The sequence below is a fragment of the Castor canadensis genome, chromosome 5 (assembly GCF_047511655.1).
Source record: "Castor canadensis chromosome 5, mCasCan1.hap1v2, whole genome shotgun sequence".
In the NCBI taxonomy this organism is placed as follows: domain Eukaryota; kingdom Metazoa; phylum Chordata; class Mammalia; order Rodentia; family Castoridae; genus Castor; species Castor canadensis.
Genome location: NC_133390.1, coordinates 25,483,987 through 25,772,344, shown reverse-complemented (window position 1 = coordinate 25,772,344; position 288,358 = coordinate 25,483,987). Strand labels below are relative to the sequence as shown.

At 36.7% G+C, this 288,358-nt stretch overlaps 1 protein-coding gene, 2 long non-coding RNA genes and 1 pseudogene across 5 annotated transcripts; 3 read left to right on the top strand and 1 right to left on the bottom strand.

Moving 5' to 3' along the window:
* Nucleotides 1-16,542: 16,542 nt before the first annotated feature.
* On the bottom strand, nucleotides 16,543-43,992 carry C5H21orf91 (chromosome 5 C21orf91 homolog). 3 transcript variants are annotated; one of them, XM_020182767.2, is made up of 5 exons: nucleotides 43,913-43,992; nucleotides 42,671-42,804; nucleotides 24,589-25,125; nucleotides 23,554-23,616; nucleotides 16,543-21,589 (listed from the first exon to the last, which is right to left on the bottom strand). In XM_020182767.2, the coding sequence occupies exons 1-5, from the start codon at nucleotides 43,927-43,929 to the stop codon at nucleotides 21,423-21,425; spliced, it is 918 nt and encodes a 305-aa protein (XP_020038356.1). In that variant the 5' UTR covers nucleotides 43,930-43,992; the 3' UTR covers nucleotides 16,543-21,422. The 3 variants fall into 3 exon arrangements, with proteins under 3 accessions (XP_020038356.1, XP_020038357.1, XP_020038358.1); XM_020182768.2 differs by lacking the exon at nucleotides 43,913-43,992 and adding an exon at nucleotides 43,644-43,762; XM_020182769.2 differs by lacking the exon at nucleotides 43,913-43,992 and adding an exon at nucleotides 43,471-43,637.
* Nucleotides 43,993-44,374: 382 nt separating this feature from the next.
* Nucleotides 44,375-63,067, top strand: LOC141423041 (uncharacterized). Its single transcript, XR_012447704.1, has 3 exons — nucleotides 44,375-44,676; nucleotides 47,972-48,041; nucleotides 62,959-63,067. It is a non-coding gene; the product is annotated as an uncharacterized lncRNA (long non-coding RNA).
* Nucleotides 63,068-77,634: 14,567 nt separating this feature from the next.
* LOC141423040 (uncharacterized) lies at nucleotides 77,635-216,170 on the top strand. Its single transcript, XR_012447703.1, has 3 exons — nucleotides 77,635-77,756; nucleotides 211,301-211,770; nucleotides 213,797-216,170. It is a non-coding gene; the product is annotated as an uncharacterized lncRNA (long non-coding RNA).
* Nucleotides 216,171-276,114: 59,944 nt separating this feature from the next.
* Nucleotides 276,115-277,036, top strand: LOC109674177 (aminoacyl tRNA synthase complex-interacting multifunctional protein 1 pseudogene; annotated as a pseudogene).
* The last annotated feature ends 11,322 nt before the right edge of the window (nucleotides 277,037-288,358 follow it).

Here is a 288,358-nt window from a genome sequence, read left to right as displayed (position 1 = left end):
GGGGAAGAGAATAATAGAGAGTGAATAACATCAAAATACATTGCCTCTGTGTAGAAAGATGGTATAACAAAGCACACTGAAAACTGTTGAATAATCAGAGTAGAGGGGATAGAGTAAGGGAGAATAACAGAGGGAGTTAATCTGATTAAAATACAATATAGTCACAGGTGAAATAACATGGTAAAACCCCTTTGAACAAGGACAGGAAGGTAACACAAGTCCTATTAAGGAGTGGCTATAAGTGGGAGGGTGAGGAAGAATGGAGAGGATGAAGGAGGGTAAATATGGTCAATGTACTTTATATACTTGTATGAAAATAGGGCAATGAAACTTGTTGAAATTGTTTTAAGTAAGGGGGAGGGGGAGGAGGGAGAATGATGGAAGGGATAAATCTAACCAAGGAACATTGTAAGCATATACAGAAATGTTGCAATGTGCATCTAATATAAACTAATAAAAATGTTTAAAAATTTTCTAGATGGCAATAAGAGAGCATTAAACTAGGTGTGGGCCCTTCTAAAAGGAGGACCTATTTGTCTGCCCAGGTTGCAAGTCCATGAAGTTGTTCTGATCTTGTTCGTGAAAGTGATTCCAGCCATTTCTGGAAGAAAAAGTAGATGCCAGGGAAAGTGCCTGGGTGTGCCTGGAGCAGCTGTTGTGATGCTTGTGTCGATGGTAGTGCAGGAATCTGGTGTTAGTGGTGGCTTTCCTAGCTCCTTTCCACATTATTTGAATATTGCTTTTTTGCAGGGAGGGTATTTCAAAATCTGGTGCCTGAATCTTCAGCATCACCATTACCTGGAAATTTGGGAGTTTTCTGGAACACAGAAGGCAGTGAAGTTTTGGTGTGCTCCTCAGGATACATGTGGGCTATGATAGCTGAAAGTGAGGACTATGGGTGTGGCTGAAATGGTAGAACACCTACCTAGTGAGCACAAGGTCCAAATTAGGAAGGAAGTGTTATGTACCAGTGTCGAGGGTCCTTGCCTTCAAGGCCAGGTGATTGATGAGCCAAAGCCAGTATGTAAAGTAGGATTTATTAGAGAGAAAGGAAAGGCCACATGCAGCTAAAGTAGTGCAGTGGAGCCCAGAAACGGGTAGCTGCTGCTCAGGTAAAGGCTGGGGCTTTTATGGACGTTTTAACTCTGGGTTAGGTGGGTTTTTCTCATTGGCCATGGATTCGTGGGCTTTCTCAGGGAACTGGTTTGGTTTTCACCTTTACTGGGGGAGGGGAAACAATCTTGAGAGCATTTTGCTCATCAGCCCTGTGGCAGAGCTACTGGACCCGTATCTTTCTTTAAGATGCAGAAATGCAGTTTACAGGTCCCTCTCAGGGTGCGGGAATGCAGGCCTCTAACTCCTCAGGATGCAGGAATGATACTGCTTTCCAGGGGGATGGGCTACTCACTCATCTGCCTTAGGTCTCCAGACCCAACAGAAGGAAAGAAGGAAAGGAGGGAGGGGGGAGGGGAAGGAAGGAAGAAAAGGAGGGAGGGGGAGGGGAGGAAGGAAAGGAAAGGAGGGGGGAGAGGAAGGAAAGGAAACGAGGAGGGAGGGGAAGGAAGGAAAGAAAAAGGAAGGAAAAGGAAGGAAGGGAGGGAGGGAGGAAGGAAGGAAGGAAGGAAGGAAGGAAGGAAGGAAGGAAGGAAGGAAGGAAGGAAGGAAGGAAGGAAGGAAGGAAGGAAGGAAGGAAGGAACCTTCAACATCTCCCAAGAAGCATCAAAAAGCCCTAGGCCAGCAAGACCACCCTGGGGAAGGTTCCAGAACTGAGGGTCACTGCCATTCTCCTCCTTTACAGCATCTTTTTTTTTAATTTTAACTTTTTAAAACTTCACACAGTATTTTTCTGTGGGAAGCCATTCTCTAAGAAAAAATGTATCTCTTTTTTTTTTTAAAGCAGAGCAAAGCTGGGATTCATTGCCATCTGTGTGACAAGCCCCATTGAGAGCCAGGGTCCACCTTATTTGTGTGCCAGCACAGTGCAAGGAATGCAGACAAGGTGCACATTTGTCAAAAAGAGAATGGAATTGTTTTTGGCAATCGCTCTGAAGCATTCAGTTCTCTCCATAGTGTCTAGCACAGTGTTATTTTTTAACTATTAAAAATAAAAAAGCTAATTTGAAGCACACATTTGTGTTATAACTAAGTTTTTGCCAGCTTTATTATGGATTTTTTCTCATTACAATAAAATCTTCTGCCGGACTATGTATCTAAAACTTTCAAACGTGTTTGGGGAGATTTTCTTTAACACAAAGGAACTGTGTGATCTGGATACATCAGTTAACCAATCTGGGTCTCGTTTTCCTCTATTTATCTTTCAATTGAGTCAATTAAATCAAACTACCACAGACTGGGTGGCTTAAAAGCAACAAAAATTTATTTCTCACAGTTCTGGAGGCTAGAAGCTGAGACTAGGGTGGTTGCATGGTTGGGTTCTGGCAAGTGTCCTCTTCCAGGCTGCAGACTGCCCATTTCTCCTTGTGTGGCAGAAAGAAAGCTGTAAAGTTCTCTGAGATCCCCCTTTTAAGGGCACTAATCCCATTCCTGAGGCTGCAGCCTCATCACCTAACCATTTCCCAAAGGCCCCCTTCCCAATCCCACCATGTTGGAGGTTAGGATTTATCTGAGTTTGAGGGTGAGGATACAAACATTCAGTCCATTGCAATATATAAATATCTAGTTCTTACCTTCTTATCAATTGGTGCTCATGCACATGTAAAGACATGATAATATGATTGTGACATGTGCCAAAGTAGTGGTTAGAAGAGGGACTCTATGAACATATAGGCAAAGACCCTCTGCCTGGAGATTGAGACAGTCCACAAAAGGCTGCACCTGACTAGCATCTCCTGATGAGGTAGAAAAACTCCCTGGAAATGGCCTTAAATTTCTCCTTCTGGGTGTGTCAGTCAGTCACACTGGAAGAATCTCTAACATTCCTTAAGAGGTTATATATGAAAATATTGGTATTTAAGGGATGGTCTAGGAAATGTCCAACTGTAGCAGCATGTGTTTCTAGTTCCCCTATTTTTTTATTCCTCTCAGACATTCCACTATCTCCCATCACAAGACATAACTGTTTTGACTAATGGTTCTATTTTTTGTAGAGAACAGACTACTTTTAATATTTTTATTAAGTAATACAATTTCTGTGCTTACCACCCCCATGTGCTGTTTTTTTAATATCCACTATCTTTTTTATTTCTAAACATCCTTCAGAAAGCCTGGTTTTACAGAACTCTCTTGAATAAGAGTTAATTTTCTCAGCAAAATGAAAGACAAACCATGGTTGAAACTCATGCACCTTCATGCACCCCTGATTTCTTGAGTTTGAAGTTAGATTCCCTTGTCTTCTGATGAAAATATTTGCTGATAATCGTTTGTAATACAAACGGTTTCCCTTACTATTTCTTGGAAAGTAATCTGTTTCTAAAAAACCATGTAACACTGAAAACCTCCATAATGATTTTAATTTTAGGAAATATTTTAATTTGTAGCATTTTTCTCCTGCCAGTTCTTCAGAATCTGAGAACTTGTTAGAGCAGGAGACTCCCTAAGGTCTAGAATTTCTGCAACCGGTGGCCTTAACCTTGAACTAAGGCTTTAACTTTTGTGTCTTGAAAAACATAACTTCTTAGAACCCTTGGTTTTCTACCAAATTGAAAAATTAATTCCCATTTCATTATTCCCTTAATATTAGAGGTGGGCGATGGAGGTGGCTAACATCACAGGATGGGTGCTTCCTTTTGTAGTGTGACATGTGTCTATTTAATAAGGATCACTTGTGTCTTTATTGTAGAAAGCAGGGAAGCTACCACATTTTTCCCCCCTATCTGGTACAAAGATGGTTTTATGTTTATCTGACAAATTCTGCTACAGCTTTGGGGACAAGAGTGGGTTGGGAAAAATGATAGCTTTGATGGGAGGCAAACACTCAGCCTCCCAAGGAACTTCCACTGGTCTTCCCACAGTCCCTCACTATTTAAGCAATGACTAATTTTTGTCTGTTTTATGGCATTGCTCTCGTTCATCACCTTTTTCTGAAATATCTGAACCGTTACTTCTAACAAGATGCTGCTGGTACAGAGCAGTTTCAGGAATGCTGAGAAGATTGAAATATTTGAGTTTTATCCAGTCCGCTGTATGTTTGTGCTTGAATTAAAAAACAATTCTAAAAATTACTGAAACGGCTTATGTGTAACTTATTTATAACTGCTAGTGCACCACTGTTCTTCCAAGTTACCTTTCCCATGTGGAAACTGTTTCTTTCAAGGATTGCTTTAGTTGCTAAACTAAATGCAAAATAAAGATGAATTATGATGATAAGTTCCTAAGAGATGTTCCACTATTTGCCCATTCAGAATAAGGTACAGTCATTCACTTAAAAAAATCACCTGCTCAGCAGAATTGACATCTGTTATCCTATCATTTACTGCCTTGTTATAGTTTAATAACACAACATGCTCTAGTTTGCTTTCCCCATAAAACCTGCAGGCAGGGAAACAGCTACAGTCAGATACATTCCTGTTCTGGGTTAAGAAATGATATCTTGAAGTTGGCTCTTGGTGGAAGTGGAGCTATGAAATTATAAGGAAATTGAGTTTACTGAGCATTTTTGCTGAGATCAGGTCCTAGAGACTCAACCTGCAAACCTCCTGGAGGCTTAGCTCATCAGTGCACTCAAGTGCTCTCATTCAGCTTAATGTCTGAACATTTATTTGTGTTGAACATTAGCGTCAAGTGATACAATATTGGAAGAATTATGATTGAATTGAAAGTGGCTCTTAGTTCTTGAGTAGAACTTTCTCCAATAAGACAGAATGGTCTCGAATAGGTGAAATCCACAGTGATTTCAACAGTTTTTGCTTTCTGTTTTTCAAGACAAGCATTTTTCACTTTGTTGGTACTAAAAAAGGGGAGTGCAGGATCAATGAATTGTGGAAAAATTGTAGTTTTTATTACTCAGGTATCAGTTTTTGAATAGGCATTTGAATGACAGCTGAGAAAATAGCACTTTTAATAATCTTCTACCTTGTAAACTGAAAAATCATCTATGACCTGGCCCATTAACGTATTTCACATAACTATCGGAATGTACAATTTTTTCTTTCATTTAGATACTCTTTAGTTAACAAGAAGGTTGTTTGTAAGGCAAATCTGCTGATGTTTGCAAACTTAAACAAATTGAACAAGTAAGTATGTTCAAATTGAACAAGAATAGTATGTTACAGATAAATAGATACTATTGCTGAATGTTGGAGTTACTGATTAAGAGTCCAGAGCCTGGGCTAGGGATGTAGCTCAGTGGTGGAGCACTTGACTAGCACGCATCCTGACTTACATCCTCAAAACTGAAAACAAAAAGTAGATCCTGTTATCTACAATGCTGCGTCTCATACTCTAGATGTACCATTTGTTACTTTATAATGTAGTCAGTTAAGTCTTGTGTCCAGTTTCCCATCTATAAAGTATTGTACCTACCTCTTAGGGGTGTTAACAGGATAGACTCACTTAATACATATAAGGCAAAAGAATAACTAATGGTACATGGTGATTATTGTATAGCTTTATTATTATTTATTATTATCATTTATTACAAAGTCCTCTGGATTTTTATTCCAGTGATCTTTCTTTTATAGTACTGCTACCCAGGAAAGAAGTAAAAGAACCTAATCTGTACGTTCCAATATATAATTCTGGTAAAAATTTGTGTGTTGTTGAGGAGGGGTTTGGTATCTCTAAATGGCACATCAGAGCACTTTAAAGAAATGCTTGTCTCCCCTCAGTGAGGAAGGCAACTTAGACTATTGCAGGTGCCTATGAAATAGGCTCTTCTTAGCCACCACTCTCCCCACCCTGTCCCAGAGTGGCCTTGCATACAAACATTGGAGCTTCTTTTAATCATGGAATTTTTAAGGTCACCAGTGAAACCTTCTCAAATAAATGTCTCAGAAGGATAGTTTATCACAGACTCTCTTTATATAAATCATCTGTAGGGGACTTTAAATCTGACAATGCATTAATAGTAATACTAGTCATATAACAGTATCAGCCTTAATAACAGGAACATACCTTCACCTTCAGAAGCTGTCCATTTTTGTAAGTGATACCAGGTTTCAATTGACATGGAATTTATTGTTTTAGTTTTCAAAACTCTTGCTTGGTTCTGAAAGCCAAAAAGTGCCTTTTGTGGCCAAAATCTAAATGTGTGACATGTAATTTTCCCCTAGGCAAGTGACTCACTGAAGATGCAATGACAAGCTATCTTTCAGTTTGATATTTGATCAGTGAACTGGATATGGAAGTACAGCAAATCTGCAATGTTAGGAAGTAAGATAAGGAAGATTATCTCTAAAATAAAACTCTATTTTTAAAAATGATATATGGCTCTAGCCAAAGTTAATAGTAATAAAAATTTGGAAAGAGTGTATTCATCAATTCATTCTGTTAACATTAATCTAATGACGTCTAGTTAATAGAGGCGTACAAGGGATGAGGATATGAAGACAAAGATATTGTCTTCTGAAATGCATTAGGGTATTTTTTTTTTCATTAGGGTATTTTCAGTCTGGCTGAGTGACCCTAAACAAATACTTTTCCAAAATAGATTTATAAGGAAAGTATCATAGGAGCACAGAAACTTGGGAAAAATCTTTTCAGCAAATTAGACACTTAAATGAGTTTTATAAGGAGAGCAAAAGAGGAAACAGGGCATTCCAGAAACATCCTGATTTTATATAGAGGTAGAGAGAAGTGGCTGTATAAGATGCAGCTATGGTTTGAATATGGTCTCCAAAGGGTCATGGACTGGAAACTAAAATCTCCAAATTCATATATTAATGGTCTTTGAAGGTGGGGACTTTGGGAAGTAATTAGGACCAGATGAGGCCATGAGGGCAGGGTCCTCATGATGGCTTTATTGTCTTTATAACAAGAGGAAAAGTGCCACAAACTAGAACACAGGCTCTGTCATGTTATTTGAAGGACTTCACATATGCCAGTGCCAGGCTTTTGGACTTCTCAGCCTCTAGAATTATGAGTTAAATTAACCTTGATTCTTTACAAATTACCTGGAGTAACAGGTAACAGAACACTGACCAAAACAGATGCTTGGGGAAATAGGCTGGAAGGAGCATTTCATAGAAAAGTGTGGTCAGAATTGGACCCTGTGGTACAGGGCTTTAAATACCTCTTAGAATGCATGAATTACTTTCTCAGTCAACAAAATACTATCACCTTTTGTTTTGATAGTGTTGGGAATTTAACTAAGGGCCTCACACATGCTAACTACACTCTCTACTACTGAGCAATATCCCCAAATTCCCAACGTGAATTTCTGAGTAGGAATGTGATGGATAAATAGATGAATCCATACTTGAGAGTTTACTTGCTTGGAAAGTGGGGTGGTATAGGGAAGATCTGGACACCGGGAGAAGAAATAATAGGGTCCTTAAGAGCAAAAGCATTAAATGGCAGGTTCAGAAGGAAGAGGACGTTAGGTGACAGAAATGGGTTACAAAGATGTTTTGGGAGACAACATTAATAAATCTTAGATGACTGGTTAAGTGAAGGAGGAATAGAACTAAGGGCTACAACTGTCAGTGTAATTATTTTACATCACAGTCACAAGGGTTAAACTACCCGGGTTTACTATGTTACCTGCACCTCAGTTTCCTCATCTGTGGAATGCGGATAAATAGTAATTGTATCTACCTCATAGAGAAATTGTGAAAAGAAAATGTGATAATGCATATGAAACACTAAGAAAAAGAGTTGCCTTCAGTAAAAGCCTACAAATGCTAGATAGTATTTTATTATGTATAATCAATAATGATAGTATGATTTTAGCAATTTAGAATTGCTTCTTTCACACTGCTAATATCTGAAACTAAGGATCAAGGATTTGTGTTGGGAGTTATAATGTGTTTTTTTCTTCTTAGCAAAAGCCCTTTCATTTATTTTTTGTTTTAAACACAATTATTACTTAATAATATTAATTTGTTTTTTCTTGGTTACAGTGAATAAGACATAACAAGGATTTTTATTCATTTTTTTCCATTTTAATATTTCTATCACAGTTATATACTAACATAATTTTTTAAAGCCAAAATTGTATTTTCATACAGAAAATGGAAGTCCTATGCCTCTTTCCAGCCCATCTTTATCCTCTCTCCCTGGCATTAACTTTGACAATTTGATTGAGGTAGTGTGTACAAGTCTTCCCCACTATGAAGTTATTTTCTCCTTTTAAAATAAATTTTTCGGGAAATATTTTGAGATTATATAAATAGCCCGTTCTTTCTGGAATAACTCACTCACTTTTTAAACATCATTTTTGGGTCAGGCACTGTTGGCTCATGCTTGTAATCCTAGCTATTCAGGAGGCAGAGATCAAGAAGCCACCCAGGCAAACAGTTCCCCGAGACCCTACCTCAAAAAAGCCCTTCACAAAAAAGGGCTAGAGGAGTTGCTCAAGGTAGGCCTTGAGTTCAAATCCCAGTACTGCAAAAAAAAATCATTTGGACATACTTTCCAATTTTATTCAATGGATCCATTAATTCTTTTGATGCCTAAATTGCCTCTGCGTTGGCCAGTAGGAGCCCTTTCAACAATGGATCTGTGCCCTTTTGACATGTCTCTATTTTTTTGATCACTTCTGTATTTTCTGAAACAAAACATTATTCCTGACTCATCTTATATGTTTCCTGTACCAATTTAAAAAATCAGTCATTTGCAAGAGGCTCTGATTCAGTGGAGAACACTTTTTAGATACCAAGCTTTGTGTTCTAGGTGTTACTTATTGCTTTTGTTGGGGGTCACCATCACAGCCCTCTCTCGGTGAATAAGCACACATAGGTGTGTACACATCTGGGTGGGGTTAGATTCATATTTCCATCCATATTGACACTCATAGTTTTTTCTGTTATCTTTGATGCCAATCAGACTTACAGGGTTCATTCTAGTTTTCTCTCTATCCTTACTTGTAAATCCCTGAGGAATTAGAAACCAGGCTTCTGCTATATTTAATATGCTTGCTAATTTGATCAGCCTTCTTGTATGTAACCAATCATCCATTGGCATCACTATCCCTTTCCTCTGCACATACCCACTGAGACTCTGACATCCCCTACTAAAGCTCTCATCTCTCCCAGCTGCCCCCATGGGTTCCCTCCCCATATCACTCGGGGTCTGATAGCTGGCATGAGGCTACCCTGACCACCCCCAGGTAAGGCCTATTGGTCTGCTTTCTGCTCTCACACGTCTTCTGGCAGCCCCACCCCTCTACAACCGTGAGACACCTTCCTTGCTTGTGGTACCCAATGGCTCTAGGACTAAGTTGTTCTGGAAGGAAAGGGAAGAAGCAGCACAAACTTTTGGGGTTTTCTTAGGGCATTTTGCTGGTGCTATTTCTGGCATCTCCAGTAATGACAATTTACCTAGGTTGACTGATCAGCTCAGCACACCCAGCTACGTGGCCAAATAGTGGGCTTGCTTAGCAGCAGCCTATTTCTCTGCCTATTCATCAGCACAACAGGAAACCAAGCAGAGGGTAAGTCCTTTTACTTCTAATGAGCATTGAGTTAGTGGTGATGACTAAAATGAAGGCTGCTTACCTTAGTTTTAGATCTCGGTCCAAGTATTTAACTGGGCTTCCATTTCAAATTCATTCATGTGTGAGATAGGAATTTGGCTTCTTAATGAGCTTCATTGTTGCTCCAGGTATTTTAGCCTTTTCAGTTGTTTCAGAGTGCAATACAGAAATATGTCATATTTGCACAAGAGATGCTTATTTAATAAGGGACATTTGGGGCTTTTGTACATGTCATTGCAATTTTCTTCTGCTAGCATAGGAAATCTCAACCACACCATACACAACCTTTAAACATGACTACAATGATATTTGACTGTGGCTCCTATGCTTTGAAGAACAAGTCAGGAACAGGAAGGTTTTTGTTGTTGTTTAGTTTTTTTTTTTTTTCTCTAGGTAGCAGCAATGGATACTCCTAAGCTTGGAAATTTCCTAAGAATGAATTTTCCTGGAACTGACCTTTTGATGTAAGGAAGGCATTGCTGTATTCAGATTCTAAAGGTATGAATGGTTCCCATAGTCTATTCTGGTTATCTTGCAGAATAAAGACATCTAAGATAATTCTAGGTTCTTATAAAACTTGTCTAGCTTATTCTTTTCTGACTACATCGCTCTTTTCTGGCTGTTTCTGTTGTCCATCAAGAATGGAGAAACAACCGATAATTCCATCAGACAGAAGATTTTCATGACAAAAGTAAAAAGTAGTAGGCAGTTGGCAATGGCACCATGTCAGGGAGCTCTGAAAACAGAATCCAGAGATTTGGGGTCTGGTCCTTTTCTTGAGTGACAATGTGAAGAATGTTTGAAAGCTTCCTGAAGTGGGGCATGATGGTACACAACTAATCCCAGCAATTTGGGAGGTGCAGATAGGATGATTGCAGTTGGAGGCCGGCCCAGGCAGTTAGTGAGACCCTATGTGCAAAACAAATTAAAAACTCAAAAACGAACTTTTGTGGCTCGAGTTGTATAGCATGTGTGAGGCTCTGAGTTCGATGTCCAGTATTGAAAAAAAAAAGTTTCTCAAGCAACTTAAACTACCTAAATGTATGAAACAAGATAATCAGTTTCTAAATGGTGTTTTATAGGTCCCTTGGGCCCTGCAAGTCTCTCAGACCTGCCTCAGTGGATCATAGTGGCAGGTTTCAGGATCTGGGAGGATAGTCACTGAGAGGGATATGAAGGGAGCTTTGCCCCAGCAATCTCCATTGTCTTTAAAGTAAAGCAGCAATAGCTCTATGCTCTCCCCTCCCTCCCGATCTATATATATGCACACACATATATATGCTGTCCTTGGTTTTTTTTAAAAGGCCTCTGTTAAAATAAAACAAAATCAATTTAGAGCTATGAGACTCTCGAAGGTCCCTCTAGTCTCTAGTTCTACATATTGAGTGTATCCTATATTTATATATCCCACAATACTGTTTACTTTGTCCCGTGAGATGAGACCAATGTGTCAATCTGGGACACACTGCTTCCATGCTTTGACGAAATGCAGTATAGCCCTGAGTGTGTGTGTGTGTGTGTTAGAATCTACTGCCCCAAATTTTGTTCATACCAGGATGAAGATGAATGAGAAGAGACTGAAGCAGTGCAAGAGCTGTGGCTTTGCATGTCACCAGCTCAGCTCCCTGAACTTTTCTGTCAAGTGAAGGAAGCAGCAGCAGCACAAGAGGCCTCCACATTTTTCTGTTGCTTTTGTGTGAAGAAATACGGCAGCAATGGAGGAGAGAAACTTAGCAGGAGGCCCAGATGCTGCCTCTTCAAGTTCAGAGCTATCAACTCAGGACTCAGACGAATGAAAACATGCACAAAACAAGATAGCAAGAAATGTTGCTACTTACCTAGTCAGTCTTGGGGAGCTTTAGAGTTCTTTTAACACCCAAGACTATGCAAATTTGTTTCAAGGAATGTGCGCTTAGGTTGAGGGCTGATGTGTTAAATGATACCCTTCGCTGACATAAGATATTGTCTGATAGATGTTTGTGGGGTGGAAGTAAGAGGGGGTGAGAATAAGAGATAAATATCCAAATATTCAGTATTCTAACTAGCTTCAATAATTTATCTTAAATTATTGGGTATTGGATCTACTTAGGGCTGTATATATCATTTACTTTTGTATAAATCTCAGACTTCAAATATTTAAGATTGAACACAGATTAAAGGGAAAAAAAGGACAATGAAACAACTGTTCATTTTATAACACAAAGAATGATTTAAAAATACTAAAAATTCCTCTTACAACACACAGAATTCAGGATAGTATGAATGTCTTGAATACATTTCCTTCCTTGGAGATGGTGAAGTTCTGAGTGGAGGGTATAGGATAGTGCTCCTTGATCAGCTGCTTAGATGAAGTAGTACTAGATCCATGGTTTACACACTTGTCAAATTCATGATGTAGTAAAATAAAATGAGGCCAACTGTGATGGTTAATTTTATGGTCAACTGGGCTGGGCTATGGTGCCCATCTGTTTGATCAAATACCAGTAAACATGTATTTTTTAAAAGACGTGAGTAAGATTTAAATCAATAGATTTTGATAAATCAGATATCCCTTTATAATATGAATGGGCTTAGTCCAGTTAACGACCTTGAGAGAAAATACAGAGGTCCCCTGAGTAGGAAGAATTCTGCCTCCAGATAGTTTTTGGATTCATAATTGCAGCATAAACTCTTACCTGAAATTCAATCCTTTGTGTCCTGTCAGCTAAGGGCTGCTGTTCAAGCAGGAGCTGGGGTGAATTTTCCATTGCAGGTTTCTTAACATTTATTATATTTGAAGAATGTTAGAGCTGGAAGTTCCTCTAGGGATTATCAAGTTCACGTCCAGCTTTTATAGATGATAAAATAGAAACTTAGGAGAGGCGCTCAGTAGTGACAGCGGAGGATTAGAACGTGAACTTCCTCAATGTCGGTTAGCAATTTCCTTGCTCATTAGCACTTCCTCTCCTGCCTTCATCACTGTCCAGTTCAGTTGCTTCTTTCCTCTAGAATAGCCTTTCTGCTTTTACCTTGCCTGTTTGAAGTTACAGATCTGGATCTCTGTGGTTGGCTATGTCTTGGCTTTATTCCATATTCTGTATGCTGATCTGCCCTCTTATAAAAACCTCCTTTCATCTAGTTCAGAGATTTGCCAAATTCCTCCTGATGAAGTTTGATAACCAACTGACCCAAAAGGGGTTAGCTTTCAAAAACAGTCTTAGCTCACCCTCACCGGTAGAACCAATCATCACTAAGAGGACAAAAATTACAGCTTAAAAAAAGTTAAAGTTACAGAATTCTGGTTTCCCCCACATCATTTGAAGTAGCTTTTCAAATTTATCTGACACTTGAAATTTCGTCAATTGGATAGAGTTTTTGTGAATTTTTTTCTTGAGCTACAAATTTATGATTTTAGAATCTTTTCAGTTTACTCCAGTTTTAAAACTTCTCCCTCTCTGTATTTGTATCAACAAAATCTGAATGCAAATCAGAGAAATCAGCAAACCATGATTCATAGACCCCACTTTCTACTTTTTTTTCATCTGGCAACCATTCCTGTTGTAGTCAGGACCCTCTCACTTTCAGGAAGCAGCTGTTTAGCACTTCAGCACTTCACTGAGTCTTTGACCCCAGCAGCTCTTTTCTGTAACAGAAAATGAAGGCAGCCAGGTAAGGATTTTCTCCTTACACACCAATAAATCTCTTTCACATGTATTCATCCAGTTTCTCTTTCTGGTGTCAAAGCCCAAGGTGATCCTAAACCTCTTCAAAGACAAGTCATTCTCTTGTTCCATCTCTTTCACTTTGCTCCTTTGAGTCTTGTGGCCTCTTGCTCGCTCCCACTCTTTCACTGGATCTCTTCTTTGTATTTATTCTTGTTCAACTTCCCAACTTTCAAAAAGTAACCTTGGACCAGCATCTTGACTGCCCCAACTTTACTTCATAGTTTAACTTCTTTAAAAGTCACTCCAAATCTTACTTGCACTCACACTTCAATATATTGTGATCTACTTTTGCTTCCACAGGTCTATTAAAACTGTTTGAAATAAATCCAATGGTATTTTTTCAATCCTGATCTAAAAAAAAATCTGACAGAATCGTTTTTTTGTTGTCCATCGTAGTCTTCATGACATCCATACCTTTTGGATTCAAAACTTCAAAACTCTTTAGGGGCCTTAGTAGAGTTCCTGTCACATAACTTTTTCTGTGTGTGTGGTGCTGGGGATTGAACCCAAGGCCTTATGCATGCTAGGCAAGTGCTCGACCACTGAGCTACATCCCCAGCCACTCTGGCACATAATTCTTTGAAGAAAGAATTGAAATGGAAAATACATATATGCCAAATGGAGGCTTTAACTGCAGAGCTCTGGGGATTGATTTTCATTCTGTAGGCAATGATAATCTTTTCTGATGGATCTTTGAGCAGAGAACAGGATTCTCACATTCTTCTGGAAAGTAAACTCTGAGGCAGTGGATGGTTTCAAGCAGTGGTTTGCAAAGTGTTGTGGAGTCTAGCAACATCAGCATCACCTGGGAATTTGTTACATGAAAGATCTTTGAGTCCTACCCATGAACTACTGATTAAGTAACTCTGGAGGTAAGACCCAGTTTGATGAAACTCAAAATGTAGATAATCACTGATTTGTAGGAGAAATGAAGGCAAAGCAAGTGGGAGTTATCAAAGGCCTGAAATAGTCATGAAGATGGATTGCAGAGAATGTGTAGTAATCAGTCCCTGAACAAGGGTCTCAGGCATTTTGGTGGGTAGCTACTGACTTAACTTTCAGAGGACATGCAATCCTGGTGCTGCCTCTGATGTCAGTTGTGCACTCATTCACTCAACAGAAGGGCCGGAAGTCAATCCAGTACTACCAAGGAGAACACAGGCCAACCTCTTTATGGCCATCACTGGTTCTATTAGACCACTGGTTCCAAGAGCCTAGCAGATGGATGGAGCACTTTCAGTTGTTAGTGGCAGTGAGAAGTTCTCTAAATTCACCCTACCTGGGAACAAGGAACATTTTTAATGGTCAACTTACACCTGCATCACCAAGAGGTTTAATTTCTTTAGAATCTTCCTGTCAGTTTCAGCTGACACAACAGGTGGGATAGTATAGGTAATATTCAGTGGCTCTCAGTAGTTCACTTTTAGAAAACAATTTTGTAAGATCTCAGAGAAGAGAAAGCACCAGACACAGACTGAACCAGAGGTGGTGCAGCAGAACTCTGGGTTGCAAGCTAGTGAAAGCCAACTAGTTGATTTAGATCGAGAGGAATTTAATCAATGTGCAAAGACCATCCAGAAGGCTGGGAGCCAGGCAAGTACAGAGGCTATTAATCAGTTACTAGGTCTACAGAGCAAGGGCTACTCAGTACCAGACGCCAGGAGCTTGCCTTTTACTCACTGGAGCCTTAGACATGTAGGAGCAGTAAAACACAAACTAGAACTCACTGACATAAACTTTAAATTTTCAGGATTAATGGGACCTAATACACTATTTAGGTCAGAATCCAAAAGGAAAGCCTTTTAAAAAACTTTATATATATTTAGGATATCAATATATAAATTACATTAAAAAAAGGGTTTGTTCTGCTCTCAGTTCCCCCTATTTTATCCAACACATTTACACCTACTTTGTATCTTCTAGGGCAATGCAAAGAATTCTTAAGTCCTGAAAAAAATGAGGACAAAACCACTTTACAAATAATTTGAAAATTCTCAATGCTGGAAAAGTGAGTATGAATGAAACTTAGTGAATCCAGGCATAAAAAAAGACAAGGTGAATCCTTAATGTCACAAAGTAAAGCTAAACAGAACTTTATTTATGGGCACTTGCTCTTTCCAAACAAAACACAGTTGATCTCCATTTCTTCTCTTGACAAAGTACTTACTTAGACTGTTAGATTTTGAAGAGACCTTTAAGGACGATTAAGATTCTTCTATTACATTGTTAACTACTTCAAATCTCAAACATTCATTATTTTATGTCTGATATATGAACAATTGTTTTGTTTTAAATTACCATGAAAACATCAGAAAAATTTAAAAATCATTCATGAAAAAGGGAAATTTACTAAATATTCATAATACTAAAGTGATCTTGAATATTTTGATATTATTTATTTTTAATGTTCTTTGAAAAGACAATTTAAATATGTCCGTAAATTTTATTAGCTCAAACTGGAAGAAACTCAAATGTCCATGAACAGGTGACAGGATAAACAGATTATAGTCACACAAAAGTACAACAGTCAGCATTAAAAAAAGAATGAACTACTGATCATTGAACTACCATAAATGAATTTTAAAAGCATCCAGTTAGTGGAAAAAGCCAAAGGCAAATGGTTACAAACTGTATGAGTACATGTGCATAAAGCTCTAAAGCAGATACATACAAATTATGGGGGTACAGATGAGAACAGTGGTGAAAGGGAGATGGGAATTAAGAAAATGGGAAGGGAGCAAGGGGAGTGATGACTGTGTTTCTAGATAGCTGTTAAAACTCGTGTACTTAAAAGTCTGTATTTACTGTATATAAATTTCATCTCTATTTAGTGAGTAGTACTGGGGATTGAACCCAAGGTCTCATGCATGTTAGGTAAGTAAGTGCTCTACCACTGACCCACACGCCCAAGGCCTACACTCCAATATAAAAAACTGCATATACATCCAGTAAGTCCCAGCAATCTGATTTTGTGCTCTTAAACTCTTGGAACAGGGAGAATATTAAGTATCAAAGATAACTTAAGATTCACACAAGCAATTAAGATAAGAAACCATCAGATTTTTTTTCCTTCTTTTCTTTTTGATGCTGGGGCTTTGTGTATGCCAGGAAAACACTCTCCCATTGAGCTACATTCCCATCAAGACACTGAGTTAAACTTCCTAAACCTGCAAAACAAAACTCTTAATATAGGTTAACCACTTAAAAGAACAGAACTCTTCAAAACATCCACTGAGGCTAGCAGATAACAAAATATTTATTTTATTGTTGTAAAATTAAAAATAGTAGACAAGCTTATATAGTTACAGTTCCAAAGCAGAATACAAATATATAAATTATTGCAGTTTTGAAAGAAAATGTAAGCAAACAAGGTCTAAATAAACTTTCTGAAACAAACCTACTTTTTATCACAACAGTTTGATTTTCTTTTCCAAATGCCTTAGCACATTTTGTAAAATAAACTTCTAACACCAAAAAAAATTAAAGTTCAATGACCATAGCATATGCTACTCAGATTTAAAGCAAAGTACATGTGTGTGTGTGTGCACACACTCTTATAAAAGTAGGAACGTCATTCAACAGGAGTCACTACTGAACACTTTTAAACTGCCTCTTTTGGAAGAGGTAACATAAAAAACTACTACTCTAGACATGCATAAAGGAAGGAATGAAAAAAGTGGGCTAAGTTTAAGTAACACTGTTTTGGAGGAAGATATATACTCATTTCCATGATTTTGTTTCATTTTGGTAAGCTTAAAATTGTAAGATAATTAAAAATTGCTAAAATGCATTACTAATGTGGGCTCTTTTAAACTGAAAATAATAGTGAAGTACATGTTACAAACCAGATGTTAAAGAAAACCCTTCATGCTACAGACTTGCTCTAATAGGGTTTCACATCAAGGTAAACATAGCCTAAAATTACTTAATGGGTTAGACTGCCTCCTATCAAGGGCAGATGCGAAAGGAAGTCTTAAGATTAAAACACTGCAAGGCAAGCCTAGCTGTGACACCCCAAACCCAGTTTATCAGGAGTCACAACTCTGTAACTCTATACTGGTAAATACACTGTCTTCTGCCCTCCCCTCCCCCACCGCCCCTAAAAAATAATGTAATTCAAGAGTAACTTGTTGAGGAATTTTTTTTCTTGCTGGGTTTTCCAACAAATTTCCTCCAGTACTCATTTCTACTGACTTAAAAATGCAAGGACTGAAATGAAACCAATTATCTTTGCTTTTAAGTCGCATCTGAACTGAAGGAATTTAAAATGCTTAGAGTATTAAACTTCTCAGTGAGTACTTAAAAAGAGTCAGATATCTTACTTTAGCATAACAGTATCATCTGTCAGTAAATGAGCTGGCAAAAGTCAGAAAAAATACCACTAAAAGAACTTTACACTGTACCATTAAGTTTTCATGTATACCTACTTTTATGACTACTAACCCAGACCTAACAAGCTATACAAATAATTTAATCTTTACAAATTCCCACTGACCTTTAGAGCATATACTTTTTGTGGTACATTTCACAGTGCTAATAATGAAAGATTTCCTCTAAAATGAAAAATAAAACCCAAGCCAGTAAACATTAGTACAAATAAATTAAAAAAACTTAAAAAATCAGCAAACATTGAGTAACAAGCCTCAACAATGTAAACACCAAGGTAAATAATACATAAACAAAAGAAAGCACTTTAAACCATTTTCAATGTGATAAAACATAAAACTGAGAAATCTCAAGATGTCTATCGACATGACAATCAAATCGAACACATTCTAAGTGTATTTCTGAAATCACCTTCCAACATGAACTTTGTATTTTGAAAATAATCTTTACATGTTTATTAAAATGGGCACTTTATGGTGAAATGAACACATTTTGAAAAGCTAAGGACATCTCTTTTCTCCAACACTGTGCATAAAAACTACTCAATGGGACAAATGCTCAGCTGCTTACATCATCTATTATTGGCATCTCAAGTGCACATCTTTTTCAAGGGAGTAATGTATTTACTTTTGGCAGTACTGGAGTTTGAGCTGAGGGCTTTGCATTTGCTAGGCTAATGCTCTACCACTTGAGCCATGCCTCAAGTGGTTTAGTTATTTTTGCTTTAGTTATTTTTCCCGTAGGGTCTGGTGCTTTTTGCCCAGGCTGTCCTAGGACTATGATCCTCCTACCTGTGCCTCCCACTCAACTGGGATTACAGAAATGTACCACCATGCTAGGCTCATTTGTTGAGATGGGGAATCTCACTGACTTTCTGTGATCCTTCTACGCACCTGGGATTATAGGCATGAGCCACCTTGCCCAGCTTAAAGGACTAACTTAGATATTAATATTAAGATCAAAGGATAAGATCTCATTTTCAAACTAAAAAGTAGGTCGGACAACTAAAACTCTGTTGTGCAAATAGGAATAAAACCCAGGGCCTTGAGTATGCTAGGAACATGAGAACCTTAATCTTTAAGAACAATCTTATGGTTTAAAATCACTTTGACTTCTGATTTTTCAAATATTTAACTTACCTAATTATAAAATGTGAAAAAAATTTTATTTCATTTCTTTTATACATATTAGCTCTGAGAATGTTAGTAATGGCTGACTAGCAACTTGTCTTTAATCATTTTTGAAGCTGAAACCACACAGGAGATAAGTCTTCTAAATTCCTCAAAACGTACGAATGACTATACAGAAGGACAGCCAGGTTGGAAAGCAGTATCTGTGATAGTTCATGCTCTCCCAAGTTAGCATCAACTCTGTCCCTGATCCTTACTTCTGCATATACCACAACTGCATATTCAATCAAAAAACATAGGAGTATTTTTACCAAGTATTTGGATAAACTGCTGTGCAAAATATTTCAGCAAATAATTTTTTTCCTAGCAATTCATTTAAACAAGTACTAGTGTGACTCCCAGCACCAGAATTTTAGGGAGTACTTTTCCTTTGAAAAGCTTTAGCAGAAACACCTAACTAGAACAAATCAGATATCCCAGTTAAGACCTTAGTACATGCACAATCCCCACCCAGTTATTCCAAACTCATTAGTAAAGCTACACATTTGCCAGAACACTCTTTTTTAAGAGAGAAGCAAACATTTTCTTTGGATAACACTGTTGTATTTAGGACTGCACCATATGGCTCATATTCTAGAAATATGCTACTACTGCTATCAAATGCAACACATCCCAAACTTTTATGACTGTCCCTAAGTCATCTAAACAGAAGCCTGAATGTGTGCAACCACACTGAGTGGTAACACTCTTAATGAATTATGCCAAAAGAGTAAAATCAAATTTGAAAATGTAACCATAACAACACAGCACTAAAATACTTATTGGCATAATCAGGACATGACTTTATCCAACTTGTAAATTTGGATATTTTCATATTGCACACATTCAATTTAAAGCTTATCAAGACTAAGGCAATACATCCACCCCACTCCCTGGACTTTAAGTTCATTTGGGATAAAAAAAGCTGAGAACCTGCAAGCAGGTTTTCAAAAGCTTCTTCCAAAAAGCTTGAAAATTAAGTCTTATTTCAAAGAAAAGCAAAACAAAAATGAACGGCATATTAATACCTTCAGGATAATTTAATACATCTTAGCATTACAAAAAGTTGCTTTCAACTAGATTGAAGCATTTTTTTGGATTAGTCAAATACTGTTTGTGTTCAAGAATTGGATGCCAAATTCAAGTTAGATGTTGTTTATATCTTTATGTATGAAGCTGCTAAGTTAGTGGATTTTTCTATAGGTTCTTTCAAGTCTAGGATCTACCTCAGAAATATATTCTAAGTACCAGAAAAACAGAATTTAGGGCCCATGGCTATAGCTTTCACTGTAACACATTATTAGAACTTATCTAGTTGCTTCAGATAATCTATTAGGTAAGAACTCTTTAGAAACATCATAGGCAACTGATATGGAGCATCTTTTTAAACAAAGGCTTATTTTATTGAATCAGGAGTTTCGTTTTTCTTGGTCAAAGAATCTTCTCTTTCCCTTTAGATTCTAGTTTAGAAAAATACCTCATAATGCTTTCTTTGGGCACTAATTTCAGTGATGTTGACAGCAGAATTTGGACAGTTTAAAAGTTCCTGAAACTTTATCTAAAATGACCCACAGAATAAATTTAAGTTTTCTCAAAAATAGGACAATTTCAATTTGAAGACAAGTATTACATTTAACTTGAAAGTGAGGCTTGACTTACTCTGTCCAAATTCTAATACATTTCATTCAATGTCATTAGAATGAAAGTAATAATGAATGAAGCAGAGCTTTCACTTTTTATGAGGAAAAATTTGCATACAAAAGTTAGATAAGTATTTTATTCCTAAACTGACTCAGAATTGCTTTTCTAGAAAACAATAAAATGTATTCTATTTACTTGGATACTTGCTTTAAAAAGTTATTAATTTCTCTTTCATAAGCTATTAGAAGTTAAAACAACTCAACTAAATAGATTTCTACTCCAAAATACATGTATCTTTGGAAAGCAAGATAACAGTTGTAAGAAAACACTATATTAAGAGAATAAAATGCAGTAATCTGAAATATGGGTAAGCATATTCACATATGAAAGTGTAAATATACAGAGTCATTCAAATACACATTTATAAAGAGAATGAAAAGGTACTTAAAATAGCAATTTATATATAAAAATTTTATATTAAAAATATTGCTCATAATAAATCAGTGATATTATGAATTCCATTTCCCTTTTAAAAGTTATCTTTTATAGTTCAGACTAATAAGGAATTTATCTTCTATTGTTTTGACAGGTGAATTATATTAAAATAGGTTTAATAAAATCACACACTGTAACAATTAATTTAAATTGTTAAATTAATTAAATTAAATTGTTAAGTCACATGTGGTAAAAATTAGGGACAGGCATTTAGTAATTGTAAGAAAAAGACTCCCAAAGTAAAGCTACATGATAAACCCTAGAAGACTAGAGTATATGTGATCTGCTTTATTAGACAAAGATGTGAAGTACTGTCTTATATTTTTATATTTTGCAAATTTCATGACCATAAAAAATGGACCATTAAGTTTCATCAAACTTTGAAGAAGTTTGCATGCTTGGCAAACCAATAGCATATGAAATGTGAGTTTAGTTCAGTTGTTTATGGGTAGGTGTGATTTCATTCCTGTTCTTCCTACTTGCAGGCATGGTAACTTGGAACAGTTCTTGAGAAGCTGTTCAATGGCAACATGACGGACATGGAGCTCTGAGACCAAAGAATCTTTTTCTTGAAGTTGGTGTGCTAACTCTTCGAAAACTTCTGTAAAGATTTAAAAAGCAGTTTCATTTTCAGTGCACAGCTAATCCTATGATTTGTATTTTAAATAAATAAGTACTATTACTAAAATAAAACCACTGGACAAATTTTAGCAATCTAATCAATTTAACATCAAGGAAACTGTCTTCTGCTCCAAGCCTATCAGTTTACTCACCCTGGAAGTCTATATACTTTATATAGTCATCAAGTGTATAGCAGAAACTGTGAATGCCACTACAACTGAGTCATTTCTCAATTATAACGTATAAGTATGTTCAACAGTATTTAATATGACTTAGATAAGAAGTGTCCATTAGTATTCAAGTGTGGAAAACTCCTCTAAAAGCCTTTTGAGTCAGATTACCTGAATTTACAAATTTTTGCTCCTACTATTATGTGTCTCGGGCAAGCAACTTCAACCTTGTTTCAACTTCCTTTTATGTGTAAGATCAATACTGACAGTGAATACCTCAGGGGTTCATAGGTAAGAATTAAAGGTGACCACATTTGTAAGGTATACAGAATAAGTACTTGATAAATATAAATTGTGACTGATTATTACTGTTACTATTTTTATTATTCTTAGAGGCTGTGTGGTCAAGAAAGATGACTGGCTTTGCAGTTAAAAAGACAGCATCTTTGATCTGCTACTGACTGAATGCACAATCTGTATAAGCAACCTAAAAGTCTCCAAAGTGTAATTTCCTTACCTAATGGGAATACACTGTAATGAAAAGGATATAATTGGGGAATGTGAACACTGAAACTATTCGTGTTATCGTATTTCATGATGCTAAGGAATTATTCTAAAAGATGTGACAATGAAGTTGTGATTTGATAAAAGTTATGTTTTAGAAAAAATCTTGAGGTTTTTATGGCAAAGCAGTAAGCTGTCTGGGAATTATTTCAAAATAATCCGTGTGAGGGTTTTGGGCAGGGTAGGGGGAATAGAAACAAGTAGAGATTGAAAAAATTAGCTATGCTTAATCGAAGCTGGCCAAGATGTGCCAAGGGGTTCTACTATGCTGGTCTCACTACTTTTCTGTGTTTAGAACTATTCATAATTAAAAACAAAATAATGCAGAAAGAACAAAACAAGAACACAGGGGCCATACTACTTGCTTTAAAGAACTGTCAGGGATCACAACCTTACAGGGTTTGGTACAGTAGTACATGATGAATGCTGGTAAGAGGTAACTGTTGTCTCCATTTTCACTTAGAAAAGAAATGTCATTTCTTCTGCTGATTATAAAGAAGTTGTTCTCTGCAAATCAAAACTACACTGAAATCCCCCCTTACCTCCTGTCAGATTGGCTATCAATAAGAAAACATGAAACAAATGCTGATGATGGGGGGGTGGCTCTTATTCACTGATGAATGTAAAATAGTCTAGCCACTATGGAAATCGGTATGGAGATGCCTCAAAAATTAAAAATAGAACTCCCAAATGATCCAGTCATTCCACTTCTGGGTGTATACCTAGAAGCATCAAAGTCACCTTACTGTAGAGACACTGGTATACTCATGTTTATAGCTAAGTCATAGGATCAACCAAGGTGCCCATCAAGGGATGAATGGATAAAGAAAATGTGGTACATGTGCACAATGGAGTTATACCACCCATTAAAAAGAATATGTTGTTTCCTGGAAAATGATGGAAGGGAAGGAAAAAGGGGAAGGAGTAATATGAAAGAGTAATAGAGTTGGCGATATGATCAAAGTACATTATATGTATGGTGTCATGATGAAACCCCTTACTATGTATAACTTAATATACAATTAAAAAAAGAAAAGAGGAAGAAAAAGAAGTTGTTCTCGTATTATTCTTTTAGCGCTAGAAACTCTGAACAGGTGAAACACCTAATTTACAAATTTAAATGCATCTGAAATTAATGATGTCTGCTGTAGGGGATTTTCTGTATCAGTATTTTTCATGTGTAAAAAAAGCATTAAAACTGATTCTTTACCCTGGATTTGCTGTTGGAGCTTTACATTCAGTTGCTTTACTTCATCAAGGGTCATTGAATTCACTGAAACATGAAAATATATTCATAGTTACATCATAACAACCTGTGAAAATAAGCCACCAAATACAAGATCCTTTTTAAAAATTACAGTTATCTACCAACACAACATTCAGCAGTGTTTTCCAAATTCTGACCACAGCCCTCAATAAGAAATATATTTTACATCACTACCAGTAACACCTCCAACCTCCACAGGAAACTAAAAAATCACCAAGAAATATTTAGTAACAGGTTTGCTGGATTCTGGATATCTGTTCTACTCAGTTTTCACAAAGTGCTAGTCACTACCATCAAGCTGATTTTGATTAAGCATCACAAAGTTTGTGACCTGCTGTTTAAGAACGCTAAAACACTGTGAAAAGAGTTTGAAAATCAACTTGTCCATCTAGGTAAACAACTTTAGATAATTTATAGATAGAATCAAGTAGTTGTCAAAAGATATTGAAGGTCCCTTCTGGCTCTAAAATAATTTGATTTAAATTAAAATTACCTCAGTTTTGCAGACAAATTTTTTTTTTTCAAATTTTAAAATTAATACACTTTTACCTTTTAGCCTTTGATAAAATGTCAGCTATGTGGTCTTAAATGCTACAGTCAATTGGCCTTGCAGGTATTAGCAACATGACAATGTATATCAGCCAACAGTTGAGACTGTACTTCTATAAACTATTTGAATCCTGAACTTTCCAGTTCATAGTTTGCTAATTCCATTCTGTTTAATCATTCAAAATGGTAAAATAAATGACAGAACTGCTAGGTTTCAATGTGCAGGGCATACTCAGTACTCAGAGAATAATTTTATGACATCTCATTTTTGCTAAGGTGAATCTGTCATTGAAATACAATTTAAACAAATCTATAACTCTACATCAAAATATATAAAAATGTAGAAAACAAAGAAGAAAAAAACAAAAACCTACCAAAACCACCCCCAAATCAAGGCACCAAACTTTGATCTTTCACCCTGTCACTTACGTTCCTCCTTGCTGTAATGCAGGTTCTGGGTCTGGATATTTGCTTCTGGACTACAGACTCTCTCTCCTTTTCTCTGGGCCTGACTGTGACCATGAGGCCACAATACACTGTCATGGCACAAAGGAGCACCCGAATCTTGTAACACAGCAAGCCCAAAGTCTGTATTTTCCCTCTGCTCCAAAATTCTTTGTGTACAGTTTGAGATGCCACCTTTACTTCCATCTATCCAATTTGCAGAATATTTTGGCACTTGAGAGTCAAATTGTGGGAGTAATTTCTTATCTGGTTTATGCCTGAGATTAAAAAGGTGATGCTGGGGGTTTTTAGAACATTCAGAATCAGAGTCCATATCTTTATTCTGTGCATACTGTACAATCCAGTTTATCTTCTTACTCAAAATGGTTTTAACTCCTTCATAAGTACTTTTGGACAGCTTAGATCGAGGACAATCCTGGTTAGCAATTAAATGGTACTTTTCAAAGCAGTCTTTATGGCCTCTTAATGATCTGGTGTGCAAAAGATTAGCTTTTGGTACTCCTAAAGAAAAAAAAAAGACAGAATGAACAATCAAGACAATATTACATTTCTGTATAAACTGCATTAAGAATATGTAAATCTTGGTAAAATAAGAGTTCTTGACAGTTTGGACATTAGAAGAAAATGCTAAAGAATATTGATAGTAGTAATGTAAAATGCAGCCTAACTACAGCCGTACTATTCTTATGAATAAGAACTTAATTGGTTCAATTTGAATCTTAGTCCAGAGACATGTTATTGTATACAATATATTCAAAAAAATCCTCCTGAACCCGGCATTCTACCCTCAGACTCTAGGCCTTTATGTTATAGCCATTTCTTTACTAATCCTCCCTAAGTACACAGTGGCAAAATTTTCTTTTAAAGGTTTAATAAGAGAAATTTTCAACTTTCTCCAACAAAACTACAGGCAAATCATATTATTAAATTGCTACTTATGCTTTTATTGGAGAGAGAAACCTGAACAGAAAATACACATTAATGAAAGACTTGAAAAGTCAATGAAATGTTTAGATAGATTTTTTAAGGAAATGAAAGTGTTTTTAGTATTCCCATTTTATTCTTAATAAAGCTTATCAAGATAATTTTTATCTTCTAGAAGAGATGAATTATGCAATTATTATTCATACAATGGTAAATTAATCTGCTAAAATAGAGTAACCAGTGTAATTCTTCAATTCACAAATATTTATACATACCAAAAATAATTAAGATATCTATATCTATATCTATATCTGAATTAGAGCATAAGGAGATAAGGGTAGTTGTCAGAAATTATAAACCAAATAAGGGTAGTTGTCAGAAATTATAAACCAAATAAGAAATTGTTCAACTTTACTATTTGCTTCAGACACTTATTTTTCTTGGAAACACAGGTACCCAGACCAAACTTGATTTTTCCTTTCCCCTTCCTCTTTTTCTTCCCTTTCCCCTCCCTCCCTTCCTTCTAATTTTTTTTTAAACACAAATCAAACTTGAAATTTACTTTTCTAACCTTAGAAAATCTATTAAAGAGCTTCATTTTCCTCTGCAAACTTCAGGGTTTTGCTGCCAACAGAGGGCTAGCTAATGCCTTGAAATAGTAATGTCTCCACTCTCAGTATACCGACACAGCCTAACGTGTGTGTGCCAATGATTAAGTTGAACCTAAATATAGTAAGTTTTAAGTTTCTCCTTCAGTCTATATGAAAGCGAATTCATTAGCACATTAAAGGTTCTAAACTAGGCTACAGAAAATATTTTACTGTTAAATTTTGTGGAAATTTTGGTACTTATATAGAAAATCAGAAATTGTATTTTAAAAAGACAACCATAATTATATAAAGCAATAAACTTCCTGATGCACCTCAGCACTTTGCTTCAACAAGAGGTTAACAAAATAATGTGGACTTTTAAAGCTAAGATTTTTTTTTTATCCAATGGTGCTTCTTAATGATTCATAGAATATAACTTTTTTCTCCATGATTTTTCTTAACCTTTTTATCTCCACATCAGTAACAGGAACCAAGAGAATCACATGACTATATGCAGCTACATAATCTGCTGAGAGAAACAGCAGATCATAGAATTCCAAGTTAATTTACAGTGAACGTATGTAAACTACAAAATAAATTTCAAATTCCTCCAGACATTCAGGAGCAAAATTCCCTATTATAAAAGACATTTTAGGAAAGCGTCACAGGAAAGAAAGCATTCTGAATACACATTTTGTGTAGCCTTCTCCTGTATATTCCCACTTAATGTCCCTATAGGCTCCCAAGCTCATTCTGTCTAAATGAAACTCCTCTGCCTCCACTCTCCCTACTCAAACCCTGACCTCTTACCTGAGCGCTCCCTACCCAACTCAGGTGTTTTGCTATCCATCTTAATAGCTGCTTCCCATGTTGTAGCAACTATAACACTTAAATTCTGCTTCACTCTATTATGACTCTCAAAGCAAATCTGAGTTATCATTACTTCCTATGTAAGTTTCACTTCCTCTAAGGAGCCTTCTCTTAGTATTACACTTGGATTAGTTTATCATACGAGATTTTATAAATGCCTCTTTACTGGACTTTTTATCTTGATAGATGGTTAAGTTCTGTGGAAAAAAAAAGGCATAGTATCTATCTTACATGCATCTTCAGTATCATGGTGTCTGACACACAGTAGGCACTCAAGAAAGAGTAGTTACATAAAGGAAAATCAAAACTGTATTTAAAAAAACTCCAAATGAAATTTATTATCAATTATCATTTACAGTTTACTGTAGTGCAGTTTCGCTCATCCCAGTAAGGGAACCAGGACATGCGGTTCTATTAGGCTACTCAGAGAATACCTAAAGGCATCTTTTTAGTGAAGTCATTCTTATATTCATAATGGGCATCAGTTTGAGGAAATGATGAGTGGTACTAACATAGAAATCTCATTTCTGTGGCCTCAATCTCCCAAGAAAATCATGAAGTTCAACTCAATTATGTATTTTCAGATAGAAATTTATGTAAGGTAAATATACAAAGAGGGCTGTTTTATGTAAACTGGTGCTCATTCAGTGAGATCTGCTGCATCTCTAACTTTACTGAAGTCAATTACACTAAAATTTTAAAAAGCTTGACTGAACTCTTAAAGTTCAATTTAAAAATATTTGTTTTATATACTTTAAAATGTTCCATTGAGTAGAAAACAAAAAATATAATACATTGACTACATCATATAATTGAACAAATTTTTAAAAAGAAAGTGAGCAGCGGACTTATAGCAATATATATCATTTTATAAACTCTTCAAGCGATTTGTTTTTACCAACTCATCATTTTAAACTAGTATTTGAGAAACAGCCATTGCTATTATAAGAGATTCTAGTGAGTTTACCAATTGACTCTTTAATTTTAATTACACTGATATGTGTAACTAGCTTTGTTCACTGATTTGTTTCCTAAGCAGGTTTTGAAAGGGAATGAATTTAAATGCAACAGAGTCAACACTTGAGGAGATGAGTCATAAGGAATTTCCAAACCAGTGCAAAGATTGCAGTAGTTTCCTTGCTATTTAAAGTTCTGAAGGCCAATTATGAAAACTTCTTTAAACTATGCCTCTAAGATGTCCATGTCACTTTTTTTTTTTTTTTTTTTTGGTCAGAGGTCATTATTATTATTAAAGAACCAACATCTTAATTGTTAACAATAACTGTTAATCTTATTTTTTTTTAACATACCAGTTTCTTCTGGATAATGTTTAGAAATTCCAGTATTTCTGTCTGCACAGGGTTTTAAAAAGTTAAGCTATCCTAAACAGTTTTCCTTTTATCTTTTCCATGTTTATCCAAGGAATTTTACATACACTATTCTTTCATACTTTGAAAACTCTCTTGCTAACCCATCTGGCATGCTATCCCACACTTCTATTCTTAGACTCTCTTTAAAATAAATTGTTTTATCATTCTGAGTGAGGTTAGCCTGGCTCAAAAGACCAAAAATCGTATGTTCTCCCTCATATGTGGACATTAGATCAAGGGCAAACACAACAAGGGGATTGGACTATGAGCATATGATAAAAGCGAGAGCACACAAGGGAGGGGTGAGGATAGGTAAGACACCTAAAAAACTAGCTAGCATTTGTTGCCCTTAACGCAGAGAAACTAAAGCAGATACCTTAAAGCAACTGAGGCCAATAGGAAAAGGGGACCAGGAACTAGAGAAAAGGTTAGATCAAAAAGAATTAACCTAGAAGGTAACACCCACACACAGGAAATCAATGTGAGTCAATGCCCTGTATAGCTATCCTTATCTCAACCAGCAAAACCCCTTGTTCCTTCCTATTATTGCTTATACTCTCTCTACAACAAAATTAGAGATAAGGGCAAAATAGTTTCTGCTGGGTATTGAGGGGGGGAGCGGGAGGGGGCGGAGTGGGTGGTAAGGGAGGGGGTGGGGGCAGGGGGGAGAAATGAACCAAGCCTTGTATGCACATATGAATAATAAAAGAAAAATGAAAAAAAAAATAATAAAATAAAAAAATAAAAAAAAAATAAAAATCTGTACAATGAAAAAAAAAATAAAAATAAAATAAATTGTTTTATGAAAGCTTGGTTAAACTCATAGAAAAGCAAAAACTATTCAAAGATGGATATTTAGCTAACAATGCTCCCCCTTTAAAATTAAGGGTATTCCCATGCTTATCTGCTGATTGTAATAAAACAACATTTTCCTACAAAGATAATATTCCGAATAGCACTAAAAACAAAACAAAAAAGCTGCAAATACTAAAACCCTTAAAAAAGTCCCACCACATACCCTATTATCTTCTGCTTGAAGATGGCTTTACTTATGATTTTGTGGTAATGAAGTAAGCAATCTTTTCCTGATGGTTCACCAGCTGGTCCTGTCAAACAGCACTGTCTCTATATTGATGCCACAAAGCTTTATACTTCACACCTTCTTAAATCACATCATCTCACTACTTTATGCATGTTTAGCTATTTTCAACTGGACTTTATTTTGGATTTGATTACATATTCTATTTTCCTATCAAAAGTAGCTTTATATACTGATGCTCCACAGGTAAAGCAAATATAATACAACCAGCAATTAGATATAAAGTTGTAATACATATGTAATCCTATCTGTGAAACACTGGTAAGTATTAGGAGAGCAAGCTCTTCCATTTTTTACTTCAAACTTTGAGCAGAATTAAAGAATTAGAAATATGGGTTCTCCAAATGCTGGGTTTGATGTTTTTCTTAATATTTTAAATAAGACAAGAAAATTTAGTTGTGATTTAAGTTCCAGGACGTTAACATGCTGCAAAAAAATTTTAAGCATATTGCCTTCAAATATGACAAGCATTTGTATAACAATTCATGAGTATTGCTTCAAAACCTTTTTTTTAAATGGAGGCTCACATTTTGCCCAACTCAAATAATTTTCCAAGATTTAATGTTTCTCTTTTTGTGTTGGTCTAATTTTGGTTACTAAGAAAGACAGTACAAGCACCTGTGTGTGTGTGTGTGTTGCCTATACTGAGGAGTAATACTGTGCTTCTATAAACAAGTTGTCAATTCTAAAAACTGGAGGACAGCCAAACAGCTGCACTAGGAAAGAGTAACAGGAATAACAGGTCACTTCTACGTTTTTTGAGGAGATAACCATTTCTGAATACAGAAAATAGGGAACAGAGGAAAAACCCTCTAAGTAAAGGTGGCACACCCACAGTCAGAAGGTGGATGTATACTGCACAAGTGTTATTTGGCCTCCAAATGTCTTAGACAGAGAGAGAGAGAGAGAGAGAGAGAGAGAGAGAGAGAGAGAGAGAGAGAGAGAGAACCAAAAACCTCATTAGATCCACACCCATTCCTTAATTTCTTGATTTCTCCTAAAAACAAAATCAGAAGATCTGGCAGCAACTGGCCTGTACTGAGGAGCAACTACCATATGAAAATGGGGCATGTGTTCTTCAATTCAGAACAGTTCTTATCACTCCCTTAATGAATGTACAAGCACCTGATACTCCTCAAAGATTTGGAAGCCACGTCAGATCACCTCCACTATACTGTACTGTACATTGCTATGGGTCGGGATTGCTGCAGTGGAATTGCTTGTTCAAGTGATGCTTTGACACCCAATTCTACAAAACTACTACACAGTTGATGAGCAAGCTGATAGCCAAGCCATTATTCAAGCAAAGTTATTACCATTTTATCTAACGCCAACCACTGCCAGTTAGTGAGAGGATACGCAGATTGTCTATTCTGTCATGGAACTAAAGGTGGGGGACTACACCCAAGGTGGGAAGGCAAGCATGGAGAGTTGGAATATGAACTTCCTAAATCCACAACAGGATAGGTTTCTCCTTGGAAAGAACTTTGAAGTTCTTCTATGTGCCTTAGAGAGTACTGAAATAAAGTGCCAAATTCTTATTCCCTTATGCCTTCAGCTAACTCAGGAATAACTTAAGTAACTAAATAGTGTCGGTCACGTTCAAGTATCCAACAAACTGTCTGAAAGTAAGTGGTAGGGTTAAGGTGCGGTTCAAGTGGTAAGAGTACCTGAGTGCAAATTCGAGACCTGAGTTCAACCTCAGTTCTGCTCCCCAACCTCTCTGGTAAAACGTAAAAGGTAATTGCTTATCTCTGTACTGGCTGCACACAGAATTACTGGCAAGCACATTAAGCCAATACACAGATGGGTTTAGCAACTTGCTTTTCTCCACATTTGAGACTACTGCCTTAAAGAAAGATAAGCCAACAGGTGGTCTCTAGACAGCAGATTTCAGAGTAGGGATGATTACATCATGTTAAAGTTTTTATGTGTGCTAAGAGAAGGATTAAGCAGTTAATCAAATCAGCTTAATCCAATGCAAAGAATTATAAAGGGTAACTTCAGTGAGCTGAGTTCAGAGAGATAATGTTCAAAGACAAGCCTCAACTCAAATAACCAAGAAAGCCAAAGTGCAGGTGGGTTTTTGTATTGATAGTATGCATAAATTGCAAATGACTTGTCAAAAAACCATTTTTTACCTCTCAGCGAGTTCTACTTTTTCATTCTAATAGTTGGAAAGATGGGGAAACACACCTACATAACAACTGTGTGTCACTAAAAGGTACCAAAAAATAGCAATTCACACTCAATTCTACTCCTTAACTTAGTTAACTGCTTTTTTAACCAACACTGTCCAATAGAACTTTCTGTGATGATGGACACGTTTTACATCCGAGCCAACCAATATAGCAGCCACCAGCCTTAATGGCTACTATTTGAAATGTAGCTATTGTGACCCAAGAACTAGTTTTAATTTTGTTTAGCTTCAATTCATTTAAATTTAGGCTACTGAACTGGACAGGGCAGCTTGTCTACAGGTAATTGATTAAGTAAAAGGGCACTGGAAAGAGAACACTGATGGACGCTATCACCATTTCTTTTCAAGTCTTACTAAGCTCATAGCGGCACAGAATATTAAAAGTTAGATTTGTTTTCCTGGTACATTAAAATATATAAAACTTAGATCACAATTTTAAGTGGCACAACTGAATAAAAATGGACCCTTTATGTAACAGATTCTAATTCAATGAATTAATATTTATTCTAAAACAATTTTTTGTGTATTAAGCTGTTACTACATAATCCTGAAAAGCTACTCAAATTAACTCTATGACAAGACAGATTTTTTTATTTTTAACTATCCATTTACATGTAGCATAAAGAAACACTAACTTGCAGGAAAACCAGCAAGACTAAAAAAGATTATTGTTACTTAAATAAAAGGTAGCCTAAAAAAAAGGCCTTCCTTATAATAATCAGATGAAGGGGGGACCATCATGACAAGGTAAATTTACGGATTGAAGCCCAAGCGGTGATAAGTATAAGAACTCTTTGCATTCATACCCTGAGCTGCTAACTGTCAAGTGAGGTTTTGACTACAAAACTATTTTTTCTCACAGATAAGACAAACAAAATGATCCAAAGCTATTTATAAAAAGAGAGTGCAAGTATGCTATATATGTACAGAAACTAGTTACAAATTTTACTGATATAAAGCATGTATAGTACACAAATCACAAAATTTTGTAAAAACTGTTTATATATATTGGAATCACTGATTCTGAAATTCTATTTAAGTGTTCTTTAAATGTTTTCTAATAGCATTAAACAGATATATTAGCTAGTATATTTGAGGCATGTGTAATTCAATTAGTACTACAGAAAAGATAATTAATAACATTCAAGGCTGATTTTAAGACCATCATTACCACTCATCAACCACCTGATAAGAAAACTAAAGCTAAAAAAAAAAGAAAAGGCCAATAAACTGATGAATCATACAGCAAAAAAGCAAAAATAGAAATACTGCAGTTCAGGCCAATGCAAACTACATAAATGTAGTACTTTAGTAGCATACACTTTAGCCGATCTGTACTTTAATCCCAGTCTCATAAACATTTCTTTTTACAATGCTACTACATAGCAACAAGGACAGGAAGCTATTTTAGGGCAATAACATACTGACTTATACCTAGGAGCTTGAATTCTAACTTAAATTTGGATTAATATAATTAAATACTGTGACTATTTGTCATAACTAATCACAGTAATTCTAAAGCAAAAAGAACTTTGATCTCAACAAACAGATTAGAAAAATATGGTAAATAAAGTTTTTCCATAATGAAATCCTCTTTTAAGTGACAGATTACCTGGTATCAATTTAGTAGTAATAGAAGACGTTGAAACAAATGATAAATTTGTAAACTGGGACATGCCTTTGGCCTGTAAGTCTTCCTCTGGGAATATAGCTATGACCAATAGAAATTTAATCAGACAAGCAAAAGAGATATGTAAGAATGTTTTCATTCTGGTAAATTGGATGCAAAGCTAACTTAGGTCACTAGATAAACTTCGGTAAAATAAATATGATGTAACCTTTAAAAAGCTAGATAGTGAAATTTTACCTAACATGAAAAAGATGTTACAATACTTTAAATTAAAAGAGCTTGATATTAAATAATCTACTTAATTCAAATTTTATAATACAGTTTACTCCCTTTTCTCCACATGCCCTACTGCAGACACTTTACAAGTACAGCACACCAAAAATACTGAGATTATTAGTAATTATGCAGCACTATCAATCTGTTTATTTATTTATTTACTTATTTTTGCTTCCTGTATTTTGTCTTGTAATAGGTGTATTTGCTTTTTCAACAAAGAAAAGGAAACTTCTGGGAAAAACAAAAACTTTATCATTTTAAATAATGCAAATTTAAACTACTACCAAATTGCCTATGAAGAAATATATTTTGGTTTGGAAAAAAAGCACTAATGTTCTTTAGTTCAAGACAAATTAGGCTTTACGTACCATACTATTATTCCAATGGAGTAGGTAAAACAAAAGATTAAGCTATTGAAACAGTAGAAGACATGCATTCTTAAAACATCCTAAAAATTTTAATATTTATTTGATTTAACCCTCAAATGACAGCAGTCCCCTTCCCTAAAGTCAAGTCACATCTACAGTAGTTCTTAAAGACCCAAAGACTGCCAGGAGAGAGGGAGATGTCAAATGAATAAAATCCACACCACTGAATTAAAAAAAAGAGTACACACAACAAAAAACTGCAGTGAAAGCACTTGCCGGGCAGCTGCTACAGGAAGAAAATGATTGATGGTAGAATAGACAATCTATTGAAAATTGTGTAACAGAAAGGCCAACTCACCAGCATTTCAAACTTTTTCAATGTCTGTAAGACATTATTTTGTTTATGGAGAAGCTGTTCAACATATAAACCAGTAACATCAAACCTTCAATAGTATTTCATCTTTTCTGATAAAATGAAATATAAAATTTCTATATATTTCAATTTAAATTAATTCTATAGGTACCTGTAGTCACCATTTTTTCTCATTTTTTTCCTTTTTCTTTTATTATTCATATGTGCATACAAGGCTTGGGTCATTTCTCCCCCCTGTCCCCACCCCCTCCCTTACCACCCACTCCGCCCCCTCTCTCTCCTCCCCGCTCAATACCCAGCAGAAATTATTTTGCCCTTATTTCTAATTTTGTTGTAGAGAGAGTATAAGCAATAACAGGAAGGGACAAGGTTTTTTGCTGGTTGAGATAGTGATAGCTATACAGGGCATTGACTCTCATTGATTTCCTGTGCATGTGTGTTGGCCTCAGTTGCTTTTAAGGTATCTGCTTTAGTTTCTCTGCGTTAAGGGCAACAAATGATAGCTAGTTTTTAAGTGTCTTACCTATGCCCTGTGACAAAGGCAATGCTCTTATTTATCATCCTTTCTTACTTAATATACATATTCATAAAGTTAAGCAGTTGTGTATGAGGGGGAAGCAGAAGTAAACAGTGTTGGGACAGAGGGAACTAAGGCATAGAAGGAGCAGAAGGAAAGGGAAGGAAGAAGGGGGACATGAATGACTTGTAGAGTTCCTTTAGAGGGGTAATAAAAGATAAAGATGGCAAATTAAGAAGGTCACAAAATGTCTTATATGCCACATTAGGGAGTTAATAGCTTAACTTGAAGAAAATGGCAAGGAATCACTGAAGAGTTCTTAGAAAATAAATGGTACTAAGGAAGGAGGTAAAGGTGTAGGGCTCGGGATGGGAGAGAGGGGATGAAAGCAATTAAGTTGAGGTAATACAGGTAAGGAATGATGCTTAGACTAAGGAACAGCAGAAGGAATAATAAGTAGGGAACAAGTGCGGGTGATAGGGCTGCTGCAAGCCCGAAGCCTAATCTACCTTTGCGAATTGGAAAAACATCCCCTGCCAGAATATATAGCTTAACCAGCTGAGCTTCAGCTAGATTTCAGCCCAGACTTGTCACTTCATCTATACAACTACACACTAAGTCCTAAGGAACCTTATCCACAGATCACCTGCCTAAGAGTCAGCTGAGATTGTTAAAATGCAAATTCCTAAAATCAACTCTAGACTCAGTGAGTCGAAATCTCTGGGAGATGGAGACTGGAGTTCCACATGAACTAATAAAAAAGGAAAGATAAAATGTAAGTATAATCAGAAGGAGATAAATTTGGCTCAAGAAGCTTAAATTGAAGATATATAAAATACTACACAGAGCATCTAGCAGGAGGTTGTATATAAAGGTCAGGTGATTAGAAGAAAGATTTGGCCTGGCAATACAAGTTTTAGGTTCCAGATTGCAGAGCTATAGTTGAAGCTATAGCCATAAAAGAAATTATGACTGCAGGATGAGGAGACAGAGGGACAGATTCAGAGGGAACTACAATATGCAGTGAACTTAGCAAGACCACGGAACAGTGAGAAGTAAAAAAGGCCAGAGATACTTTATAACAGAACTCAGGGAGTTGAATTATTTCAAAAAAGAGAGAAATGTTAAATGTCAGACTTTATAAAGAACAATACCATGAAAAATGTTACTGTGTTGATAGATAGGAGGTCAATGGTTAAACAAAAGGGTTGATAAATTATAGAGGACAGAAAAAAATGTTGGGAGAAGAGAATAGACTTTGAGTGAACATTACTCTTTCAAAAATTATGGTTTAAGGGAATACAAGGAGGAGTTTTTCTTTTAACCTTAATTTTTTTTTAAATATAAGAGACATGAACATTTTTGCTACTTTAATCATCTTTTTGGCTAATCTGTTAGGTTACACAGAAGATTTTGGCAGATTAGTTTACTTAGGTTATAATCTAAATGGAAATTGTGTCATCCTACTCTTTTGGTCATAAGAAAGAAATATTTTTGAATATTCCACAGAACATGTATTAGTTAAATAATATCACGAGTAGAAATTATTTAGAAAATCAAGCATCTCTTAGAATCCACATTTAGTTCCTTGCTTGAATACTCGTATTTGTGCAACTAATTTCCAATCTTGCCTTTAAAAAGTTACTTATTACCAGCTAGATTCCTAGGGATCCATTAAATTTCTTTGGAAAAAGAAATGATTTAAGCATGTAGGCTTTTTGAAGACACTGGATCTCAACTTCTAAACTGCACATTTGGATCAGTTGCTCAGACTCTACTCACTTTCCTTATTCACTGAATTGTATTAACATGAGCACTTGTCTTATTTAGTTGTATTAAAAATGAAACGGGGACTGGGAATGGTGGTACACATCTATAATCTCAGCTACTCAGGAGGCAGGGGAAGACTAAAGTTTGAGGCCAGCCTGGGGAAGTTAGTGCAAACCCTAAATGAAAATGTAAAAGCACAAAGACCTGGTGGCTTGGCTCAAGTAGTAGAAAGGCTGTGAGTTCAAACTCGAGTACTGAAGGGAAAGAGCTCATAAAGTGCACTATACCAGGCGAACAACTCTCAACTACGATTTGGATACAATGCTTATTTAAAATATTTATTGAGCAACAGTTGGACTTGCTTCTCCCCAATAGTAAATGGTATTTTGCTTCCTTTAGAGATAAGCCTGTCTTTTGTCTTCTTTCTGCACAGGTCATTATTATCTGCATATAAATTACCCTTTATTTCTGGGTAATTTCTCTTCAACTCCCCAGAAATGATTACTATAAATTTTTTCAATCATGAAAACTGTACCTTTTATCAGGATGAACTCTGTCCTTAGAATTAAAGATTTTTAATCTAGGTTTAATCTGTTTTCAGGTATCATAAAACATTTTCCATTTTTTGTCAGAATACCAGAATGACTCAACTATGATTTTGAACCAGGTCATTTTTATATATTCAAATAAACCTTTTTATTTATAATTATTAATATGGTAATCTGGGTTTTATATTCTACTTGCTTGTTTTCAACTTTAAATCAATGATTTAAAGAGAATGTAGCCCCACCCAGCACAACAATAAAAAAAATAATTTAAAGAACACATCTTTAGCACAGATTTAAAAGGTACTCAGAACCATGCAATGCCCAGGTCATTATGAGCATATCAGTCTCTGCAGTGGTGTCCAGCAATAGAGTTACATTGTGGCAAATTAATCTAGAAACTGACTCTAAAGACAGTCTTGTGATATTTATTTGCTCTGGGTTGGGGGGGGCAACTTTTTTAATCCTCCCGATTAAGTAACATAACCAGATATAACTGTTAGTGTTACTGGATATATTTTTCTTCTGAATATGAGATCAACCTTTTTTTTTATTAATAAGATTCATAAACATTTAGTAGATTTGAGAAAGATCTCATGAAACTCAGTGAATGGACAGAATTTTCCTTGTGGGCAAATTTAAAGGAAAAAACTCAATGAAAGGTAATTCTTTAAAGTCTCTTTTACATTACATTAATTCATCAAATACTCATTCATTACTCCTTGCTAGTCCTTGTGCTAGGTTGATTATATACTAGAAAACAGACTAATGCATGTCCTTATGGAATTACAAACAGGAGTGAGGGAGGGAGGATGGGGGTGTACTAAATAAATACATAAGCAAATTATTATAGTAATAAATTATAAGAAGTCCTGTGAAGAAAAGGATGCTATGAAGAAAAGAATATTAGGGTGGGCAGTAGTGGTGGAGGGAGCAGCAAAGAGGAGGAAGGCTGCTTACTTTGACAAGGAACCTTTTAAAGAATTACGACAGGCATTTTTTTCCCTGTGGAGCCAACTTGCATGTATTTCAGTGAGGAATGTAAGTCTTTACCTTCTCCATACATTTCCAACCTCACTATTTTTGGTTGTAGAGATACGATTGGAGGGATTCACTTATTTTATCTATTCCTTCCAAAACAACATAGCGGGTGGGGAAAATTTAGCTTTAGGCATATAGTTTGAGGAACTCATGGCCTACACAAGTGAGTATGTCTTAAAACGAGTTGCATATATAGATGTATAGCTTGAGGGGAGGGAGGGAAATGGATGGTGATCTGACAGCATATATAAGGTCATGAAAGACGAAGAGTGAGGCTAGAAGGGTTAGGACAGAACATGACTATTATTTTAAGAACAAAAAGGAAACTACAAAGCAGGCTGTCAGGACTAATCAGAGGCACTGGGAAAACGGATCAGTGAGTGCCACCATAGTACAGGGACTGGTCTACAATTTGAACAGCTGCAGTTTGGGAGAGGCAACCTTTTCCCACAGTGGTTACATTTACAATAGCTCTGTCATTAGAGACCCGAATTTGCACCCTTTCTGTGACTCTTACTCTCTTTTGTGACTTTAGGGCAAATTTACTTATCTCGGTTTCTTAATTTTGCCAAATGTAAAGGGGGGGATAAAATTGTTCCTATTTTCTTCTTAATCCTGATGGAAGACATCTATATATGTTAGCTACAATAAATGTATAACGAAGATCACCCCAAGTTCAGAAGCCATAATAGGTTTTAATGTTTAAAAATGCTACCTTAGACGGGAAACAAGAGGCTAATGCCAGACTGATTTTGCTATTTACATACAGTTTCCCTGTCACAAGTGGTGGGTCCATTTATTTAAGTGCAGAGATACTGGTACATCAGAAGCAGATCAGAAAGGAAGAATGACAGATCTCAAACAGCAAATAACCAGTTCCAACTTTTGAACTAAATCAAGGACTTAACACTAAGATTCAAACTGGTCCTTGATTACTGAAAATATCTACAGATTTTTTTTTTTCTCTTTTGGTGGTACTGGGGTTTGAACTCAGGTCCTTGCACTTGGCTAGGCAGGCACTCTACCACTTGAGCACCATCCCCAGCCCTTATTAGAAAGATTATTAAAGGACCAGAATTTGCTTCTACTTCTTGAAAAGAATAACAAATAAGGGGAGAAAGAGATGGACTACAGAAAGCAGCTACATATGTACTTACTCATCAACTAGCAAAGTCAACTTACACTGAAAACGTTGGTATAAGAGAAATTGGTCCAGTCTTCTAAAAAGTTTTTCTTTATAGAAAAGAAAGCAAGTGAATTATCAGAGGAAAGTAGATGTGATCTTAAGAACTAGCTGCACATTTTCTTGGCACACAGTGAAAACAAAAAGTTACCAGAATGGGAGTTCTGGATCATTTCCCCTCTCTAGTCTCATTTCTGACTTTGTTACATTGAGTTGAGTCTCATTACTGGTTCCTAACAACTCTGGGCTGCCTTCTTCTCTACCTCAGCTTAGGGAATGACAGTGATTTGGTTATTAAATGGCTTTAAATTTTATCACAGTGAACTAGATGCATATTAGAATATTGGGTCACTAACATGTATGAAAAAGTTCATAGTGTCTTAGTGTCAAAGTTAGGAAATAGGTATTAGGAAGTTTATGCCTGTCTACTAATCTTGTAAGTAGACAGATTATTGTAATGGAGAATTACAGGTTTTTGTTTTTGCAAAAGCAAAACTTGTGAACATTTAAAGATCTGAGTCTTCAAAGTGCATTTCTTATTTTCTTAAAGTACATCAGCCATGACTTATAACTATATGAAAGCGAGGAACCTCTTTAAGTGTTGAAAAGTCACAGGAAAAAAAGACAAGCCAGAGCCATGCCCAGAATATGAAATCTCTCCAACAAGATCCAACTGTCTTGTTATTTCTCTTTCTCCCTTTGTCTTTGTTTTATAAACATAGACATGCACACAGCTCTTAAACAAGAGGCCAGCTGACTAGAAGACCAAGGTTGATTTGATATAAACAACTCAAAGTGAATAAAATATTATTTTTATTTAATACAAATGTGTGAACCAAAAACTACCCTGTTATTATTCTTTAATAGGATTTATTTTTACTAAGCCTCTTTGCAGAAAAAAAGAGAACTGTTTAGAACAAATTTAGCAATTTACTTACGTAAGCTAAGAAAGCAAGCATCAGCAATATCACCATTATACAAAGAAAAATATACCAAATTAGTACTTAACTATCTTTTTAAAAAGTCCCTTTTACATTCTATTGATTGGCATTGTGCTAGGAACTTGGTTGTAGAAAGAAAATTCAATAACAGTTAAAAAGACTAACAAAGATAAAGAACATAATCTACAATTTTTCCAGTATGTGATTATGTGGCTTTTTTTCTACTGATTTTTGAAACCTGCATACAAATACAAAAATGAAATTTTGTGGAATACAGGGTACCCATTTCCCTCCTTTTTTACTCACAATAATCTTTTGATATTAAACAAAATGGTTATAATGAACTAGTTTATAATTGTAGTAAAAAAAAGAAAATGTTTGAGATGAGAGCTGACACTAGATAAACTGAGAATACTAATTTTTCTCACCAAAGTTGACATTTTAATATATATAAAATCTAGAATATATGTAGAATATTAAATGAGATAGTTTCATCAAATTAAGAATTGTTTTTGCCTCAAATTGAGAGACAACTATAATTTCAGTACTATGTCATGTTCACATTTAAAAAGCGTGAAATGTTGACAGATAAGGAATATTATATTCCTGAGGAATGTTTATGTATGATTGAGAACCAGTTAAAAGGTCTATTTAAAAAGGCTTGAAAAGAAATTATGAAAATTTAGTTCTGCAAAAACATCCCATTATAGCATGATCCTCAGTAAAGATGACTTAGCAAGAAGCACTGATTAGGAAAAGCTGGCTGAATGAACAGCAAGGATAAACAATTAGGATTCAGGAGGACAGGTTTCTGTCACCAGCCGTACAACAAAACGAACTACTGACAGTAGTTCCATGGAACGAACTAAGATCACACAGACAGAACCAGGTGTCCAAGCTTCAAAGCCCAAGATTGTCAATTATTAGCTTGTAACTTCAAAGTGCATTTCTTAGGTTTCTGAGGTTCAGTTCTAACACATTTAAAATGAATAGTAACAGTAGTCATCCCAAAGCTATTTTGAATTAAATAAGATAATCCAAGTAAGGTGCTTAGTACAATCTCTGGAACAGAAATGCTCACAGCAAATGCCTGGCACATAATGGCTTGCCATCACCACTACTACAATCTGGAGCCTTCTATGTACCTGGCTCTCAGTTTTCTTACAAGTGAAATACAAGGACTGCAATGGATAATTTCTAATGTCTTATCCACCTAAATATTACAAGATTATCAGAATATACATGACATCTGTATCTAAAAAATGTAAATTTAGATCTTTCACTCTAGCACAATTAAGAGCATGGTAATTCAAATGCTATAGAAGAATCATATTTTGAAGCCATCCTTTTGAAATTAGTTATAATTACATTTATAAAGCCAAGGTTATCCATCACACACTTTTTGGTGACTACAACATTTCTGAATAACAAGTCTTAACAGAAATTTCAAACTAGGTAATCATTGTGTGTGTTTAACTAGAAGAATATTTCATATCTCTTAAAAAACAGAAAAAATGAAGTTTATGAAAATTTTCAAATAGTCAAGGAAAAAAAGATGCCATCTTGAAACTATCCCAAATCTAAAGGTCTAATGAAGTCTTTCTACTGACATGCTACAACCCTAAATTCTAATTACAGGCAAACTTTTATTTTTGAAGGACAATTAAGATTTTTGGTGTGATTCATAAATATGTAAAAATGAATCAGTTTGGCAATGTCAAGATTAAGGTAACCTCCCACGTTTCCTAGAAGCAAACTGCTGATATGCATAGACACACTGCCTGTGCACCAACTCAAATCCTTCAACAGGAGATCAATTTTAATTTCTGGAGAAAATCTTTTTCATTTACTACTTTCAAGAAATTTTAGGACACCGTTTTAGTTTTTACAAACTACTAAAGGTGTCTGTAACCACTAAAAAGAAGTTATCTAAAATTTTAGAAATGTTTTTCCAGATGATTGGAGCAGTAGGTAGGAAAGAATTTAGGCTCACTTCACTCAGGTACTAGTATGGTAGGCCTAAAAGAACAAAATTACGTCTGCCCATCAATATAAATGGTTACTTTAGTTCTTAATATGGAACACATAATGACTATTAAAACCTGACAACCTAATGAGCTCTCACCAAAAAACTCTTACCAGGCAACAGCTCATTTTCATATTAGCAAAACCTGAGTTGGTACTCTGGCGTTGGAAAAACAAATTTGCGACTGTGTTAGCTTGTTTCATTTCCAGAAACCTTATCTTTAACAGATCTTCACAGCAAAATTTCCATTCAAGAAATTCGTCAAGTTATAAGTAGTTGTTTAAAGTTCATGCCGTGAAATTAAAACTATACTGTAGTCTTACCCTCAATATTCAGTTCAAAACAAATGTGGCAGAAGGAGAGTGTTTCTTTGTCTGTTCCCAGTTTACAAACACTGCAAATGTTGTCATCATTCAAGTCAATGTTGACAAACTGCTCCTCTTCGTTCATAGTGCCCCTGTTAAGAAACAAAAAGGCAGGGTTACAAAAGTTCGAGAACTTGCTATTAGGGCATGCAAAACTGAGAACTTCTAGGAACCCGAGAAAAGTGCGGCTTGCAACAGCCTCATCAAACAAGCATCGCCATACTTGGAGCTCAGCATTACACTTTTATTTATTATGCAAAAACAAAAAGCCTGACCTCAGACGACACTATGTCCAAGTACGCTCCCCCTCCAGCCTCCCCGTACTTCACTGAGTTAAGAGGATCTAAAGGAACGGGGACTACGGGTACTGCAGTCTGGCCCCGAACCCCGCTGGCCAGGTCCTGCCAACCCATTTAGTGCTATGCGCGCAAAGGGCCCCGGCTTCGCTAACTTCATGGCTTGTCGCTAACTCGGCGTTCCCAGGCTTCCCACCCGAGGTCCGCGGCAGGGAAATGCACGTGAGAACGCCAACATGGGGGAAGGCGTCCGGTCCCGTCCAGGGCTCCCGCACCGAAGGCCGGCCGGCCTGAGACCCCGCGATCCGGTCCGGCACCGACGAGGGGCCCAAGAGGGGTCCCGGAGCCGGCCGGTGGGAGCGCCGCGTCCCCTCGCCCCGGGCTTCCTCCCACCCAGGAAGCAGGCGTCGCAAGACCGCGGCGACCGCTCAGTCCACTCGGCGTCTAAAAAAGCCAGATTACCGTCGGCCACGGGTTTGGGGGCGCCAGCCCGCCCGTCCCCCTCGCCTGCCGTGGACTTGAGTCTGTCTCGTCAATCCGTCAGCCCGTCGGGGAACCGGGCGCGCAGTAGCGCAAAGACGGACAACCGGGGCCCGGACGCCGGCAGGTTGGAGCAGGGGTCGAGGGGTCTTTACCGTCCGGCTCCGTGCGCCACAGCAGCCGTTCAGCGCGGCTCCGACTCCTCCACTATTGTTTCCGGCCGCAGCAAAGGCTCCGCCGCGCGCCCAGCCCCGCCCCCTTCCCGCCCGCGCCATCCTGTGTAGGCTGCAGGGAGAACCGTGCGGCCGAATGCCCGTGGGGCGCTCGTCGGCAGCTCCCGGCCAACCGGTGCGCTGCTGCGCCGACGCCCACGCTGGACTTGAGTTTTACTGTGATGACTTGTCTCCGGGCCCGGGATTTTTACCGTTCTCTGGAATGCATTCCTCACACACACCCCTTCCACGAGGCACGTAGATAGACGAGTCCGTTATCACTCCCCACCCCCTTAGTGTAGTGGAAACTACTGCCCCGGGGCGGAAGCCGCAGGGGAGGGGGGCAGGAAAGTGGCGGGTGGGTGGGAGAAAGCGAGCGAGGTGCGTTTGTAGTGGGGCTGTTTGAAATGAGGAAACTCAAGCAAAACTATCGTTGAACTTCCGGTTAGATGCCAGTTGACTTACATGATGAGAGAAAAGTTCATATTTCTCGTGTTCTGGTTTGGGCATAATTTTAAATGCAGACTTTTCCCCCCTTACAGATGGGTTTCTTAATGGTACTCCCCTCCTCCATAATATGGTACATTCCTAGCGCACCCTCTGGGGATAATCTCCAAGCCCGGCCTGTCATTTTAGGCCCCGCCCCTTTCTTACACTGCTTGATAGAGTAAGACTTTGTTTCTTTCTGCTTATAGTTCATGCTATGCTTTCACTTGCATTTTCTGTTGTAATCTTCGCAAAAGCCTAGGAAGGAGAAACTGTATTCCGGTTCTACAGCCTACTAGTGACTAACCCTTTATCACAGTTGGTTTACAGCCTACTAGTGACTAACCCTTTATCACAGTTGGTTAGAAAAAGAGCTGGGATTTGAACTCAAGGTTACTTACATGACAGTACAGTTATTTCCCGCAGTCTCATCAGCGTCTTCACGTTTCACATTCACATATAGAAAGAGTGCTGGGTTGTCCTTCTACATGTAAGTACTCTTGAACTGATGGGAGGAATGGATTCCTTAGATCTTGGAAACTTATGGACCAAACTGACATTTGAAGTAAGTCATCAGTGCCTCAGAAAAGTGGTCTCTGCCATGCTACTTAAAAGTGCAGTCCATGAATCCACAACATGGACCTCAACTGAGAGTCTTTTATAAATACAGAATCTCTGGTCCTAATCAAAATTTCCTACATCAGAATCTATAAAGTTTGAGATGCACCAAGTGAAATAGAGAAGTCCGTACTTTTTCTACTTGAATTTCTCATTGTAGGTAAATATGACTAAAATGTCTTGCATTCTGGAGTCCATTAATCTTTTCAATAAAAGTATTTTTTTTTAAAAAGTGATTCCATTAAAGTTTTCTAAAATCACCAATAATTGCCATATATTGGAAAATGTTATTTTCAATTCTAATTATCTTTTTTCCATTTTATACTGTTTACTTGCTTTCCTTCAAACATTCTCTTCCTTTTAAAATCAAGATATGTTTTACAGAAATAAAAATTTCCCACTTTGAAAGAGTTTTATGACTTTTGACAAAAGTATACACTTTTGTAACTACTACCCCAATAAAAATAGAGAACATTTCCACAACCCCAGTATTACTTTCTGCTCCTTCACAGTCAAGTTTCCCCAGCATGCTATCTAATTTAAATTACTAAAGTTTAGTTTTATCTGTTCTAGAACTCCATACACATGAAACTATACTGTATGTGTTTTTCTGTAATTGTCTACTTTCATTCAGTGTGGTTTTGTGATTCATAATGATTTTTTGCAACAGTGCTTCCTTTTAATTGCCAAACGATATTCTACAATTTGTTTGTCCATTTACTTGTTGATGAAAAATTGAGTGTTTATCATAAAGCTTAGATTCTAGCTTTGTTGAGCATTCATGTACAGGCCTTTATGTGTACTTACATGCTTTTTTTCCCTTGAGTAAATTACTAAGAATGAAAGTGCTGGGTCATGGAAAACATGTTTATGTATTTATTGTGATGGTGGGGCTCAAACCCAGACCCTTGTGTATGCTAAACAAGCACTCTACCACTGAAGCACATTCCCAACTTAGTGTATGTTTAGCTTTAAAGAAACTGTCAAATTAATTTGCAAAGTGGTTTTACCAATTTATGCATTGAGGATTGTCAATATCTTCACAATGAATTGACCCTTTGTCACTAAAAAATATTTGGTAATATTCTGTCTGCTGAGATCTACTTCTATTGGTTGTAAATATAGACAGTCCTGTGTTCTTATGATCAGTGTTTGCATATGTATGTTTCACTTTCATTTTTTTGTATTACTCCCAATGTGTCTTTATATTAAGATATATATTTTCTTTTGAAAACATAGTTGTGTGCAGCTTTTTAAATCCAGCCTGACAATCTGTCTTTTAACTGATTTGATTAATCCACTTGCATTTAGTCTAACTATTAAAATGGCTCAGTTTAAGTCTACCATCTAACTATTTGTTTTCCAAATACTCTATATATTATTGTTCCTTCCTCTTTTTTAATGCCTTCTTTAGATTCATTAAGGGTTATTTTCTTTTTATTGTTTTGTCTCCTCATTATACCTATTGTATTTATTTTATATATGTAGTTACATATATATGTATGTATTTGCTTATTTTTGGATTGTCCTAGGGTTTTTAGGTCTACTTTTAACTTAAAATAGTCTACCTGCAATACTATTATACCACGTCATGTAAAGTTCAAGAAACTTTTAATAATACTTTATTTTCTGCCCTCTGTCCACTTATTACTGTCAAATGTTTTAATTTCTATATGTCAGACTCCAAATATATTATTTTCCCTTTACTATGTTTCAAATAAATTTAAAAAGAGAATAGAATTTCCTGTCTATTTATTCACATATTACTACTTCTAGTGTTCTTTATTCCTTTGTGTATATTCAGATGGACCTGGCATCATTTTGCTTTACCGAAGAGCTTCCTTTATCATTTCTTGTCACGTAGTTCTGCTAGTAATAATTTCTTTCATCTTCTGCTTGTCTGAAAATGTCTTTATGCGCCTTCATTTTTGAGGGTTACTTTGTCTAAATATAGAATTTTAGGACTACAAAGGTTTTTTAGCCTTATAAAGAAGTTATCTCATGTTCTTTAGTCCTGCACTATTTCTGATGAGAAGTCATCTAGTACTTTTCAACTTTTTCCCTTGAATACATCTTTTTTCTTTGTCTGCCTAAACATGTTCTCTTTATCATTGTTATTGCTAATTTGATTATGATTTGTCTTGGTTCTGTTTCTTTTGTTTATCTGGCTTGAGGTTTGTTGGGCTTCTTGGATAAGGGTCAACACTTTTCACCAAATTTAGAAATTATGCTTAACTCTGTGATTGCAGGTATATACATATACATATATTACATTAACTGGGGTCATCCCAGAGATTGCTTAGGTTTTGTATTCTATCTTTCAGCATTTCCTCTCTATACTTTTTTTCTGAAGTGTCTAATCTTAGACATGTTCAATGAAAATTTTACTTCAGTTATTATACTTTCAACAATAGAACTCTACTTTGTTAACTTTTATTTCCTCAGTGTCTTCATTTTTTTAATTAAAGCATGGAATCTATTTAAAATTGCTATTTTGAAATGACAGAGTCTTCAGCTCTGTTATTACTACCTGTTTCTATGAATGAATTTGTTTTTCCTCCAGAGTATTAGTCCTATCTTCCTGCTGCTTATCTGGTACATTTGAATGGATGATAGCATTGTAAATGTGACACTGTTGGGTGTGGTTAGCACAGTAGCTCCCAAGAGATATCCATGCCCTAATCTCTGAATTCTATATATGCTTCTATTTCTGGTTCTTATTATTTTTCAGTGCTGGGGGTTTGAACCCAGGACCTTTCGCTTTCAAGGCAATCACTCTACAACTAAGTTATGTCCTCAGCCATATAAAAATGTTTTTAATGTAGCAAAAGGGACTTTTGCAGATGTAATTACGGTTATAGACTTTAAGATAGGTAGATTATCCTGGATTGTTGAGGAAAAGTCCAGTGTAATCATTTAAGCACTTAATAGTTGAAATGTTTTTCCATCTAAAGTTAGAGAGACAGCAAAAGAAGAAGTCAAAACGACAGGAAGCATTAGAAGGATTTGATCCAAGTTATACAAGGAACAAAGATTGGCCTCCTGCTGACTGACAGCCAGCAAGGAAAGGGAGGCCTTAGTCCTAAAACTGTTAGGAACTAAATTCAGTCAACAATCTCAATCAGTTGAGAAACGCATTGTAATAACCTATGACACCTTAATTTCAGCCTTGTGAGATTCTAGAGGATTCAACTGAACCACACTGTCCTGGACTTCTTACCTCAGAACCAGAAGATGGTAAGTGGGTGTTGGCTGGCATGTAGCTCGGTGGTAGAGTGATTGCCTAGCATGCACAAGGCCCTGGACTGGCTCCCTGCACAAAAATAAATAAATAAATACATACATACATATGTAAACAAAGTGCATGTTGTTTAGGCCATTAAATTTGTGTTAATTTGCTAAGCTATGGCAGCATTATAAAATTAACACATGGAATATATGAATTTTTAAAGAGGATTAGAACTTGTTTGGAAGGCTGTTACTCTCATAGTGAACAGCTTGATCCTGTTGGGACTTGTTTTTAAACTTAGTTTGTAAACGTCTAGTCTATTGCTTTGTTGTAAGGATATTTTAGATTTATCCTTAAGGAGTGGCTTTTTGAACTTTCTGTTGAATGCCACAGATATTCAGTAAAGATTCCATACTCTAGCTGAATAAAACTCAAATGGCTCATGTTCTTGCAGAAGCTTAGTTATCGTTCCCAGTAACTGTTCTTTCTCTGGTGTTTAATTTTTGCCCAGTCAATTAGAGTTTTACCCTACAAGTGTGCATCTTAGTATTCAGCCAGAGACTTACTAGTATTCTGAGACACTTTTTATGTATAATTCTTCCCTTCTAGCACGCTGTTTATTGCAAATTCCAGCTACCTAATACTCTCCAAACCCATTTTTGTTCTTCCCGGTGCAACTTTGCTTGGGTTTCCTTATCTGAGCTATGATCAGAAAATACCTCCAAGCATGAAACCAAGGCAGTCATAAGACTCATCTCATTTGTTAAGAATCAAATGTTTGTCTGACCTGTGTTCCAATGTCTGAAAACAGGCATTTTATGTATTTTGGCCAGTTTCCTTTTAAGAGCTACTCTGGTACCCCTTCACTCCATCCTGGCTGGAATCCCTTGCTATTATGTCAGTGGATCTTTTATCTAGTTTTTCAGTCCATTCTGAAACAAATGCAGATAATATCCTCTTCTCAAAAAGTTCAGATGGCTTTTACCTTTCTCCTAACATTAATACATAAATCTATTTTGTATTTAATATTTAGGTAGACACAAATGGACTCCCAATTTACTGTTTTATTTAATAAATCTCATTTATTTATCAGTCAAGGATATTATTTTTAATTACAACCCTTTCTAATCTAGTAACTTAATCAAGTGTACAAAATGTATTATAAAGTGTAAGGTGATATACAAAGATAACTTCTGTAATTAGTTCTTGAGCTAAAATAGACATCACCTTGACTTTGGGTTTAAATCAACTAAGAATTCTTCAGGTGCAAGAAACAGAACACCAGATTTACAGTGTCTGAATCAAATAAGGGTTTATTTGTTTCACAGAACAAGATAAGCAGAGCTGACTGTTGGCAGTTGTCATTGTCAAGACTCCTTTTTCTCTGTACTTGTCCTGGCTTTCCTGTAGAGTGGCTATTCTATACTTTAGCAACATATTTTGTTCGAGGAAAGAAGATAGGAATGGAACACATGGGAAAAGTGGGTAGGGGAAGCTACACTTTTCATTTCTGCCAGGAAGAAAAAGCTTTCCTTGGAGACCATATTTCCAGCCTTATACTCTTCTGGCTCCATGACTCTAAAGGTACTGGAAACTCAAGATGTATGCAAAATCAATTGCATTATTATTTCCACTTCTTCGTCCCTTTACACTGTCATGTGTCCTCATAGATCACTGTAGTAGATAGGATATACTCATTTGTCTCAATGGGATATTAATAAGCATATCACCTTAAATGTGCTTGTGTGGTTTAGTTTGAATTCTTTTGCTCCTGTCACATCTAGAGAAGAACTTCACCAAGGTATTTGCTGCTTCAGGAAACATGGGAGCCATGTAGAGCAGACCAGGATTCAACCTGCAGCCTAAAGCTAGGTTGGTCCAGTTGATCTACAGAGCTACCACATGCTTTTGCTATTGAAGCACTGAGTTGTGGGTTGTTTATTATGCAACGTATTACTGAGATAGCTACAGTGATAGGGGATTCTGAATGGCAACATTTCATATGCTTATCTTTGAACTAATTACTATGGCTACTTCGTTAATTGGCTAGTTTCCTTATATTCCCACCTCTGCCCTCCTCCCTAAATAACTGAAGTTGGCAGAGGAATGGGGGTATAAGGATTAAAATTTAACTTTATGGTGTGGAAGAAGACTTTCCCCAAAGGAAGGGAATTGGTTTGAAACATAAGTGGGAAAAAACTGTCGTAATCTTTACTGGTGCTCTTTATACATCAGTGTTCATTAATAAATTTTAATCTGGCTGTCTGCAGGAACTCTGAATCACTCACTTGTGTTTCCCCTAATATTTATTTAATATCTTACAATTTGTGTTTGCATCATTAGTTTGTACTGCAAGTAATAAAAAAAAAAAAAAAAGAAAAAGAAAACCATGTTCCAGTGACTTAGAAAAACAGGACTTGAGTTTTCTCTTGCATCAAGTCTAGATGCAGGTATTGGGCAGATATGGTGGCTCTGGTCCATAAGATCCTCAAGCATGCATTTTGCTTCTAGTTTTCTGCTCTGCCATCTTACAGGATGTAGGTTTCATTTTTCTGTATAAGAAGTAGGTGCTGTCATTAGAACTGCATTCCAGACAGTGGTGGGTGGGGGCAAGCTGGGAAGATAGGGTAAAGAATACATACTAGCTTTTTTTTCTTTCTTAAGGAATTCAGAAACAGCTACATAACTTTTCTGGTTGCCTTAAGATCCTAGCTGAAAGGGAGACTTGAGGGTCAGTACTTTATTCCAGGTTTCCATGTGTCCAGTTAAAAATCAGAGCTTTTTAAAAGAGGAAGAACATGATTGCTAAAGGAGGAAAAAGTAATCTCTGCTGCAGTGCTCAATAAATAGTTTTTGAATTAATGTATAAGTAAATGAATCACATATTAAAAATTAAAATTGGTTAATGAAGACTAAAGACTTAATTTTCAATCTTAGGTTCAATGCCAGCTTAAAGAATATATTTGAGGTTAAAATGCCTACTTAAACCATTTTGCACTTTTAATAAGCAAGAAAGCAATAGCTATTTGCTTTAGAATTCTTTTTAATTTCCACTCAAATTGAACAGTGTGGCAGGCTTATTTCAGTTTTGTTGATCCATTTTCTAAAAGTCTAATCCTTTCAGGATTCTTCCCAGGGAGTCAATTGCTGCTATGTTGGAATCCTTAATGTTAAAGAAAATATCACTCTTAAAATTATGACTTTTCTTAAGCTTTGGCAAGCATCCCTTGGAAAGCTTGGGATACAAATATTTGCATTAGAGGGATTTACCGTCTATAGTTTTAGTAATGCTGACATTATGGGTAAGCTGTCTGCTGATCCATTGTTCTGTTGTATAAGCAGAACAAACCAATCCTATTTCTAGTCTGTGGATAAATTCTGTGTTGGCATTTCTGAAAGAAGATTGGGAGTTAACTACCAAGCTATTGATTCTTTTTTTCACTGTGAACTAAATCCAGTCTTTAGTAATGTGTACAATTCTCACTGTTAAATTCAAGGTGATAAAAGGAAAGTTTAGGATTGATGTCTGAAGCTAGGAGAGGATCTATTTCTTAATATTTTACCAGAGGTTTATTTTTATATTCCATTGTATAAATATCAAATATCTGGATGTGGAATACTCAGGCTAGAAATTGAAATCCAAACATATTTCAGAGTTAACTATTATTGGTGTGCCCATTAAGTTACATATAAAATTTAAGATTTCATTATAGTTCAGAAAAAATTGTGGATGAGAGAAGATGGCATTAAGGGTAAGTGAAAAAGAACATAACTTTTTCGTGTTTTGAATTTCTATTAAACTTCTTACCTTTTTACAAAAATTTAAAATCAATTTAAAATTTAAATACTTTCATTCAATAAAACAGTTTATTCATTCAACAAATATTTATTAAATATGCATAAGAAACTGTGCAAGGTATTATTTATATGCTAGAAAGCAAACCAAAGTCTCTCTGTAGAGAAATTTACCACATTGTAAAGGAGATAAGCGTTAAGTAATTACATTTGGAATGGAGTTTGCTTGCTAGGCAAGTGCTCTACCACTTCAACTGTGCTCCAACCTTTTTTTTGCTTTAGTTGTTTTTCAGATAGGGTTTCAAGCTTTTTGTGCAGGCTCAGCCTCAGACTTCAGTCCTCCTACCCACACCTCCCAAATAGCTGGGATAACAAGTTTGTGCCATCATGTCCAGCTTAGAATGGTGTTTTTAATGGCATTAAGGTATTTTTGCAATTCCATGAAAGCACTGTAAAAATGTCTAAGTATCATATTGGTGAATCAAACTTTTATTTTCTGTTTTTTCCTTAATGTTTTGCTAAATCTTGCATGTTAATGCTGTCAGTAGCTCCTTAGATATATCTCATGCCTTGTTTAAGTCCTCTCTCTAAGTTACAGTTAGACAAGAGTAATAAGTTCTGGTAGGCTATTGCACAGTAAAATGACTATTGATATGATAATGTGCATGTATTTTGAAAAGCTAGAAGGAGGGATTTTGAATGTTTTCAGCATGAAGAAATGACAAATGTTTGAGGAGATTATAAATTCACTTGATTTTAACATTATAAAATCTATACATGTATCAAAACATCATGTGGTACTCTGTAAATAAGTACAATTTCATGGTTTGATGTATCAATTAAAAGTGAGTTTAAAGTTTAAAAAGAAGGGTTCTGCCATAGTATTTTTTTCAAAACAACTGAAAAATGTAGGCTTTCAACTTAAAAATATTTTAGCTATTTTGAAAGAAAGTTTTTTAAAGTGAATTATATAGTTTTTGCTAGCTTAAACATACAGAAGATAATTTCTGTATTAGTAAAATTTATGTGTTAGAGTAAATAAATTTTTAGAAACACAGAGTAAATTGTTAGAAACACAGGCTTAGAAAATCAGTGACTGAGACTGGGGCTGTGGCTTGCACACAGCCCTGAGTTCAACTATCCCTGGTGCTACTACAAAAAAAAAAAAATAAATAAAAAGCAAAAAAGTCCAGATGGGTGCTCCAGGTTGGTATACCTCTCCTCCTTATGCTGATTTAAGAACTCATGCTGCTGTCAGCCTGTGAGTCTTCCATCACCTAGAACCTTGCCACTGGAAGCAGACACAAGTTCAAAGTTCAGATGGCAGAAAGCAGAACAGTGAGGAGGGAAGGCTTATCTCTCTTAGAGACTCCAAGTGCTGAAAAGGCAGGCACATATCACACTGCTGAACATTTCGTTGCTAAGCATTTAGTCAAAAGATTACATTAATCTGCAAGGGATACTGGGAAATGTAGCCATTCCTGTAATCCTAGCTATTTGAGGGGCAGCTGTCAGGAGGATTATGGTTCAAGGCCATCACAAACAAATAGTTTGTGAGATCCTATCTTGAAAATACCCAACACAAAAAAGGGCTGATGGAGTGGCTTAAGTGGTAGAGTGCCTGTGTTGCAAGTGTGAGGCCCTGAGTTCAAGCCCTGCTACCACTGAAAAAAAAAGTATAAAGAGTGAATTGTGGTGAGTGGATGGCTCACCAAATTTCATCATGTATCTTTCTGCTCACCCTATCCTCTCTTTGAGCAAGACACAATGAGTACATTCACCCCTTCCCCAGGGGAGAGGAAGTTGTATTGTTAAAGAATATATGTGTACTGAGAAACTTGGATGTCTATATGCACAAGACTGAAGCTAAACCCATCACTCACCCTGTACAAAAATCAACTCTAAATGTATCAAAGATCTTAATATAAGACCTGAAACTTTGGAACTACTACAGGAAAAAAATGGGGAAAACTCTGGAAGATATTGTCATAAGTGACTATTTTCTGAACAGAACTCCAGTTGTCCAGGAAATAAGACCAAGAATTGACAAATGGGACTACATCAAATTAAAAAATTTCTGTACATCAAAAGAAACAGTTACCAGAATGAAGACAACTCACAAAATGGAGACAATCTTTGCCAGTTATTCAACAGATAAGGAATTAATATCCAGAATATGCAAAGCATTAAAAAAAACTAAAGAACAAATAATCCAATTAGTAAGTGGGCAAGTGGCATAGACAGTTCTCAGAAGAAGAAGTACAAATGACTAATAAATGCATGAAGCAATGTTCACATCCTCAGGCATAAAAGAAATGCAAATCAAAACCACACTAACAATCCATCCCATTCCAGTCAGATTGGAATCATCAAGACAACAAGAACAAATGCTGGTGAGGATGTGGGAGAAAGGAACCCTCATACACTGTTGGTGGGAAGATAAACTAGTGCAACCACTATGGAAATCAGTATGGAGGCTCCTTATAAAATTAAAAATAGACCTACCTTATAATTCTGCCATCCTTTTTGGGGCACATATCCAAAGGAGTATAAAAATATGCAAGAGAGATACCTGCATACTATGTTTATTGTAGCTCTCTTCACAATAGCCAAACTGTGGAGTCAGCCAAGGTGACCAACAACTGATGAATGTCATTTGCAGGAAAATGGATGGAACTGGAGATCATTATTATTTATGACAGAATGAAGCAGGCTAAGGTCATTTTTAACTACCCAAACTTTAAGATTCCTGTTGTAAGCTGTGGCCCCCCTTTTTTCTTCTTTTTTTTTCCTCCTCTGGTTTGTGCCAGAGTGTTAACCCTTGAATGCCTGCATCCTAGTGAGACCTGATTGAAATAAATTTGAAAACCTGTTTTCTTAAAAGTAGCAGTAGAACAGAGTAATAATTTTTTACATTTACTTTATAATAAGAACCATTCTCAAGATGTTTACATATTCATATGTAAAAAGCTTAAGCAGTTTATAACAGAGATCTTTAAAATAAACATCCTGTTTTTTTGTTACCTTGAATATCACGTTAACCTTATAACAGCAGTTTAAGAACCATTTTGAAGATGCTTACACATACACACAAAAACACACAAACATAAGTTTTATAAATTAAGTATGCCAGAAAAAAATGTCAACTTAAGAACGCATAAGATGAGCTGGAATTCCAGGACCAAATTAAATTTTGCCCAGTTCTTTAAACAAATTGACATACATACACACAAAACTAGAGTACATTCTCAAAAAAAAGAAAAAAACTTAAATTATACCCAGAGGGCTATCCAGTGATATGGTGGATGATGCATCTGTTCTCTTGTGAGTCTCCCTTGTTGGAACTGAATTTTTGTTATCCATCCCTTAACCCGGTTGTAGCTATTTCCTGGGAAAAGCTCAACCTCCCTAACTCTTGGGGGTGTCGCACACACTTTCACACAGTACAGTACTTTTGCCCTGCTCCCCGAACATGTGAGACATGGCTTCACCCCAAAAGGTGGTTACTGGGAGGTGATCAGTCTCCCCTTCTGCCTCCTGAGGCAGGTCTGCATTTGAACCCAGGCTCTGATGAGTGGTGCTTTCCTCCCCTTGGTTCCTGCACCTCACATGTTCCTTGTGCATCTGAGAGCTTCACCCTGACTTGCCGGGAGGATGAATCCCTCTTCCAAATCTAGCTGTTCTTTGGTGCCTGATGGGATCTCCCGGCAGTCAGGGGATGCACCCCGGAGACAAGGGAGTTGACAAACCACCGTGTGCACAATCCTGGCAAGGAGCCCCCAAGAAATGTTGTGGGAATCTCAAGCTGAAATGCAGGACACTGAGGCAGTCTAGCAGGAAGCAACATTTTATTGTGCCAGAACAGACTCAGTGGACTTGTGTCCAAAGGCCAAGCTCCAAGAACAAAGAGTTCTCCCCTTAGATACCCTTGCAAGCAGGTTACAGAAGCAAAAAGCAAAGCTCAACCCACATATGGCTGCATGTAACTTCATTCCCCCAGTGCTATGTGACCTTCTTCATGTTTCAGTTTTTTAAGTTTTATCTCTCTGCTTTGCCATCCCTTTCCCCTGCCTCATTATCAGAACACAGCCTGTCTGTTTCTCTTTTGGTCCTCCTCCCTGCTACAGGGGGAGGAGGAAGGAAAGGACACTGAGGTGTGAAGAGGATGGAAGTATGTATATGGAATATATTGGAGGGGGTAAACTAGTTCAAGAAATACTATGCATATATATGGAATTACCACAATGAATTCACCTCATATTAATTTATAGTAAATAAAAAAAATTAAAAATAAAAAATCTACATGCCTAAAACCCAAATGGCAATTTGGCTCTATGAACTAACACTGAGATGCAAAATATATGCAGCCTCCAAGGGGAACAAATTCCTCAAACCCTTTTCAGTAGTGGGCAAGAAGAATAATAGAAAAAAGAATTCCTTCTAGAATGCAAAAACAAGATGCAATCAAAAAACTTCTTCAACACAAAGGACTGGGGGACCCCTGTCTATCTGGTTGCCTTTAGTACTGTGGGCTGAGGTACTTCTCATTTTTGCCTTCTCTGGATGGAAGTTTTCATTATGGTTCTCCACAGGTGGATAAACTGGGTGGTATAGTTTGTCTCTTTCTCCTCTGTGACCACCTACAGGCCCTTGAACATCCTGGAGAATATAACTTACTGAGTGGATTAATTTGTAACTGTTTAAACATGGTTCTACATACTCTTGGTAAATGTAAGTATAAAAAAATTTGAATTTCAGATTGTTAAACATTTCAATTTCATCACCTGGAAAACTATGGTGATTTTGTGGTTTTTTAAAAAATGCCTTGCAGCTCTATCTTGTGACTAGCTATTTAGTCATTGATTTATTGAACCATTTTTTTTCAAAGCTGTTCGATGTCTGCAAATGATTATACTAGCTGCCAAATGAATATGTGGCATTATACCTTGAACTAGAAGGGAAGTTGAATTTACCCAGATCTTTTTTGATAATTTAAGTTAAAATGACAAATGCATGCACAAGGAGAGTATTAAACTCTTAAAAGTATATCACTTAATATTAGGTTCACTGGCCAATTTTTATATTGGGTTCATTAAAAATTTATCTAAAAAAAGTCTATGTAGAAAACTCAACAAAATTCAGAATAGTAGCCTGATTTCTGATAGATTTAACTAGATTGATTTATATGCCCATGAAAATTGTTCAGGAGCAACTCTTAATTTTGCATTTTTTAAAGTTTGTGTTAAGTACCTTTACGTCTAAGTATCCTTAATTTCCTTCTCTCTGTTTGAGAATGATTTTTGCATTTCTATTCTTCATTCCTGTCTACTGATTACCAAGTCTTCTTATGCCATTTGACTGTTTCCTTTTGATTTGTGATATATAATGGCTAGGTGTAGTTAATTAGATATACAGGAAAAATTTTAATTTTCACTTTTAACACATGCAAGCCTATTATTTTTAGGAGTATCCATTTAAGTATATATTTTTGAGGAAAATAAGAAATAGATTACTAGAAAGTATTAGAGGAAATAAAACTAGCAGCCTTGCCTGTACCTAAGCATATTTTGGGTTTTTTACAGGGCCTTTCTTCTGAAGAAATCATGTTTCATGTATTCCTTATGTTCATGACAGTCCCGCTATTGTACAGGAGGTGATGCCATCTCTACTTTATATTGTAACATTGAAGAGTGACTTAGAGTGACTTCTCCATGTTGACAGATGAACTTGACTCCAAGAGCAATGAATGTGCCATGAATCATGAAAGGCACATTTATTCACTACCATTCTGTATTAGGTATTCTGTATTGTGTACTGAGTCACTGGAATGCCCTAAGGGGGTCTCTAAAAAATTCTGACACACAAAACTTCCAGTAGGCACATTTGGCCTCAGATTGGATTGGATGGGCAGGAAATGCAATGCAGTTTATCAGAGGGCAGCATCCCTCTTTAGTAATACTTCTTGCAGAAATCCTCACCAGTCAAGAAACTAGTCTCTGCTTTCCAAGTTGACAGTTCAGGTGCAAGAAGATAAGACACATACATGTGGTGCATCATGATTTAAAAGTCTCATGTCTCCAGTGGGAAACTCTATCTCTTACAATGTTTGGGGCATCACTCCCAGAGTCCCTGCAAGGAGCCTGCCTAGCAGTGAGAAGAAGCATCACACTCAAAGAGTCCAAACTATGGTTTCCCAGCAGTATTTATAGCTCATATATAGTTCTCTCCTGCCACGCAATTTACCATAAGAACTATTGCCAAGTAGTATCACTCCTTCCTATCCTTTTCAGGTTTCCAGGGAAACAGTGCTATAAAATTAACTCAAGGTCAAGTTTGTTCACAAAGGACAAAAGGTTTTGTTTATACTTTACCCACAGTTATTCCACTTCTGTACAGACTAGGTCTGAGGCTTAGCAGAACTTGCCATCACTGACACATTTTCTCTAGTCCTTGAGAAAATGGAGTGGGTGATATTTTATAGCTAATAAGAATATTTTCCAAAATCATTAGCATTTCTATACACTAATAATGAGCAAACTGAGAGAGAATATATGAAAACAATTCAATTTACAATAGCCTCAAAAAAAATCAAATACCTAGGTGTAAACCTAACAAAAGATTCACATCACGACCTCTACAAGAAAAACTATAAACTTCTGAAGAAAGAGATTGAGGAAGACTATAGAAAGTGGAGAGATCTCCCATGCTCATGGATTGGTAGAATCAACATAGTAAAAGTGTCGATACTCCCAAAACTAATCTACATGTTTAATGCAAGTCCCATCAAAATCCCAATGACATTCAGCAAAGAGATTGAAAAATCTACTGTTAAATTTATATGGAAACACAACAGACCACCAATAGCCAAGGCAATACTCAGTCAAAAGAACAATGCTGGAGGTATCATGATATCCGACTTCAAACTATGTTACAAAGCAATAACAATAAAAACAGCATGGTACTGGCACAAAAACAGACATAAAGACCAGTGGAACAGAATAGAGGACCCAGATATGAAGCCACACAACTATAACCAACTTGTCTTTGACAAAGGTGCTAAAAATATATGATGGAGAAATAGTAGCCTCTTCAACAAAAACTGCTGGGAAAACTGGCTAGCAGTCTGCAAAAAACTGAAACTAGATCCATGTATATCACCCTATCCCAATATTAACTCAAAATGGATCAAGGATCTTAACATCAGAACACAAACTCTAAAGTTGATACAGGAAAGAGTAGGAAATACTCTGGAGTTAGTAGGTATAGGTAAGAACTTTCTCAACGAAACCCCAGCAGCACAGTAACTAAGAGATAGCATAGATAAATGGGACCTCATAAAACTAAAAAGCTTCTGTTCATCAAAAGAAATGGTCCCACAGAGTGGGAGAAAATATTTGCCAGCTACACATCAGACAAAGGACTGATAACCAGAATATATAGGGAACTTAAAAAACTAAATTCTCCCAAAACTAATAAACCAATAAAGAAATGGGCAAGTGAACTAAACAGAACTTTCTCAAAAGAAGAAATTCAAATGGCCAAAAGTACAGAAAAAATGCTCACCATCTCTAGCAATAAAGGAAATGCAAATTAAAACCACACTAAGATTCCCCCTCACCCCTGTTAGAATAGCCATCATTAGCAACACCACTAACAAAAGGTGTTGGCGAGGATGTGGGGAAAAAGGAACCCTCTTACACTGTTGGTGGGAATGTAAACTAGTACAACCACTCTGGAAAAAAATTTGGATGCTACTTAAAAAGCTAAACATTGATCTACCATTTGATCCAGCAATACCACTCTTGGGGATATACCCAAAAGACTGTGACACAGGTTACTCCAGAGGCACCTGCACACCCATGTTTATTGCAGCACTATTCACAATAGCCAAGTTATGGAAACAGCCAAGATGCCCCACTACTGACGGATGGATCAAGAAAATGTGGTATTTATACACAATGGAATTTTATGCAGCCATGAAGAAGAACAAAATGTTATCCAACAAATGTGCTGGTAAATGGATGGAATTGGAGAACATCATTCTGAGTGAGGTTAGCCTGGCCCAAAAGTCCAAAAATCATATGTTCTCCCTGATCTGTGGACATTAGATCAAGGGCAAACACAACAAGGGGATTGGACTTTGATCACATGATAAAGCGAGAGTACACAGGGAGGTATGAGGATAGGTAAGACACCTAAAAATCTAGATAGCATTTGTTGCCCTCAACGCAGAGAAACTAAAGCAGATACCTTAAAGCAACTGAGGCCAATAGGAGAACTATTGAGGAGAACTAGATAAAAGGTTAGATCAAGAATTAACCTAGAAGGTAACACACATGCACAGGAAATCAATGAGAGTCAACTCCCTGTATAGCTATCCTTATCTCAATTAGCAAAAACCCTTGGTCCTTCTTATTACTGCTTATACTATCTCTTCTACAAAATTAGAGATAAGGGCAAAATAGTTTCTGCCGGGTATCGAGGGGGTGGGGGGGAGGGGAGTGCGGGGGGTAAAGGAGGGGGTGGTGGAAGTGGGGAGAAATGACCCAAACATTGTATGCACATATGAATAAAAAAAAGAATATTTCCAGTCTCATTATCCTATGAATAAAATCCTGTTATACCATATTTTGTGTTTATAACTATAAGTAGGGAAAGAATTAATTCTTGGAACTTGCACAACAGAATAGATCAAACATAGTGGAGAACATAGCCTCGCTGTTGGGATTCCCACTGAGTTAAAATGATGTGGTTCAGAGTCCAATAACCTCCCATGAATAATCTTCATTCTGCACTTGCAGCTAAAAGGGTAGAGATGAAAACAGATCTTTCTAGGCATACAGGAAACAAGCACACACACCCCAACAGAATTTTTATGAGTTTACTGATTTTTTTCTTGCAGAATTATTGTGACTTTAATATCTGAACTTTATAATGTGTACATGTCTCCCAGTTGAGGTAACATTTACGACAAACTTATACCTCTGAAATTTAATATAGTATGTTTTAGGTATAATTTATGTGTGATGAATGCTCACATTTTAACAAATTAATACACCAATAAAATAAGTGTAGGCCACACTATTGTCAATAGCAATGTAAAACATATCATTAGCAGGATACAAAGCATTTCCATCACTTCAGTAGATTTTTTTGTGTTCTTACCTGGGACCTACCTTGAGACAACTAGTTTTGGAATTTTTTTTCCATATTAATTAGTTTTGCCTGTTTTGAACTTCATATAAACCAAATCATATAGTATGTATTTGCCATAGTTTGGGTAAGTATCTCCCAAAGGTCCATGTTTAAGGCTTTTTCACCAGCACGTGGTATCACTGGGAGGTGGTGGAACCTTAAGAAGATGAAGGCCAGGTGCAGTGGCTCATCTCTGTATCCCAGCTGCTAGTGTGTGTGTGTGGTGGGGAGAGGGAAGTACATGCAGATTGGGAGGATTGCAGTTCAAGACCAGACCAGGCAAAAAATTGGTGAGACCCCATCTCAACAAAAAAAAATTGAGTGTGCTTATGTCTGTCTGGTTGCATCTGTCTGTTGTCCCAGTTACATAGGAGGCATAAATAGGAGGATTGTGGGCAAAAAAGGGCTGGGATGTGGCTCAAGTAGTAGAGAGCTTGCCTAGGAAGGCCCCAAATTCAAGCTCCACTGCCACTCTCTGCCCCTCAAAAGAAGGATGGAGTTTAGTGTTAGCAGCAGACAGGATACTGGGACACTTGTCCTTTCCTCTCCTTTTTTACTTCCTGCCATGTGCTTCTGTCAGCCATGATGTTTTACCTCACCACAACCCCAAAAGCAACAGGGCCAACTGATCATGGACTGAAACCTCTAATATTGTGAGCCAAAATAAACTGTTCCTCTTTAAGTTGATTATCTCAGATGTTTTGTTACAGTGGCAAAAGCAGACTAACAGTACTCTTTTGGGTATGTCTTCTTTTGCTCAGAATATCATTTTTGTGATTTAATCTATCCTATTGTATATATAAGCACTTCATTCATTGTTTTATGATCACACTACAATTTATCTTCTATCTATTTTGGAGCAGTTGTGCTATTTCCAGTTTTAAGCAATTATGTATATGGCTGTTATAAGCAGTTTTGCATAAGTTTCTTACGGAAATTTATTGACTTTTTTGGGGTAAATACCTGGAATGAAATTGCTGAATCATAGAGTAGGTGTATGTTTAGCATTATAGAATAAGAATTATTAAGCAATTTTTCAATGCTTGTACCACTTTGCTAAATTTACTAATTCCTTGCTTGTATTAGTTGCTATCAGCCATTATTTGTAGTCATTCTAGTGTATTTTTTTTTAATTCTAGAAGAAAGAATTATGAAAATATCTGTGACCTTGAGGTAGGAAAAGTTTCCTTAAACAAGACACAGAAATCTCTGGCCATGAAAGGAACAACTGACTTGATCAAATTAATCAAAAGCTTCTGCTCCTTCAGAGTTTTATGTGATAAAATAAAAAGCAGGCCAAGGATGTATCTCAGTGGTAGACCACTTGCCTGACATGTTCAAGGCCCTTGGTTCTAGTGCCAGCAACACACACAGTCTAACAAATTAGAGAAAAATATTCACAATATATATATTTGGATTTTTTTTTTCAATACTGAGGTTTGAACTTAGGTCTTTATGCTTGTTAGGTAAGATTGGTACCATTTGAGCCACACCTTCAGCCCCAAAATGCACATATTTGATAAAGAATTTGTACCCCAAATATATAGGCAATTTTTATGTCAATAACATGTATGCAATTGAATTTTTAAAAATGGCCAAAATACTTGAATTGACATTTAACAAAAGATGATACACAAATACCCAAAAAGCATGTGAAAAAAAGTGTACAAAACCATTAGTTACTGGTAAAGTGAAAAATCAGTAAAAGGCTTTCAATAAAACCATGTGTAAGAAAGTTTTTAAAATGACTTCTATTGCATCAGAGTCACATATTGATATCTTTAAAGGCTTTTGAGTCTTCAGTCAGGAGATGTTCAGTATTCTGCTGTATACCAGGTACCTGGTTATTGCTATGTAAAGTAATTTGTTGGCCATCAGGAAGTGACGTTTTAATCACTGTACATACCAATATGATACTTTGTTACTTTCTTGTAGGTGTTTTATTGAATTGGAGTCACGTTTCAGGAAATTGGTTCTGAGTTCGTGGTGGACATATGCGGTACTGTAATTTTCCCATGTAAAATCATGGTAATTAGGTTCCTAGTCAGTGTTTTAAGTATAGCACTATTTAAGGGTAGGATACTGAAGTTGAGTGTAATGACTGTTTATTAATTGAATTCTACGTTTTAAAAAGGAAATCATTTAACAAATTTGTGCTTTCTTTTTTATCTAAAAGCTAAAATATTTCTTAAGACAAACTAAAGACCATTATAGAATTTAAGATTTGCAGTTTTTAAAGCTAATATTACTAAATGATCTGTAATTTGTTTTCCAGTATTACAGAAATTATAAAAATTGATCTTATTTCTTCACAGATTTCTTTCTTTTCTCTTTTTCTGTCCTTCCTTTAACCTCTCTATTTAAATACTCATAATATAGAATTCAAAACAGATAAGCCAATTATTATTTTTATTTTTCTTGCTCTTAAATACAACCAAAATGAAGTTTAACAGTATTGCCACCTAGAGCATTTTAAGTAGAAGTTTTTTGTAACAATTCTAGAGGTTCTGTCTAAGCCCTCTCAAAACAAAGGACCCCGTGTGTATGGTGAAATTTCTTATATCTGTAGACCAAAGCGGTAGGTTCAACTTTAAGATTCTCTTCCAGAATAGTAGTAGCGACCAGTCTTCTAATTTACCTTTAGAGCAGGATTTTCAACCTCGGGATTGTGGACATTTTGGGCTAGGTGATACTTCTTTGTGGTGGCTGTGTGTACATTGTGGAGTATTATTGGCATTTCTTGCTTCCACTGACTAATTGCTAGTACACACCCATGGTTGGGACGGTCAAAACTATCTCCAGTCATTGCTCATTCTCCCATGGGCAATAAGCCATTCTTCCCTGTCCCTCATCTGAGAATGATTGCTATAGAGTTTACCTGAATGACAGGTCAACTTCGATAACTAAAACATCTTTTGTGAGTCCTCTAGACCAACTGGAAATCTTTGAACTGCCTTGTAGTGAAGAATATTGGTGTGAATCACTTTGGTGAACCAAACCCAGCATTAAATTAGTATTAGAACATGCTTCAGAGTCCAGGACAGGCATGAGAAAAGTAGCAACTCATGTTGTTTCATTTTTAATCACTTCCATCAATGATTTATATTTTAAAAAAAATGTACATTTTAGTTCCCCAAAGAGAGATTGTAATCCTTTGATTAATGCAGTAATTCTTTTATACCTATTAGAAGTATAATTTTCATACATTTAAAAAAAGGTAACATTTTCTTGTCCCTTAACTGAACTAAATTTCTATTATTAAATTCTATTATTTCCTCTGATGGTAGAAAAGTGAATCTAGCCATTTCCCAGTGAATTTAACCTTTGTCATGCTTTTTAAGTCACTTCAAGTTCAAAATCATGTCAGTTCTGGATTTTACTTTTCTCTCCTCTTCCCTTGTACATTTTTTTCTTGTCCTTTCTTTCTTTCTTTTTTTTTTTGTGGTCCTGGGCTTTGAACTCAGGGCCTGCATATTGAGCCACATCTAATGATGTAATTTCTTTTTTCAAGATAGGGTCTCTCTAACTATGATCCTCCTGGTCTCTGCCTCCTGAGTAGCTAGAATTATAGGTGTAAGCCACCAGTGCCCAGTTCCCTTGTATATTTTTGACAAGATGTCTGCTCTTTTGTGGTCATGGTATTTGTCAGTGTTCAAAGGCTACCTCCTGAAATGTCTGCAGTTGTAAAAACCCCAGTTGAAGGATTCAAACTTGCATCTAGGTTAAAAGTCCAAGTCCCTTTGTTCTTCAATAGTCTGTTTGAAGAAACTTCTAAGCCCTGCTTCTGAAAGTAGGAAAGTTTCTTTTCTCACTTCTTATTAGGAAGCTTAAGGTAGGATCAGAGCTATCATCAGTCTTTTTGTCCTTTGGTGTCACACCAAGCCATGTCTTAACCATTAACCCAATGTCTTTCTTATACAAAGATACTCAGTGGTATTTCTACCCTGATTGTGGGGTACTGAGTGGATGTGGTATATCTAGAGCACCCCACTTTTCTCCAACCTTCTTTCTCCTCAAGCTACATACCTGGGGAGAGGGTCAGATCCCAGTTCTCCTTGCATATGTACTTAACCCTTTTGCTTTTCCTCCATGAATTGTTTGCATACTATTCAAAACACTCTTACTTACTAGGCACTGGAGTTCTCATGGAGAGAAGGATATAACTCTTTGAGTATTCTTCCAAAATCTTTGCTGTCCTAGAACATTGGTTTAGAAGCAAAGAGTACACCACCCTTTTATCCTGCTCTTTAGTGATGTTTCCTGAGTTAGAAAAATAACTAAGAATGAATAGGATGAGGAAAGGGTCTTAGGACAGTAAGAAAATGACCATTGGCACAATTTTTTTCAAAGACATCTCAGTTTATATCTTGTTACTTGACAAATGAACATAATTCTTCCTCTCCTCTCTGCCCCACTTCCCCAGAATCAATCAGATTCTGGTGTCTTATTAATTTTATCACATGCATCTGGCTCTCCTCTTTATTGCCATGGCTATCCCCTTTTACTTGCATATCCATCATTTTACAATAGCCTACCAATTAGGCTGAAGTCTAATTCCTTTTTTGCATCACACACACTGATTCCAGATGAATCTTTCTAGTAAATAGTACAAAACCCTTCAGTGACATTTTATTGCCTCTGAGATAAATTATGCATATGTTATAATCTGACACCAACCTGTTTTATAAAATTGACCCCTCATTTCCTCCTTTCATGAAATCCCTAGGTCATTTGTGTAGAAGCCAAAACTGAGATCTTAACTATTTTCCAGGCCCCATGCCAGACACTGGGGAATTAATGTAAGATTTCAGTTACTCTTACTGAAAAATTCTTGATGCTAGGAGTATGACCAATGAGGAACTAAGGAGACAGTGGTAGTGCTAATCACTTTGCTATGTTTCATGTCTCTGTGAAGTTTTCTAATTTGGCCAGGGACAGGGAAGGAAGTCAGGAAAGATTTCTCAGGGAAGGTGAAAAGGAGGTATTAAGACAGAGAAGGATGATGACTGTTTTAGGCATCGTTATCAGCATCAGTAAGAAATGAAGGTATGTGAACATTTTGGTATAATGATAGCATTTGGTTTTTGTTTTGATGACTTACCCAGCATTTCTCAAAACTAAATGACAAGTGACAAAGACCAACTTCTTGACCAAGCTTTAGACAGGCTCCTCTGAGGCCTCTTTTTGACCAGGCATCACATTAGGCCTATAAAAATTGCAGGTTCTCTGTGGAAATGATTTTGTCCAACTCTTACCCTGAAAGACTTGAATAAACACCAAAATACTCTCTAGTGAGCCAAGGACACATTCCCAGAGCAGGATGACCTTTGAGTCAAGGACACATTCTCAGAGCAGAGTGACCTTAGACTTCTTAAGATTCCTGCCTTAGTAAAGGCTCAAGGCTGTCAGGCGAGTTACTGCTTGTTCCAGTCCCAACTGGTAAGGGAGAGATAGGCACCTGAGCCATCCTCTAAGTGGGGTTCTTATGGAAAGCTTGCAATTATACTTTCTTTTTCTCCCCCTTTGACATGAAGCTCTTCTACCACATAGAACTGTCTTCTCAAGGACTTGAGAGCCCCCCTTCTTAAAATGCAAACATTAAGGACACAACTTCTGCTCTCCTTCCCAGCTTTGGGCACATTGCTCTAATTTATGCTACTATGTTCTGACATAAAGATATAAGAACTTTCCTTCTTTCTTTTTCTTTTTTTTTATGGTGCTGGGGGTACATTGTGACATTTACAATAATTCTTAAAATATATCATAGTTGAATTCACCCCCTCCATCCTTCTCCTTTATCCCTCTTCCCCCATTCCTGGAATAGTTTCAACAGGTTTTAAACACTTTTTGGGGGGAGGGGGTAGCACTGGGGATTGAACTCAGTGCTTCATGCTTACTAGGCAGGCACTCTTACCACTTGACCCATTCCTCCAGCACAATTTTCAAAATATCAAAAAATGGTGTACCTGGCAGTACAGCCACCAAGCTTGATTCTTGGAGCCAGGTTTAATTTTTAGTAAAATTTTTCTTACTTATGTCAGGCTAAATTTTCCATGACTTATAATTAAACATTTTGTTGAGTATGCAGAGTCACACCTGCATCCTCTCCCCTTTTCTTATTTTCCTCTTTCACTCTGTGCACACATTGACACTTACTCTCAATGTCTAGGATGGCACAGTCCACTACAAATATAATACAAGCCACTAAGTAATTTAAAAAATTGGTAGCCATATTGTAAAAAGTAAGAAGAAACAGATGAGATTAATGCTAATAGCTTATTTTATTTAAATATATCCAAGGCTGGAGCTATAGTTCAGTGGTTTGGTTTCCCAGTACCATAAAAAGCAAATAATAATTCAATACATCAAAAGTATTATTATCATATCAACTAATTAATATGAAAATTAATACTCCTGAGATATTTTTCATTTTTATTCTAAATTTTCTAAATCTGTTTTGAAGTTTACACTATCAGTACTTCTTAATTTGGATTAGCACATGTCAAGTCTTCAGTAGCCACATGTGGCTACCAAATCTAGAGCACCAGTAAAGTGAACAACATCACCAAAGAGATGAAGAGAATGGGAGAACTATCATGTACTAAACACCGACTTTTTTTATTGGGTACTGTTTGTTTATGGATACTGTTTTTTATTGGGTACTGTTTATATAACATCTTTGTTTTTTCCTCATAGCTGAACATTTAAGTGGAGGTAATTTATGTGAGATATGCTTCCAGATGCTTTATTGAGTCAGTTATTTCCGCAGGAGACTGGTGCTTAATTTCAATTGGTCCTCTCAGGGTACTGTGTAGAATAGGATTCAGAATTGTCCCTCCAAAGAACAGAAGACTAAGGCAGTTGTCCATTTAATCCCATTTCCCACCCACTAAACTTTGCCTCTGTGAGTGCTAATGAGTCCATACTTCTGGACTGTTCTGCACAAGGACGAAGAATTTTATATCTTCAGAATGAGTTTGGAGGCACAAAAGCTGAGCAATAAGGCAGACATTTGAGATTTTACCGTTATACATAGAAATTGTCTGCCACCAGTTAGAAGTGGAATCAATGATGGTCCAGATGCATGGCAAAACCACTGTTTTGTACACATTATACATTTAGTCTGTATGGGTTGCAGTAACAAAATAACATAAACTAGGCAGCCTATAAGCAACAGAAATTTATTTCTTACAGTTTTGGAGGCTAGGAAGTCCAAGAGCCAGACACTGGCAGATTTATGGGGCCTTGTAGTCAAGGCCAATTTCCTGGTTCATAGAATGGTGACTTATCACTGTTTCTTCACATGGTAGAAGGAAAAAACTCTGAACTCTTCAGTCTGTCTAAAGGACATTAATCTCACTCATGAGGATTCCACCCTCATGACCTACTCTCTATTAAAGGGTTCACTTCTTAATAACATCACAGTGGGAATAAGTTTCATCATACAATTTGGGGGACACAAAAATTCAGAACATAGCAACAATATTTGCAAAATAGACATTATTATTTCCAGTTTAAAAAGGAAACTAGGGAATGCCAGTCTCGAGATTCCAAGATGGCGGCTAGAGGTAGGAAGCAGAAAGCGAGCCTCCTACAGTGAAATCTTGGAGAGATGCTGGAGACACACTTTGCAGGCATAATCACTGAGAAAAGGCATAACTTTGACCCCTCCACATCTCCAGCCGGTGCAGAGAATCTCCACCTCACGTTAAACAGAGAAACGAGGAGGGCCCACGGGGCCGCCAGTGGCTGGCGCCCATATGGCTTGGGAAGATGCAGACCAGGTGAGCTTCATGGTACCACGGTTCTCCCACAGACAAGCCTGGGCCAGAGCAGCATAGCCCCCTGGACAGACTGACCTCCGCCCGGGGAAAAAAAGAGAAACTGAGTAATAAGCAATAAGAACAATTAAGACACGCTGGAAAGAGGGTGGGGCACCCTGAGCGCTGAAGATTGGGGGAAGGGAATCCTTCCCAGGACTGTAAATAAACAAGCCGGGTGGGCCAGAGAGTCTCTGGCGGGAGCAGGGCATGCGCCCAGCAACCAGGAGTGGGAAAGCCTGTGAGAGTGGCGGAGGGAGAAAAACTCCACAGGAGAGGAGGGAAGACCCACTTCCCACGTGAACTGTAAATAAATATGGCGGCCGGGAGGAGCAGCAGCACTGCCCAGTAAGCAGGAGCAGGAAAGCTTGTGAAAGTGGCAGTGGGAGGAAAACTGCACAGGAGAGGGGGGAAGACCCAACTCCCACATGAACTGTAAATAAACACGCAGGCCTGACAACACGGGGGCAGTGTCACCTTTCCCAGTGCTTGGAAAGGGGAAAGCCTGTAGCAGAGGCTCCCTCACAGGAGAACTCTGAGCAAACAAAACCTGTGGGACCAGGTGAGTGCTAAGCTCACCCCAGAGATCTGTATAAATAACGCCGCCAGCTACAGCAGGCTGAGAGCAGCAGGCAGGCAAGCCACAGTTGCAGATACCACTCTCAGAACTGTTTCCAGACTCTTCTTTTTTTAAGTTTTCTCCCTACCTTTGATGAGAGAACAACCGAATTACACCTGCAAGCCGAAAAACTTACGAAATTGTATTGCATTTGAACTTGGGACACTTGGTGGGACTTTTTGTGTGTGTGTGTGTGTGTGTGTGTGTGTGTGTAGTTTTGTTCTACTTTATGCATCCCTTTTGATGAGACAACTACAGAACAACATCTGAGGCACCATCTCCAGGACTGGAGACTGAGACGGACACCCAAATTATTAAGACTGAAACTGCATTGCATATAAACTTGGAAGTTTTTTGGTTTTTTTTTTTTTTATTTTCTATTTTCCATTTTATTTTAATTCATTTTTTATATGTAGATATTTCTTTCATTCACTTTTTATTTTTTTTATCTTTGATTTTCAATCCCCTCTCTGTCTCTCTAATGTCTGTTCAGCCTACTGTCGATTAGTACACTAACGTTAACTGTTTATACCTTTCAAACTTTCTTATCTGAAACTTTGTTCTGCTTTCTCCCTCTTGTCTGTATATTTGTTTTCCCCTTTTCATTAACTTCTTGCTTTCCATCTCAGCTCACCCTTCCATTCTAAATATTGCCATTGTTATTATTACAAGCTAGAAAATACTTAATTGCACACAGTACAGGGACAGTAACAACACCAAAGACAATGACGGGAAGACAGAAAAAAACAGGGAAACCAGTTTCCCCACAGCAAAAAATTAGTACAGGAACCAGAGGGGAATGAAGAGAACAGAAACTCAGATCCAGACTCCAACAAAATGAAGATAAACTATGCCAAAGGACCCAATGAAGCCCACAAGAACAACTTAAAAGAAGACATACTACAGGTACTCAATGAGAATTTTATAGAGATGATACTGGATAGGGTCAACCAAAATGAACAGGAGACACTCAAGAAATTCCAAGACAACAAAAATAGAGAATTTGAAAAAGCAAAAGAAGAAATAAAGGAAACCATAGAAGCACTGTATAAACACCAAAGTGAAAGAGAGAACACAATGAATAAACAGATAAATGAACTTAGGACAAAAACAGACAACATTAAAGAGGAAAACTGCCATGATATGGAAAACCTCAGAAAAAAGAATGAAACAGAACTGCAAAACAAAACGGAAGGCCAATCCAGCAGAATAGAACAAACAGAAGACAGAATCTCAGAACTTGAAGATGAAATGACAATTAAAGGAAAAACCAAAGAACTATTAATTAAACAACTCAAGACCTGTGAAAAGAAAATGCAAGAACTCACTGAGTCCATCAAAAGAACAAACTTGAGAATCATGGGCATCGAAGAAGGAGAAGAGGTGCAAGCGAAGGGAATGTGTAATATATTCAACAAAATAATAACAGAAAATTTCCCAAATCTAGAGAAAGATATTCCCATACAGATGCAAGAGGCCTCCAGGACACCAAACAGACCAGATAGAACTACTGGAACTACTCAATGACATATCATCATTAAAACAACAAGTTCAAAAACTAAGGAAAGAATATTGAAGGCTGTAAGAGAGAAAAAACAAGTAACATACAAAGGTAAACCCATCAAAATCACAGCAGACTTCTCAACAGAAACATTAAAAGCAAGAAGAGCGTGGGGTGAGATCTTCCGGGCACTGAATGAAAATAACTTCAACCCCAGGATACTCTACCCAGCAAAGCTATTATTCAAAATAGATGGAGCAATAAAAGTCTTCCATGATAAGCAGAAATTAAAACAATATGTGACCACAAAGCCACCATTACAAAAGATTCTGCTGCAAGGGATTCTGCACACAGAAAGTGACACCCAACTTAACCATGAAAAGGCAGGCAGCACCAAACCACAGGAAAAGAAAAGGCAAGACAGTAGAGAGTAACATCAAGTTAGGTACACACAATCAAACCTTCAAACAACTAAGAAAACTAAATGACAGGAATCACCACATACCTATCAGTACTAATGCTTAATGTTAACGGAATTAATTCACCCATCAAAAGACACCATTTGACAAAATGGATTAAAAAAGAAGATCCAAAAATTTGTTGCTTACAGGAGACTCATCTCACCGACCGAAGTAAGCATATGCTTAGGATGAAAGGCTGGAAGAAGATTTACCAAGCCAATGGCCCCCGAAAACAGGCAGGAGTAGCAATACTTATCTCTGACAAAGTAGACTTCAAACCTACATTGATCAAACGAGATAAAGAAGGACATTACATACTAATAAAAGGGGAAATAGACCAAAAGGAAGTAATAATCATCAATCTGTATGCACCCAATGTCAACACACCCAATTTCATCAAACATACCCTGAAAGACCTAAAAGCATATATTAACACCAACACAGTGGTTGTGGGAGACTTTAACACCCCATTATCATCAATAGATAGGTCATCCAAACAAAAACTCAATTAAGAAATCCAAGATCTAAAATATGCAATAGATCAAATGGACCTAGTAGATGTCTACAGAACATTTTATCCAGCTTCTACACAATACACATTCTTCTCAGCAGCCCATGGAACCTTCTCCAAAATAGATCATATCCTAGGGCACAAAGCAAGCCTCAGCAAATATAAGAAAATAGAAATAATACTGTGCATACTATCTGATCACAATGCAGTAAAAGTAGAACTCAACAACAAAAGTAAAGACAAAAAACATGCAAACAGCTGGAAACTAAATAACTCATTACTTAATGAAGAATGGATCATCAATGCAATAAAAGAGGAAATTAAAAAGTTCCTGGAAGTCAATGAAAATGAAAATACAACCTACTGGAACCTATGGGACACAGCTAAGGCGCTCCTGAGAGGAAAGTTTATAGCCATGAGTGCATATATTAAAAAGATTGAAAGATCCCAAATCAATGACCTAATGATACACCTCAAACTCCTAGAAAAACAAGAACAAGCAAATCCCAAAACAAATAGAAGGAGAGAAATAATAAAAATAAGAGCTGAAATCAACGAAATAGAAACCAAAAAAACCATACAAAGAATTAATGAAACAAAAAGTTGGTTCTTTGAAAAAATAAACAAGATCGATAGACCCCTGGCAAACCTGACTAAAATGAGGAGAGAAAAAACCCAAATTAGTAGAATCAGGAATGCAAAAGGGGAGATAACAACAAACACCATGGAAGTCCAGGAAATCATCAGAGACTACTTTGAGAACCTATATTCAAATAAATTTGAAAATCTAAAAGAAATGGACAGATTTCTAGATACAGATGATCATCCAAAACTGAACCAAGAGGAAATTAATCACCTGAATAGACCTATAACACAAAATGAAATTGAAGCATCAATGAAGAGTCTCCCCAAAAAGAAAAGTCCAGGACCTGATGGATTCTCTGCTGAATTCTATCAGACCTTTAAAGAAGAACTGACACCAACCCTCCTTAAACTGTTCCACGAAATAGAAAGGGAAGGAAAACTGCCAAACACATTTTATGAAGCCAGTATTACACTTATCCCAAAACCAGGGAAAGACACTTCCAAAAAGGAGAACTATAGGCCAATCTCCTTAATGAACATTGACACAAAAATCCTCAACAAAATAATGGCAAACCAAATTCAACAACACATCAAAAAGATTATTCACCACGACCAAGTAGGCTTCATCCCAGGGATGCAGGGGTGGTTCAACATACGAAAATCAATAAACGTAATAAACCACATTAACAGAAGCAAAGACAAAAACCACTTGATCATCTCAATAGATGCAGAAAAACCCTTTGATAAGATCCAACATCATTTCATGATAAAAGCTCTAAGAAAACTAGGAATAGAAGGAAAGTTCCTCAACATTATAAAAGTTATATATGACAAACCTACAGCCAGCATTATACTTAACGGAGAAAAATTAAAACCATTCCCTCTAAAATCAGGAACCAGACAAGGATGCCCACTATCTCCACTCCTATTCAACATAGTACTGGAATTCCTAGCCAGAGCAATTAGGCAAGAAGAAGGAATAAAAGGAATACAAATAAGTAAAGAAACTGTCAAAATATCCCTATTTGCAGATGACATGATCCTATACCTTAAAGACCCAAAAAACTCTACTCAGAAGCTTCTAGACATCATCAATAGGTATACCAAGGTAGCAGGATATAAAATCAACATAGAAAAATCATTAGCATTTCTATACACTAACAATGAGCAAACGGAAAAAGAATGTATGAAAAACAATTCCATTTACAATAGCCTCAAAACAAATCAAATACCTAGGTGTAAACCTAACAAAAGATGTGAAAGACCTCTACAAGGAAAACTATACACTTCTGAAGAAAGAGATTGAGGAAGACTATAGAGAGTGGAGAGATCTCCCATGCTCATGGATTGGTAGAATCAACATAATAAAAATGTTGATACTCCCAAAAGTACTCTACATGTTTAATGCAATTCCCATCAAAATTCCAATGACATTCAGCAAAGAGATTGAAAAATCAACTGTTAAATTTATATGGAAACACAAGAGGCCACGAATAGCCAAGGCAATACTCAGTCAAAAGAACAATGCAGGAGGTATCACAATACCTGACTTCAAACTAAATTACAAAGCATTAACAATAAAAACAGCATGGTACTGGCACAAAAACAGACATGAAGACCAGAGGACCCAGATATGAACCACACAACTATAACCAACTTGTCTTTGACAAAGGAGCTAAAAATATATGATGGAGAAATAGCAGCCTCTTCAACAAAAACTGCTGGGAAAACTGGCTAGCAGTCTGCAAAAAACTGAAACTAGATCCATGTATATCACCCTATCCCAATATTAACTCAAAATGGATCAAGGATCTTAACATCTGAACACAAACTCTAAAGTTGATACAGGAAAGAGTAGGAAATACTCTGGAGTTAGTAGGTATAGGTAAGAACTTTCTCAACGAAACCCCAGCAGCACAGTAACTAAGAGATAGCATAGATAAATGGGACCTCATAAAACTAAAAAGCTTCTGTTCATCAAAAGAAATGGTCCCACAGAGTGGGAGAAAATATTTGCCAACTATACATCAGACAAAGGACTGATAACCAGAATATACAGGGAACTTGAAAAACTAAATCCTCCCAAAACTAATGAACCAATAAAGAAATGGGTAAGTGAACTAAACAGAACTTTCTCAAAAGAAGAAATTCAAATGGCCAAAAAACATATGAAAAAATGCTCACCATCTCTAGCAATAAAGGAAATGCAAATTAAAACTACACTAAGATTCCACTTCACCCCTGTTAGAATAGCCATCATCAGCAACAACACCAACAACAGGTGTTGGCAAGGATGTGGGGAAAAAGGAACCCTCTTACACTGTTGGTGGGAATGTAAACTAGTACAATCACTCTGGAAAAATATTTGGAGGCTACTTAAAAACTAGACATTGATCTACCATTTGATCCAGCAATACCACTCTTGGGGATATACCCAAAAGACAGTGACACAGGTTACTTCAGAGGTACCTGCACACCCATGTTTATTGCGGCACTATTCACAATAGCCAAGTTATGGAAACAGCCAAGATGCCCCACCACTGATGAATGGATTAAGAAAATGTGGTAACTATACACAATGGAATTTTATGCAGCCATGAAGAAGAACGAAATGTTATCATTCGCTGGTAAATGGATGGAATTGGAGAACATCATTCTGAGTGAGGTTAGCCTGGCCCAAAAGACCAAAGATCGTTTGTTCTCCCTCATATGCGGACATTAGGTCAAGGGCAAACACAACAATGAGATTAGACTATGAGCATGTGATAAAAGCGAGAGCACACAAGGGAGGAGTGAGGATAGGTAAGACACCTAAAAAATTAGCTAGCATTTGTTGCCCTTAACGCAGAGAAACTAAAGCAGATACCTTAAAAGCAACTGAGGCCAATAGGAAAAGGGGAACAGGTACTAGAGAAAAGGTTAGATCAAAAAGAATTAACCTAGAAGGTAACACCCACACACAGGAAATCAATGTGAGTCAATGCCCTGTATAGCTATCCTTATCTCAAGCAGCAAAACCCCTTGTCCCTTCCTGTTATTGCTTATACTCTCTCTACAACAAAATTAGAAATCAGGGCAAAATAGTTTCTGCTTTATATTGAGTGGGTGAGGGGTGAGAGGGAGGGGGTGGAGTGGGTGGTAAGGGAGGGGGTGGGGGCAGGGGAGAGAAATGACCCAAGCCTTGTATGCACGTATGAATAATAAAAGAAAAAGGAAAAAAAAATAAAAAGGAAACTAGGAATCAGAAAAACTCCACTGTGTATTCAATGTGATGTAACTTAAGTAATAGAGAATATTTTTGCACAATTATGGCTCTAAGTTCATAAAGGACCTATTTTTGGAGATTTCTCTCTTTTGAAGAAATCTTCAGATATTTTGCTTCATTGTATATTATTTATTTTAGAAATTTAAAGAAATATACAAAGCAGATTTTGGTTGAATCATCTTTAACCAGTTCTTTTGAAAGTATAGCACTATCAATTTTAAAATAGGGTCTCATAAGGATAAATATGATACACTCCATTTAAAAATGCACATTTGCCATTGTGCTTGATATGCTCACAGGCATTCAGATAGAAATTTCCAGTAAATTTTGTAAGCTCATTTATGTCTGTCATTCACTGCTAAATATGTAGTCCAGAGTTCATTTTCAAGTTGATTATTAGCACAATAGAGCCTTCCTAAATGGAAGGGACCAAACACATCATAGACTGGACAGCTCCCATTATCTGAAATAGCCATAAGCGGCTTTAATATTAGTGATTTGGTTTAAAGGCTTGTCTTCCTGGAAGACTAGCTGTAGTTGTTTGCAAGGCAGAACAAATTATAAAATGATTGCGGCTCAGAGATGTGTATGTTTTTAAATGATTGCTTCCCATAAAATGTCTAGTCCATAAAATGTCTGCTTTTTTTTTCTAAAAAATAGGTGAAATATAAGAGCCTTAAGAGATTAGATGGTTAGGATTCTATTAAAAATGTCTTTATGGGTCTTGGATGCAAGGCCTTCAGAGTATGTAACTTACGAAGAATATTGACAGGAAGTCATCAGCATGAGAAAGAAAGGCAATCTTAAAAATGAAAAACAACAACAACAACAAAAAAACCCTGAAGAACGAACTACAAACTGAACCCAGCCTAGAAAAACAGCTGAAAGAGCTCAGCTCAGCCCACATTGTTAACAGAATTTCCCCAGCAGAGGGCTAGAGATTTGGAGATAGGGATGAGGGTAGAAGGATTAAAAAAGCCTTTCGTTTTCCCCTATATGCTTCACATTTATTTGGATTTTTAAATACACAAGCATGTATCATGTACAATTTATGCAACTAAAATAATTTTTAAAGAAAATGCATTAATAGGCTTACTTTTCAGGGTTTTATTGCTATTCCAAGTCTGATAACAATGCAGCAAGTGTTCACTAGATCTTCACTAAAGAAGACGGAATCTTCAGATTTTTGATGTTTTCAGTACATCCCTTTGCACTTAGGGATTCATTCCAGCTTTTTAATGTTTTCTTTAAAAATGTAAATTTTGCCCTTAAATATGATTTGATGCCTGTCAGACTCATTTTATGCAGTGAGAGACAAGGTGCCTTGGGATAGCATACACTTAGTGAAAGAGTTTAGAAATCACTATTATGAAAAGCTTCTTGAAATAAAGAAGGAATATTTGACAAAAGGGGAAAACAAAGTTTTTAAATATTTTGTTATATTGCTTGATATTTTATGTGTTAAGTATTTATTTTAAACTCTTTGTTCATATTATAAATGTCATAATATGCTTTTGGAATTATATTTGGGATCCTGTGTTACTCTCTCCCCAACTTTTGCCTGGAGAATTGAGGATAGTCAGGGGTAAGGAAGGTAGAATTTCTTTTTCTCAATATGCTTCTGTATGTACTTGAATTTTTAAATACACAAGCATGTATCATTACAACTTATGCAACTAAAAATAACTTAACAAGGAAATGCATTAATTATTGGGGTTGGGTGGCTGCCATATTTTGACCAGCTGACTTCCCACTGCTGGTTCCAGCTGAATGAGCCAAACAAAAGACCTTTGATTCAAGCTGATCCAATCAACTTACCTCTTGTGGGTTTTATCCTAGAAAGATAAAGGGATGATGGTGGTCTCTGGAAGTGTGGGCCAAGTAAGAGCAGCCATGTTGATGCCCTGTGCATTGGTTGGCAAACAGAGGAACTCAAGGAAACAATGCAGAAACTCAGATAAAAGTATAAACGTAAGTGAGAGGAAAGAGAAAAAGATTTGCCTTATTTTATTGCCTTCATATTTAAACTTCCTGTGGGACCTGGGTGTACCGCCTACCTTTGTTTATGTGTTATAATCCCTAAAAATAGTTTACTTATGGCAGATTCACTGAGTTTTGATTTCTGCAAATAGAGATTATAGAAGAAAATAAATGTTGCCTGTGAAGCCATTGCAACTCATAAATATTCTGTCTATTTCTTCCTTGTGGAAGTATTATACTCATACTCTATGTAAGACTTATTCTTTCTTTTTTTTACAAAATTTTAAGCATCACCCCATTTTGTTAATTTCAACCCTGGTTAAATCCAAATCTCAGTTTATTATCTAACTCTCTATCCCTGTGTAGCTAACCTGCTTCTTTACTCTACTGAGACCTTGTTTCCTGTTATACTGTGATAATGAAAGCTACTGCTGCAGTTTCTATTCTCTGTCACGTGTTCAAGGACATAAAATCAGCAGAAGGAGCTTCTCTACTGTAAAAGCATGTTTTCTCTGTTGCTTGATCATTTTCATAAACTAATAGGTGTTATTATTTTTCCTATCTTAGGGAAAATAAAAATTTCCAGACTCTTTATGCCCTTTCAGTTACCGGATCATTTCTCTGCTCCTGTGAAAAGCTACTTATCTAAATAGCTATACCTACTTGATATCTGTAATTTGTTGTCCCTTGCTTATGAATCAGGAATTCACTCTCATGACTCTACAAAATAGCACTTGTCAAAATTGCTATTGACTTCCATGTAAATAAAACCTGTAATGGATCTTAGTTTTCATCTTACTTGACCTGTAGGTAGCATTTGACAGAAATGATCACTGTTTCCTTAAATATTTTCTTTACTTTATGACACCTTACTCTGTTTCTGTTCCTGTTTAATTAGACCCTCTTTTTTGTCTCCTTTGATGGTCCCTTTATTTATTCCAACCTCTAATTATTGGTGTGCCACAGACCATGTCTCAGGTCTCTTCTCTTTATTTTCTACATTCACTTCCAAGGTGATTTCACAAAGTACAATGGTTTTCAGTACTATCTATATATTGAGAACTATCAAATTCACATATTAAGCACAGACCACTCCTGTGGATTCCAAACTCTCACCCCAACTTCCTACTTAAATTTCATATTAGATGTCTAATAAGCATCAAAAATCTCAAAATGTTTAATGGCCCCAAGACTCAAACATTAGGACTCTCCTTTATTCTAGACAACATGATTGAAATATAATTCATGTATTTCACAATTTAACTATTTGAGTAGGTAGGATTACAGGCATGAGCCACCAACACTGAGCTACAATTTAACTATTTGAATGGCTTTGAATATATTTATAGAGTTTGGTAACCATTATCATAATCAATTTTTAGCATAATTACAACCCCTCCCCAAAAGCTTCTATTACCTATCTCAATCTCCATTTCTGCATTTAGACCTAGACAATCACTAATCTGTTTTGTGCCTCTATAGATTTGATTATATTGGACATTTCATATAAGTGTCATCATATAATATCTCATCTTTTGTGACTGACTTATTCCAATTGACATCCCTTCAAGGTTTATCTACATTGTAGTATGTATCAGTACTTCAGTCTTTTTAATATGACATTGTATGGATTTACCACACTTCATTTACCTATTCATAAGTTGATGGCAACTTAAGTTGTTTCCACATTTTGGCTATTATGAATAGTTCATCCATGAACAATAATTTATAATAATCTTTTGTAGAATCATTTTCTTTTCTCCTGGGCATATGCTTAGGAGTGAAACTATTGGGTCATTGGGTAGTTCTATATCTGTATCTCTTTCTCTCACTAACAAAAAGCAGCTTGGAACTCTTATCTATGGGTGCTCAGTCCATTGGTGATACCATCCAGTCTGTGGTTTTAAATATCATCTCTATGCTGAAGTCTCAGAGACTAAACATCTGCCTAGAGCTTGCTCCTGAATTTCAGGTCCATGGGACCATTTATTACCTATTAACATTTCTGAATTTTCCCTGCACCTCAGACCCCTAACCTCACACCTATTTTTCCTCTTGCCTTTTCATTTATGATGATTCCATTCTTCTAGTTGCTCAGGAGAAAAACCTCAGTCATTCTTGACTCCTCTTTCTCCCTGTTTCAGTCCTCATCTAATCTAGAAAACTCTGTTGGCTCTAACTTAAAAATACTGTCCTTATTTCTTTGCAACAATAGTTCCTATGCTACCCTCTGGGTCCAAGTTGTTGTACTGCTTTTATGGTATTGGTGGTCATCCTGCTTTAGTCTTGATTAATTTTAGTCTATTTTCAACAGAGTTACACTGGATGAATTAAAAAAAAATCCCCCCTAAACAACAATAATCCCCCCCCAAAACAAACAAAAAAACCCCAATGGCTTTCCATTTTACTCAGAACAAAAGTGAGTCAACTCCCTGTATATCTATCCTTACCTCAACCAGCAAAAACACTTGTTCCTTCCTATTATTGCTTATACTCTCTCTACAACAAAATTAGAAATAAGGGCAAAATAGTTTCTGCTGGGTATTGAGGGGGTGGGGAAGAGAGGGAGGGGGTGGAGTGGGTAGTAAGGGAGGGGGTGGGGGCAGGGGGAGAAATGACCCAAGCCTTGTATGCACATATGAATAATAAAAAAAAATTAACATTTAATCCTTTGAATCAAAGCACAAAGAGAAAAATAAAAAATAATTCTTAAAAAAAATAAAAAATAAATTATCCTTCAGATCCTTAAAAAAAAATAAAATAAAAAATAAAAAATAAAAAAAAAACAAAGTGGTTGTACTAGCTTACATTCCCACCAACAGTGTGTGAGGCTACCTTTTACCCTGCATCCTTGCCAAAATTTGTTGTAGGGAGTGTTCTTGATGGCAGAAATTCTAAGAGGAGTAAAGTAGAATCTTAGTGTGATTTTGATTTGCATTTCCTTTATGGCCAGGGATGGTAAGCATTTTCTCATGTGTTTTTTGCCATTTGGATTTTTTCATTTGAAAAAGTTCTGTTACTTAAGTTGCCTGATTCTTTATTGGTTAATTGGTTATTGGGAAGTTTAGATTTTTGAGCTCCCTATATATTCTGGTTATCAGTCCCTTGTCTGATGTACAGCTAGCAAAGATTTTCTCCCATTCTGTGGGTGGTCTCTTCAATTTACAGACTATTTTTTTTGTTGTGCAGAAGCTTTTTAATTTCATGTAGTCTATTTGTTAATCTTTCTGTTAGTTGCTGATCCACTTGTGTTCTACTGAGGAAGTCCTTGCCTATACCTATTGCTTCTAGACTATTCCCTACTCTTTCCTGTATTAACTGAAAGGTTTTGGATCTGATATTAAGGACCTTAATCCACTTTGAGTTGATACTAATACAAGGTGATAGGGAAGGATCTAGTTTCAGTTTTCTGAGGCAGATAACCATTTTTCCCATCAACATTTGTTGAAGAGGCTCTTTTCTCCAGCATATGTTTTGGCAACTTTGTCAAAAATAAGGTGGGCATAGCTGTGTGGATTCATATCTGGATCTTCTGTTCCATGCCACTGGTCTTCATATCTGTTTTTGTGCCAGTACCACGCTGTTTTTATTGGTATGGCTCTGTAGTATAGTTTGAAGTCAGGTATTGTGATACCTCCAGCATTGCTCTTGTTACTCACTATTGCCTTGGCTATTCACAGTCTTTGTGTTTCTAAATGAACTTTAGGATAGATTTTTCAATCTCTGTGATCAATATCTTGGGATTTTGATGGGAATTGTGTTGAACATGTAGATTGCTTTTGGTAGGATAGCCATTTTTACTATATTGATTCTTCCAAACCATGAACATAGGAGATCTTTCAACCTTTTGTAGTCTTCTTTGATCTCTTTCTTCAGTGGTTTGCAGTTTTCCTTTAATTTTTGTATTTTTTAATTTTAATTTTTTTTATTATTCATTTATTCACATGTGCATACATTGTTTGGGTCATTTCTTCTTCCTGCCCCAGCACCCCCCTCTTTTAGAGGTCATTTACATCCTTTGTTAAGTTTATTCCTATGTATTTGATTGTTTTTAAGGCTATTGTAAATGGAATTGTTTTCTTATATTTTTTTCTCAATCTGTTCATTGTTGGTGTATAGAAAGGTTACTGCTTTTTGTAAGTTGATTTTGTATCCTGCTACATTGCTGAAGTTGTTTATAGTGTCTAGGAGTTTTTGGGTGGAGTTTTTTGGGTCTTTGAGGTATAAAATCATGTTGTCTACAAATAGGGATACTTCGACTATTTCTTTACCTGTTTGTATTCCTTTTATCTTTCTTCTTGCCTTATTGCTCTTGTGAGGAATTCTAGATTATGTTGAATAGGATTGGAGAGAGTGGGCATCCTTGTCTCATTCTTGACTTTTGGGGAAATGGTTATAGTTTTTCCCCATTAGGTATGATGTTGGGTATAGGTTTGTCAGACATAGCCTTTATAATGTTGAGGTACATTTCTTCTATTCCTAGTTTGCTTAGAGCTTTTATCATGAAAATGTTGAATCTTATCAAAGGATTTTTCTGCATCTATTGAGATGATTAAGTGGTTTTTGTCTTGCTTATATCAATTGCTATATTACATTTATTGATTTGCATATGTTGAACCATCCCTGCATTCTTGGTATGAAGCCAACTTGGTCATGTTGAATGATCTTTCTGATGTGTTGTTGGATTTGGTTTGCCATTATTTTATTGAAGATTTTTGCTTCAATATTCATTAAGGAGATTCACTGGTAATTCCCCTTATTGAATGTGTCCTTGTCTGGTTTTGGGATCAGTATAAGACTGGCTTCACAGAATGAGTTTTGCAAGTTCCTTCCCTTTCTATTTCATGGAAAAGTTTAAGGAGTGTTTTTATTAGCTTTTCTTTTAAGATCTGGTAGAATTCAACAGAGATTCTGTCAGGTACTGAATTTTTGTTTTTTTGGAAACTCTTTATTGCTGTTTCAATTTCATTATGTGTTATAGATCTGTTTAGGTGGTTAATATCCTTATGGTTCAGTTTTGGATGATCATATGTGTCTAGAAATTTGTCCATTTCTTCAATATTTTCCAATTTATTAGAATATAGTTTCTCAAAGTAGCCACTGATGATTTTCTGGATTTCCTTGGTATTTGTTTTTATCTCCCCTCTTTTGTTTCTGATTTTATTAATTTGGGTCTTTTCCCTCCTCATTTTAGTCAGAATTGCCAGGGGCTTCTCAATCTTGCTTATTTTTTCAAAGAAACAGCTTTTTATTTCACTGATTCTTTGTATGGTTTTTTGGGTTTCTATTTCATTGATTTTGTCCCTTATTTTTATTATTTCTTTCCTTCTGCTTGTCTTGGGTTTTGCTTGTTCCTGTTTTTCTAGGAGTTTGAGATGTAGTATTAGGTTGTTTATTGAGATCTTTCTGTGTTTTTATTATATGCAGTCATGGCTATAAACTTTCCTCTTATGACTACTTTGCTGTGTCCCATAGGTTATGATAGGTGGTATTTTCATTCTCGTTAACTTCCAGCAACCTTTTGATTTCCTCTGTTATTTCTTCTATGACCCACTGATGGTTGAACAATGTGTTATTCAGCCTCAATTATTTGCATATTTCCTGCTGTTGTTTTTGTTATTGAGTTCTAGTTTTAATGCATTGTTATCATATAGAATATAGGGGGTTATTACTATTTTCTTATACTTGCTGGGGCTTGCTTTGTGCCCTAAGATATGGTCTGTTTTGGAGAAAGTTCCATGGGATGCTGAGATAAATGTATATTGTGTTGTTGTTGTATGAAATATTCTCTAGACATCAGTTAGGTCCCTTTGATCTATGTTGTCATTTAATTCTAGGGTTTCTTTCTTGTTTTTTTGTTTGGATGACCTATCTAATGGTGATAGATGGGGTATTAAAGTATCCCACTACTACTGTGTTGGGGTCTACATGTGCTTTTAAGTCCTTTAGTGTATGTTTGATGAAACTGGGTGCACTGACATTGGGTGTACATAAGTTGATAATTGTTATTTCCTTTTGATATATTGCCCCTTTTATTAGCATGAAGTGTCCTTTATCTCATTTGACCAATGTAAGTTTGAAGTCTATTTTGTCTGAAATAAGTATTGCTACTCTTGCCATTTTTGGGGAACCATTAGCTTGGTAAATATTCTTCCTTTCTTTCACCCCAAGCCAATGTTTATTTCTGTCAATAAGGTGGGTCTCTTGTACACAACAGATTATCAGATCTATCTTTTTCAATCCAGTTTGCCAAATGGTGTCTTTGGATGTGGGAGTTGAGTCCATTGATATTCAGTGTTAATATTGGTAGGCATGTGGCAGTTTCTGCCATTTAGTTGTTTTTTGTCATTTAAGGATTTAAGTGTAAATAGCCAAATCAGTGCTGCTCTCTCATTATTTGTCTTTTCTTCTCCTGCAGTTTAATATTTCCTGTCTCTCATGGGTTTGTTTGCTTTCATTTTCTATGTGCAGAATTTCTTGTAGAATCTTCTGTAGTGGTGGCTTGGTGGTCATACATTATTTTCATTTCTGTTTATTGTGGAAGACTTTTGTTGTTTCACCAGTTTTGAATGATAGTTCAAAGTATCCTAGGGATGAAATTATTCTCATTCAGTGCCCAGAATACCTCACTCCATGCCCTTCTTGCTTTTAAAGTTTCCATTGAGAAATCTGCTGTTATTTTGATGTGTTAACCATTATACATTATTTGTTTTTTTTCACAACCTTCAATATTCTTTCTCTGTTTTCTGTGCTTGTTGTTTTAATGATAATATCCATGGGGAGGTTCTATTTTGATCAAGTCTATTTGGTGTCTTGGAGGGTTCCTGTACCTGAATGGGCAAACCTTTCTTGAGATCTGGGAAAATTTCTGGCATTATTTTATTGAATATATTACATATCCTTTTGGCTTGCACCTCTTCTCCTTCTTCAATACCCATGTCTCAGGGTTAGTCTTTTGATGGAGTTGCTGATTTACTGCATATTCCTTTCACAGTTCTTGAGTTGTTTGACTAAGATTTCTTCTGTTTTTTTCTATATTTTCTACTTTATCTTTGAGCTCTGAGATTCTGTCTCTTCCTCTTGTTCTAGTCTGATGGAGTGGCCTTCCACTGTGTTTTTTTGTTTGACTAAAGGGACTTTTATATTTCCAGGATTTCTGTTTGATTCTTTTTGCTGAGGTTTTCTGTATAGTTGTTCAACTCCTCTTTTATATTTTGTATTGTCTTCTTTAATTCATATATCTCTGTTTTTATAGTGTCCTTTGTTTTGCTTTCATGTTTGTTGAAGTTCTCTCTGAGTTCATTTATTTTTGGTGTCTTGAAATTTGTTGAGTGCATCTTGTGCATTCTGATTAACCATATCTAGTATCTTCTCCATGAATTTCTCAGTGAGTTCTTTCAAGATTTCCTCTTTGAGAGGTTTTTTTTTTTTTGGTGTGGGTTTCACTGGGCTCCTTAGTGACATTTATCATTGTTTTATTAGGGTTAGGATCTGGGCATCCATTTTCTTTATTTCCCACTGAATCCTCTATTGAATTTTTTTTTTTTTTTTGAGGAGAGTGGCTTCTGTCCTTCTTTATTCCATCACTCCACATGGTGTTGTGCAACTGTTTTGACAGGCTAGTTGGTGGTTTTGATTGCCTGTTTTCTTTCCCTTGATTTTATTTTTGTGTTGTGACTGACATGGTTTTTAGCTAGGCTGATGTGCTCTTTCTGTCCCTGGCCTGGAGATGTAAGGTAGCAATAACAAATTCACAGGTTCAATGACAGACCAGTTGTTTACATATTATATAGAAAACCCATGGTGATAATATCTATAAACAGTGGGAGTTGGAGGGGTAATGGTTAGTAGGCTAAATATAGAAATTTGGGTTATTGATAAGGGTGGCACTAAAAGGGGTGGCAAGAAAAGGGGTGTGTGGGGGGGGGAAGTGGTATGGGAGCTGCTGGGTTTTGTGGCCCTTGTGCATGTTTTGGTGTATTTCTATTGTTTTAATGGAGGGTGCTGTGTCAGGGATTGTGGGGGCTGTACAGTTGTTACAGTAGGCTAGTCAGAGGGTGGTGTGTAGGAAGGAGTGATAGCGTGTGAGTGGTTGGGTGAGAATTGGAGGAGGTGGTGAAGAAAGGGGAGAGAGTAGATGAGAAGTGGCAAAAAAAGTAGTCGAGAGGGAGAACAGTGGACTGTAACACAGGAAAAGGAGGTAAAGTGAAGGGGGCAAGAATAGGGGTCAGAAAATAGTGATGTTGAAGTTAATAATAGAGAAACACACACACACACACACACACACACACACACACACACACAAAGAGCAAAACAAAAAATGCCAGATACAGGAAAAACAAAATGTTCAGTCTTTTGGTGAAAGTTCTAGACTTATTCCTTAGGCATCCTATCCTGGCATTGTCATATGAGCAGCAGCACTGACATGGTCTCACCAGGTGACTGGCTTGTGAGTAATAGTATTTGGTTTCTTCTGTCCACAGAGTTATTTCCAATTAGGAAGTGAGGTAGTCATACAGGGTGGTCAGAGCTGTTGTTTTCAGTAGGTGGTACCTGTGTTGCCCTTCAGCTGCAACTCTGTTTGGTCAGCTTCTCCCCTAGAATGGTGGGGCAATTCAGTTTTGAATACTGCCCCCCTGCCCTGATTTGGGATGTTGGGTTGTCACCCCACCCCCACTCTCAACTTTGGTGCCTTTCCCAACCTCTGCTGGGTGCTAGCAGCTCTTCTGGGAGGTTGGCTTGTAGCCCCACTCCTGCTTTACCTGTGTTTATTCACTAGAGTTCAGCTCTTTCCCCACCACTGTTCTGTGGGGCAGGTTCAGCATTCCACTCCCACTCTGCTGTTGGTGTTAAATTACAGTTGTCTGTTTATGCTTTTCAGTTTTGCTGGGGTGGTTCAGTCTGCCCAGGGGCTGCACTGGATTATGTTCCCAGGGGGTGATTAAGGGAGTCACACATAGTGAGTGATACTTACCTATTTGTTCTGCAGATTCATACAAGCAGCTTTGAAAACAGCTGGCAGATAGAAATAGCACAACATAGGGAGGCTTTCCATGGGTTAGGGGTCCAGGATGTCACAGAGTTCAATTCTATTTGATTGATGCTCAGTCTTCTGTGTGTTGGGAGAAAGAGAAAAAAAAAAAAAAAAAAAAAAGAGAGCCAGTCATGGGGCTTCTTTCCCAGGGCCAGACGTGCCTTGCTGGCTGTGCTGTGTGGGATTTTTGCAGCTGTTTGGTGCAATTATAGGCAGATTTAAGGATCAGTCTTTGAATTTTATGTGTACCTAATGTGATGGTGGTTAATATTTTGGCTAGAAGCAATCAGAATTACCCAAGTATAGTTCCAACATCTCAATGTGGTTTCTGGAGTCATGGAGCTTAGGATTTCTGATTCCCTGCCCTAACTGCATCTTGGATCCTTCCAGCTAAAATGTATTGTAAGAGTATATATTATTTTAACATAAATGCCTAAAATATTTTCTTTTCAACATGTAATCAATTTAAGAGAGGATCAACTACTTTATAAGTATTTCCATTGCACTTGAAAAGTCAGGTGTATTTTATTTATACCAAGGAACATCTTTGTTTAGATTAGCCACATTTCAGTGCTCAATAGCTTTATATCACAAGTCAGATTTTTGTTGCTATGACGAAATGCCTAAAAGAACAGGCTCATGATTTTAGAAGTTGCAGTTCAAGGTCAGCTGGATCCAATGCTTAGGACTGAGGTGAGGCAGTATGTGAAAGTATGTGAAAGTATGTGACAGAGGCTGTTTATCTCAAAGTGGCCAGAAACCAGGGAAGAGAGAGTAAGAAGAAGTCAGGGACAACATATACACTTAACAGGCATGCCTCAGAGACTGATTTCTTCCAACTGGTCCCCCCCTCACAGTTTATCTCAATAATCTATTCAAATTTTGAATCCATAAACAGACTAAACCATTGATTAAGTCAGAGCCCTCAATAATTATCCCTAGAAATGCTCTCACAGACAAACCAAGAAACAAGATTTACTAATTTCTTAGCTATTTCTCAGTTTAATTAAGTTGACAAGCTAACTATCATAGAACCCCATATTGGACAGCATAGAACTAGACCTCAGAGACAATGAGTAGCTATGTCTTGAGCAAGACTAAATCTGTCTTCTGTTAGGATTTATACACTGTTATTTGTATCAGAATTTGTAAGTCTCATTCTCCAATCTACCTGTTACATGTTAACAATACAATAGTCTCATTTAAAAAAAAGCTTTATAAGCATATGATAATTGTACAGAGGAATAGATTGTGATCTTTACATATGTGCTTACAATATATTTTAGTTAGATTTACTCCATTCATTATTCTCCTTCTTCCCTTCTTCCTCCTTCCTTAGAATAATTTCAACAGGTTTCATTCTATTTTCATATATGGATACAAAATACATCCACTATGTTCACCCTCATTCACTCTTTCCTTGTATTCTCCCTCTTGCCACTTGTACCCACCCCTGGAAAAGACCAATTTTCCTCTCCTGCCCTTCATTTTGTTTTTAAGTGTATATTGACAGTTTAAAGGGTTTAAGGGTGTTTCAACTTGGTACTTCAAGCCTGTATATATGATGCTTTAATCAAAGTAATTCCCCCCATTACTTACTTGTTCTCTATCACCATGCTTGCCTAATATTCAACAGCTTACATTACAGTGCATTATATTATATTCATAAATAAATGGTTTGTTTCAAAATTTTCATTCTCTAACGTTTTCTTTTCCTCTTCCACCTTCTGTAGTCCCTTCAAACAAACACATTAATACAATTTTGTTCTCTCACTCTATATATGTGTGTGTTTGTGTATGATCATATACATATTTATACATACATTTAACTTGTAGGTCTAGTTTCTAATTTCTTAACTAAATCAGAATTGATTTCTACTGTTTGCAACCAAGATCCTCACTGACATAAAAATTAAACCAGAAGTTTTTGTAGGGACAACTATTCTAAGAAATGAGAGTACCTGGGGTTGCTGATCTGGACTTTTTAGGGATTATGAAGATTGGATTATTGTTTATCAAATTTAATTGTTTTTCTTCCCATTATGAGTGCAGAATAGTAAATTGCCTTATTGATTTTGGTCTTGGCCATGTGATTTGCTTTAGCTAATGAGATGTTAGGGGATATCATGTGAACAAAGGTCTGAGATATATTCGTTTCATGGTTGTCTGTTCTCTTGTACTTCCATCATCCCCATGAACACCTATACCCCAGTTAAGTTTAAGGAGGATGAGGACTACATGGAAAAATGTGAAAACCCAGTTGAGCCCAAGCTAACAACCTGAAGTCAAGAAATCAAAAATAAAGAATCATATCAAACCATCAACTTTTGCCACAAAGCATTATTATGGCAATATCTGACTGCTATGGTGTTATGGTTTGTCCACCCAAGGGTTTATGTGTTGACAACTTGGTCCTCATTGTGTTGTTATTAAGAAATGGTGGACCTTTAAGAAATGGGGTCTAGTGGAGCATTGGAAGTGCTGCCCTTGGAATAACTGAAAGTAGTTCTCACCCTCTTAGTCCCCAAGAAAGGGTTATAACAAAAAAGTAAGACTAGCCCTTCCTCATTCTCTGGCTTCCTGTATCCCCATGTGATTCCTTTCATATGTGCTCCCATTATGATGTCATCTAAAGGATGCAGTCAAAGGAGACCAGACCAGAGTGGAACACATGTCAGAACCATGATTTTGAAACTTTAAAACTGTAAGCTAAATAAATCTCTTTCCTTTACAAGTGACCTGGCCTTCAGTTATCTTGTTATAGAAATGGAAAACTAATATACTGACTGGCACAGAGATAAAGCTACTGAAAATTCTTGCTATTAAGCAATGAGTCTCTGATAGAGTGTGTTATATAGAAGTAACACAGTATATTAAACTTTTTCACCCTAGAAGGTAGTGCTAGTTGAGGAAAAATTTGGAAGTCCAATTAGCTTCTGCTACAGGCTAGTGGGGACAGCTATGCAATACCTCTACTGTATAGTATTTGGTATTAAAGTTTCCAGAGTTGAAAGAAATAGATTTATAATTGTATATAATACAATTTCCCTTTTAAGGTATGGATGGAAAATCAGTGATTTTTCTTTGATTCTGTAGAAGAAATGTCAGATTTTATGAAGCCACTGGATTAAGAGTCAAAATACATGCACAAACATTGAGTCACTAGGTTGCCAGGACTTAATGTCAGTTAAATTTTCAGCTTGTCATGTGTCTCATATAAAATTTCAGTAATGATCAAGAAGAAGTAATATGGGAAAAACTTAAACTCTCCAATGAATTTTGTTGCAAGTAAAGCAGTCCTCCTCTCTCTGACCATGCTTTTTCTCTTTTACGTGACTCTTCAAAAACCCTTTGGTAGGCCTAACTAGAGAATTTTTCTGGCCAGCCACTTTGTCTTCTGTCCTATCCTCTTTGTCTCCAGGGCTTCAACTGTTGTCAGATCACAACATGCTCTGGGAATCAATTTAAAAGCAAGATAGAAGAATAGTCATGAAAATTTACAAGGCTTTGTCAATTTATGTTAGAGTCATTTGTATATGTGAGTAGGGGAGTGTATATGTGTACGTATTGTAAGTAGGCCAAAATGGGAACCTGATAAATTTAGATCAGGCTTATTGCACTATGATTGGGACAACTCACTGAAATTCTGGATTCAATGTGCCTTGTCAAGCTGGGCAATTCTAATTGTTTGTTTGGTTGGCTTGTCTAAGAAACAAAGCTTCCCATTGTGTTTGAATCAGTAACAAAAAGTAGCATTATTATTCCAAAAACAGAAGATGTTGGTAAAGAAGAACAAATTGCACAGATTTCTCATATGTATATATACGTATGAGAAAATAAATTGAGAGTGTCTGAAAATGTAAATGAACACTTAATTCATGAAGCAATATTTTTTATTTTGATCTATTAGAATGTTGTCAAATAAAATTTAAAATTTGCTAAGACTCTGAATATAATAGGTTATCATCTATTCAAATATATATTGAATGTGTAATATGTTCATTTCCAGTATTTTAAGTATCAGAGACAGCAAAAAATAGGCAGATAAGAATTCTCTCATGTAGCTTATATTGTACTGAATATATATATATATATATATATATATATATATATATATATATTATTGAAATGTATAGCAGGCTAGAAGGTTATTTCTGTTATGGAGAAAATGGAGAAAAATAAATCTGTGTAGATCAGGATTGTCAGGGACAGAATTGTACAATTTAAGAAAAGGTTATAAGAGACAATGTCAATAAGAATGTTATATTTGAGCAATGGCCTGGAAATGTGTTGATGCAGCCTTGTGAATTTCCAAGGAAGAGTATTCTAGACAAAAGAACGAAGGCAAAAACTGTGGCTATGACTGGCATGATAAAGTGGCACTAACTAGGGTGATAAAAGCAGGCAATGAGGTCAGATCCAGATAGGATTATTTCTTTCTCCCAAAGATGAAGGATGGAGGTTTCTATCAAATAGTCAACTGTTAGAAACCAGGACTGAAGTTAAGTTTGGCTAGAAGTCCTCTATCAACACAGGTCTAAGCCAGTTGTAAAGACAGAAATAAGGTACATAGTAATCTCATTAACTTTCACCTGGCCTCCTCCTACTACATTGCACTCTGTTCTCAAGGGAGAATTTCTTCAGATCAGTTGACTGAAAGTGAAAATACTTATTAAAAAATGGTCAATGGTTCTGCACTTGTTTGTACCAAACAGAAACAGAGTGCTCAGGCATAACTTCCTCCCTGCAAAGTGGTCTGGAAGTATTGTTGAGAAAGGAAGTTCTCCCAGTGGACAGAAATTCAAACAATTTATTGTATTGTTCACTTTGTCTGTTAATAGAGAGTCTGAGGTTAAGTATCCATAGTGATTGATGATCAGTGGCTAATGATATAACCAAATTGTCAGGGACCTAAAAGAAACAGAATTGTAAGACTGATCACAAAGTATTTGGAGGAAGACATATATCTTTGAAAGGCATTTCAAAGTGTGACTAAATATATCCTACATGAATGACCAACAAAAGGTCACTGTGAATGAAGCTTTTAATTAACAAGTTCACAAGATGACTCATCTATTTATGTCAGTCTACTTTTTGAAGCCTCTTTAGTACTTAATCAATGTGAGTATAGGAACACATATTAAAACATGGACTTTTTCTCAAAGAAATGACTTTGCTGCAGTTGTCAGCAACAGTTAGTCTTCCTGAGCTTGCAAGACAGTACCATAGTTAACTAAACTCCTTCTATTAAGGAGGAGATTGTCTGTCATACTTTAGATTTTTAATTTTCTTTACTTTTTTACTTTTTCTTCTTTCAGCACTATCATCCATGGACTGAGTATTTTATATACTTCTTTGATATTCTATCAAACATTCTCTGGCCAGGGAAGTTTATTTTATAGGGAAGGAAATGAGGTAAAGGGTAACTGATCAGCTTAAGGATATCAATGGCTCAGAAATAGCTGTGGCCTAATGGTACACAGTGCAACTATGAGAGAACAAGATTGTCTCATAATGTCCTTTTAGTACATGAACAAATATAAAGTATATGTCCATAGATTGAAAGTAGAGATTTGGAGGCAATAGGATGAAAGTAAGAGTGGAGCTTATCCTACTGTACCTCATAATCTGTATGTGAATGTTTTACCTCTCATCATCACTGGATAAAGCTTGTTTGAATATTATTATTGAAGAGCGAATGTTTCCACTTGGGTTGCAAGCTATAGATTCTATTAAATTTAAAGCACAGACTACCTCTTAGTCATTTAGAATTCCTCATGCAACTGAGTAAGTGGACAAAAAAGGAAGTTCTGGTTGCTTACTATCTAATTCTATCAAAAGTTTCACTACACATTGACTCCAGAGAGAAGCATTCTGGATTTCCTCCTAATACTGCCATGGTCAGTGGTATAGATTAATAAATGGCTAAAGAAACTTTTTAGAGCAGAATAATCAATGGATCTGGCACATTCAGACTGACATTTTGCATTGCCCACTGACTGAAAAGCCATGACTGTCTGGAATGCTGGTTGAAAGCAAGAACATATAGAATAAGTTTCCTGGAGAAGGGCAGTAATAAGTGATTTTCTTTTTAATTTGAAAGCTCAAGCATTTACTAAGTCTTCCATTTCATTTTTGGGTCATAAACTTCACCTGATTCATGAGTTATAGCAAACTCTGCTCATCTTATGAGCCTCCACTGAGATTAGCAAATGCCCTAAGAGGAAGAGTCACTCAGACCATCAGGTTCACATCTTGGTACTTATCTTCCTCTCTTGATGGATTTTCGTCCATCAAGTTCTTACATTCTTGTGACAGAACAAGGAAAGACTATTAAAAGCTGCAAGAGACAAGTGATAAGTCAAATATAAAGGAAAACCCATCAGAATACCAACAGCAGATTACTAAATAGAAACTCTAAAAACAAGGAAGGGGTGGGATGATAAATTCAAAGCCTTAAAAGAAAATAGCTGCTAACCTAGGTTAATGTATTCAGCAAAGCTATCTTTCAAAATTGAAAGAGAAATAAAAACTTTCCATAATAAAAAAAAATCTAAAGGATTTAATGACTACTAAACAAGCACTGTAAAATATAATTAAAGAAATCCTACACACAGAAGAGGAAGATAAATGCAACTAAAAAAAAACAGGAAAGAATAAATCCCACTAGTCCAATAGATTAGCAAATGAGGATTGGAAAAGAAGTAAGCATTACAAAAACAACAAAATTATAGGAAATACTGCATACTTCTCTATATTAATATTGAATGTTAATAGTCTCAATTCTTCAATCAAAAAACATAAAATGACAGGTTGCATTAAAAAGTAAGACCTGACCATTTTTTGTCTGCAAGAAATGCATTTCCCTGACCCAGACAAACATTGATTTAAGATAAAAGGATGGGAAAAGATTTTCTAAGCAATGGACTCTGAAAGCAGGCAGAAGTAGCAATAATCATATCTGATAAAACAGCCTTCAAATCAAAATTAGTCAGAAAAGACAAAGAAGGTCACTTCACATTAATAAAAGGAACAGTCCATCAAGAGGAGATAACAATTATTAACATAGATGTGCCAAACATTGACAAACCTAATTTAATTAAACAAACACTATTGGATTTACAAGCACAGATAGACCCCCAACACAAGAATAGTGAATGACTTCAATACCCCATGCTCACCAATAGCTACAACATTCAGACCAAAAAAAAAAAAAAACCTATAGAAAATATGTAATGCATGAACTTAATAGACATCAGCAGAATATTTCACCCAGCAGCTGCACAATACACATTCTTCTCAGCAGCCCATGGAACTTTCTCCATGATAGATCATATTTTAGGACAAACAAAATAGAAAAACAAAGAGATAATGGTGGTTAAGATAAGGATAGTGGGAGGGGATGTAGAAAAAATAGATGGTTTTAAAACATATTTTCAAGGTATAACTGCCTCAAGAATCTGCTGAGAGACTGGATGTGAGGGGATAAGAAGGATGGTACTGAAGATTTCTACATTAAGTTGTGTAGTGACATTCATTAATGTGGTTTAGAATGAGAGTAAAAATAAGAGTGGCAAATTTCAAGTAATAAGAAAAAAGGAAAAATGAGTAGAAAAATCAAAGTTTTTGGTGCTGGGGATAGAACTTACTGAACTACATACCCAGCTCCAGAGTCAGAAAATGCAGATAGATTAGAAACTTAAAGGATATACAAGTTGATATAGTCTCAAAACAAAAATGAATCTTGATAAATGCTGTCAATTTTTGTTACCCCAATTTTTGTTGTCATTAAGGGAAAATTTAAAGATTAGAAATAAGGAAATACCTAACTAGAGCTTTATAAATATTTTAAAGGAATTTAAGACATTTAGATTGACAGAAAATAAACAACTCATTTCAATTTATGTAGTAAAATTAAGAGTTTTTTTGAAGAATTGTAGGAGAGCAGAAATTAAACTCAATTTGGCCTGGAGGTCTGGGTTTCCTAGAGGAGATATTTCCAAAATCTTGAGAATTGAGTAACAGCTTGGTGACATTCCAAGTTTTGGGAACATTATAAAGAAAATGAAGGGATACATGAAGGATGCATCCTTGTTTAATAAAAAATGCAAGTAGTTCGGAATTATTAGGAGGCAACAGACAAGGTTAAAATAAGGAACAAGTCCATGGAAAGCCCTAAAAGGAACTTAAACATGGAAATTCCATAGTCAAATTGTGGTTTTGATATGCCATTCTGATTAATATGTAGAGGAGGCTTAAAGGGAGGGCAAAACTAAGACTAGGAGAGACATTAAAGGGCCTTGACAATAGTTAGGTAAGAAATAATGGAAGTGTGATTAGTCAGTAGTAATAGGAATGAGGAGTACTATAGAAACATGTAGGAGGAATAATTAGTTACTGAATGAAAAGATGTGGGTAGAAGACTAGAAAAATAATTTAGAATGACTATAGGAATTCTGCTTTAAGAAACTAGGTGTATAATGGCACCATTAGTTGAAATTATAAATGCAAGAGTAGGAGGAACAGGTGGGAGTAGGGATGGAAGAGTGGGAAAAAGATGAGCTCACCAGGAAGATGTTGAATTTGAAATGTCTGCAATATCCAGTAGAAAATACTTAAGCAATGTGAAGTAAAAATGTAAAGCTTGTGGTCAAGGTGAGTGTTAGTTCTTCAGAAAAACAACTACAGAGGTGAACGAGTACCATTACTTGCCACCAGCAAGCTGGAAAAATATGGAAGCTGATGTTGTTCAGGGTGAGTCCAAAGGCTTTAACTAAGAGAACCCATAATAAGTCCTGTCTAAGACTGAAGGCCTGAGAAAGGGAGGAAGGGTGGCAACGGGATAAGGTCAATTTGAGTCCCAGTGTCTGCAAAACATTAATGTTCCTGTCAGTACTGAAGAAGTTCCTCAGATTAGACAGTGAACTCACCTTTCATCTGCCTTTTTATCTTATACAGGATCTATATAGATTAGATGAGGCACACTCACAGGGGTGAAGATGGATCTTCTTTTCTAGTTTACCCATTTAAATCTTAATGTCTTCTAGAAACATTGACACAGACACGCACAGGAATAATGTTATTCTGTGGATACATTCCTTAGTCCAGTTAAGTTGACACATAAAATTAACCAACTTATTTACACCCTTTGGCATCCAAACAGATCTCTTTAAAACCATACACAATCTCCAAAGAAAGACTAATAAGGTTATAGTAAGGCAGTATGGTATTGGCACAAGGATACACACATAGGGCAATGGAACAAGAGAGCCCAGAAATAATTTCACACATATAGGGTCACATGACAAGACAAAAGAGCCACATCCTAATGCAATGGGAAAAATATGGTCTCTTCAACAAACGTGTCTTAGTATACTTTCTGAGATTATGATGGACACCACAGACTGAGTTATTTGTAATGATAAAAGATTTAATTGGTAACTAATTCTAGAGGCAGTGGATGTACAAGATCAAGAGGTAGCATCTGGTGAAGGCCTTGTGCAGCTTAACATGGTGGGAGCCATCATATGGTGAGAGAGAGAGGGAGGCAGAAAGAGAGAGAGAGAGAGAGAAGGAGAGAGAAAGAGAGAGAAGCATGAGAAGGTGACTCGCTTTGATAATAATGCCACTCTCAACCTAACTAACCTACAACAATGATAAAGGCATTAATATTGTCACAATGACAAACTTAAGAATGAGTTTTGAAGGAGAAAGCATTCAAACCATAGATAGCAAAATGATTCTGGGTAAAGTGGGTAACCTATGGAAAAAAATGAATATTTACCACTACTGACATTATAGCCAATAATCAATTACAGGTGAATTGTATCTAAGGCAAAATTATAAAGTCTGAGAATATAACAAATGAGAATATTCTTCATGAAATTATGGTTGGCAAAAATTCTCGAGAGGGAGGGGATGAGGGGAAAGGAAGGGGGCAGGGGGAAGGGGGGAGTAATGACCCAATCATTGTATGCATATATTAATAAAGGAAATTAAAAGAAAAGAAATTACAAAAGACATTATCCATAAAGGGAAATACTGATAGTCTAGATTACTTTAAATTTAAGAGTTTCAATTATTATAAGACCTAATTAAGAACTGGATATAGAAATGATAAAATAAAATAAAAAAAAAGAACTGAAGATTCTTTGAGGCAATTCAAAGAGTAGATAGAAGCAGATAACTGTAAAATGTTTGATAAAGTTCTACTGGAAATAAAACACAGAATTCCAATAGAAAAATGACAGATGATTTTTAACAAATACTTCACATTTGAATGTCAAACAAAACATGAAACGTTAGTCATTGAAGAAACACAAATCAAAGTCAGTAAGATATTAATACATGCTCATAAGAACAGCTATCATTAAAAAGACCAACAATATTATGTATTGGTGAAGACATGTAGCAACTCAAATGTCCAATTTTTATTGGTAGGAATTTAAATTGGTACCACCAGTTGAAGAACTGGTAATATCTATTATATAGCTAACCATAAAGCCATATGAATAAGTAGTATATTCCTAGCCATATAACAGACAGAAATACATACATATGTGCACCAAGAGGCATGAATAAAAGTATTCTTAGTTTCTGTGTTCACAATAGCCTTAAAGTGGAAGCAAACAAGATGTTTGTCAGCAGAACTGATGAATGAGTTGTGTATAGCAGTAACCCACAAGGAAATGAAAATGAATAGGCTACTGCCAGGTACAACATTATGGGGTCAGTCTAATACATATTATTTTGGGCTAAAGAAGTCAGACTCAAGAAAGCACAGAGGGTGATTTATATAAAGTTCAAAAACTATCCAAGTTAGTGGGTGGTAATGGGATGGTAGTTTCTTTTGGGTTAAAGGTGGAATACTGGTGACGTTTTATACGCTCTGTGCTGTGACTGTGACAAATGCCTATGTTCATCTGGTGAAAATTCATCAAGGTGTACACTCATGATTTGTGTCCTTTCCTGTTGGACAGGTATATACCAATAAGAGTTTCAAGAAGGGATGTGTATTTTGGGCTAGATGTTTAATTATATTTACATTTGTTTTAGAAAAATCCTTGAAGAGTGTTAGAACTTAGATTTTTTTTCCTTTCCCAAATTTTCTACCCCTCCCTCCCCCATGGTCTTTACTATTTCAGGAGGTGGTAGCCATTACCTAATGGAAAGAACAGATTTAACCTAAAAATAAAAAAATTAGTCATTTGAAAACCATATCAGTGATAGGTTCTTGAAAGCCTAGGTTTCTAATAAAGAACCTAGTTTTTGAATCAGACCAAAGTAAGATTTTTGACATAAACTTTCAAAGCATCAAATTTATCCCTAAATAATTTAACTGGGAAAGACTAGATTTAAAGTCAGTTTTCCTCTGACATTTAGACGTATCTTATGTTAAAAATACGTGCAGTTGGCTTCCATACCTGAGGGCTAAATCCCTAGATTCAACCAACCATGGACTGAAATTATTTTTAAAAAATTCTGTATGTACTGAATATGTACAGAAATTTTCTTATCATATTTCCTTAAGCAATACAGTATAACAGCTATTTACATTTGTATTAGGTGTTATAAGCAATCTAGACGATTTAAGGTGTACAGGGGGACATGCCTAGTAAATATGCAAATATTATGCCATGTTATATTAGAGACTTGATTTTGTTACCTGTGGAGGTCCTGGAACTAGTCCCCTATGGGTACTGACTGCATTCTTAGCAGGTGAGTTGGCCTTCAAAACTGGAACAAGGAAGCAAGAGAATAAGTACCTAGTGTTGGTTTCTAAGAAAGAGTAGAAAAATATTCTGTCAAATTTTATTTTTTTGGCAATTCTTTCATGTTTTTTGTTAAATTTTTTCATTTTTACATTTATTTACCTGTGTATACATTCTTTTCCTCTGATTTTGTTGAAGAAACACATAAGATAAAAGGAAAAACATAGTATTCTTGCTAATTTGAAATGAAGCTAGCTCTGCAGGAATATTCTTTATGTGGTTTCCATGCATATGTGTATTACAACCCAAATTGGTTCATTTCTACCACACCTCTTCATTATTTCTTAGTCCCCTTCCAATAGTGGCCTCTGCCAGTTTAAGATTACTATCTTCACTCCTCTATAGTGGTTATGTCAACTACATTCAAGTTTTTGGTTTCCTTCCCTTTTCCTATCCCTCCCATGCCCAGTCTCCCTTAGCGTGTGACCCATGTCCAATAATATTGCTGCATTAGTTTTAGGTCTATAATCTGCATATGAGAGACAGCATGCAAGTTTTGACCTTCTGAGACTGGCTAACTTCATTTAAGATAATGTTCTCCAGTTCAATTCATTTTCTTGTGAATGACAACATTTCATTCTTCTTTGTGGCTGAGTAAAATTCCATTGTGTATGAATATCACATTTTCTTAATTCATTTGTTGGTAGTGGACCATCTTGGCTATTTCTATACCTTGGCTATTGTAATTAGTACTGCAATAAACATGGGTGTGCAGGTGTCTTTGTAGTAACTTGACTCACATTCCTTTGGGTATATCCCTAGGAGTGGTATTGCTGGATCATATGACAGATCTATTTTTATTTTTTAAGAAGACTCCACATTGTTTTCCAAAGTGGTTGTGCTAGCTTACATTCCCACCAACAGTGTGTGAGGCTTCCTTTTTCCCTGCATCCTTACCAGCATTTGTGTTGGGAGTGTTCTTGATGTTAGTAATTCTGAGAACCACGTTTTTGTTTCATCCATTCTTTGTATGGTTTTATGGTCTCTAGCTCATTAATTTCAGCCCTTATTTTTATTATTTCTTTCCATCTGCCTGTTTTGGGTTTTTCTTGTTCTTGTTTTTCTAGGAGTTTGAGAAGTAGCATTATATCATTTATTTGAGATCTTTCTGTCCTTTTAATATAAGCATGTATGGCTATAAACTTTCCTGTAAGGACTTCCTTTGCTGTGTCCAGAGGTTCTGCTGGGTTGTGTTTTCATTTTCATTAAATTCCAGGAACTTTTTGTTTTCTTCTCTTATTTCTTCTATGACCCGGTGATAGTTGAGCAATGTGTTGCTCAACCTCCAATTATTTGCATAATTTTTGATGCTGCTTTTGTTTTTGGGTACTAGTTTTTTTGCATTGTGATGTGATAAAATGCACATCATTTCAATTATATTTGTTAAGTCTTGCTTCATGCTCTAAGATATGGTCTATTTTGGAAAATGTTCCATGGGTTGCTGAGAAGAAAGTATGTTGTGGTGTTGTAGGATGAAATGTTCTGTAGATGTCAGTTAGGTCTATTTGATCTACGGTGTCATTTAAGTCTAGAATTTCTTTGTTGATTTTTGTCTGGATGACTAATCTATTGGTGATAGAGGGGCATTAAAGTATCCCACTACCACTGTGTTGGGGTCTAGATGTGCTTTTAAGGCCTTTAGTGTATGTTTGATGAAGTTGTATGCACTGACATTGGGTATACATAGGTTGATAATTGTTATTTCCTTTTGCTGTATTGCCCCTTTTATTAGTATGAAGTGACCTTCATTATCTCATTTGGCCAATGTAAGTTTGAAGTCTACTTTGTCCGAGATAAGTATTGCTACTTCTGCCATTTTTCAGGGGCCATTAGGTTGGTAAATCTTCTTTCAGCCTTTCACTCTAAGCCAATGTTTATTTCTGTCAATAAGGTGGGTCTGTTGTACCCAACAGATTGTCGGATCTTTCTTTTTAATCCAGTTTGCCAAACAGTGTCTTTTGATATGGGAGTTGAGTCCATTGACATTCAGTGTTAATATTGATAGGTATGTGGTGATTCCTGCCATTTAGTTGTTTTTGTTGTTTAAAGATTTGAATATGTGCAGCCATGTCATTGTTACCCTCTTAGTACTTGTTTTTTCTTCTTCATTTAATACTTCCTGTCCTCTCATGGGTTTGTTTGCTTTCATCTTTTGTGTGTAGAATTTCCTGTTGAGCCTTCTGTAGTGGTAGCTTTATGGTCATATATTGTTTTAGTTTCTGTTCATTGTGGAAGATTTGTATTACTCCTTCAATTTTGACTTATAATTTTTCTTAGTAGGGTATCTTAGGGCTGAAATTATTTTCGTTCTGTGCCTGAAATACCTTACTTCATGCCCTTTTTGCCTTTAAGGTTTTTGATGAGAAATCTGCTGTTATTTTGGTGGGTTTACATATGAAGATATATAAACCCTCTCTTATAGCCTTCAATATTCTTTCTTTGTTCTCTGTGCTAGTTGTTTTGATGACAATATGCCATGGAGAGGTTTCAACTTGGTCAAGATTGTTTGTTGTCCTGGATGCTTCCTGTACCTGAATGGGCAAATCTTTCTTTAGGTTCAGGAAATTTTCTGTTATTATTTTACTGAATATATTGTGTATCACTTTGGCTTGTACCTTTTCTCCTTCTTCAAAGCCCATGATTCTCAACTTTGACCTTTTGATGAAGTCATGGAGTTCTTGCATATTACCTTCACAGCTCTTGAGTTGTTTGACTGAGTTCTTCTGTTCTTTTTTTAAGTTATATTTTATCTTTGAGCTCTGAGATTTTGTCTTACAGTTGTTCTAGCCTGCTCAAGGACCTTACACTATGGTTTTTATTTGACTAAAAGGACTTCTTATTTCCAGGATTTCTGTTTGATTCTTTTTTCTGATGTTTTCCATATCTTTGTTTAATTCCTCTTTTATATTTTGTGTTGTCATCTTTAATTCATCTATCTCTGTTTTGATAGTGCCTTTTGTTTCACTTTGGTGTTTGTTGAAGTCCTCTCTGAGTTCATTTATTTGTTTCTGTGTGTGCTCACATTCTTTATTTTTAGTGTCTTGAAATTTCTTGAGTGCATCTTGTACTTTCTGGTTAACCATGTCTATTATCCGCTCCATGAGTTTCTCAGTGATTTGTTCCATGATTTCTTCTTTGAGGGATTTTTTTTTTTGTGGGCATCACTGGGCTCATTAGAGACATTTATCATTGTTTTGGGGGTCAGGAACTGCAGATCCATTTTCTTTTTTTTTTTTTTTTTTTTCATTTTTCTTTTATTATTCATATGTGCATACAAGGCTTGGTTTATTTCTCCCCCCTGCCCCCACCCCCTCCCTTACCACCCACTCCACCCCCTCCCGCTCCCCCCCTCAATACCCAGCAGAAACTATTTTGCCCTTATCTCTAATTTTGTTGTAGAGAGAGTATAAGCAATAATAGGAAGGAACAAGGGGTTTTGCTGGTTGAGATAAAGATAGCTATACAGGGCATTGACTCACATTGATTTCCTGTGCGTGGGTGTTACCTTCTAGGTTAATTCTTTTTGATCTAACCTTTTCTCTAGTACCTGGTCCACTTTTCCTATTGGCCTCAGTTGCTTTAAGGTATCTGCTTTAGTTTCTCTGCATTAAGGGCAACAAATGCTAGCTAGTTTTTTAGGTGTCTTACCTATCCTCACCCCTCCCTTGTGTGCTCTCGCTTTTATCATGTGCTCATAGTCCAATCCCATTGTTGTGTTTGCCCTTGATCTAATGTCCACATATGAGGGAGAACATACGATTTTTGGTTTTTTGAGCCAGGCTAACCTCAATCAGAATGATGTTCTCCAATTCCATCCATTTACCAGCGAATGATAACATTTCGTTCTTCTTCATGGCTGCATAAAATTCCATTGTGTATAGATACCACATTTTCTTAATCCATTCGTCAGTGGTGGGGCATCTTGGCTGTTTCCATAACTTGGCTATTGTGAATAGTGCCGCAATAAACATGGATGTGCAGGTGCCTCTGGAGTAACAGTCTTTTGGGTATATCCCCAAGAGTGGTATTGCTGGATCAAATGGTAGATCGATGTCCAGCTTTTTAAGTAGCCTCCAAATTTTTTTCCAGAGTGGTTGTACTAGTCTACATTCCCACCAACAGTGTAAGAGGGTTCCTTTTTCCCCGCATCCTCGCCAACACCTGTTGTTGGTGGTGTTGCTGATGATGGCTGTTCTAACAGGGGTGAGGTGGAATCTTAGTGTGGTTTTAATTTGCATTTCCTTTATTGCTAGAGATGGTGAGCATTTTTTCATGTGTTTTCTGGCCATTTGAATTTCTTCTTTTGAGAAAGTTCTGTTTAGTTCACATGCCCATTTCTTTATTGGTTCATTAGTTTTGGGAGAATTTAGTTTTTTAAGTTCCCTGTATATTCTGGTTATCAGTCCTTTGTCTGATGTATAGTTGGCAAATATTTTCTCCCACTCTGTGGGTGTTCTCTTCAGTTTAGAGACCATTTCTTTTGATGAACAGAAGCTTTTTAGTTTTATGAGGTCCCATTTATCTATGCTATCTCTTAGTTGCTGTGCTGCTGGGGTTTCATTGAGAAAGTTCTTACCTATACCTACTAACTCCAGAGTATTTCCTACTCTTTCTTGTATCAACTTAAGAGTTTGGGGTCTGATATTCAGATCCTTGATCCATTTTGAGTTAATCTTGGTATAGGGTGATATACATGGATCTAGTTTCAGTTTTTTGCAGACTGCTAACCAGTTTTCCCAGCAGTTTTTGTTGAAGAGGCTGCTATTTCTCCATCGTATATTTTTAGCTCCTTTGTCAAAGATAAGTTGCTTATAGTTGTGTGGCTTCATATCTGGATCCTCTATTCTGTTCCACTGGTCTTCATGTCTGTTTTTGTGCCAGTACCATGCTGTTTTTATTATTATTGCTTTGTAATATAGTTTGAAGTCAGGTATTGTGATACCTCCTGCATTGTTCTTTTGACTGAGTATTGCCTTGGCTATTCGTGGCCTCTTGTGTTTCCATATAAATTTAACAGTAGATTTTTCAATCTCTTTGATGAATGTCATTGGAATTTTGATGGGAATTGCATTAAACATGTAGATTACTTTGGGGAGTATAGACATTTTTACTATGTTGATTCTACCAATCCATGAGCATGGGAGATCTCTCCACTTTCTATAGTCTTCCTCAATCTCTTTCTTCAGAAGTGTATAGTTTTCCTTGTAGAGGTCTTTCACATCTTTTGTTAGGTTTACACCTAGGTATTTGATTTTTTTTGAGGCTATTGTAAATGGAATTGTTTTCATACATTCTTTTTCCGTTTGCTCATTGTTAGTGTATAGAAATGCTAATGATTTTTCTATGTTGATTTTATATCCTGCTACCTTGCTATAGCTATTGATGATGTCTAGAAGCTTCTGAGTAGAGTTTTTTGGGTCTTTAAGGTATAGGATCATGTCGTCTGCAAATAGGGATATTTTGACAGTTTCTTTACCTGTTTGTATTCCTTTTATTCCTTCTTCTTGCCTAATTGCTCTGGCTAGGAATTCCAGTACTATGTTGAATAGGAGTGGAGATAGTGGGCATCCTTGTCTGGTTCCTGATTTTAGAGGGAATGGTTTTAATTTTTCTCCGTTAAGTATAATGCTGGCTGTAGGTTTGTCATATATAGCTTTTATAATGTTGAGGAACTTTCCTTCTATTCCTAGTTTTCTTAGAGCTTTTATCATGAAATGATGTTGGATCTTATCAAAGGCTTTTTCTGCATCTATTGAGATGATCAAGTGGTTTTTGTCTTTGCTTCTGTTAATGTGGTTTATTACATTTATTGATTTTCGTATGTTGAACCACCCCTGCATCCCTGGGATGAAGCCTACCTGGTCGTGGTGAATAATCTTTTTGATGTGTTGCTGAATTCGATTTGCCATTATTTTGTTGAGGATTTTTGCATCAATGTTCATTAAGGAGATTGGCCTATAGTTCTCCTTTTTGGAGGTGTCTTTGCCTGGTTTTGGGATAAGTGTAATAGTGGCTTCATAAAATGTGTTTGGCAGTTTTCCTTCCCTTTCTATTTCATGGAACAGTTTAAGGAGGGTTGGTATCAGTTCTTCTTTAAAGGTCTGATAGAATTCAGCAGAGAATCCATCAGGTCCTGGACTTTTCTTTTTGGGGAGACTCTTGATTGCTGCTTCAATTTCATTTTGTGTTATAGGTCTATTCAGGTGATTAATTTCCTCTTGGTTCAGTTTTGGATGATCATATGTATCTAGAAATCTGTCCATTTCTTTTAGATTTTCAAATTTATTTGAATATAGGTTCTCAAAGTAGTCTCTGATGATTTCCTGGACTTCCATGGTGTTTGTTGTTATCTCCCCTTTTGCATTCCTGATTCTACTAATTTGGGTTTTTTCTCTCCTCATTTTAGTCAGGTTTGCCAGGGGTCTATCGATCTTGTTTATTTTTTCAAAGAACCAACTTTTTGTTTCATTAATTCTTTGTATGGTTTTTTTGGTTTCTATTTCGTTGATTTCAGCTCTTATTTTTATTATTTCTCTCCTTCTATTTGTTTTGGGATTTGCTTGTTCTTGTTTTTCTAGGAGTTTGAGATGTATCATTAGGTCATTGATTTGGGATCTTTCAATCTTTTTAATATATGCACTCATGGCTATAAACTTTCCTCTCAAGACTGCCTTAGCTGTGTCCCATAGGTTCCGGTAGGTTGTGTTTTCATTTTCATTGACTTCTAGGAACTTTTTAATTTCCTCTTTTATTGCATCGATGATCCATTCTTCATTAAGTAATGAGTTATTTAGTTTCCAGCTGTTTGCATGTTTTTTGTCTTTACTTTTGTTGTTGAGTTCTACTTTTACTGCATTGTGGTCAGATAGTATGCATGGTATTATTTCTATTTTCTTATATTTGCTGAGGCTTGCTTTGTGCCCTAGGATATGATCTATTTTGGAGAAGGTACCATGGGCTGCTGAGAAGAATGTATATTGTGTAGAGGTTGGATGAAATGTTCTGTAGACATCTACTAGGTCCACTTGATCTATTGCATATTTTAGATCTTGGATTTCTTTATTGAGTTTTTGTTTGGATGACCTATCTATTGATGATAATGGAGTGTTAAAGTCTCCCACAACCACTGTGTTGGCGTTTATATATGCTTTTAGGTCTTTCAGGGTATGTTTGATGAAATTGGGTGCGTTGACATTGGGTGCGTACAGATTGATGATTATTATTTCCTTTTGGTCTATTTCCCCTTTTATTAGTATGGAATGTCCTTCTTTATCTCGTTTGATCAATGTAGGTTTGAAGTCTACTTTGTCAGAGATAAGTATTGCTACTCCTGCTTGTTTTCGGGGGCCATTGGCTTGGTAAATCTTCTTCCAGCCTTTCATCCTAAGCATATGCTTATTTCTGTCGGTGAGATGAGTCTCCTGTAAGCAACAAATTGTTGGATCTTCTTTTTTAATCCATTTTGTCAAACGGTGTCTTTTGATGGGTGAATTAAGTCCATTAACATTAAGTGTTAGTACTGATAGGTATGTGGTGATTCCTGCCATTTAGTTATCTTAGTTGTTTGAAGGTTTGATTGTGTGTACCTAACTTGATGTTACTCTCTACTGTCTTGCTTTTTCTTATCCTGTGGTTTGGTGCTGCCTGCCTTTTCATGGTTAAGTTGGGTGTCACTTTCTGTGTGCAGGATCCCTTGCAGAATCTTTTGTAATGGTGGCTTTGTGGTCACATATTGTTTTAGTTTCTGCTTATCATGGAAGACTTTTATTGCTCCATCTATTTTGAATGATAGCTTTGCTGGGTAGAGTATCCTGGGGTTGAAGTTATTTTCATTCAGTGCCCGGAAGATCTCACCCCACGCTCTTCTTGCTTTTAATGTTTCTGTTGAGAAGTCTGCTGTGATTTTGATGGGTTTACCTTTGTTTTTTCTCTCTTGCAGCCTTCAATATTCTTTCCTTAGTTTCTGAACTTGTTGTTTTAATGATGATATGTCGTGGAGTAGTTCTATTTTGATCTGGTCTGTTTGGTGTCCTGGAGGCCTCTTGCATTTGTATGGGAATATCTTTCTCTAGATTTGGGAAATTTTCCGTTATTATTTTGTTGAATATATTACGCATTCCCTTCGCTTGCACCTCTTCTCCTTCTTCGATGCCCATGATTCTCAAGTTTGGTCTTTTGATGGAGTCAGTGAGTTCTTGCATTTTCTTTTCACAGGTCTTGAGTTGTTTAATTAGTAGTTCTTCAGTTTTTCCTTTAATTACCATTTCATCTTCAAGTTCTGAGATTCTGTCTTCTGTTTGTTCTATTCTGCTGGATTGGCCTTCCGTTTTGTTTTGCAGTTCTGTTTCGTTCTTTTTTCTGAGGTTTTCCATATCCTGGCTGTTTTCTTCTTTATTGTTGTCTATTTTTGTCCTGAGTTCATTTATCCATTTATTCATTGTGTTCTCTCTTTCATTTTGGTGTTTATACAGTGCTTCTATGGTTTCCTTTATTTCTTCTTTTGCTTTTTCAAATTCTCTATTTTTATTGTCTTGGAATTTCTTGAGTGTCTCCTGTACATTTTGGTTGACCCTATCCAGTATCATCTCTATAAAATTCTCATTGAGTACTTGTAGTATGTCTTCTTTTAAATTATTCTTGTAGGCTTCATTGGGTCCTTTGGCATAGTTTATCTTCATTTTGTTGGAGTCTGGCTCTGAGTTTCTGTTCTCTTCATTCCCCTCTGGTTCCTGTACTAATTTTTTGCTGTGGGGAAACTGGTTTCCTTGTTTTTTCTGTCTTCCTGTCATTGTCCTTGGTGTTGTTACTGTCCCTGTACTGTGTGTAATTAAGTATTTTCTAGCTTGTAATAATAACAATGGTAATATTGAGAATGGAAGAGTGAGCTGAGATGGAAAGCAAGAAGTTAAAGAAAAGGGGAAAACAAATATACAGACAAGAGGGAGAAAGCAGAACAAGGTATCAGACAAGAGAGTTTCAAAGGTATAAACAGGGAGTGTTAGTGTACTAATCGACAGTAAGCTGGTCCGCGTCTTCCCAAGCCGTATGGGCGCCGGCCACTGGCGGCCCGGGGGCCTCCTCGGTTCTTCGTTTAACGTGAAGTGGAGATTCTCTGCGCCGGCTGGAGATGTGGAGGAGTCAAAGTTATGCCTTTTCCCGGTGATTATGCCTGCAAAGTGTGTCTCCAGCGTCTCTCCAAGATTTCACTATAGGAGGCTCGCTTTCTGCTGCCTACCTCTAGCCGCCATCTTGGAATTCTTCCGCAGATCCATTTTCTTAATTTCCCACTAAATCCTCCTTCAAATTTATTTTTTTAGGAGTGTAGTTTCCTTCCTTTCTTCTTCTCCCCATCACTCTACTTGGTGCTATGCAACTATGTTCTTGAGTGACTATTTGGTGGTTTTAATTGCCTGGTTTTTTCCCCCCTGATTTAATTTTTGTATTGTGATTAACTTAGTTGTTAGCTAGATTGATGTGGTATTTCTGTCTCTGGCTTGGAGGTGTAAATTAGAAATATCAAATTCACAGGTTTAACACCAAATCATTTGTTTGCCTTTTATATATAAACCCCTTGGTGATGATATCTATAAACAGTAGGAGTTGGGGGGAGTTAATGGTTGTTTGGCTAGAGATAGAAACTCTGGTAATTGATAAATGTGGCACTAGAAGGGGAGCAGATGGGAAGGTGGGTGTTGGAAGAGTTATATGGGCTGCTGGGTTTTGTGTCCTTTGTGTGTGTTTCAGTGTATTTCCACTGTTGCAGTGGAGAGTGCTTTTCTTTAGGCATTGCAGGGGGCTTGGGGTGTGCACAGTTGATACTGTACGCTAGTCAGAAGGTGGTGAGTGTGTAGGAGGGAGCGGTAATGTGGTGACAGGTTGGGGAAGGATGGGGAGTGAATATGTGGGCAGAGAAGGAGCAGAAAGGGTAGTTGGAAGGGAAACAATGGATTGCAGCATAAGAAAAGGAGGGAAAGTGAAGAGGGTAAGTATATGGATAAGAAAATAGTGATGGTAAAGTTAATAATACAGAAAAAAAACTGCTGTAGCAACAACAAAATGTTCAGTCTGCTAGGTAAAAGTTCTGGACTTATTCCTTTGGTGTCCAATTCCTTTGGTGTTCTGGACTTTGTGGGGAAAGGGTGTTGCCTGTCTTGTCAGATGGCAAGAGGGTTTTTCTTTTTTTCTACTTTCTTTGGTCTTATAGGTTATCTCTTGCAAGTGGGAGCTCTGAAGTGGTCTCAGGAGGTGACTAGCTTATGAGCAGTATTTTGTTCCTTCTGTCCACAAGGCAGGCTGCAATTGGGGTCTGAGGTAACTCACTGCCAATTCATGCAAGGTGGTTAGATCTGTTGTTGTTTTTGCCAACAGGTGAAGCTGCATTGCCCTGCAGCTACAACTCTGGCTGGTTAGTTCCTCCCTCAGTGAGGTGAGGCAATTCGCTTTTGAGTACAGACCTCAGTCCCATGAGACTGGCTCAGCGATCCACCACACCCGGCTTTGGGAGGTTGGCTCATTGCCCCACCTCTTCTCTCAGTCTTTGTTACTTTTCCCACCTTTGTTCACTGAGGATTTGGCTACTTGCCCCACTCTTGGGCAGGTTCAGTATTCCACCCCACCCCAGTGTTTGTGTTAGATTATAATTTGCTGTTTATGCTTTTTAGTTTTGTTGATGGGGCAGGTTTAATCTACCCAGGGGCTGTGTTGCATTATGTTCCCAGGGGGATATGTAGGGGAGTTGTGTGTGATGCGGGTTGCTCACCTGTTGGGTCTGCAGGTTAATACAGGTAGCTTTGAAACTGGTTGGCAGGAAGAAATGGCTTGCCACTTTTCTTAAAGCAGACACTTTCTGGGCATGGGTTCAGTGCACCGGGATGTAGGGAGGCTTTCCACAGGTTGAGGGTCCAAGATATCACAGAGTTGAATTCTGGTTGATGCTTTATCTTCTGCTTATTGAAAAAAAAAGGGAGAACTAGCCTAGGGCTTTTTTTCCACCCAGGGAAGACATGCCCTCTTGGCTTTTCCCAGCTGTTAGGTGCAATTAAAGGTTGTTTTAAGGATCAGTCCTTGAATTTTATGTGCCCCTAATGTGTTGGTGGTTATTTTGACTCGAAGCAACCAGAATTATCCAAGTGCAGCTCCCACATCTTGAGGTAGTTTCTAGAGTCAAAGGAGCCCAGGAATTCTTTTTCCTTACTCTAACCACCACCTTGTATCCTGTCTGTCAAATCTTAGATCTTGATGAGCATAGGGTTAGGGGAATTATAGAGATATCTGACCCATGGGTAAATCTGAAAGTGTATGTGTGGTGTGTGGGGAACTTTTCTTACTTTCCTGGGAGTGAGCTGGGAGACTACTATTATCTTATAGAAACCTTTTGCCTAATGAGTGACAGAAGAACAGCAGTTTAGTGAGATATTTTGCTAAATGGGTTTAAGGTCAGATAGAAAAAGTTCAACACATACATGTAGTGTGAATGGAAGAAGCAACAGGGGACTTGAGCTTCCTACTGGTCCAGGGAAGAATGGTATGCAAAGTGCTAAAAGAAGACAGACCAAAGGAATAAGGATTAAATGAATGGATGTAAGTAATGATTTAGAGTAAAAGTCAGTTATTATTGTTGGTATTATTATTATTATTATTATCAGTAAGTTAATGCCAGAAATTATAGGAGGACAAAGTACATTATTGCTGGGGAATCAGTAAGGATTAGATAAATCACAACAGAGCTCACAATGGGTAAAGGACAATTAAGAAAAATTTACCCTCTATCTCACCATTTTGAGAGTAGAGGATATGTAACTATCAGTGGACCATAGATCATAGTCAAGTGGAAGACAGTCTGTAGAATCCTAAAAAGAATCCTGGATCAATTGTCATTAACCCAAATGACATAGTATACCTTGATTTTATAAGATTCTATTTTCTACTGATACATACATATGAGATATTAGGAACTAAGATCTAAGTTGATTTTTAGAGAACTAAAGTTACTTTTCTGTACATATAAAGTATCTGGGTCCAAGGAACTTATACTCATTAAGCCTTTACAGATGCTCACTCTGGATGCTGTGTGGTGAATGGCAGGCAGTGACTGAGGAAGATTATTCAGAGAACTACTGTACTACTCCAGATGAGGGTTTATTTGGCTCAGGGTGATAGAGAAGCAGATATGGTTTAAGGTGTGGTTTTAAAAGTTAAAATCAGCACTTTTAATGGGTGAGTGTATATGAGGGGTAGTGAAGACAAAGGTGTTAAAGAAAGTGCCCGGGTTTTTGTCTTGAGCAATTTAGTGAGCTAGTTACAATGCAGGTAAAACAGGTTTTAAGTTCAATTTTGAATATATTTAATAATAGGGTGCTGGTAAAATGTGCAAATGAAGATGTTGCATAGACTGTAGGAATATGAAATTGTTTTAAAAAAACAGAAACTGAGCTGGAAACAAAAAGTTGGAGTTATTAACAAAGAGAAATTCACTGAAGCTATGTAACAAGTGTCATTTACACTTACAACTTTTAGCCTTGTTTGAAAATGGGGAGTGAAGTTAGAAGAGGTTCTGGAGTACTTTTCTGAGGAAATACAATGCATAATTATTAGGCAAAGATGAAGTACTGAGAGAGAAGAAAAAGAAGCTGTGGTTGGAGAACAGGAAATAAACTGACCAACCCAAGAGAGTCTAACAGAAATTAAGGAACAAATGGGTTTTAAGAGGAAGAAGAGACCATTGTGTTGAATATTATTTAGTGTTCAGGTAAAAAGGTAAGAAAATTTTCTTTAGATATCTTGACATGTAAGTCATCTGGATATTAATGAGATGGTTTTGGTGGAATGATGAAAGTCGTAAGTAGATGAGTCAATGATAGGTTAAAAAAATAAAAATTTAGTTCTAAATGAGAGAAAGATGTAGGGATGAAATTAGTTGGAAAGGAGAGGTTAAGAGAAACAGTGTCTGAGAAAACTACAAGTTTTTGAGGAAAAGACCCTGTTTAGAATTACAGGCATCTTCCTTCTCATACTTACCCTTATTCTTTGGCAAATGGAAAAATAGCACAGAATTTTTTTTGATAGTATCTTCAATCTATTGAGTTAAAATGTATTATTGAAATTAATTGCACTTATTTCTTTTTAGCATTTTTCATGTGGATTCCCCCAATTTTTTAAAATTTCTTTTATTCATATGTGCATACAATGTTTGGGTCATTTCTCCCCCCTTCCCCTCACCGCCTCTCTCTCCCCCCCTACCCCCTTGCTGCAGAGAGAATATAAGCAATAATAGGAAGGACCAAGGGTTTTTGCTAGTTAAGATAAGGATAGCTATACAGGGGGTTTACTCTCATTGCTTTCCTGTACATAATTAACACAGAATTATAGCACTTATGTATCAATTAGACAATGTTGGGCTGCCAGGGTTGATCATTTCAGTTTTCAGAAAGAATTCAAAAGGAAATGAATGAAAACAACCTGAAGTATACTCATTAAGAATATAGCACCCTTTGAGCAGCATACTTCAACCTCTGTCTCTTCAGCAGTATGAGGACTTTGAAGGAGATTGAAGAGCCACCTCTAAGAAAAGTCAGAACTTTGAAACATTAAACTATCCCCTTTAAGACAGGGACTATTTTATTTGACTTTATCTCAGCCCCAGTGACTGAGTGTGGAAAACTATTTCCGTTGAGAAAACTACACTATTAGTAATGCTATACCTCATCTCACTCCAACAGTTACCTCAGAATAGGTACTCTACAAGGCATCCCATTTAAGGAGCCCTGCAGACCAGGGGATAATTGTGCCTTTGGGAAAACACAATCAGAATTGACACTTCTATTATGGCTTCCCCAGCTGTGTAGGTTTTGGTAGCCTTAACAGTAAGGAAGGAGGGGCTTTTCAAATCTGAGTCATTACGTTAAACTAACCATGGTTTAGCTTACCACTGGATAATAAAGTCAGCAATGCTGTTCAGAAGCCATATCTGTGGGTGGTTTCTATGATGACTGAACAACCATGCATATTTACATATTTTTGAGCCCTTTGCATCAAAAATGCTCACCCTATAATTTCTTTTTAATATCAGCTAGTTCATATGGGGTTTTGCTTCTACCTTCACACTCTTCACCCGAATACACTGGCAGTGTGTATGTTTATGAATGTTTCTACTGTCCTGTAGTTACACCTTATCCTAACTTCCCCTTATTTGCAGATCAGTATACTATCTGCAGAGAAAGCTAACTCACTCTTAACTCTTTGTAAACCCATAAAGGAATCTCTTTTGGTTGTTACTTCTTAGGTTCTCTGGCCTGTCCTTAGTGTATGCTCACTGACCACTTCAACTGTTCCTCCTTAGCTACCCACAATACAATTCCTCTAACCCAAGCAATGGTGGGAGCTGGTAGTCTTAACCCATGCTCAGTAACCTTGACATTTTTTTCAGTAAGGAACATATCTCCCTGGAGATATTGAAGGGGTAAACATTATCTAGGAATACTTCTTCACTTAGAAATGTTAAAAATTATTAAGCACCAATAATAGTCTATGCCTGATGTAATGTCCTGGTGTTAGGTTTCATACAGCTCTTGCAGAAGCCAGCCATTTCTCTTTGTCTTTATTTATCTTTCTATCTCCTCATCTATCCCCCTCTCACAATCCCAAGAGGATTTGTGGATGCTTATAATAAACACACACAATAAACTAAAAGGGGTTGAGATATAGAGAGTCATGACTATAGGAGGCATTAATAAGAGCAGGAAGTCAAGGAAAAAAGTATCCAGGCTATAAAGGATTATGTGGTTGTTATACTTGCTTTGACATTTAGCCCTCACTTTCCTAATAATCAAAGCTAGTAGGAAGACCTATTGCTCTTTTGCAGACAGGAGGAATCGTCTGAGGTCCTTAGGGAAGGCAAATCTTTGTTTTTAGCAATAAGTTCTGAAAAGTATTTTCAAATATAAGAGCACTGAATAACATGTACCTTTCTTTACTTCCTCCATATGGCAAGTCTAGGAATGGATTTCATACGACTGTTTCTGGTATTGTCTTTACATAATAATGACCTAATCTTAAAATACACCTTGAGGGGTGTGATTATGTAAGGTCCTTCCTTTGATGAAATAAAAGCTGTCTGGACCAAATTAATCTTATCCCTCAAGGTCTGAGCCATCCCTACCACTTGTCCATGGAAAAGAGCTGAATATATTCAGTTTTTCTTGTGTTGGGAAGAATCTACATTCACTATCATTACTTTCTTAGTCATTCAAATTCCTCATTCTGGCCATAATCCAGTTTTCTGTACTTTGTTTAATATTTGGTGTCTTATGTTCAGCTAGTTGTTATTGTAATTCTCCTAATAGCCACAACAGCATGATAATCAACTAGATTTTGGACTTGCTGAGTTTTAAAAAAGATTAAAATTTTTTTTAAAAAAATGGACTTTTTGTCTTTCATATGTTAATCTATGAGTGATTTTTCTAAGAGGTGAAAATAGTGTTCAGTATTTCTTGACTTTATTTGATCATGAAACCCTTTACTCAGGTCATAGCATGTTTTTATAAGACCAGTCCCACTTCCAGTCTTAATTATGGTTAAGAGGGTTCTTTTTCTTTGAAATCAAGACTTGTTTTTCACTGTAACTTCTGAACTGCACCATTAAAAATACTGTTGAAATAATAGGAAGCTTAAGCATTTTAAAGCCATCACATAAAGAAAATATTATATAAAAATCTTTGAGCAAGAATCATAAAGAATATATAAAATGTTGGCTTTTAAAATGCATATTACTCCTAATATGACAGAAAGTAATGTGGATAAACATTTTTAATAATGAAGGCACTTCAAAATAAAAAAAAGGTGACATAAAGGACCTTTTACAAATCTATACAATGGAAATTGTTAAAGACCTTCAGATTGTATAGGATGAAAACAGGTTTTATTTTTTACATTTTAGAAATAAATATTTGTGATCATCTTGAGTCTACTTTCTGGACTGAGGACAAAAGCACTAATTTAAAATTTATCTTTGGAATGACACTCCTAACTCTTGGTAGCTGAAAAATGCTATAATTTTCCCCATTACTTTGAATACACTATTAAATATTTTCTCTTTAAAAATAGAATTGTAACATTTTAAAACAAAAATAGTTTCTATTTTCTTAGTCACCAGAGCATGGAATTCTGTCTGAAGAGTAGGTTTCTTTATTATCTTTCAGTAAGATTAAACTCTTAATTCTTCCACTCTTTTGTGACTTTGGATTATTGTTATGTTTACCTTCAGGGAACTCTTGCAACTCATGAGGAACTCTTATTCATCCTCTGAAAACCATCATGATTTCCTTGTCCAAGAAATCTTTTGTTAACCTCCTCCTAGCTTTCACATGTATTTTTATCAGTCTCTCCTGTGTGCTACCTTTGTTCTTATACTTATCTTTATTTTTCCATTTATTACACTACGATCTTACAGATTTTCTCCTACAGAAAGTGTGAATTCAAGGAAGATACAAGGTACATCTCATTCACTTCTGTATTTTGAGGTTGAAGATCACTCGACAATACTGATCTGCCTTTTCTTTTACCTGTTATTGCTGATCTCGTCTAGTTCTTCGTACCCCAGTTCTGTTGCTTGTGGGTCCACAAGTGTAGTAGAAAATACTTAATTAAACTATTAAAGGTACCCGAGCCTCTTCTGGACTCATCAAACTTTTCTTGTGATTGATTTAGCCTTTGCAATTAATTAGTGCTTGAGGAACCATATTCAGTTAGTACATATATACATGGAAATGTCACAAGGAAACTCTTGTATAGCTATCATAAACAAACAAAATGTCATTTTTTTTTGTTTTACAAAAACAGAGAACAGGAAGGCAAAACAGGTCCAGTGGGAGGGGAGGGATTTAAGGAAAGAGTGTAAGAGAGTGAATATGGTAGAAGTATTATGTACACACGTATGTAAATGGAAAAATGAGACTTGCTGAAATTATTCTAAGAATGGGGAGGAGAGTTAAAGGAGAATGATGGAGGAGGTGAATTAAGGTATGAAGTTCAAAGTCCTTATCACATCTCTCCCTTCCTTGAATGAGACCTCCCTTTTCTCTCCTTTCTCCCAAGAAAGCATATTTGTCCTGAGAGAAGACTGAATCACAGTGTGGATAGTCTTCTGGTGTTGAGCTGCCTTCTCAGCTTTCTGTTGTGGAATGATTAGGCTGTTCAGTGCTTGGTTTTCTTGGGTGAAGTCTAAGGTAGAAGTAATCCCATCTAGACTACTTGGCCTTCCCACTGGGGCATCCTCTTGTAGTTGCATCCATTTTTGTGAGTTTTTCAGTCTTGTTGTGTCTGAACAAAGGGTTAATCTAATCTAGAATTTCCAAAGAAGCAAAAACCAAAGTAAGGGGATGGGTTTTCAGTGAAAAAGACCTTGGTAACTTGGAGATTGGTTTGGATTGATGCATTCAAGAAAACATAGAGAGATGTTGTAAATGTTTGCCTAATAATTTCTATTATTATTTCTCAGTAAAAACTGTACAAGGTTGGTAGTGGGAATATTTACATGTCATTGCCTAATCCTTGGGTTAATATATAAATAGGACATTACTTTTTTCATTAAACATTGTCTGTGAGTGAATAGAATCTGATGGATAGAGGTAAATAATATCGTTACTCTTGGAAATTGTTTAGCTGAGCATTGTTTGTTTTTCCCCTTCTGTTGCAAATCTCTAAAAATTTTTGAAAAGCTATAAATAGAAAAATATAATCTAAGAACTCTAAATAGGCTGAATTATTTGCTGAAACACTTAGGGCCAGCAGGTACCTCGAGAATAAGCATCATCAAAAACATTTTCTCTCAGGAACAACAGTCTTTCACACAGAAGTATGAAATGGTATGGAGAGTCAGACAGGAAAAATGCTGAAATAATTGGTTTCTTTCTCTGTGCTTATGTGGTTTTTTTCATCTTAAATTATTTATTTCCAGCATCTTAACTGTTTTTTTGTTCTCCTCCTCCTTCTCCTTGTACTCTTCCTCCTTTTTTTTGAGACAGGGTCTCACTGTGTAGCCTAGATATCATTACTTAAACTAGGCTGGCTTCAAACTCATGATCCTCCTGCCTCAGCCTTTCCAGTGTGGAGTGATGAGATTACAGGTGTGTACCACTAGATCTGACCTTTTATTTCTTTTTGGCTGGTGAACAATAAATCCTTATTTACCTGGTAAACTGAGCTACTGGGGTTTGACGTCAGAGCTGTGTGCTTGCTAGGCAAATGATCTACCACTTGAGCCTTATCTCCAGCCCTTTTTGCTTTACTTTATTTTTCAGATAGGGACTTGCATTATTGCCTGGGGCCAGCCTCAGATCATAATCTTCCAATGATCTCCACCTCCCTCATAGCTGGGATTACAGGCATACACAAGTATGCCTGGCCTGCTGCTTACCCTTTAAAAAATTCTTTGGATAGAATTACTTGTATTCAAATAAAGGCATTTATTGCTGGAGGCATGGCTTGAGCATTGGAGTGACTTTTGTACGGACAAAAAACTTTCTAAAAACATTTATCACACAATTAGTTAATTAAAAGTTCTTGTATTACTTTCCTTCTGAAGTTCTATAGGCATTATAGGTCTTATGATTCAATTTATCACTTAATTATATGTTATTTCATAATTAATTATCACTATTTATTATGTTTATGTTATTTTCCCCTAAATGATAAGTTTGTGTGTATGGGTGTGATGGTAATTTATGTGTCAACTTGACTGGGTTGTGAATATCCAGACATTTGGCTAAACATTATTCTGGGTATGTCTGTGAGACTGTTTCTAGACGAGATTAACACTCGAGTCATTACACTAAGTAAAGCAGATTACCTTTCCTAATGTGCATGATCTTATTCAACCAAATGAAGATCTGAATTGAGCAAAGAGACTGAGTAAAAGGGAATTCCTACTGGGTGTCTAGTTGGAGCTGGGGTATCAGTCTTCTCTTGCCCTCACAGTCTGTCTTAGTCTACTTTGTGTTGCCGTAACATAATACCACAGGTAGAGTAATTTATAATGATCAGAAATTTATTTCTCATTGCTCTGCAGTCTGGGGAATCCAATACCAAGTCTGGGATATCGTGAGGGCCTTGCTGCACTTACACATGGTAGGAAGTAACACATAGAAGAAAGGTGAGAGAGAGAGAGAGAGAGAATCTTCATTGTATTGGTTCTGTTTCTCTAGTGAACTGTGGCTAATGCAATAGTCATGTTTTTATACTTATTTCACATTACTAATAGAAAATAGTATGTTAGAATTTAAAATAGACTTAGAATTTGAGTGTTCTTGATTAAAGTGACTCATGAAACTTAAAGCCAGCTATTCTGATGTGAAAATTGAGTACATATTTGCTAAATTGTTGAGCATATGCCCCATTGCACTTTTCAGTTTTTGACATAGGTGGAAGTAAAGAGAAGTGCAGTATTGATTTTGATTAAATGATGCCAAATGAGCTGAGTTACTGTTAAAATGATGAATTGTATTTATAACACATAATACAGCATGATTTTCATAATAGAAGACATTATTTAAATGACAAGTTAAGCTCATTTTCCATAGTCAGAAGCCCATGTATATCTTCTGAAAATTCATGTTATTATAAGTGACCTAAGAAAGGCTCTGTTTATCATTGCTGCCTATAAAATTCATAACTAGTTAAGGCTTATGTCTTTCCTGCAGCAATTACTGCTCTGATCCAAGTCAGGACATGCGTTTGGATTTGTTTTTAAAATTGTGGTGATGAATATCTTGTTTGATTTCACCTGTAACCCTTGTTTGGTTTCCCTGTAGGAAGACTGATCAAGATATGTTTTATGTGTTAGCTAATAAATAGAGTGAAGCTATTACTGATTCATGTTAAATTGAATCTCACAGCTTTAACCTCATTGAGACTGGATTGTAGCTGAATTAATGTATTTTAATTATAAAATGTGCCAAACCATAAACCAGAGATATGTAAGCAGAGTACTGCTTTTGCCATGCGTGTACATTATTTGGTTCATGTCTGAGAATGTAAGTATTCTCAAATGAAAGACTATTGCAAATTCTTACATTTATTGAGACTAACACTTATAGTTTGTAATGTGAATACCTAAACAAAATTTATAAAAACATGAACTATTTCTTTTCACTTTAGAAGTTTCAGCTGAGAAACCTAGAATTCAGAAACATCAAATCGTCAAATGTAAAAAAAACTTTCCTCTGAAATGTCTGCTATTCTGGATTTACCATGATATAAATTTATGACATTTTAGAAAGGAATTTTTCCGATTCTTTGCTGAATTGTCCTAGTAATACTGAAAAAGAAAACACATTCTAATCTTGCCTATCTGATAACGAGCATAATAGAGTTAAACTCCTGACCTGCAAACGAGGTCAAAAGATGATATTCCTTCAAGCCAGTAAGTATACATCCTGATTACTGTCTGGGTGGGGATGCCTTTTTATCTTTGCTCTCATTAGGTAAATTTTCTTTCAATTTGAAGATAAGGAAAACAGTTTTTCTCCCTCGCCTCAACACAGAATGGACACAAAGTGAACACTTTCCATGGGACACAGACAACCCACAGCATACATAAATGGCAGATGGCATTTTGCATATATATTGGGGAGTAGTTAAGACTATCAGTCTAGCAGTGTAGGTATTAAGAATGGATATTAAATGGAACATTGAGCAAGCCCGTCAGTAGATAATAAGAATAACTCCTCTTCTAGAAGGACCTGATCTATGGTACATGTCTGTAAACTATGATGTGTGTGGCTTTTACTGAAGTGGTTCAGAAATTGCATAAAGATAGAGAAATGAAATGTGGATTACATCCTAATATCAATGACTGTCTTAATCTTCCATGTCTGAGGATTTTCACCAGAGTCATTGAGGAAAATACTGGAAGTTTATATTAGAATTTCTCTATATGACATTTATTGTTTGTATTCAGTACACAATTAATAGCAAACTATACAGTAAAATATGTATAACTTTTAAATTTTGCACTACAGATCCATTCTGTCTAAATTAATCCCCCTATTGTCATTAAGTTCTTGAGTTAAAAAGTCCTTCACGTGTTGTTGTATTTGACTAGATGGGAGAGGCATTACCTAAAATTACATTCCACTATACATCTGGGACTAGAGGAGCAAAAACTAAAAATCAGTCCTTCTTCTAGGATCCTCCCAGACTCACCAGTCTGGGGGTGTAAGACATAGCTGTCTTTTTAAAGAGCTCACCAAAGTCCTCATTAAGAATGTTTAAAGGGGAAAATGTAAATGTGATTTAAAATGAATGCCTTTAGTATTTTATTATGCCCAGTCGTTTATGTAGTGTGATTAGTCCTTGTTTGTAAGAGTATGTTGGATAAGAATTTAGGTTTTTATTATCCCCAATAAAATTCAAAAATTCTAAAAAGATACCTTTCCTGCACAACTCCAGAAGTGGGAGCAATTCAAGTAGCAAATTTTTACTCATCACTTTTTATGAGTCCAACACTGAACTAAGTGTAAGGAATACAAAACAAAGACCAGCTTTATTATTTCAAATAATTCTAACTATGTGAAAACACAAATTGTGACAGTCTTAAATATTTCACGTTAGCTAGAGAGGCAATGAGACAAGTTGAAAAAATTAATGTGATCTGGAGCGAAGAGTTTTGTAAAAGAAATAATAATAATTTGTGATGTTCCTTGAAGGGGAAATCTGGGCGAGAGTGGACTTGACAGGCAGACACAGGCTCACGGCCCTAATGAACCCATGCCTAGGTTTGTGCAGCATCCTTGAGCATTAGCCTAGTTTTTGCAGGCATCAATGCCTGTATTCCTATTGTTAATATACCATGATGCCAACACACAGAGTGAGTTCTGTGACTACTTTCTTAAAACTCAATTTCTGTCCACCACTTTGGCTCTTTTGTCTTGAAAGGGAAGAAGGGAGGGAGGGAGAGAGAGAGAGAGAGAGAGAGAGAGAGAGAGAGAGAGAGAGACACTTTGGTTTCAAGATTTACTCAGGTTTTTGTCTCTTAACGTGAATAATTTTCTGTGTGTACACTTGTGTTATTCCTTGTGTCTGTTTTCAGTTAAGCATTCCCAAGTCTTTGTGAAACATGATTTTAATTGTGCTAAAGATGTTATTACTTACCAACACCTCTTCTCTTCTTTTTCCTGAGTCTCCAGCAGAATTCACTTAAGGCTCCCTTGTAGGGAGGCATAGCCAGGGAATGTTCTGGGAAATGGAAGCTGAGCAGGAATGATGGGACCACATCCAGACTAGAACATATCAGACTTCCATGTCAATTCTCTTTTATTTTCTGGCTAATTGGAGAGAACCTGGGGACAAAAGGAGAATGGAACTTGTGGTGAGAAGGACCCTGGGTCCCTGACTTGTGGGCATGGGACAGAGCCTTTCCCTCCTTCTAGTGCACTCATTAGGTAAAAAAACCATGACATTTTATCTCCAGTTGGTTACTTACTGATCCATTTAACATGTATTATTCCAGTACTTCCCAGATTCAATACCACACTAATACTGATTTCCCAAAGCAATGTTGCTATCAATTTAATACATAGGAATGGATTTCTTATAATGGAGCATTTTTTGTTAAATGTTTAAATAGCTTTTTTGTTTGTTTTACTGTGCTGGGGTTTGAACTCAGGGCCTTGGGCTTGCTCTACCACTTGAGCCACCCCTAGCCCTTTTTGTTTTGATTATTTTGTTATGGAGGGGTGTGGTTGCTTTATCTGTTATGCTTTCTTCACATATATACTTTTTTTCATAACTGATCTCTTTGTAATAATAAGAAAACTCTCCTACACTACTACAGAATAGTTAACAAACAGAATCAAAAATCCAAGAGATCTGTCTAATCCTCAATCTGTAGTCCAGTCTGTGCATTTACCCTGTATAGTCCTTTATAATATTTCTCTTTCCTTCTAGAACAATATCTAGTCTAAAGCATGTACTGGTTGTAATTTTCTCCCTGAATCCTTGCTTTTAGAATTTGTCTTTTGTGATGCTGACATTTTTAAAGAATACAGTACTATCTTTTCAATAAGATGCTTTTCATTTTGAGTTTTAATGTTTCCTCATCATTAGAGTGAAGTTCCAGATTCTGTTGTGGAATCTTCCATTCGAAGTGCAATAAAACATTTTGAACCAAGGCCTTGAATGACAGTTAAACGAGGGCTAGAGATTGAAGTATCATGTACTTTAGTTGTTGAATTAAAAGGTAGATGTAGTTTCTAAAACCAACAAGAATATAGTTTCTCACAACAAAGGAAAAGGGCAAGGGTATGTGCAAAATTAGGAAATTGGAGGTTTGTCGATGGTGAATCACGGCTCCCCTTTCTTTTTGCATTTCTGAGCCTCCTGGTACTCAGCACTCTCAGAATGACACAGATTCTTTTTTGTCTGTAGAAAACTATGTGATAAACTGGCAGTCACACATTATTGTCTAAGTTGAGCTAGAAACCTACCAAGGATGTTAAGATGATATTTGGAAATAGCAAAGCATGAGTCAAAGCATTTCTAGGACATGGTACCTGGGCAAGGGAAATGTTTTAGGGCAGTGATGGTTAATTTTTTTGTGTCAACTGGGCTGGGCTGTAGTTACTTAGTCAAACACTAAGTATTGTTGTTAAGATAATTTTTAGATATGTTTAATATCTGCCATCAGGTGATTTTAAGTAACTGATATTAACTTTGATAAAATGGGTGGGCCTCAGTCAATCAGTTGAAGGCTTTAAGAGTCAAAATCTCCCCTGAGGTTTCCTGGAGAAGAAGAAATTCTGTCAGGAAGAAGAAATTCTGTCTCAAGATTGCAACATCAACTCCTACCTGAATTTCTAGGCTTCTGGTCTGCACTACAAGATTCAGATTTACGGAAGAATTCCAAGATGGCGGCTAGGGGTAGGAAGCAGAAAGCGACCCTCCTATAGTGAAATCTTGGAGAGACGCTGGAGACACACTTTGCAGGCATAATCACCGAGAAAAGGCATAACTTTGACTCCTCCACATCTCCAGCCGGCGCAGAGAATCTCCACTTCACGTTAAACGGAGAACCGAGGAGGCCCCCGGGCCGCCAGTGGCCGGCGCCCATACGGCTTGGGAAGACGCGGACCAGGTGAGCTTCGCGGTACCGTGGTAGCCCACAGACAAGCCTGGGCCAGAGCAGCATAGCCCCCTGGACAGACTGACCTCCACCCGGGAGAAAAAGAGAAACTGAGTACTAAGCAATAAGAACAGTTAAGACACGCTAGAAAGAGGGTGGGGCGCCCTGAGCGCTGAAGATTGGGGGGAAGGGAATCCTTCCCGGGACTGTAAATAAACGAGCCGGGCGGGCCGGAGAGGCTCTGGCGGGAGCGGGGCGCGCCAGCAACCAGGAGCGGGGACGCTTGTGAGAGGAGGGAAGACCCACTTCCCATGTGAACTGTAAATAAACACGCAGGCCTGACAACGCGGGGCAGTGTCGCCTTTCCCAGTGCTTGGAAAGGGAAAAGCCTGTAGCAGAGGCCCCCCTCCCCCGCACAGGAGAACTCTGAGCAAACAAAGCCTGTGGGACCAGGTGAGTGCTAAGCTCACCCCAGAGATCTGCATAAATAATGCCGCCAGCTACAGGCTGAGAGCAGCAGGCAGGCAAGCCACAGTTGCAGATACCACTCTCAGAACTGCCTCCAGATGCTTTTTTTTTCTTTTTCTCCCTACCTTTGATGAGAGAACAACCGAATTACACCTGCAAGCCGAAAAACTTACTGAAACTGTATTGCATTTGAACTGGGGACACTTGGTGGGGTTTTTTTTTTTTTTCTTCTGTGTGTGTGTGAGTGTAGTTTTGTTCTACTTTATGCATCCCCTTTGATGAGACAACTACAGAACAACATCTGAGGCACCAACTCCAGGACTGGAGATTGAGACGGACATCCAAATTATTAAGACTGAAATTGCATTGCATATAAACTTGGAAGTTTTTTGGTTTTTTGTTTTTTTTAATTTTCTATTTTCCATTTTATTTTAATTCATTTTTATAAATAGATATTACTTTCATATACTTATTTTTTATTTTTTTTATCTTTGATTTTCAATCCTCTCTCTGTCACTCTATTGTCTGTTCAGCTTACTGTCGATTAGTACACTAACACTCCCTGTTTATACCTTTGAAACTCTCTTGTCTGATACCTTGTTCTGCTTTCTCCCTCTTGTCTGTATATTTGTTTTCCCCTTTTCTTTAACTTCTTGCTTTCCATCTCAGCTCACTCTTCCATTCTCAATATTACCATTGTTATTATTACAAGCTAGAAAATACTTAATTACACACAGTACAGGGACAGTAACAACACCAAGGACAATGACAGGAAGACAGAAAAAACAAGGAAACCAGTTTCCCCACAGCAAAAAATTAGTACAGGAACCAGAGGGGAATGAAGAGAACAGAAACTCAGAGCCAGACTCCAACAAAATGAAGATAAACTATGCCAAAGGACCCAATGAAGCCTACAAGAATAATTTAAAAGAAGACATACTAAGGAGAGAAATAATAAAAATAAGAGCTGAAATCAACGAAATAGAAACCAAAAAAACCATACAAAGAATTAATGAAACAAAAAGTTGGTTCTTTGAAAAAATAAACAAGATCGATAGACCCCTGGCAAACCTGACTAAAATGAGGAAAGAAAAAACCCAAATTAGTAGAATCAGGAATGCAAAAGGGGAGATAACAACAAACACCATGGAAATCCAGGAAATCATCAGAGACTACTTTGAGAACCTATATTCAAATAAATTTGAAAATCTAAAAGAAATGGACAGATTTCTAGATACATATGATCATCCAAAACTGAACCAAGAGGAAATTAATTACCTGAATAGACCTATAACACAAAATGAAATTGAAGCAGCAATCAAGAGTCTCCCCAAAAAGAAAAGTCCAGGACCTGATGGATTCTCTGCTGAATTCTATCAGACCTTTAAAGAAGAACTGATACCAACCCTGCTTAAACTGTTCCATGAAATAGAAAGGGAAGGAAAACTGCCAAACACATTTTATGAAGCCACTATTACACTTATCCCAAAGCCAGGCAAAGACACCTCCAAAAAGGAGAACTATAGGCCAATCTCCTTAATGAACATTGATGCAAAACTCCTCAACAAAATAATGGCAAACCGAATTCAGCAACAAATCAAAAAGATTATCCACCACGACCAGGTAGGCTTCATCCCAGGGATGCAGGGGTGGTTCAACATACGAAAATCAATAAACGTAATAAACCACATTAACAGAAGCAAAGACAAAAACCACTTGATCATCTCAATAGACGCAGAAAAAGCCTTTGATAAGATCCAACATCATTTCATGATAAAAGCTCTAAGAAAACTAGGAATAGAAGGAAAGTTCCTCAACATTATAAAAGCTATATATGACAAACCTACAGCCAGCATTATACTTAACGGAGAAAAATTAAAACCATTCCCTCTAAAATCAGGAACCAGACAAGGATGCCCACTATCTCCACTCCTATTCAACATAGTACTGGAATTCCTAGCCAGAGCAATTAGGCAAGAAGAAGGAATAAAAGGAATACAAATAGGTAAAGAAACTGTCAAAATATCCCTATTTGCAGATGACATGATCCTATACCTTAAAGACCCAAAAAACTCTACTCAGAAGCTTCTAGACATCATCAATAGCTATAGCAAAGTAGCAGGATATAAAATCAACATAGAAAAATCATTAGCATTTCTATACACTAACAATGAGCAAACGGAAAAAGAATGTATGAAAACAATTCCATTTACAATAGCCTCAAAAAAAAAATCAAATACCTAGGTGTAAACCTAACAAAAGATGTGAAAGACCTCTACAAGGAAAACTATACACTTCTGAAGAAAGAGATTGAGGAAGACTATAGAAAGTGGAGAGATCTCCCATGCTCATGGATTGGTAGAATCAACATAGTAAAAATGTCGATACTCCCCAAAGTAATCTACATGTTTAATGCAATTCCCATCAAAATTCCAATGACATTCATTAAAGAGATTGAAAAATCTACTGTGAAATTTATATGGAAACACAAGAGGCCACGAATAGCCAAGGCAATACTCAGTCAAAAGAACAATGCAGGAGGTATCACAATACCTGACTTCAAACTATATTACAAAGCAATAACAATAAAAACAGCATGGTACTGGCACAAAAACAGACATGAAGACCAGTGGAACAGAATAGAGGATCCAGATATGAAGCCACACAACTATGAGCAACTTATCTTTGACAAAGGAGCTAAAAATATACGATGGAGAAATAGCAGCCTCTTCAACAAAAACTGCTGGGAAAACTGGTTAGCAGTCTGCAAAAAACTGAAACTAGATCCATGTATATCACCCTATACCAAGATTAACTCAAAATGGATCAAGGATCTGAATATCAGACCCCAAACTCTTAAGTTGATACAAGAAAGAGTAGGAAATACTCTGGAGTTAGTAGGTATAGGTAAGAACTTTCTCAATGAAACCCCAGCAGCACAGCAACTAAGAGATAGCATAGATAAATGGGACCTCATAAAACTAAAAAGCTTCTGTTCATCAAAAGAAATGGTCTCTAAACTGAAGAGAACACCCACAGAGTGGGAGAAAATATTTGCCAATTATACATCAGACAAAGGACTGATAACCAGAATATACAGGGAACTTAAAAAACTAAATTCTCCCAAAACTAATGAACCAATAAAGAAATGGGCATGTGAACTAAACAGAACTTTCTCAAAAGAAGAAATTCCAATGGCCAGAAAACACATGAAAAAATGCTCACCATCTCTAGCAATAAAGGAAATGCAAATTAAAACCACACTAAGATTCCACCTCACCCCTGTTAGAATAGCCATCATCAGCAACACCACCAACAACAGGTGTTGGTGAGGATGCGGGGAAAAAGGAACCCTCTTACACTGTTGGTGGGAATGTAGACTAGTACAACCACTCTGGAAAAAAATTTGGAGGCTACTTAAAAAGATGGACATCGATCTACCATTTGATCCAGCAATACCACTCTTGGGGATATACCCAAAAGACTGTTACTCCAGAGGCACCTGCACATCCATGTTTATTGCGGCACTATTCACAATAGCCAAGTTATGGAAACAGCCAAGATGTCCCAGCTCTGACGAATGGATTAAGAAAATGTGGTATCTATACACAATGGAATTTTATGCAGCCATGAAGAAGAACGAAATGTTATCATTCGCTGGTAAATGGATGGAATTGGAGAACATCATTCTGAGTGAGGTTAGCCTGGCTCAAAAGACCAAAAATCGTATGTTCTCCCTCATATGTGGACATTAGATCAAGGGCAAACACAACAAGGGGATTGGACTATGAGCACATGATAAAAGCGAGAGCACACAAGGGAGGGGTGAGGATAGGTAAGACACCTAAAAAACTAGCTAGCATTTGTTGCCCTTAACGCAGAGAAACTAAAGCAGATACCTTAAAGCAACTGAGGCCAATAGGAAAAGGGGACCAGAAACTAGAGAAAAGGTTAGATCAAAAAGAATTAACCTAGAAGGTAACACCCACACACACGAAATCAATGTGAGTCAATGCCCTGTATAGCTATCCTTATCTCAACCAGCAAAACCCCTTGTTCCTTCCTATTATTGCTTATACTCTCTCTACAACAAAATTAGAGATAAGGGCAAAATAGTTTCTGCTGGGTATTGAGGGGGGGAGCAGGAGGGGGTGGAGTGGGTGGTAAGGGAGGGGGTGGGGGCAGGGGGGAGAAATGAACCAAGCCTTGTATGCACATATGAATAATAAAAGAAAAATGAAAAAAAAAATAAATAAAATAAAATAAAATGCAAAAAAAAAAAAAAAAAAAAGAAGACATACTACAAGTACTCAATGAGAATTTTATAGAGATGATACTGGATAGGGTCAACCAAAATGTACAGGAGACACTCAAGAAATTCCAAGACAATAAAAATAGAGAATTTGAAAAAGCAAAAGAAGAAATAAAGGAAACCATAGAAGCACTGTATAAACACCAAAATGAAAGAGAGAACACAATGAATAAATGGATAAATGAACTCAGGACAAAAATAGACAACAATAAAGAAGAAAACAGCCAGGATATGGAAAACCTCAGAAAAAAGAACGAAACAGAACTGCAAAACAAAACGGAAGGCCAATCCAGCAGAATAGAACAAACAGAAGACAGAATCTCAGAACTTGAAGATGAAATGGTAATTAAAGGAAAAACTGAAGAACTACTAATTAAACAACTCAAGACCTGTGAAAAGGAAATGCAAGAACTCACCGACTCCATCAAAAGACCAAACTTGAGAATCATGGGCATCGAAGAAGGAGAAGAGGTGCAAGCGAAGGGAATGCGTAATATATTCAACAAAATAATAACGGAAAATTTCCCAAATCTAGAGAAAGATATTCCCATACAAATGCAAGAGGCCTCCAGGACACCAAACAGACCAGATCAAAATAGAACTACTCCACGACATATCATCATTAAAACAACAAGTTCAGAAACTAAGGAAAGAATATTGAATTCTGCAAGAGAGAAAAAACAAGTAACATACAAAGGTAAACCCATCAAAATCACAGCAGACTTCTCAACAGAAACATTAAAAGCAAGAAGAGCGTGGGGTGAGATCTTCCGGGCACTGAATGAAAATAACTTCAACCCCAGGATACTCTACCCAGCAAAGCTATCATTCAAAATAGATGGAGCAATAAAAGTCTTCCATGATAAGCAGAAACTAAAACAATATGTGACCACAAAGCCACCATTACAAAAGATTCTGCAAGGGATCCTGCACACAGAAAGTGACACCCAACTTAACCATGAAAAGTCAGGCAGCACCAAACCACAGGATAAGAAAAAGCAAGACAGTAGAGAGTAACATCAAGTTAGGTACACACAATCAAACCTTCAAACAACTAAGACAACGAAATGGCAGGAATCACCACATACCTATCAGTACTAACACTTAATGTTAATGGACTTAATTCACCCATCAAAAGACACCGTTTGACAAAATGGATTAAAAAAGAAGATCCAACAATTTGTTGCTTACAGGAGACTCATCTCACCGACAGAAATAAGCATATGCTTAGGATGAAAGGCTGGAAGAAGATTTACCAAGCCAATGGCCCCCGAAAACAAGCAGGAGTAGCAATACTTATCTCTGACAAAGTAGACTTCAAACCTACATTGATCAAACGAGATAAAGAAGGACATTCCATACTAATAAAAGGGGAAATAGACCAAAAGGAAATAATAATCATCAATCTGTACGCACCCAATGTCAACACACCCAATTTCATCAAACATACCCTGAAAGACCTAAAAGCATATATAAACGCCAACACAGTGGTTGTGGGAGACTTTAACACTCCATTATCATCAATAGATAGGTCATCCAAACAAAAACTCAATAAAGAAATCCAAGATCTAAAATATGCAATAGATCAAGTGGACCTAGTAGATGTCTACAGAACATTTCATCCAACCTCTACACAATATACATTCTTCTCAGCAGCCCATGGAACCTTCTCCAAAATAGATCATATCCTAGGGCACAAAGCAAGCCTCAGCAAATATAAGAAAATAGAAATAATACCATGCATACTATCTGACCACAATGCAGTAAAAGTAGAACTCAACAACAAAAGTAAAGACAAAAAACATGCAAACAGCTGGAAACTAAATAACTCATTACTTAATGAAGAATGGATCATCGATGCAATAAAAGAGGAAATTAAAAAGTTCCTAGAAGTCAATGAAAATGAAAACACAACCTACCGGAACCTATGGGACACAGCTTAGGCAGTCTTGAGAGGAAAGTTTATAGCCATGAGTGCATATATTAAAAAGATTGAAAGATCCCAAATCAATGACCTAATGATACATCTCAAACTCCTAGAAAAACAAGAACAAGCAAATCCCAAAACAAATAGAAGGAGAGAAATAATAAAAATAAGAGCTGAAATCAACGAAATAGAAACCAAAAAAACCATACAAAGAATTAATGAAACAAAAAGTTGGTTCTTTGAAAAAATAAACAAGATCGATAGACCCCTGGCAAACCTGACTAAAATGAGGAGAGAAAAAACCCAAATTAGTAGAATCAGGAATGCAAAAGGGGAGATAACAACAAACACCATGGAAGTCCAGGAAATCATCAGAGACTACTTTGAGAACCTATATTCAAATAAATTTGAAAATCTAAAAGAAATGGACAGATTTCTAGATACATATGATCATCCAAAACTGAACCAAGAGGAAATTAATCACCTGAATAGACCTATAACACAAAATGAAATTGAAGCAGCAATCAAGAGTCTCCCCAAAAAGAAAAGTCCAGGACCTGATGGATTCTCTGCTGAATTCTATCAGACCTTCAAAGAAGAACTGATACCAACCCTCCTTAAACTGTTCCATGAAATAGAAAGGGAAGGAAAACTGCCAAACACATTTTATGAAGCCACTATTACACTTATCCCAAAACCAGGCAAAGACACCTCCAAAAAGGAGAACTATAGGCCAATCTCCTTAATGAACATTGATGCAAAAATCCTCAACAAAATAATGGCAAATCGAATTCAGCAACACATCAAAAAGATTATTCACCACGACCAGGTAGGCTTCATCCCAGGGATGCAGGGGTGGTTCAACATACGAAAATCAATAAACGTAATAAACCACATTAACAGAAGCAAAGACAAAAACCACTTGATCATCTCAATAGATGCAGAAAAAGCCTTTGATAAGATCCAACACCGTTTCATGATAAAAGCTCTAAGAAAACTAGGAATAGAAGGAAAGTTCCTCAACATTATAAAAGCTATATATGACAAACCTACAGCCAGCATTATACTTAACGGAGAAAAATTAAAACCATTCCCTCTAAAATCAGGAACCAGACAAGGATGCCCACTATCTCCACTCCTATTCAACATAGTACTGGAATTCCTAGCCAGAGCAATTAGGCAAGAAGAAAGAATAAAAGGAATACAAATAGGTAAAGAAACTGTCAAAATATCCCTATTTGCAGATGACATGATCCTATACCTTAAAGACCCAAAAAACTCTACTCAGAAGCTTCTAGACATCATCAATAGCTATAGCAAGGTAGCAGGATATAAAATCAACATAGAAAAATCATTAGCATTTCTATGCACCAACAATGAGCAAACGGAAAAAGAATGTATGAAAACAATTCCATTTACAATAGCCTCAAAAAAAATCAAATACCTAGGTGTAAACCTAACAAAAGATGTGAAAGACCTCTACAAGGAAAACTATACACTTCTGAAGAAAGAGATTGAGGAAGACTATAGAAAGTGGAGAGATCTCCCATGCTCATGGATTGGTAGAATCAACATAGTAAAAATGTCTATACTCCCAAAAGTAATCTACATGTTTAATGCAATTCCCATCAAAATTCCAATGACATTCATCAAAGAGATTGAAAAATCTACTGTTAAATTTATATGGAAACACAAGAGGCCACGAATAGCCAAGGCAATACTCAGTCAAAAGAACAATGCAGGAGGTATCACAATACCTGACTTCAAACTATATTACAAAGCAATAATAATAAAAACAGCATGGTACTGGCACAAAAACAGACATGAAGACCAGTGGAACAGAATAGAGGATCCAGATATGAAGCCACACAACTATAAGCAACTTATCTTTGACAAAGGAGCTAAAAATATACGATGGAGAAATAGCAGCCTCTTCAACAAAAACTGCTGGGAAAACTGGTTAGCAGTCTGCAAAAAACTGAAACTAGATCCATGTATATCACCCTATACCAAGATTAACTCAAAATGGATCAAGGATCTTAATATCAGACCCCAAACTCTTAAGTTGATACAAGAAAGAGTAGGAAATACTCTGGAGTTAGTAGGTATAGGTAAGAACTTTCTCAATGAAACCCCAGCAGCACAGCAACTAAGAGATAGCATAGATAAATGGGACCTCATAAAACTAAAAAGCTTCTGTTCATCAAAAGAAATGGTCTCTAAACTGAAGAGAACACCCACAGAGTGGGAGAAAATATTTGCCAACTATACATCAGACAAAGGACTGATAACCAGAATATACAGGGAACTTAAAAAACTAAATTCTCCCAAAACTAATGAACCAATAAAGAAATGGGCAGGTGAACTAAACAGAACTTTCTCAAAAGAAGAAATTCAAATGGCCAGAAAACACATGAAAAAATGCTCACCATCTCTAGCAATAAAGGAAATGAAAATTAAAACCACACTAAGATTCCACCTCACCCCTGTTAGAATAGCCATCATCAGCAACACCACCAACAACAGGTGTTGGCGAGGATGCGGGGAAAAAGGAACCCTCTTACACTGTTGGTGGGAATGTAGACTAGTACAACCACTGTGGAAAAAAATTTGGAGGCTACTTAAAAAGATGGACATCGATCTACCATTTGATCCAGCAATACCACTCTTGGGGATATACCCAAAAGACTGTTACTCCAGAGGCACCTGCACATCCATGTTTATTGCGGCACTATTCACAATAGCCAAGTTATGGAAACAGCCAAGATGCCCCAGCGCTGACGAATGGATTAAGAAAACGTGGTATCTATACACAATGGAATTTTATGCAGCCATGAAGAAGAACGAAATGTTATCATTCGCTGGTAAATGGATGGAATTGGAGAACATCATTCTGAGTGAGGTTAGCCTGGCTCAAAAGACCAAAAATCGTATGTTCTCCCTCATATGTGGACATTAGATCAAGGGCAAACACAACAAGGGGATTGGACTATGAGCACATGATAAAAGCGAGAGCACACAAGGGAGGGGTGAGGATAGGTAAGACACCTAAAAAACTAGCTAGCATTTGTTGCCCTTAACGCAGAGAAACTAAAGCAGATACCTTAAAGCAACTGAGGCCAATAGGAAAAGGAGACCAGGAACTAGAGAAAAGGTTAGATTAAAAAGAATTAACCTAGAAGGTAACACCCACGCACAGGAAATCAATGTGAGTCAATGCCCTGTATAGCTATCCTTATCTCAACCAGCAAAACCCCTTGTTCCTTCCTATTATTGCTTATACTCTCTCTACAACAAAATTAGAGATAAGGGCAAAATAGTTTTTGCTGGGTATTGAGGGGGGGAGCGGGAGGGGGTGGAGTGGGTGGTAAGGGAGGGGGTGGGGGCAGGGGGGAGAAATAAAAAAAAAAAAAAAAAAAAAAGATTCAGATTTACATTTCCCCATAATCATATGAGCCAATTTCTTAAAGTAAATCCTTTTGTACACACACATTCTAATACTCTATTGCTTCCATTTCTCTGCAGAATCCTGGCTGATTCAGGGATGTGAATATGAGGCATATTCAAATAATATGTGTTAAATGGATCAATGAGTGAGTTGATATTCAGCTAATATAAAAGTTAGTATTGAAGCTTTAAAGTAAAAAAGGCTTACGATCATATTTCTCTAACTATTGAAATTCTCTAAAAATAAATACAGCAGTCATGATATTTTTAGTCTTAAGAAGTAAATTCTCCAAGCTTTTCTTTTCCAAAGAAATTTGAGGTAACATTTCTCTTTAGTACTCTAATGGCTCACATGGTTTCAGCACGTAAGTAGCACAGGTTTATTATTAATTTCTGAATTGATGAGTACATGTAATTCTCACACATTTTTGCTGCCATCTTGTGGACTCAGTTCAATAACTAAAAAAGTGAATAAATGTCATGTTCTATGTATTAAGCAGTGTCCTATTTGGATATGTTTCCAAAGTTCTTTTCTATATTTTTGAAATCTACATTTTTCACATAAGCAGAAAGATTATCAACCCAGATTGCTTACAAATCCCTATCATATTACATAAAGTGCTTAAAATACCGTCTCAGAAACGGTAGTGCCTAAGAAAATTGTGGCATTGAAAATATTCATTGAAAGTCAAAACTTGGGAACCCAGTAGCCAAGTCCGCTGCTGTGGTGTTGAATGCTGAGGAAAGCTAAGAGGAATTTCCTGGATCCCATCCCTGTGGGAGCTCCTGACTTGATGTGTGGATTGGGGGCAGGAGGATGGGATGTACAGAACCTAAGTCTTTCCAGGAATGGGGTGAGTGTGGGGATATGAAAGGATCTGTGGCAGAGTTAAGCATGATAAGCAGAATACGAAGCTAAGTTTGAGAGAAACAGTAACGCTGGAAATGAGATGCATAATGGGTCTGAGGACTAAGAGTGACACAATAGCGGGAGTAGCTAGTAAGGAGCCTTGGGAAGACCTGTGTTAGAGCTGGCTTGCACCTGCTTGGAAGACCCAATTGTTATTTTTTCTGAAATTTTATGAGCCAGTTGTTAAATACAGACTATTAAAAAACTGAATAATAAAAAACTTAGGATAAAATAAATTGTCTTTAAAACTAAGTCAATATACATTCTAATCTTCCCCACTACTTCCTAAATTTTTTACTACATTTTTCTCTTATTTAGTGAAATTGCCTGTTGAGGTGATTTACATGCTTTGCATTTGTATGGTGGAAATGCTGTATAATGCTGTACTATTGTGCACCTGTCTTCAATTTTGCATTCTGAAAAATCAGTGGCTTCTTATGGGTCATGGTGGGTGTAACACACTTCTTCCCAAGATATTTTTGGCAAGGATATCTGAAAGTCCTGAAAATCAGGATTTCTTTTCTCACCAAGAGCTGATTGGTAAGTATCTGCCAGAATTCTATTGGGTAAAGAGATCTCTTTGGTAACAAAAGAAAAGACCTTCCTTCCTTCCTTCCTTCCTTCCTTCCTTCCTTCCTTCCTTCCTTCCTTCCTTCCTTCCTTCCTTCCTTCCTTCCTTCCCTCCCTTCTTTCCTTCCTTCCTTCTTTTCTTCTTTTCTCCTTCCTTCCCTCCCTTCTCCCTTTCTTCTAACAACTATGTTAGATTGGTGTTTGTGATGGTTCATCTTGATTGTCAATTTGATTGGACTGAGAAGCACCTAAGAGATTAGTAAAGCACACCTCTTGCAGTGGCTGTGAGGGGTTTTCCAGAGAGGATTAACTAAGGAGAAATGACCCACCCTGAATATGGATGGCACCATCCCTTAAGTTGGGGACATGTATAGAATAAAAGGAAAAAAAGGAGGAGGCCAAAAGCATAGGCATTCTTTATTTCTGATTCCTGATCAGCAATTCTCCAATAGGGACTTTACCAACCTTAAAGGTTAGCTAGAGGCCTTACCTACATCTCATTATAGTTGTGGTTTTATGCACACAGCTCTTCTCAAATTGCTATCTTGGTGTTAAAGGTGCTTTATTAGGTAAGACAGCCTTGCTGCCCAGCTCTTGGAAAAGCCCTCTCATTTCTAAGAAAGCTCTGCAATTATGCTTATGTCCTTAGCATAATCATCAAACTCTATTCATGATTGACATGACATGGGAGTTCAGTACACTTGAGGTTGGTTAAGCTGCCTGCCCTCAGTTTCCTTTGGGGGTGTACTTTTACTTTTGTATTTGCTTCTGCTCTAATAAATTTTAATCTACTAAAAATCCTATGTGTGAAGGACCCTGAATTCTTTCTTTGGAGAGATCAAGGGCCTGCCATTCATCTCTGTTGACACTAAGAGACAATTTTTCATGGGTCTCTTGTGTTTCTGCCATCTTACAAGAGAGACACTGACTGCTCTTAGTTCTAGAATATCTTTTCAGGGATGTTCTTATAGCAAATGGCCTTAGAAAATAGAGATTTTGTCTCCCTCTGGAGCAAAGGGAAGATGTACTTGCTGCCCATTTCAAAAGGTTTTTAGATTCCCTGAAATCAAAGTTCCACAATCCACTGTGTATACAAATGTCCTTTGTTCCTCTTTGTGTCACCCTGTGGATTAGAGGGTCAAAAAGTAGTGCAAATATACCAATATTCTGGCTACTGCTATTGCTGTGATTAATAAACAGTCTTTCATCTCTGATCTAGAGTCTCATATATTTTACTGGCATCAGTGAAATGGTGGCAGGTTAACCTATTGACTTACAAAATCTCAAACCCTGCCCAGCTCTGGACAATCATTTGTTCCGGCACTAGGCAAGGAACTAGGATGTAGATGTAAATAAGAAAGGAAAATCCCTGCTATTAAGGGCTATAAAGTATCTTTTAGGATTATAAACTAAAAGCATTAAAAATAAATAAGGAATATTTAAAAATTACCTTGGGATAAGAATTAAGAAATAACTGAACAGTGATATAAATGTATTAGGGTTGTCCAGAGGCAGACCTAAAATCTTGGGAAAAACCTCTCTGATAGGTGGCTAAATCATGACAAGGAGATTAAGACTGAGGGTTGAAGAAAAGAAGTAGGTAAAATTAATGTTTCCTTCTTTAAGGTGATTTTCCCAGGTATTTTTAAGCTATGGAAAGCAAAAAATTGGTACTGAGAAGTGGAGTCATTGATGTGACTGCACCTGAGGGAGTGGTTCAGATATCCATGGAATTTGTTTGTGGGAGAGTTTGGAAGAGTTTGGAGAAGCAAGCTAGAGAAAGCTTATAATATTTTAAGCAGATCTTAATGGGTGATTCTGGTGAGAGTTCAGTGAACCAGAAGGTTGATAGCACGGCTGCTAAAGAGATTAGCACCATTAAAAAGAAGCCAGTAGTCTGTGCAATAGGAAAGATGCCTTGCAGGCTTTTCAGGATTTGGCCAGGCCCTATTCATTCACAGTCTCCAGGTAAAAAGGCTAAACTCATTTGAAAGACTTTGCTTCGAGAAGAGAGCCTTTAGTTGTCTTGCTCCCACAGTGCCACCTAAGAAGTTGTTTCCCCAGGATTCATTCATGTCATTCAGCTATTCATGTGTTCAGATTCTACTGCAGTCATGGCCCATGTAGGCCTGGCTACTGTTTGAGCCAATGGCAGACCTTGGCATGATCCATGTGATGCTGGTTTTGCAGATATTCAGAATACAAGAGTTGTGGGGTCATGGAGGCTTCCACTCTGATTTCAAAGAAAGGGATGGGAGATTAGGCTGCTCACAGGAACTCTGATGGGGCAGCCCCTGAAAGGGTGATACAAGAAGTTATAAAAGTAAAGCAAAAGCTGCAACAGAGATCCCTATAGAGTTAGAGATGCCAGGAACTTGGGACATGGACTGAAGAAGGCCACAGGCAGTGAGGAGAGGGAAGTCAGGAGAGTGGCTGCATGGGCTGAGGCTGGCAAGATCATAGGGACTGGGCTTCCTAAGCCTTTTAGAGCCTACATCCATCACCATGTGCCCTGGATCCTGGACATGGAGCTTTAGGATCTAATGTTTGCAACTGTGGGTTTTCAGTCTGCCTTGGTTCCATCTCTCCTTTCTATGCGCCTATAGAGATTTGGCCCTGCCCTGTTCTAAGTTGTTCCATATTGTGTAGAACAATAGCTATCAGGCTGTGCTTTGCCTTGAGTAACTCCATTTTATAAAATATCAATTTGCTCCATTCTGAGTGCAAATGCTGAGGAAGAATGTCTCTCATCTTTTTGTGCAAATAAACAACTACCATCTATCTAGCACAAACCATAAGGCCGACTCAAAAATAATTTACTTACACAAATAAAAGATTACCACCAATGAATTTATCAAGTTAAATTAGGAAGACATAGCTACATGGGTATATCAAAAGCCATATCAGAAAAATCAGGCTGATGAACTTATTCCACACAACAGACTCAGGAAAGAGGCCTCCTCACATGGATTATGGAAAAGGTCTGGTACCTATCTTTGTGGTACACTCACACCCCTGACCCATCTTCAGACCATTCAGTGCATGCATCATGGATTGATAGGTGACTGACTCCCAACAATGTCTCCAGACTTCAGTTCAGTAGGATCCCTCTGCTAGAAGCACTTCACTCCTTACTGCTATTTGTCAGGATCCAGTAAGCCTGGAACCAGCTCTGTACTTGAACAAGCTCTTCACTTTTACACTCCTGTGCCACAACATTTCTGTGACTGGGTTCATTAAGTCATTTGCAGTAACTCTTTTTGCATCTGTGTCAGCTCTCTTTTATTGCCCTGATAAGTTATCTTGAGCCCTGTAGCTGCTTTAAGCCTTTCCAAGTCATTCTGCAACCTATATATCATTGTGGGAGTAATATATAACCTAGAGTTAATATTAGTAATTAAGATAGGAATAAAAGAACCTGTGGTTACCAGCGGCCCTGGCCTTCAAGTGAAATCAGTAGTACTTGGTAAATTAAAGGCAACAAAGTTGATGTAGCTTGTGAATTTATTGTTATTCAATAAATTCTGACATTGTAGAAAGACACAAGTGTGCCAATCTGCATATCTAACATAGCTTACCCACAACGGCCTCCCTGTATGTTGGAATTATGTAATTTGTCTCTTGATTTTATAGGGGTTCACAGCTAGGAGTTTGCCTTGAGTCTCAGAGAAGACTTTGGACTTTCAAGCAATGCTGGAACTGTTAAAGACTAAAGGGACTATTGGAAATGGATAAAATACATTTTGCTTTATGGAATTTCTAAGCCTTTGGGGGCCAGAGGCAGCATATTATAGTTTAGATCTGGAATGTCCCTCAGAGGTTCAAGTGTTGAAGGCTTGGTCTCCCAGCTGGTGCCACTATTGGGAACAGATGGAACCATTAGGAGGTGTGGCCTATTTGGAAGAATATTGGGGGAATGTCTTTGAAGCACATATCTTGCCTCTGGCCCTTTCTTCTCTTTCCATTTCCCAGCCACCACAAAGTGAGGAGCTTACTCCACTGTAAGCTCCCTGCTATGTTCTGCTTCATCATGGCTCAGGAGACAAAGTAACATGTCCGAAGGAGACAAGTGAAGATGGTCCAAAACCTCTGAAAGAAAGAGCCAAGATAAATTTTTCCTCCACCTGATTTCCCAGGTATTTTGTCACACCAATGGAAAGCTAACAGAAATTGCTTATTTCTTTAGTAGCACAAGATGTTTGACCCTGGATAATAAAGATAGCACTGGCTTCTGGGAAGTTTCCATAGGAAAATTATTAAGAAAACGTCCAAATTGTTTTGCTAAAATGAATATAGTTCTGAATCATATAGCTTTTCATTTTACCAAGCACTTAATGTACATTATCATAGTTCTACCTACCCCACCCCCCAAAGTAGTTATTGCTATTCTCCCTTATTACAGACAACAAATCAGTCCATGGAGTGAACTGGCTCAGGTCACATGACTAGTAACATAATTAGTAGCAACAGAATCATCTAAACTGTGCTCCGTGCTCCTCAATTGAAATCCTTAATGTTTTTATAGGTACTGCTTTGGTTGCTTCCATTTAGCTTGTTGAATGTCGTTGACCCATGCCCTATTTCATGGGGAGTCACTGCCTGTTCTTGAAGGTCCAGTCTTCCTCTATTCATAGGCCTCAATGGAGATCTCAGTCTTAGTACTGTGAAAAAGGAGGGCTTTCTTATAGATGAAGTGGTGGTGGACTTGCATGTTATAGTTTTGGGAAATTCATCTATTTGTTCAAGGTGTGGTCATCATAAACACTGACCCAAGCATAATTTAATTAAACATCCTATTGGTTATGGATAGAATAAAACATTCATATTTAGGAAAGAACATTATTGCAAATATCTATAATTATTTGGAAAAATGAAAGATACTGTTTATAAAGCAATATTAAAAACCATCTCAACTTGCTAGGTAGGATACTTATAATAATGTTATGTTCATTACTGAAAATTTCAGATTTAAAAATTCCTGACATTGTCAACTGACAAAAACCCTTTAGGTAGGGAGAGTTTTATTTTATTTGTTTGTTTATTTACTTTTATTTAAATTTTTTTGGTGATGCTGGAGTTTGTTTTTTTTTTTTCTTTAGCATGAAGAAGTGTTACTTTGTTTTAATAAAGTTCATAGTAACATTTTGTATCTGATGGAAAGAAATATTGTAAAATCTAATCTTGTATTACAGCAAAATATTTAAATACCATCTCCTAATGCACCAGTGTCTTCAAACTCTTGTCAAAGACCTGGCATCTCCCAAGTCCAAGTACTTAAAGCCAGACACTATAAATATGTAAGGTGATAAATGGCCAGCATAAAAACTGAAGTGAAACAAAGATTGTTTCTTGCAGAAGTCCACTTCTGAAATAAAACATTGGCATGTATTATGATCTTAAGTACCAATATATTTTGATTACAGTGAGGACAGAAAGTGCAGAAACACCCAGAGAAAGTCATGATCACTACATTATATTGGAGATATATCTTTACATTCTTTTTCCTTTCTGTTTTGTACACACACACACACACACACACACACACACACACAGTGTGTAATTTACTTCTTAACTAAAATCACCTTGAATATTTTAAACCAAATTCTTTAAAAATTCTAATGGCTAGATATAGCCCACAATATGGATCTATATTATAATTTAATCAATGCTCTATTTTTAGAAGGGTTGTTGCTAGTTTTTTAAATACTGTAAACAATGCTGTGATGAACGTCTTTGTATAAATTTAATTATACGCCTTTCTGCTTACTGATGGCTTTATTAGAGTAAATTTCAAAAAATGGGATTCCTAGATTAAAGGTAATATGTGTGTTTAAGGCTTTCTATACACTATTGCCAAGTAGCAGAAAGGCTATTCTACTTCCTACCTACTTCCTACTTCCGGAAATGTCTGAGGCTCATTTTGTGTTCTTACCACCAATGGGTATTACCATTTAAAAAAATACAGGATTTTTTAGTTGTATACTTCTAAACAGATATGTAAGCTGAAAAAAACAAGAATAAGCTGCTGTTATGGAACAATAGTGACAAATATGAGAAAGGTACAATTTCTTCAATATTCACAACATTAAAATTGCATTCTCTTATGCCTGTGATCTGCTCATTGAAGGACTTAAAGGAGGAATTTAGTTAACTTAAATACAATTCTTGGGCATAGCTTTTAGGTTATATTTTATAAATCTATCTCGATAAGTAAATTATCAAACCCATCAACACAGACCTCAATAGGTTGGTGAAGTAATACTGGAGTTTGAATCAGGACTTCATACTTGCTATGCCAGAGCTCTACCACTTGAACCATTTTGCTCTGGTTATTTGGGAGATTAAATCTTGTTTTATGTGCATGCCATCATGTTTAGCTTTTTTTTTTTTTTTTTTTACATTATGATGGGGTCTCACAAACTTTTTTGCCTGGGTTGGCCTGGAACTACACTTCCCTTAACCTTGGCCTCCTGTGTAGTTTGAGATGATAGGTGTGCATTACTGCATGCAGCTATCTATTAAGATGGCTTTTTGAACTTTTTACCCTGGCTTGGTCTTGAACTGTGATCCTCCCAAAGTAAGCCTCCTAAGTAGTTAGGATTATAGGCGTGAGCTACTGGCACCAGACTGAGATTTTTAAAAATAAGAACATAATGTAATAAATAGCAAAAATAAAGTATCCAAGTTCAGTTGCTAACTAGAAAATAGATGAGCCTATGAAGAATACAATTTCCCTTGAAGAAATGATACTGCATTGTTGAGGATGCCTGGTGTGATGATGTGCAGTGCTCACTCTTCAGGAATAGTTCTGTGCACAGGACTATTTTGTGTCAGGCCAGGAGGAGGAACTGAGTGTGATTCTACTATAGTTCTTTACCCCAGGCCAGGGTTGACTTATCTAGACGTCTATAAAATCCTAATTGGGGCCAATCAGATATTACCAGATGGGAAATAAAAAGAAACAAGTTTTTATTGTGAAAAATGACACCAATTCAGAAAAGAGAATGAAAAATATAGATACAGAGGTACTAGTTAAGCAAATCCCAATGGAACTACGACCCAGATCAGGGAGTAGAACATTTGGATATAACTAACTTGATTACAGTAATCAGTTTTTGTTAACATGTTTATCAAAGCAAAAATAAGCAAATAAGGTATTTCTAACATCTAGAAGCCTTATGTTGAACACACAACTCTTGTGGTAAAGGCAATTTTTTAAATGAGAATAATTTTCTTGTGTGGTTTGGATTATTCAGCTATCCATATGTACAAGCTTGGTCCCCAGGATGACAGCACTGGGAGGAACTTTAACAAATAGTGCTTAGTAGGATGTCCATAGGTCATTGGAAGAATTTTCTTAGAAGGGATTGTAAGACTCTGCTTATGCCCTCTCATTCTTTTTGCTTCCTGGCTCAAGATGTGAGTACTTGCATGGATATGTGTTCCTGCCATCCTTGCCAGAGGCTCATATCCATGGATCCTCCCAGTCTTGGACTTCAGCTTCCAGAACTGTGACCCTAAATAATCATCTCTTTACAGCACAGGTAGTCTGTGCCAGGTATTTTACACACACATATATATTTATATACAAATAAAATCTTAGCAAACATCGAATTAGGGAATATATTGGTGAGATTTGTGAACTCCTGGAGATTGGGTAGTGTTATTCATTTTTATATCAGTCATTACCCCTGATACTTTGCCTATTTACTGTAATAGCATGCAATCAGTCTATGCTGAACAAACAAATTATAAACTTGTCAACTAAGAGATCATTATTTCACTTTTCATTCAAGGATTATTTTGAACATTTGGTAGAAGAATACATGTTGATATATACCTATGCATTTTCTTTAGGAATTCCTACCCCACTTCTTCCACCTGAATAGTCAGGCATTATGCCTTCATTGACTCAGGGAAGGGATCACACAGATTTTATTCATTTATTCACATGTGCATACACTGTTTGGGCCATTTTTCCCATCTGCCCTCAGCCCCCTCTCTCTCTTCCCCACCCTCCCTTGCATCCAGGCAGAACCTATTCTGCCCTTTTCTCCAATTTTGTTGAAGAGAGGACATAAGCAATAATAAGAAAGACAAAGCATTTTTGCTAGTTGAGATAAGGATAGTTATACAGAGAGATTCATAGCACTGCTTCCATGTACAAGTGTACTACAACCCAAGTTGATTCATCTCTACCTGACCTTTTCACTAGCTCCTGATCCCCTTCCCATATTGATCTCTGTTGCTTTAAGTTTTCTTTATTAGAACCTCTGCAGTGGGGACATCAGACACTTTCATGTTTTGGTTTTCCTACCTATCCCCATACCTCCCTTATGTGTTCTCCCCTTAGCGTGTGACCCAAGTCCAACAACATTACTGCCTTTCCCCTAAATCTAAAGTCTGCATATGAGGGAGAACATACCATTTTTGGTCTTCTGAGCCTGGCTAACCTGGCTCAGAATGATGTTTTCCAGTTCGATCCATTTACTTGAGAATAATAAGATTTCATTCTTCTTTATGGCTGAGTAAAACTCCATTTTGTATAAATACCACATTTTCTTAATCTATTTGTCAGTAGTGGGGCATTTTGGCTGTTTCTATAACTTGGCTATTGTGAATAGTGCTGCAATAAAGATGGGTGTGCAAGTGCCTCTGGAGTAACCTGTGTCAAATTCCTTTGGGTATATCCCCAGGAGTGGGATTGCTGGATCATATGGCAGGTCTGTGTTTAGATGTTTAAGAAGCCTCCATATTTTTTTCCAGAGTGTTTGCACTAGTTTGCATTCCCACCAGCCTTGTATGAAGGTTCCTTTTCCCCCACATCATCACCAACACCTGTTGTTCTTGGTGTTTTTGATGATGGCTATTCTAACAAGAGTGAGGTAAAATGTTAGTGTGGTTTTGATTTGCATTTCCTTTCTGGCTGGAGATGGTGAGCATTTTTTCATGTGTTCTTTGGCCATTTGAATTTCTTCTTTTGAGAAAGTTCTGTTTAGTTCAGCTGCCCATTTCTTTATTGGTTCATTGATTTTTGGGAGAGTTTAGTTTTATAAGTTCCCTGTATGTTCTGGTTATCAGTCCTTTGTCTGATGTATAGCTGGCAAATATTTTCTCCCACACTGTGGGTGGTCTCTTTAGTTTAGAGACCATTTCTTTTCTTGTGCAGAAGCTTTGTAATTTTATGAAGTCCCATTTGTCCATCCTTTCTCTTAGTTGCTGAGCTGCTGGGGGTCTGTTGAGGAAGTCCTTACCTATACCTATTACTTCCAGAGTATTTCCTGGTCTTTTCTTTACTAACTTCAGAGTTTTGAGTCTGATATTAAGATCCTTGATCCATTTTGAGGTGATACTAGTACAGGGTGATAAACATGGATCTAGTTTCAGTTTTTTGCAGACGGATAACCATTTTTCCCCCGCAACATTTGTTGAAAAGGCTGTCTTTTCTCCATTTTATATTTTTGGGAACTTTGTCAAAAATAAGATGGGCATAGCTGTGTGGATTCATCTCTGGGTTCTCTATTATGTTCCATTGGTCTTCATATCTGTTTTTTGTGCCAGTACCATGCTGTATTTATTGCTATTGCTTTGTAATATTGTTTGAAGTCAGGTATTGTGATACCTCCAGCATTGTTCTTTTTGCTGAGAATTGCCTTGGCTATTTGCAGTCTCTTGTGTTTCCAAATGAACTTTAGAGTATATTTTTCAATCTCTGTAATGAATGTCATTGGGATTTTGATGGGAATTATATTAAACATGTAGATTGCTTTTGATAGTATAGCCATTTTTACTATGTTGATTCTAACAATTCACGAGCACGGGAGATCTCTCCACCTTCTGTAGTCTTCCTCAATCTCTTTCTTTAGGGATTTGTAGTTCTCCTTGTAGTGGTCATTCACATCTTTTGTTAAGTTTATTCCTAGGTATTTGATTTTTTTTTTTTGAGGCTATTGTAAATGGAATTGTTTCCATTTATTCTTTCTCAGTTTGTTCATTACTGGTGCATAGAAAAGCTAATGATTTTTGTAAGTTGATTTTGTATCCTGCCACCTTTTGTAGCTGTTTATAGTGTCTAGGAGTTTTGGGGTAGAGTTTTTTGGGCTTTTAAGGTATAGGATCATGTCATCTGCAACTAGGGATATATTGACAGTTTCTTTATCTGTTTGTATTCCTTTTATTTCTTTTTCTTGACTAATTGTTCTGGCTAGGAATTCCAGGACAATGTTGAATAGGAGTGGGGAGAGTGGGCACCCTTGTCTCATTCCTGATTTTAGGGGAAATAATTTTAGTTATTCACCATTAATTATGATGTTGGCTGTAGGTTTGTCATATACAGCCTTTACAATGTTGAGGTACATTCCTCTATTCCTAGTTTTCTTAGAGCTTTTATCATGAAGTGGTGTTGGATCTTATCAAAGGCTTTTTCTGAATCTATTGAGATCATCAAGTGGTTTTTGTCTTTGCTTCTATTAATGTGCTAAATTATATTTATAGGTTTGCCTATGTTGAAACACCCCTGCATCCCTGGGATGAAGCCGACTTGGTTGTGGTGAATGAGCTTTCTGATGTGTTGTTGGACATGGTTTGCCATTATTTTATTGAGGATTTTGCAGTGGTGTTCATTAAGGAGACTGGCCTATAGTTCTCTTTTCTGGAGGTGTCTTTGCCTGGTTTTAGGATGAGTACAATCCTGGCTTCATAAAATGAGTTAGGCAGTGTTCCTTCCCTTTCTATTTCTTGGAACAGTTTAAGGAGGGTTGGCATCAGTTCTTTAGAGGTCTGATAGAATTCAGCAGAGAATCCATTAGGTCCTGGACTTTTCTTTTTTGGGAGACTCTTCATTGCTGCTTCAATTTCATTTTGTGTTATAGATCTATTCAGGTAATTAATATCTTCTTTGTTCAATTTTGGATGGTCTGTCCATTTCTTCATAATTTTCAAATGTATTAGTAGTAGGTTCTCAACATAGTCTCTGATGATTTCCTTAGTATTTGTTGTTATCTCTTTCTTTGCATTTCTGATTTTACTGATTAGGATTTTTCCTCTCCTCATTTTAGTCAGGTTTGCAAGGGGTCTGTCAATCTTGTTTATTTTTTCAAAGAACCAGCTTTTTGTTTCATTGATTCTTTGTACTGTTTTTTTTTTATTTGTTTCTATTTCATTAATTGTGGCCCTTATTTTAGTTATTTCTCTCCTTCTGCTTGTTTTGGGATTTGCTTGTTCTTGTTTTTCTAGGAGTTTGAGATGTAGCATTAGGTCATTGTTTTGAGATCTTTCTGTCCATTTGACATATGCACTCATGGCTATAAACTTTCCTCTTAGGACTGCCTTTGCTGTGTCCCATAGGTTCTGATAGATCATGTTTTCATTTTCATTAACTTCCAGGAATCTTTTAATTTCCTCTTTTATTTCATCAATGATCCATTGATCATTGAGCAATGTGTTGTTCAGCTTTCTACTGTTTGCATAGTTTCTGCTGATGTTTTTGTTGTTGAGTTCTAGTGTTAATGCATTGTGATCAGGTAGAATGCATGGGATTATTTCTATTTTCCTATATTTGCTGAGGCTTGCTTTGTGCCCTAAGATATGATCAATTTCAGAGAAGGTTCCATGGGCTGCTGAGAAGAATATATATTGTGCAGAAGTTGGATGAAATAGTCTGTAGACATCAGCTAGGTCCATTTGATCTACAGTGTGATTTAGTTCTAGAATTTCTTTATCAATTTTTTGTTTGGATGACCTATCTATTGGTGATGGGGGGTATTAAAGTCTCCCGCTACCACTGTATAAAGTCTAAATATGTTCTTAGGTCCTTCAGAGTATGTTTGATGAAATGGGTGCAATGACATGGGGTGCATATAGGTTGATAATTGTTATTTCCTTTTGGTGTATTTCCCTTTTATTAGTATGGAATGTCCTTCTTTATCTCATTTGATCAATGTAGGTTTGAAGTCTACTTTGTCCAAGATAAGTATTGCTACTCCTGCCTTTTTCAAGTATCATTGGCTTGGTAAATCTTCTTCCAGCATTTACCCTAAGCCAATGTTTGTTTCTGTCAATCAGATGGGTCTCCTGTCAGCAACAGATTGTTTGATCTTCCTTTTTAATACAGTTTGTCAAATGGTGTCTTTTGCTAGGGCAGTTAAGTACAATAGCATTCAGTGTGAGCATTGATATGGATGTGGTGAATCCTGTCATTTATTTGTTTTTGTTGTTTAAGGGTTTGATTGCATGCAACTGAATCAATGTTATTCTCTACTTTCTTGTCTTTTCTTCTCCTGTGTTTGGTACTGCCTGTCTTTTCATGGTTTTGTTTGCTTTCATTTTCTGTGTGCAGAATTCCTTAAAGAATCTTTTGTAGTGGCTTGGTGGTCATATATTGTTTTAGTTTCTGCTTATCATGGAAGACTTTTATTGCTTCATCTATTTTGAATGATAGTTTTGCTGGTTAGAGTGTCCTAGAGTTAAGTTGTTTTCATTCAGTGCCCAGAATACCTCACTCCATACCCTTCTTGCTTTTAAGGTTTCCATTGAGAAATCTGCTGTGATTTTGATGGGTTTACCTTTGTATATTATTTGTTTTTTCTCTTTTACAGGCTTCAATATTCTTTCTCTATTCTCTGTGCTTGTTTTTTTAATGACAATATGTTGTGGGGTAGTTCTATTTTGGTCAAGTCTGTTTGGTGTCCTGGAGGCTTCCTGTAAATGAATGGGCATAGTTTTCTCTAGATTTGGGAAAATTTCTATTATTATTTTGTTGAATATATTATGAATTCCTTTTACTTGCACCTCTTCTCCTTCAATGCCCATGATTCTCAGGTTTGGTCTTTTGATGGAGTTGGTGAGTTCTTGCATATTCTTTTCACAGTTCTTGAGTTGTTTGAGTAATAGTTCTTCGGTTTGTCCTTTAATTTCCATTTCATCTTTGAGTTCTGAGATTTTGTCTTCTGCTTGTTTTAGTCCATTGGAATGGCCTTCCATTGTGTTTTGGATTTCTGTTTCATTCTTTTTTTCTGAGTTTTTCCATATCATGGGTCACTTCCTCTTTAATATCAATTTTCATCCTTAATTCATTAATCTCTCTATTTATGCTTTTCTCTGTTTCTCTTTGGTGTTTATTTAGGGCTTCTTTGAGTTCATTTATTTAATTTTGTTTCTTCTCATTTTCTTTATTTTTGTTGTCATGGAATTTCTTGAGGGTCTCTTGTACATTTTGGATGACCTTGTCTAGTAACATCTCCATGAAATTCTCAGTGATTTCTGGCAGGATTTCTATTTTTAGGGTGTTCTGTGGGCTTTGTTGGGTTCCTTGGGATATTTTATCTTTGTTTTGTTGTAGTCTGGAACTGGATATCCATTTTCTTCATTTCCCTCTGAATCCTGTACTAATTTATTTTTGGGGGGAGAATGGTTTTCATCTTCCCATTGTTCCACTTGGTACTGTTTCTGTCCCTGGTCTGTGTTTAATTTAGTATTAGCTAACTTACAATAGTAAAACTAACAAAACAAAGAAAGCAAGGAAAAAAAAAAAAGAAAACCAAAGAAATCAACATGGAGAGGTGGTGGACAAACAAGGAACTAAACAAACAAACAAACAAACAAACACATAAAAAAATTCCAGGTTCAGGAACAATAGAATTTCAGTCTTAGTAGTTCTGGTGTTACTCCTTCAGCATCCAGTTCTGGTGTTGGTATTTAAGCAGAAGCTCTGTTTTAGTATTGCCAGGTGGTTGGGGAGTCTCACCAGTTTTTTTCCCTGTCTTTCAGTGGCAGCTGCTTAGTCAGTTCCTCCCTCAGTGAGGTGTGGCTTGTCCTCAGGTTCTGGAGATCAGCTGTGTGGTTCACCAGCCATCCTGCATTTGGCTTGCCCCCTTCCTCAGGGGCAAGGTCAGAGATCCATTGGCTGGCTCCCTGCTGTCAGCATGTTATTCTGGTTTGTTGATTATTTTTCAGTTTGCAACATCATTTGACTTTGGATGTTGCTCACTGGCCCAGGAGATGAGCTTTGTGGACCACTATCTGCTCTATTTCAGGCAGTGGGTGATCACCCACCCACTGTCGGCCTGTGTGTTGTGTTTCCAGCCTTTGTTTACTGTAAATTCCCATGGAGATCAGCTCCTTGCTTCTCTGCCCTTCTCCAGTGTGCTTAGAGCACCCTGCCCCTTTTGCTGCATGTTCCTTTTCAGTTTCTTATTTATTATTCTGTTTTTTTTTTTTTTTTTTTTTTGCAGGGTGGTTGGTCAGTCTGTCCAGGGGGCTATGCTGGTTTATCCCAGGGGTGGCTGTGGGAATTCCATGTGTCACTTATTTGCTCACCTGTTGATCTGCCGAATTTCTCTCAAGCAGGTTTGGAGCTGGCATCTGGTGGTGCCGGAGCACTCCTGTTTTCTCAGCATAACATGGCATGGAGATGCTTTGTATGGGTTTGGGACTCAGGGTGTTGAAACCCTGATTCTTCTTAGTGCTTTTTTTCTGCCATGTGTGGCTCCAACATCTCAGCAAGGTTTTTGATTCATGGAGCTCATGTTGTCTGCTTCTGTGCCCTAATTTCCATCTTGGATCCTCGAGTCTATTTCTATTTCTAGAACTCAATAGTAAATAATGGATTTACAAGATGAGATAAAAGGCTGTTTTTCTTGCTCCTGAGTCTTTGAACCCCTGATGGAATAAAGTAATAGGGTAAATGAGAGACATGATATGATGGTATCACTGAAAATAGGAGGTTGATATTTAATTCTTACCTTCCTTGTTTGCAACACTAGAAGGATGTCGGGAGCCTCAGATATGTTTTTTGGGGGGGCTCTGATAATCAAGGGGAATTGTGCCAAGTATTGGACTTGCCTTATTCCATCATGTGAGAGCCAACTCACATGATGTTAAATTATTAGCAGTTTTGTTAGCTTATTGACATTACAGTGGTAACTTGAAATGAGCCATGGTAAGAGTTTTTCTTTATGGAAATTGCAAAGGTTCTAAACCAATTTCCTTGCCTACCTACACCTGGAGAGCCAGTTGCTAAACATTTGCCTGTACTCCACTGGACCTTTGCCTCCCTTTCAAGTTGACCACTCTAGGGAAGTAGGTGGACTCCTGGTGACTGACATGTTCTTACATTTCAGAATAATTATAAAATTTTCCAAGTGATATGTTCAGGAAGATGTGAATTTCTCAGCTTCTGGGCATTCTTGTCTTTTTCTTTGTGAACTGGGGAGGAGCAGAAATTTCCTATGCATGGGAGAGCAGAACAAAAGCTGTAACATATCTTAACATAATGAATAATTGACTTGAAACCCCAGAGAGGGTCCCCACTCCCACATTTGAGACATTCCAAGTGTATCAAGCATCCTGAGTTTATGATTAACAAACACCCTCCTGCAAGGGACCCACAACTGAACAACATAAGCATGTGCCCTTGCCTATTTAGGTAGAGTTAAGGGCAAACTCAAGATTTCCTGCCAGCAGATTTCCCTGCCAAAGGGCACAAACAGTCATAGTTCTGGGCTGCCAACTTTCTCTCCTAAACTGCCCACCTCATTGTACTGTCACCATTTAGGCAGTCAGAATTTCCAAAATGCCACTCCACATCTCTTTTCAGATATGTATTATCACTTCTAATAGAAGTATCTGTCTTTTCACAATAAAAGTCTCTTTACTGTACTTTCCTTTGCCTTTTTAAAATTCTTATTTTTCTTACCACTGGGATGGTGCTCTAATTTTAGACACTGTACCCAAAGACCAAGGTCATAAAGATGCCACAATACCACCACACCCATGGAACACTGCAAACTGGTAACATTTGAGGGCAAATGATAATGTGTCAGCAACCTCTGTGGTTCAGAAATTTTGGATCAGATAAGTGACATGAATATCAAAGTATGCTGTCGTTGATAGATGGCAACTTCATATCTCTAGCTCACTCCCAGCATAACTTTATAAGCCCTTTGACTGTAAACTTGATCCCAGAGAAAAAGAGAAGGAAAGGATTGGGATTAGAGTAAAGTGAATGAGGTACCAACCTTCAGTGCAAAATTTTAATGTTTTTCCAGGAATTGGGGAGGACAGATGAAAGAGAGCAGTGGAGGGGTTGAAATCAAGTATGATATATTTGACACATTGTAAGAACCTTTGTAAATACTACAATGTACCCCCACCCAGCACAACAATAATAATAAAAAAAGGAATTTAATGGTGTGTCAAAAAACCTCATTAATCAAGACAAATAATATTAAACACACTATTTGAAATATCAAAATAATGCAGAAGTGCAAGATGAACAAACTCAAAATTTTAAATGAAGGTAATACCAATATTGATGCATTTTCTTTTGTTTCAAGTTCAAATGTGTTCACACGAATATATTACTTATTATTTACACCTCTTCTCGTCTGGGTATAGAGATAAGGTCAGGGTGTAGGCTTGAATGGCTTGCACTTTAGTTCTTTTATAGGCATTTGAAATAGAAAATGAGTTGAATTTCAAGAAAATAAAGCTGCATTTCTTGAACATGTGACTTGAAGGCTCAGATTTGTATTTCCTGTACATATACTCTATTGTAAGCTATTCTTACATCTATTATTAAATACTTTGAAAATATTATTTTGAATCTTCATGTGGGATTAAATATTTGGCTAATATCTGAAGTCATTGATGAAAACATGATCCCATTTCTTTGGGCAGTTTCAAATCTGTAAGGATATGTATGTGTAGGTATATTTCTCTCTATATATATTCAGAAATTTATTACAGCCAACCAGCTTTTCTGATAGCAACATCAGGATCATTGGATTGTTGTTCTCAGGATCCCTCCAGCAATTTGTCAAAAATGATGGACAAATGTCTTGACCAATGATTCCATAAATTCACCCTTCACCGATTTTTTAATGTCTTGGGTAATATCAGGTTACATGCTGTCTCCCAGCTTCTGCTATTTTTAATAACAATAAAATAAAAATACTTAACTTTTTATCATTCTGACTATGTGCTAAAAATGTTGGGAATCACATTACATTCACTAGTTAATTTACTTTGATAGCTCTGTAAATGGTAAACTATAAAAATTGTCCACTTACAAATAAAGAAACTGAGTCTTAAGATGGCCACAGAGCTGGCAAGCCATGTTACCTTATACTAGACCCCATGTATGTTTGCTTATGTGTGTATGTATTTATAAATTTTATATATGCTTGCTGTACTACCATCAACTCTAGTGCCCTTTATGCTTCAAGAAGGGATCTACTGGCCCTCTTTCCTCATTTTGCAAATATATTTTCCTATTTTTGTTTTTAGAGATAGAAGGTTGTGTAGCCTTTCTAGTGTGTAGGAGCTGTATTATCTATTTTTCCTATGAACATAAGGACTGATGAAGTCTTAAGTTTATGTTTCTTTTCTTATCTATTTTTTTTGCAGTGTGGAGGATGGAACAACCTGTTTCTTTATAAAATATAACTACTGAAAGAATGTGCAGAAATATTATTGATGATGGAAGGGATTAGAATTCAGAAAGTAAAGGAAAAATCATAATTCTTAGGCATAAAATGGAACAGATGACAAATACATTGATCTTTGTGAATTAGATTGGGAATCTTTAATTTGCATGTGATTGACACCCTTCTCCTTCTCTTTCTGCTCCTTTATTCCCTCATCTTTCCTCCTCCTTCTTGAGACAGGGTCTTACTATGTAGCCCAGTCTGATCTTGAACTCACAATCCTCCTGCCTCAGCTTCCTAAGTCCTGGGATTACAGTTGTATATTAATTACCATACTTGGCTCAGAAGCCCTTCCTAAGGGTTTCTTCATAACCCTTGGGATCTGGACTGTGGGCTTAGTCCACTGCAAGGGTGGACTGGAATCCAGATCGGGAGTGATAGGAAGCATCAAAGATGTGGGGATGTGAGGGCCATTTGAGCCATGTCCATAATAGGGGAGTAGTCTAAAAGTCAGAAAGCACGAGTGAGACTGTACAGGGACGGCAAGACAGTAGTTCTATAATGTATACCTTAGTCTATTAGGGATGAAAAAACTAAATATCATAGACTTATAAGAGGCTTAAAAACAAACAGTAAGCATTTATTTCTCACACTTCTGGTGGCAGGGAAGCTCAAGATCAAGGTTCTAGCACACTGTGCCTGGTGAGGACAAGAGTCTTCATTGACAGTTATTTTTCCACTCTACTTTCTCATGGCAGAAGGGGGTACAGATCATTATTGGGCCTATTTTATAATTCAAGTCATTTTATATACTTAAGTCATGAGAAGCATATGCATATAGGACCATGAAAAACACTTAGTGTGAACATTATCTTAAAATTTAAATGGAACTTAAATTTCTAGCCTGTAGACATTCTACCAACCCTGAGCCTGAATTTCAAAACAAGAGGCATGTGTCAAATTTTATTGTCAAAAAAGTGCCAGATTTTGATAAAAGTAGTAAAATAAATCTAGAATATACATGTGGATGAGTGAAATAGATAGAAAACAAGAGGACTGAGCATATTGACATGATAGGAAGGAACCAGAAGAAATGCTGGTGAGTCATTGATGAAATCAGCCTTTTTTTTTGAAAATAAGAAATGCAGTTGTTTTATTTCTTTTCTTTTCCAATTGCTGTTTTATTTTTCATTGTTGTGCTTGGTGGGGGTACATTGTAGCATTTACAAAGGTTCTTACAAAGTATCAAATATATCATACTTGACTTCACCCCTCCCCCTTCACTTCTCTTTCATCCACTCTCCCCTGACTCCTGGAACAGTTTCAACAGCTGTCATTTTTGCATTTACATACGAGTGTATACATTGTTTATACCATATTCCTCCTCCTACCCCTAAAAAAAATAAAAAGAGACACATGATGTTTTTGCTAGTTTGAGTTAGAGATAACTACATAGGGAGTTTTCTTGTGTTGTTTCTATGCATATACGTGTTATGACCCTAATTGGTCAATCTTGAGGTGAAGAATATAGACAGGGAGGGGAGGTGAACTTCTTCCTAAGGAACAAATAAAGGGGAGTGGTATATAAAAAACTAGCTAGCATTTGTTGCCCTTAACGCAGAGAAACTAAAGCAGATACCTTAAAAGCAACTGAGGCCAATAGGAAAAGGGGACCAGGAACTAGAGAAAAGGTTAGATCAAAAAGAATTAACCTAGAAGGTAACACCCACACACAGGAAATCAATGTGAGTCAATGCCCTGTATAGCTATCCTTATCTCAACCAGCAAAAACCCTTGTTCCTTCCTATTATTGCTTATACTCTCTCTACAACAAAATTAGAGATAAGGGCAAAATAGTTTCTGCTGGGTATTGAGGGGGTGGGGGGGAGAGGGAGGGGGCGGAGTGTGGTAAGGGAGGGGGTGGGGGCAGGTGGGAGAAATGACTCAAGCCTTGTATGCACATATGAATAATAAAAGAAAAAAAAAGGGTAGTGGTATAAAAGGAACATTGTTATTTGAAAATGTTTTCTTTTTCTTTCTTTCCTATTTATTTATTTATTGCAATGCAGAAGACACAGGAGACAACTGAGGGAATTTCTTATTTAATGAAGCACGTCAGTATGTCTAATTGAAAATATAAATCAGATGTGGGAGTCTCGCAAATGAATTCCTCAGCAATGCCCCAAAAAGGAAAAAATTCAATCTCTTTGTTTTCTTTCTTTCGTATGTGGGCACAGTTATGTGTTATTATTGCCAAGTGAATAAGTTAATTTTCTAGTTGGTTTTATTATCACATACAATCTCTGTTTAAAATATCTTTATTCATTTATTTTGCAGTCCTAGGGTTTGAACTTATGGCCTCATGCTTTCTAGGCAGTTGTTCTACCACTTAAACCACAACTCTGCCCCTCTGATTGTTTTAGCTATTTTTCGGGTAGAGTCTAGTGTTTTTGCCTGGGACATGATCTTCCTTCCTATGCTTCATGTGTAGCTAGGATTACAGACATGGACCACTGCCCCTAGCTTGTCAATTGAAATGGTGTCTTGCTAACTTTTTCGTGTGGGTTTGTCTCTAGCCATGATCCTCCTAATCTCCACCTCCCAAGTAGCTGAGATTACAGAACTACCCCACAACACCCAGCCCAAGATCTTTTCAAATGATAAAGTAAATATGGTACTTTATATATTTTTGAAATCCAAATGTTTTTCTCTCTGATATTTATCTTTACTCTTTGTCCCTTCTCTCTATTTAAGCAAATATGCTACCCTGTGCTCTTTGTTTAAAGAGAAATGAAGAATGAGAAGATTTGTGATATCAAGCTGGTTTCCTTCTCTTCCTGGCTTTTCCAAAATGCTAAGTACCTCCCACAAAAAAAAAAAAAAAGGAAATGAAAAACAAAGTTGGGGATTTGAAAAGAGTAGAACTTCTCTAGGCAGATAACAAAATTTCAGATCAACTTGTAGAATCTGTGATTAAAGGGACTATGACTTCCTCCCTAGAAAGAGCACTGGGAAGATGGCAAGATCCCATCTGTTTAGTTGCCTGATTGGACCCTGACTTACATAAAACACAGCCCATGATTAGTCTTTTAAAGTCAATATTGATAATTTCATCATTAGAGGTATAACCCATGGGACTAGTAAGAATGTTTATACAATAATTTTGAAGAAATGACTGCATGGCCTCACACTGATGTCCTGTAGGCCAGCATAACATGGTTGTAGAGTAACTTTCAGGAGTCTCATAGAGATAGTAGCCATTGTGTTGGACCTGGAGAGACCATGCAGATGCCGGTGAGGTTTGTCTCCATATGTCCTGCAAGGACCAATAATCAGAAGCAGACAATGGGTATGTCAGTGAGTGCCACCATGTCCAAATTACACAGAGGACCAAAAAAATCTCCTTTTGATGCTTAGTTACTACCTGTGACCACAGAACTGCAGGGAAAGTGATAAGGAGCCCAAATTAACTAAGATTAAGAAAAATGACCTTGCATTTTTTGAAAGAGTCCATATAACTTTTCTGTATTAAATCCATCAGGGACTTTCCACTACCCTTGGAATAATGTCCAAAATTATCATTAAGCTATAGACTCTCTGAATTCTTATCTTTGTTTACATCTCCACTTATATCTCAAGACACTAGTAGTGAATCCTCTGATGAATTTTTTAATGGATTTCACTCTATTGACTCCAGATCTCCCTTAGACATTGGTAATGAAAATAACTATTGTTTATTAAGCATTTTTATCTTTTAAACACTTTCCCAAAAGCTTAAATGCATTTTCTCATTTAATCCTTATAACCCTGTGAGGTATTATAAACACTTCACAGATGAAAAACATTGTGGCATGGATAAATTAGGTAATTCACATAAGGTAAGAGAGCAAGTAAAAAAGTAAAAAAGATTAAAACATCTCATTGAACTTGGAAATCTCCTTCACTCCCAGTTTCCCTTTGCCAAACCCATTGTCATTGACCTCTTCACTTGCCTAACATCTTCTCATCCTTAGGATATCAATTTAAACCTCTCTTCTTTCAAGAAACATTTCTATGGGTTTATTAGGTCTACCTGCTAAAGCACTCCTGGATTGTTTTATTTTCCCTATAATCATGCATGATTGCAGCTACTTATCTAATTGCCCATCTTCTCCCTAGAGTAAGTTCAGGGATTACATAACTACACACATTCACACACACACATACATACCAGAGAAAAAAGACAAAAGGTTTCATTTGCAATTTTATCCAAAATATAAAGACCCAGTGTGATAACTATCTCTCATTTGCTCCTCCATATCCACCTTTTACCCTTCTCTTCTTCTGTGCCCCAAAAGGCTGACATTTATGTACCATTTCAATGGTTTCCTTCTTCCTCTGGCTTGTGTTGGGTTTGGCCAATGGAAGTCACTGGAAGGTACCAGATGGCAAGAAAAGAGCAAGATATCTCTCCCTCTGTATTGTCTTGTCTTTCCCTACAGAATGCCATAGCTCCTGTAGGGGTATATGTCTGTAGCCATCCCCCCATTCTCTTGCTACTCTTTGCTGCTGTAAGTCCCAGTATATTTGTCTGTCCCTTGTTGAGTTCCGTTAAACTTTTCCTCCAAGTTTGAAAATAGTTCCTTCATCAAACTTTCCTCCATTTTCCCATCTGAATACTTGCTATCTGTCTTTTGCTGGGACTTCAACTTAAATACACATTGGAAAACCCAATAAAGACATCAAAAATTTGAAAGAGTGAACTTTAGAATATTAGTAATGGGTTGAAAATAGGTATAAGCAAGTGGAACAATCATCATATTCTAATTTTTTTCTTTTATTCATATGTGCATACAATGTTTGGGTCATTTCTCCCCGCTTCCCACCGCACCCTCCCTTACCATCATATTCTTAAATGTAAGGAAGCAATAGAGTATAAGTGTGAATCCCTATGAATAATCCATAGTAGCAATACTTTTAATTGAGGAAGCTAATCTTAAGATTTTTATAAAAACATAGTAAGTAAACACAAACAAAAATATGAAAAGATTAATGAAGAGGAGGAAGCCTTTTTGATAATAAATATGTCTATGATATTTAGAAAAATACACTAGCTGCTCAAGAACTGATAAAAGAAAAGAAAATCCAGATAGTTTAAATATATGGCATAATTTAGGATGCCTTTAAAGGTGTTATTTCAAATTATTTGAAAAAGGTGAAAATCAGTGATTCAGGGATAAATCTAGATGTCTATTTCAGATAGTGTCATTGCCCCCTCTTCATGTCTCCCGTTTTCCTCTTGACCATATGACCAAGCTGCATTTCTAAGATCCCTTGCAGTTAGGGGCCATTTGCTTAACTTCTGACCAAGGGGATGTATTAGTCAGTGTACTCCAGAGAAACAGAATCAACATATGTTTACGAATTGACTCATGTGATTGTGGTGGTTGATGAGTCTAAAATCTGAATATGTGCCAGCAGTCTGGAGACCCAGGAGAGTTAATGGTACAGATGATGTCTGAAGGCAGTTTTCTGGAGAATTCCTTCTTCATAGAGGAGAATGGTCCTCTTGCTCTATTTAGACTTTCTGCTATGTCTTTTATGGAGGGTGCCTCACACATAAGTAACCAATTTAAATGTTGATTTCATAAAAAAACCTTAAAGCTGATGCATAAAGTGAACCATGATATAGGGTGTTAGGCAAAAGTGATGTATGCCTTTTTACAGGCTGGATGTCTACACATCTTGTGCACAATCCTCCATGCTTTCTTTCTTTGATCCATGACTAGTGGGAGGCAGAGGATATAGAAAAGTACAGTGAACTCAAGAGATAAAGGAGCCCCTAGATAGAAGGAAGTTGGGTCCCTAAAGATGAGGTGGAATAGAGCTTTCACCCCACCCTCACCTCTCTTTGAACTGTGGGATGTGTAAGAAATAAGTGTATGCTATACAAAGCTTTGGGATTCAGACAGTTGCTTATTATAGTGGTTAGTACATCTTGACTGATAAAATCATTCTGGCAGCAGTGAAGAGAATGTGTTGAAGCAGGTAAAGTGTGGAGTCAGGGAGATCAGTTAACAATTTTTGGTACAAGCCTGGGCAAGAGACAATGCTGATCTGGATTATGTTGGTAGTGTGACTATGCTGCTGATATCTACCTTAATATGTTTAGATAAACTTTTAGTGTTTTATCAAGTTATCTCAGTGTAAATTCCAAATTCCTGTTTTTTCAAGAAAAGATATGAATTGATTGATTGATCATTGGGATTCATTCCACAATAAAGGAAAACTTCTTAGTTATGATGCAATTTTGTTATTTAGTTCTTATCTGACTGAAAGAAAAGAGACTTAGGAAAAGTTGAAATGATAATGCTTAATTGGGAAGTATTTTGTGTAGCTAGAGTGGATGGAAGGAGCTGTGAAACATGGAAGGATAAAACACAAATTCAAGGTGATAACATGTGGGCTACTGCTACATGTCTCTAAAGGAAGCCCATGACTCAAAATCAACTTAGACACCAGCTCACTCAAGTCTCTTGTATCCTCTTGGTTAAAGATCATCCCAAAAGGAATGTATATTCTGTTCTATGGTTTCAAATGTTGTGGTAGGAACTAGAGACTCTGGACAGATGGACACAAGACTTCAGGGTAAGCATCCCATAGCCAATGAAACAGGAGAGGCAGAAGAAGCAGAGGAGACACACAAGATGGGTGGATAATTTCATTTAGAACACATGAACACTGGCTTTTATGAGAATATTATTTCTGAGGTATTTTAAATTGGGGATTCTTCTAAACCTCAGAATGCCAGAGTGATGTGGTGAGTGTTATTGTTAATATATGTGGAAATTAGACAATATCAGCAAGCTATACATTAAATATTAAGAGTGAGGATGACATTTTCTATTAGCAGGTTTGACTTTTATTCTTTTACTGGATGTCATGAGATGAAACTCCTGAAGGCTTTTGTGATATAGAGCAGATTTGGTCCTATATCTGTCTCTTTTTTCCATCCAAGTATTCATTATTATGTATTATGTTGTAATTATTAGCCTTGTGAAGTAGCTGCTAGTGGAGTCCAATTTTATACACTTGTAAAATAAATTCTCAAAAGGTAATAAAATTTTCAGCATCACACAGAACATTATATATGACATTTTCCTTTTTTTCTTGAATTTTATCAAACATCCCAAAGGTTAAGAACAAGCTACTTGGTCTCAAGAAACCCTAAGTTATTAAAAACTAGTAAACAATCTACATGGTACTTGAAAGATGGTGACACAAATTCAGGATTAGACAATTACCTACTTAAGTTTCAAAACAGGTTGAAATGAAAGAAGCTGAGAGTCAGGGACTCACTGGAGGGTACTGTTGTGCTGTTCCTCTTCTTTCCCTTTGTATTGGAAGAGGAAAAGGGTATCAATGAAGTCTGGGATCTTCTGGAGTTTGAGAAATACAGGGACTCACATTTGGCTCATGCCTGAGGAGATTGAAGTTTAAAGACTCTGTTTAATAGTACACTTGGACTGCTATGCTAAGAGCAAAGGTATTTACATGATGGGTAGAACAGAGGTTGTGCTTCCTGTGAAAGCTTCCTGAATGCAGAAAAGAGAGCTGACCTGTATCCTAGCCTGGAGGATGGTTGAACGGTGAAGGGACTTGAAAAGAAGAAAGCAGAAGCTCAGCCACCAGGGAAAGGAGAGTAGCAAGAGACCTGCAGCTGGAAAGGCAGTGATGCACCCCAGTGAGCATCTCGGAGGGCCTGCTCCTCAGATACCTTTGGGATACAATTGGGCTTAAAGAACAGAGAGTAATGATGCAAAATCACAATGGTACCATCGCATATGAACTGGGCACTTTTTTTTTGCCAACTCCTTCTCTGGGACTTAGGAAGGGAATAAGAGAGGAAAAAGAGGGGATAAGTAAGGAAGAAAAAGGAAACAAACCACATCCTGTGTGCCTACTACAGGATTCTGGGCCTAAAGCAAGTTCAAGATGGGAGAGGGGAGAAATTTTAATGTAAAAAAAAAGATTGCACTTATATGCTGAGTCTGGACTGGACTGAATTGGATTTTTTTATTATTTGAAAGAGGCTAGAGACACCGTATACACAGCCCTGAAGTACCAAAGTGAAACCCCCTTGGACTATCAATATACACTTTAAAAAATGAAGGAGAGGAGGGTAAAATTGGTCTTTTCTGGGTGTAGTCCCAGCAGGAGGGAGATGAGAATAAGAAGAGGGTGAAGGAGCTTGAATATAGAGGATGTATTTTGTATTCATATATGAAAATCAAAGAATGAAACCTGTTGAAACTTTCCTAAGGTGAGAGGGGAAGTAGGGAGAACAATGGAGGGGGTAAACCTAAGACATATTGTAAGCAGATATGCAAATATCACAATGTATCCCTCTGTTCAATGATTATATGCTAATAAAAATTTAAAAAATTCTAAGGGACATTTCTTCTTAAATGAGAGGTCATTTCTTCATTTCACCTGTTATAGAAAGCATATGATTCCCCTCAGTGTTACCTGTTTTTAACGTTTTTTATGACCAAAATACAGTTATGCATAGGAGTTATTTCTTTAATTAAATTATGAATGGTCAGTTCTTTGAAGTATTACCTTCCTATTTGTGTCATCTTCACTGCTAGCACAAACCAATAAAGCAATTTCAAGTAAAAAAAGAAAGAGGCTAGAGAACATTTTAGTTGAGAATGAGGTAAAAAATACAGTAATAATGCTTGCTTGATTAATGAATCAATGAGTCCAGAGAACAAATTAAAAGTCTATTTCCTTTTTAGAATACCAACACATCCATCTTATAAAATTAACTGGGTGCACTCTTAACCACACTATATTGCCACAAATATTTCCCTTATTTGATTTTGTTTCAAAAAAAGCCACATGAGAAGACAATGACATCAATCATGATCACTCATTAGGTCAGTGGTCTGAATTAATTAATTCAATTGGGACTCAGGGTTAAGTCATTGTAGAAGTTTGACTTATATAAAGAATAGTTTGGAGTCAAAAATACTGGGTAGACTAAGCTAAAGAGTGCATTGGTGGGTAGTTGGGGCAAGCAAGGTGAGGGCAGAAGTCTCTGGTACTTTGGTGGGGTGGAAGAAAGAAAAAAGATAGGGTCATTCTGCAAATGAGCAGGCTCAGTAAATTCCACCTGGTGTGACCTCTAGTGGCCATTCCAACACCATAATTCAATATGTATTTACAAAGTTGTGACTGGTACATAATCTGGAAATTGATTCCCATTTCCTTTGAGTTAAAATTATAGAGCTTTTAAACTGTGCAGGCAAAGCATTCTTAATACACATGAGTGGTTTAATTGTTCAGGTGAAGAACAGGTGAATATGAAAGCACCTACATAAGTTTCCTGGTAGCCAACTTCTGTACTGAGTTTGGTCACACACTTGAAATTATCAGAGGGAAAACAGAAGAGAATTAAATAAGAGAATTAAATAATTCATTGGTTTCTCAACAGACTTTTGGTGTTCTTCAGAGAGAGCACATGGAAAGCTCTGAATAAATGTTTGTGGGACCTATGTCTTCTATGATTTGCTTCTTTACTATCACAAATTGGGAGAAAATTTAAGTGATAGAAACATTAATATGTTACAACGTGCAAAATTTAAATTTATCTGAGAAGTAAGAAATACCTTTATTTATAATGGGTTCGAATGATTCTCCTTTTTGAGTTTGTAATTTTTTTTTCACAGGAATCCAGGTCTATAAGTGGTCCATACAGTTTCTGATTCCTTTGCTTAAACAATTATTCCCTGTTACTTGGCCATCAAGGGCAAATAACAGATCCAATACCGTATATTGATAATGTAATGATTATAAATTCATTGGAATTTTTTAGAGGACACTTTGTACTGCAGTAATTTAAAAATTTTTGTGACATGATTAATGTAGTCAGTAATTTAATCAGTTCCAAGAAGCCTAATGTAATGAGAACATTAAACACTGCCCAGTTAGTGGATGTGATGGTTCATGACTTTCCTCCAGAGGGCAGCAAAACCGCACAACTCAGTCCTCAAAGAACAGGATGAAAATGTCAAAAAAACTGTTCACAGGTATTTGTTTGACCTGCTCATTTAAATTAATCCAACAAATTAAATGTAGCATTTGTTGGTATTTGTATTGGCATTTTAGGTATTGGTTTTTCATTTTTGATATGAAAAAATCCACTTTTCCCTCTTAGGTTAGACAAAAGAATTACACTTGCTTACAATATCAAAATGCCTTATTAAAACAGGGTCAAATATTTAAGTAAGCTAGTGTAGGTAACAATCAATCAAGAGCTTTCCCCCCTCCAGATTACTATATTTGTAACCAGAAAATGGTTGTGCTTTAATCTGTTGGGTTTATTCTGGAAATTGCTTGAACATTTGTGAATGTAAAAAGACTTTCAAAATATATCTGACCAAGAGCTGAGCAAAACTTGAAGGTTGGCCCTAGGAAAATAGGAAATTGAGAGAGAGAGAGTTGAACGTATTCCTGCTAACCTGTATGGAAGGGAACTGGGGCATTTCCTAGGCAAAGTTTAGGTGAATTTGCCTTCTGCTCTTAACACACTGCCTTTCGGAAACCTCTCTGTTCTTGGCCCTCTAGGTGCCATTCTTGCACTCTGACAGCGGTATGTTACATAACAAAATGGTTCAAAATGTTTCATTTCTCTGATGCATTTGCATTTAAGAGAGGCCCTAGAACATATTATTGTAGCATTTTAGTCCTCAACAGGTTAATCCTCTGTATGGAGTAGGCTTTCAGGAATTAGTTGTTAAGGGACTAAATAAAGACTAAAAGGGTAAGTGAATAATGTAGCTGCTTTCCCATCTGCCCAAAGTACAGAATGAATAGAAATTATTTTTTCTTTATGAGGTAACTTTGTTGGAATAAAATTTGGATTATTGTTATTGGAAAGAGTGCAGGTAGATTCAGGTAGAAGTATGTAATGATTCTTCATTACATTATATTGAAAAGGTTGACTAGAGATCATGGTGGCTACCATGAGAGTGAACCTCAAGTTTGAACTTGAGGAGTTTGTCCTATTTTTCAGATCTTTAAAAGTCTTGAAAGAGTTAACATCCCTGTTATTAAACACTTATTCTTTGCAAATTTGTACAGAAATTTAATGCATAATATAAAAGGAGATATAAACAATATCCCTGTTGTCTTCACTGAATTTATAATATCCCTGGGTTCTCAAGACTAGCACATGAGAAAACATCTGAAGATCATAAATCATGAATGCAAATGAGTGAGTGGCATGCCCCATTATTAAAAGTGTTCTGAGAAGTATAGGTCATTGAGAGTTGGAGAACTGGGGAAGGTTCCACACAGAAAAGGGAACTTGAGCTGACTTCTAAAGTACAGGTAGGATTGGATTCAGACAAGAGGAGGTATCCTAGAACAACCAAATGGAGATGTAGAAGAGAAGAGCAGGGTGAATTTTAGCAAACAGACTAGGTCATAACCACAAATTGGGCAATGATAAAGGCTAAAGTTGGAAAAGATACCCAGTTTTCGGAATTAGAGATACAAAAAAAAGGGACTATATAACACTCTTGAGGAGGAAGGTAATGAAAGAATATCTATATTTCCAGAAAATTAACCCCTCTTTACTTCCACTGCTGTAGAAACCACCAAAAGTCTATGGAATAAAAGGAAGAGAGGAAAGTTTGGGGTGGGTAAATGACAGTGTCACCTTTGTACTTCTGAATGACTACTGTAGTTATTGAACTGAGTTATAGTTTTAAACCCATATAATAATATATCTTAAGAAAGTACGTTTAGAAACAATAAATCAAAGTTTCAGTTTCCATTCCATGATGGTATTAGTGATGAATTCCAATCCAAACCTCATGCATGTATCACAATGACTAAAAATCCACCTATAATAAATGCTGAGACCCAATGGTGTTATATTTTTATTTTTCTCTAAGGAGCTGCTTCTGACATCAAATGCTGGCAAGCTAATGGTTTGTTGCAAGGAGCTATACACTTTAACAGGAAGCCAACACATTCAGTCAAGACAACATTACTTGTTCCAAGTGGAAATTGACTCCAGAAACAGTTTTTTTTAAAACTTTTCTGAAATGGTCATATATTACAGAAACAGACACAGGATATTTTACACCTCAAGCTAATGTCTTTGCCAGGTTGCTATTGTATTTTGAAATGGCATATTTGAAAAGTTTCCTCATAGAAAAATTACAAAGAAAAAGTAAAGGTAGGTAGAACATATGAAAGAAAGCATACCACCAAGTGTTTCAAGTAGGAAAAGTAACTTTGTAAAGTTCTGAAATTAGGGTATTTCATCACCTAACAGAATTTGGTAATGGCAGTGAGGAGCTATTTACTATCCTTTTTATACTTGTTCCTTCTCTATCTCTGTCTTTCTCTCTGTTACATTTTCAGTAGGGATTGTTTTCATAAATGTTTTAAACATGATCTTAATATCTCCTATGCTCCTTTTCCACTTATTTTCTATCTTTATATTCAAGCCATTGTAAGCACTTGATTTTTTTTTACAGTGACTCAAAGTGATATTTTTGCTTTTCCAGCTGCAAAGTGATAGTTTCATACTTTTGGTCCCTTAAAATTTTTATTGTTATAATATTTCCTTCACAAATTTCTTCATCTTATATCTTTTTTCTATAATTTTTAATAGAATTTATATAATCTTTAAATTTGTTTTTTATTACTCTAAATACTATGTTTCCCTTTTCATTATCATAAAAGATAAATTTATATGACTATGCTTCATTTCATTTTGTTCTCTAAAACAAATTCAAACTTATATGCTTAAAATCACTCTGATATTGTTCCTGTTTTCAAGATTTGAAAGCTAAGGGACAGAGAAGCTATGCCAATCAGAAATTGTTATCAAATGTCTTGAATGGGTCTTAGGCAGGTCTCAGTACTAAGGAAAACAGAAAGTATGTGGAATATTCTTGACACTTTTATCTCTCATATTTGCAAGTACCACTAGAAATAAGAGTTTCTTCATATACATAAAATTTGTCTCCCAAAGATTCATGTGTGCTAAAGACTTGGTTACTGGCCTTTGAAAATTTTAGGAGGTGGCCTAGTAGAAGGAAGTTTGGTCATTAGGGTATGAGCTTGAAGGGATTTTTGAGGTCTTGGCTCCTACCTCATTCTGTCTTTTTGCTTACTAGCTGGATGATGTAATCAACTTTCTTCCACTACAAACTTGCACTATGAGGTGCTGTCTTGACAGAGGTCCAAAGTGATGGAAAGTGATCATTGACTGAAACCCTTGAAACTATGAGCCAAGATAAATCTTTCCTTCTTTTAAGTTGGTTTTCTCAGATATTTTCCACAGTGAGGGAAAGCTAACACACTTGATAAGCATGAGAGTAGAGAAAAACAAAGCTCTGTTGGGGTTTTGGATTGTCCAAATGATTAGATTTGTACTACAATCACAGCAACACCACCACTAATATTGCTTGAGGGTATTAAATATGCTAATCATCATTATAAGAACTTTTCACATATTTATTTATTTATTCATTATAATAAACTTATGATGTAGACATTATAATAATCATCCTCATTTTAAAAGTATGAGATAATGTAGCCATAAAAAGATTAAGTAACTTGCTAATGGTCATGTAACTGGTTAGTGATAGAGACATGGATTTGTCTATTTTTAGAACCCACAGTTTTTTTTTTTATTATTATTCATATGTGCATACAAGGCTTGGGTCATTTCTCCCCCCTGCCCCCACCCCCTCCCTTACCACCCACTCCACTCCCTCCCTCTCTCCCCCACCCCCTCAATACCCAGCAGAAACTATTTTGCCCTTATTTCTAATTTTGTTGAAGAGAGAGTATAAGCAATAATAGAAAGGACCAAGGGTTTTTGCTGGTTGAGATAAGGATAGCTATATAGGGAGTTGACTCACATTGATTTCCTGTGCGTGTGTGTTACCTTCTAGGTTAATTCTTTTTGATCTAACCTTTTCTCTAGTTCCTGGTCCCCTTTTCCTATTCTCAGTTGCTTTTAAGTTATCTGCTTTAGTTTCTCTGCATTAAGGGCAACAAATGCTACTAATTTTTTAGGTGTCTTACCTATCCTCACCCCTCCCTTGTGTGCTAAAGCTTTTATCATGTGCTCAATAGAACCCACAGTCTTAACCACACTCAATTTTCATTGCTCTGTGTTTCCTCTGCATTGCCCATAAGCTCACTCTGGTAAGGTGATGATTGTCTCAAGATATGCCTTGGATAAATTATAAATTTCATCATGGCAGAGATACTCAGAATCACTCTTAAACAGAAAAATTATCAATACTTTAAATGGCCAATGTTAAGAATTATCTTTACTCACAAAGTGTATTTAATTCTATGAATTCTACCATTCTATGAATGGAACAATTAGTGAGAAAACTGGAAATATTTATACTAGCACAATATACTGATATATTAAATTTCTCAAGAGTGTAACAGATAATAATTAGGAATGGAAGTATTGGAGAGATATCTGTAACATTTTGGTGTATTTAAGAAAGAATCTTCTGAGAATGTTGAAAAGTATATAGGTTTTAGAAAAATGGGAGATACTACTTAGGGTAATATGAAGGGGTAGAGAGAAGAGCATGAAGATAAGAGTAAATCTCTCATTTGGAAGCAATAAAAAGTATGACTAGCTCTTCCCAGCTAAGCTTTAAGCTCTAAACTGTGATTTGCTAGACTTTCTGTTTTTCTTGCTCTGAGCTGGGTAATATTTTTGGACAGAGGCTGTTCCATCAGGTTGGACCACAGAACAAAAAGTATGAAGAAGACTCTTGATGACCCATACCTTAAACTAGCACTAAAACATTCTTACTATTAGCTACTATGATTTGGGGTTGACTTATTGATGCAGTATTTTATGATGGGTATAAGTAGCTAGTAGGCAATTTTGAGACAGATGAGGAAGACTTAACCTTATCTGAGGGTATTTGGTTGGGGGTTAGCATTTTTAGGTGAAATTTGGTGAAGAAGAATGCTAGTTTCCTATTGGATCTTTGCTACATGCATGCATTAATTTTTTTTTCTTTAAATGACCAAAGCTGTTAGGAGCAGCAGTTTGCTTGATTGACAGCTGTCAGGCTCTTCTCTTGTGTTTGTCAGGTGCCTGAGTAAAACCTAGCAACTATTCCAGGTAGGTGAGGGACAAAAGCCATGTTGGGAGCTCCATAGTCTTCCTGACTAATGAGATAAACTACATTGATGCCCCTCCTGACTTTCCATCAGGGAAGGCAGCAACCACAACAGCTCCACCACTTTCATGGAGACTACAGAGCTGTCAATCAACCTTTTAAAAAATTTTTGTGATAAAAAAATCACAATTGCTTTAAATGCTTCATGGCCACTCAGGGAGACTTTTCTCTCTCTCTAGCTACATAAGCCCCAAGAAGACTTTTCTGGATCCCAACCAGCCACCAACATCCAGGGGAAACTTCAATCTGGCCAATGACAACCTGAGGAGACACTGATTCAGTCACTGAAACAGATGCTATTGTCATGGCCACTGCTGAAGCCCTAGCTCCTCCTTGGGGTGACTTTGCTTCAGTCATGGTCACTCCAGACACCCTGCAATAGCTCTGGGAAGCTTCACATCAGCCATGACAGCTTTAGATGATCTTGAGATGACACTGCCTGCAGCCACACCCAGTGCCCCAACCCATCTTTCAGGTGTACTTAGTGAGGTTGGAGAGCAGTAGCTCCACTGCCCATGATAGTTGTAACAAGCTGGCTCAATATGCCTGTACAGATTGGTGTGACAAAGCAAAACATTAATGATTAATAGACAGGAGGCTGTGTGCCATGCATGGCTGTCTATGCAAGTAGCCCTTTTCTCACTCTCCTCATGTCAACGTGGGAGTCCTCCCTTCTATGTTCCTCCCACAGCTTGCTGCAGTACAGACCCCAAAGAAGTCTCATTCAAGTGACTTTACTGACCCCTTGTAGTCTTTTATTATGGACAATGGACTGAGGTAGTTGCACAAAGGGCAGTGCTGCCAGACCCAAGCACACCTGAGGCTAAAAGGCAGCTGAGGAAGTCCAGAGTGGTCAGGAGCAAACTCTGTAGAGTGCTGAAATTGTGAAGGTGAAGAGCTGCAGAGAGCCATGATTGAAAGCAAAAGGCTCTGTAGAACTGGAACTGCAAAGGGTTAATTACTGTGAAAAGCTGAGACTCTGGAATAGCTTCAGACTCCAACCACTGGAAGAGACAGCCGCTGAGGATTACTAGCTCCAACTGCCAAGGAGCCACCAAGACTTACTGACAGCTGAGCTGCCAGGATTCAGGGCAGAACTTTAACACTAAGAGCTGATGGTCACTGGTACTCAAGGCTCAGAGCTGATAATATCATGAGCTGCACCTTGCCTGTCTTTGACTTCTATTCAGATAGAGTAAAAGGACCATAAGTTGACTGGTAATGCTGCCAGCATCATAGGAATAAAGGGATAGGGATTTAAACAATGAACAAAAGGAAAGATATCTGAAAGTCATTGTGAAAGAACAATTGACAGAATTTGGTGACTGTTTTGAAGCAGAAAGATTTAATAGAAACTGGCAAAAATGGTTTTAATTGTTTTGGAGAAAAAATATCACATATTAAGACAGAGGAAACAAGTATGGAACAAGTGTGGAATGTGAATTTGAAATACAGGAGAAGGGTAACCCTAAAATCCTTTTCAAGTAGTTAAAGATATTATAGGTTGCAGTAACAAGAAAGCATTATTAGGCAGTGTTTACTTGGAAAATTTTGGCAGTTCTGAGAAATTTCACAGTATTTAGAAGGTGGAACAGAATCAACAGAAGATTTTTGTTTTTATTGTATTTTGTTTTAAAGTAAGGTTATACATTAGCATACTTGAAATCATAACAAATATAGGCATCTAACAGTGTAGAAAAGATGTTGGGAAGATGAGTGAGAAGTATGGGATTCAAGGTCCACAGAAATTAGAAAAGGGTATGACTGGAAACACACGGATGAGTAGCCTTTGGAAAAATGGAGGAAAACATCTTCCATTTAATTTTAAGAAGAAAGGACAGCCATAGAGAAAGATACACACTCAGGTGAGAGCAGGGTTCTATAAAGGACAAGACCTCGATGGTCCCAGTACCACAATTTTCTCTAAAGTAGGTGGAGTCATCGGCCATGCAGGACACAGACAGGTGGGGGAGTGGGGAGGGTTGAGAGCTGAGAAAAGAGAAGTCTTGAAGCAGTCACTGAAAACCTGACTGTGGTTACAGGATTACCAAATGTGGAGGACCCGTTTGAAGTTAGCCTGCATGCATTTGTAATGCTCCAAGTCTAAATAGTTCTCTGTCTTCTCTCTTAATGTTTTCTGTCCTGGGAATAGGCAGCAGTAACCCACACTGAGGATGATCCAGCTTTGTGATTGTTGTGGATTAAATTATTTGCCTAAGGTCATACTCACAGCTCTTTCTAATCTACTCTCATTGGTTTTCTTTTTTTCATAAAAATACATTGTCTCCCTACAGATACATTTCAAAATTCCTGTGGTTCTGATAAGTTTCACACTGGCTTGAAATTTATTTCTCTATCCACAAAAGCCTAGATTTCTTTGTTATACTTGACTCTTTATAAACCATGATTTCATAATTTTTCTACTTTCTCACTTTGATAGACTTTTTAAAATACTTTCGTTTTGGTGGTAAATTTTTAAATAATTCTTTATAAGAATTTGTCACCTCTAATTCATTCATCAGATAATTATGTGCTGATATGTGGTAGGTGCTCTGCTAAGGGCCAAGGATATAAAGATAAATAGGGAACATATCCTTCATGCCCTTAACAGAGTCAAACTCTAGGAAGTATACATAGAAACAAACTTTGACACCAGAGAAAGTACACCAAACTTTCTTAAGCTCCTAAAATTTATAACAGCAGTTTTTACTCTCAAGTGCTCTTGAGGAATCTAGCTTCCTGAGAAATCCCCTACTATATTACTGATTTTTTTTCATCAAATTTGGCTAATTTCTACATGAAATGATCTGTTTCTCTTATTCTGCTTTATTTCCTACTGCTGGAACTTGTCTTTATTACTGATACCACCTTATCCCACTAGGCATCAGAGACTTTCCACTAGGTTTTATCAGGTCTATGCAGAAATGTGGCCACTTCTAGGGGCTGTCTCAGTGTAGACTGATATACTGGAATCCTTGTGTGTTATAAATGATTGATGATAATTTTGACAAGGTGGAAAGTTCCAATTTTCGACTTCAAGTTGCATTTTTCCTTCCCTTGCTCCCTCCTGCCTTCCATCCATCCCTCCCTTCCTTCCTTCTCTCCTTCCCCCTGTTCTTTCTTCCTTTCTCCCTTCCTTCCTCCTTCCCTCCCTCCCTCCCTTCCTTCCTTCCTTTCTTTCTTTTCCCTCCTTCCTTCCTTCTTTCTGGGAGGCAGTACTGGGGTTTGAACTCAGAAACTTACGTGTCATAGACAGGTACTCTCCCCCTTCAGCCATGTCCCCAATACTCAAGTTGTACTTATTTAGAGAAAAATAAATGCAGTGCACATAATGGATGTCAAGTGACTTCTGAAAATGTTTTCTGCAATAATCCCCTCTTATATGAAGTTTTGTTTTCACAGTTTTGTTGTTTGTGTTAACAGGGGTCTGAAATTATTAAATACAAAATCCCACAAATGAACAATTTATAAGATTTAAGTAACTATTACTAGAGTATTTTGTTAAAGCTGTTCTATTTATTATTTGTTATAACTTAATCACAGGTATGGAGAGGAAAAATAGTACAGATAGGAGTTTTTATAAATAGGTTTCAGGCATCATCACAACATCTTGGAGTGTGTCCTTCACAGGTGACATTATACTTATATATAGTGCTTATGATCCTGATTCTAATAAATCAGCTGAAACCCATATTTTATGCTTATGAAGATCTAAGCTTTTCTCAAAATTCCCAGGGGCGTGTAGACATGTAGAGACCTCTGATTCCAATATATCATCTCTGTTGAATTTTTTTGCTTCAAACCTGTCTAATTTTGTTTCCATGGAGGAATTTTTTTTTTAAGGTTACTAAGAGCTTTATTTTTTTATTTTTTAATTTTTATTTTTTTTCTTTTATTATTCATATGTGCATACAAGGCTTGGGTCATTTCTCCCCCCTGCCCCCACCCCCTCCCTTACCATCCACTCCACCCCCTCCCTCTCCCCCCCACCCCCTCAATAACCGGCAGAAACTATTTTGCCCTTATTTCTAATTTTGTTGTAGAGAGAGTATAAGCAATAATAGGAAGGAACAAGGGGTTTTGCTGGTTGAAATAAGGATAGCTATACAGGGCATTGACTCACATTGATTTCCTGTGCGTGGGTGTTACCTTCTAGGTTAATTCTTTTTGATCTCACCTTTTCTCTAGTTCCTGGTCCCCTTTTCCTATTGGCGTCAGTTGCTTTTAAGGTATCTGCTTTAGTTTCTCTGCATTAAGGGCAACAAATGCTAGCTAGTTTTTTAGGTGTCTTACCTATCCTCACCCCTTCCTTGTGTGCTCTCGCTTTTATCATGTGCTCATAGTCCAATCCCTTTGTTGTGTTTGCCCTTGATCTAATGTCCACATATGAGGGAGAACATACGATTTTTGGTCTTTTGGGCCAGGCTAACCTCACTGAGAATGATGTTCTCCAATTCCATCCATTTACCAGCAAATGATAACATTTCATTCTTCTTCATGGCTGCATAAAATTCCATGGAGGAATTTTTAAGATGTAATACATTGCTGCCTATCAATACATATTAATAATTTATCATTATATCATTATAAGAAACTGTTGGTGGAATATGGGGAGAAATGCTTATGTTTTGAAAATGCAAACAATGTAAAATAAAAATTGCAGAATTTATCTTGCTTCATTTTATTTTTTCATGCTAAGAACACACATGAGATCAGTTTTTTAACAAAATTTTAACTATATAATATATTAGTTTTGACTATTTTGTACAGCAGAACTCTGTAGCTTATTCATCTTACTTGATTGAAACTTTATGCTTGTAGATTAGAACTATTTCTTCTTCCTCTCTGTGACTGGTAATTATCATTCCACTCTTGGATGATACAAATGTGACTATTTCAGATACACCTTATATAAGTTGAAACATGCAATATTTGTCTTTCTGTGTCTGATCTATTTTATTAAGCATAAAATATGCACGATTCATCCATGTTGAATTTCCTTCTTTTTAAATCTATTTCTTTGGAAGTCCTAGGGATTGAATCCAGGGCTTTGCAAATACTAAGCCAGTCCTCTACCACTGAGATACATTTCCAGCTTTTCAAACTTCCGTCTTTTTAAAGCTGCACAATACTCCATTGTATATATACAATGAATTTTCATCATCATTTGATTGTCAAACACTAAAGACAATAAAATAAAATAATTCACAACTAAATACTTAATAACCAAGTATAAATAATTAATATAATAAATAAAATGTGGACCATTACAACTTCTTGCTCATAAACTCTGACAATGATCATGTTTTACCACTCAAATTCACGTCATGCTCACTCCTCTCTCTTTTGCTCCTCTTATTTTTACCTTTTCTATTCCATTCAGAAGGAAATACACTCATCACATTGTATTCATTTGGTTGCTGTGTTTTTTCTTTCAGAATCTCCCCTTTTTATCCAGTGAGATTTACATGAAGTCAGCTTTTAAGATGAAAAAAATCCTGTCATATGTTTCATAATCCCATAATCCAAACAACATTAGAAAACTCTGGGGAGTAAAAATTATGCAACCACTTTGGGAAAAAATTCATGAATGTGTGCTTTATGTAGTCATAAAGGATCATGTACTTAGAAGGGGCTCATGCTTATTTTAATGATATGCTATTGCTGTCTTAAAATTCTAGCAATTTATGAACAAGGGGACTGTGTTTGTATTTTATTGGCCAGAACATTATATAGGTGGACCTCTTGTTTGATAATATCTACCAAAGCTGAGAAAACTCACTGTCCAAGGGATTTCACTTCTAGGTAAAAACCCAAGTAAAGCTTATATTCATGTTCACCAAAAGACATTATAAAAGTATTTGTCTCAGCATTATTTATAACATCTCAAATGTTGGAAAGAACCATATTTCTATACTGAAGAACTAACAAACAGTTATATTCATACAAAGAAAACTATATATAGTGCAGACAAAATTAATGATCAACTGCAACAAATTTTAGTGACTGTGTCTCACAAAAGTAGTGTTAGAGAAAAGAAGACAGAAAAATAGTTTCAGGTCCTATCTACATGAGGTTTGACAATAGGCAAAGTAGCATGACAAACCTAGAGGACAGTATAATGGATCATTTTAAAGGGGAAAGGGTTATAGTAACTGAGAAGGGACAAGATAGAGATTTCTGGGATTCTGTTAGTGTTCTTTCCTGACATGGGGGAGTAACACAAGTATGCTAATTTGTTAAACTGTACATTCATGTTTTGTATAGGTTTTTTTGAGTATCTTATATACCCATTCACATTTTTTTTGTCTTTTCTTTTTTAGTGCCAGGGATCAAACCTAGGACCTCACACATGCTAGGCAAGCACTTTACCTCTGTACATCCCAACCCTACATAAAAAATTCAAAAATAATGCACAGCATTGCTGTTACCAAGAGAAATGTGTGTGTATCTGTCGTGAGCAGAGTGGAAACTGTCCTGAGAATCCCTGGCTGAATAACTCACTGCACTAATAGGGTCCATTCATTACTTCTGTGAGCACATGGTCAGATTTTCATGGTTCTCTGAGTGTTTGTTTCTCCTAAGTTTCTCTTTTTTTTGGTGACTATTTAATAAACCAACTAATTGTCATTTGGATAGATGGGCATATATGTCAACAGAAATATATTTGGGATTCATTGTATAAGAAACAAAATATTAGCAAGAATTTAAAGTCTTTTTTTTATGGAATCAAGATCTAGAACAAGACTGTGCCTCAGCAAGGTCTGGAATAAGGAAAAAGAGAGCCAACATGAATTGCTTGTCATTTCTTATCTCTGGATCTTTATGTGCCCTGTTTACTTCTCTAATACTCATCTACTTGGTAAAATATGGCTATGTGATAACTTTGAAGATATTATATTCCTTTTAGGCCAAAAGAAAAGCAGACTTTGATGAATTCTGACTCAGATTTACTTGGTAATTTTTAAAAGAGAGAATGTGAAAACTAAGGTTTCCTTAAATTTCCATCACTAAACCAGTTTTAATGACTATAAGAAGAGATTCTAACAGAAAAAAACAACTTTGTAGCAAGTTCACTATATGTAACTTCTAAAGCTATTTCTAATGCTTAAAATGTATATGTGTATGTATGGATTTAGGAGCTGGACATTTGTTCTTCCCATGTTTAGGTATGGATATTTGTTCTTCCCATGTTTAGGTACCACCACCCTAGCTTTCTGGGCAATGAAGTAGCCTTGGTTTGCAGTACAAAGGAATCTTGGCTAAATATTCAAATGAAAGGTAAAAACAGAGGGATAATGTTTTCATGAAATCTTTGCTTATAATAAATATGAAATTTCAAATGTATTCATAGCAGGTTAAGTTTTCAAAAAATGGTTTTGTAACACCTGGTTTTCTGTTTTGAAGAAGAGTTAGTTTTTCTAGTACACAGCTGTCTTAGTTCATTCAGACTTCCAAAACAAAATATCATAGACTGGGTGACTTTTAAACAACAGAAATTTACTTCTTGTAGTTGTGGAGGCTGGAGAGTCTAAGCTCAAGGCGCTGGCAGATTTGGAGGATGCTGAGGGTCAGAGCCCTCTTTTCAGTGGTAGACAGTCGGCACTTGTGGCTGTGTCTCCACATGGTAGAAGGACCAATGTAGCTTTATGGGCCCCCTTAGAAAGGTCATTAATTGCATTCCTGAGGTTTCTACAAATACTGTCACTTTGGGAGTTAGGATTTCAATTTATGTGTTTTGGGGGTCAACATAAACATTCAGAATGTAGCAACACTAATCATTAAGAAAAATATGGACAAAGTACCTAGCACTTATATGAAGAGCAAAAAATAAGTAAAGAAACCCTCTAGTTCACAAAATATAAGATAATATCTTTGGAAATGTGGATAAATAAATATTTTAAAAGATGATATCAAGAAACATAAAGTCAATAAACTGATCAATTTGAATACATAAGAATTAAAAACTCAATTTTATTTTATTTTATTTAGTTCTTTTTCTTTTTTATTATTACTATTGTTCTGGGTTACATTGTGACATTTACAAAAGTTCTTACAATATATCATAGTTGAATTCACCCCCTCCATCATTCTCCTTTATTCCCCTGGAATAGTTTCAACAGGCCTCATTTTTCCATTTTCATACATGTGCATACAGTATTTGCACCATATTCACCCTCCTAGTCCCTTTCCCCACATCCTTCTCCCTCCCACTGGTACCATCCCCCAAGACAGGACCTGTTATGCCCTCCTGTTCTCTGATTTTGTAAAAAAAAAAAAAAAGTGACATTTTTGCTTAAGATAGCTATACAAGGAGTTTCCTTGTGGCACTTCCATGTATATATGTATTATAACCCAAATTGGTTCTTCTCTATTTTTCTCATTTTGATTTTAGTCCCCTTCTTATGGTGATTTCAACAGGTTAAAAAATTCTATATTCATTCTTGCATAAGAAGTACATAAACCATATTCACTATCTTAACTTCCTTCTTTTATCTTCCCTCACTTGTATGTGACCTTCCCTTAGCATGACATGTTTTTTATATTGCTTGTATTTGTATTAGGTCTATATTCCAAATACGAGGGAAAACATGTGGCCTTTGACTTTCCAAACCTAGCTAACCACACTTAAGATGATGCTCTCCATGTCCATATATTTATCTGCAAATGACAAAATTTCATCTTTTTTTTGGCTGAGTAAAATTCCATTGTACATTAATACTATGTTTTCTTAATCCATTCATCAGTAATGGGGCATCTTGGCTGCTTCTATAGTTTAGCTATTGTCAATAGTGTTGTAATAAACATGGGTGTACAGGAGCCTTTATTGTAACCTGACTCACATTCCTTCAGGTATATATAAAAACCTAGGAGTGGGATTGCTTCTGAATCACATGATAGTTCCATTTGCAGTCTTTTACAAAGCCTCCATACTGTTTTCCATGGTGGTTGTACTAATTTATATTCCCACCAGCAGTGTATGAGGGTTCCTTTTTCCCCACATCCTCACCAATACCTGTTGTTAGTGGTGCTTTTAATGATGGCTGTTCTAACAGGGGTGAGGTGGAATCTTAGTGTGGTTTTGATTTGCATTTCCATTATGGCTAGAGATGGTGAGCACTTTTCATGTGTTTTTTTTGCCATTTGAATTTCTTCTTTTGAGAAATCCAAACAGAGAAATCTGTTTAGTTCAGTTGCCCATTTCTTTCTTGGTTCATTAATTTTGGTAGAGTTTAGTTTTTTGAGTTTCCTGTATATTCTGGTTATCAGCCCTTTGTCTGATGTATAGCTGGCAAATATTTTCTCCCACTCTGTGGGTGGTCTCTTCAGTTTAGAGACCATTTCTGTTGTTGTGCAGAAGCTTTTTAATTTTATGAAGTCCCATTTGTCTATACTTTCTCTGAGTTGCTGAGCTGCTGAGGTTCCATTGAGGAAGTCCTTTCCTATACCTGTTACTTCCAGAGTGTTTCCTGCTCCTTTCTGTATCAACTTTAGAGTTTCAAGTCTGATATTAAGGTCCTTGATCCATTTTGAATTCATACTAGTACAGGGTAATAAACATGGATCTAGTTTCAGTTTTTTTGCAGGTGGATAACCACTTTTCCCAGCAACATTTGTTGAAGAGGCTGTCTTTTCTCCATTGTATATTTTTAACACTATTGTCAAAATAAGGTGGACATAGTTGTGTGGATTCATATCCGGGTCCTCTATTCTGTTCCACTGGTCTTCATGTCTGTTTTTGTGCCAGTACCATGCTATCTTTATTGTTATTACTTTGTAGTACAGTTTGAAGTTGGGTATCATGATACCTCCAGCATTGTTCTTTTTGCTGAGTAATGCCTTGGCTGTTTGCGGTCTCCGGTGTCTCCAAATTAATTTTAGGGTAGATTTTTCAATCTTGATGATGAATGTCATGGGATTTTGATGGGAATTGCATTAAACATGTAGATTGCTTTTGGTAGTATAGCCATTTTTACTATATTGATCCTACCAATCCATGAGTACGGGAGATCTCGCCACCTTCTGTAGTTTTCCTCAATTTCTTTCTTCAGGGGTTTGTAGTTCTCTTTATAGAGGTCATTCACATCCTTTGTTAAGTTTACTGCTAAGTATTTGATTTTTTTTGAGGCTATTGTAAATGGAATTGTTTCAGTTTGTTCAGTTTGTTCGTTATTGGTGTATAGAAAAGCTGAAGATTTTTGTAAGTTGATTTTGTATCCTGCCACCTTGCTGTAGCAGTTTATGGTATCTAGGAGTTTTTGGGTAGAGTTTTTTAATCTTTAAGGTATAGGATCATATCGTCTGCAAATAGGGATATTTTGACAGTTTCTTTACCTATTTGTATTCCTTTTATTTCTCATTCTTGTCTAATTGCTCAGATCAGGAATTCCAAGACAATGTTGAATAGGAGTGGGGATAGTGGGCCCCCTTGTTTCATTTCTGATTTTAGGGGAAATGGTTTCAGTTTTTCACCATTAAGTATGATGTTGGCTGTAGGTTTATCATATATAGCTTTTATAATGTTGAGGAACTTTCCTTCTATTCCTAGTTTTCTTAGAACTTTTATCATGAAATGGTGTTGGATCTTGTCAAAGGCTTTTTCTGCATCTATTAAGATGATCAAGTGATTTTTTTTTCTTTACTTCTATTAATGTGCTGAATTACATTTATTGATTTGCATATGTTGAAACACTCCTGCATCCCTGGGATGAAGCTGACTTGGTCGTGGTGAATAATCTTTCTGATGTGTTGTTGGATTTGGTTTGCTATTATTTTATTGATGATTTTTGCATTGATGTTCATTAAGGAAATGAGCCTATAGTTCTCTTTTTGGAGGTGTCTTTGTCTGGTTTTGGGATGAGTGTAATACTGGCTTCATAAAATGAGTTAGGCAATGTTCCTTCCCTTTCTATTTCATGGAACAGTTTAAGGAGGGTTGGTATTAATTCTTTAAATGTCTGGTAGAATTCAGCAGAGAATCCATGAAGTCTTGGACTTTTCTTTTTGGAGACTCTTTATTGCTGCTTCTATTTCATTTTGTCTAATAGATCTATTCATGTGGTTAATATCCTCTTGGTTCAATTTTGGATGGTCGTAAATATCTAGAAATCTGTCCATTTCTTCATAATTTTCAAATTTATTAGTATATAAGTTCTCAGTGTAGTCTCTGATGATTTCCTGGATTTCCATGGTGTTTGTTATCTCCCTTTTTGCATTTTTGATTTTACTGATTAGGGTTTTTTTCTCTCCTTATTTTAGTCAGGTTTGCCAGGGGTCTGTCAATCTTCTTTATTTTTTCAAAGAACCAACTTTTTGTTTCTTTGATTCTTTGTATTTTTTTGTTTCTATTTCATTGATTTCAGCTCTTATTTTTAATATTTCTCTATTTCTGTTTGTTTAGGAATTTGCTTGTTCTTGTTTTTCTAGGAGTTTGAGATGTTGCATTAAGTTTTTGATTTGAGATTTTCTGTCCTTTTAATGTATGCACTCATGGTTATAAATTTTCCTCTCAGTACTGCCTTTGCTGTGTCCCATAGGTTCCAGTAGGTCGTGTTTTCATTTTCATTAACTTTCCAGAACTTTTTAATTTCCCCTTTTATATCATTAATGGCCCACTGATTATTGAGCAATGTATTGTTCAGCTTCCAACTGTTTACATGTTCTTTACTATTGTTTTTGTTGTTGTGTTCTAGTTTTAATGCATTATAATCAAATAGAATGCATGGGATTGTTTCTATTTTCTTATATTTGCTAGGACTTGCTTTGTGCCCAAGATATGACCGGTTTTGGAGAAGCTCCATAGGCTGCTGAGAAGAATGTATATTGTGCAGAAGTTGGATGAAATATTCTGTAGACATCAGCTAGGTCCATTTGATCTCTGATGTGATTTAGATCTAGGATTTCTTTATTGATTTTTGTTTGGATGACATATCTATTGGTGATGGGGGGTATTAAAGTCTCCCACTACCACTGTGTTGGAGTTTATATATGTTTTTTAGGTCCTTCAGAGTATGTTTGATGAAATTGGGTGCATTGACGTTAGATGCATATAGGTTGATAATTGTTATTTCCTTTTGTTGTATTTCCCCTTTTATTAGTATGGAATGTCATTCTTTATCTCATTTGATCAATGTAGGTTTGAAGTTTACTTTGTCCGAGATAAGTATTGCTACTCCTGCCTGTTTTCAGGGATCATTGGTTGGTTAATCTTCTTCCAGCATTTACCCTAAGCCAGTGTTTGCTTCTGTCAATGAGATTGGTCTCCTATAAGCAACAGATCATTGGATCTTCCTTTTAAATCCATTTGTCAAATGGTGTCTTTTGTTGGGGGAATTAAGTCTGTTAACATTCAGTGTTATTGATAGGTTTGTGGTGATTCCTGTCATTTAGTTGTCTTTGTTGTTTAAGAGTTTGATTGTGTACAGCTAAATCAGTGTTACTCTCTGCTCTCTTGCCTTTTTTTCTCCTGAGGTTTGGTACTGCCTGTCTTTTCATGGTTTTGTAGGCTTTCATGTTCTGTGTGCAGGATTCTTTGAAGAATCTTTTGTAGTGCTGGCTTGGTAGTCATATATTGTTTTAGTTTCTGCTTATCATGGAAGAATTTTATTGCTCCATCTATTTTGGTGATAATTTTGCTGGGTAGAGTGTCCTAGGGTTGAAGTTATTTTCATTTAGTGTCCAAAATAACTCACTCCATAGTCTTCTTGCTTTGAAGGTTTCCATTGAGAAATTTGCTGTGATTTTGATGGGTTTGCCTTTGTATGTTATTTGTATTTTCCCTCTTACAGCCTTCAATATTCTTTCTCTATTCTCTGTGCTTGTTGTTTTAATGACAATATGTCATATGGTAGTTCTATTTTGGTCAAGTTTGTTTGGTGTCCTAGATGCTACCTGTACCTGAACAGGCATAGTTTTCTCTAGATTTGGGAAATTTTCTGTTATTATTTTGTTGAATATATTATGAATTCCTTTTGCTTGCACCTCTTCCCCTTCTTCAATACCCATGATTCTCAGGTTTGGTCTTTTGATGGAGTCGGTGAGTTCTTGCATATTCCTTTCACAGGTTTTGAGTTGTTTGAGTAATACTTCTTCAGTTTTTCCTTTAATTTCCATTTTATCTTCAAGTTCTGAGATTCTGTCTTCTGCTTGTTCTAGTCTGCTGCAGTGGCTTTCTATTGTGCTTTGTATTTCTGTTTCCTTTTTTTTTCCTGAGGTTTTCCATATCATGGGTCACTTCCTCTTTAATATTGTCAATTTTCATTCTTAATTCACTTATCTCTCTATTTATGGTGTTCTCTGTTTCACTTTGGTATTTATTTAGGGCTCCTATGAGTTCACTTATTTGTTTTTGTGTCTTCTCATATTCCTTGTTTTTATCATTTTGGAATTTTTTGAGTGTCTCCTATATGTTTTGGTTGACCTTGTCTAGTAACATCTCCATTAAATTCTCAGTGATTTCTTGCAGGATTTCTTCTTTCAAGGTTTTCCTGTGGACTTAGTTGGGTTCCTTGGGATAGTTTATCTTTGTTTTGTTGGGATCTGGAACTGAGCATCCATTCTCTTCATTTCCTTCTGAATTCTGTACTAATTTCTTTTTGGGGGGAGAATGGTTTCCATCCTTTTTCCATCTTCCCATCAATCCACTGGGTGCTGTTACTGTCCCTGTTCTGTGTATAATTTAGTATTAGCTAGCTTACAATAGTAAAAGTAATGAGATCTAGAAAGAAAGAGTAAGACAAAAGAGCAAAAAGGAAAACAAATAGAGAACCAAAGAAATCAACAGGGAGAGATGGTGTACTAACCAACAGTTAGCTAAACAAGTATTTAGAGAGAAAGGGAAAAAAGAAAAAAGAAAAAAAAAATCCCAGGTTCAGGGACAATGAAGTTTCAGTCTTCATAGTTCTGGTGTTACTCCTTCAGCATCCAGTGCTGGTATTTGTATTTAAGCAGTAGCTCTATTGTAGTCTTGCCAGGTGGTTGGGTCAGGAGACAGTTTTATGAACCCCTATCTGTCCTATTTCAGGCAGCAGCTCATCTTCCACCTAATGTCAGCAGTCTATTATTTTGGTCTTTGTTTACTAAAAGTTCTCATGGAGAGCAGCTCATTGCTCCCTCTTCCCTTCCCCAGTGGAGGGGCTTGCCTGCCAACTATTATTACAGGCTTTGTTTACTAAAAGTTCACGTGGAGTGCAGCTCCTTGCTCTTCCCCCCTTCTCTGGTTCACTCACAGCATCCCACACCCTCTGCTGCATGTCCTTTTCAGTTCCTTGTTTATTATTCAGTTTTTTTTGTGAGGTGGGGATCAGTCTGTCCAGGGAGCTATGCTGGTTTATCCCAGGGTTGGCTGTGGGAGTACCACATGCCATTTATTTGCTCACCTGTTGGTGTGCATCTCCTAAGCAAATTTGGAGTTGGTGTCTGGAGGTGTGGGAGCCCTCCAGGTTTCTCAGTGTAATGTGGTGTAGCGATGCTTTGTGTGAGCTGGGTGTTCAGGGTGTCAGTGTTTTGCTTCTTCTTGGTGGTTTTTATCTGCCAAGTGTGGCTCCAGTGTCTTAGCAAGATTTTTGATATACGAGTCTCACACTGTCTGCTTCCTCCCTCTAGTCGCCATCTTGGATCTCCTCTTATTTTGAGTTTTTAAAGAAGCCTCCATACTGTTTTCCATAGTGCTTGTGCTAATTTACATCCCCATTAACAATGTATGAGGGTTCCTTTTCCCCTACATCCTTGCTGACATTTGTTGTTATTTGTGTTTTTGATGATAGCCATTCTAACGGGAGTGAGGTGGAATATTAACATGGTGTTGATTTGCATTTTCTTTATGATCAGGGATGTTGAGCATTTCTTCACGTGCTTTTGGTGATTTGGACTTCTTTCTTTGAAAAGGTTCTGTTCAGTTCATTTGCCCATTTCTACATTGGGTCATTGATTTTTTTAGGGATTTAGTGTTTTGAGCTCCCTGTATATTGGGTTATTAATCCCTTGTTGATGTATAGGTGGCAAAGATTTTCTCCTATTCTGCTGGTAGCCTCTTTGATTTAGAGACCATTTCTTCTGTTGTGTAAAAGTTTTTAATGTCATGTAATCCCATTTGTCAATCCTTTCTTTTACTTGCTGAGCCATTTGAGTTCTATTGAGGAACTCATTGCCTATGTCTATTGGTTCCAGTGTATTCCCCGCTCTTTCCTGCACTAGCTTCAAATTTTCAGGTCTTGTATTAAGGTCCTTAATCCGCTTTGAGTTGATACTTGTACAGGGTGACAGGCATGGATCTAGTTTCAGTTTTCTGCATGCAGATAACTATTAGAAACTCAATTTTAAAGACATCACATAAATTTAAAGCCTCCAGTGATTCAATTCACAATTTGGTAGCTTCGTGATGACACAAAAGTGATATGCAGTCAGTAGAAACCATATTTCTCATTTTAATTTTGAGTTTTCCTGGATGAGCAGTATGATATGGTTCTCAGGATGTGAGGCAGTGGCAGGAAGCTGCAGCTTGCATCACCCATGGGATCATATGGGCAAACACCAGATATTGTATAGAATACTGTGCTGCTAACTTATGATGTGTGGGAGGTCAGGTACATTAAATGCATTTTAATTAGTGACTCAGTAAAGGGGAGCTAAAATGAGTGGGTCTGATTTATTGATTGGGAGGTCTTAAATGCAGAATAGCAGTTTCACTGAATGATAAGAAATTCTGCTCTATGAACTGCAGTTTTGATTGGAAGCCCCAGCCTACCCTTCCTGGCAGTCTGCCTTACAGATTCTAGACTTTTCTAATCAGTACCACAAGTTCATAAACCAAATTCCTGTAATAACTCTCTTAATATATATCTCCTAGTGGTTGACTCTATTTCTCTTTAAGGATACCAACTGATACAGTGATGGAGCAGAAGAAACTACTCATAAAACATGTTGAGTGATATTTCAGAGTAAAAAAATTAAAACAACATTTTAAGATAAGAAAAAATTAGCCTAATAGTGAAAAGGACACAGAGCATACATTCCAGTTATTTGTTTCTAAATAACAAATAACCCTGAAACCTAATGGTTTAAATCAGTAATAGACTATTTCTCATAATGAGTGGGTTGGCACTCTGAAAGATCCCTGGGATCATTTAAATGGCAGTAATCTGTAGGCCCACAGTGGCTGGAGGGCTCTAGATGTCCTGTTGGCTGCAGCTGACTATTGGCTGAACTCCTCAGTCCTCCATGTGATCTGTCCTCCTGTGATAGGTGGATGAGGCTTCTTACAGCATGGAGATAGCAAGGTGGGATGGAGGGAAAGTGTTACTCAGAGGAATTTTGATCTTCTCTGAAATGTTTCAATGTTTTCACATATACTTATGATTTATTCTGCAAATAAAAAAGCATGTATAAATTATGCAGGTTTGTACAAAAACAAATATGATGTGTAAATGTATGCATTTATAAAGAAAGATAGAAAAAGAGAGACAGAAACAGAGGACTTTCATCTTTAATAATCTCAGTTTCTTGCCTTTACTCACTCTTTGTAATCCCAACAAAAGTTGCAAAAATGTTACAGCTGACTCATGCTTTTTATTGTCCAATGTCAGTCAGGGACTTCTCTACTCTTTGTCCAAATTATTCATTTTCTTAGAAGAATATTTCCATGAAATGTCTAGCAAGACAAATGATAATATACTTAAGGACAATTTGGTATCAGCACCCCAATTTACCAAAAATATAAATAAAGGCTTAAACAGACACTGTTGTAGTTGGGGAGAGGGTCTGTGACAATAGAAGTCTGAGTTACAAATACCTTATTAGTCTCTAAACTCCATTTTCCTGGCTGCATGCTGAGATGTGGGTATCAGGCTAATTGATGACTATGCCACTGTTTTAAGAATGGTAGGTAATCTGAGGGACCCATTTCTTTTGCTATGCATTATGTTTCTGGTACAGTAAATTAGGAAATGTTTTGCAATGCTTTTTTCAAGGAAATTTAGGGATGATGTTTTTGTTTGTTTTGTTTTTTGTTTCTGCATTGACAAATATAGACTAAAGGGAATTACTACTAGTTTTGAAGGACAGACTGCAGGAAGTCAAGGAGACACTTCTTCTTCCCAGAAAACATCTGCATTTGAAAGACATCTCTGCCCTCAGGCAATACACAAAAAAGGCTATAAAACCCAATCCCCACCCTGACCCATGGGATCACCAGTTTCTAGGTCCCTCTGCATGCCTCACCATGCAGTCTTTCTTTTCTCTATGAATAAAATATTTCTGACCTCTGCTGCTGGAGTTTGTCTGTGCTTTCATTCTCAGAGTGGGCTCAAGAACCCTGAGCACCTGAAATTCCTGTGCATGTCATCTGTGCATAATATTTGTTAACACACAAAGGGACCAGTCTTCACCTGAGGTTGGTATAGGTTGTGCCAAACTGGGAAAGGCTGTAGGAATGTGACTGTGACCATCTGGCACTCCAATGGAGTCTATTCTCCAGAAGAGCACCCCCCACCATGGCCTATCTATGGTGGACTTCTCAGGCTGGCTTTCTCTCTCTTTCTCTTGTTAAGGAGGGTTTCTCCCTTGGGAAACTGAGGAAAAGCTCCAAGCTCATTACAGCTGTAAGGTAGGCAACCTGAGTGAACTCAGGGGCCAGCTGAGGGCTTATACCTCATTGCCAATGCTATGTGGGTGGAGCTGAGCTTCAGTGCACTGAGGCTTTTTTCTTCTCCTTAAACTCTCTCTTTCTTTCAAGATCTCACCCACTTAAGAGGAGGTCTGAAAACAACTGGTGGAAAGGAAAGTTTCTCTTCAAACTATTAGGGTGCTCTGGCCAGGGCACTCCCTGGTGTCACCTGAAGGCTGGAGATGCAACTTCCTGACTCACCCTGAGGCTCCAAAAGCAGCTAAGTCTTGGACCCCTCCAGCCATGTCTGGGGCAAACAGACAATCAGATCTCTGATGCTTCCCTCATGGTTTCTGTGGCCCAAGAGTGGAGATCACCTCTTACTTCCAGTGCTCCAGTACTGCCTTCAGACAGGATTGACATAGACAGCACTGTGACCAATAATCCCTCATGCATTGAGCCTGGAACTCTCTTTTCCCCCAATCCTCAGCCTTTTCCTCCCCTTTCCCAAGTAGTTCAAGATGAGTATCTCCCTCCCCCACTGTGCTCTAAACAGCAGTGGGCTTCCTTCTTCAGTGAGTTTGGGAAAAATCCTTGCAGGCACCAGGCTAGTCTCTAACTTGGGCTTAGCTAAATTTGTCAGCCATCTGGTTAAACTAGTTAAACAAGTTTTACAGCCTGCCCTCAGGAAAAGAGAAAAAAAAAAAAAAACAGTTAAAAGGCAGAGATCTCATGGTCTTTTTCATTTTTGCCCCTTACCACAGCAAAGTCTTCAGATTCTCCCTCTCCTATCATAGAACATATATGCTTCACAGGATATATAGGGGGACAAATGTCTTCTTCATCAGGAGTCCACATCCATGCCTCTGCAGGGGTCCTCTTTCTGGCATGTAAGCCCTCTTGGTTACTTTGATAGAGTTATTTTTAAATTACAAGCCATCAGCTGGTAGAGGAGAACCAGGCACCTGGGTTGCAAGGCAAGCAGACAAGTCAAAATAAATTGGTCAGGGGCTTTCCAGGGGAGTGGCTGTACCTAGAAAACCTAAAAGTCCTCCAGGACCTTAGCCACAGGTGGTAGTAGCAGGAGAGCAAGGGAGAGAGGGATGCCCTCTCCCACATAAAGTTTCTCCTCATCTGGGGATGCCTAGCTAAAAGGAGAAATCTCTGTTAAGGTGACTAATTTTCCCTTTTTAGATGGGAATCAAGACTCAAGGGTCCAGGAAGGATCCCTTCTTGTCTGCTTGTTAAAACATTGGAAAGATCTTGATCTAGAGTCTTCAGCAAAAGTGACTCAAGTTTTACTGCACCCAGGCTTGGCCACAGTATCCTCTGGGAGATGAGGAAAGATGACCAGAAGGAGGGAGCATTAATTATAATACCATTCTTCAATTACATATGTTCTGAAAAAAGGGGGAAAGTGGACTGAAGTTTCATAAGTTCAACTGTTCTTTTTCTTAAGAGACCACCCAGAATGGCTGAACAAATGCAGGCTAGATACACAAACCATGGTAACCCTCTGTAAAAAAACCTCCAAACTTCTCTGAGGAACCAAAGAACCCATCTGATGCTCCATCAGCAATCCCTCTTCCCCATTACTTAGCTACTTCATGCACCAGACATTGTTCCACAGGACTCTACCCCCTCCAGTTAATTCCTGGAGGGGATTGCACTCACATTCCTTTTAGGGTGAATGAACTTAAAGAAATAAAACAGGATTTAGGAAATTACACAGAAAACCCAGATCAGTACATCCAGGCATTTGGAGAAACCAGCCAAAATTTCTGAACTGAGCTGGAAAGATATAATGATATTGCTATCTCAGATCCTTACTGCTCTGGAGAAACAGCAGGTACTAGATCAGGCAGCCAAAGCCAGGGACAATTATCACTTACATAAATGTGGCCCTACAGGCCTATCTCAGACTGGGCCCTCACAGGAGGAGGAGGAGGTGGAGGGAGAAGAAAGACAAAGACACTGGATACCTAAAAGGGAACCTCAATTCCCAATTCCAACAGGAGATCAGGCAGTGCCTAGGTATGACCCTAAGTGAGATCCTGAAAATGACAAGGATGAATGATAACCACTATATCCACTGCATTCTTGAGGGTCTAAGGAGAGCCAAGATAAAACCTCTTAATTACTCCCAAGTCATGACTGTACAGCAAGGACCCTTAGAAACCCCAATAGCTTCCCTACAGAGACTTAAGTATGCTTTGAAGAAGCATACCAAAATTGTACCACAGTCACAGGAAGAGGAGATCATCTTAAATGATAAATTCCTAACACAGTCAGCCTCAGATATCTGTAAAAAGCTTCGAAAACTGGTGGCTGAAGGAAGCAGAGATCTACACCAATTGGTCCATGTAGCCATGTCCACATACTATAATAGGAACTTAGAAAAGAAAGACCTGGAAAAGGAAAGAAGAAAAGATAAATGGCAGGAGTCTCTGATCACAGCACTCAGAGAGGCTTCCCCAGGGCAAATTCCAAACCTGAGGACATACTTTCAATGTGGACAGGCAGGCCTTTTTAGGAGGGGGTGCCCCCAGAGAAAGCTACCTCTGGGACTCTTAGAAGGCATACTGTCCTTAGTTCCCAGGGGAACCGAGGCCAGAGCCTCCCACTCAGACGGGTCCCTGGGCTTCCCATCCACACTCTTGTAACCACCATAAAAGCAGAGGAGCCCTGGGTTATACTTACTATTGAAAAGCACAAGGTCAGCCTCCTTATTGATACTGGAGCCAGCATCTCAGCTATTTTCTTTCCCAGACCCAGGTCCTCCAAGAAAATTACTGTTCGGGGGCATATCAGGCCAGACTCTAGAGCATTATTTCACTCATCCTTTAGCCTGCTCCTGGGGAGATTTCCATTTCTGTCACTCCTTTTTAATTGTCCCAGAAACCCCTATTCCTCTGCTAGGGCAAAACCTTCTATCTAAATTGGGGATACAGCTCCTTTTACCCCTAGCAGAGTACTTTTGCTTGCCCCTAATAGAGGAACAAGTAGACCTTATGGTGTGGACAGGATGAGCACTAACAGCGGTCCCAGTCCTAATTCATCTCAAGGACCGCTCCTGGTTTTTGCATCAAAAACAATATTCTTTAAAGCCAGAAGTTAAAGAGGAGCTAATTCCCATAATCAAGGACTTAAAGAGACAGGGACTGACAATAGAATGTTCCAGTCCATATAATACTCCTATTCTTGGTGTCAGGAAGGGACCTAATAAATGGAGGCTAGCTCAGGATCTCCACCAGATCAATGATACAGTAGTGCCTCTCCATCTTATAGTTCCAAATCCCTACACACTTTTAGACCAAATACCTCCAGGCACTGCTTACTATTCTGTCTTGGACTTAAAGCATGCCTTTTTTGCATTCCCTTATATCCTAAAATTCAACCTATCTTTGCCTTTGAGGACTCCACAAGAAAGTCTGGACAGGTCACCTGGACTGTCTTCTCCCAGGGATTCAGAGACAGCCCCTATCTCTTTGGGTTGTCTCTAACCCAAGACTTGGCAGAGTAGCAATATCCACAAGCTACTCTGCTACAATATGTAGATGACCTCCTGCTCTGTGGACAAACTGAGCCTGTCATTTCATGAGCCACTGAGTCCTTACTAAACTTCTTAACAGATAGAGGATACAAAATCTCCAAAGATAAAAACCCAATTTTGTCAGTCTAGGGTTACATATTTAGGTCTTGTCTTGGAGAAAGAAATGAGAGCTCTAGAAGAAGATCCTGATGTTTCTTCTACCTAAAACTCTAAAGCAATTGATGGCCTTTTTGGGGGTCACAGGATACTGTAGAATATGGATCCTGGGATATGCAGACCTAGCTGAGCCTTTATATCAAATCCTTAAGGAAACACAGAAGGATTTCCAGCTCTTTATTGAAGGGGATGACAAGTCAGAAAATGCATTCCACCCATTAAAAAAGGCCCTTATAACAACTCCAGCCCTGGGTCTCCCTGTATAATTAAAGTTTCAATTATATGTCTATGAAAAGGGAGGACTAGCCTTGGGAGTCGTGACTCAGCTCTGGAGCATCACTCCTCAGCCAGTAGGTTACTTAAGCAAAGAATTAGATCAGGTAGCTAAGGAATGGTCAGGATGTCTTAGAGCAGTGGCTGCAGTAAGCCTCTTAGTACCTGAAGCTCAAAAACTTATCCTAAACTGTCCTCTAGTGGTTTATACCCCACACTACCTAGGGGGATTTTTAAACTCTGACTGCTGTCTACTTAAATACCAGGCCAAGCTTCTGGGAGGGACAGAAATAACTTTAAGGACCTGTAGAGCCTAAATCTTGCATCCCTTCTACCAGAAGCAGAGGGAAATCCTGAACACTCATGTGAGGAGGTACTTATAGAAAATTATGCTGTCCAGCCTGACTTAACCAACCAGCCCTTAAAAAGCCCAGATATAGAATTATACACTGATGGCAGTTTCTTTGTCAAAAATGGTGTCAGACATGCAGGGTTTCTGGTTTTAACAGAATTTGGCATCCTTAAATCAGGTCCTCTTCCTCCTACAAGTGCTCAGTTGTCAGAATTAGTGGCCCTAACAGAAGCCCTAAGACTGTCAAAAGAACAGAGAGTCAACATCTATACAGATTCTAAGTATGCCTTCCTGATCCTGCATGCTCATGCAGCCGTTTGGAAGGAAAAGGGAATGCTAACTACAACAGGATCTCCCATTATAGATGCTGTTCTATTGCTTAAAGAGGTCTCAGTGATTCATTGTAGAGGACCAAAACAGGGAAGATAAGATAGCAAAGGGAAACAAAGCAGCCAATGAGGTGGCTAAATGGGCAGCCATGCATGAATATATAGCTGGTCCTCTCCTCTGGGAGAGGGCTCTCTTTCCCACATTATCAGCCAGAGGAAAGTAAGCAAGCCTCAGACCAAGGGTACCAGTTAGATCACCAAGGCTGGTGGGTGTCCCTGGAGGAAAGTTATGACTCCCTGAGGTACTCCAATGGAAAATTCTTGAGACTGCCCACCAACTCTATCATTTCTTCTTAGATAATACCTTGGTTTTGGTCAAAAAAATGTTTGGGAACTAAATTAAGAGACACTGCCCAACAAGTTGTACAGGAATGTGAAATGTGCCAAAAAAATAATCCCAATAATAAAAGACTCCAGATGCCAGGGACACAGAGACAGGGATCTTATTCAGGAAAGACTGGCAACTAGACTTTACCCATGTGCCAGGGGACCAAAGTCAAAACTTCTGTTAGTATTTGTGGACACATTCACTGAATGGGTAGAGGCTTTTCCTTGCAGTATTGAATGTGCTAGGGTGGTAGTCCAAGTTCTAATCACAGAAATAATCCCTTGCTTTTGCCTCCCCAAAAGCCTTCAAAGTGATAATGGGCCTGTATTTAAGATAGAAGTAACTCAGGGACTCTCTAGAGCACTAGGCATAGAATATCACCTTCACTGTGCCTGGCATCCTCAATCATCTGGAAAAGTAGAAAAAACAAATGAACTTTCAAAAATACACCTAGCTAAATTGGCCCAAGAAACCCACTGCCCCTGGACCAAGCTCCTCCCTATTGCTCCCATCAGTCTCAGAAACATTTCAGGCAAGTAAGCACTGACTCCTTCTGAATCTCTATATGGCAGGCCCTTCCTAACCAATGACCTTCTTCTTGGCCAAGAGACAGCTCAGTTAATTTTCCATGTCACTCAGCTTGCTAAATTCCAACAAAAACTCTCAGATATCAAACAAGCCACCCCCAGGGAAGATATAAAGTGACCTCCTCTCTTTTGCCCTGGTGACCTAGTCCTAATAAAGTCTCCAAATCCAACCCGGGACTAAAACACCCTGTTCTGGGAGGGGCCATATCCAGTTATTCTGTCTACCCCAATGGCAATGCAAGTGGCCGGCCTGCATTCCTGGATCCATCACTCAAGAGTCAAGGGCTGGAATTCCTCTGTGAACATCACATCTCCCCTCCAGATCCAGAACTGGAGCCCACCTCCTTCTCATGTGAACCTTTGGATGGATTAAAACTGCTGTTCAAAAAGAAAATGCCTACAGATACAGCCAAATCACCTTCATAAGCCTTCTTGATCCAAACCTCCAATACCTCCTAATCAATCTATTCATTCTGTTTGTAATTACTTTGGGAATAGGGGTAGCTGCTATAGCTCCCTCTAGTTGGACTAGAACTCAAAAGACAGCATTAGCATATTCCTTTTATTTGCTAACTATATTACTATGGGGCTTGGTCTTCTGGGTACACTATCACCCCTATATGGGAAGAGCTACAGACCTTCATGGAAAACTAATGGGTTCTTAAATCTCTCTTGAGCATTTATCCTTCCAAAATCTCCACTAAAGGACTCCTGGGTTTGCTATGAGAGCCCAACAGCTGCTCACCTGCTGGCATGGGTCCTATTAAATTTCACTTAGGGTCCCTTCTTTTCTTTGATATTCAGGCCAGATAACTTCTCCTATGCCATGGTTCCTTTTACAGTTGTCCCATTGAAGAATCAGCTTACTGTGTCTTACTCTTGGCTTGGGTTCATTTCTCAGACAAAAATTCGGATGTTTAATGTTTTTGTCCCGGACAGCTATATATAGTATATAGCTAGTATATATAAACTAGTATATATATAGTATCTATATATATATATATATATATAGTATATATAAACTAGTATATCTAGTTTGTCACTCGTCAATGAAAGACCTAGGGCCTACATACCAAAAAGACATTTTTGACTTCACCACCCTTAAAGGGGACTATCATCTGACAACCAGCTGGTGCTGTATGAATAACTCTAAAAGCCTCACTTTTATAGGTCCCAATGTGCTTAGGGCTAGTGCTTGTGATGGGAGCCTTGTCTCTGAGCTGACCAAGTCCTTAAATCTCACTGGTAAAAACTCTTATTGCATACTTACTACCAGCCACCGCAAATGTATCTTAACAAAATATGCAACAGGATTAAGAAAACTGTATAACTCTACCTTTCCAACCCCTGTGCCTCCATCTTTTACCAGCAGCCTTAATGTCTCTGACTACTTGTTTCCAGGAGACACCTTCCAGGTATTTTATGCCCTGAGGAAGGATATCTTTTTGTAGGGAGGTCATGGAAAAAGGACCGGGTATTGAAGCTGCCATGTCTACACTCAAACCATACTGGAGGAAATTGGGCAATTGCTCAACTAATACCTAATCCTGAACATATCCCTTTTTGGAATATAATACAACAAACAATTTTCCCAATGAACGGGAACAACTTCCCATAGAGATAAAAGAGAGGTTCTCTAATAGTTTTAGAAATAACAGCATTAGTTAGAGACCTAGCTGGAATCAGCTATGGGGTGATTGCCAATCATGTAACTGCAAAAAACCTAACCAAAGTAGTAGAGGACACCTCAGACCAGGTAGGCTTTGCCATTAAAGACATACAAAAGTCATTATCATCCCTTGCCTATATGATCATGGACCACTGCCTGGCCCTACATTTTCTTTCGGCTTAACAAGAAGGGGTGTGTGCCATGGCCAATACTTCCTGTTGCACATATATAAACACTTCAGACATTGTAGAGGAACATGCAGACTACATTCTCCAACAGGCTAAGTGGCTCTGGGAGCAGTCTCTTGAAACTCAGGTTTCTAAACAGGTATGGATCCAAATAAAATACTGGCTCCCCTCCAGGACTCGGTTCTTACACTTTCTGGGGCCTATAGTTGCTATTATTCTCTTGCTTGTGTTTGGGACTTGAGTTTTAAACTTACTTGTTTAGTTTGTTTCTTCTCACCTAGAATCCATCAAACTACAAATTCCTCTGATGGAGATGAAAATGACCTACTATTGCGGTCGCTTCAATAAACCCTCTCATGGTCAGCCCTGCTGCTGTGGGTCCCTACATCACCTCCCGTCATCAGGAACAGTTACTGAATAGAATTCATCATCCCTATTCCTAACAGCAGTTAGGGTAGTCATTGAGAGGGGGGACTTGAAGGACAGACTGCAGGAAGTCAAGGAGACGTTTCTCCTTCCCAGGAAACATCTGTCTGCATTAGAAAGACATCTCCACCCTCAGACAATACACAAAAAAAGGCTATAAAACACAATCCCCACTCTGACACATGGAACAACCAGTTTCTGGGTCCCCCTGCATGCTCTACCATGCAGTCTTTCTCTTCTCTTCCCTTCTCTACAAATAAAATCTTTCTGACCTCTGTTGCTGGAGTCTGCCTGTGCTTTCATTCTCAGAGTGGGCTCAAGAACTCTGAGCACCTGAAATTCCTGCGCCTGTCATTTGTGCATCAGTTTGAAAGAAAATTGTTTTAATATTAGGATGTATACACAAGCCTTTAGTATCCAAGATAAATTTAGACACAAAGTATGTATATATATATAAAACAAAAAACAAAAAACAAAATCAGGAACACGAATGCTGATGGCAATGTGCCATGATGGATTTGATGGACAGGACAATAAGGAAAAGTTCCTTCTTCCTCCATTGACAGTATCATTTTGATGAAGTTTTTTCTCAAAGAATCTGACATGGTATACCGCATGACTCTTTGGTCTATAGAAACTGTGCATAGAGAGGTGGAGAATGAAGAGCAGATGATGCAAATGGTTGAAAAGAAAAGAAACAACCACTGTTTGGATTGGAGCTTTCTCTTGTGTAGGTACTGCTTACAAATATCTGAAAATTTGGATAAAGCCTGCATAAGTGGAGGACAAATTTTTATTTCTCCCTGTTTGCTATGAGAACAATGTACAAAGACATGAAAATGAGCCTGTATAAAATTGTCTTTTTCTCTTTTAATCAATACTCATATCTCTTATGTATAAAGACCTGTTGCTGTTTTGATACACAAATTGAGAATTTATTACTTAAAATATTCTGCTCTTATTCAAAGCAATTATGTTTAAACTACACTTTCTTAGACCAGTAATTGAATTGTCCAGTTGGGAATATAAATTCTTATATATGAGAACTGTGGAGTTATTCTTTAATATATATGTTTATTTACTTTGGTGTGAAAATTGGTGCATAATGATTGCAAAATAGCCTGCTCTTAAGTGTTATGTTCCTGATGATCCACTTTTTGTATTCATGTCTTTGTTCTTTTTCTGTTTGCTTTTTTGGTGGTATTGGGGTTTGAACTCAGGGCATCTCATATCCTTTTTTTGTTTTATTTTTAAATCTAGATTCCACATGAGAGTGAATGTCTTTTTGAATCTGGTTTATTTTGCTTAACATTATAATCTCTACTTTTATCCAATTTTCTGCAATGATTCTGTTCTTCCTTTATATATATATATATATATATATATATATTTATATATATATATATATACCAGATATATATACCAGATTTTTTATATTCATTATTTTCATTCATCTGATAATGGGCACCTAAGCTGATTGCATAGTGTGGCTATTATGAATTTTTCTGCAATTTTCATGGATATGTAGGCATCTTTCTTGTGTGCTGACATTGATTCCTTCAGATGTATACCAAGAGTGGTACAGCAGGATCATATGGTAGCTTTATTTTTAGTTTTTTGAAGAACTTCAGTACTTATTTCCATAGTGGCTGCACTAATTTAAGTTCCCACCAACAAATAAACTTGGTTTCTTTCTTGTGCATCTTTCCCAGAATTTTTGTTGTTTGTTTTCTTGATGATAGCCATTCTGACTGCAGTGAGATAGAGCTTCAATGTAAATCTGATTTGCATTTCTCTGATGGGCTAAAGATGTTGAACATTTTTTTTTTTGGTCATTTGTATTTCATTTTTTTAAAGAACTATCAATTATTTATTCTTTTGGTGTTTATTTTTTTTTGAGTACTTTATATATTCTGTATATTAATCTGTGGTTAGATAAATAGCTGGAAAAATTTCTCTCCAATTCTGTGAGCTGTCTCTTCACATAAACTGTTAACTGTTTATTGTGCAGGAGCTTTTTAATTTGATGTAATCCTACTTGTCAAGGCTTGCTATTATTTCTTGAGTTATTGGAGTCCTATTCAGAAAGTTTTGCTTATGCTTATATCTTGAAGTGTTTTCTTGTCACATTCTCAAAGTTTCTTTCTCCCTCTTTGTTTATTATTGTTGTTTTGGAGGTACATTGTGACATTTACAAAAGTTTTTTTTACAATACCTCATAGTTGAATTCACCCCCTCTATCATTCTCCTTAACCCTCCCTCCCCCCATTCCTGGAATAGTTTCAACATGTTTCATTTTTCCATTTACATACAAGTATACATAATATTTTCTACCATATTCACCTCTTACATCCTTTACTTTCTTGGTGATTTCAATGTTATCTTTAGGTCTTTGATCTATTTTGAATTGGTGTATGAGCAGGGTGAGAGATAGGGATCTAGTTTTCTTTTGAGTTACAAGGATGCACTAACTGTCCAGGTTTAGAAAAACTGAAATTTAGAGATTGACTTTTATTCAATCATTATATAGACTGTCAGTGCCTCCTCCCTGTCCCTGACTGCATTTTTTTTTCCTGAAAAACATGTTTTTTTCTTTTGCTACCATCCATTTGACAGTGACTTGTGGGGTAAAAGAGGTGTTCATATAGACAAACTTCTTAGAAAAAATGAGTTAATAATTTATTATCAACCTTATTTTATAAAAAGTAGACCTGAGAGTCAATTAATTGGCCTCTACTGAACAAGAGGAATGTCAAGAAGAACTTTGGACTCTTTCAGAAACTTCTGCTTTTGTCTAATAACAATTAACTTTTACACTTAAAAATATTTAGTTCCACCTGAAAACATTTAGAGCACTTCTTTGCCTGCTAAGTTAGGAGTATAACAGGAATCTAATTAATGATAACTTGGCAATATGGGTTAAGAAATATTGCTTTTATCTTGGTGCCTCCTGTACCTCAAATGGGAGGTGTTGGTATATATTTAGTAAATACTGCTGAAAGCATTTCTCAGTTTGGGAATGTATTATTGTATGGAATGTGGAAAAATTACTCACAGATTCATTTGATAATTATTGTGTGACTTAAAAAATCACTTGATAAGATGGATATAATTCTATGTAATTTTAAACATTGAATATGGACTTAGGTGTCTAGCTACGTGATGATTTGATTACTTTCAGCTGAACTCTGGGAACTAGTTTCACAGGTTTTATGACTAGTGATAGTTTTATGTATAGTGCTAGTGGTGGTTACAATAGTGACATACTAGACATATATCTACCTAGTCTTCATTTCCTCTTGGAAATCATTTCTGGAAGGAAATGGATTCTTAGTTCTTAGTTGCAATTTAGCTGCAGAATAACATTGGATAATACATCAGCTTCAAGAAGTTTTCCAATGTAAATCAACTGGGTGAGAGGAATTAGAACAAATACATTCTGGAAGCACAAACTAATTGTATCATATTCTTGGCTTTTCAATGGCAAGTAACACATTAAATACATATTTGAGGAAGACTTTGTTAAAGATTATGGGGAAAGACATTTTGTCTTCATTTCCTAAACTGCCAAAGAAACAAATATGATTAAAAAAAAAAAAAAGACTGTGCTTGTAGAGGGGGTAGGGAAGTGGAGAAGGGATGAAGTTCCTCTGCATTTTCAATGAAGATGAAAGTGGATAAAATCCCCCATCTTCAATTTATCACAAACCTGCCAAATATACGGACAAATGTGGACTGAAATGAGACAGACCATGCTTAGTTCTGACATATCTCCTCTGATCTTTAGCAGGAAATTGTAAAAGTAAATGTTACAGTCTCAAAAGGGATATCTAGCTATTATTTGATTAAAGTGATGTAAGCCAGAGACATGGGTGGGAAACCAGAGAAAAAATATTTAAACAAAGGAGGAAACATGATGGCAAATGGTTTCTTATATCTGAGACCTAGCTCCTAGATAACAGAAAATGGTAGAGGGAAGAGAAGGGAATATGGGATATTTCCAGATAATGTAGAGAGCTTATGAATTGAGAAACATTGACTTGTTAGACACTGAAAGAGTCACATCCTCAGCCCAAAGAAGAAAGACTTTGCAAAAAAGTGATTAACAAAATACCCAACCTCGGTATGTCAGCACATGACACAGACTTAGAGTCTGAAACAGGAGGATCTCAAATTTAAGGTAAGTGTGGCCTATAGTGAGACTGTCTCAAACAAACATGAACTTATTCAAACATAAGTTATAAGAAGACATAGACCAATTTGAGATTTATTTCAAGAAAGAGGATAAATGACATACATTATAAGAAGACAACCTTCAGGAAAAGCAGATTAGTTAATGAAAATTATTCTCCATATTAAAAAATTACAAGCAAAATGAATTGCTAAAAACTTGAAGAAGTGATAAAATATTTCAAGAAAGGAATTGCAAAAAAATAGATGGAGATGAAGAGCCACTGGTAAAGCTTGAGGATTAAATGGAATAGAAAAATAAAACTATTGCAGAGTTGAAGTTATTGCCACTGATTAGCATGTAAAAAGAGTTGAAGGGAGGGCTGAGGGTGTGGCTCAAGTGGTAGAGGACTTGCTTAGCAAGCACAAGGCCCTGAGCTCAAACCCCAGTACTGCCAAAAGAAAAAAAACAAAATAAAACCAAAAAGCTTAAGAGTTGAGAGGTCTATAGTTTTATCAGTAAGAAATCCATGATATACTACACACATACAAACTTGAAGCCATCTAAGAGCTGTGAATGTAGAAAGGGCTAATGGAGTCTTAAGAAGACTGAAGATTTCAAAGGGATGGGCTGTTCCTATGTTCCTCTATAAAGTACATCTGGAGGGAGAATCTCACCTTGAGCAAATTGCAGTGACTGGGGGCACAGTAGGCAAAGAAGCAAGTCTTTCTTGGGAAGAATGAAATTAGTCACATTTTAGTGAACTTCAGTGTATATTCCAGACTTGAAACTGGGAGCCCTAAACACAGCTAATCCTATTTGGCTAGTCTTTCTTTTACATCATGATTTTGTGGAGTAAGTACAAACTGAGAAAAAGTCTGAAAGAAGAGACACAGATTTGCAATCTTGAAATATGACAGTTTTGAAACCTCACTGTCTTACATTCTCATGGTCTTGTGCCCCCTCCGTCACAAGTTATTGTGGTCTAAGGTCTTAAAGTATTATTATTTTTGGCTACAATTTCACAGAATTTAGCATTCTTCCAGTCCTGAAATACCAACACAGATACACACATGTCCTGTGCATGACAAAAGACTCCACGAGGAATGGATCTTTAAGTTAAATCAGAAGTTAAGCTGTTAGGGGCATGATTATACCTCAATTCCATCATGTGGGACTTTAGGATTAAAGCACCAGAAGTCTAAGAAGATATCTATTTCCTTTCAGCTGAGGCCCCAATTTCCTGTGCTGTCACAAGGCTGATATCTTTGATTTATTAAAGACTGCATTGGGATAAGCAGGCAGCAGATATGGTTGAACTCATTTCAACTGTGGCTTCACCCACTTTGAAACCTAAGCAAGGATCTCCCTTCAGGAGGCCAAAGTAACAGAGCACCACCAAACCTTGATTCTGAGTGTCTTTAACACTACTAGACTAGGAGGTCTCAATATTGAAAGAATTTAAGATTGTGAAATAGCATGACTTCAAGATTATAAATAATAAAAGTTTATGTAAATACAAACACAACTCGGATACTGGACTTAGCAGGCAGACTTTAAAATAACTAAAATAATACATTGGGTAAAGGGAAAAGATTTCAGGAGCTTTTTAAAATTAGCATTTAATAGATGTATAGTGGGGATACATTGTGTGACATTTGCATATGAGTTTATAATATGTCTTTATTAGATTCACCCCTCCATCAATCTCCATTATCCTCTCTCCTCTCCTTCTTAGAACAACTTTAACTTGTCTCATTTTTCTATTTTCATACATGAAGCACCCTCCACTACAACAGAAATACATCCAAACACACACAAGGGACACAAAACCCAGCAGCCCCTGTACTACTTGCCCCACCCACCCCTTTTCCTGCCACCCCTTTTCCTGCCCCCCTTTTTAGTGCCACCTTTCCCAATTCCCCAAAATCTACAACTAGCCAAATAACCATTACCTTTCCCCCAACTCCCAGCAGCACTGGGGTTTCTGTATTGTACGTAAACAACTGGTCTGGCAGTGAGCCTGTGAATTTGTTATTGCTAAATTACATCTCCAGGCCAGGGACAGAAAGTGCACAACAAGCTAGCTAACAAACAAGTCAGTCACAACACAAAAATTAAATCAGGAAAAGAAATCAGGCAACCAAAGCCACCAACTAGCCTATCGAAAACATAGTTGCACATCATGAAGTGGAGTGATGGGAAGAAGAAGGGATGGAACTACTTTCAGCAAAACAAATAATTCAATAAAGGAATCAGTCGGAAATGAAGAAAATGGATACCCAGTTCTTGAACTCAACAAAATGATAAACAATAAATGTTACCAAGGAGCCCAGTGACAACCCATAAAAACTCTCAAAGAAGAAATCTTGGAAAATATCACTAAGAAATTCATGGAGAAGATACTAGACATGGCAAACCAGAATGTACAAGATGCACTGAAGAAATTTCAAGACACAAAAATAAAGAACATAAGAAGACACAGAAACAAATAAAGGAACTCAGAAAGTACTTCAACAAACATGAAAGTGAAACAAGGACGCTATAAAAAGAGAGATATATGAATTAAAGATGACAACAAAAATTACAAAAGAGGAGTTGAGCAAAGATATTGAAAACCTCAGGAAAAAAAATCAAACAGAAATCCTGTAAATAAACAGAAACTTCAGCCAAACCAAAAACACAGTGGAAGGCCACTCCAGAAGACTAGAACAAGTGGAAGACAGGATCTGAGACCTTGAGGATAAAATAGAAATTAAAGAAAAGCAGAAGAAATCTGAGTCAAACAACTCAAGAGCTATGAAAAGAATAGGCAAGAACTCAGTGACTCCTTCAAAAGATCAAACTTGAGAATCATGGGCATTGAAAAAAGTGAAAAGGTACAATCCAAACAGATACATAATATATTCAATAAAATAATAACAGAAAAATTCCCAATCTCAAGAAAGTTTTTCCCATTCATGTACAGGAAGCCTCTAGGACACCAAACAGACTTAACTAAAAGAGAACCTCCCCAGGGCATATTATCATTAAAACAACAAGCACTGAGAACAGAGAAAGAATATTGAAGGATGTAAGAGAGAAAAAACAAATAACATGTAAAGGTAAACCCATCAAAATCACAGCAGATTTCTCAACAGAAACCTTAAAAGCAAGAAGGGCATGGAATGAGGTATTTTGAACACTGAATGAAAATAACTTTAAACCTAGGATATGCTAAAAGCAAAACTATCATTCAAAATTGATGAAGCAGTAAAAATCTTCCATGATAAACAGAAACTAAAACAATATATGACCACCAAACCACCACTATAGATGATTCTACAAGGAATTCTGCACAGAGAAGGTGAAAGTAAACAAAATCACAAGAGGATGGGAAGTATCAAACCACAGGAGAAGAAAACACAAAAAATCAGAGATTAGCATTGGTTCAACAGTACACAATCAAATCTTTAAACAACAAAAACAACTAAATGGCAGGAATCACCACATACCTATCAATATTAACAATGAATGTCAATGGACTCAACTCCCCCATGAAAAGACACCACTTGGCAAACTGGATTAAAAAGGAAGTTTGACAATCTGTTGTTTATCTAAGACCCATCTTTTTTGACAGAAATAAATACTGGCTTAGGGTGAAAGGCTGGAAGAAGACTTACCAAGCCAATGGCCTCTGAAAACAGGCAGAAGTAGCAATACTTATATCAGGCAAAGTAAACTTTAAGCCTATATTGGTCAAACAAGATAAAGAAAGACACTTCATGCTAATAAAAGGGACAATACATCAAAAAGAAATAATTATCAACCTGTATGCACCCAATGTCAGTGCACCCAGTTTCATCAAACATACTCTAAAAGACTTAAAAGCACATATAGACTCCAACACAGTGGTAGTGAGAGACTTTAATACCCCTTTATCACCAATAGATAGGTCATTCAAACAAAACATGAGCAAAGAAATCCTAGAATTAAATGACTCCATAAATCAAAAGGATCTAACTGATGTCCTCATAATATTTCATCCAACAACAACACATTCAACAATATATATTCTTCTCAGCAGCCCATGGATATGTCTCCAAAATATATCATATCTTAGGCACAAAGCAAGCCTCAACAAATACAAGAAAACAGAAATAACATTGTGTCTGGTCACAATGCATTAAAACTAGAACTCAACAACAAAAACAACAGCAGAAAATACGCAAATAATCAGAGGCTGAATAACACACTGCTCAATGATCAGTGGGTCAAAAAACAAATATGAGAGGAAATCAGAAAGTTTCTGGAAGCTAATGAGAATGAAAACACCACTTATCAGAACATATGGGACACAACAAAGGCAGTTCTAAGATAAAAGTTTATAGTCATGAAACATATATTAAAAGGTTAGAAAGATCTCAAATAAATGACCTAATGCTACATTAGAAACTCCTAGAAAAACAAGAATAATAAAACCCAAAACAACCAGGAGAGAAATAATAAAAAAGGGCCAAAACTGATGAAATAGAGACCAAAAATCCATGCAAAGAATCAATGAAACATAGCACTGTTTCTTTGAAAAAAGAAACAAGATTGACAAGCTCCTGGCAAATCTGACTAAAATGAGGAGAAAAAAGACCCAAATTAGTAAAATCAGAAACAAAAAATGAGAGATAACAAATATTAAGGAAATCCAGAGACTACTTTTGAAAGCCTATATTCTAATCAAGTGGAAAATCTTGAAGAAATAAGTAAATTTCTTGATACATATGACCATCCAAAACTGAACCAAGAAGATATTAACCATCTAAACAGATCTATAATGCATAATGAAATTGAAGCCACAATAAAGGGTCTCCCAAAAAAGAAAAGTCCTGGACCTGATGGATTCTCAGCTGAATTCTAGCAGACTTTCAAAGAAGAACTAATACCAACCCTTGTTAAACTTTTCCATGAAATAGAAAGGGAAGGAACACTGCCTAACTCATTCTATGAAGCAAGCATTACACTTATCTCAAAACTGGACAAGGACACATCCAAAAAGGAGAACTACAGGTCAATCTCAATGAACATCAATGCAAAAATCCTCAATAAAATAATGGCAACAGTTTATCAGAAAGTTCATTCACCATGACCAAGTTGGCTAAATCCCAGGGATGCAGGGATGGCTCAACATATGCAACTCAATAAATGTAATACAGGACATTAATAGAAGGAAAGAAAAAAACCACTTGGTCATTTCAATAGATGCAGAAAAAGTCTTTGATAAGATTCTGTTGGAGACTAGGCATGGACTTTAGACTGGGAAATGATGGAGCTTGCAAAGTCTCTCCATGGTAAGAGACTAGGAGAGACTCTCTTACTCTCATTCTTCCAGCACCTGGTGTCTTGACCTTAGTTCCTGTATCTCCTTTGAAGAAAACAACCTGTTGTGACCACACACCAGCTCCCTGATGCCAACTAGATAAAGTACCAGAACTGTTAGGAAACTCCTTGATGCTGGATTAATCAATAACTTAGATAAGCTGTCCTGTGTGCCTTGACAATTTCAGAAAAGATGTGTTGTAATTAAGCTTCTATAGCCTTAGGAAAACTAGCCCACCAGACCTCATTCCTTTTACCTTAGATCTAAGAATTGTTGAAGCTTGAATTTTACCTGATTAATTTCCTTGTACTGACCTATAAAATAAACACTCTGGCTGGGGTAGGTGCTCACGTAACCAACCAGGAACATGCAGCCCTCCAGACCCCAGTTTTGTTTGTCTTTTTGTCTGTGTGTGTCTTTATTTCTATTCCCCATTGCTCCCACTCAGGTTCAGCAGCTCAGCCATGAAGGTTGTAGTAAGTGGTGCCCAAAGTTGGGGCTCCTGACTATGGAGGAACTCACTGAGAAGGTGAGGGAACGCTCTCTGAAGGGACATGTCCACAAGGAAAATAAGGTAAGGGGAGAGTGCAATACTGAATATAGTCAAGAATAATAAATATGGGACAAACTGCATCTAAAGAGAGAGATCTTTATGTACAGATGCTTAAAACTAGAGGTAAGTCTAAAGCCTTCAATGTCCAAGAGTGCACTCAAAATTAACGTAATTGTTTTGTATTGCATTGTGTAAATTTTGTGTATGACTATTGTATGATTAATTTATTAGAGACAAAAAACCTTATTGGAGACTGAGGCTGACTCAAAACACTATTCCTAAAATTGACTCTTGCCTCAGCTGTTAAGCTGCCCAAAATGGGTCCTAAAAGAAAAGAACGGGACACTTCTCGATCTGCTTCTAAAAATTAAAAAAACAAACAAACTAATCAATGTACTTGTGGCCACTTAATTAATTTTTACATGTTCTTGAGCTACTGAATCTATGCACACTTAAATTGACATTTATGGCATGCCTAATTTGAGTTTTTTTTACATATGCATATATATTTAAACATCTTTAGGATGATTCTTATTATATAATTTTTGTAAAGAAATAGAAGACTTCTGTTCTCTTCTCTCCCCCACCTCTTTTGCTGATACTTTTAAGAAAAACCAGTTTTTCAAAGGTTATGTCAATCAGGTCTAACTAAATTACAGGCATTATTTTATGGACATTAACCTTAATCTGTTTCATTTTATCATAAGTAATTTACATTCAACTCTTCTCTAATGAGATCTATTAACAAATGGTGTATTCTTATAAAAGTTATTTTTAAAATACAAGTTACAAAGTAAACAAGTAGAAAGGATATAGATAGGTATTGAATGTATCTTTTGTGGAAAAATTAAAGGAAAAAAGGAATGTTTTTGGATAAGAAAGGATTTTGTAAAGAAGGATTTGTCCTAAAGATTGTTCCAAATATGGAGAAGAAGGATAAGAACAAACCATCAGAGGGTTTAGAGTGTTATATGAAGGTTCTGAGTAAGTCTTAAAAGTGTATAATAAAAGCTTTAGTGTGTGATAAAGTTAAAGTTGACTATAATCTAAAAGTTACCTAAAAGTCTTTTTTAGGATCATGTCAAACTAAAATCTTAATTCTCCATGTCCATAAAATGACAAAGCTATCTTAATATTATTCTGCTCTGAGTAACATCTACAAAAAATTGTTATAGGGAAAGATTTTATCAAAGTAATTAGTTGTGTTTTCACTTGATCTTGTCAAGCTTTAAGTACTACTAAATCAGAGTTCATTTACATATTTACTCATGCAAAGATCTCTTAAATGACCACCTTATAACTGTGTTCTCTTTCTATACTTTATCTAAATAGGCTACAAACATTTACAAAGTTAAAAGTTTATGTAAAATGATGGTCTAAACCTCTCTTTTATCCAAAAGTGTTACATTTAACTGACCACCTAAAGTTCTTTATCCAAAAGCATTGATATAAATCTTTGACATATAAAATGTTTATGAAACTTTTGACAGGTGTGCTGTTTGTAATCAGTAACATTCAAAAAAAACCTTTCCATTTGGACAATCCTGCTACTTAAAAGCTGACCTATTTATTTTTAGTCAAATAAGTATTACTGTATGTGTATAAAGTATAACTGTAGATCAAAAACTCAGGCTATTTGGGATCACTGGCATTGGCCCCCTAACTTGAAGAGATCTAAAGTTAACGGTGCTAGCTTTTGCAAGCTTGTGTCCACATGTTCCTAACTGTAACAAGGAGCATTTAGTGCTGCTGTTTTAGTACTATCAGTCATACTTATTTTCCTAAAAATGCAGTCTACAATGGAAAAACTAAATGTCTGACAATTCCCAAACTACTTTTCAGTATTTTAACCATGGCTATTCTCAATCTTTTCATTCTCAGTCTAGGACCTTCTTCAAAGCATTTGCAAATACCCAGTAATTATTTTCTTTTTTTTTATTAATTTTATTATTCATATGTGCATACAAGGCTTGGGTCATTTCTGCCACCTGCCCCCACCCCCTCCCTTACCACTCACTCTGCCCCCTCCCTCTTCCCCCCAACCCCTCAATACCCAGCAGAAACTATTTTGCCCTTATCTCTAGTTTTGTTGTAGAGAGAGTATAAGCAATAACAGGAAGGGACAAGGGTTTTTGCTGGTTGAGATAAGGATAGCTATACAGGGCATTGACTCACATTGATTTCCTGTGCGTGGGTGTTACCTTCTAGGTTAATTCTTTTTGATCTAACCCTTTCTCTAGTTCCTGGTCCCCTTTTCCTATTGGCCTCAGTTGCTTTTAAGGTATCTGCTTTAGTTTCTCTACATTAAGGGCAACAAATGATAGCTAATTTTTTAGGTGTCTTACCTATCCTCACCCCTCCCTTGTGTGCTAAAGCTTTTTTCATGTGCTCAAAGTCCAATCCCATTGTTGTGTTTGCCCGTGATCTAATGACCACATATGAGGGAGAACATACGATTTTTGGTCTTTTGGGCCAGGCTAACCTCACTCAGAATGATGTTCTCCAATTCCATCCATTTACCAGCGAATGATAACATTTCGTTCTTCTTCATGGCTGCATAAAATTCCATTGTGTATAGATAAAACATTTTCTTAATCCATTCGTCAGTGCTGGGGCATCTTGGCAGTTTCCATAAGTTGGCTATTGTGAATAGTGCCACAATAAACATGGGTGTGCAGGTGCCTCTGGAGTAACCTGTGTCACAGTCTTTTGGGTATATCCCCAAGAGTGGTATTGCTGGATTAAATGGCAGATCAATGTCTAGCTTTTTAAGTAGCCTCCAAATTTGTTTCCAGAGTGGTTGTACTAGTTTACATTCCCACCAACAGTGTAAGAGGGTTCCTTTTTCCCCACATCCTCGCCAACACCTGTTGTTGGTGGTGTTGCTGATGATGGCTATTCTAACAGGGGTGAGGTGGAATCTTAGCATGGTTTTAATTTGCATTTCCTTTATTGCTAGAGATGGTGAGCATTTTTTCATATGTTTTTTGGCCATTTGAATTTCTTCTTTTGAGAAAGTTCTGTTTAGTTCACTTGCCCATTTCTTTATTGGTTCATTAGTTTTAGGAGAATTTAGTTTATTAAGTTCCCTATATATTCTGGTAATCAGTCCTTTGTCTGATGTATAGTTGGCAAATATTTTCTCCCACTCTGTGAGTATTCTCTTCAGTTTAGAGACCATTTCTTTTGATGAACAGAAGCTTTTTAGCTTTATGAGTTCCCATTTATCTATGCTATCTCTTAGTTGCTGTGCTGCTGGGGTTTCGTTGAGAAAGTTCTTACTTATACCGACTAACTCCAGAGTATTTCCTACTCTTTCCTGTATCAACTTTAGAGTTTGGGGTCTGATATTAAGATCCTTGATCCATTTTGAGTTAATATTGGGATAGGGTGATATACATGGATCTAGTTTCAGTTTTTTGCAGGCTGCTAGCCAGTTTTCCCAGCAGTTTTTGTTGAAGAGGCTGCTATTTCTCCATCATATATTTTTAGCTTCTTTGTCAAAGAGAAGTTGGTTATAGTTGTGTGGTTCATATCTGGGTCCTCTATTCTTTTCCACTGGTCTTCATGTCTGTTTTTGTACCAGTACCATGCTGTTTTTATTGTTATTGCTTTGTAATATAGTTTGAAGTCAGGTATTGTGATATCTCCTGCATTGTTCTTTTGACTGTGTATTGCCTTGGCTATTCGTGGCCTCTTGTGTTTCCATATAAATTTAATGGTAGATTTTTTCAATCTCTTTAATGAATATCATTGGGATTTTGATGGGAATTGCATTAAACATGTAGATTACTTTTGGGAGTATCGACATTTTTACTATGCTGATTCTAAAAATCCATGAGCATGGGAGATTTCTCCACTTTCTATAGTCTTCCTCAATCTCTTTCTTCAGAAGTGTATAGTTTTCCTTGTAGAGGTCTTTCACATCTTTTGTTAAGTTTACACCTAGGTATTTGATTTTTTTTGAGGCTATTGTAAATGGAATTGTTTTCACACATTCTTTTTCAGTTTGCTCACTGTTAGTGTATAGAAATGCTAATGATTTTTCTATGTTGATTTTATACCCTGCTACCTTGCTATAGCTATTGATGATGTCTAGAAGCTTCTGAGTAGAGATTTTTGGGTCTTTAAGGTATAGGATCATGTCGTCTGCAAACAGGGATATTTTGACAGTTTTTTTACCTATTTGTATTCCTTTCATTCCTTCTTCTTGCCTAATTGCTCTGGCTAGGAATTCCAGTACTATGTTGAATAGGAGTGGAGATAGTGGGCATCCTTGTCTGGTTCCTGATTTTAGAGGGAATGGTTTCAGTTTTTCTCCATTAAGTATAATGCTGGCTGTAGGTTTGTCATATATAGCTTTTATAATGTTGAGGTACTTTCCTTCTATTCCTAGTTTTCTTAGAGCTTTTATCATGAAATGGTGTTGGATCTTATCAAAGGCTTTTTCTGCATCTATTGAAATGATCAAGTGGTTTTTGTCTTTGCTTCTGTTAATGTGGTTTATTACATTTATTGATTTTCTTATGTTGAACCACCCCTGCAACACTGGGATGAAGCCTACTTGGTCGTGGTGAATAATCTTTTTGATGTGTTGTTGAATTCGGTTTGCCATTATTTTGTTGAGGATTTTTGCATCAATGTTCATTAAGGAGATTGGCCTATAGTTCTCCTTTTTGGAGGTGTCTTTGCCTGGTTTTGGGATAAGTGTAATACTGGCTTCATAAAATGTGTTCAGCAGTTTTCCTTCCCTTTCTATTCCATGGAACAGTTTAAGGAGGGTTGGTATCAGTTCTTCTTTAAAGGTCTGATAGAATTCAGCAGAGAATCCATCAGGTCCTGGACTTTTCTTTTTGTGGAGACTCTTGATTGCTGCTTCAATTTCATTTTGTGTTATAGGTCTATTCAGGTGATTAATTTCCTCTTGGTTCAGTTTTCAATGATCATTTGTATCTAGAAATCTGTCCATTTCTTTAAGATTTTCAAATTTATTTGAATATAGGTTCTCAAAGTAGTCTCTGATGATTTCCTGGACTTCCATGGTGTTTTTATTATCTCCCCTTTTGCATTCCTGATTCTGCTAATTTGGTTTTTTTCTCTCCTCATTTTAGTCAGGTTTGCCAGGGGTCTATTGATCTTGTTTATTTTTTCAAAGAACCAACTTTTTGTTTTATTAATTCTTTGTGTGGTTTTTTTGGTTTCTATTTCATTGATTTCAGCTCTTATTTTTATTATTTCTCTCCTATTTGTTTTGGGATTTGCTTGTTTTTGTCTTTCTAGGAGTTTGAGATGTATCATTAGGTCATTGATTTGGGATCTTTCAGTCTTTTTAATATATGCACTCATGGCTATAAACTTTCCTCTCAGGACTGCCTTAGCTTTGTCCCATAGGTTCCGGTAGGTTGTGTTTTCGTTTTCATTGACTTCCAGGAACTTTTTAATTTCCTCTTTATTTCATCGATGATCCATTCTTCATTAAGTAATGTGTTATTTAGTTTCCAGCTGTTTGCATGTTTTTTGTCTTTACTTTTGTTGTTGAGTTCTACTTTTACTGCAATGTGATCAGATAGTATGCACGGTATAATTTCTATTTTCTTATATTTGCTGAGACTCGCTTTGTGCCCTAGGATATGATCTATTTTGGACAAGGTTCCATGGGCTGCTGAGAAGAATGTGTATTGTGTAGAAGCTGGATGAAATGTTCTGTAGACATCTACTACGTCCATTTGATTTATTGCATATTTTAGATCTTGGATTTCTTTATTGATTTTTTTGTTTGGATGACCTATCTATTGATGATAATGGTGTATTAAAGTCTCCCACAACCACTGTGTTGGTGTTTATATATGCTTTTAGGTCCTTCAAGGTATGTTTGATGAAATTGGGTGTGTTGACATTGGGTGCATATAGATTGATGATTATTATTTCCTTTTGGTCTACTTCTCCTTTTATTAGTATGGAATGCCCTTCTTTATCTCGTTTGATCAATGTACGTTTGAAGTCTACTTTGTCAGAGATAAGTATTGCTACTCCTGCCTGTTTTTGGGGGCCATTGGCTTGGTAAATCTTCTTCCAGCCTTTCATCCTAAGCCTATGCATATTTCTGTCAGTGAGATGGGTTGCCTGTAAGCAACAAATTGATGGATCTTCCTTTTTAATCCATTTCGTCAAACAGTGCCTTTTGATGGGTGAATTAAGCCCATTAACATTAAGCATTAATACTGACAGGTATGTGGTGATTCCTGTCATTTAGTTGTCTTAGTTGTTTGAAGGTTTGATTGTGTTTACCTAAGTTGAGGTTACTCTCTACTGTCTTGCTTTTTCTTTTCCTGTGGTTTGGTGCTGCCTGTCTTTTCATGGTTAAGTTGGGTTGAAGTTTCTGTATGCAGAATCCCTTGCAGAATCTTTTGTAATGGTGGCTTTGTGGTCACATATTGTTTTAGTTTCTGCTTATCATGGAAGTCTTTTATTGCTCCATCTATTTTGAATGATAGTTTTGTTTGGTAGAGTATCCTGGGGTTGAAGTTATTTTCATTCAATTCCCGGAAGATGTCACCCCACACTCTTCTTGCTTTTAATGTTTCTGTTGAGAAGTCTGCTGTGATTTTGATGGGTTTTCCTTTGTATGTTACTTGTTTTTTCTCTCTTACAGCCTTCGATATTCTTTCCTTAGTTTCTGAACTTGTTATTTTAATGATGATATGTTGTGGAGTAGTTCTATTTTGATCTGGTCTGTTTGGTGTCCTGGAGGCCTCTTGCATCTGTTTGGGAATATCTTTTTCTAGATTTGGGAAATTTTCCATTATTATTTTGTTGAATAGATTACACATTCCCTTCGTTTGCACCTCTTCTTCTTCGATGCCCATGATTCTCGTTTGGTCTTTTGATGGAGTCGGTGAGTTCTTGCATTTTCTTTTCACAGGTCTTGAGTTGTTTAATTAATAGTTCTTTGTTTTTTCCTTTAATTACCATTTCATCTTCAAGTTCTGAGATTCTGTCTTCTGTTTGTTCTATTCTGCTGGATTGGCCTTCCGTTGGCAGTTCTGTTTCGTTCTTTTTTCTGAGGTTTTCCATATCCTGGCTGTTTTCCTCTTTAATGCTGTCTATTTTTGTCCTGAGTTCATTTATCCATTTATTCATTGTGTTCTCTCTTTCACTTTGGTGTTTATACAGTGCTTCTATGGTTTTCTTTATTTCTTCTTTTGCTTTTTCAAGTTCTCTATTTTTGTTGTCTTGGAATTTCTTGAGTGTCTCCTGTACATTTTGGTTGACCCTATCCAGTATCATCTCTATAAAATTCTCATTGAGTACCTGTAGTATGTCTTCTTTTAAATTATTCTTGTGGGCTTCATTGGGTCCTTTGCATAGTTTATCTTCATTTTGTTGGAGTCTGGATCTGAGTACCTTTTTTCTTCATTCCCCTCTGGTTTCTGTACTAATTTTTTGCTGTGGGGAAACTGGTTTCCCTGTTTTTTCTGTCTTCCCATCATTGTCTTTGGTGTTGTTACTGTCCCTGTACTGTGTGCAATTAAGTATTTTCTATCTTGTAATAATAACAATGGTAATATTTAAAATGAAAAGGTGAGCTGAGATGGAAAGCAAGAAGTTAAAGAAAAGGGGAAAACAAATACACAGACAAGAGGGAGAAAGCAGAACAAAGTTTCAGACAAGGAAGTTTCAAAGGTATAAACAGGGAGTCTTAGTGTACTAATTGCCAGTAAGCTGAACAGACATTAGAGGGACAGAGAGAGGATTGAAAATCAAAAATAAAAAAAGTTAAGATAGGAATAAAAATAAAAAATAAGTAAATGAAAGAAATATCTATATATTAAACATGAATTAAAATAAAATGGAAAATAGAAAATTAAAAAACAAAACCGAAAAACCAAAAAACCCTCCAAGTTCAAATGCAATGAAGTTTCCGTCTTAATTATTTTGTTGTCCATCTCAGTCTCCAATCCTGGAAATGGTGCCTCAGATGTTGTTCTGTAGTTGTCTCATCAAACGGGACGCATAAAATAGAACAAAACTACACACACACACACACACACACACACACACACACACACAAAACCCACCAAGTGTCCCAAGTTCAAATGAAATACAGTTTCAGTAAGTTTTTCCACTTCCAGGTGTCATTTGGTAGTTCTCTCATCAAAGGTAAGGAGAAAAAGAAAAAAAAGTGTCTGGAGACAGTTCTGAGAATGGTATCTGCAGTTGTGGTTTGCCTGCCTGCTGCTGTCAGTCTGCTGTTGCTGGAGGCCTTGTTTATGCAGATCTCTGGGGTGAGCTTAGCACTCACCTGGCTCTGCAGGCTTTGTTTGTTCAGCACTCACCTGGCTCTGCAGGCTTTGTTTGTTCAGAGTTCTCCTGTGCAGGAGGCTCTGCTACAGGCTTTCCACTTTCCAAGCACTGGGAAAGGTGACACTGCACCAGCATTGTCAGGCCTGTGTGTTTATTTATAGTTCATGTGGGAGATGGGTCTTCCCTCCTCTCCTGTGGAGTTTTCCTCCCTCCACCACTCTCACAAGCTTTCCTGCTCCTGGTTGCTGGGTGCATGCCCCACCCCTGCTCCCACCAGAGCCTCTCTGGCCCTCCCAGCTTGTTTATTTACAGTCCCGGGAAGGATTCCCTTCCCCCAGTCTTCAGCACTCAGGGTGCCCCACCTTTTCTCCAGCGTGTCTTTATTGCTCTTATTGCTTATTACTCAGTTTCTCTCTTTCCCCAGGTGGAGGTCAGTCTGTCCAGGGGGCTATGCTGCTCTGGCCCAGGCTTGTCTGTGGGAGTACTGCGGTACCGCGAAGCTCACCTGGTCCACGTCTTCCCAAGCTGTCTGGGAGCCGGCGACTGGCGGTCCGGGGGCCCTCATTGTTTCTCCGTTTAATGTGAAGTGGAGATTCTCTGAGCCGGCTGGAGGTGTGGAGGGGTCAAAGTTCTGCCTCTTCTCAGTGATTATGCCTGCAAAGTATGTCTCCAGCATCTCTCCAAGATTTCACTATAGGAGGCTCGCTTTCTGCTTCCTCCCTCTAGCCTCCATCTTGGAATCCCCTCCCTATTTTCAACTGAGTCAGCCTTCTAAATATCTACTTTTGTTGGCCTTTTTCAAAACCTTCAACTGTTGTCTGTTGACATTCTGCAGCATTTTTATGTTGTTGGGATATCATCCATAGTCCAGACAGAACTAAAAATGGATTCCAGGTAAGCCCACTTCTTCTAAATTTCTTTTGTTGCTTATAATTTGGCGAAATGGGTCTTATTGCAGCTCCAAAAAAGGTACAAAAACAATCTCTCTTTTCATATTTGGGACAGCTTATTGAGGGATATGCTATCCACCCCCCCCAAAATAGAAATCTGTAAGGATAATTTAAAAACTTCAAATGATTTTCAAAAATTATTAGGTGATATAAATTGGCTACATCCTGCCTTAAAACTTACCAACTGTGAACTGTCTCAGGTTCACAGGGAGACACTCAACCATCATCTCCTAGATATCTCACACTGGAGGGTCATATGGTCTTGGCTAAGGTTGAACAAGCTATTCATAACTCTCAGAGAACTTGTGTTGATTATCTTCAACCAATGCAGCCTCTTATTTTACCTACTGCAATTCTACCCACAGGAGTTCTTTGGCATTCTCAGGGAGTGCTAGAGTGGCTACATTTACTTCACTCCCCTGCTAGGGTCATCACTCCTTACCATTATATGGTAACTAAATTAATAGCCATGGGATGTTTTTGCACTGTTCAGCTGCTAGGACTAGAACCATCCCTTATTGTTGTCCCATTTACCAAGGAACATCAAACAGGCTTGGCTATGGTGTACTGACACCATGTGACAAAATGCATTAGCTAACTTTACAGGACAACTTGGAGAACATTAACCTTCCTCTAAACTTCTTAATTTTGCTTCTCAACATGCTTTTATATTTTCTCACAATATCCAGGAGGATCCCATGCCTCAGGCTCTTGCAATTTTTATTGATGCTTCAGGTTCTGGAAATGCTGCTTACTTTTCCTCTCAGGGATGGACTGGGATGTAGCTTGGTGGTACAGTGCTTGCCTAGCATGCGTGAGGTCCTGGGTTCGATCCCAGCACCAAAAAAGAAAAGACAAAAAAAAAACCTCTCCCCCCCCAAAAAAAAAAGTTCTATAAACAGGTTTTTCCACTGCTCAGTGTGCTGAGCTTCAGGCATTTATATTGGCTTGTCAAGACTTTGCTCATGTTCCTTTCAATTTGTATGCAGACAGTGCCTATGTATACAGTGTGGTCAAAACTATTAAAACCTCCTATGTAGGACCTACCAATGATGAGCAGTTTTTTCATCTCTTCCATTAATTAAGGGCTTTATTACAACAATGTTAACATCCCTATTCTGTGGGCCATCGCCAGTCCCATTCTGGCCTTCTTGGGCCATTGGCAGAGGGCAATTGCCAGGCCAATGCCTCAGTTTCTCCATTAATTTTACAGGTGGATACATTATCACCAGTGAACCAGCCATACAGTCATTCTCAGTTCCACCAAAACTCCAGGGCTCTTTGTAAACATTTTCAAATCACCTGAGAACAAGCTCGTCAAATTGTAAAATCATGTTCAAGTTGTGCTCCTCATTTGTCTGTACCCGCTGAGGGAATTAACCCTCATGGTCTTTGCCCTCTAACATTATGGCAGATGGCTGTTATTTGCATTCCATACTTTGGATGACAGTGTTATGTCCATGTTGTTATTGATACTTACTCTTGTTTTGTTTTTGCCTCTCCAAGATCAGGGGAAGCAACACACCATGTCATAGGTTACTGCTTGGCCGCCTTTAACAGTGATGAGCAAGCCGCTCCATACTAAAACTGATAATGGCCCAGGCTGTACATCTACTGCCTTCAAGGCTTTCTATTCCTCCTACCAAATTCTTCATACCACAGGCATACCCTACAGTTACCAAGGCCAAGCTGTAGTAGAATGAGCTCACCAAACTTTAAAACTTCAATTATAAAGACAAGAAGGGGGAGACAGCTCCCTGGCCACTCAAATTAACAAAGCTCTTTTTACTTTAAAATTTAAAAATTGCTCTGAATCTGGCTTTACTCCAGCTGAAAAACATTAAGATCATTGTAATAAACAACATTTGCCTCAGGTATTGTGGAAAGATGTAATGACCAGAACCTGGCAAGGCCCCAGCCCAGTATTGCCATGTTAAGGGGCCAAGGCCATGCTTGTGTTTTTCCTGAAGGTGCAGAAAACCCAATTTGGGTACCCTCGCAGTTTGTGAAGACCTACAGAACCCATCGGGTATCAGATGCAGAAGCTCCACCTGACGGAGGAGGAGAGGTTCCCAAGCCCCCCAAAAATCAAACCAACAGAGATCCTGTGACTGAAAGCAATAAGGACCACCCTTATTGGTCCTACAAGAGGCAACATCGTCACATTGACAAGCGCAGTAAAACAACCCAGGGATCTACACCTCCAACTTGGGGTCAAATAAAGTGCTTGGTGGATATGGTCAAGAATGCCATTAAGTGGTGGGGACAGGAAGAAACTCCTGCTGTTCTTCTGCTAGCGATGATTACCATCATTAGTCATCAGGTGAATGCTGCAGAGGCCTAGAACTCAGTACACTGGGCTTTTGTGCCACATCCACCTTTGCTTCATGCTGTTACCTGGAAAAGTCCACCTACATCAGTTTTTATTAATGACTGAGCTGGTAGGAGGTCACTCCAATCAATGGACACCTGGTTCCTACTTTCACTAGTTATAATTTTACAGGACAAGATGTTGCTTTACCCATATGTTTGGAAAATTTGCCTTATTCTCTCCCTCTCACGCCTATTTGGAAAAGTGCTCTGTTATGGAATGGCACTCAGTTTCTTGATGAAAGACTAGAACTTTTTGGCTTTGATGCCACTGACCCATATAATGCTACACACTGGTGTCACATTCCCTGCTGTCATGACAAACGCAATTCCTGGCACCCCCATAAGGGAGCCTCATGGGAACAATGTATATTTCCTTCTCCAATGGCTGTTAATGGTACAAGCTACAAGCTTGTGTACTGGTCCTATAATGGCACTTCTGACACTAATATTATTGGGAATTGAACCACCCCTCTGGTGGGACCAGACGGAGGAACCATTTGATCAGATATATGGAAACTCGGAGCTGCTACTGCTAATATCAATCTAACTAGCCATTCAGGCAGCTCCATTATTAAAGGTTTGCAAGCTTGTGTTCAACATCCTTTTGCTTTATTGGATGGATCAATTAACATCTCTAAAAATGGAACAATTTTTAATATCTCTTATTCTAATTGTAACTTAACCTCATGTGTGGACAATTATGTAAGTGACAACCTACATACAGTAAAACAAAGCCCCTATATCTTGGTACCTACAAATTTCATGGGACCATGGTATTAGGGGACTACATGTTGTCAAAGAAATAAAAACATTATTAGTAAGGGAAAAAAGATTTGTAGGATTTATGATAACAGGTATTATAGCAGCCATCACTGCCATTGCCACTATGACTACTGAGGCAGTAACCCTCTCACAAAGCATTCAAAATGCTCATTAGATTAATACCTTAACACAAAATGTCAGTTATGCCTTTCAACAACAAGTTGCTATAGATGGGAGAAAATTGATACCTGCTTAAATGCTGTAGAAGCTGCTTTGCTGGCTATGGGAGGCTCAAATGCTGAAATTCTGTAAAGATTTACTGTGCCATGCAGGCTTCCAACTTAGTTGTGTTACTGCAGCACCTACAATACAACAGACTTCCCATGGAAACTCATTAAAGCACATGTCATGGGAGCCTGGGCAAATAACAATGATTACCTTAATCTACAATCCTTAAGACAGCAAATTTTAGCCATGCAGCAAGCAAACGATCAGGTGATCTCTCCTGCAGATATAGCAAAGACTATATTAGAGGAATTACAAGGATTTAACCTTTTAAATAATCAGAAACATTCCTTCTGGTATGTCATTGGCATTGTATTATTAATGATTTATTGTTTCTGCTTACTTTCAGTTGGAGCTCAAAAGATCAAAAGGCAACTCCTTGGATTAGACATAGAAATGCATAGGGAGCACTTAAGAAATAGAGTAGGGGGAGATATTGGAGACTGGGCATGGATCTTGGACTGGGAAATGATGGAGCTTGCAAAGTCTCTCCATGGTAAGAGAGTGGGAGAGTCTCTCCTACTCTTCAGCACCTGGTGTCTTGACCTTAGTTCCCATATCTCCCTTGAAGAAAACAACCTGTTGTGACCACACACCAGCTCCCTGATGCAAAACTAGATAAAGTACTAGAACTGTTAGGAAACTTCCTGAGGCCAGATTAATCAATACCTTAGATAAACTGTCCTGTGTGCCTTGACAATTTCAGAACAGATGTGTTGTAATTAAGCTTCTATAGCCTTAAGAAAACTAGCCCACCAGACCTCATTCCTTTTACCTTAGATCTAAGAATTGTTGAAGCTTGAATTTTACCTGATTAATTTCCTTGTACTGACCTATAAAATAAACACTCTGGCTGAGGTAGGGGCTCATGTATCCCACCAGGAACGTGAAGCCTTCCCGACCTCAGCTTTATGTGTCGTTCTGTCTGTGTGTGCCTTTACTTCTATTCCCCATTGCTCCCACTCAGGTTCAGCAGCTCAGCCATGCAGGTCACAGCAAGATTCAGAACTATTTCATGATAAAAATTCTGAGAAAACTAGGAATAGAAGGAATGTACCTCAACATTATACATGCCATATATGACAAACCTATAGCTAACACCATACTTAATGTGGAAAAACTGAATCAATTTCCCTTAAAGTGAGGAATAAGATAAGGATGCACACTCTCTCCACTTCTATTCAACATAGTCCTGGAATTCCTAGTCAGACCAATAAGGCAAAAAAGAAGACCACAAATAGGTAAAGCAATAGTTAAAGTATCTCTATTTGTAGACAACATGATCTTGTACCTCAAAGACCCAAAAAACTCCTAGACACTATAAACAGTTTCAGCAATGTAGCAGAATACAAAATCAACTTACAAAAATCAGTAGTCTTTCTATACACCAACAATTAACAAATTGAGAAAGAATATTAAAAAAAATTCCATTTACAATAGACTCAAAAAAAATCAAATATGAATAAAGTTAACAAAGGATGTAAATGACCTCAACAAAGAGAACTACAAACCACTGAAGAATGTGGAAGACTACAGAAGATGTAAAGATCTCCTATGCTCATAGATTGGCAGACTCAACATAGTAAAAATGGTTATACTACCAAAAGCAATCTACATGTTCAACAAAATTCCCATCAAAATCCCAATGATATTCATCACAGGGATTGAAAAATCTACCTGAAAGTTCATTGGGAAGCACAAAAGACCATAAATAGCAAAGGCAATGCTGAACAAAAAGAGCAATGCTAGAGGTATTATAACAACTGACTTCAAACTATGCTAGAGAGCCATAGCAATAAAAACAGCATGGTACTGGCACAAAAACAGATGTGGAGACCAGTGGAACAGAATAAAGAACCTGGATATGAATCTATGCAGTTATGCCCACCTTATTTATGACAAAGTTAACAAAAAACATACAATAGAGGAAAGACAGCCTCTTCAATAAATGTTGCTGGGAAAAGTGATAATCTGCCTGCGGAAAACTGAAACTAGATCCATGCCTGTCACTCTGTACTAGTATCAACTCAAAGTGGATTCACGACCTAATATCAGACCCAAAACCTTGTGGTTAGTACATGAAAGAGCAGGGAATACTCTGGAGGCAATAGTACAGGCAAGGACTTCCTAGGTTGAACTCCAGAAGCCCAGCAACTAAGAGAAAGGATGGACAAATGGGACCACATGAAACTAAAAGGCTTTTGCACAACAAAAGAAATGGTCTCTGAAGTGAAGAGACCACCCACAGAGTGGGAGAAAATATTTGCTAGCTATACATCACACAAAGGACTGATAACCAGAATATACAGGGAGCTCAAAAAGCTAAACTCCCCCAAAATTAATGAACTAATAGAGAAGTGGGAAACTGAACTAAACAGAACTTTTTCAAAGGAAGAAGTCCAAATTCCCCCTAAAAATGAAGAAATGCTTACTATCCTTGGCCATAAGGGAAAGACAAATCAAAACAACCCTAAGATTCCACCTCACTCCTATTAGAATTGCTACCATCAAGAACACCATTAACAACAATTGGTGAGGATGTGGGGGAAAAAGGAATGTTCATACAGTGCTGTTGGGAATGTAAGCTAGTACAACTACTTTGGAAAACAATATGGAGGCTTCTTAAAAAACTAAACATCGATCTGCCATATGATCCAGTACTACTGCTAGGGCCAAACCTAGAGAAATGTGACTCATGTTATTATAAAGGCACCTGCCCACCCATGTTTATTGCAGCACTATTCACAATAGCCAAGCTATGGAAACAGCCAAGATACCCCATGATCAATGAATGGATTAAGAAAATGTGGTATTTATACACAATGGAATTTTACTCAGCCACAAAGAAGAATGAAATTTTGTTATTTGCAAGTAAATGGGTGGAACTGTAGGACATCTTCTAAAGTGAAGTAAGCCAGGCTCAGAAGGTCAAAAATCACATGTTCTTCCTCATATGTAGATTATAGACCCAAAACAAATGCAGTAATTTTATTGGACATGGGTCACACACTAAGGGGAGACTGCACACAGGAGAATTAGGGAAAGGGAAGGAAACCTAAAACTTGAATGCGGTTGATGTGCTCACTGTATAAGAGTGAATATATATGGGAAGGGGACCAGGAAGTAGTGAAGAGGTCTGACAGAGATGAGCCATGTGAGTTGCAATACATAAATGCATGGAAGCCACACTACGAATCTCTATGTATAGTTATCTCTATGTCAAACTAGTAAAAATGATGTCTTTTTAATTATCTCTTATGTTTTTTTCTTCAACAAAATCAGAGAACAAGAATGTGGAACAAGTTCTGCCTGAAGTGTGGGGGAGGTGGGATGAGGGTGGAGATGGCCCAAACCATGTATACACATGTAAGTAAATGTAAAACCAGTAAAACGAAAGAACCCCCCTTCCCCCAGGAAAAAAAAAAAACACCACAGACACAGGCATGTAAAACTTCTCCTAGGGGCCAGACTGATTAATACTAGTTGGTTCAAGTAAATCTGCAGACCTACCCTAGCTTTTTGACTATAACTGTGACTTCAGCTTCATGGGCTTGTCCTAGAGAGGGATGCAACACTTAATCCCCTTCCATCTCAATAAAAACTTGTGCCAGTAAAAGGCTCTCACAATATAGATGACCAGCTTTCAGTCTATCAAAATGCACTCCTTTCCCAATAAACTTTGCTATCACTTTTACTAAAAAAAAAGAAAAGAAAAAAATAGCACAAAACGGTCAACATTAAATACAAAACAAGGTAGAAAATGAGTAGCACAAAGTAAGGAATACAATAAACATGAAAATCAATTAGTAAATGATAAGCTAAGTCCAACTATATTGATAATTACATAAAGGATGTTGTACTACAAAATGAAATTAAAATAAAGATTGTAAGACTATTTAAAAAAGCAAGATAGCACTACGTACTAGTTAAATATAAAAACTCATATAAGTTGAAACTAGAGGATGAAAGCAGATATGTAAACAGTAAACAACAGAAAAGTGGTATGTTCTTAAGATCAGACAAAGTAAACTTTAAGACAAATAATATTACAAAAGGCATTGAGGGTTTTTATAGTGAAAAATGGTTAATTCATCTGGAAGACCTCCTTTTTTTTTCTCTCTTTCTTATTTGGTATTGTGGATTGATCCCTTGGTTTTTTACATGCTGAGTAAGTGCTCTACCACTCAGCTGTATCCCAGCAGAGGAAGACATAATATTTTAAAATGTGCACCCACCTAATATGAAAGCTTCTAAGTATATAATCAAAAATGATGAGAAATAAAGGGGGGAAATAAAGCCTCAAATGTTGTTGGAAGTTTTAACATCCTTGTGATGGTTAATTTTAAGTATCAATTGGGCCAGTGGATGCCAAGATATTGGTTAAATAATATTTCTGGGTATCACTATAAAGGCGTTTCCAGAGTTATCAGCTTTTGAATAGGTTTACCTTCCTCCATGTGATTGGGCAACCAATCTGCTGAAGGCCTGAATAGAACAAAAAGGTAGATGAAGGAAAAATTTATTTTTTGCTTGACAGCTTCATCTGGGGCATCAGTCTTCTCCTACTCTTAACTGGACTTATACTACCAGTGCTCTGGCTCTCAGGTGTTTGCACTGGACTAGCATTTGTACCATGAGTCCTCCAGTTCTCAGACCTTTGGCTGTGACTTCAACTCATACCATTTGTTTTCCTGGGTCTCAGGTCTTTGTACTTAGGATGGAACTGTATGACAAGCTTTCCTGGGTCTCTCTGGCTTGCATAATCATACCATGGGACTTCTCAGCTTCCTTCATTGCATGAGCCAATTCCTCAAAATCTCTCAATATAGATATAAAAATATGTACAGTCTTTGTCTAAAACCACTAACTAGCTAACTTATAGATGCTAGAAATTTCTCACAGTTCTAGAAGCTAGGAAGTTTAAGATGAAGGCATAAGCAGGTTCATAGTCTAATGAGTGCCTATTCCTTACTTCATGGATAGCCAAATTCTTACTGTGTCCTCACATTACAGAAGGAGTAAGTGAAGTACTTTGGGTCCCTTATTTTATAAAGGAACTAATCCCATTCATGGAGGCTTTGCCCTTATAATCTAATTGCCTCCCAAAAGACTTCACTTTTTTATACCATGAACTTGGAAGTTAAGATTTCATTATATGAATTTTTTGGGGGGATGAGGGAGAAACACTCATTATATTCCTAAAGTTAAGACAGTTTAATGTTTCAACGTGTGATATTTTTTACTTTACAAGTGTAGAGTGATACTCTGGTAATTTTGGGGAGTGGCAGTGAGCTCAGTTTCTATTCAGCCATGTGATCACCAGGATAAACAACCAATACCTTATAGTGTGCTGTGTTTCTACACTACGATGCATGATAGGTTACGTATATTGAATGCAACTTCATCTTATTGAGAATTAACCCTATAGGTTAAGGAGATACTCTCTCTCTCTCTTTCTCTCTCTCTCTCTCTCATCTCTGTCTGTATCTTTGTGTGTGTGTGTGTGTGTGTGTAGTCTGTTGGTTCTGTTACTTTGGAGAACTCTAGTACATTCGTTTTCTGAATAACTGATAGAACTAGTAGACAAAATGTCAGTATGTCTAGAGAAGACTTGAATGTCACTATCAAACAATTGGACTTAATTGATGTTCATAGAATACTAAATCCAATAAATGCAGAATATACATTTTTTTCATGTGTACCTAGAATATACACCAAAATAGACCATATGCATAAGGCCATAAAATGAGTCTCTATAAATTTCAAAGGATTAGAATTAAAGCACGTTTTTTTATCACTGAAAAATTAATTAGAAATCTTTAAAATGAGACAGCTAGAAAACCCCAAAATGTTGGAAATGAAGCAATATTTATTCTAAACATAGCATAGTAAAACTTACCAAAAGGGGAATTGGAAAATACTTAGAACTGAGTGACAGTGAAAATGCAGCATATGAACATCTATGAAAATAAGTGGATTGTTTGAAAAGTCTGGCTGCAATAATGTATCACATCCCTTTGTGAGTGTTACTTTTCAATATGACATTGCTTCTCCTCCCATTAAGAAAAGAAAAGTCTTTTTTCTGCCTCTCATGTCTGGTTTAGCCTTGTGAACTGCTTTCCTTAACTGATAGAGTATGGTAGACATTGCTTCTAAGTCAAGGCTTGCCCTAAGTCAAGAAATTCTCTCTCTCTTTCTTTCTCTCTATCCCTCCCTCCCTCCTTCATTTCTTCTTCCTCCTTCTTTACTCCCCTCACTCTCTTTCTCTCTGGTCACCTGAGATTGTCATGTAAAAAAGCTTAAGCTGGCCCCTTGAGGATGAGATGAGACAGAGACAAGGTGAATGACCAGCACAGCCACCAAACCATATCATGGTCCTCTCATTAAGCACCCAGCTCCAGCAATTCAGGCACACACATGATCTCCTGAAAGAAGTCCCATTGACCTGTGCTCAGCTGAGATCGTTGGATCCCAGTACTAGGCACAAAGACAACAGTGTTATTTTCAGGTACTAAATTATAGAGTTATTGAACATGTAGCAATAGAGAAAATTATACCAAAAGCAGGGTACTACTATAACAAAACTTAAAATTTTATAACATTTGTTTTGGTATTGCTTAGCAATTAGTGGTTGAAAAAGTGGCAAGGGTATTAAAACAGTGAGTGGAATGCTGAATATTTGAAAAATACTGACTTGTCTTACATATTAGTTAAAATATTAGCAAAAAACTATCCTGAGAGAAGGTATAAAATAGGAAAGAAGCCGAATGAATTTGTGGATCTGGCTATAGAGACTATCAGACAAAAACTTGAGTTTAATAATTGGCTTTTTGTGGTTATACATTAAAGTCTGGGGAGAGGACGGATGGAAAAGAAAGAGGGAGGTAGGGAGGGAGGGAGGGAAGAAGAGAGAAGTAAAGATATAGAGGGATCAAGCAGAATTTAAAGGAAATAATTGGAATGGCTTTTAACAATAAGAAATAGTTTCAAGGTGAAAATCAAAGATGTGGTTAGTAGATATTTTGTTAAAAACCTCAGAAACATTTGAGAGACAGCAGACCCTCTCAACTATATAACGTAAAAAGGGAAGTATAGGAGGAGATAGATTTTTCTAGATATTCAGTTGAATAATACTTATATGGCTGAATATAATTGTTGAAATATCAAACTATACATAGAAGATTGGTGCATTTTATTGTTTGCAAACAATATCTCCCCAACCATAAAATAATATTCTAGAAATGAAAACCACATTTAAAAGCATCTAAGCAAGGTGCAATGGAACACATCTATAATCCCAGTATCCAGTAGGCTGAGGCATGAGGAATGTGAGTTTGAGGGCAGCCTGGGCTACATTGTGAGTTCAAGATCAACCTGTACATCTTGATAGCAAAATCCTGTATCAAAATCAAAAAGAAAGAAAGAAAAGAAAAGAAACATGACAAAAATTTTCATAGTAAACAAAAATCTCAGAGATGGCAAAAAACAATATATGAAAATGATCCTAGTATATATTCCAATAAGGAAGATATAGGATATCTTTCTGCATCTTTACCAATATCTATAATATTGGTAAATATAAAAAGGAAGAGTAAATAGAATAGAAAAAACATTCAAAGATATAAGAAAATCTCAGTACATCTTGTCTGCCAAAAAGAAAATGAGACATCATTTTGTTAATTTATTACACTGAAGAGTTTAATTTTTTTCTTTGTTATGTCTTTTGATCGTCTCCACACTTGATCTTAACCAAAAGGCCAGATCTTCTGATCTGTTTGCCAACTTGATATTATCTTTCATAATTAAGCATGCATGTTAAAGTACCTAAATAAGAGCAATTTTTCTCTAAGACTTATTTAGCCTGCTATCTTTACCAATTGAGTCAATGTTCAGCTGATTTAACGGTAATCATAATTCTTTTTATTCCCCCACAAACAAATTCACTTTCCTGAAGTCATGGATTAAACAGTATTATCCTGCAAGTTCATTTCATGATTATAGGTTGCCTATAGTGAATGATTAAATGACTACTCTTGATCTCCTCTTGTTCTTCTCTGAAAACCTTTGCTTGAGAATAAACTCTGAATTAAGTATTTCTTTAGTAGGGTTTGCTATTATTGTTACAGGTATAAATGTTACATGATTGTTTTACTCCTTTCACTTATAATCTTACAACCTGATTTTAAGCTCTTCTCTTCTATTACTTTTCTTTCCTCTTGAAAACACTTACATTTAATCTCCAGAAAAGTGTTAGGCAGAGTCAATTAAAACTCTGCATGAAGACTTTAGATAGTCATCAGGGACAGCTAATGCAGAAGCCACCAGAACAGCTCATCTTAGAGTTGGCAAGTAAACCTGAAAATCATGTAATGAGTGGATTTGATATTGCATGTAAGATTCAGAGCAGGTGGAGTTTTGAATTGCCCTCAGAAATGATGTGCTATAGAGGGGAAAAATTGCTTGAGTTTGGGGAATAAGATTTTATGAAACCTGAAGTACTATGAGGCAAGTCTGGGGATTTGGAGGCCAATCCTTGCCTGCTCCCTTTCTCATTCTGTGGTTAGGTGTTTTCAGTTCTTTGTCAAGTAACTTACAGGGCTGTTTTGAAGATTAAACAGGATATCTCAGAAAAGAGGTTTACAGAATGTTAAAGGTGAGCCAACTATTTGTTTGACTGTGATCCAAGCAGAGAAAAATTTCTCACAGTTTACTCCACTTTTAATATGTACTCTTGAAGCTTGTGGGCCAGGTGTAACTGAGTCAAAATAGAAGCACTTTCAACCTCCCAATTTTTCTTTATTTTTTAATTTAACTTTTATTATCGTTGTACTGGGGGAAACATTGTGACATTTTCAAAAGTTCTTATAGTATGTCATAGTCAAATTCATTTCTTAGTCTGTTTGGACTGGCATCACAAAAATATCATAGATAAAGTGGCTTATAAACAACAAAAATTTATTAATCACAGTTTTGGAGGCTGGCAAGTCCAAGATCAAACTGTTGGCAGATACAATGTCTGGTGAAGATTTGCTTTGGGTTCACAGATGGTCATCTTCTCACTGGGACTTCATATGGTAGAAAGGACAAGGGAGGTTTTCAGAGTTTCTTTTATGAGGCACTAATGATTCACAAGGGCTCTGCCTTTGTGAACTAATCACCTCTTAAAGGACCCATCCTCAAGTACCATCACATTGGGGATTGTGTTTCAACTTATGGATTGGGGGGGGCACAAATAATCAGTTTAAGGTAATTAAAATTGAGAATTGTCCTGGATTTTTCATTCTCATTCACTAATTCTATCATCCATCCAACCCATCACTATGCCTTATCAACTGTGCCTCTCATTTCTCTGATATTCATTCATTCAACATGCTTCATCTTGACTTTGATACCATATGTGACCTGTAATCATTTTTCATATCACTCCAGTCCATTTTCCATACTTTTTGAATGATTTTAATATAAAATAAACATTGGATTACAGAACTTTCCCATGTAAAATCAGTGCTCCTCATCAGGATAAGTTCAATCTCTCTTACTCTCTTTTGTTCTTGTTGGTCTTAGTCTTCCTGCTTTTATCTGTCTCTGTTGTCCTCCATGTGTGTTCATTACTCTATAGCCTTCTTGGGGTAGGTCATTATGGTGTTTTGAAGGAAATTCATCTGGGAAGGATGAATTGAAGAACTGAGAACAGGTTTTATGTGTTTTGACCTTTTTACTATAAGCATTGTTTGATAGTGAATTCAGATGTCTCATATCCTATAAACCAGAATGTTTTTATCTTATTTCTAATAACTCAGGACCTAAAAGGGATAAGTAACTAAAAAGAGATGATGTTATAAGAAACAAACACATTATAAATAACAATAATTTAAGAAACTTTTAATTAAAATGCCAGTGCAAATTTTTGGCCATTTTAAACCTAATCAAATAAATTAGCAATATCAGAGGCCTAAGTATTGTTTATGAACAAAATGTTTTGGACTTGGGAATTTCTGTCTAACCTTACCTTTTAGGTAGTTAAATTCTTATAAATAAGCCCCAGAATTGGGATTTCAAAACTTTCTGATTTAAATATTTTTCTTGTGGCAAAGAGAGGCCTTCAATGCTTAATACAGATTGCAATTATGCTTCCAAGAAAGTTTATAAATTTTTTTGGCAGTACACCTCAAAGTTTTAACATCAAGGCCAAGAATTTATTCCTTATGTCTAACTAGGCTCTGTCTCCCCTTTTTAAAAATTTTAGCAATTTCCTTTCATTGTTTCCTTGGTCAAAATGAAGAATAGTTTGGATGAGTTTTTTTAAGTCACTATGGCACTTGTCCTTAAATTACTTTTTAGCTGTTTCTTTTCCAAACAACATGATCCTAGTACCACATTGGTTAATCTTTTCTCTAAATTAGTTTGCTGTCTTCCTCCTTATATTTTACTATTTTTCCCTTTTCTAGCCCCTCTCAAATTGCTTCATATTCTTTTAGACTCCAAAGACAAACATTGAACACAGTATTCTATCATGATCACCAAAAAGCAGTGCAAGGTTGCTTCCCTGCACCTAGCAAGTTGCCAGATTAATACATCCTGGTATCCTATTCCCTCCCCCCTTCTAATAACATTATCTTCAAAAGCATTTATTCAGTGTCTGTGTGAAGAGCCAGCTTGCAAATGTATCAAAAGAAATTTGGATGCTCATCAGTTCCCATAAGACACTTGGTAGGAATAGGCACCCAGTGTCGGGAGGCAGAGGAATACAAATAAGAAAGGAAGATTGTACAACCAAAATTAAGATTTTCATGTAAGTTAGTGAGAAAGTGGGGTGTAAAGTGTTGTTTTTGTCTTGACTTGCTGGAAAGTATAAGGAACAAGGAATATACAACACAGAAATTTATTTAGCACCAAGTTCTTTTTCTTTCTTTTGTTTTATCGTTTTTACATTTATTTATATGTGCATACATTGTTTGGGCCATCCCCGCCCACCGGTCCCCCACCCCTGCTTCCAGGCAGAACCTATTCTGCCCTCTTGTTCTCTGATTTTGTTGAAAAGATAAAATAAGAGATAATAAGAAAGACAGGGTTTTTGCCAGTTTTAGGTGAAGATATCTATACAGAGAGATTCCTAGCATTGTTTCTATGCACTTGTGAATTGCAAACCACATTGGTTCATCTCTACCAGACCTCTTCTCTACTTCCTGGTCCCCTTCCCATAGTGGCCTCTGCCAGTCTAAGATTGCTATATTCACTCCTTTACAGAGGGCACATCAACCACATTCAAGTTTTAGGTTTCCTTCCCTTTCCCTATTCCTCTTATGTGCCTTCTTCCTTAGTGTGTAATCCATGTCCAATAATATTACTGCATTTGTAAGTTCTAGAATCTGCATATGAGGGAGAACATATAGCTCAGGCCTTCTGAGCCTGGCTAACTTCCCTTAAGAAGATGTTTTCCAGTTCCATCCATTTACTTGTGCATGACAAAATTTCATTTTTCTTTGTGGCTGAGTAAAATTCCATTGTATATAAATACCACATTTTCTTAATCCAGTCATTGGTAGTGGGGCATCTCGGCTCTTTCCATAACTAAACTATTGTGAATTGTGTTGTAGTAAACATGCATGGGCAGGTGCCTTTATAATAACCTGAGTCACATTCTGTTGGGTATATCCCTAGGAGAGGTATTGCTGGATCATATGGCAGATCTAATGTTTAGTTTTTTAAGAAGCTTCTGTATTGTTTTCCAAAGTAGTTGTACTAGCTTACATTCCTACTAGCAATGTATGAACATTCCTTTTTCCCCACATCCTTGCCAACATTTGTTGTTGGTGGTGTTCTTGATGGTAACAATTCTAACAGGAGTGAGGTGAAATCTTAGTGTGGTTTTGATTTGCCTTTCTTTATGGCCAGGGATGGTGAGAATTTCTTCATGTGTTTTTTTGGCATTTGGACTTTTTTCCTTTGAAAAAGTTCTGTTTAGTTCAGTTTCTCACTTCTTTATTGGTTCATTAATTTTGGAGGAGTTTAGTTTTTTGAGCTCCCTGTGTATTCTGGTTATCAGTCCTTCGTGTGATATATAGCTAGCAAATATTTTCCCCCACTCTGTGGGTGGTCTCTTCACTTCAGAGACCATTTCTTTTGTTGTGCAAAAGCCTTTTAATTTCATGTGGCCCCATTTGCCCATCCTTTCTCTTAGTTGCTGGGCTTCTGGAGTTCAACCTAGGAAGTCCTTGCCTGTACTATTGCCTCCAGAGTATTCCCTGCTCTTTCATGTACTAACCACAAGGTTTTGGGTCTGATATTAGGTCGTGAATCCACTTTGAGTTGATACTAGTACAGAGTGACAGGCATGGATCTAGTTTCAGTTTTCCGCAGGCAGATAATCACTTTTCCCAGCAACATTTGTTGAAGAGGCTGTCTTTCCTCTATTGTATGTTTTTGGCAACTTTGTCATAAATAAGGTGGGCATATCTTTGTAGATTCATATCCAGGTTCTGTATTCTGTTCCACTGGTCTCCAGATATGTTTTTGTGCCAGTACTATGCTGTTTTTATTGCTATGGTTCTCCAGTATAGTTTGAAGTCAATTATTGTAATACCTCTAGCATTGCTCTGTTTTGCTCAGTATTGTCCTGACTATTCGTGGTCTTTTGTGCTTCCCAAAGAACTTTAGGGCAAATTTTTCAATCCCTGTGATGAATATCATTGGGATATTGATGGAAATTTTGTTGAACATGTAGATTGCTTTTGGTAGTATAGCCATTTTTACTATGTTGATTCTGCCAATTCATGAGCATAGGAGATCTTTACATCTTCTGTAGTCTTCCTCAATCTCTTTCTTCAGTGGTTTGTAGTTATTGTAGATATCATTTACATCTTTTGTTAACTTTATTCCTAGGTATTGAGGCTATTGTAAATAGAATTTTTTTCCTATATTCTTTTTTAATTTGTCCATTTTTGCTGTTTAGAAAGGCTACTGATTTTAGTAAGTTGATTTTGCATCCTGCTACGTTGCTGAAACTGTTTATGGTGTCTAGGAGTTTTTTGGGTCTTTGAGGTAGGACATCATATGGTCTGCAAATAGAGATACTTTGACCATTTCTTTACCTATTTGTATTCATTTTGTTTGTTCTTCTTGCCTTATTAGCACCAAGTTTTTGATTGCAAACAGGAATATTAAGTCTGTTCTCTGAATATGTGGAAAATGCACCTGGATCTTTCAATGCTAATCCTGAAGGCCCTTCTTTGGTGCAGAGTGGTTCAGCGTGTTTTATTGCAAGATGGGGGATGTAGCTTGATTTTCCTGCCTTCTCTGGCTGAAATTATTCTGTTTGATGTATACTTTTCCTCTCAAGTCTCTTTAGCTTGTCCTTCCTTTTTTGCCTCTAAAGACAAAAGCACAAGGTCCTTCTGTGTTAAAGATGTAATTGCTCTCACTAAAAGTAAATAAGGGAATGGAAAGATTTTAAAAAAAGAAAAAAAGGAGAAGGCATATAATTTACTAAACATGGCCAGTGAGATGAGAACTAGGTGCTGCAAAATGTCTTCCCTGTACTTCTAGTCATAGGTATTAGGTGTTCTGAACTTCTTGTATCATTCTGATTGTACCATTTGAAGCCATCAGGCCAGGGCATTGACCAAAGACAGCACAATGGGAGTCCTTGGCTCAAATAGGAAATGTATATGACTCTGAGGGTTCCCAATCAATTTTACTGTTTGCTAAAATTTTGGTCTGAATTCCTCAGCATTCCTCATTCTCTATAGATGTTTGATATTCATTTTTTTTTCTAAATTAGTTTACCATTTGGAATTTAGGAAAGATCTGGAAATCCTATACTTTGACTTTTGCTTAAAATCAAAGATTTTGGTCAGGAATACTGACTTATCAAATTGAGATGAAGTGAATAAAAAGGAAAAAAGAACCAAAGAGTCATAGACTATAATACTTATTAAAAGTAAGGTAAAAATCTATTGTAAATAATGCAAATTTAACTCACTCAGGAAATTACCTCATTTTTCTTTCTAAACGTCATCAGACTGAGTCAATTGGCATTTATTTTTATTATTTAGAGAAATTAGGTCTTATCAGGAAAGAGAGACACAAACATATTCATTCTTTTCATTGTTTGAATTTTATTTTGGAATTATAACTTAAATTTAAAAAGTGGTTCAACATTTTAACATATTCGGTGTTATCATCTTTAGAATTTTCAGGAAATTAAAATGTAGTTACTGCCCTATAAAAGGCATTAGTGGCTGTGCCTGAAAGTATTTATCTAAAACTTCATTGATATCAACATCAGCACCATCATTGGTGAACAGTGAGGATGGGAGGAGAACAAATGGTTACGTGGTGAGGACTTGACAGATCAGCCCAATCTGTGTTGGATTATGTAGTAGCCTGTGAGTTTTGAGTATTTTTGTTGTTTAAGGTGCTGTTACTGGAACTCTGAAGGTAATTCTTCTTCATCTGACATTTTGTGGCTCAGGTATGCAACATTGCTTAGTGATAATGCTGGCTCACTCTTCGAGGCTTCAGAATTTTAGAACTGAAAGATCAGACTTTGAAACTAGAGGAGGCATTCAAACCACAGAGTCTTATTCATAAGGACAATTGAGAACAATAAAAAAAAAAGGAAGTTGTTTTCCAGGGTCTCCCCATGAAACATCAGAGAGAAAGGCATAGAATTCTAGCCCATTGACACCTAGTAAGGGCTGACTTTCCTCTACCAACTGACACGAAAGATTCAGTGGTGGAGCATCTAGGCTGTTTTCACAGCTTGGCGATTATGAATAGTGCTTCAATAAACATAGGTGTCCAGGTGTCTTTATTGTAACTTGACTTGCATTCCTTTAGCTATATGCCCATGACTGGTATTGCTGGATTGTATGGTAGTTTTATTTTTAGTTTTTTGAGGAACCTCCATATAACTTTCCATAGTGGTTGAACTACTTTACATTCATCTCAACAGTAATGGTCTCTTTCCCCCATGTCCTCATCAACATTTGTTGTTTGTGTTCTTGATAATAGCTATTCTTACTGGAGTAAGATGAAATCTTAATATGGTTTTTATTTGTATTTCCTTTATGGCCAGAGATGCATAGCATTTCTTCATGTATTTGTTAGCCATTTATACTTTATTTGAAAAATGTCCAGTTCATTTGCCCATTTAATCATTAGGCTGTTGATTCTTTGGGAGTTTAGTTTTTTGAGCTCCCTGTAAATTCTCATTGTTAATTTTTATCAGATATATAGCTGGCAAGGACTTTCTCCGATTCTGTGAGCTATCTCTTCCTGTTTCTTTTGTTGTATAGAAGCTTTTTAGTTTGATGTAGTCCCTTTTGTCAATCCTTTCTCTTAATTGCTGAGCTGTTGGAGCTCTATTCAGGAAGTTATTGCCATGCCTATATGTTCCAGTGTTTTTCCTATTCTTTCCTATAGCAGTTTCAAATCTTACATTCATATCTTTGTTCGACTTTGAATTGATATTTGTGCAGGGTATGTCCAGTTTTCCCAGTGCCATTTGTTAAAGAGACTGTCTTTTCTCCAACATATATTGTGGGCTCCTTTGTCAAAAGTCAGATGACTGAAGCTGTGTGGATTTATATCTGGGCCTTCTGTTCCATGAGTCTTTGTGTCCATCTGGTTTTATTGCTATGGCTCTGTAGTATAGTTTGAAATCAGGTACTGTGATCCTTCCAGTGTTGCTCTTTTTGCTCAGCATTCCTTTGGCTATTCAATGTGTTACGTGCCTCCACATGAACATTAGTATTGATTTTTCTATCTCTGTGATGACTGTCGTTGGAATTGAAAGCCTTTGTTTATAGCCTTATGCCATCCTCATAGCTCCCTTGAGTTTGGCTTCACTAGGATTTATATAAAATTTATTCCTTTTTCCCTACACTATTACTATTATTACACTATGTATTATTACTACACTATTGCTTAATATTGGTAATATTCTCAGTTATTTCACATTTATATGATTATTTATTTGTTCTGGGATCATACCTAGGGTCTTGTGCATGCTAGGTAAGCATTCTACCATGGAGCTATAGCTCAGCCTTGTAAGTTGTTTTAGACAATTTATTTCCCTGAATGGAATTTTGGAGCACAAGGATATGGATATTCTACCACTTTTAGATCTGCCATTGTCTAAACAATATCAGTTTGTGAAATAATGCAAAGTATAATACATTATCTCTTATATATACATATGACTACATAAAAATAAAGGATACACTAGTTACTTGAAAAAATATGTTTTACCACTTTAAGATTAAAAAAACGAATGACCTTAAATTGAAGTTATCTGTGTGGGTATAGAATGTGGCTTAGTAATTCAGTGCTTACCTAGCCTTGGTTCAATCCCTGGCATTAAAAAAAAAAAGAAATTATTTGTATGAGCAAGTTTGCTTAAATATCAATATAGTTCTACACATTTGGTAGTAAGTCATTTCATATCCTATTTCCCAGTCCTCTCCCTCAGGAATACTGTAGACTTTCCTATACTTTCAGAAAACAAAGGGTTAAGGCCTAACAACAGGGTCTTCCCAAGACCCTACATACCACAAGTACTTCCTGTACCCAAGCTTATTGTCCTCAGATTATTTTGTGCAGATTAACAACACCTGTCTCTATAACTAACCTGAATATTTCTGGATAAAGGCTGAGGCTAAACGCTGAAAAAATTTTTTAGTTTCTCAGCCAATATGACTTGTTTAGTTCCTCAGTTAAAGTTATGTTGGGTGATAGATTAAATGGCTCCTTAAACACCAATATGCCTAGCATGCAATGGTGCCTTTAAGGGTCTGTTGACTGCTCTGGCCAAGCTCAATAACATTTTCCTAATTTTCAAATCCTAGGAATATTTCCTCAGTTTCCATTTTCACTTTTATGAGACATTTGATATATGACTTCTCATTTTGAAACTTTCCTTGATATCCCAGAAGCCACACTATTTTGTTGTCCTTCCTCATCAAATGTTATTTTTCATTTTCCTTCATTAGATGCTCTTATTTTGCTATCTCCTCCAATCTGATGTTTTTCAGAATCTGTTCTTGGTCTTGCTGGCATTTACAGGGTAATAGGCTCTTCCCCTTTTCCGTGACTTTCACCCAAAGATACATGATGACCACCACCATACCTGAGCTTCTGTACTAGGCCTCTCCTTTTATTCCTCTTACATTCCCTAGTCAACTTTCCAAACTTGAATGCATTTCTCACCATGCCACGCACACCCAATTAGTCTTTAAGAAATGATGGTCATTGTTAAGTGAAGTTAGCCAGATTCAGAAAGACAAAGGTCACACGTTTTCTCTTCTATGTGGAAGGTAGATCCAAATACAAATATAAGCATTATCGTATACATATATATATAACATGTTTCCAATGGTAGAACTGTTGGAGGAGATTATGGGAAGGGAGGAAAAGAAGAGAATGGTAGGGAGTAAATAATATTGAAATATATTGTGTAGGAATAAGACACAATAAAACACACTGAAAACTGTTGAACAATATGGGGTAGGGGAAAAGGCTATAGAAGAGTAAAGGAGGGGGTTAGACTTATATTAAAGTATAATATTTACAGGTAAAATACCATGTATTTATACATGGTGGTTAGTAGAGGGGATGAACCAAAGCAGGGTACATTGTACATATATATGGAAATGTTACAGCCCCCGCCCTCATACAAGTATTATATACTAATAAAAACATTTAAAAAAGAAATGGTGACTGTTTACATCTCTCAAGTGTATAGTTGCTTTTCTTTATCTACTGTGTTTACTTCTCATTAGGATTAGTGTAGACCTACATTTTTTTTTCTTTTTTTGGTTTGAACTCAGGGCTTTATGTTTTCTAGACAGGTGTTGAACCACTTGAGCCACTTCACCAATCCTGTTTTGTGTTCAGTATTTTCAAGATTGGGTTTTAATAACTATTTGCCTGGGCCAACTTTGAACCATGATCCTTCGATTTCTGCCTCCTGAATAGCTACAATTACAGGTGTGAGCCATTGGCAAGTGGCATAGGCTTACCTCTTTAGATTTTCCCTCCTTCATTATTTCAATAACCTTCAAACTAAAGTCCAATGTATTTTGCTTAGCTATTGCTCTTCTTTACAAGACTGTGAGCTTTTGGCATGTAAGGACTGTGTTTCTGTCTTCTCTATATTTCTAAATACAGAAAGCCTGACAGGATCTGCTATATTACATGTTCCACAAGTGCTTGTTGACCGAACAGTACACTGTTACTGCTTGTTCATCTTCTGTGTGAGGGCATTCCTTTGAGCCTGTCCTTTTGCATCAGACTTCAGTGTTATTATAGTCTACTTATTTATTTTTAACCACTTCTTTGTGCCTGAGAATTGAGCTCATGATTTTTGAAGTGTCCATGGTCCATCCATATGCCTATTAGTTCAGCCAGTGCTACCTAAAAGCAAGTTTGGCCCACATAGAGCATCTTGCTGTAAATGACCAGCTTTGAATAGTTCCGCTGGGAATCTAATCAATCTCTGTGAGCAGGGACATCTTGTGCTGCTGCTTTCCAGGAAGCTGCCAGATGGCTCACAAGAAAGCATCCTTTTTTAAAGTCCTCTCAGAGATATCCTGGAAAAATGTTGTGGGCAAGTATTCAAGCAAGATCAGTAAGTGAAACAAAGTGATGATGGGAAGAACATCATTTAACTTACCTGTCCCCAACTGATCCTGTGCTTGTTTTTGAGCAAAGATTGATTTACTGACTACTCCCAGTCATAAATTCTGATTGCTAATTCCTAACAGCAGGTTACAAACACATCTCTTAAATTTAAAAATATGTCTTAGAGATGGGATCATGTTGCTAATATGATTTTTGTTAAGAAAAGACTAGTGGACAGTAACAGAGTGGTTCTCAAATATAAACAAGCTTTGGCTGATAAACGGTCAGTATGTGACAGCTCATGAAAAGAATAGACAGTGGTGAATGGACTAATTTGGAGAAGAAAGGCTCTAGTATTTGCCTTCCTAAGGTTTCCATTGTGTCTTCCTGTCTTTAATGTAACCACATCAAAGGCACATGGGCTGTTAAGAAGAATTGGAAGCAAAAAGAATTCAGTTCTATGAATGGAAATTTTTAGGAATTTCCCCAGTCCTGGGTAGATCAAACTACACCAGCAAAATTGAGCCTTCCAGTTTTACCGTAGGATTATGCTAAAGGACAATAGGTAAGTGTCCAGGGACCCATTCGCAAAGGCACAGAAAAGCAGACATATTCTCATTTTCCTGAAAATATGGAATCAAGAACATATATCTTCTCCTAAAGATGTAACCTGAGCTTATCATAAAGGTGGTGCAAGGTAAACTTGTCAATAAAACTCTGTTTTTTTGTATCTTGGAGAAAATAAGTAGCCCAAAACCTTTTTTTTTGCTAAATTGAACTTCTGTTCTCCATATGAAGAATTGAGGATGTAATCGATTTTAATTCATTGTGCTGGATGGGAGGTCAGGTTTTAATGCATTCACATTTTTGTTTGAAAGGTGAATTTATCTTGAGTCAAAGGCAGATGTGGGCAGTGATTCCAAAACATGGATTCTTTTGAGTTCTCTTCCAGGAGTGTGGTGCAGATGGGTAAGCCAACCCTGAGGATGTGTCTGTGCTGTCTGGGGTGGGGTGGCTTACTGGCCATCTGTGAATAATTATGCACAATATCCATACCTGGGAGTGGGGAGCTGTTTTACTGCCAGATGTGACCAATAAAAAGAAACTCTCTTTTTATTGGGGGTAAGCCAGATAGCTGATAAAATGATATTCTTTTCCTTGCAATACAAAAAGCATTGAGAAAACAAATTACATTATTACAAATATACTGAGAAGTTAATAAATCTAGTGAGAATTATTGTTAAGAAGCAACACTTTGACATTAGATACAAGAAGGTGGTTAGGGTAGGGAATCAGAATTCCTGAGCTTTGTGAACTCAGAAACACCTTGAAATGTGGAAGCTACACTTGAATCATTTTGATTGTTTTTAGCCAAAATAATAACCACCAATGCTTTACATGCACATAAAATTCAAGGACTGACACTTAAAACAGCTTTTAATTGCATCTAACAACTGGGAAAATCCCAGCATGGCACAGACAATAGAGTGTGTCTTCCCTGGGTGAAAAAAAAGCCCCTGGCTGTTTCTCTCTTTCCTTCTCTCTCTCTCTCTCTCTCTTTCTTTCTTTTCTTCATTTTTCTTCAATAAGCAAGAGATAGAATATCAATCAGAATCAAACTCTGTGATATCCTGGACTCCTAACCCATGGAAAGCCTACCTATGCCCCCACCATGCTAAGCCCAGTCCTAGTAAGTGTCTGCCTTGAGAAAAGAGGCATGCTATTTCTTCCTGCTGGCCAGTTTCAAAGCTGCCTGCATAAACCTGCACACCCAACAGGTGAGCAACATATACCACACGTGACTCCCCTATCTACCCCCCGGGGACATAATCCAGCACAGCCCATGGGCAGCTTCAAAACCCCCACCCCTTCACTGAACAAAACTCAAAAGCATAAACAGTGAATTGTAATCTACACCAACAGTGGGGTTAGGGTGGAATCCTGAACCTGCCTTGGAGAATGGGGTGGGGCAAAGAGCTAAAAACTCAGTGAACAGAGGTAGGCAAGTAACAAAGGCTGAAAGCAGGGATAGGGTGACAAACCAATTTCCCAGAAGAGCTGAACTAGCCGAGAGCAGAGGTGGCATAAACCACAAAGGCAGAGAGCTGGGGTGGGATGACAAACCAACTCCCCAAAGCATGCCCTGGTGGATCTTTGAGCTAGCCTCAGAGGACTGAGGGTGGCACTCAAAACTGAATTGCACCATTTTGCTGGGGGAAAAGCTAACCAGACAGAGTTTTAGGTAGGGCAATGTAGCTGCTGTCTGGTGACAACAACAACAGATCAGAATGCCTTGCACAAACTGGCAGTGAGTTACCTCAAGTCCTAATTTTAACCTTCCTGTGGACAGAAGAAACCAAATTCTGCTCAAAAGGTAGTCATCTGGTGAGACCACTTCAGAGCTCCCTCCTGTAATGGACAACCCATAAGACCAAGGAAAATGAAAAAAAAAACAAAAAACAACCCAAAAACCCTCCAGCCATCTCCACCCCAAGCTATCCAACAAGAGGGGCAGCACCTTTCCCCACAAGGCCTAGAATACCAAGCTCCAATACCAGGATTGGATGCCAAAGGAATAAGTCCAGAATTGTTCTAAGCACACTGAAATTTTTGTTGTACTTGTTTTTTTTTTATTATTAAGTTTACCATCACTATATTCTTATCTCTATTCTTACCCCCTTCACTTTCTCTTCTTTTCTTGTGCTACAATCCATTGTTCTCCCTCCCAACTACTCTTCCTGCACCTCTTATCCACTCTCTCCCCTTGTCTTTGCCTCCCCCTCTTATCCTTTCCTAACCTGTCACCACACTATCCCTCCCTCCTACATACTCACCACCATGATGACTAGCCTACTGTACCAATCATACACACCCTCAGTCCCCAGGAATCCATGATAAAACCACCATCCACTACAACAGCAAAAATATACACAAATACACAAAGGCAACAAAATCCAGCAGCCTTGATACCTCTTGTGCACACAGAAGATAAAGGGAAACAAAACTACTAGAGGATGGGAATTATCAACCACAGCAGAAGAAAAGACAAGTAATTAGAGAATAGCATTGATTCAGCTGCACACACTCAAATCCTTATACAACAAAAACAACTAAATGGCAGAAATCACCACATTCCTAACAATATTAACTCTGAAGGTCAATGGACTCAACTCCCACATTAAAAGACACTGTTTGGGGAAATGGATTAAAAAGGAAGATCTGACAATCTGTTGTTTACAAGAGATCCACTTTATTGACAGAAATAAGCACTGGCTTAGGGTGAAAGACTGGAAGAAGATTCACCAAGTTAATGGCTCCCAACACAGGCAGAGGCAGCAATACTTATATCAGACAAAGTAGACTTCAAAATTATTCCAAAGAGACAAAAAAGGTCACTTCATACTAATAACAAGGGCAATATATCAAGCCTGCACTAAAATACTTAAAAACACACATAGACTCCAACACAGTGTTAGTGGGAGACTTTAATACCCCATATCACCAAAAGAGAAGTCATCAATACAAAGAAGCAAACAAAGAAATACTAGAACTAAATGACACCATAGATCAAATGAACTTAACTGATGTCTACATAATATTTCACACTGCAACAACACAATATAAATTTTCTTCAGCATCCCATGGAATTTTCTCCAAAATAGAACATACCTTAGGGCTCATAGCAAGCCTCAACAAATTTAAGACAATTGAAATAACCCCCTGCATTCTGTCTGATCACAATGCAATAAAACTAGAACTCAACAACAAAAGCAGCAGCAGAAAATACATAAACAATTGGAGACCAAACAACAAATTGATCAATAATCAGTGAGTCACAGAAGAAATAAGAGAGGAAATAAAAAATTTCCTAGAATTTAATGAAAATGAAAAAACACCCTATCAGAGTCTCTGGGACACAGGAAAGACAGTCCTAAGAGGAAAGTTTAGAGACATCAGTACATATACTAAAGGATCAGAAAGTCCTCAAATATATGACCCAATGCTACATCTGAAACTCCTACAAAAATAAGAACAAGCAGAACCCCAAACAAGTAGAAGGAGAGAAATAATAAAAATAAGGGCCAAAATTAATGAGAGACCAAAACAAAACAAAACAAAACAAAACCAGCGAAACAAATAGCTGGCTCTTTGAAAAAAATGAAGATTGACAAGCCCTTAGCCAATCTGACTAAAACAAGGAGGGAAAAGACCCAAAATAGTAAAATCAGAAACAAAAGGAGCAATAACAACAAATATCAAGGAAATCCAAGGAATCATCAGGGACTACTTTGAGAGCCTATATTCAAATACATTGGAAAATCTTGAAGATACTTATGACTATCCAAAACTGAACCAAGAAGATATTAAACACCTAAACAGATCTATAACACATAATGAAATTGAAGCAGCAATAGTCTTCCAAAAAAGAAAAGCTCAGGACCTGGTCTGTCTCAGTTCAATTCTATCAGACCTTCAAAATAGAAAGAGAAAGAACACAGCCTGACTCATTCTATGAAGCCAGTATCATATTCATCCAAAAACCAGACAAGGATACTTCCAAAAAGGAGAACTACAGGCCAATATACTTAATGAGCAATGATGCAAATATCCTCAATAAAATAGTGGCAAACTGAATCAAACAACATATCAGAAAGATCATTCACCACAACCAACTCAGTTTCATCCCAGAGATACAGGGATGGTTCAATATACACAAATCTTTAAATGTAATACAGTACATTAGTGGAAGTAAATACAAAAACCACTTGATCATCTCAATAGATGCACAAAAAGCCTTTGATAAGATTCAACGTGACTTCATGTTAAAAGCTCTGAGGAAACTAGGAATAGAAAGAATGTATCTCAACATTATAAAGGCTATGTATAACAAAACTGTAGCCAACATCATACTTAATGGGGAAAATTAAACCCATTTCCACTAAAGTTAGGAACAAGACAACTCCTATTCAACATAGTCCTGAAATTCTTAGCCAGAGCAATAAAGAAAGAAGAAGAGATAAAAGGAACCCAAATAGATAAAGAAGTAGTCATACTATCCCTACTCACAGATGACATGGTCTTATATCTTAAAGATCCATGGAATTCCACACAAAAACTCCTAGACACCATAAACAGCTTCAGCAAAATAGCAGGATACAAAATCAACTTTCAAAATATCAGTAGCCTTTTTATACACCAACAATGAGTAGATTGAGAAGGAATTTTTGAAAACAACTCAATTTATAATAGCCTCAAAAAAAATCAAATATCTGGGAATACACTAAACAAAGGATGTGAATGACCTCTATAAGGAAAACTACAAACCATTGAAGAAAAAGATCAAAAAAGACTGCAGAAGGTGGATCCATGTTCATGGATTGGCAGAATCAACATATACAATCTATATGTTCAACCTAATTCCCATCAAAATCCCAATGATGTTCATAACAGAGATTGGAAAATCTACCCTAAAGTTCTTTTGGAAACACAAAAGACTGTGAATAGCAAGTACAAGCACTATGGAAAACAATATGGAGGCTTTTTAAAGAACAAAAAATAGATCTTCCATATGATCCTGAGATACTACTTCTAGGGATATACCTGAAGGAATTTGACTCAGGTTACTACAAAGGCACCTGTACACCCATGTTTATGGCAACATAATTCACAATAGCCAAACTCTGGAAATAGCTAAGATGCTCCACTACTGATGAATGGATTAAGAAAATGTGGTATTTATACACAATGGAATTTTACTCATCTACAAAGAAGAATGAAATTTTGTCATTCGCAGGTAAATGGATGGAACTGGAGAACATAATCTTAAGCAAAGTTAGTCAGTCTCAGAAGACCAAAAATTCATGTTCTCCCTCATATGCAGATTATAGACTCAAAACAAATGCACTAATATTATTGGACATGACTCACACGCTAAGGAGAAAATGTGCATGGGAGTGATAGGGAAAGGAAAGAAAACCAAAAACTTGAATGTGGTTGATGTGCTCACTATATAGGAGTGAACATAGAAATCTTAAACTGAAAGAGACCACTCTGTGAAGGGGACTAGGGAGTAGTGAAGAGGACTGGTAGAGATGAACCAATGTGGGTTGTAATACACATATGCATGGGGACAACATAAGGTTTTCCTGTATAGCTATCCTTATCTCAGACTAGCAAAAATGCCATGTTTATCTTATTATCTTTTATGTTTTTTCCTCAACAAAATCAGAGAACAAGAGGGTGGAACAGGTTCTTCCAGGAGGTGGGGGTTGGGGGCAAATAATGTTTAAACATGTAAGTAAATGTAAAAACAATAAAGTAAAAATAAAATAAATGAAGCAACATTTTCTCATGTAAAGGTAGTTAATTAATTCAATGAAAAAAAGATTTTTATTAAAGTTGTATTTGTCAGAGTCTATTCTACCATCCATAGCTATTCACTTCATAGTGCATGTTCCAAAATTAAGTTAGTCACAACCATTTCATTTGATTATCTTTTTATTGATAAGCACACAGATAAATATCAGATTGGGCAATGGTGAAAGAAGATTGGCACCATCATAATTGCTGTGCTCTGACTGAATAAGGCCTTTTTTCTCTCCTTGTGCATCTATTTTTTTTCTTTTATTATTCATATGTGCATACAAGGCTTGGGTCATTTCTCCCCCTGCCCCCACCCCCTCCCTTACCACCCATTCCGCCCCCTCCATCTCCCCCCCACCTCCTCAATACCCAGCAGAAACTATTTTGCCCTTATTTCTAATTTTGTTGTAGAGAGAGTATAAGCAATAATAGGAAGGAACAAGGGTTTTTGCTGGTTGAGATAAGATAGCTATACAGGGCATTGACTCACATTGATTTCCTGTGCATATGTGTTACCTTCTAGGTTAATTCTTTTTGATCTAACCTTTTCTCTAGTTCCTGGTCCCCTTTTCCTATTGGCCTCATTGCTTTTAAGGTATCTGCTTTAGTTTCTCTGCGTTAAGGGCAACAAATGCTAGCTAATTTTTTAGGTGTCTTACCTATCCTCACTCCTCCCTTGTGTGCTAAAGCTTTTATCATGTGCTCAAAGTCCAATCCCATTGTTGTGTTTGCCCTTGATCTAATGTCCACATATGAGGAAAAATATACGATTTTTGGTCTTTTGGGCCAGGCTAACCTCACTCAGAATGATGTTCTCCAATTCCATCCATTTACTAGCGAATGATAACATTTCGTTCTTCTTCATGGCTGCATAAAATTCCATTGCGTATAGATACCACATTTTCTTAATCCATTCGTCAGTGGTGGGGCATCTTGACTGTTTCCATAAGTTGGCTATTGTGAATAGTGCCACAATAAACATGGGTGTGCAGGTGCCTCTGGAGTAACCTGCGTCACAGTCTTTTGGGTATATCCCCAAGAGTGGTATTGCTGGATCAAATGGTAGATCAATGTCTAGCTTTTTAAGTAGCCTCCAAATTTTTTTCCAGGGTGGTTGTACTAGCTTACATTCCCACCAACAGTGTAAGAGGGTTCCTTTTTCCCTGCATCCTCGCCAACACCTGTTGTTGGTGGTGTTGCTGATGATGGCTATTCTAACAGGGGTGAGGTGGAATCTTAGCATGGTTTTAATTTGCATTTCCTTTATTGCTAGAGATGGTGAGCATTTTTTCATGTGTTTTTTGGCCATTTGAATTTCTTCTTTTGAGAAAGTTCTGTTTAGTTCACTTGCCCATTTCTTTATTGGTTCATTAGTTTTGGGAGAATTTAGATTTTTAAGTTCCCTATATACTCTGGTTATCAGTCCTTTGTCTGATGTATAGTTGGCAAATATCTTCTCCCACTCTGTGGGCCTTGTGCATCTTTTTAAAGCTCCTCCCTATTATCCAGCTGAAGGCCTGTTCTGTCTCCACTATGTCCCTGCTATCAAGTTGCCCATTTATGACCCATTACATTAATGCTCAGAGAAAAGGTTAAGAAAAACAAAAAGATTTTTGGCTAAAATGAAATCGGTTTATATTTAATCAGTTAATGGCTTTTATTTTGCCACCAATAGAAAAACTTGCCAAAAAATCACATATACTGTTATAAGAAAATGTATTCAGAGTGTGTAATCACACCCTGTTTTCTTTTACTATGAAAGTATTTAATCAAGGGACTTGTTAAGTAAGAAATTATACAAATTAACATTCACGTTTTTAAGTTCCTTTAAAAGAGAATGGTTACCTTTGAAGCTGAAATGAAATAAAAATTCTTTTATGTATCAACTCATTTACAGAATGATACATGTGTTTCATATTATATATGGAAATGACCTGCAAAAAGTAGTAAAACTTAGCAGAATAAAAGAAAAAAGTACAAGAAAGAATATCCATGGAACGACTCTATACATAAAAACAGATGGCAGTGAACACACACACACAAACCTACACACACACATACGTAAGTACACACATACACACACATGCACACCATACACAAGAATGCTTGAACAAAGAATGATTTTATTTCAGTGTGCAAAATAAACAAGTCAACAATTCATTGTAGCCAAGACTTTTTTTTACTGGAGGTAACTATGGTAATTTTATAAAAGGGGGTGATTTCCTTTTTTCAAAGTAAGTAGACACATATATTTCAGGTGGGTAGTGTTGTCTTTTATGTTGCAATTGGTTCCAGCCTGTTTCAGTGTTTGTTTTATAAAGATTTGCTTTGAATTATTTATTTTCAACTGAGGTTTATTTCTCAGATTTTTTTTTTGTTTTCACTATCAGTGAATGTCCATAGACATTGCCAAAGTGTCACTTCACTCTGTGATTATCTAACATATCAATGTTGATTAGTATCAGTCTAGATATCTTAGAAACCTTTGCTTTGCTGGATCCATTTTGATTAAGTTAAAGCGTGCTACCATTACCACTTTTAGTGTTTTCTACAGTGGCACAGGTATCTTGGGGAAAGAAGCTGCTGGTTTCTTCCTCATTCTGTTGGCACTTTCCTTTGTTACATATAGACAAGTAAAATAGAAGCCAAGAACATCTGGAAACAATCAGTAAACAACAGTTTGGAAATTTCTGCTTCACTTAGACTTGACATACTTCAGAAAAGGCTATTCATAGAAAAATTTACTTTTTAATTTCATATGGAAAATTCATCTACTTGATATCTCTAAATCACTAATTTCCCATTTCTATTGTTGCTGCTTTAACTTAGCAACAATTGTGTTTTGCACCCCCCTCCTCAATATGAACACATCTGACTCTAGTAGTAGGAATTTTCTTCCTAAAACTCAGAATGGGGAATCCTGTTGGTTATCCTTTCAAAAACCTCCAAATTCTGCCAGTGTCTTGATAAATAAAAATCAAGTTCACTGATTTCAAATTCAACATTCATATGCATTCCATATATATCATATACTGGAATCTGTCTCATTCTCACACAACATGCAGACCAGTCATATATGTCTTTTTCAATATTATTGCTTATTCTTTGCTTCCTTTCTTCCCTCTTCTCTCCCTTCATCTCTTCCCTTTCTTTGTCCTTTCCTCTTGCTCCTTTTTCTTCTATCATCACTAAAAAAATTTTAATTTTTTTGGCCTTATGTACTTTGCTTGTCTTGATAACTACTTATAACTCTGACATTCAACAGAATAATGAAATAATTTTTAATTTGAAATACCTTGGTCATTTAATTCATTTTTGCCTTCTTATAACAAGGTGACCACGTGTCTTCTTTCATTCTTTTATACCTTTACTAACTTTTATTGCGTTCCCTTTACATTCAGACCACCAAACTGGGTGTAGTGAGACATAATGGTGGATGAGGTGTGAAACTTGTGCTCCAGAAACTCACAACCTAGCAGAAGAAAGTGATATGAAATCATCTCTTAAGTCAAGAATGAGAGAAAATGTGTGATAAGCATATGAACAAGGTGCTACCAAAGCTCAAAAGAAATGGCAACTTTGTGATAGAAGAGGGAGTGACAAAGGTGGCATTTTAAGACTTCATCAAGAAAAAAAATCTAAACAGTGGTTCAAGTCTCAATTCCAGCCACTCGGAGATGGTTGTACTAATTCCCACCAGCAGTGCATGAGGGTTCCTTTTCCCCCACATCCTTGTCAACATTTGTTGTTGTTTGTGTTCTTGATGGTAGCCATTCTAACAGGAGGTAGAATCTTAACGTGTTTTGATTTGCATTTCCTTTATGCCAAGGATGGTGAGAGTTTTTTCATGTGTATTTTAGCCATTTGGACTTCTTCCTTTGACAGAGCTCTGTTCAGTTCATTTGTCCATTTCTTCATTGGGTCCATTGATTTTTGGGGGGAGTTTAGTGTTTGTGAGATCTCCATTATATTCTGGTTAGCAATATCTTGTCAAATGCATAGCTGGAAAAGATAACTTCCCATTCTGTGGGCAACCTCTTCAATTTAGAAAACTTATTTTGTTGTGCAGAAACTTTAATATATCCCTGTATTTCCTAGGTGCATGTTGTTATCTCCCCTTTTTCATTTCTAATTTTATTAATTTGGGTCTTTGCCCTCCTCATTTTAGTCGGATTTGCCAGGGGTTTGTCAATCTTGTTTATTTTTTCAATGAGCCAGCTTTTTGCTTTATTGATTCTTTGTATGGTTTTTTGGTCTCTGTTTTGTGAATTTCAACCCTTATTTTTATTATTTCTCTCCTTCTTGTTTTTGGTTCTTCTTGTTCTTGTTTTTCTAGGAGTTTGAGATGTAGTATTAGGTTAGTTTTATTTTAGATCTTTCTGTGTTTTTAATATATGCACTTATGGCTATAAACTTTCCTCTTAGGATTGCCTTTACTGTGTTCCGTACATTCTGATAGGTTGTGTTTTCATTTTCATTAAATTCTAGGTACTTTTTGATTTTCTCCCTTACTTACTTCTATGATTCTCTGATCATTGAGTAATGAGTTGTTCAGCCTTTAGTTGTTTGAGTATTTTCTGATGTTTCTTTTGTTGTTGAGTTATAGTTTTATTGCATTGTGTTCAGGCAAAAAATTTCAATTTTCTTGTTGAAACTTGCTTTGTGACTTAAGGTATGGTTTATTTTGGAGAAAGTTCTGTGGGCTGCTGAGAAGAATGTATATCATACTGTTATAAGATGGAATACTCTGTAGGCATCTGTCAGGTCCATCAGATCTATGTGGAGTCATTCAATTCTAGAATTTCTTTGTTGATTTTTTGTCTGGATGACCTATTCATTGGTGATAGAGGGATATTAAAGTCTCCCACTACCACTGTGTTGGGGTCTATCTGTGTTTTTTAAGTCCAATAGTGTATGTTTAATGAAGTTCGGTGCATTGACATTGGGTGTGTATAAGTTAACAATTGTTATTTTCTCTTCATGTCTTGTTCCTTTTACTATTATGAAGTGACCTTCTTTGTTTCTTCTGACTAATTGAGATTTGAAGTCCAATTTCTTTGATAGAAGTATTGCTATTCTTGCCTATTTTTGAGGCCATTAGCTTGGTAAATCCTGTTCTGCCCTTTCACCCTAAAGCAATATTTGTTGCTGTCTATGGGGAGGGTTTTTAATAAATAACAGATTGTCGGGTCTTCTTTTTTGATCCAGTTTGACAATTGGTGTCTTTTGATGGGGAGTTGAGGCCATTAACATTCAGTGTTAACATTGAGAGGTATGTGGTGACCACTGCCATTTAGTTGTTTTTGTTGTTTAAAAATTTGTGTGCATGCAGCTAATTCTATGCTACTCTCTGATTACTTGTCTGTTCCTTTCTTGGGTTTAATATTTCCTATCTTTTCATGGTTATGCTTGTTTTCTTATTCTGTGTACAGGATTTCTTTCAAAATTTTCTGTAGTGATGGTATGGTGGTCATATTTTGTTTTGGTTTCTGTCTATCATGGAAGACTTTTATTCCTCCAGCAATTTTGAATGATAACTTTGCTGGGTAGAGAATCCTAGGCCTGAAATTTTTTTTTTTCAGAGTTTGAAATACCTCACTCCATGCCCTTCTTGCTTTTAAGGTTTCTGTTGAGAAATCTGCTGTTATTTTGATGGGTTGACTTTTATATGTTATTTGATTTTTTTTCTTATAGCCTTCAATATTCTTTTCCTGTTTTCTGTGCTAGTTGTTTTAAATATAATATACCATGGAGAGGTTCTATTTTGGTCATGTCTGTTTGGTGTCCTGGAGACTTCCTGTACCTGAATGGACACCTCTTTTTCAAGATTTGGGAAATTTTCTGATATTATTTTGTTGAACATATTATGTATCCCTTTGGCTTGCACCTCTTCTTCAATGCCCATGATTTGTAGGTTTGGTCTTTTGATGAAATCTCAGTGTTCTTGCGTATTCCATTTGCAGCTCTTGAGACTTTTTCCTAAGTATTCTGTCTTTTTCTTTAGTGTCTATTTTGTCTTCTAGCCCTAAAATTCTGTTTTCCACTTGTTATAGTCTGGTGGAGTGGCATGCAACTGTATTTTTTATGTGATTTAAGGAACATTTTGTTTCCAGGATATCTATTTGATTCTTTTTTCTGACACTTTCTATGTCATTGTCAAACTCCTTTAACCCTTGTCTCATTCCTGACTCTAGAGGAAATGGCTTCTTTCCCCATTTAGTATGAGTTGGCTATAGGCTTGTTTATATATCCTTTAGTGTTCCTAGTTTCATCAGAACTTTTATGAAGGGATGTTGAATTTTGTTGAAGGCTTTTTCCCCATCTATTGAGATGATCAAGTGGTTTTTGTCTTTGCTTCTGTTAATATGCTGTATTACATTTAATGATTTGCATATGTTGAAGCATCTCTGTGTCCATGGACTGAAACTGAATTGATCATGGTATATGATCTGTTTGATATGTTGTTGGATTGGTTCAGCAGTATTTTTTGATGATTGTTGCATCTAAGTTCATTAAAGACTCTAGTTCTCTCTTTTTGTTATGTCCTTGTGTGATGCTGACATCATAGAATCATTTTGGAAGTGTTCCTTCCGTTTCTATTGTATGCAAAATTTGAGGAGTATTGGTATTAGTTCTTTTGTAAAGGACTGGTAGAATTTAGCAGTGAACCTGTCAGGTCCTAGAGTTTTCTTTTTTAGGAGACTCTCGATTGCTTCTTCAATTTCATTGTTTGTTATAGATCTGTTTAGGTGATTAATATCCGCATGGTCCAATCATGCTACATTTTATTACCTCAAGTTTCTATGAATGATAGACTTTTGTTCTCTTAGCAAAATAAAACCCATGGAACAAAATATACAACTTGCTTATTATTTTTTAAGTTTCTATACTTTCAGTTGGATATCTGGAAAAATGGTGGGAAGAGAACTGATCCTTTCCATTTTAATCATAATAATGTATCATCCCAGGAATCTCCAAGTTAAATTTAAGGCCAACCGTAACACCGGCACTCATCATTCACTCAGCAAATATTTCATGAGCTCCTCTCATATGCCAATGAGAAGCTGGACAAAGCTTTAAGAGTCCATTCTCCGATTAATCAATTCATTTAATCAGCCTAATAAGTTTGAAAATTACTGCTGATTGTTTCCTCACAGATCTTTTGTTACAAAATTATCAGTGTCTATTCTGCACTATAATTTTCTACATCACTATTATCTACAGGTGATCTACATTTGTTCAGCTTGTCCATAGTTACTCCTTCTGACGTTTTTAGCTTGGATTTTTTTTGGAGTTGGGGAAGTGTTCATCCTCTTTCTTTTTTTTTGTAAATTATTAAGACCATTTCAAATTTTATTTTGGTCACTCAGACTGTAAGCAAGTCAGTATAATCTTAAACTAATAAGAACAGCCTCATCTTCTGTCATAGTCACCAGAAGGTTTAGTGGTGTGTGGTGTCCATCGTGACTTCTATGGATGGTTTTTGGAAATGCCATTCAGGCACGTTAAATCATTGCTGTTGGCTTCTTTGAATAAACCTTTGTGTGGCTGTTGTCCTTACTGTAGGGCAAATAGTGCTTCTGGAATTTAGAATTTTAGCCTGAAGGAAGCTTCCAAAGTGAACAGGGAATGGGGAGCGGGACTAAGATAGACCCAGCAGGTTCATTGTGTGCTTATGAAATAATTTAGTCCTCCTGACAGCTGTGTCAGGAGATTACATTCTTTCAATTTATAGATGAGGAAACTAGATCTTGGGGAGAATAACAAACTTGCTCATGACCCATTTAGCTTTTTTTTTGGTAGAGTGGGGTTCGAATTCAGGGCTTCACACTTGTTAGGCAGACTTTCTACCACTTGCCATGCCCCCAGTCTTTTCTGCTTATTATTTTTCAGGTAGTCTTGCATTTTTTTCCTGGGATCAGTCTCAGTGTGCAGTCCTCCTATTTATGCTTCCCATGTAGCTGGGATTACAAGTATGGACTACCTTGCCCATTTTGTTGGTTGAGATGGGATCTTGATAACTTTTTGCCCAGGCTGGCCTCGAACAGTAATCCTTCTAATTTCCACCTCCTAAGTAGCTGGGATTGCAGATATGTACCACCACACCTAGCCTGCCTTAGTTCTTTACATTCTGCCATGTTTACTTCTGCCAGAGACTGCATGATTTGATTTTCAAGAACAAACATTGAGTACTGTATTCAATTTAGATACAACATGGTTTGGGATTTTACCTTAAGACATTCTTGGCTTTTTAAAATTTCTTAAGAGAAATAGAAAGTAAGCGGTAAAGGGAAAACAAGGGTTTGCTTTGGGGATGCATTTGCTTTTATTGTTAGTATAACAAATTACCACAAAACCCAGGGCTTAAAAGAACCTTGTTTATTGCCTTGAAGATCTATAGGTCAGAAGTTCCAGGTGCTTTATCCTGGTTTTCTGCCTTGGATCTCACCAGGCTGAAGTCAACTTATGGTCTCCTAATGGGACATTATGGGAAGAATTCAATTCCAGACCAATTGTTTGTGTTGTTATGTTGTTAGCAGAGTTCAGTTCCTGGTGGCTGAAGGACTGCCCACCTTTTTCCCTTGCGGGCTTCTGGCAGCTGAGAAGTCTTGAGCTGTTCCAGGCCCCTCAAGGAGTATGAACTTTGATTTCTGCATCTCAGAGACAACAAGTGTTAATCCTTTTTTCTTCCTCTACAGGCTTCAGAACATTCTCTGCTTTTTCTTTTGGTGTTTGAATTCAGGACCTTACATTTGTTAAGTAAGTGCCTTACTACTTGTGCCATACACTCAGCTTTTTTGTTTTGTTTTGTTTCAGTTTTTTTTTTTTTTCATGTTTTTGCCTGGGGATGGCCTCACATGATGGTCTTACTATTTCTCCTCTTGTGTAGCTGGGATTACAGATGTGAACCACCACAACCTGTCCATTCATTGCTCTCTCATGATAACTGATTCAGTCCTCCTGGATAATTCAGAATAATCTTCCTTATTTAAGGTCTAGAATCTTATCATATCTGCAAAGTCACTTTGTTATGTAATATAAAATATTCATAAATTCCAGGGATTTGGACACTGACACAATTTGGGGCTCACTCTATCTACTACAGACACAAGAAGATCAGGAAAGAAACAAAATTATCCTATTTAGAAATACATTTGAGGGAATTCTTGATACTTTTTGTCAGATAAAACTTACTGTAAAAGTACAGGATTTCACATTTAGTGATTGTTTTCCTGCTTAGTTGAATTTTATGGATAAATATACAGCAGCATAGTTTAGGGTATTTTTTATAACCCATTTTTTTTGCAGGCTGATTTTATTTTGATTCCTTGGTTCTAATTTATATCATCTCCAGTATAATTATATATGCTTAAAATTTTTTTGGCTTGTCCATTTAGGGTACATTTTCCTTGATCACTGCTAATTTTGGTTTATTTTAGCTTCATTTGGATTGCTATGGTGATTCACATGGTGGCTGAGCACAGAGGTTTGGAAATTCTACACTTCTAAATATCTGAAAATCAAAGGAGTAGAAAGTTGGCAGTGACAAGTTACAAATGGCAACTCGTATTTCATTTAGAAAATTATTTCTTGAAGAATTGTGCTTCGTGTTGTTTCTTGGAGGGCTGGTCTTTGGAGAGGTTTTTGATTTTAAGAAACAGCAATTGTGTCTTCTAATTAAATGTCACTTAGTCCTTTTTGCCATTTTCTAAGCTCTTGAAAAGAGAAATAACTATATCTCTACTCCAAAATCCAAGTGGTTCTCAGCTACACAGTGTTTCATTGTGAGGTCGGGGGTTTCTGCTTCATTCCTCCAAAAATGTTCTATCCATGGTTTCTGTTTCTACTTCAGTAGAAAAATATTGACATAAATTAAAGTGATCACTGAGCTGCTCTTTGGGGAATTGTCCTCTCCTTTCCTTCCTGTACTGACATTAAAATCATCCATTTCATTTTGCCTGGAGACAAAATCTGTTATATCAGTTTTTGATCCACATTTTGCTTGAGAAAAAATGTGGAAGACAGCTGTTTTAATGTTGAAAGTGATCCAATTTCTACTAAGTCTGTCTTCAGAGATTTGGGGAGTTTATTTTTACCTCTGGTGGAATTCATTTAGCATAAGACATAAGTGGCCACTATTGTCTCTGCTTAATTTTCTGAAGAATGTGTGGTCACCTATGCCTTTGATCAAGCATAGATATGTATGTTCTCAAGTCAACCAGAAAAATAGCATTGCAGTGTAAACTAATGTGTTCACTCAATTCCTGCTGTGGCCATAGGATTTGAGGAATATTTTCATAATTGGGTCAAGACTATAAAAAAAGTAATTAATTCATTTAAATTAACAAGCATGTATAATTTATAAATCCCATACTCTAAGACATTGTAACTTATGAACCAAGCTATGTTGAGGAGATCGAAGGGATGGTGCATTGAATTCTACTGAAGGGAGATCAGCTTCCATTCTTGGATCTAAGGGGCACTTGGACATTCTTTTTATGACCTGGTCAGAGGAAGAAATAGGCCTTTGAACACTTCTGAGGAGTCTGACTCTCTCTCACCTCATTCTCTGTAGGTGAATTGAGTCTGGCTCACATTGTGAGTAACAGTGTGTATGTGACTGTTGCTCATGCCTGTGTGGGCATAAGGGTAGGAACAAATTGTTCTCTCTTTGTTCCATTTTTCACATTGAAAAAGATAAGAGAAGAGTCCGGGCCCCCAAATAGGGAAGATGGCAGTTTGAATCATAGCTCCATTCCATGTCAATAACCTATGTGACTCTGGATGCGTCTCAGTTCCTACGTAAACAAGGATGATGAGACTGAGGACTGGAGAGAATTTATGTAAGACACTCTGCACATTTTCAGTCCCATTGCAAACAACTGACAAATAGTAATCATTATTGCTACTATTATAAAAACTCATGTCACCATATTTAATGTGTTTCATCTATTAGAAGCATATATGAATATTATTATAAATATTATTGCTTAAGAAACATGCTTGGAGACCCAAACTGCAGGTGGCTTCACCTGCACAGTAGACTCTGAGTGTGTAAGTGCTGCCAGAAGGAACTTCTGAGCTCAGCCCTACCTTGGTTGTGTATTAATCTGCTACTATGGAAACAGGTATTTAATCTTTAAAAAACAAGGAAACGGTTTAAACATAATATGTTGGTGGTGGGCAGTGTTTCTTTGTCTTCTTTTTTAAAAAAATATGATTTCTAAGTGACTAACCTCATTTTTGGCAATCTGATTTGAGTTTCCATGGAAACCGAAGTGACAGCTGAGGCCTCTAAGCTCTTGTAACTGGAGGGGCTCAGGTTGAGTCTTGCAAATGTCAGCTGTCTTAAGTACCTAGAGGAGCCAACAAAAATGAGGCAGCTAATCTTTAGGGAAAAGGAGGGAACAATAAATCAAAAATTTATTAAATTATGTATGTACAATGCTTTGAGCTTGAGAAAAACATGTGCATAGACAGAGAAATTCATTGATGTCATTCAAAGTTAAAAGTTACGTGCCCTTCCCTTATATTAACACCTTTTTTCTGAGTGGCCAAGTAACTTTCTTCCTTGTTATGTATTTTTGTTATACTGAGTACAGGAATATTGTGAAAGATTAAAACTCTGGAGGATTGATAAAATATCACAAAATGGTCATATTGTGTTCCAGCATGAGAACAGTGAAAGAAAAAAAATTAAAAGAAACATATAAAAGCCATCCTTGGAAAGACAGGTGTGTTCATATCAAATATCCCCAAATATTTCTTTGGGAATTTTCATTACTGGTTTGGTAAAGAGTCCTTATTTCCTTTGCAGTGTTGGGTATTGAATCCAGGACTTCATGCATACTATGCAAGTACACTACTACTGAGCTATATTGCCAGTCCTTTGATTTTTTTTAATCTCTGAATATTTAACAATGATATTATACATTAAAACTGCCTAATATGAAGGTTGTTTTCACTGTCTACTTTAGAAATACTTTCCAGCAATTCCATATGAGATCAGAGGGAGAAAAATTATAATTTTACTTGAGTTTCTAAATCGTAGTGTAAAACAACAGGTCACTCCCCTTCTACCAACTCAAGGGTATTGTCTGTTAGGAAGCATTTATTGTTGTTGCATCTTTGTGAGAAGAACTGTGCCTTTGAAAGGTTTTGTGATTGGTAGGAATCATGCAGTCTAAGCCACTCAAACCACAAGATCCTTTATTAAAAACTTACTTGGGTCCTATTGTTATTTATAAAGTTTTTAAAATAAATATCTAAAAGAGTTTGCAACAATAAAAATTTTAAAACTTTAGTTGTGGACTAAGTTTGCTTTGTGGCATAAGCAATATACAATTTCTTGACATTTAACTATAATATTGGAAAATGATACTCAGATGGGAAAGTAATCTCAATTTCATTATTTTTCTGTTATAAAAACAGTGCATTTGCTTTTTAAAAAGCTTTTACAAACTAAGCAAAGAAAGTCATCTACAATCTTGCCATCTAGTTAGCAACACATATAAAATTCTCTCACATATTCTTACCTAAATTTTAACTAGATACAATAGTAATATCCTTTTATATCTATACTTGTATGTATATACTTACATGATATTTTTTGTGGTGCTGGGATGGAAATCAGGACCTGGTGCACACTGTGCAAGTGCTCTTCCACTGTACTACACTCAAAGTCCCTCATATGAATTATTAATATAAACTTCATCACAATACATGCACTCTTTCTTACTTGCTTTATTGCTAATGTTGTCTGTGTCATAAACACAATTCCATGCAGATAACCATAAAATCAATGCTGATTTTAATAGTGGCATTACCATATTACATTGTGTGGATGTACTACTCATTTAACAAAGGTCCTACATTGAAGGCAGAGACATAATTTTTCCTTGCATTATTTGTAAATGTTTAACAAATATCCTCATTCATCTTGTGTATTGTGTGGATTTTTTTCTCCAGGACACATTTCTGAAAATGGTATTTTCTAGCATGAGGTATGTACTATTTAAAATTTCTAAAAATGGGGTTTTGTATATATTTAAAGCTTTAGTTAAAATTGGGAAATTTTTTCCAGAGTCTTGTAGCAAGTTATACCACTTTCTCAGGGCTTTGAGAGTTCATTTTCTCATATCTTTAACCAAACTGCATCTCAGTGTTAGTTTTTGATTTCTTAAACAGATAGAGGAAACCTAATATCACAATTGTTACTTAATTTGCATTTCCTTTATTACTGATTGAACTTATTTTATATATTAAATACTGATATGTGTTTCATGCTTTTTGAATTGCTGCTTATTTTATTTGTCCATTTTTGGGGAAATATTTTTTACTGTATATACTTTTTTTTTGGTGGTACAAATACCTGAGAGAAACATATTAATGGAAGAAAGATTTATTTTGGCTCGTGGTTTCAGAGGTTTTTAGTCCAGAAAGTTAGGGAGGGTGTGACAAAGGAGAGCAGCTCACATCATGGTTGCCAGGAAGAGAGAGAGAGAGAGAGAGAGAGAGAGAGAGAGAGAGAGAACCTTAGTGGGATTTCCCACTCAGCTCCCAGACCTTGGGATGGGGCTGCCTGCATGCAGGACAGGTCTTCCCCTTAGTTAATCCTCTCTAGAAACTCACAGACACACCCAAACGGCAGCTGTATTAGTCTCTTAGACACTTCTTCATCCAATCAAGTTGATAATCAAAATTATCAACATCACAGTAACCCTTTATCAAAAACATAAACAAAAATATTTTTCAGTTTATCTTATGCATATGAAGTACTTTTTAATTTAAAAATCATTTTGGGTAGTTTTAACACTCTTTAATTTCTTTATCAAGAAAGTTCCTCTTTATTAGTCTTTCTTGTCATAAATTTTTAAATTAAATTGGGTCATATAATCCAATTTTATTTTTTTGGTGGGACCGAGGTTCGACTCAGGGCTTTGCGCTTGCAAAGTCAGGCATTCTGCCTGTTGAGCCACACCTCCACTTAATTTGCTGTGGTTAGTTTTGGAGATGGGGGGGTCTCACAATTATTTGCCCAGACTGGCCTTGATCCTCATGATCTCAGCCTCTCAAGAAGCTGGAATTGCAGCATGAGCCACTGGCACCTGGCAATAATCCAGTTTTAAAGAAAAATTCTTATTAAGATTTTTACTGAGATTACATTAAATTCATAGATTAATTGGAGAAAACAGATTTTTAATACAGATACTTCCTATTCAGAACCATGGCTGTTGTTGCAATTTTCAACTCTTACATTCCTCAGAAGCTCATAGCTCTCTTCCCATAAGCCTAGGGTTTTACTTTGCTGCCATTCAGCCATCTTCTTTATGTCAAAGGTATTACTTTATGGGTAATTCCTGTACTTGACAGTAAGTTATGTGCTCCTCAGTTCCGCCTCCCCCATCATCTAATTTACTGTTTACTTCTTTCAATTTCGCCAGTTAGCGGAACATCCTGCCATGCCCACTTACCTGCAGGTTCCCTTCAGTCAGGTGGTGAGTGGACAACGACAGCCAGAGAGGAAGCATTCCCAGTAATTTTTTTCCCTTCTTTTTTGGTCTATTTTCCAGTTAGTTCCTGAGATAAGTTGCTCTGGCTCGGTCAAGCATGGTGTCTTCACCTGTAATCCTAGCTACTCAGAGGGGAAGATAGGGAGGACTGCAGTTTGAAGTTACCCCCAGCAAAAAACTAGTGAGAACCCATGTCAATCAATAACCTGGATGTGGTGGAGCATGCGTGTGGTCCCAGCCATGCAGGAGGTCATAGGTGGGAAGATTTTTTTTTGCCAGCTCCCGGCAAAACACAAGACCCTACCTGAAAAATAATTAAACCAAAAAAGAAAAGGGCAAAGCCCTGAGTTCAACCTTATTTTGCCCCTAAGATAATTGTTTGGGATCAGATATCACAATTTTATGGTGATTACAAGGGTTAATTGAAGAGCAAAATGGAAGGATTCTATGACCTGAAGTATACTTTCTACTTATGTCTTAGGAGATGCTGCATTCTACCATATCAGAGCCATTCTTTTAGGTTTACGACTTTGTCTTCAACAAAGTGAAAATAACTCAAGGAAAAACAGGCCCTTAAACCATTGTTCTAGTCAGTTTTGGCTACCATAGCAAACTGCTATAGACTCAGTGGCTTAAAGAACAATACTTATTTCTAGTTCTGGAAGCCATGAAATCAGAGGTCAAAGTACCAGTAGATTCAATGTATTTGAGGGCTCATTCCTGTTTGCAGATGGCACCTTCTCATTCTGTCCATATATGGTAGAGAATAAGCTCTTGTGTCTCTTAGGAGGGCACTAATCCCATTCATGAAGGCTCTGTTCTCATGACCTCTTGAAGGCCCCATTTCTTAACACCATCTTATCAGGGGTTTAGGAGCTTAACATATGAAAATGAGGGGCCATAAACATCCAGCTCATATCAACTATTATAACCCAGAAGAAACTTAACTGATTAGAATATTTTCATCTCTATTTCTATTTAAGAAAAAGAAACTGAACAATATGAAATATTAGACACTTAAGTTTTAATGGTAGGCAGAAGCCATAAATAAGTGCCTGGAAAGAAAAATCATGATAGAGCTCATGGGTGGTGAGGGAATTTTGCAAAACATTGAAGCTGAAGACAGAGGTATGGTATTTGGAGGGAGAGAAAGAAAAGATATTAATAAGGAGTTAGAAGAGTCCAGGAAACAAAACTTCTTTTTTGTCTATAATTTGTCTTGCCTGGTAGTATAGAAAAATTACATGAGCAATAGAGGGTGGAGGTTATAGCCGCTTTTACAGTAAGATCCATTAAGATTCCTTCCTACTAGCACAATCTCAGGCAACAGAGGGCAGGGTTACTATTACTAAAAAGGGAGCTAGCAGTGGGATTCCTTCCATGGACAGAATTCTATTGTCATCAATGCATTCATTTTTAGTGACACATTGAAACAAACATCCATGCCAGAATTACTTTTTTAAAATACATTTTTCCCCAACTGTAATCATTAGGATATCATTCAATACTGCATTTTCTAATAAAACATAGCCACCTTATTCTATCTTGTAATCTATGTGGCATGATTTCTGATAAGATAAATTTTAAAAGATCACTTTCAAGCAACTACATTTTATGTTCGGCACACACAGCTGCCACTTAAGCTCAGCTCACAATCAACTTGATAAGTCAATCAATTTTCATTTTGTCCTCATCTCCTTGGTAACCAGAGCATCTATCTAGACGCTTGCCAAGGGAGAACATTTAAAAAGTAATATGTATTCATAATTTGTTTTCTTCAAACACTGACTTAATAGGAAAGCAAGAGCTACCCTTGCAGTATTTTAAATCACAGTAACACAAAATTTTCTTTGATTTTGTGAGAGAGCTTGAGGGAAAACATACCATGGAATAAAGCATCATATTATTTGAGTCTCTTATGATCTATCAGGAATGAAAACTGTACCACCTGCTATGTCTATTAAGTGTATAATGTGAATAACAAGTATCCCACTGCTGGTTATCAAAACAAATGGTAAGCCATCTGACAATACACTTATAACCCATCCCCTACTTCATGGCTCTGAGAAAGATACAACTTGAGGGTGGGTGCACTGGGGCAAGTCCTTTGATGTGAGAACAAGGCATTTGGCCTCAAAGGAAGTCGTTTATCTGCCTAAAGAAACTCTTTGAAAAGGCATTACATAAAATGTAATTATAAAGCAGTATTATTGGCACAATGCAGAGGATGAAAATCCAGCAGTTGCAAAAAGCATTAAGTTTTACCTTACCTAGAATCCTTATGGTGTGTGAAGTCATGAGAAAAATAGAATACTTGGTGTTTTGAGTAATAACACATTCAGGAAGTCATAGATATTGCTTGCCTTGTTGACACAGTACAATGTTCACATCCTAGTGATTACACTGGTTTCAAATTCAACCTGGGCCTTACCCCATCTATCTGGGCACAGCTAACTGGTTTAATGGCTATTATTTCCTGAGGGAAGTTTTTATACATGCCCTGTAAAGATTCAATAGTAAATATGACTATATGTTGGAGAATAATATTTGCCAAATACCTGTGAGAATTAAGAAAATGAAGAATTTGTAAATAAAATAATATGAATGATATTCTTACTTCATGTGTTTTAGCTATAAATACTCTTTTGTTTGGATATTTTGAGGGTTCCTGGTTTCAGAGAGGGCAGAAATTGGACACAGTGCTGTTTCTGGGGAGAACACTGCCTGAAAAACCTGTCCTGGTTCCCTTTGGATCCTTCTCTGAGAGACTTAAAAAAATGAATGATTTCTGTTTGGGCCATGTCTATAAAATGAAATGTGTTGATGAAGAGGATATTGAATTTCTTCCAGCTATAAAATGTTCATTTAATAGGCTGTGAATACCTTGGGAATTTCTTTCTACCTTCACATATATACATATAGACTACATTTTATTTAAAACGCTGTAAAATTCTGAGGAATACAAAGACAGCTGTTTAATACTTAGCAAGCTTTATGATAGAAGTTCAAAATGTGATATAACTAGGTGTCCACAAAATATAATAAAACAATATAGTAAATTTATTTCACACCAACATAGAATGAAAGATCCATACCCTCAAAAGTTTGAAACCTTTCCAGTTAATATATGAACTTTGTGTTGTTAATAAATGTAAGGATCCTGATTATTTACAACCTAAGTAAATGCATTCCATTTTTCAAAAGCATTGGGTACTATCAACTAAACAGTCTTGGTAAATATAACAAAAGTCAGAGCCTTTTTGCTAAACACAAGAGGCGGAGGGTAGATTTAAATTTAACAGAGCTTTGAGAAGTCCCATGTCACAAGCACTGAGCACTCAGATCTCCTGAAATGGCTCAAGAAATGTCACTGCTACTTAAAGTTGTTTCTAGTTTTAATTGTAGTCAGCTTAAAGTGCATATATATAATAAATCTGCTATAATACTTTATATAAATATATAAATTTTTATATAAATATGCAAAAGTATTATAAAATATTTTATTTAATGTAAAAATAAAATATACTATATATATATACATATATTCCTCTCCAGTCTGTTCTTCGTCTTTCCTCCTTGTCTCCACCTGTTTCCCAGTGTCTCTTTGTTTCTGTCTGTCTGTTTCCTTGGCACTCTGTTTCTCCACACTGTATACACTTTTCCCAGCATTAACATTGATGCTTGGGACAAGGAACAAGGAGAATCATTATAGGTTTTTTTTGTCTTGAAAACTGAAGCTATTTTCCTCTCAACGGTGGCATTTGCCTTTTTTTCCTGAATAGAAAATGAGAGGGGCATCTTTAGTCAATATGCTGATATGTAACCATATTTAACCATATTTAATTTATTTTAAATCTTTGTACACTATATACTAACATTTCCAAAACAGTTTCAAGTAATCTAGTCAATTTTCGATGGTGAATTTCAGCATGTAAATTTCTAAAAATATCAATTGGATACAAAGTTCAAAATTAACTCCCCAAATTCATAATTTTGATGTACTTAAGGGAATCACATTCTTCTTTTTTTTTCTTTCTTCCTTTTTAAGACAGGGCTCAGTATGTAGCCTAGGATAGCTTTGAACTCATGATTCTCCTACTTCTGCTTTCCAAGTGCTGGGATTACAGGAGTGTACTGCTATGTCTGGAGATAGTCACATTCCTAAATAATTTTTCATAAGAATTACATCTGTTGTGCAGCTGGGCCCATCTCTCTATGATCACCACCACTTCAATGATCTCTAACTGTTCTACATATTGGGGTCACTTTCTTCAAATGTGGAGTCTTGCTGAGAACACTGAATTCACCGGGGCTGAGTAATTTGCCTGTGACCTGATTGCTGAAGTTTTGAGAGAAGAGATCAGTTCCTCCATGACTGAAGTGAGAAGCAGAGCCATGACTCTCATTTATTTTGCAAACCTCCAGATGAAATGAAAGCATCTAGTATATTTCATGTTCAAGGTCTTTTTGTATTTTTTTGCTAGGTTTAACTCTCGCCTGTATTCCAGTCTGCTGAAGGGAATGACTTGCTTCCCCTTGTATACGATATGTGGCATCTGAATGCGTGACTTTCCCCTATCATTTTATTTTCTCTGCAAATGTTCTTTGTACCTATGGTCATATGCTGTGTGTTCTTGGGTGTTTAACCTAAATGCCAGCAGTTATATTAAGGTTTACTCATTCTCCAAATCAGAAATCAATCCTTTTGATAAGATCAAATACCAATTATCAGTAAGTAGAAGTTTAGATGTAAATTATAGTCTATGGGATAGCAAAAGGGAGAATACTCTGCGGATAGAGGAAAAACTGAATAGTATTTCCCCTTCAGAAATATGTCCCTCCTTTGGACATTCATTCTCTTCTGACTTATGTCAAGGTTACCTATGTGCTTTATCGTGGATTCTACACAGCCAGAGGGCAGCACCAGTGTCTGGCTACCTTGTAATCTGGGCAGGACAGAGTCCAGTAGATTAACAGCACTTTAATGTCTGAAGGGTGCAGCCATGTGACCCAAGACAGGAAACACACTGTGATAAGTAGCATTGTGGAGTTAAGTAAGAAATTCAGTGAGGACACAAGACAGGGACTCAGGCAGACACTTGGGGGTGAGGAAAATCATCTCAGAAGTATTCTACCTGGTAACTGAAAGATGACTGCATGTTTGCCATGTTGACAAGACAGTATAGAGACTGAACATTTAAGATGACCAGGACTTTTTAATAATATATACTCTCCAAGAAGGACTGAAATACTGAATTTGTGGACCTGGAGGCATATAATCAAAGGCCAGGTGTCTATTTTATGCAGAAATTGTGAAGGAAATTTGTTTGGTTTTAATTAGACCTCTCAGGACCCTGAAAAATATGAGTTTGTGTGATTCCAGCCATAAAATACTAAAGGACTTTAATGATTAAAAAAATTATTAGTAAATTCTTACTAATCAGCTTAAACCATTTTTTTTGAGACAGGGTCTTATTCTGCTGTTCAGGCTGGCCTTGAAATTCTGGGTTCAACTTGTCTTGCCTCAGCATCCCAAATAGCTGGAACTACATGCCTGTATTACTGTGTTTGACTCAGGTTTTTTAACTAATAGGAAAAATACATATTATTCTGAGAGAAAAATATTAAAATTATTTTTGTAACTAGAACATTCAATACATGACACTGTTAACATTAATTTTAATTTTGTTTCTGAATCTTGTGTTAACAGCCTTCTCTTTTAGAATTATCTTAAACAAACCACAAAGGCATGACTTACTAGATGTTTGCCAAATTCATAGAAGAATGTCATAAGCTCTCTCCTTTGCTTGCAGGAAATATGTGAGCATAATGAAACTTTAAAGGTGTTGTATGGTTATGGTATTTTGGTGTGGGGAGTGATCTGCTTCTTTCCTCTGGTTTTTGAAGTAAGTTCTGGATGAACTTTGATAGCTATAGATTGTTTAACAGGGTCGGATAGTTAATTTGTTACTAATTCTGCTCCCATTTGTGTGTCTTGTTCTAGTAATTTCCTTTTATCACCTTTGCTTTTGCGATGGTATTATTCAAATAACAGAAACACATTACTTCTTCCTCTCTTGTGAACTTTAGAAACTTCTTTGGGGAATAAGAAAATGGTTTACCTGATTTTCCTGAAGTGTTTCTCCTCGTTTCATGTAGGAAGGGCTTCCTTAGATTCCCCATGTCAGCAGTAAATTATTTAAAGAAGTCTCGTGAACAGAAGAGAAAAGTGTGGGTCTACTGACAACACTGTGATAAATAGTCATATTAATTATATAAAAAAAGCAAGAGTGAAAGTTCAAAATCCACCCTTACTCTCAGAACAGCTTTTTCTTTTTTCCCTTGACATAGGTTTTACTTTTAAACATTAAGCTTCCCAAAAAACAGACTACAGCCTCATCGTAAAGATTAGTTTAGCACATTCTACTTTTTGCTTTGGTTTCCATAGAGAAAAATTATGGCAGGATCTGATAATAACAGCAATCATCCTCCAGGACATGATAGAGTCAGTTTCCTGGTTTGGCTAGGTAAGGAATGAAAGCCTATTTCAAGCACTGGGTATGGCTGGGTATGGGCCACCCTCTAACATGAAGGTAGGTGTGGGAGGACAGGACCTACATCCAGAGACCAGAGAACAAGAGCAATGTAGGGTAAGGTAGAACAGGGATAAAAAAAAAATGGCAAATGACATTTAGACTAGAGCTGAATTGAAAGCCAGAGGACATTTTCAATTAATGGAAACTGGAGGCAGAATTACCTGAGAATGAGGGTCACCCACTTCAGGGAGTTTTGATAACAAGTTTGATAATTTGATAACATGCCAAGTTTCAGTTTTATTGGTTTGCTGTCTACACAAGGCTCTTTCCTGTGGGTCTGTTTAAAAAGCCCACGAGGCTCTAGGCAAGTAGTCCATAAGGATGACTTTCTTTTTGTTATAAATATGGTATAGTGACATGCCTCATTTACCAGTTAAAGCCATAAAGGCTTACTCAGAGCCGTTAATGGTTACTTAGGGGTGTTGAGCAGACACATGTTTCTCCTGCCAGCAAATACATTTAGCCCTCTTGTTAGGTTGTGATATGCTGCTTTTTCATGAGTTGTTAAGAAGGCCTAGGTAAGGAAGAGAGAGGATTCATGCCATATACTGTCCTCATCCTCTTTTTATTTATTTACCACAATCTTATCATTATAGTACTTTCTTTGAACAATAACAAAAATAGCCAAGGCAAAATTAATCCTTAGAAAACAGGCCATTTTTTTTTTCGTTTCCGATGGTACTGGGATTTGAACTCAGGACTTTGCTTTTGGGCAAGTGTTTTATCACTTGAGCCATGCCCCCAGACCCAACAGGCCACTTTTGAACAAAATATCTGTATGTAGTCTAGATATATATGAATATAGTCTAAACAGTTTATGATTCTATCAATTTGTTTTCTGGACATGTCAAGTTATATGAATTGAATGAATACAATTTAATATACTGACCCAGGCTATTTATTCTTCTTTAAAGATCATATTTGTAAAGCTACTACATAAGCCACTATAGAAATTAATGCTAATAGACAGAATCCCAATTTTAAGAGATGTCAAGAAGAACTTAGTTCTACTTTCTTTCCATGTATCTTTGTTTTAACTTTGTTATAATTTCTGTACTGAATTATACCTTTATAAAACCTTTAAATGGACCAAATGTGGTAGTTCAAGCCTCTAATCCTAGTTACTCAGAAGGTGGAAATCAGGAGGATTGTAGTTCAAGACCAGCCTCATCAACAAGTTTGCAAGACTTCATTTCAATGAGTAAAAAAATGTTGTCATCCCACCTATGTGAGGAACCATGAGTAGGTGATCCAGGCTGACCCAGGCATAAAGCAAGACTCTATCACAAAAATAACTAAAGCCAAAAGGGCTGAAGGCATGGCTCAAGTGTTAGAGCACCTGCTTAACAAGCATAATGCTCCAAGTTAAACCTTTAGTACTACCCCAAAAACAAAAGACTCCTTTTAAATAAATATTTACTTTCAAATTCAAACGCTCTTGTCACATGCTGGCTTTGACCTGATTGCGACAGTGAGGAAGCTACTCTGAAACACATGAAGTGTATGTGCAAAGTTGTGACTTTGAAGTAGGGTGTCCACATTGCCTAGAACTGCTTGTTCATGAATGTATCTTGGGTATTTTTGTTCCCTGAAAAGAGACCTCCATTTTAACTGTAACTCCTCACTCAGGCTTCAGTGGGGCCCATAGTTTTTAGGGATGGAAGATGTCTCCCTCTTGTTCATTCTTAGTTATTTATAAGAATCATGGATTGTGATTTGATGGATAGAGAGACTTGGGAACCAGAGACACTGATGTTCTTAAGATGCTCTTTGGTTGGGGACAGAGTACTGTCAAAGCTGAGAATGCTGGGCGTTCACTTTCACAAGCTTCATGTAGCTTCTGTGTGTGGCTTTGCTACTTTTGTTGGCAGAAGGATTGCTGCTCAGGACATAACAAGCCTTCCCCAAATGCTGGATAACATTCAATAAACAACCTCTCCATAAGGATCATTTTTATTTAACTTTAAATTACTTAAATTAGGCACTTTTGATTCTGCATGTACTGACAGAAGACTTAAAAAACTAACAATCTAAAATATAATACTAAAAAATGAAAGCCAGTATTGATTGATTGCATTCTAAATGATAGGCAGACAGGTAATTCACCTGTGTTGTTTCATTTAATAATACACCCTCACTTCGCAGTATAATCTATAGTTCTACATATAATTCAAGATGCAGAGGCAAAATTTCTTTAATTCTGCCTTATGAAGGAATATACAATTTACCAGCTAAGAGAAATGTTATGTTTGTTGTCATATTCTTAGAAAAAATAACTAATAAAGTAAATAAAACTTTTAATAGCTAAATCTACCATTGTCTCAATGGCAAGTTAGTAAAATCTTTACTATTCTACAGTTTGAGGAGACATACTTGGTCAGATATACTTTTAATTACTTACTGCACTTAATGGGTATTGTAATAGACAACACTATTTCACAATTAAGAATAATATGTAAATTGGTTTTTAAAAGAAAGAAGGTTTCAGCCTTGCTCTCTGAGTGGTATAAAAGTCTAAATCAATATTCATTAGCATACTGTATTTATAATACATTAGATGTTCCTCAAGCATTAAAAAACACACACATCAGTAACAACAGAAATACTCTAAGGAAGATAAAAGTAGAATGATGTGGATATAATGCTTGTTGCTGTACTTGAAATATATACACATAGCTTTTAGGAAATATAGTATACAATCATCTGAATTAAGTGGAAAAAATGTCAGGTCTGATGAGGACAGTTACATTTTAGCAGCTTATCTATTTATTTATTCATTTGCCTCACAATGCACTCACACATAGAGATGCAGACATTCCTTCCCTCTGCCTTATTCTATTTTTCTTTCTCAAAAATTATACAAACTGTATACACTATTATCTAGATATAAGTGCTCATGATAACTATTCAACTTGATGTTGTATATATTTTATTCTTTATTTTAAAAACTGCTTTATTGACATAGAGTTCACACATTATACAATTCACCCATTTAGTTTTTAATCCAATAGCTCTTAGTAGGTACACACATTGTACAACCAATCACTATAACCAATTTTAGAACATTTTTGTCATATATAAAAGAAATATTATGACCATTAGCACTTATTCCTTCTTTCTTCTCTCCATTATCCACCTAACTCCTCTTCCCATATCCCAAGCAATCACTTATCTACTTTCTGTCTCTGTATATTTTTCCTGGCATATTTAAAAAAATGTTCTTTCTTACTATATCTCCTATGATCAACCTCCATTCTACCCTCCCCACAACAATCACCTCTAGCAACCACCATTCAACTTGCTACACAATGAGATCAGTGGTTTTGAATTCCACTTATGAGTGAGATCATGTGGTATTTTCTTTCTGTGCTGGGATTGTTTCAATTAAAACAATGTTCTCCAGGTTCATTTATGTTCCTGCAAATCATAAGGCTTTCTTCTTTTTATGGCTGAAGATTATGTATATACACATTTTATTTATCCACTCATCTGTTTATAGATACTTTGGTTGATCCCATATTTGGCTAATGTGAATAATACTCTGAACCATCAGAGTTTAGATATTGCTTCAACATACTAATTTCATTTCCTTTAAATACATTGTAGTAGTGGGATTGCTTAGTCAAATGGTAGCTCTAGTTTTAATATTTTGAGGAAACTTCATACTATTTTCCGCAATGGATGCACTAGTTTACACTCCTGTGAGAAGTGTGGAAGTTTTCTCTTTTCTCCACATCCTCACCAACATTTGTGCTCTTTCTCTTTTTGATTATAGTTATTCTAACTGGAGTTAGGTAACATTTCTTTGCATTTTGTTGTGCATTTCTCTGATGACTAGTGATGTTGAACACTTATGAAAAAGTTTTATAAAAAAGCAGGTATATGAATAACTGCCTGTCACTTATATGTCTTTTTTTTTTGTCAGTACTGAAGTTTGAAATCAGAGTCTTGTGCTGGTGAGGCAAGTGTGTTAGTACTTAAGGCACTCCCCCAAGCTTATTTTGCTTCAGCTTATTTTTCAGGTAGGGTCTCATTTTTTTTGCCAAGGACCAACCTTGGCAATCTTCCTACCTCTGTCTCCTGCCTAGCAGAGATTACAGGCATAAACTATCACGCCTAGCTTGTTTTTTCAGACAGGGTCTTACTAACTCTTTCTACCAGGCTGGCTTTGAATCTCAGCCCTCCCATCTCTACCTGTCTCCTAGCTGAGATTCCTGATGTGTGCCTCCATGGCCCATCCTTATCTTTCTCTTCCTCTTTTTCCTTCTGCTTAGGAACAAACAATGACTTATATAAATTACTTCTGTCACTTTTGTGTTGCTTCTCCCATTCAGGATCGATGAAGGCCAAACAAACTAAAATGGGACACTCATGCTTAGATTTAGTGCAAGGACTTTGTGTTAAATACTGTAAGTGATAAAACTATTATTCTTGTAGAAAACATACTTTCTACTCTGATCTCAGAATCAGAGTGGACAATATTTCAGATTAAAGTGATAAGATTACCCCTAAACTGTCCACCAAATATTATCTTTCTTTTTTAGAAATGTCTCTTAAGCAAATTTCATAAACATCCTTGGTAACTCTTCTTAGAACTTAAAACTTCATTACCAGGAAACTGGTAGTAAAATTATAATGTTGCCTTGGTCTACTCTGCCACCCTTTTGCAATTTGGTGGCCTCATGAAGCACTTAAGCATCTTAATGTCTTCAGTCTGACACTTCGAAGTGGTCGTTAGCTAACGATTTTGGGCTTAATGCTACAGAGGCAACTGTGAGTTCATAAAAGAATAATGAAGACTTTTCCTTCCTAATTTGGGGTTAAGATGAACCATTAAGCAGATATGTTTTGTGTTGATGAAATGGAATTGAAAAACTAAAACATTCAAGAGAAATTTATAGCAAATGTACACATGATAGGCTTTCAAAGAATAGTTGTTAAGTTGAATTTAAAAATTAATACAAAAAAAAGAGCAAAAAAGTACAATGTATTTGTCTGAGGGGCATGCACATTCTGCAGTACCTACAAGAACCCAGGGAATTCCTTAAATTGACTTGCTATTTGTTCCCTTCAGACTGAAATACAGAAAATAAATGAACAATGCAGCAGAGGTTATACTGGCAAAGAAACTTCCTGGAAGATTTTTGGAATTTATAGAAGAGATATGGCTGCATCAAGCATATGACCCAACCAGAGTTTTTAAATATTTTGAATTTCTATATTTTCCATGTAGGGATTATGTCATTAAATTGATACTTGGGATAAATATTGGTTCAGGAAAAATACTGATATGAACTTTGGAACTCTTGAATAGTGTCTAGTGAAAAAATATGATATATTATAATTTTAAAAGTTGAAATTTATGCACAAATCTTTCATTATACTGTGTAGTTTAAAGTGAGTGCATTTGTTTTGAAGAAAATAGACAGAAGAAGTTATTGTTCCAGTGAAAGATGCCTTGCTAGAGGTACTATAACATGTTAAGTTGGGAAATATTTGCTATTTTTTATAGTATGGACTTAATTTTTCTTCTCTTCTCCTTCCTCCTCTTTCTTCTTCTTTTTTTATTCAAGTCTAATATATACAAAAACTGTGGACATATATTATATACATATCAGTGAATTTAGACATACACATACACATGTGATACCATAATCATAACAAAAGTATGAAACATATTTATCACATAACTAAAAATTTTTTGGTACTCTTGTGCATTTCTAACAGCATTTAAAGTGACCATTGTTATTTTTAGATATTATGTTATGCAGCAGATGTTCAGAACTTATCCATCTTGCATAATATAAACTTTATAACCTTTGCAGGAAAATTTCCAATTTTCCTTCCCCCACCTCCTGGTAACTGCCATATTGTATTCTCTGTTTCTATTATCATGATTATTTTTGATACCTTAGATAAACTCTACCATTCAGTATTTGTCTTTCAATGATTGGCTTATTTAACTTAGCATACTGTCCTATAGGCCTATCCATGTTGTTGGAATAGCAGGATTTCCTTATTTTTCAAGCTTGAATAAGATGGAAATATTTACTGTGCCAGTCTTATAATTTCCCCTGCATAAATTGCTCTAATTTTTATAGTGATAGAGGTAGTAAAATTATATTTTCTTTATGTTACTCTGTTGTTATATTGGTGCTAGATCAGTGACTCAAAATTAGGTTAAGATGGCTACTCTTTAAAAAAATTCATTAAAATAGATGAAATGTCCCAGAATGCTGGCTTTTTAAAATAACTGATTACAGACTTTTTAAAATAACTTGCTTTAAAATAATATTTGATTTCAGGCATATTTATCACATAGAATTGTTATGAGAGACAGAAAAATATCAACAAACTGTTCAGTGGAGGATCCAAGATGGTGACTATGGTACAGAAGCAGACAGTGTGAGCTCCGTGACTCAAAAACCTTGCTGAGATGCTGGAGCCACACTTGACAGAAATAAAGCACCAAGGAGAATTAAAACTCTGACACACTGAACTCCTAATATGTACAAAGCATCTCCATGCCACATTACACTGAGGAGGGCTCCCACCACATCCAGATGGCACTGTCACTCCAAACCTGCTTGGGAGACAGTTGGCAGACCAAACAGAGAAAGGGGGCAAGGCAAAGAAACAAGCATAGTAAAGAAGTACAGTGAATAGCCACCTCTAAAGCAGGACAGCTGGTGGACTATAGGAATGATATCCTGAACCTGAGGAAAGCATGCAAACTTAAACTGCCACACTTCACTGAAGGAGGAGGTGACTAAGCAGCTGCCACTGAAAGAGAGAAGAAAAAAACACTAACCACAAGCCAACTGCCTGGCGAGATTATGACAGAGCTTCTGCTTAAATACCAACACCAGGTCTGGATGCTGGAGGAGTAACACCAGAACTTAAACTAAGATTGAAATTCTGTTGTTCCTGAACCTGGAGTTTCTTTGTTTCTTTGTTTGTTTTGTTTCTTGTTTGTTTGTTCATCTCTGCTGATATATTTGGTTTTTGTTGTTGTTAATTTTACTATTGTGAGTTTTCTATTTTTAGTTTTATTCCTATCATCTTTTTTCTTTTCTCTTTCTATACTATCAACTTAACTATTATCATCCCTTCATCTCTACTTTTACCTCCTTCACTTTCCATCTTTCTCCTGTGCTAAAACCCATTGCTCCCCTATCACATAACTTATTCTACCCCCTCTCACTTACTCTTTTCCCCCAGCCCTCACCTTCCCCTCCCATTCTCCCCTAACCTGTCACCAGACTACCCCTCCCTTCTTCACACTCATCACCCATTGAACTACCTACTATACCAACTTTATACAACCCAGAACCTCTGCAATCCCTAACACAACACCCTCTTCTACAACAACAGAAATATACCCAAACACACACAAGGACCACAAAAATAGCAGCCCCAACACTGCTTTCTCCACCCATCCACCCCACTTCCCATTTCCACCTTTAGTGCCACACTACCCAACTCCCCAAATTTCTATAGCTAGCATTACAAATGTTAACCCCCCCAACTCCCACTGCTTATAGATATTACCACCAGAGGATCTTCTATATAACACATAAACTACTGTTCAGGTATTAAACCTGTGAATTAGTTAATACTAAATTACACTCAGACCAGGGACAGAAATAGTGCACACACACTCTTAACTAAAAACCCAATATATCCAGAAAATGGAATTAAATCAGGGGAAAGAAAACAGGTGACTGAAACCACCAACTAGCCTATCAACAACAGAGTTGCACAGTACCAAGTGGAGCAATGGGAAGAAGAAAAAGGGAGGGAAACCATTCTCCCCCCCAAAATAATTTAATATAGGATTCTGAGGGAAATGAAGAAAACAGATGCCCAGTTATGAACTCCAACAAACAAAGATAAATGACACCTAGGAACCCAAAAATGTCCACAAGAAGAATCTCAAAGAAGAAATCCTGCAAGTAATCACTGATAATTTCATGGAGATGTTACAGACATGGTTAACCAAAATGTACAAGAGGCACTAAAGAAATTTCAAGACACCAAAAATAAAGAATAGAAGAAGACACAGAAACAAATAAATGAATTCATAGGAGCCCTAAATAAACACCAAAATGAAACAGAGAACAATGTAGAGAGATAAATGAATTAAAGATGATAGTAGACAACATTAAATAGGAAGTGACCCACAATATGGAAAACCTCAGAAGGAAGAATGAAACAGAAACACAAAACAGAGTGGAAGTCCACTCAAGCAGACTAGAACAAGCTGAAGACAGAATCTCAGAACCTGAAGATAAAATGGAAATTAAAGGAAAAACTGAAGAGCTATTAGTCAAAAAACTTAAGTCCTGTGGAAGGAATATGCAAGAACTCACCAACTCCATCAAAAGACCAAACCTGAGAATCATGGGCACTGAAGGAGAAGAGGTCCAAGCAAAAGGGATTTGTAATGTATTCAATAACATAATAACAGAAAATTTCCCAAATCTAGAGAAAGTTATGCTCCTCCAGGTACAGGAAACCTCCAGGGCACCAAATAGACTTGACCAAAATAAAACTTCCCCATGATATATTATCATTAAAACAACAAGCACAGAGAATAGAGAAAGAATATTGAAGGCTGTAAGAGAGAACAAACAAATAACATACAAAGGTAAACCCATCAAAATCATAGTAGATTTCTCAATGGAAACCTTAAAAGCAAGAAGAGCATGAAGTGAGGTATTCCAGGCACTGAATGAAAATAACTCAACCCTAGGATATTCTACCCAGCAAAATTATCATTCAAAAGAGATGGAGTAATACAAGTCTTCCATGATAAACAGAAACTAAAACAATATGTGACCACCAAGCCACCACTACAAAAGATTCTTCAAGGAATTCTGCACACAGAAAATGAAGGCAAACAAAACCATGCAAGGACAGGCATAACTAAACCACAAGAGAATAAAAGACAAGGAATCAGAGAGTAACATGGATTCAGCTACACACAATCAAACCATTAACCAACAAAAACAACTAAATGACTGGAATCACCACATACATATCAATATTAACACTGAGTGTTAACAGACTTAATTCGCCCATCAAAAGACACCATTTGGCAAACTGGATTAAAAAGAAAGATCCAATGATCTGTTGTTTTCAGGAGACCCATCTCATTGACAGAAAAAAGCACTGGTTTAGGGTGAAAGGCTGGAAGAAGATTTACCAAGCCAATTATCCCTGAAAACAGGCAGGAGTAGCAATACTTGTCTTGGACAAAGTAGACTTCAAACCTACATTGATCAAATGAGATAAAGAAGGACATTCCATACTAATAAAAGGGGAAATAGACCAAAAGGAAATAACAATTATCAACCTATATGCATTCATCATCAGTGCACCCAATTTCATCAAACATACTCTGAAGGACCTAAAACTGCATATAGACTCCAACACAGGGGTAGTGGGAGACTTTAATACCCCTCATCACCAATAGGTAGGTCATCTGAACAAAAGTCAATAAAGAAATTCTAGAACTAAATCATAGCATAGATCAAATGGATCTAGCTGATGTCTACAGAGTATTTCATCCAACTTCTGCGCAATATACATTCTTCTCAGCAGCCTATGGAACTTTCTCCAAAATTGATCATATCTAGGGCACAAAGCAAGCCTCAACAAATACAATAAATAGAAATAATCCCCTGCATTCTATCTGATCACAATGCACTAAAACAAGAGCTCAACAACAACAACTACAAAAACAGCAGAAAATATGCAAACAATTGGAAGCTGAACAACACAATGCTCAATGATCAGGGGTTCATTATTAAAATAAAAGAGGAAATTAGGTTCCTGGAAGTTAATGAAAATGAAAACATGACCTAATGGAACCTGTGAGACACAGCAAAGGCAGTCCTGAGAGGAAAATTTTAAAGCCATGAGTGCATTTATTAAAAGGACAGAAAGTTCTCAAATCAATGACCTAATGCTACATCTCAAATACCCAGAAAAATGAACAAGAAAAACCCAAAACAAGCAGAAGGAGAGAAATAATAAAAATAAGGGCTGAAATTAATGAAATAGAAATAACAACAACAACAACAAAAAAAGAATCAATGAAACAAAAAGCTGGTTCTTTGAAAAAATAAACAAGATTGACAGACCCCTTGCAAATCTGACTAAAATGAGAGAAAAAAATCAAACCAGTAAAATCAGAAATGCAAAAGGGGAGATCATGACAAACACCACAGAAATCCAGAACATCATCAGAGACTACTTTGAGAACCCATATTCCAATAAATTTGACAATCTTGAAGAAATGGATAAATTTCTAGATATTTATAATGATCCAGAATTGAGCCAAGAGGATTTTAACCACCTGAATAGATCTATAACACAAAATGATACTGAAGCAGCAATAGTCTCCCAATAAAGAAAAGTCCAGGACCTGATGGATTCTCTGCTGAATTCTATCAGATGTTTAAAGAAGAACTAATACCAATCTCCTTAAACTTTTCCATGAAATAGAAAGGGCAGGAACACTGCCTAACTCATTCTATGAAGCCAGTATTACACTCATCCCAAAACCAGACAAATATACCTCCAAAAAGGATACCTACATGCCTATCTCCTTCGTGAACATCAATGCAAAAATCCTCAATAAAATAATGGCAAACTGAATCCATCAACATATTGGAAAGATCATTCAGCACAACTAAGTCAGCTTCATCCCAGGGATGCAGGGGTGGTTCAACATAGGCAAACCTATAAATGTAATTCAGCACATTAGTATAAGCAAAGACAAAAACCACTTGATCATCTCAATAGGTACAGAAAAAGCCTTTGATAAGATCCAATAACACTTCATGATAAAAGCTCTAAGAAAATGAGGAATAGAAAGAATGTACTTCAACATTGTAAAGTCTACATAAGACAAACCTATAGCTAACATCATAATTAATGGAGAAAAACTGAAAACACTTTCCCTAAAATCAGGAATGAAACAGTCCTATTCAACATAGTCCTGGAATTCCCAGCCAGAGCCATTAAGCAAGAAGAAATAAAAGGAATACAAATAGGTAAAGAAACTGTCAAAATATCCTTATTTACAGATGACATGATCCTATATCTTAAAGACCCAAAACACTCTACCCCAAAACTCCCAGATGCCATAAGCAGCTTTAGCAAGGTGGCAGGATACAAAATCAACTTACAAAAATCATTAGCTTTTCTATACACCAACAATGAGCAAATTGAGAAAGAATATATGGAAACAATTCCATTTACAATAGCCTCAAAAAAAAAATCAAATCCCTAGTAGTAAACTTAGCAAAGGATGTGAATGATCTCTACAAAAATCTACAAACCCCTGAAGACAGAGATTGAGGAAGACTACAGAGGGTGGAGAGATCTCCCATGCTCATGGATTGGTAGAATCAAAATAGTAAAAATGGCTATACTACCAAAAGCAATCTACATGTTTAATGGAATTCCCATTAAAATACCAATGACATTTATCACAGAGATTGAAAAATCTACCCTAAAGTTCATTTGGAAACACAAGAGACTACAAATAGCCAAGGCAATACTCAGCAAAAAGAGCAATGCTGGAGGTATCACAATACCCGACTTCAAACTATATTATATGTGGACATTAGATCAAGGGCAAACACAACAAGGGGATTGGACTATGAGCACATGATAAAAGTGAGAGCACACAAGGGAGGGGTGAGGATAGGTAAGACACCTAAAAAACTAGCTAGCATTTGTTGCCCTTAACGCAGAGAAACTAAAGCAGATACCTTAAAGCAACTGAGGCCAATAGGAAAAGGGGACCAGGAACTAGAGAAAAGGTTAGATCAAAAAGAATTAACCTAGAAGGTAATACCCACACACAGGAAATCAATGTGAGTCAATGCCCTGTATAGCTATCCTTATCTCAACCAGCAAAACCCCTTGTTCCTTCCTATTATTGCTTATACTCTCTCTACAACAAAATTAGAGATAAGGGCAAAATAGTTTCTGCTGGGTATTGAGGGGGGGAGCGGGAGGGGGTGGAGTGGGTGGTAAGGGAGGGGGTGGGGGCAGGGGGGAGAAATGAACCAAGCCTTGTATGCACATATGAATAATAAAAGAAAAATGAAAAAAAAAAATAAATAAACATGTTAACTAAAAGAAAAAAAAAAAAAAGCAATAGCAATAAAAACAGCATGGTACTAGTACAAAAATGGAAATGAAAACGAGTGGAACAGAATAGAGTACCTGGATATGAATCCACACAGCTCTACCCACATAATTTTTGACAAAGTCACCAAAAACATACGATGGAGAAAAGACAGCTTCTTCAACAAATGTTGCTGGGAAAAGTAGTTATCTGCCTGAAGAAACCTGAAACTAGATCTATGTTTATTACCCTGTACTAGTATGAACTCAAAATGTATCAAAGACCTTAATATAAGACTGGAAACTCTGAAGTTAGTACAGGAAAGAGCAGAGAATACCCTGGAAGCAATAGGTATAGGCAAGGATTTCCTCAATAGAACCTTAGCAGCTCAGCAACTAAGAGAAAGGATGGACAAATGGGACTACATAAAATTAAAAAGCTTATGTGCAACAAAAGAAATGGTCTCTAAACTGAAGAGACCACCCACAGAGTGGGAGAAAATATTTGCCAGCTATACATCAGACAAAGGAGTGATAACCAGAATATACAGAGAACTCATAAAACTAAACTCCCCCAAATCAATGAGCCAATAAGATCTGGGCAACTGAACCAAACAGAACTTTTTCAAAAGAACAAATTCAAATGGCCAAAAAACACATGAGGAAATGCTCACCATCTCTGGCCACAAAGGAAATGCAAATTAAAACCACACTAAGATTCTACCTTACCCCTGTTAGAATAGCTATCCTTTAAAACACCACCAACAACAGGTGTTGGTGAGGATGTTTGGGAAAAGGAACCATCATACATTACTGGTGGGCATGCAAGCTAGTGAAAGCACTCTGGGAAACAATATGGGGGCGTCTTAAAAATCTAAGCATAGACCTGCCATATGATCCAGCAATCCCACTACTGGGGATATACCCAAAGGAATGTGACTCAGGTTACTCCAAAGGCACCTGCATACCCATAATTATTGCAGTGCTATTCACAATAGTCAAGTTACAGAAATAGCCAAAATGCTCCACTACTGACAAATGGATTAAGAAAATGTGGTACTTATACACAATGGAATTTTACTCAGCCATGAAGAAGAATGAAATCTTATCATCTGCAAGTAAATGGATGGAACTGGAGAACATCATCCTGAGCGAAGTTAGCCAGGCTCAGAAGACCAAAAATCATATGTCCTTCCTCATATTTGGACTTTAGATCCAGGGCAAAGGCAGTAATGTTGTTGGATGTGGGTCACACGCTCAAGGGGAGAGCACATATGGGAGGAATGAAGATAGGTAGGAAACCCAAAACTTGAAAGTGTTTGACGTCCCCACTACAGAGGAGCTAATACAGTAACCTTAAAATGACAGAGGTCAATATGGGAAGGTGACTGGGAAGTAGTGAGGAGGTCTGGTAGAAATGAATCAATTTGGATTGTAATATGCTAGTGCATGGAAGCAATGCTAGGAATCTGTCTGTATAGCTATCCTTATCTCAACTAGCAAAACGCTACATCTTTCTTATCATTGCTTATGTCTTCCCTTCAACAAAATTGGAGAAAAGGGCAGAACAGTTTCTTCCTGGAAGCCAAGAGGTTGAGGAAGAGAGGGAGGGGGTAGGGGGCAGGGGGAAGAACTGACACAAACAATGTATGCACATGTGAAAATGAATAAAGGAAAAAAATTGTTCAGTATTGTTTCTTTTGTAATTTTTGGTGTATTGAAGGATTGCCTTCTTTTCTTTTTTCCATCATAGACAATTGAGACCAAACTATAGTTATGATATTCTTCATGAGCATGGTTCCATTCAATTGAGTAGTTTAGGTTTAATGGTCATTTATTTGTTTATGGATTTTAGCCTGCATAACTAAAAATGTAGGGGTTATACTTATATGTGAAGATTTTTTCCTCTAGTGTTACTCATTTTGAACTTGTGTTGAACAGATATTTCATTTGCAAAGAAGCTAAAATTAAAACAAGCAAAGAGATAAACTTTTGATGCTGAACTGTCTTTCAGTCAGGAGTTGAGAAATGTTTTATGTGCCTGATAAACACAATTGACTGGGAATCACATGAATCACATTTTATTTTAAAATATTGTATGTAGTGATGCTGTTGTGGCTGAGGTGGTAGAGTGCCTGCCTACTAAGCACAAGTCCCGAGTTCAAACTCCAGTACTGAAAAAAAATGCTGTATGCAGTTCAGTTACGTAATAATGCTTAAAAGAAGACAATGTTACAAAATGGTTTATAACTTGAAGACTCCAAGTTTATTCTTTATGCCATGGAATCTAGTTGAAATTCTCAGTACATTGAAATTGTTGGCTGTTTGGCTTTCAAAAGACTAGCATGTGTGTCACACAGATGGTGGCTGAAAGAATGGAAACAGGTCAAGTAAGTCCAGCCAGATACACAGACCTGGCTTACATTGTTTTGAAATCACTGTCATGTTCATATTCTCATATGGTCAACTTTGACCATGCACAGTTAAAAATCATTATAAAGAAAATGGGATCTCTGTTCACTGCTTCATTAGAAATATTCAATATACAAAAGTACCATGTAAGGCAGGAATTCAGCAATTCTCTCTACTTTAGAACACAGGGTCTTCTGCCATTTTATGGTAAAAATGGCCACTAGTCAAGCTGTTCTGAAGAGACTGGAATAAGAGTGTGTAGACGCAGATCAAAATATCAAATATCTTAAGTAGCAAGTTGTTCTTCTTAAGGAGAAAACAATTTTGCAGGCAACTTTGAGAGAAGAAAGGAAACTTTGAATTGAAAATGCTGAGCTGAAGAATGAAATTGAAGAACTAAAATATGAGGTAGTTCAGTCAAAAATTCAAAATGGAGTGAAGCAAATACCATTCCTGTCTCATACTCTACTGCAAACTATTCTACAGTTTCTGAAAATGTGATGCAATTTACACCAATGACAATCATCTCTTCTGGTATCAAAGAACAGATAAAAGGAGGGGGAGAAGAAGAAAAGAAGATGAAGAAGAAAACTGAAAAGAAAGGAGAGAAGAAGGAGAAAAAACAGCAACCATTATTAGGAAGTGCTGACTCTAAGCCCATAGATCTATTCAGTCTGGATCTTTGAACTGGTTGCATCATGACTGCCAAAAAGCACCCAGATTTTTTGTATGCAGAAGAAGTTGGAGAAACAACCCAAGGACTGTTATCAGTGGACTGGTAAATATGTTCCTCCCAAACAGATGCAAAATTGCATGGTGATACTACTTTGAAACCTGAAACCTGCAAAGATGCAGAGTACTATCTCCAGCAAAGGTGATGTTTGCTAGTTCACCAGAGAAGGTTAAAGTTTTGGCTTTTCCTAATGTGTCTGTTTCTGGATACAGAATTACTTTTGATGCTTCCCCTGGACAGCCTGACAAGGAGCTGAATCCTAAGAAGAAGATTTCGGAGCAGATCCAACCTGACCTGTACACTAATGATGAGTGTGTGGCCACGTACAAAGAAGCACCTTTTGGGGTGAAAAGGAAAAGAGTGTGTAGAGTTCAAACCATGGCCAAAAGCACAATGAAATAAGACAAAATGCTTCTTTACTGAAATGCATTACAGAAAATTTTAATAACAATAAAAAGTAAGATATTTGAAACATAAAAAAAGGAAAATGGGTTTAACTCAGGGAAGTCCTGGTAGGTCAAATAGGTGAGCAAGTAATTGTATAAGGTTCATCTCGTAAATATCTATAACTGGAACTTTTGAGAAATTATTCTGACAGCTTATTTTCTTCTTTATCTATGTCTCATATTTAAACTCCTCAAAAGAGTGTCATTGATTCCTTCTGAAAACACCAGCCTTCTACATCCATTCTTTTAAAAGCTGTGTTACTTAATTCGGACTCCATTTTTCCACAAATGTGGTTTTCTTGTTCTGTCTCTTTCTCCTACAGGTAAGTTTTCTTAATAATGTGAATTATTCATGGGCTGTAGCTGGATAAAAGGTGCCATTTAAATCATAGTATTTAGAGCGAGAAAAACAAAACACTTAAAAAGCAAACTTGACTTTTAAAAGGAAGGTCCAAATTTCTGAGCCTTTTGAGTACTTAACTTTGTAGCATTGGCATTATGAAAGATCCATCAAGTTTTGACAACCCCAATTTTTTAAGCAAGATGAAAGAAAATTATAACACTTTGTTTTTAGTTTGTTGAAGTAAGATTCTCCCTTTGGCTATGATCAAAAAGAATCACTTTCTAATACTCTTGGAAGACATACTGACTTCTGAACATGTTCCTAAATATTTCAACAATAGGGCTTTCTGAAGTTAGTAACAATTTTAGTATGGAAAAGTATTTAAAGAGAATTTTCCAGACTTACTACTGCTAATTTCCATATTTACTCTATTGGGGCATATGTGTGATAGTAGAGATAATTAGATGAGGATAAACAAGATATTATATATCTTTCCCCAAATATTTATTTATTGTGTTAAATATTTATGAAGTAGTAAAAATCAGAATTTTTGACTGATAACTCAGCAGACAAAAAGATATCAAATGATACTTTTGCTTTCTCTCATTGTTTCTTTTCAAAATAATAATAGAAATAAAAATGGAAATAACAGTAAAAGTTATAACTAGTGCTATAATATGAGTAGACAGCAATACAAAAAGAGAAAGAATTAATGTCTAGGAAATAAATTGGTATTTTAAGGCAAAATTTGGAGAACAGTCTTTGAAGATGCAATTAATGGAGATATTTTTAATATTGGTTCTTATAATAAGGTATATAAAAATATAATTTGGCATAAATATTATGTTCTCCTACTGAAAATTTTCTCCTTTTAATAAAGAGAAAATTCCTTTCAAATAGTTATAAGGCTGCCACATTTCTTGCTGAAAGACAAAACTTTTTGTTTTTAGAAGATCTCATTTTCATTCTCTCAAGCTGAAGTTTAGTCTTCAGTTCTATAGTTCTATTATGAATAAATCGTCTATTCTCTTCATGTACCTCAGAAAGTTTTCAAACACAGATAATAAGAGCTTGTTAGCTTTCTTCTTTCTCTTAAACTGTTGATAGTTGCCAAAGACAATAACACTTTGGTAAAGCAAGTTGGCCATGGATGTTTTTCAGACTTTGAGATGTGTGTACTGCTGAGCATACTACTCTATAAGGTTATTCTGTGGGGTTTCTTGGGATATTTCTGTTTCTTTTTCAGAGGAGACTATGAGTGCACACTAAATGTTCATAATTGTTACAGTTGTATCTTTGATATATATATATATATATATGCTTATATATATGCTTTTATATAGATATATATGCTTTCATATATATATATATATATATATATATATATATATATATAGGTATATGAGAATATGAACTCAAGGGCTCACACTTCCTAGGTTGGCACTCTACTATTTTATTTTTAAGTTGTAGGTAAGTGACATGTTTTAATCTGACAAGTACATTTAACTCTGTATTTGAAGTTGATTCATGTCACATTTCCTCTGCTTTGACATGATGAGACTTAAAGGACATTGACGTGATCAAGAAGGATTGGTTGCTGGGCATTTGGAGACTGATCCTGTGAGCATTTGGGCATTCAGCCAGTGACATTATGATCTTTCCAGACACAAAAACTAAATGACACCAAGGCTTCTGTTCTCTTGATCCTATTTGTCATTATAAACATTCTTTCTTTAATACATAATGCCCCTCTGTATTTTGCTTTTAATTTCTACTCACAATCTCCATGTCAGGACCTTCTTTCACCCTTATATTACTGCAATGGCCTCCAACCTTCCCACTGTCTAAATGTTACTCTCAATGAATCTTATTAATGCATTCCTATGAGTCTGTCTCTGGTCTGCTGAAAAATTTTGAAGAATACTTCTTAAAATATTCTTAATTCACTCCATACAACCTTTGTTAATACACACAGGATTATAAAATGACTTAATTGGGTTACTGTAATTGAATAGATTATTGGACATTTGATAAAAGTGAGACCTAGGAAGTTTAGGTGATGGGCCCAGTTTTATTGGTTATTAGGAAGAAGGGTTGGAACTGAAACAGAAATCTCTTGAATTTTTGTCATATCTTCTATTTTATTCCACAATGCATTAAATTTAGTGTTTTCTCCTACCATAGGAGCACTTGTTCCTAAAGTCAGAAACTTGAAAAAGCATCCAGAAGTGATAGAAGAGAATTCTAGTGAACTGGATCACCACGTTGAAGGATTTGTGAGTAAAAACTGTATGCTTGAGCTGGTGCATCTGTTGTCAATCATAATTGTATTAAATTGCATCTGGAGTGGGAAAGCTGTTTAAAAAATAGATAAACAGGTGAATGAAAACTTGGTTATAGAACATAATCTTCAGGATATAATTTCAGTGCAAAAGCTTGTTGGAAGTTGCAATGACAATTGCAGGGAGTAAGGAAATGTATGTCAGGAACCACTTCCATGGGATCCTGATCAGTTTTGAAATTTCTTATGTTTATTTAATTTTTCCATTTACTCATCCACTGAAGTGACCTCATCAGTAATGTGCTCTTTATTATCTTTTTTCTTTTTTATCTCTTTACCAGTGTTTCTTGGATTCATCCTTCAACAAACTGCTTTCACTCCTTTCATTGTATTTTTTTAGTGTCTTCTAAGGGAACCTAGGTGAAAATAATTGTTTAGGATGAAACTTTGACTCTAGTTGTTCTACCTGGTTATTCAAAAGCAGTTCTATTGCTATCCCCTAGGAACTTCCCTACTATATAGTGCTACCATTGTTATTGGAAATCTCTTGTCATTGCCTCAACTGCTCTCTTAAGAGACTTAGAACTTCCTTGCGCTTCAAATTTAGGTCCTTGCCTGCCTTGATGGGATTTTTAAGATACCACTTTATGGAGTGAGGTTAAAGTAGTATTCATCTGTTTTCTCTATTCAATACCTAAGAAAATGCCCAGTGATACACAAGTATTATTAATTACTGACTTTCTGCTTAGTTTGATAAGATGCAGAAGACAAATTTAGGGTACTGGATTCTCACTCAGTTGGATTTTGGAGATGGATATGAGAGAATTTTTTTTCAAAGGACATATTCAGGATCTGTGGGCATAAGCTGAATGGTTATCCCTCATCGTCCCTCTCCTGTGGTGATAGTGTGATGCATCTGCTGGGGCAGCTGATAACATTTACTCTGAATTATGTCATCTTTTTAGAGTCTGATAAATGGGCAGACTTCCTCATTTCTGATAGCAACATCAAACACACAAAAATGCATAGGTTATGAAATTTGATAGCACTGTGTAATTTGTGTTTTGGGTGTTAAAATAAGGCTACATGGGATTGAATTGTGTGTAAATTCTGACAAGTTTGCTTAATGAGTGAACTTTGCTAATTGTATATGTTCGTCATATAGGGAGAAAGGAAAACATGCAAGGAGTGGAATTTTGGTACATGTTAGGCCTTTTGGTTCACAAATGGAGTTTGGCTAATAATGTCTGTAACAGTCTTCCATCTCTCATGATATTTTTTTCTTTACCAGTTTGCCTGTTTCTCTTTGAATATCAAACATTCCAACTTCTGAAGGCAGAAGATGTGATGAATTCAGTAAGGCAAATCAAGGTCAGGTTAATTTTATTGAATAAATTGCTTAACCTAGTCAACTTATGGGGGGACTGTTAGCCAATGTTTAGATATCTGTCTTTAAGACAAATAGGCATCCCAGTTTAAAAAATGTAATTGAAGTGACTGTGTTGGGGTCCAGGCTTCATATATTGTCCATTTATCTGCAGTCAGGGTGGCAGAGTGGTGTGGAACAGAGCAAGGGGATTCATATGTAGGGAATATCTGTGGCTTGTCCAAGAGGTATGTCTTAATTCATCTTATTTGCTGTAATAGAATACCACATACTAGGTGATTTGTAGAAACAAGAAATTTATATATTAGACCTGGAAACTGGAAAATCTAATATAAAGTTGCCAGTATTTAGTAGGGTCTCTGTGCTGTGCCAGCCATGGCAGAAGAGCAAGACAGCATGAGTGAGAACAAGAGAGGGCCAAACCAGATTTTATCAAGAACATGCTCCCATGATAATGGCATTAATCCATTTATGAGATCAGAACCCTCATGACCCAGTTATCTCTAAAGTCCTACCTCTTCACACACTGTTGCTCTGAGGATTACCTTTTCAACACATGAAATGTTGGGGACACATTCAAATTACAACAAGGGAATTACAGATATGGCAAATGTTGTTAAATGTTCTGGAAAAATCAGTGCACAGATCAAGCACCTTCCCTGTTGATCTATTTGACTTTCTAATTCTTTCTATGACTTGGTTATAACCTACCTGTTCTAATTCTATTACTTGGTAGTTGTATGACCTGAGAAAAATTACTGAGCTATTTTCTTTTTATAAACAAAGCAGATAAGAATGATTCTTTGTAGAGTTGTTGAAAAGAAGAAATGATATGATCTGTGTACAAGTCCTTAGAAACATGCTTTTCACATAACATATCAAAAATTATAGCTATTATTATAAGATATTTCTTCCTAGCCAATATTCAAAATAAGAATAAATACACTTCAACATTGATTGAAATTAGTATTGCATGCTATCAAAATTGTCATGTAAGGAAATTAAAAATTAATATTACAAAAATAAAAATCTAACATTCTTATTAAAATTTTCACTAATCTATTAACCAGCTTTTCTATAATAACTAACAGTCTCTGAATTTCACTGACTCATCTATAAGAGTTTATTTCTTACGCACATTACATTTATGAGGCTCCTTGGCTTTTCCCCATATGTTATTGGGGAATGATCTCCAGTGGAGGATTTGCCCATTGTTGACACAGAGAAAAGAACAACTAAGCTGGGAGAAACATGACATTTTAAAAGCTTCTGCTTAGACATGGTACATGTCACATATACCCTCACTCTACTGACTGAAACATGTCATTTTGTCAAGTCAAAATTCATGAGAGTTCTTACTTTCCTCTTCCAGTGGAAATACTGGCAACTCATATGGACATAAGGACATGGATGGGGGTTGGTAAACTTTCATGGGGAAGGTTGTACACAATTATATAATCTGCAGCCAATAGACTTCAAAGTATACTCTTAAGCCCAGCTTTCTTTTATTTCTCCTTAAGAATTCATTTGAAATTGCTTAGATGGCTCAAAAAATACTTGAAGTTCCACGGAGACTTTAGGAAATAACTATGGGTTACTAGTCATCCAGGGCACAAATCTATATCATTTAATAAAATTTATATGATAAATATAGTCTAGGCCAAGGAAATAGAGGAAGTATGTTCCTGTACATTCATGATACAGCTGTCTATTCCTTCTCTTTAACTCTGGTGATGCCAATTAAAAATTATATATGTATTATATTAGTTATAAATATTATTATATTAATTATAATGTATTACTATAGTAATATAATTTTATAATATATTAGAAGACTTAAATGAATATGCGAGTTTCAAAGTGACAATAGTAATGAGAATAATAGGCAGAAATGTTTAGAAGTTGTATGCTAAGTCTGCTTTCCCTATTGCCTCATAATGGGGAATACTAGGGAATCTTTATGAGTGGAAAGGAAGTTGAGAGTATATTGAATTAGAAGAAAGAGAATTAGGACATTTCCTTGAAAGGAATATATGCTCCTATAGCATCATTGAAAAAGTGTTATAGACTAAGTTTTTGAGGCTTTAACCCCAAGTGTGTTTTGTAGCCTTTGGGAGATAAGTGAGCACAGGAGATCTTTCCACATTCTATAGTCTTCTTTGATCTCTTTTTTCAGTGGTTTGTAGTTTTCCTTGTGGAGGTCATTTACATCCTTTGTTAAGTTTATTCCTAGGTATTTGATTTTTTTTTGATGCTATTGTAAATGTAATTGTTTTCCTATATTCTTTCTCAATCTGCTCATTGTTGTTGTATAGAAAAGCTACTGATTTTTGTAACTTAATTTTGTATCCTGCTACTTTGCTGAAGTTGTTCATGGTCTCTAGGAGCTTTTGGGTGGAGTTTTTCAGGTCTTTAAGGTATAGGACCATGTCATTTGTGAATAGGGATAATTTGACTACTGTTTACCTATTTGTATTCCTGGTATTTCTTTTTCTTGCTGCTGGGTTGTGACCAACACACTGGAAGAAGGATTACTCAAACATAGACACCAGTATAAGAGAAACTGAGGGGAAGACTAGTTCGGGACTACCTAGTTTCCCAAATCCATTTGCCTTGTGGTTTTTATTGAGTACAGCAAATGGCCAAAAAAAATATTTTTTTCAAAAACTATTTTTGTAAGCAATCAATCATATCACTGGTGTCAGCAGGAAAGGCAGGTAGCACAGCAGATTAATATCAGAGTGATAGGGATATAATTACAATTACTCTTTTGTTTTTAATCTCACAATTACTTTTAAATAAAGGTATACAGGTCAGGGACTAGGCATTTTACTGAGATCTAACATTGAATGGAGGCCTTCATCCATCCTGGAAGAAGTGCCTTTGCCTTTGTCCTCCTTGTTTATAATCTCTTTAACCATGCCTGAACCCCAATATCTCCCCCATTTTTGTTTTGTAGATATGATAGTAGAGGACATGCAAGGATGCCACAATGGTGGGTTCAGAACATAAGTCCAATAAGTGTGGGCTGAGATGCTCCCCATGTGGGTTTGGCTCTGTCAGGCAGTCACATCCCTGGAGGATTTGGAGGCCTGAGGGTCAAATTCTTTGCCTCTGGTATTGGGTTCCTTTGCCAGGGGGATGGGGGAGTGGGGGTGGGGTAGCAGTTGTAGGAATGGTTTGATTCTTTGGGTGGGAGTCCATCATGGTCCATCTCCTGTGGACATACAAGCCTAACCTCAGCTGCATGTTAATAAGTCTATGGGGTTCTCTTATTGGATGTTGTCTATATCTTTATACTAAACTTGCCCGTGCTTACAATCTGTTGCATTTTGAAATGGTGATAAGGTGTGGTATACCCATCTTCCTGAATGTTTAAAACATTTAAAGTAAATAAAGTCCAAGCTAACCCAGCCCTGGAATCCTTTACTCCTCCATTCCCTCCTTTTTTGTTTTTGTAGCATGTTTTAAAGGGTCTGATAATCACTTGCCCTTGGGGTTTGTTGATCAGGTGGCATATTTGCCACGTGAACAGAATTTAGCAAATTTTTGGCTAGTATATGTTAGTCCATTATTTGTTTTAAGTTGGAGAGGGACTCCCATAGCAGTAAAAACTTGGAGACAGTGAGAGATAACTTGGGAGGAATTTTACTTAGTATCAAAGGATGCAAAAATAAATCCTGAGTAAGTATCTATGGTAACATGAATGAATTTAAGTTTTCCAAATGAGAGTACATGAGTAACATCCATCTGTCAAATTATAAGCAACAAAAGGCATTTAGAAGAAGTGGGCTTATCTGGCATCCATGTTTAGTTCTGTCTGGACTATAGATGATATCCTGACAACTTAAAAATGTTGTAGAATGTCAACAGACAATAGTTGCTACATGGTTTTTATTGTAGATGGCATTTTTCAGATGATGACTATGAGTGACAGCATTAAAACAGCAGCACTAAATGTTCTTTATTACAATTAGGAACACATGGACACAAACTTGTAAAAGTCTAGCATCAGTAACTTTAGATCTCTTACAAGTTGGGGGGACAATGTTTATAATTCCAAATAGTTTTACTTTTTAATGTATAAGTACATTATACATATATATATATGTATAATATATATATATATTATATGTATGTATATATATATATAAATCACTTATTTGACTAAGATGAATATAGGCCAAGTTTTAAATAGGATCGCCCCATGAGTTTTTTATTACTAGGGTCTGGCAAGATGGCACTGGACACATGGTGGCTTTATCATGTTGGCACCACATGGTCTCTCCAAGGGTTCTTTTAAATGGAACATAAAGACACGTTACATGTAACATGCAGGCTCAAAGTAGCTATCTGTTAGAAGAGTAAAAGACATGTCATCTCCCCCTGAGAAACAGGTGTCCTTGAGTTAGGCATGTTAATGAAATGACCAGATAAATTGAAGCAAACTAAGGTGGGATTTAAAAGGTTTTGTTAGTGTTTAGTTTACTCCAGGTGTTTATAATTAGATCTTGAGTTGTCTCATAAATGGATTTGTTATTATCTAGAAAGCCAAGAGTTCAAATCCTGTAGAACCAAGCCATTTAGAGATTTACAGTTTGGAAAGGACCTTAAATTTATTTAAGTTTAGAATCTGACATGTTACATTGAGTTATAGAGAACAAAATTTTGTTAATTTTAAAACAAAAAATAATTAATTGTTAAGAATAAAACCTCTAATTAAACTATTTAAAATACACATAAGGATGTTATAGTATTTATAAACCTTATTAATAGAATAATTTCCCCTTTTAATTTTGCCTTTAGAGCAAATGAATTTTAAATTACAATTTTTTATTATATATGTATCCTATGAATGACCAATGTCTAATCTTTAATTAAATGGTACTGTTTTGGGTTTTAGAAAATGAATCCTTAGAGAACTTAGGTACATTTAGCATTTAAAGACAGTAACACAGATGTCATATATGTTAATTTTTTACCTTTAGAGTAAGATTTAGCAAAGCTTTTAGACCTCTTATAAGCTTAGAGAGACAGTGTTAGTGTCCCCAAGTAGACTTGTTTTTTATTGAGTGTTGGCCACTTTGTATTAAACCTTTAATTTGATCCCTATAAACTTTTATATAACATTTATATGAATTTTAGGCATAAGCTTACACATTTTAGGGTGTTAAATGTGTTAAAATAACTGAAAAGACAAATACTTAAATAAGCTGATTTAGTTAGAGCTCAGTTTTTTAAATAGTTAAAAACCCAAAAAAGGTAGCAAAATACAAGCAATTACTATTGCAAGAAAACAAAAACATTCCTATAAGCCAGTTTTTAGCAGTTACTAAGAGGAAGATATTTAAGATAAAATTAGATGCTAGCTGTTTTAGTTTACTAAATTTTGAATTTTAGGAAATCATTTAAATTATAGCCATATTAATTACATCATATATTTTGTTACTTTTTGAACCTTGAGGTTTTGTTTCTTTTTATTTTGGAAGAAGCCTTTAGGACAAACCTTATCTTATAAGATTTTTTATTTAAATGTTATTTTTTTAAACTTTAACCCTCCCTTTAAAAAAAAAACATAGTTAATACCTTTGCCAAAATTTTAATTTTATTAAATGTTTAAGACTTTAAATAAAATTATCCTTTTTTAATTGAATAAAAAATTTTTAATCTCATGATTTAATGAAAACCTAAAGAAAGCAATCTTATTTTTAAAAAAATAAGTGTTTATAAAAACACATTTATTTCTTGACGCAAATATTTTAAGAGTAGGATCTGAATTATAATTTTAATAGATTGAAACACATTAAGATCACTTATGTATATATATTTAAGCAGTTTTATATAGCTCCCTTTAAAACTAATCTTTAATCCTAAATACTTAAAAGTGACCTCTTCAATACCTGTATTTATTAACCTTAGACATCACAGTAATATTATAAAAGCAGTTTGAGAACCATTTTGAAGCTATTCACCTACACATACATACATACACACACATGAACAAGTTTTATAAGTTAGGCATATCAAAAAAATGTCATTTTAAGCACACATAGATGAGCTGGAATTCCAGAAGCAATTAAGTTGTGTCTGAGGCTGTTTTACAACTCACTTTGTTAGAGGCTTATCTTGGTGGCTGAAGCAAAAGAAAGTCTCTAACAAGACTGTTGTTGCAGCCTTTAGAATCTTTGCCTCGAATAAGCCAGTCCTTCAGTGGGACCTCTGGTGGGGATGAGGTCCCAAGCCTTTGGGAATATAGTGAAACTTGTTGAAATATGACAGGATCATACAAAATTTGTTAGTTGACAGCTATGTAATTTTCTAACCCCTGCAACATGAAGGCAGTGATAGACACTCAAGCTTATTCCTTTTATTGAGCTTGTTTTAGAAAATATCATCAAATTTGCCTCTCCACATGAGATATTGTGGATTCTCAAGACATACAGGCTCATGTTGTCATTGTCCCTGCACATTTTGAATAATAGGGAAGTCCATCAGGTCCCCTAATGAGGGCTGCTTCTCTTAGGCATCCTCTAAGCACTGAAGCTTGGGGTTTTTATCATTCCAATAAAAAACTGGGGGTGGAGGTTGAGGAATGTCTGGAGGCTGTATGTCCTCCTCCACTGAGGTAAATGGTTGAAATGTCAACTCTGGAGGTGCCAGGAACTTCTCTGTATATAGGTCAGCTAGAGAGGCCCATACTAGAACCTCTGAGGTTAGGGAAGCAAGAGGTATCTTTTTCCCCTGAGCTTGTAACTTTTTCACTTGCTCTTTCCCAAACATCCAAATCAAGGGTTCCCTTTTCTGGGAACCTAGGATTGCATAGAGCTACTATTAATAACATTTTACCAATTTGATCTTCATTTACAATAGCCCTTCTGGTTTTAAGTAGCTGTTCAAGTATTCTTATATAGCTTTTTTTTTTTTGGCAGACAGTTATTACCCCATAATTACCCTCAGTTGAAAATCCCCAAGAACTTGGCAGTGCCTATGTACAGCAATGACATACAGGTTGTTGCTCTCATTTTCTCAGGTCTGCATGCTGCCCTTGCAAGGGTTATATCTCTCCTCACATGGGGCACCACTTGCTAGTTTGTGACCAGCATATCTCAAGCAGTGGATGAAGAATTACTTGAACATAGACACCAGTGTAAGAGAAGCAGAGGGGGAGACTAGCTCCGGACTAGCTAGCTCCCAGAATCTGTTTGCCTTGCAGCTTTTATTGAATACAGCAAATGGCTAAATAATATTTATTTTTTTCAAAAAATAT

Bases quoted from the DNA above. Each gene is read 5' to 3' on its own strand.
- C5H21orf91 (XM_020182767.2), bottom strand. The intron at 25,126-42,670 runs GTAAGACTACAG...TTTTTTCTTTAG, and splicing joins TTTTGAACTGAATATTGAGG to GAGTACCAAAAGCTAATCTT. The intron at 21,590-23,553 runs GTAAAGAATCAG...AAATCTTTACAG, and splicing joins GCTCCAACAGCAAATCCAGG to AAGTTTTCGAAGAGTTAGCA.